The 288,358-nt window shown below is 37.9% G+C and overlaps 3 long non-coding RNA genes across 3 annotated transcripts in view; 2 read left to right on the top strand and 1 right to left on the bottom strand.

Moving 5' to 3' along the window:
• The window catches only part of LOC148127872 (uncharacterized), a 12,765-nt gene extending 7,675 nt beyond the window's left edge, over positions 1-5,090 (top strand). Inside the window, exons 2-3 of the long non-coding RNA XR_015740658.1 lie at positions 4,469-4,535; positions 5,020-5,090. This is a non-coding gene — a long non-coding RNA (uncharacterized LOC148127872). The remainder of the gene's footprint in view (positions 1-4,468; positions 4,536-5,019) is intronic.
• A 61,299-nt stretch (positions 5,091-66,389) lies between these two features.
• Positions 66,390-184,091, top strand: LOC148127870 (uncharacterized). The gene is made up of 3 exons (XR_015740657.1): positions 66,390-66,454; positions 76,603-76,673; positions 183,215-184,091. It is a non-coding gene; the product is annotated as an uncharacterized LOC148127870 (long non-coding RNA).
• LOC148127871 (uncharacterized) lies at positions 68,268-83,032 on the bottom strand. Its single transcript, XR_015740656.1, has 3 exons — positions 82,149-83,032; positions 73,154-73,257; positions 68,268-71,766 (listed from the first exon to the last, which is right to left on the bottom strand). It is a non-coding gene; the product is annotated as an uncharacterized LOC148127871 (long non-coding RNA).
• Positions 184,092-288,358: the final 104,267 nt, after the last annotated feature.

Raw genomic sequence — 288,358 nt, 5'->3', positions numbered from 1 at the left:
TAAGTCCTTAAATGGTATTGTAAAAACACACGGGGACAATGTAAAAAATGTTTTCAAGTAGCCTTCTCTATCCCTGCCCACTTCAGTTGGACTGAGCCACAATGACCGTTGTCCTCAGCCAGCCCCTCCACACCACTAAAAATAAAACAGACTTCATATTCCTACTCCCCAGACCCATTTTAAGTTGTTATTGATAGAATGATGAAGATGCATTTTCCCCAATGAAGTTATTAGCCACTTCAGAGAGGATGGTATAGATTAGGAAAATGTCAGGGAAGAAGCACCCTTTTCCCAATTATTTCTGTCCTTAACGTGTTCAGCAGTTCTGAACTGCAAGATGTCTTTGAGTAAAAATAACATTCAAGCTAGATTCTTGATATTTTCTTGGGCAATACATGCTAAATTAGTGTCAAGAATACAATGACCCATAGTAAACTATTCTGTTGACATCCTGCATCTATTATAAACCTTAACCATATTTTAAGCATTTTTCATGCAATGAAGCTAGATTTGAATGTGAGGAAGGAAGGAAAGAAAGCTCTCAGATTTATGTTCTGTATAAATTCTCCACACAGATTTTGTGCTTAGTGAATCTTCTCAAAAGTCTGAATACTTGGAACAAAAGAATCTTACCTTTCACCATAGAAATATAAATAAAGGTAAAGGTTCCCCTCGCACATACATGCTAGTTGTTTCTGGCTCTAGCGGGTGGTGCTCATCTCTGTTACAAAGCCAAAGAGCCAGCACTGTCTGAAGACATTTCCGTGGTCACGTGGCATGACTAAATGCCGAAGGTGCACGAGATGCTGTTACTTTCCCTCCAAAAGTGCCCCCTATTTTTCTACTTGCATTTTTACATGCTTTTGAACTGCTAGGTTGGCAGAAGCTGGGACAAGTAATGGGAGCTCACTCAATTACACGGTGCTAGGGATACAAACTGCCGAACTGCTGACCTTTCTGATTGACAAGCTCAGCATCTTAGCCACTGAACTTTTTGCTTTTCAAAATAATATAAGGTTGGGATTGATATTATAAACATGTAAAATGTAAAAAAAAATGGGCTTGAATGAATTGGGCTTGAATTGCTTCTAGTTATAGCACCAATTTGACACCTCTTGCTTCTAATATTTCTTTTTAATTTCAAAGGCTATTACATCAGTCTTTAAAAAGCCACCATGAATCACAAGAAGTAGGGTGTATAGTAATACTGGAGCCAGTCAATCAATCAATCAATCAATCAATGCCTAATTCCTTCTATTCATTACTATTAAGAAGGAAAAAAATAAAAAGAGCAAATCAATCTCTGAAGTCAAGAACAATGAACTTTTTATGTGTTGTACATCACTGCTTCAACTTGTTTTCCCTTCTTAGATGATTAGAGTTTCAGTGACAACAAATGACAGACTTGATTAACATAGTTATAAAACTTCATCACACACTGCTAACTTTCCCACCCAAGGTTTTGACAGCTTATGTGGTGGGGCTAAAGTAATGTCAAGGTTTTGCTCTGTAACCATATCTGTAATTGGTAACAGACAAGGAAGGTCAAAGAGATAACCATTGGAAATATTAGTTATTTATTCACTTTCAAAAGTTAATGAATTAATCAAGTTACAGTGATCAGTGTTTGTATGGGGTTTTTTTCAGGGTAAGTTTCAGCTTAGGATTCTCTGACAACTTAGATGGAAGAGGAGGAGGAAGGTGTGTTGGATATGTTTGCTGCCTTGAGTTATTTGTAAAAATAATATAGGGTGGGATATAAATAAATGTGTGCATTTCTGATTATAGGTAGAGCATGTATTGTAGGGGTCTTCAGACTTGGCAGCTTTAAGTCTTGTGGACTTCAACTCCCAGAATTCCTCCTCCAGTCATGTCAGTTCAGGAATTCTGGGAGTTGAAGTTCACAAGTCTTGCCAAGTTTGAAGACCCTTGATTATAGTATAAAATCACAGAACATCATCTCTTTTCATTTCTGATTAGATGTTGCATACCAGTGTCTGAATGTGCATAATGGTTATCTTTTGAGAGAACAAAATTTCATTTAAATGTACCCTGATTAAGTGACAATAAAGATTCTATTCTATTCTACTCTACTCTACTCTACTCTACTCTACTCTACTCCATTCCATTCTATTCCTTTCCAATTCTTAGACATTATATATATTATGAATGTTGAAATTCTATAAAAACTCTAGGAAGACACAAACATGAGATCTGATAGAGATCATCCTTGTCTTCCCATAAATAATTTGGGGAGAAAGAATCACTATTGAATTAGATTGAAATGGGTAGCATGTCTCCAGTGTTTTAGATCTGTCCTGTTGCAAGGTGGAGAAGAAAGAATTCCTAATAAATGTACAACAAGGCAAGAAACAAATTAGACAATTCTTTTTAACACCAACCTGGTAAGAGCTAGTTTGGTGCAGGGATTAAAAGAATTAGGTTAGAAACTGCAAGACCATGAGTTAAATTCTCATTTAGCCATGAAGCCAGTAAGTTTGAGCCAGTGATTTTCAACCCTTGAAAGAACCATTTCTGAAAAATGTAGCCAGTAGCCAAGATGGATTCATAGGACAAAGCAAACACAATATCAGTGAGGGTGCATCAGTTCAATGGCTATAAGTGGCTATATTTATTATTTTTTCTTCAAAGCTAATGTTTATGGTTTCCTCACTGCCTAGATTATTTTGTGCAACAGGCCTCTGGGGTAATTTATGGTGAATTGCAGCTATGGCCTTGTTCATGTAAATGAGAGCAATATACCAACGGAGAGGATTTCTAACAATTCAGCAACTTGAAATGTCAGCCGTAGCACCCAAGAGACATATGGAGGTCTTGAAACGGTTCATAAGCACATCGCATATCCTTCTCAATTTAGAGGTATGTAGGTACAGTGCTATAGAAAAATCCTTGGGTGGGGTCACCTTGTATTTAGGAATTTACAGTGTTGCAAATGACTTGGCAGATGCTGACAAAAAATAGGTAAGTCTGTAGAACAAATTCTTCTCTCCAAGTAGAAGACCAAGAGGTCTCTTGTATCACGAATGAGCTGAATTTGATACAGAAGAATCAGTATGGAAAGCCAGTTTGAAAAAAATCTGTAGTTCCTACACCCCCCCCTTTTTTTTTACTCTGACTCCTACCTGGCGGAGCAGCCTATTAACTCTTTGCTGTTTAACACCTGATTGTGAGTTTATACAGGAAAAAAATGGATTTTTTGGTTAGATCACAGTGCAATATCTGTAGCTTAGCCTGGTTAGCTTCCTCTCTTCCTTCCAGAAATGGCCAAAGAAGAATATTTCAAAGAAAACACAAGTCATTCCTTACTGATGATCCTACAAACAGCAAAGTATCTTTCAGTTCTCATTAGCTAGTAGTTAGCTTTTGCCCCAAAGCACAAAGGTATACCTTTCCCATTTAAATATATATTTTCCTGAGTTGCATTCTCATAAATTACTATAATTCTACCTTTTCTTTTTCTAAAAAAATTAAAAATGAACTCAACCCTCTGATTTAGCAAAATTAAATGATATTACAATTGTGTAAAGAAGCAAACCACTTCCTATAAATAAAGTTTCCAAGCATTTATTAACTGAACTGACGAATTTGAACAACCAATAAATAATGAACAAACGTTCACAGAGGCATCATAATTTTCAGTGACTGTCTATGTGGGATTATTAATGGCAAAACATTAACAATTTCATCCTCATGTCACCCCAATAAGGTACTTTTAAGCAATCAGATAATTCCTGTCCTCTAAATCATTGAGTCCCCAGCCTCCAGTCTGTGGATCAGCACCGGGCTGGGGCATGCCAGAAACTGGGCCTCATAAACAAGCAAAGCCCAATCCACAGGATGCTCCTTCCTGTCTGCAGTAAAGCCTCTCTCCATAGAACAGGGTCCAGCTGCCCGAAAGGTTGGGGGCCAGTGGTCTAAATCAAGGAAGGTGAAGGGCATAGATACAGAGAAAGCAGGTTTCCAGAAAAGTAAATACTGTATGTATTAGCAGATGTCCAGCTCCTATTAGGAAAGTTTCTGAAGCTTTAAACCAGCATGCTGACTGATCTTATTAGGATATGATCATATTAGGAGAGAAACCCACTGGTGTTTCCCATCTGGATCTTGTCACAGAGACATGTACGTAAGAATTTCCTAGATAACATTTGGTACCTTCGCTCCATTATATATTATGTCTGCATAACTTTGCTGTTGCTCTCATCTCATAAAAATCTCCAGACATCTCTTTCTGTCTTCAAATATTTTATAAGGGGCTTGTTAGAAAAAGAGAAGAGATTAGTAAATGAAGGTGATCTTCTTTGCCAAGCAAAAAATAGGTTGCCGCACAGCATTAAATCTTACAGGATCTATTCTCCTACTTTGTAGTCTAGGTAGAGTCATGCTCCTATGTGTCTCTGTGAGAAGATCCCTACATGTTTATTTATTTTATTTTTATTTTATTTATTAGATTTGTATTGCCGCCTATTCACCATGGCCATGTTACCAGGAAAAGGATCCCAAATTCAAATGAAACTGTATTTTAGCTTACAATAAGTTATGGCTATAATTGGTTGGACTATCACATTCTTCAAAAAAGCAATGAACTTTAAAATGGTTGCCTGCTCACATCTTAAACAATAATTTATTTATTTTTCAACAATGTTGCTGTCATAATTAGAATCAGTATCAACAACTAAAACAGAAATAATTGTAAGTGAGGAGGAACATCAGATAATCTAATATGCAGTTGATACTATTATCCTTTTCCTAATCAAATATCAAGAGTGCATAATTACATTAGCTCTAGCTTAAGCAAATACTTGATTTTAAAGTGAATTATTATAAAACAAGTGTCGACTATTTTTGTATCTTAGTCTATTTAAATTAAATTACAAGATACTTTTTCTGAATTCAGCTTATAAGTATTTTTTTTTTCATGAAGAATGGGGAGATAATTTGATATGCCTGCTTCCAGATGATTTTGAGGTGAAATTTCTTTCATCCTCTTTTTTTTTTTAGTGCCAGTTTCAAGATGTATTCTTTACCTCAAGTTCATTAAATGTAGCTAGGCTAATCACTCCTAAGGTAAGTTGATATATTGTGTGCTGTAGAAAAGGACATAATTAATTTGAATATCCTGCACAAGAATCATAATAACTAAAGAGGTTGACACAGGATTTGGGACAATTTAGATTTTTATTCACTCTGAGTTGTGTAGTAACTGGTAATTATATAATAAAGTTTTCTATCACTACAGTAACAGGCCAATAAACTGTCACTCTGCTCCGAACACGTTCACTATATTATCGATCCCCATCTTGCCACAAATGCCATGTAGTAGAGATGCTCCTGCCATAAAGGCTGGGAGCTGTCCAACAGGTTGAAGAGCAAGGTTTCCCCAAGAGCAAAGGAGCTGTCCAACAGGTTATAAGGAACTGATACAAACGAATCTGTATTAACCATGAAACTTTACACATGTTTCTGCTGCCTCATTCTTTTCTAGAGCCCATTCAGAGCAAGTGATTGGTCTGGTTTTCTCTTCCCAGGTATAAAAAGAGGCCACTAAAATTGCCATATTGCCACTGAACCTTCCTATCTTGAGTCACTAGAATGAGAAGAAATACACAAAGATTGAAACACCCAGAATGATAGACTCGGCCTAACTACATATTTTAAATTTGGTAGACAAATTAAAGGTATGCCCAATGGGATCAACACTTTCAGGACTCATAGCAAAGGTTGTCATGCTGTAACATCTGGAATTGATAGCAATCCCACGTATACAACCCAAAATATGGATCAGATATGTAGATGACACTTTTACCATAATAAAAGACCAATTAGAGAACATCCACAGAACATCCACAGAACCATCAACAACATCTTCAAAAGAATCCAATTCACAAGAAGAATACAACAGCATGCTCCCTTCCTTGATATCCTGATCAGCAGAGACTACAATGACAAACTAGAAACACAAGTGTACTGAAAAACCATCCACACTACCAAAATAATAACCCAATCTCCCATAAGAGAAGCTGTGTAAGAACATTATTTAGATGAGCATAAACACACTGCAGCAATACTGAATACTGGAAACAGATAGTTGAATTTCCAATAAAATGGAAATTTGTGCAACCTCATCAAAAAGTGCCTCACCACTCAACCACAATGTAGTACAACCAACCAACTAACTAAAAGACCCAACAGTCCCAGTGCTAAAAACAGGAGTCATCTACAAGATTTACAACAATGTAAAAACTGTAATAATCATTACTTAGGACAAAAAGACAGAAGGTTAGCAGACACATTCATGAATACCAATTAGCAGTCAGAAGACATGACTCTTTAATTTCACAATATAAAGACTTAACTATATTTTCAACTGGGAAACCATGACCATCCTAGACCAAGCCAAGTCCAAAAACATCAAATTGACCATCAATAAACACATAAACATAAACACCAACTACCTACTGTGCAAAGAGACAATCAGCAAGCAAAAAGGAAGCAAAAAGACCAGAACCCCTCCTCACCAGAAATCAACATCCAGATAAGCAGAGGTTAATACCAAGATTAATATCAGTTCAACAGTCAAGAAGTAAACAATACTCCAATCAAAGAATTGTCAAACAAAGCAACATAAACAGCCCAACCAACCCACCCACCCCAAAGACCACTGCCATCAACACTGACAGGGCAAGCCATTAAAATATAACTTTAAAACAAATTGCACTCCTTACTAGCACTGATGATACTACCTAGTTTGGGTAATGAAATGTCTTCAAAAAAACAGCCAAGCTCAGAAATCGCTAAGGACCCCTCATAATGAGAAGTTATTTTGGAGGATATGAATGAAGATCGGTGACCACAGGTGATTTTCTCAGTCCTGTTGACTGTCCTTGACTCTCAGGCTAAATGTGATAGTATGTAGTAAAGCAGTGGATTCCTGGAGTGCAATCTAGAGTAGTAAAAGGCAACTCAGTGCAAGTATCATCTGTGCAAGAAAGAGAAAGGGTGGCTCCTAATAGTTTATAGAATACACTGTAGATGCAAATAGTAGAGTTATCAGTCTGGCAATATTTTATGTATAGGTGTCATTCTTGGGTTTTGGCCTGACAATAGACTACAATAATTGCATAGAAGTGCAATATGTAAAAGCAGACTGCAATTCAATCCTAACAAGAATTGGTTTGGATTTTGGGGGCTGCTGGATCTGGGGATTTTTCTTCTTTAACTCTTAATGAGGTAGAACTTCTTCAGTTATATTTGTTAAGGACTTCTCATGAATTTACCATTCTTGCTTGAAGAGTAGGTGGCAGCCCTGCCTGTGGGAGAAGGAGGCTTTTGCACAAATTTGTTTTGTTCACCATTTGCACACATTGCTGGACTGGGAAAGTCGCTCATACCTTAGTTATCTTTTGATTTATCTATTGCAACACACTCTATATGGGGTTACCCTTAAAAAGCCCTTGGAAGCTCAAAACAGTTCAGAATATTTTTGGGTACCCTGGGATTTTCCCCAATTACACTTAGTTGCATTAGATGTACTGGCTCCCAGTTCAAGGTTCTGGTTAACACCTTTGCAACCTTGAGATAAACAGCAGCACCTATCTCTAAAAGCTTCTGTCCATTCCAGGAGACCCAACAGGATGGATGAGCTACAGGAACTCTCTAGTAAACAATGCCATCTCAAACCCCCTTTCTCTCAGTCCAATACCTCACAGATGTGTCATGGTTGGGAAAATTGGTGGTGGGAACATTAGATATGCGTGCCACTTTGTGTTTAGCAAAACAGAAGGTGAAAAAAAAAGTAAACAAATCTTGTTGGGCCAAGATGTTGTCCTTCTCTGTCCAATGCCTGCCTTTTGGAACAACCACCATTCATGAGATCCAGAGGGGCTCTAATCCTGTTGGGGTCTTCTGGAAGGTTATGAAGATCTGGCTATGAAGACCTCAAGCACAAGGTTAGAATGCTAGATGATCTCACTATATTTATGGGGGGAGGGTGTTTGTGAGAGTGAGTTTTATAGTGCCCGGATTGTTGTATTATGGGGGTGGTTTTTTGGGTCTTTTGTTTGACTACTAGAGGTTTTTATGTTCATAAAAGAGATGGTTGGGCATATATACTTTCTAAATAAATAAATACCAATCAGACTTTTAAAATGGTCATTGACTAGCATGAGAAGAGGTGAAGAGGTGAAATACAAACAATTAATAATTTTAAAAGCTAAAGAATATAAAATGAAGAAAGCTAACAAACATGTAAAAAGCTTGAAATATCTAAAAACAAAAATAAAAAAACTATAAAAAGAGACAAAATGTTAAGTAAATACAATCAATAGTTTCCATAGATTAATTGGTCTATTTTTAGTCATTTATGGTACCTTCTCAATACATCTTCAGTCTATCTTATAGGTGACATGGATAAACATGAAACTAAGCACTTTGCCAAGGTTCTCCAAGCTTCCCAGAAGATCTGCCACTCTTTGTTCTGTCCCAGAGATTGGAACAGAACAAAAGCTGACACAACTATTTCCTGGGCAAGTAAGGCATCCATTCTAGCTTCCACAGCTGCCTCTGCATCTATGTGGAGACTGCAGCTCTCAGCTGGTTGCCAGGTTGAAAAAGCTTGCTGAAAAAGTGTCCTTTGTTTCCTGTTGGAAAGGGATTTTGGAGTCTTCGGGATGACAGATCACATGTAATTCCTTCCCCTTCTCTCAGTGATCTTTGGCTTTATGAGCCATAGATTGTCAGCAATATCTGGCATAAGACTGATTAAAGGAAAATATAAATTTTTTCCAATTAACACAGCTGACTGGGCCAACAGTTTTTTTGTTAATTAATCTACACATACATGCACACATCCCCTCTTTCCTTTTCTATCAAACTATAGGGGATTTATGTGTGCAGTTCCCATTAATGTTAGTAAGAAAAAAAAATCACATACATCCTCTTCACCTCATTAGAAGGATAAACCATTAAATCATTAAGATTTTTCTTAGTGAATCCAAATTCCTCTTAAATCTTCAATTTTGCATGGCTGGCAGATCAGGAATTTTATTTTCCCTGATCTTGTTGCAACCCAATTATTGTCCTCTGCAATAATCCAGTCCTTGGATTGATTGATAAATAGAGCCGTATTTGAACATGTGTGTCTGAATCTGTCTGTCTGTCTGTCTGTCTGTCTGTCCGTCCATCCATCCATCTATCTATCTATCTATCTATCTATCTATCTATCTATCTATCTATCTATCTATCTATCTATCTATTCTTGCAATTATGCTTATAATTTAAGAACAACAAAACATGGCTTCCAAACTACATTGACCGAGTAATGCCTGTGGAACAGATTGTGCTTATTTAATGGGCTTCTTATGGAGATGTCTCTTTTTTCTTTTTATTGTATAAATCTATGATCCTACTCCTGCAAGCTGTCCCACTGGATTTTGCATTCCAAGACAATGAGGGGGATTCTCAAAATAAGCCCACCAATGCCACATTATCAAATATAATATGATAATGCAACACTAGATAAAAGCACATTAAAAAACAACAACAACCGTTAGCCACTCTCCTGGAAAAGTCAACATATAAATACTTGATCAGAATAAAACCAACCAACCAACCAAGAGTTTTCATGCTTCCAAATCAATATCACAAAATTGAAAGGCGCCTTGAATATTTTTGTGAGGAATATTAAATGAGTAGTTGGTATGTAATCTACATTGTAGCAGACCATGCTTGAAGCTGAATTTGATGGAAGGGGAGAAGATGTGCCCAAAATAGTTTAATTTGGAAAAAGGGCATGTCAGAAGGGGAGGGGAGAGGAGAGATGAGGAGAGGAGCGGAACAGAGTGGAAGATAAGTAAGCTAAGAAATGGGAAAGGCTAACCTACTGGGAGTTCATTGTAGAGTTCTGCAGGGTTTCTCCCTCTTGTGTCTGTCATTTAACTTCTATATGAAACTGTTTTGAGAAATTATCCATCACTTTGGGTTGAAATGCCCTTAGCAGGATGATATTAACCACTTCTAGATTTCGACCCTAGGTCAGGCCAGAAATACTATGGAAGTCTTAAGGCCAAATGTCTGACTGCAGACAGATTCTGGATAGGATGAACTGGGCAGAAACAGAGTCCTAACAAGCCTGACTTTCTGGTTCACAGTCAGTTGTAATTTTAGCTGTGGATGGAGTGTCAATTCCTGTGAAGCAGCTGCTGCATGACTTCGAAGTCCTACTGGATTCATAGCTACTACTGGGTGCTGCGATTACACGGCGGGCAGGAGGTGTTTTGCCCAGCTTCAGATAGTGTACCAGCTGCATCTTATTTGCAGCAGGAGGCCTTGGAAACAATGAGTTATGCTTCTGCTCTCATATCTATTCACTTAGACTTTTGCAATATATTTTATATGAAATTGCCTTCAAAAATCATTCAGAAACTACAAATGGTACAAAATGCAGTTGCCTGCGCACTGGCAGATGAAAGCCCATCGAGCCACGCAACACTTATATGGAAGGCATTGATAGGTTCCAGTAAATTTTCAGGTACAATTCAAAAGTGTTTGTTTAAATTTATAACTCTACATGGCCTCATTCCTATGTATCTCCAGAACTATATCCCCAATGTCAAATCAGCCTGTCCTTGTGCATTGACCCATTTGGGGATGCATTATTTTCCTGTACATGGGAGTTGAGACTGGTGGCCTAAACAGAGGCCTTTTTTTCAGCCCTGTGTCAGCTCCATTCCAACCAATAACTCCGAGACAAACATCTCTGAAAAGTTCCTTTTATTTGGATAGTAACCGGCACAACCGTGGAATCCTGAATCTGAAAGTTCGGGTCTTCCTTGCAATAAGTAAAAACTACAAATCCATCCCCTATACCCATCACCACATCACATGGCCTGATCACCATCTGCCCCAAAGTAAGACTTCCTCTCACTATGTGCAACACCACCTGACCTTGAATCAGAAAAAGAATTTTACTATGTCTAACTAGATATACTCCAATGAATCGCCCTCCCACTTTCCCAGGTTCAGTTGTGGCAGCGTGGGAGCATCGGATCTCAATATGGCTTCCAAAGCTGACACCTGGATTAACCATTAACCAAAATAAATACATACTTAGGGCAACAGGGGAAGGGGGGCACCAGAGAGCTTTTCCCATTGGGCTATTTCACTGCCTGTAACTCTTTAACTGCCACATGTAACTTTACTTTTCAACACATGTCTTATGAATAAAGCAAAGAAATAGCCAAAAGGCACCATTGTTGGTCTGTTTTTAGGCATCAGTTGGCCTTAATCTAAGCCTGTCTTTTGTTTCATTCCACACCCCCATGGAATAGTCTTTCCTTGTGGGTCATCATGCCCCTATCTCAGCAGTGTACTATTAGGCTGCCAAAACAAAACTCTTTCCCAGAATATCTGAAAGTTAGGCTGGTTTTGATTAGAAGAGTTGGCATTAATAATTCTTTTTGTGGATTTTATTAAGTATTAAATTTTAGATTGTTTTTACTGGAATATTGGTGTTTTGTTTTGAATTGCGATTTTATGTTCTGGGGCTATCACATTACAAAGTGCCATGAGTCACTTAGATTTGGTAGTTTGTAAGCATAAACAAATAAACAAACATATAAATTATAGGGAGTTCTTAGTATCTGACACACTTATTCTTCCAGATACTTGCTAGCATATGAACTGAAGGAATTCCTGATGATGAACCGAGGACATGCTAAACCAGTGATGGCTAACCTATGACACACGTGTCACTTGTGACACGCCGAGGCACTTTGACTGACACGCCTGTTGGTCCGCTCGGGAGGAGGGGGAGGAGGTGGCAGCGGCTCGCGTTGTTTTCTGAGCTCTAGGCTCGCGGGCTCAGAAAACAACGCGAGCCGAGGTGGCTTCAGCTCCACTTGGCTTCATTTCTTCAGCCCCAGCTGCTTTCAGTCCGCTCGGGAGGAGGGGGAGGAGGTGGTGGTGGCGGCTCGCATTGTTTTCTGAGCCCGCGAGCCTAGAGCCAGGGCGCTTTCATTGCACGGCGGAGCTTCTTGTCTCGGGAAACGCCGGGCATCTTTGCTGCCCCCTGAGGGGAGGGCGATTCTGGGCTGCGCGATTGGGGGACTTCGTTGCTTTGGGTGGATGGGTGGGTGGGAGCGAGGACGTTGACTTTAAGCGGCAGGGTCGGATTGCGCATGCTGGAGTGGGCTTGACTGTATTCCGGGGAGAGAGAGAGAGAGATCATAAGAATGGCTCTTGCTTTTTTCTCGCAAGGGAAAGAGTGACTCCTGCCTCCCACTGTCATCATCATCATCTTCTTTTGGGTTAGTGAATCAATTAAACCTTTCATGATAGTGAGATCATTTCCCAAATTTCCCTTAAATCAGGGAAGAAATCAGAAACAAACCTTTGGACTGAGAATAAGCCTGTCTCCTATGATGCCATTTTTGTACTACTTGCTTGGCCCTGAAGTGCACAAAATACAACCCTGCAATTGAAGATTTAGCAAATGCAATTCAGCAACAGAAAAGTCACTAAGGTAAATCATTATTTGTTTTTTGCTTTTTGAACTAATAAATATAATAAATATATTAAAAATATAACTCTTTCTTTATTAGGGCTGCAAATATTACCAAATTATTGATAATTCTTGAAGTGACACACGACCCGAGGAAGGCTACACTTTTTCCCGATTTTTGACACACCAAGCTGAAAAGGTTAGCCATCACTGTGCTAAACTATAGCTTGAAAGAAGGATTTAATGTACATTCTTGAATCCTCACAGATCTTTTGCCAGAAAGGTGCTGGATGGCAGGGAGATTTTAAAAAAGCATCTTTCAACTAAATTAGAGATTTGAAGGTGAAATTTAGCATGAAATACAGATCAAATGGTTCTTAGACCCTCCCACGCTGGCTTGAAAAATAATCCTTGGGCTTAACTTTAACTATACATTTTACACTCTTATCTCAGTTGGCAGAGCCATTTCATAACAATTTTCAGTCAACCACATGCAAATACCTTAGCTCAGTAATGGCAAACATTTTTGGCACCGAGTGCCCGAACCAGAATGCACACGCATGTGCGTGCATATGTACGTACTAGAGCACCAGAAACCCAAAGACCAGCTGTCTGGTGTGTGCATGCCTATTTTTTGGCCATCTTGGGGGCTGTTTTCAGGCCGTTTTTGGCCTGAAAATGGTCTGTTTTTTTTTAACCATTTTTGGGTCATTTTTGGCTGTTGTTTTGGCCATTTTCAGAGCTGTTTTCAGGGTGTTTTGGGGGCCATTTTCAGGCTGTTTTGGGGGCCATTTTCCAAGGCATTTTCAGGCTGTTTTCATGTTATTTGGGGGGCTGTTTTCAGGCCATTTTTCAGGCTGTTTTCCGGTGCTCCAGCACCAGTGAAGAACAGCTGGTGCAAGAAACCAGAGGAGCAGCTGGTGATGGCACGTATGCCCACAGAAAGGGCTCTGCATTCCACCTCTGGCATGCGTGCCATAGGTTTGACATCACAGCCTTAGCTGATAGGAAAATGATTTCTACAGCATATTAGAAAGGCATGAAAGCATCTCATTACATGGCCTCTCTGTCAGGCAGATGACTTGGCATGGATTTCCAGCTGTGGAGGGTTTTCCCCTACCCAACATTACTGTGCCTCTCATACATATGAACAAAATTTGGCTTTGACAACTATGCAAAGTCCGTTCCTTCCAGAAACCATGCTCAACCAAGAAGCCAACATGCACAGTTCCTTACAATGGCATTCTTAGTGGATTTTGGTTGATTTTGTTTGAGGAAGATAAACTGTAATGCCTTTATAGAAGTCCAGTGGATTTCTATAATCAAGGATTATAGAAATCAAGGATTCTGGAAAAGGATTTAACGTACTATCACTCAAAATGCTGTAAGATACACTACTATGACCTGTTGTCATAATAATCCATAGCTGCAACGTCTACAATTTGGATGACCCGGGGGTTGTACAATAAGTAGAAACTTTCTTAATAAACATAATGTAGCCATGGCTTAACTTCAGATCAGGACAGAAGTCATTGGACTTGAAATAGAACTGAAGTGAATGAAAGAAATAACTCAATGCCTATTCCCTTCTAGGAAAATGGATCTGGGTCATTATCCCATGATCTATCTATGACTATCGAGCATCCAAAGGATTGGTTTACAACTCTGGTTGTAAACAAGCAATAATCCACCAATAGTCAAAAAACCAATTCTCAGTTTATATGCATTAACAAAATAATGATATTATATTGCAACAAAAACCCTAGATCGTGCCTGAAAGAGTAAAAACAGAAACCCGCTCCCCCAAAGCATAAAGTAAGAATCAATATACCCCTTCCTCCCAAACTCACACTTAGAAATGAGCAGAGCCCATGAGCTGTGATTTACATATCTTTGGTCCTCCCATGTTGAGTTTTCTGTTTTACTTTGGGTTGCTTTTTTGTTGTTATGTTGAGGTATATTGATTGATAAAAATGAACACAAAGCTCAGTTAAAATGGTAAATGGTAACAATAAAGATAACATCAGGAAAGCTTGCAGGCTTTTGGGATCCTTTCCAGCCCATACAATGGCTGTAGGAAGTCTGTGTTTACTTCTGTTCCATGTATATGTGTATGTGTGTTCTGTGTATGTGAGCAATGGGAAGTATGGCTGGGCAGCATGTGCTCTATTCCAGTGGTCACCAACCAATGGGCTGGGGAACCACTGGTGGTCTGCAAGAAAATTTTGGTTGTCTGCAGAGAAATGTCACCCCCAAAGCACCCTGCCAAAGCAATTAATTCAGGCTACACAGGAACACAAGTCTGTGCCAATGGGTACACAAGGCTTGCATCACTTGCATTGCACACAACACATAGTGAAGGGAGGGGGAAAGGGCAGAGGGAGGGAACTTGCCCCAGTCTCCCCACGCACCTGACCTGGCCACCGGGCTGCTTCTTTCAACTTCTTTCTTCTTCTGCTTTTGGCTGCACACAACGAAAGCAGCAAAAGTCTTTCTTTCTCTCCCCCAAACTCCACCAGAAATGAGACTTTGGAACCAGGCAAGGCATCCTGCTCCAAGAGGCTGTCCCAGCGCAACAAGTCTCGCAAAGACTCATTTCTGGCGGAGTTTGGGGGAGAGAAAGAAAGACTTTTGCTGCTTTCCTTGCATGAAGCCAAAAGTCTCTCTCTCTCTCCACCCCACCACAAGAATGGAACTGGAGATGGTATCCTGCAATCCCAAATGAAGAATGATCGATCGGTAGGAAAACGGGGTGGGGAATTTTCCTGCAGACTTTTGGGGGGATTTTCCCAGGGTCTCTGGTCCACGGGATTTAAAATTATGAGCTTGGTGGTCCTTGAGAGCCAAAAGGTTGGTGACCTCTGCTCTCCTCTTACAGTGTCGATATAAGAAAATATCTTCTAATTGTCTCCCATCCAAGCACTACCAGACCCAACCTTACTTTACAAGAACAATGAAACTCAGCTACCCATTCTACCTCCTATGACACTCATGAACAATGAATTTAAAATTTTGAAATATATGAGGCTCAGAACTTCTCTCAGCTGCACAATTTGTGTTGTTAGGCAAATCATCTAATACCACATTTATAATTTTAACAATGGTGAGCAAACAAATTTCTGGGAAGGTGTTTTTTTTTAAAAAAATGGCAGATCATATGCTTATTATCTCAAGCAAATAACATTTCTAGTACTTAATCATGATAAATTCTTCCAGTTCTCATGACTCATGCAGACTATTTTCTGTAGTGGAGCAACTAAGAATTATTTCTCTGGCAATTGCTGGGATCTGAAGCTTAGGAAAATATTGTTTTCATCGTATCTATGTATAAGAACTCCACTAACACCAATATATCTAATAAGATGCTACTCAGAATTTTATGGTGAATGAAAGTTTTAAATAAATAAGCAATGATTGAGTGAAACAGTTTGGAAAAGATATATTAAAAGTGATAGGAAGAGGACAGAAGGATAAGTAAGATGGCATGTGTACATGTGCATGCATGTCTAAGAATAAGAGAATATGAGCTTTCCTAAAATAATACAGGTAGTCCTTGCCTTACAACAGTTCATTTAGTGACCATTCAAAGTTACAATGGCATTGAAAAAAGTAGCTTATAACCTTTTTTCACAGTTATCATCTTTGTAGTCATCCCCATGATCATGTGATCAAAATTCACATAGCAATAGCACTTAGATTTATACATCGCTTCACAGTGCTTTACAGTCCTCTCTAAGCGGTTTACAGAGTCAGCATATTTTCCCCAACAATCTGGGTCCTCATTTTACCCACCTCAGAAGGATGGAAGGCTGAGTCAACCTTTGAGCCTGGTGAGATTCGATCTGCCAAATTGCAGGCAGCTGACAGTCAGCAGAAGTAGCCTGCAGTGCTGCATTCTAACCACTGCACCACCAGATGCTTGACAACTGGGTCATATTTATGACCATTGCTGTGTCCTAAGGTCATGTGTTCACCTTTTGCAACCTTTTGCCAAGCAAAGTCAACGGGGAAGCCAGATTCACTTAACAACCATTTTACTAACTTATATAACCCCCAAAACCTTCTTGCCAAAATCTTTATCTTTCAAATTAATACTATGATTTTTATTTGTTTATCAGTCAAAATTTGGATTCAGCTCTTTGTTGTTGCAGTGATTTACTTAACATCGGGGCAAGACTAGTCATAAAATGAAGCAAAACCCACTTAACAACAGAAATTTTGGGCTTCTATCTATCTCTTATGGGTCATAAGTTGAGGACTACCTGTATAAAAATGTTGTGAAAAAACAAGTCATTTGCTCTTTTGTGTGCTAGGTTTAAAATGTCATTGTTAAGGTTTCTTAAAATTTCCTTTTCAACTTTGAAATTTCATTCAGTATTGTTACATTTGTGCCTTCAAGTCAGTGCTGATTCATGGTGATTACCTGGACAGATCTCTACCATTTTTGGCAAGATTTTTGTCTTCTTATTTATAAATTCAATGATTACATAAACTCAATAAAGCCCTTCTTCTCAGAGCAGAGAGAGAGAGAGGGCGGGGGGAGAAGGAGAGGGAGAGGGAGAGAGACTGACTGGTATGACTTGTCAAATTTTTCAACTTTCAATTTCCAAACATCAGAGGTGCTCAAAAGTTGTGACATGCCTTAAAAGACATGCCTTAAAAGACATGGTTAAAAGTAAAGGTTCCCCTCACACATATGTGCTAGTCGTTTCTGGCTCTAGGAGGCGGAGCTCATCTCCATTTCAAAGCTGAAGAGCCAGCGTTGTCTGAAGACATCTCCATTGTCAAGTGGCCAGCATGACTAAATGCCAAAGGCACATGGAACGCTGTTACCGTGCCACCAAAGTGGTTCTTATTTTTCTACTTGCATTTTTACATGCTTGCAAACTACAAGGTTAGCAGAAGCTGGGACAAGTAACGGGAGCTCACTCAGTTACATGGTGCTAGGGATTTGGACTGCTGAACTGCCAACCTTTCTGATCGACAAGCTCACCATCTTAACCACTGAGCCACCACATCCCTTTTAAAAACATTTTGGTTACTTTAATATAATTTAGATGTGCTTGGTAAGTAATTACATAAATATAACTTTTTAACATTTTGTTTGTTTCATTTGGTCCCCCAGATGGTTTTGTGACTGAGGCAAGGCTAGAATTCACAATTCTCTTGGTTTCCCACCTGGTGTCTTTAACCATTACACCAAACTGGCTTTTGTTCAATACTGAGGGACAATGAATTAATGTATCTATCTGAAGTCTATGTTGGGAGTCAGCTTTCAGGATTTTTTTTCTTTGTCTGAAGTTCATAATGTAATGAGACCTTTTTGTAGATGATGATGATGTGAATGTTACAGTCAAAGGAGATTTTAAAGCAACTGACACAGAGGACAGGATTAATTGATCAGAAAGTACTTTAGTACTTCTGAACACTGTACAATATTTTAATTGAAAGGTACAGCAGCTAATGTATCACTTGAGTGCCACACGGTTTCATCTCAAATGTAACAATGTTTGACATTTTGATTTTCCTCTTCCCAATTTACATAATGGAGAAGATTGTATCATAAAAACATTGCTGCTGTAAGTACACTGCTTTGTGGGGGAGTTTGTTTTGGCCAGCATCTCTTTATCTGAAAACAGCATGGCCATGTTGAGAATATACACAATTCTTAACACATGAAAGAGATATTGAGAATAAATTAATGGCTTCTTTCATCTGTTCAAAAGGATAGGATGTCTTCTGGAAAACAGATCTGTGGCCCTGAATATTTGAACTTGGATGTCTGCTAACATGTTGGCAGAGTATCCCTTTCATGAAAGGGCAATGTGACTTTTGATATTAAATTGTTGCATAATTTTTCAAATGACCTAATGATTTATACAATAAATCTTACACCCATCATGCATATATAGACTAATGCTAAAGAACTGATGATGACAATGAACTTGAACTTTGAACAAAGGGTTATCTCAAAAATAACAACTTTGCAATTTATCATTGCTAAGAGATCAAGATGTAATACTGTTTCAGGTTTCCAAGAAACAGCAATTTAAAAATATTCAAAACATAGCAATGTTTCAAGAAGAGTGGGGAGAAGTTGACACTTTGTGGTAACCTGCTAAGCCATAGGTGGTTTTAGTCAATATTTATTGGCTGGATTTAAAAATGAATGTATTAAAAATGAATGTATTAAATGAATGTATTAAAAATGAATAGTATTGGCTACCACTGCCAACTGTGAAAGCTTCGCAATTGAAAATCAAGAATTACATAAAAAATCAACAATCAACAATTGAGTGCTGTTTTAAAAGCCGTGGTGATGTAATGTTAAAGTGGGATTGTAGTAAGACAAGGGAGACTCAACTTGAAGTCCATCCTAAGTCATGGAAGCTCACTTGGTGATTTTTGGTCAGTCCCTCTCGCTCCTACCCTAGAAATGTATTTTGAAAAAAAAAAAAAATAGAGAGAGTGATATGCATGTTGCTTTGAGTCTTAATGGAAAGGCAGGGCATAAATGTAACAAGCCTCTAAAACTAAGTTTGAAAGCCCTTTTGAATGCTTCCCAGAAATTACTTTTATCAAGTTAACAGAGTGCACTCAAGTGACCAAAGGATGGCAAGGGGACAGAGCACTAGAGGGAACATTTGACCACAAGTCACTATCAGAAAAAGACACAAGAGCTTATGTCATAAACAATATTTTTTTAGTATAAATCACAATGCTTGATGTACACATTCTGCTGACTCAAAGCTAAGGAAGCTGTGTTATGGCTTAGTGTAGCAAAAAATCCCCATGTATTAAGATATATTAAAAATTTTGTAGATAATTTTTCTGCCCATGGAGTTATCAGAGTCCTCAGTGAAGGTACAATGCAAAGATATAGTTTCAGCTGCTCCAGCCCAGGTTGCTAATAAATGATAGTGACTGTTCAGTTAACATCCATCTCACATCTCCATCACTATTTTGTTGAAATGGACGGGAAGATAGGGAGGCACTTCTTTCTTCTATTGGTGACAAAAAATGACTGTGCAGGATTGGATACTATGCTGAAATACGCCTTTTCAATATTCTGCCCAATTCCTTTCCCTATGAATGGTGTTTCTGTTCATCTCACTTTGTCTTACCTTTCTTTTTTCTTTTAGATTGTGGGAGGGGAATGTAAATATTGGTAGAAAGGACAGGAATTGTTGGCTTTCGTTACCCACCTTCCCATGATTTTGCAGCTTACAAGATTGTTTTCACTCCCATTACGAAAAACCCGTAATTCATCTAGGCTTATGAAAAATTGTATCCTATCCTCCTGACACCAATACAATATTTGGATAGCAAAGTCTTTCCTGAGGATTTAAACAGAAGCAAAGGAAGGTAGGCTGGAAATACACTCACGCACACCTTCCTTAGTGAGTTTATCCCCAAGATAAATGCATGAACCCTTGCATTCTCTCAAGAAGATTTTCACTGAAATGTGATTTGGAACAAACAAACAAACAAGAACTCCAAAATGTTTTCTTTTTCATTAAACTGCAGGGTGGGGAGACCAGGAGCATCAGAAGAAATGATCAGCATACTATTACCTGAAATATTTTCTCCAGCGCATAGTTGTTAGCAGGAGGGGGTTCTTTTGTATGAAGGAGAACCGGCAGCCCTTCCTTACCAATTGCATTAATTAGGGGCATTTCAAAGTTATGATACTGTTAAAAAAAGGGGGGGGGCTTTGCAACCAGTCCTCACATTTACATTGACATTTTACTCTACTTGACTTTGTGGTTTCTTCCCCAAACCCCCAAAACTTTAACCGTAGACTGTCTACCATTGACCTTACCCCTTTCCTAAGAGGCCTGTAGGGGGGCATGCATAAGCGCACCATCGTGCCTACTGTCCCTGTCCTATTGTTTCTTTTTATTTTTCTGATATGTATCGATTTCATGTATTCATAACCATGTTTATACTTATACCTGTTATCTAATAATCGCTTGACAAAATAAAATAAATAAAGATAAATGAATAAATTTGTGGCATCCCATGCTCATGTGATCCCCATTTATGAGTTTTGCAACTGGTTTGCAACAAGCAGAGTTATTACACAATGTGGAAGTAACATTGCTCATCACAGTCATGTGACATTTCACTTAATGGCTGTGGGAAGTAATAGCAATAGCATTTAAACTTATATACCGCTTCACTTTGCTTCACAGGCCCCTCTCTAAGTGGTTTACAGAGTCAGCATATTGGCCCCAACAATTTGGGTCCTCATTTTACCCACCTCAGAAGGCTGGGAGGCTGAGTCAGCCTTGAGCCTGGTGGGATCTGAACTGCCAAGTTGCAGTCAGCTGGCAGTCAGAGAAGTAGCCTGCAGTACTGTACTCTAAGCACTGCACCACTGCGGCTCATTAGTAAGATCATAAACTCATTCCATTCATGTGATTTTCTGCTTAGTGATCATGGCACATAGTGATCACAGTGCAAGTCCCAACTGTCGTCACTAAGTGAGGATTACATGTTAATAACAATGGGAAACTACTTAAGTAGTATATTCTTAGTATCTAGCTTGGGGACTGATGATTTTTTTCCACAGACAAGCAACACCACTAAAGAACTGTATATGAACAGTGCCCTTTACAATAATAATAACAACAATAATAATAATTTACAACAGATGCCACTCCAGTTGTACATTTGAAATTCATATTTCTGTTGTTATGCTATCATTTATGGATAATATTTTTTCGGATATTTGAAAACTAAAACTATTTTAAAAACCTTGCCTGTATACAATAAATGTAGAATACCACTGGCTCATTATTATTGATATCTGGAGATAAGTACCAGGTGGACAATTTGGAAGGATTCTTACTAAGTTAAAGAGCAAATGACTGCCTCCTTATTTGGGAAGAGAATTACCTGTTAGTTTGAAGTAAAAATACAACAGTAATAAGTTCTTTGCAGACCATATTTATCTAGTTTAAAAATGGTGGGTACAAGTAGGTAGTCAGAATTCCACCTCTATTAATGTTAATTGCACAGATGTAAGAAGAGATGGAGTTTCCCTTTTGAACCCTGTCATTATCATTGCAGATGTCACTGGTTCTTTGAATACAAAATGTGATTGTTAATCATTATCTATTTACAACAATGTTTTATTATCCCTTGTATCTTCTTCTTACAGCAATTCTTCCAGAGATTAAGAGTAATTACATTTTGTGCTTGATACGCAGGAAATAAAAGCAAAATCTCCAATGGTCAAGTGAAGTATTTACATTTTAACAGTGAATGAATTTAAATAAAGCTGTTAATTCAGTTCCCCTCCCTCCTCCTGGATTTTGTGAGCCATATTCTTTTTTAAAGGCCCAATCCAACAAAAACAATTATTTATGCATTACTACCCAGCCTATTTGGATGTGAAAATGCTTCTATACCTGTGTCAAAGAGAAAAGCAAAAGTAGAAATCACACTGTTTGGTTAATGAGCCAAAAAAAGGAAGCGTGAAGGTGAAAAGATAGATTCTGGGTTAGAGTGACAAGGTGAGATTGTGTCTTTATCACACTTATTGTGGTGGTGGAAACTTGAAGCATCACTGTAAAATCAGCAAAGAATAGAGCTGGGCTTTCCAGGTCAAAGAGAGCAAAGACACCAAATCTTATGGCCTCCTGATGTGGGAAGTGCAACTTGTTACAGAAGCATGAAGCTATTTTATGAGTGTCAGAAAAATTAAGTTGTTGATTCTACAAACATCTGCTTCTTATTTGCTCCCCCTCCCCCCACAAAAAACCCCTGTTGGTAGTATCTTGATATTGCAAACACTTTCCAAATCAAATTTCTTGGGATCGCCGCAAGTAAAGTTCATGGAATTAGGCTTAATAAAGCTTGAGTAAAGCAGGAAAAAAACTGAAACAAAGATTGAAACAAACATCTCCAGGGTGAAAGTGTCTACAGATTCCTTTTCTCCCCTGCCCATTGTTGTTTTTCTTTCGAATCAGTCTCTGATGACTTCATAGGCACATCTACACACATTTCTTGGCAACAATATGGAAATAGGCTTTCTTTTGGAATGTTTTTCTATTTCTTAATCTAACCTATAGCCCTGGTGTTTTCCTAGTCAAGAGCTAATCAGATTGGCCATGCTAAATTAGGGTTTACCATCTACTTGGGAACTGCTTAGGAAAATAAATGTACCAGTTGGAAAAGCCTCTGTTTTCTCCATGTATTTATGACTAGCTGGATACCTATGCTTTACAAAGAAACTTTGTGATTGGGCTATGCAGAAGAAATTTGGTTCACAATCCATTGGCTTAGTGGTGGTTGGTGATTGAGACACATAAGGGAATATCGCTCCTGCCACCTTGAGTCCAGAAGCAGTACCATAGGTGGAAAGCATAGACATTTTGGTGAGGTATCGACATTTAGTACTGTAAGGAGCCCCAAACCGCTCCTGAGTGAAGGAGTAAAATGTCTGCCAGTTTGAACTGAGGTAACAGAATGTGAGGCAACTGGCAAGTGGAACAGAGTTCTTTTCAGGTGGGGAGGGGGAGTAGAATGTCTAACTCCTTAGCATCAGAGCATGTTAATTACTATATAAGAAATATTAATGATCTGATAGTCATTTCAAAAAATCATTTCTTAGCGAGCACCTAGACTCCAAGAGGAACATATGTGCCAAATTTCAAGTTTGTAGGCTTTATGGTTCTGGAGATTTCATGATATTTGTTTTCTTAAGTTTTCACGGGTACTTACATGTATGGTATTCAGCTTTGTTTGGGTATTTTCCCACGTCATTATAGTTGTGCTTTTAAAGTTGTAGCAATGTTTCGGCAGAATCTCATCTGCCATCATCAGGCTTCTGTATTGTGTACAGGCAGACACAATACAGAAGCCTGATGATGGCAGATGAGATTCTGCCAAACATTGCTACAACTTTAAAAGCACAACTATAATGACGTGGGAAAATACCCAAACAAAGCTGAATATATATATATATATATATATATATATATATATATATATATATATATATATATATATATGGATCTTTGGTTGTTCGGGTTTTCTCCCGCGTAAGATTCGCGTATATGTGGATCTCTAGGTTTCTCCTAGACCAAATCAACAAAGATCACACTCCACCTCAGACTCAGCAACAAGATTCACCCTCTACTTTGGGACAAATCCAAACAACTCGCTGTCTGGAGAGCCGAAACACAGACCACCCTCAAGACAGACACACACACCAACAAACTCAGGAAACTACAACAATGCCAGAAACCAACTCCCCCTCCCCCACAGCCACACATGAAACAAACATTGCACAACATCTCAGACAAGATCCTCACTGAAGCTGAAACCAAGGTCCTTTCAAAAGGATTCAACTTTGCTGTCGCTCCCAAACACATCCCCACAGAAACCATCATATGCGGAGTTGAAACCAGCCTGACCAAAACCAACCCTGATGATGCTAACAAAATCAGACTCAAAATCACCAACATCCTCTGTACTAGCAAACCACCCAAAAGCAACTTATCCAAAGAAGAACAAACTGCACTACTTAACCTGAAAGAAGACACCAGCATAATAATCCTACCAGCAGACAAGGGCAACGCGACAGTGGTTATGAACACATCTGACTACCAAACCAAGCTAACCAACCTACTCCAAGACCCCACATACAAACCCCTAAAGACAGACCCCACCACCTACCTAGAAAAAACTACCAAATCCAAAATAAAAGCCTCCCCCATCAGTGAAGAAATCCAGCAAGGAATCATACCCAGAGAAAAAACATCCAGATGCCCCAAGCTTTATGGTCTCCCCAAAATACACAAAGAAGGAATCCCACTCAGACCAATAGTCAGCTCCATAGGCTCACCTCTACAAAACCTAGCCAAATTTCTCGCCAAACAACTACAACCTTATGCAGAATCCATCAACTCACACGTAAGAAACTCATTCCAGTTCATCGAGATCATAAAGAAACAAAACTTACAACCTAGCGACCTACTAGTAAGCTTCGATGTCATATCCCTCTTCACCCAAGTGCCAATAAAAGAAGCCTTGACAGCCATCCAAAACAAATACAACCCCCAAGCACATCCTAGATCTAACCAACCACTGCCTATCCAATACATACTTCACCTACAATGGACAAAAATACAAACAAATAGAAGGAGCACCCATGGGATCACCCCTCTCACCTGTCATCGCTAACCTCTACATGGAACACTTTGAAACACAAGCTCTAGAAAAATACGACCACAAACCCAAACTCTGGCTCAGATACGTAGATGACACCTTCATAATCTGGCCACATGGGAAAGAAAAACTGAACAACTTCCTCACACACCTCAACAGCCTACACCCCAAAATACAATTCACCATGGAAACAGAAGCCAACAACCAACTTCCTTCCTAGATGTCTTGGTATACAAAAGATCCAATGGCTCCCTAGGACACACCATCTACCAGAAGAAAACACATACTAACCGCTATCTACATGCACTCTCACACCACCACCCAGCACAGATCAATTCCGTAGCCAAGACACTCATCTCCAGAACAAAATGCTTAGCCGATGAACAACACCAAAAACCGAACTACACACTCTCACCAACGTACTTACAGCCAATGGATTCCAAAGAAAGAAGATTACCCACCTAATCCAAAAAGAAACCCCAACCAAAATCCAAGACAGAGAACAAGAAAACGGCAAAGCCCTCCTCCCATATATAAAAGGCACTACAGACAAAATTAGCAAGATCCTCCAAAAACACAACATCAAAACAGCATTCTGCACAAACAGAAAAATATCCACCATCCTAAGAAACCCCAAAGACAAAATCGAATTAGAAAACCAAGGAGTATACGAAATCCCCTGCACTGCCTGCCCTACCACATACATTGGACAAACTAACAGAAGAATAAATGCACGCATTGAAGAACATAAGAACTCAATCAAAAAAGAAGAAACGACCTCTTCCCTGGTCCAACACCTCAAAGCCACAGGACATGAAATTGATTTTAAAAATACCAGAACCATCGCCAAAACTGAACACTTCAACAGCAGAATAATCAGAGAAGCCATAGAGATAGAAAAACGCCCACACAGCATGAACAAACGAGATGACACCTCCCGCCTTCCAGCCATTTGGAAACCCGCCCTCATGAACAGACGAGTACCTAACATGAAGAAGGACACCAGACCCACACCCATGAGAGCCACACAAGATGCCACCACCACACTTCCATGTAGAAAACAGACTCTCACCCACTCAGAAGATGAGACACGACCATAGACCAGAAGCTGCACTACAGCTGCATCACTACCCACTTCAAACCCCTCCGAGCCATACATGAAGCAAACCGACACCCACTATGAAGATGCAGCAGGACCACGAACTAGAAGCCAAACAGCAAGATCACAACTCACCAGCTCAAATCCCCAGCAACTAAGACTAACCTGAGCACAACCAAGCCCCCACCTGAACAGAACACGCCTCCAACCAATCAGAACACGGCTAACCCCCAACCAATCAGAACACAGCCAAACCCCCTACCAATGAGAACACACCCCCACCCAATCAGAACACAGCCAAGCCCCCACCCAATCAAGTCCCACCCCCACTGGCAGTTAAAAGGAGGAAGCAGCTGCAATCTCACATTACTCTGAGAGGCACAGAGCCGGAGACAGAAGCCTGAAGATGATGAATGAGACTTCATCGAAACGTTGCCTAGATACTTTGAATCTTACGCGGAGAAAACCAACAACCAAAGATCACATATAAATACCGAGAAAGAAACAAATATATATATATATATATATATATATATATATAACACACACACACACACACACACACACACACAATATATATATATATATATATATATATATATATATATATATATATATATATATATATATATATATATATATATATATATATAAAATCTCCTATCATGATGCATAGTAAAATAAGTGGGGAGGTAACACTGTCAGCCACCTGTATAGAAGGCTACAGCATACAAAATATTCTACATGTCTAAAGTTTTCTTGTATCTCGTGGACAATATAGGTTATTGCTGTATTACCAACAGTGATGTAAGGTTCATGGTTACTTTAATAAGCTTTGGGTCATGACGGAAGGATATGATCATGGTGCCAAAAAGTCTGTATTAGTTCTTAGTTTACTTATCTGTCTAACATTCTGTTCCTCTCCTCTTCCGTCTCCCTTTCCTTCCTTTCCTCCCCTCCCCTCCCCTCCCCTCTGCTCCCCTCCCCTCTTCTCTCCTCTCCTGCAGCTTTTGTTGGATTTTTCAGCCAAAATTTTTCATCTTCTTTTTCACTCCTCTTTCTCCAAGCCTCTGTCACATCACAATAGAAATACAGATATCTTATCTACAGAGGTGTCCATGGAAAATGGTGTAAGGAATATCTTTTTTAGCACACAAATGCTACCCTTCTTTCCATAACTGTTTTTCTTCTGCCTGAAATAGTCCATCCCTATTTTTATAAGTAGAATAAAAATGGTGGCTGTACTTTTGTATATGTAGCCTCTAATTTGAATATGCATATTTTCCAATTATGTTGTAATATGTGATCTGCAAGCAGGTAGTGATAGTAAGCACATGTGTCTGGATTAAAAACAATGTTATTTTTAATTAAAACACACATTCCATAAATATTGCTTATCTGAATAATCCCATTGCGTTTTTACTACATGGTTCCATTTCTCTATTATGTGATCTATCTCCTGTCAAAATGTCTTCATGGCTGTGCAGCTGACTAGATCAACCTAGATCAACATTTTTCATAGAGTGAAAAATCATAATAATATGCTTGGGACCTGATTTACACATTCCTTCTTTAAGCCTTGACATTGATAGACTGAAGCTCTGGTCACTTCAATCATAATGCTGTGTTTTCTCAAGGTCATGTATGAGCAGTTCCTCATTCTGGATGTTCGGTGGGTTATCGGGATAAATGAGACTGAATCACACTTACCCTCCTTTGGTGTAAACCTTTTCTTCAGGCATGTCTGATTTAGACAAAACTGACAAGCTAGTTGAAGTGAAAATGTGATCTGATAATCTAGATGTGTATAAAACCAGAAGCAAATCACCTGCTTCCCTTGAGAGCCACATAAACTGTACAGTCAGAAGAATCTAAAAAAGTCTAAAATATAATCTCCAATGCAAATTCACTTCAATTTTAGTACAACATAATAGAAATTAAACTTTATTGTGACATCTGCAGTGAGTAAATAAAACCTGGTGTTCCTTATATAAGTAGAAAGTGGAAATCTAACAGTCCTGGAGGTTGTCAGATTGGAGAAATCTACAAGAAGTTGATGGTTTGCTTGGGTCCCATCTTCTTGGGTTTTGATGATTCCTAGCTCACAATAATCAACAAAACTAGCATATAAATTTAAAATGGTTGTAGCATGTATATTTTTGCCTGTTAGACTGGTTTTAGAATTCTTGAGCAAAGTTGATAATAATTGAGGAACTAGGAGCCAAAGGAATATAGGAAGAGAAATAGCAACTTGTATTCACGTCATTCTTAGAAATATGTAATATTTCTATTTAATTCTGGCAACCTAGTGAACATTCTGGTAGATTGGAAGTAAATGTCTTTAAGGAGATGGAGGAAAGAGAGAACTCAGAGATGTATTTTGTCAAAAGAAGTCTAAAGAGAAAATGAGATGAGTTTGAAAAGAAATAGCCGAAACAGCTCATTTGTAAGCCAACCAAAATTAAACAGTAGGAAGAAAATCCTCTACAGATTTGTACAGCACAGCAATAGCCTTTATGCTTGGAAATTTATGGGCCATGGATAGTTTATAAGAAATGATGTAGTTCATCAGTGAGCCAAACTGATGGAACACATGGGAGCATTCTGCACAGGAAGTTGAGTTTTGGAATAATACTTACTTTGATAGAGTTGTTTTGTTAGCTACGTAAAAACAGTAGGGAAGCCAATGACCACTTACGCTTCAAGCATAAATATATATTTATAAGTCACCCAGCTGCTTAATAGAGATCCCTAATGTTTTCACAAAGTATATCTTATCCAAAGAACAATAACATCAGAAGACAGCAGCAAGGGCCAAGGCTTGCTTTAGGCAGCAGTTCGATTAATCAGGCCCCGTACTTTGGAAATAATGAAAAACTACTTAGGCTGCAGTCCTGGACATGCTTACAAGAGAGTAAACTCTGTGGAACAGAGTGGCACTTAATTTTGATAGACATGAGTAGGCTTGTGCTTCTAAGCACCAGATTTGAACCATCGTATGGAGCACAGTAGGCCATTTAATCTTAGACGTTACAGAGAAGGAAACCACATTTGGCTAAAATGGTTATTATACACAAATTGTTATGGTATATGTAATTACAACTTGATGTTATACAGATGACAGCCTTCTCCTATCTCCTGTCTCACTTTGTTTAAGTGGGACTTGCAGTGAATACTTTATTTTTTAAAGCTAAATCTGGAATCTAAGGGTATTTTTTTAAAAATTGATATATGCTTTGAAAAATTTGGAAATTTTAGCTATGTCATACATTGTTCTGAAATCAATTCAGGTTTGGCTGATTAGTTTTTCAAGTCTGTCATTCTTTTTAAAAATGAAATTCATTTTCAGTTGAAAAAAGCAGGAGGTGCCAGCATCAAGGATCATGTTTTCTTTTATAAAATTTTAAACGTTATAGTAGATATAATTGTGGCAGAGCATTGGAATATAACAATGATATAGGTTTGGGACCAAAATAATATCAATATACAATATCAAAATACTACATTTGGGCTGATGTCTTAGGTTTACATTTTCAGATGCTGGTAAAAGGTTAATCTGTATCATGAATTATCAATGTAATCAGAAGCCACTATAGGAATGAACAGAGTGGCCTTTTTATTTTAATGTTTGAGATAAGGTTTTATGTAGGAAGTAGGCACATGAAATTTATGAATTTTATATACAGGGGAAAAAAACGTATAAAGCAATGTGGTATCTTGCTCAATAATAGTAACTGTGAGAGAGATCTTGGAGTCCTAGTGGACAATCACTTAAATATGAGCCAGCAGTGTGCTGCAGCTGCCAAAAAAAGCCAACACAGTTCTAGGCTGCATTAACAGAGGGATAGAATCAAGATCACGTGAAGTGTTAATACCACTTTATAATGCCTTGGTAAGGCCACGCTTGGAATACTGCATTCAGTTTTGGTCACCAAAATGTAAAAAAGAAAAGTTGAGACTCTAGAAAGAGTGCAGAGAAGAGCAACAAAGATGATTAAGGGACTGGAAGCTAAAACATATAAAAAACGGTTGCTGGAATTGGGTATGTCTAGTTTGATGAAAAAAAGGACTAGGGGAGACATGACAGCAGCGTTCCAATATCTCAGGGGCTGCCACAGAGAAGAGGGAGTCAAACTATTCTCTAAAGCACCTGAGGGCAGGACAAGAAGCCATGGGTGGAAACTAATTAAAGAGAGAAGCAACTTAGAACTAAGGAGAAATTGCCTGATAATTAGAACAATTAATCAGTGGAACAACTTGCCTCCATAAGTTGTAAATGTTCCAACACTAGAAGGTTTTAAGAAGAGATTTGTCTGAAGTGGTATAGGGTTTCCCGTCTAGGCAGGGGGTTGGACTAGAAGACCTCCAAGACCCCCTCCAACTCTGTTATTCTACATTCTATTCTATCTCTCCTAGCTTGCTTTCATATTGGATTGTTTTGGCTTCTCATCTCTGTTCTTTTGTTTCAGTTGTGTATGTTTTGAATTTCACTAGAAAATAACTTTAATTTAATTCTTCCTCTAAATAAAATTATATTGCAAGAGCCATTTTAACCACAGAAGCCATCTTTACCAGTAGATGACATATATGTTGGTGTTTATCCAAATCTCTGATTTGTTTACCAAGGGGGGTGGGGGGGAATAGAGTTTCCCTTGATGCTTCCAAACCTTCTCACATGGAGGTTAAACAGGAGGCGGCTCATTAAATTTGACCAGAGAACTGGAAAATGAGATTTCACACTCCTGGGATAGGAAAGCTGGCATTTTGGGGGGTTGACTAAATCTTTCAAATTTGGTAAGTTGTGTACTTAGGTCATTAAATATTGTGAAAGTTAGGTGAAAATATGATTCCTAGTATTCTAGAAAGGAAGTTAATTGGGTCTGTCCACTCAATTGAAAGATAGATAAGTGCAGTACATATGATGGCCTGGATGTGGTTGTTGAATTATCATGCTTTTTGTGCTATGTCTTTGTTTTGCTTCTGGTTATACACACACACACACACAGAGAGAGAGAGAGAGAGAGAGAGAGAGAGAGAGAGAGAGAGAATATTTCTGCAGACCTGCTGACGGAACCTTGCAAAATGTAAGTCCAAATATAATAACTGATTAATTTTTCAGTATCCATTTAAAAGTTTTGTCAGCATGGTAGATAAATCAGGGGAGTAAAATTTAGAATACTAAAATGTATTCTAAAAGTTAATTGATAACTTCTGCCCTTGGATTGATCTAGCTGGCATGTTCTGATGCCAGTATAATTGCTTTTATTGTAGTTTATCTCAGGTTACATGTGCTGAGAATTTTCTGGTTGTACACTTGTCTTGACTTGGAGAAATCCTAGGCATAGATTCACATATCACATTTTCTTTCAGATTGAAAAATAGCAGATTTTGTTCAAAATGGCCAAAACTTCTACAGATAACCAAATAGGGAATGCCTTCAAGAAGCCATCATTAAACTCTAATAACAAGGGCAACCTCTTCCCATGTTATCTTTACTATCTGAACAAACCACAATTATTGTAAACCACTTTTATTATCGTATACTTTGACAGGCCAGGTTAGTCAAAGTATATGATGGGTTAACCTACATCTGAAGGTTGTATACAAATTCTATTAAGTTATATTTTAATTTCATCTACATGAGTACAGGGAGTGCATAAGCGCACAAACGTGCCTACCGTCCCTATCCTATTGTTTCTTTTTGCTTTTCTTATATGTATCCATTTCATGTATTCATAACTATGTTTATACTTATACCTATTATCTTGTATGTGATTGAAAAATCAAATAAATCAAATAAATAAATAAAACATGTGCAAGTATCATATGGGGGATTTGAATGAAATGAGCAAATGAGAGAGAGAGAGAGAGAGGTAGATAGATAGATAGATAGATAGATAGATAGATAGATAGATAGACAGATAGACAGATACCCCCTTAATTAGAATTCATTGGAAATTGTATGGGTTTCTGATTCTTTTAAATTGTTATTAATAGAATGTAGGTGCTTTTAACATGATATTCAGCTGAAAGCAGAAGGCAAATGCATACTTCCAATGGATTCAGATTATGCTACTGAAGATGCTTTAGGGGAGATTCCCACAGTGTTTAGTTTTGACATTACAATATCTCATTATTATGAAGAACAATTACTACTCATACAGAAACACTCCCATAGGATACAGCCTGTCCTGAAGTTTGATTTAATTTAGGATAGCCTTTCCCAATCTGCTATTCTCTGGCTATCTAATGGCTGAAAAAAAAATCCATTTTACAAAGTTACCAAAGTTATAGGAATTCTTCCAATATCTTTAGCTATGTTTATGGATATTTACCACTTAGAATATCTTTTCATGTTCTATAGGAGAAAACCTAGCAAGCAAAGACTAAGTGTTGCATATACCTGGGCCTGAATTACATTGCACTTGTCAATATGTTTGTGTCATTTCTTCAGTTCATGAACTTGTACTGAAATAAAAACATTCCGAATTTCCATGTGTTGGCATAAAAAAAAACTGATTAAAGCTTCTTGGGTCAAGAAATGGTCATTTCTGTAATTGCCTTAGAAAAGAAGTAACTGAGCAAATCAGTTTGATCAGAACATTTCTACTCGTTATGTATAATAAAATCTACATTAAAGCTTTTCACCAGTACATACAACCCTGAGTTAAGGCTTTGGTTTGCCTAGGTGATGGATTACAATTGAGAATGTTGATGTTATTGAAGGGAACACTTTTAATGTATGTTGCTGTAATATAAATAAGGTCATCGACATTAAATAGAATGTCAATGACCTACAAAGATCATAAAGTAAATAAAAGTTCTTAAAATAAGCATGTAACATTAATACCTCTGGGATTGTCATGTATCAAAGGCATTTGTTTATGTGAAGGAAAGAGAGAATGACTTACAGATAATGTTGTTTGTCATAAGACTACATCTAGGCCCATCAGGCCAGTGAAGTTTCTCGAGATGAACAATGGAATGCCTATTTCTTAGAGGAGCAAAGAGAGGCAAAATCTGATTCATTAAATACAGTATAAAAACATATATTACATAATATTACAAGTCCTTGGGCTAGTTCACTTCAGAGGCAAATCCAAACAACTTCCATTCAGAATCAGTAATCTGTCCAAGAACACACTCAGTCCAAAGGAGATTCAATTGGCACACAGACATGATGCTAAATTTGTTGCCTATTCTGACAAGCACTTTGCCAACTTATATATTCTTATTCTGTTAAGCCAGATCCATAGGTAGAAAATGGTTAAAAATGTACATTTGTGTAACGAGAGCAGGGCTGGTTCACGCCAGAAATCCCACAAAGGCAAGTTCAGAATTCTAACCACAGGTGCAATTTATTTACTAAAAGCATTTATAGACCCCTTCTCTTTTAAGAAGTTCTTTAGTAATTTACAGCTTTGGATTTAGAAGACGAAAGGCTGAAAGTTTAGCTTAAAATTGAGCAATGTCATAAGCCCATTGGAGAACAAGGGTTTGCTTTAGAAAAATAAATACAACATAGCTGTAACTTTTGGTTTTAACTTTTACAGCAATTTAAGGGGGATGAGGTTATGAAATATCTCAGTGACTTCAGATTCCAAGATGCTATCAATTGAGACCTGAAATCAGTGGTGGGATTCAAAATTTTTTACCACAAGTTCTGTGGACGTGGCTTGTTGGGCATGGCAGGGGAAGGTTACTGCAACATCCCCATTCCCTCCCCACTCCTGGTGGAAGGATACTGCAAAATCCCCATTCCCTCCCCACCCCACTAACCCTGCTTCCCAGCTCCGTTCTCCTGTACAAAAGAAGACCCAGCTGATCAGCTGGGACTCGGGAGGCAAAGAAGAGATGGGGTGGGGCCAGTTAGAGGTGGTATTTGCCAGTTCTCTGAACTACTCAAAATTTCCGCTACCGATTCTCCAGAACTGGTCAGAACCTGCTGAATGCCACCTCTGCCTGAGATGCTTGTGTCCGAACAGCGCACTTTTATTTCATACTTTGAACTGAAATTTGCTACACATCAAACTGGAGGTGGCTGAAAAATAGTGCACTGTCTAGAATCTGCTTCCAGAAATATCTTCATATCATAAACCATCTGCCAAAAATTAAAGAATAGCTATTTCATACCCCCAACATTAAGACTAGATTTCTTAAATCATATTTGCAAGAATAATTTGTTTGGTTTTTTAAAAGAAAATATAAAATATAGGTCCATATCCTAATTTCACTCATATCCATTTCACTGAAATTATACAAATTATTGAATCAAATTATTCAGTAAATCTTTGAATAAACTGTAACAGATACTAAGTAAAAAGCCAAGATATAAGAGGAAAATGAGAATGAAAATGCTTCAAAGTTCAGTGGCTCTGTCTTTTACAATTCCTAATTAAATTAACCTTAACTTAATACATATGCTTTATTTTCTGGAGCTCTCTAGTCCTGTGTTTCAATTCAGTATAGAATCATGAAAATTAATTCACCCGAGTCAGATTTTCTTGTTAGTGCATTGCTTTTTTATATATTGTTGTACACACACACACAAACACGCATATGTATATGTATGTGTATGTGTGTGTGTGTGTGTGTGTGTGTATGTATATATATATATATATATGTGTGTGTGTGTGTGTGTGTGTGTGTGTGTGTGTGTGTGTGTGATGTGCATATATATATATGTATGTATATATATGTATATATATATGAGAGAGAGAGAGAGAGAGAGAGAGAGAGAGAGAAGGAGCCATGGGGAGGTCAACCATGGCAAGTGATGAAACTGACCCATGGGAAGGAGAAGTATTTAATCTACTACTGCTGATAGGTTAAGTGTATCTTAGAGCAGAACAAGGAGCCAGCCATGAAGGGAGGTTTTCGATTAAAGATAAATGAGTTCCCTTCCTTTGCAAAGCCATTCCCTGGGTTACCTGATTTCTTTCTGACATCCTGGCAGCCACTTCAGTGTGTCTCTCACTGTGAGACAGTCAGCCCCACACTCTTTGCACTGTAGGAAAAACAAACCCATCCCAACCAAGTAAAACACTTGGAAAAACATTGTCATGAATTGTGGTTTACTTGAAAGTTATGTATAAAGACCTTTTTAAAAAGAAAGGAAGGAAGGAAAGAAGGAGTCCCATGGGGAAATAGGCACTCTCTATTCAAGGGCCTTTGAGCTTCTTCTGGGATGCTGGTATGGAAAATGTACATTAAATATTGGGGAAAATGGGGCGGGGGCACAATGAGTTAAGTGCAAGCTATGTTAATTTTACTGCGGATGGTTTGACCTTGTCCAAAGATATGTGCAGGATTGAAAATGTAACTGTCTCTAATTGGGCAATCGAGCTGGTTTCCTCTTCTTCATAGAAAGAAGGATGGCCCAATAACAGAGATGCTTCTAAACAACCTGACAGATGCAAAAGCTCTTGAAGGGAATGACATTCTTGAGATTTGGCTCTTCAGCAATCTCACTCTTTAGTTCTAGTACGTGAGCAGCAGCTTAGGATAAGAAACTGAAGTGGTTTAGGCTGGTGGTAGTGGTTTTAGGAGGAGGAGGAGGATGGTGATGATGATGATGACAGTCCTTCGCAGCACAATGCATTATAGCTTCATAGACGAGGATGATGTGCTGTGTTTGTGATTCACAGCAAAAACGCCAAAGGGTCTTGGGGGAACATTAGGGTTAAGAAATGTTTTACCACATCACTTAGAATTATAGAGAGAAGTTTTCCACTGAATCAAAACCATTGGTCCATCTAATTTAGGACTGACCATTTTGGATTGCAGTAGCTCTCTAAGGATTTTTTTTTCATGCCTATCTAGGGATGCTAGGATTGAGTTCAAGACTGGCTGTACCACTGATCTATGGTTCCCTTCCCAACAATTCACTACATCTGATGAAGTGTAAAATCTACCAACATCTAGGAACATTGTGCGTATTAGATTTTAGGGTGCCACAGGACTAAATGGAATTTTTACAATATCTCAAAGGGGTATCCAATATGATGATTTGTGGGAGGGAGGCAAAATTATCATCATAAATTTGCTGTATAATCTCTCCCCTTCTGGATGTGGATGTGATGTTGTGTATAAGTATGGTTAAGAGGCAGAGTTTGTTTTGTACTATTGATATATTTGTCAAATAATGGAGTCGCTGGATTCTGTAAACATTTTTAGCATTCATGACCCAGATCATGGGGAAAAAAAAAGGTTTTAAACTTTAAAAATCTTCATATATTTAAGAATTGAAATGCATCAAGCCAATTGCTAACATTTAATCCTACAGTGCATAGAATCCTGTCACCGGATCCCAATAAGCTTGAGAAGAGAGGGCCAGATTAATGAAATAGTTAAGGCACTAGGATAGAAACCAGAAGACAGTGAGTTCTATTCTGGCCTTACCCATGAAACCATATAAGTGACCTTGGGCCAGTCACTCTGTCCCAGTCCTAGGAAGAAGGCACAATGGCTAATCACTTCTGAAAAACCTCGCCAAGAAAATTGGAAGGACTAGTTCAAGCAGTTGTGGTGGGGATTTTTATTGTATGAAAATGTGATTCCAAATACGATAGGAAGTATTCAAGCACAAGTTTCTGTTCAGTCTGTTTTGAGAAAAAAAAGAAGACTATTCTGAACCCACACTAGATTTTCTGGATTAATGAAAAAGTATGGAACAAGCAGGCTCTTCTTACTTACCAGGTAATACTTTATGCTCATGTTTGGTCTTCCTGCACGCTGCAGTGAAGTTGGGCTTATAGCAGTGGTAGGATTCAAAAAAATTTATTACTGGTTCTCTGGGCGTGGCTTGGAGGCCGTGGCAGGGGAAGGTTACTGCAAAATCCCATTCCCTCCCCACCCCACTAACCTGCTTTCCAGCTCCGTTCTCCTGAGCAGGGCAACAAAAGAAGACCCAGCCGATCAGCTGGGACTCGGGAGGCAGAGAATAGATGAGGGCGGAGCCAGTCAGAGGTGATATTTGCTGGTTCTCCAAACTACTCAAAATTTCTGCTACCGGTTCTCCAGAACTGGTCAGAACCTGTTACATACACCTCTGGCTTATAGCTGCTCTCTAAAAAAAAAAAATCCCAGTAAAATTATACAATAGCTTTTTTAAACAAGCAAAGTGAAGACATTTATATTAAATACTTTCCATATCCTTCAACTGTTAAATAGTATTTAATAGTTATGGTATACATTTTTTAAGGATCAAAGATGCCTTATTTCACACATTGATATTTATTTCCAAAGAATTATTTATAGGAAAATATGACATTAAACATATTTAAAAAGTATCTTTCCCTGCACAAATTTTGGGAGAGCTAATAGAACCCCATTAACCCTGTTTCTGCCTCCCCTTGTGCGCAACTTCCTTCTCTTCCTTGTTGACTGTATACTGTAGATATTGTGGTAGTGATGCTGTATTGTATAGTCATGCCTCATGTGTCTTGAGGTTTGGGGTACCTTGAAGAGAGAGACATTTTGTCCTGAAGGAAATGAAGGTGGAGAGAGACTATTTCATTCTCCTGATGCTAACATTTCTGCAAGGTTGAAATAATTGCTCTACAGCTATAGAACTACCATTAGATGTTTAGGTGTTCCATATGAAAGCGCAGGTTGTTTTAGCCAACATAATGACTTGAACAGAAGAACTAAAGAACCTCTTGGTGTGGGTGAAGAAGGAGAGTGCAAAATTTGGCTTGAAACTCAACATTAAGAAAACTAAGATCATGGCTTCCGGCCCTCTCAATTCCTTGCAAATAGATGGGGAAGAAATGGAGGTAGTGACAGATTTTATTTTCCTGGGCTCCTAGATCACTGCAGATGGGGGCTGTAGCCAAGAAATTAAAAGACGCTTGCTCCTGAAGCAGAAAGCTTTGGCAAATCTAGACAGCATACTAAAAAGCAGAAACATCACCCTGCCAACAAAAGTACATATATAAAAGCTATGATTTTCCCAGTTGCAATGTTGGACCATAAGAAAGGCTGAGCGCCAAAGAATTGAGTCCTTTGAACTATGGTGCTGGAGAAGACTCCTGCAAGACCCTTTGACCGCAAGGCCATCAAACTGGTCAGTCCTAGAGGAGATCAACCTTGACTGCTCTTTAGAAGGCCAGATCCTGAAGATGAAATTCAAATACTTTGGCCACCTAATGAGAAGGAAGGACTCACTGGAGAAGAGCCTAATGCTGGGAACAATTGAGGGCAAAACAAGAAGGGGACGACGGAGAATGAGGTGGCTGGATGGAGTCACTGAAGCAGTAGGCGTGAGCTTAAATGGACTCCAGAGGATGGTAGAGGACAGGAAGGCCTGGAGGAATGTTGTCCATGGGGTCACGATGAGTCAGACATGACTTCGCAACTAACAACAACAACAATGACTTGAAAGGGTTCGCTTGCTTCAGATCATCCTAATATAAGATAGCATTAGCGCATATATATCTATGGAACAAGTGAGAAGTTCTGGTGAGTTCACATGCATGGAAGTTAATAGGACCTGGCTTACTGTAATGCTTATGCTCATTTTGTACGATTTCTGCTCTGGCAGAAAGGGTGGACTACAGGCATTAGCAGAGCAACTCAGTGAAAAAAACTCTTTTATTTGTTTTTTTATTCTGAACCTTAAGCCTCCCTTCTTTCTCTTTCTCCCTGCCTCCCTCCCTCCCTTTCTCTCTTTCGTTCTTCTGCCAGGTTCTTTCTTTCTGCATTTTGCCCTTTCCCCCTGTCATGATGATGTTGACCAGATGCAACCCAGATGGCAGACAGCAGAGGAAAAACCTTCTCCATCACTTGAATTCATACACCCATTTAAAGATAAAACACAGGAACAACCCAGCTAAAAATAATCATTCCTTGTTATTTTTTTCCCCCTCAGGAAAAAGAAAAGAAAAGAAAGAAAGATAAGCTTGCAGTCCTCAACGTATTTCCTCTTTAGTTAGGAGAAACTCCCAATTAAGGTTAACATTCTGTAGATTTGCTCTGAGGTATCCTCTAATTAAATCAATGGGACTTATTTCCAAGTTAATAAGTTTAGAATTTGGCTGCAAAAGAGTGGTAACTAATACTTTTCAAGAAGAGGTGAAATAAAAACAATGGGGAGATTTAAAAAAAAATAATTCCCAGTGTTCCTGCTAGAAATCTTAGACTTTTTAAAAAATTGGGGTAATTTGGATGATTACAGCTAAAGTACTCATGTTTTATATAAAAAGAATATTTGTGTGTATGTGTGTTTGTGTGTGCACGTATGCATGTGCTTACACACCTGCATATCTGTGTGTGTATATATGTCTGCAAACCAACATGTTAAAAAGGCACACCACATATCTTGTATCGCTACATAGGAAGTGCAATTTATTCTGGGCCTGTTCTTCTCAGAGTCCACATTCAATGGCATCGGAGTCATGTACAGAATCATGTGTACATGGACATTACATGTGAAATTACACAGCTTCTATAGCTATGCTGGAAAAAAGTTATGCAAATTAAAGGTTGCCAATGGGTTCTGAAGAAAGAGACTGGAGAAGTTAGAATTCAAGTAGTTTTTAACGATGACGTGGACTAACTCTTATTAGCAAAGGCTATAATATGAGATATCTGGGATATACAGTACTACATTTTCTATTGTATTGTTTCTTATTTTCAAAATTAAGCGCATTCAGTATTCTTATTCTGATATCACAAAACTCACAGTTGAGCACTGTCAATTGTCTATCCATTCTCTGACCATTTAAATATAACTTCAGGAATATATTACATAATATTAATATTTTATTAAATATTTTATCTATTCAATAAAAATTTAAATCTGATCTGTTCAACAAATTATTTTTTAATTCTAGTGATATATACAGTTCAACAGCTGCTCACAATTAGTAGTTGCCAGAATGCAGCAGAAGTTTCTTATCTGTCCCTGCTGCTGTGGGATGAATTTGCTTGCTATTTGAATTGCAATTAAAGCTGTGTTTATCTGACCAACTACCTCAGAGCTACTTTAGAAAGTTCCTATTTTAGTCACAGACCAGCAAATAAAAGCATTCAAACAACAATAATAGTAAACAATAAAAATAAACTAGAATAATGTTTATGATTAGCGGTGAATTAACAGTGGGCAGTTAAAATTTGCCTAATTTTACATACAGCATAGCAGAATTTGGCCATGTTCAGAGAAACTACTCCATACTGTTCTGATAACACTAGTTGCACATAAAAAAGATCAGTATTTTCAGGATATTTTATTAGGTAAGGTGTTATAAATTGAATCCATGAGTCCTTATAGATGCATTATAGCAGGAAATGAATTATAGTTTCAATTGCCCCTTGTTCAGGAGGGCAACGGGCGGAGGGGGTGGTAGCTTTTTGTATCAGTCCTCCGAAACTGCCATGGAAAGTGTGTTTGCAGCACACAAAGGTTAATGCCCTTTGGATTTGGGGAGTGGTTATTTAATATAAATATCTGCATGCATTAAAAGGGGGGAGTTTGACTACTCAAATAAACATTCTTGAGAAGACCAGCCCGATCTTGCTGGATTTCCAGATCTTTGTTTAAATACACTAAGTGCACACTCATACCCCATCATTAGAAGCAAAGTTCCCATTTATCGATGATTTTTGATTATTGATCTTATCCAGCCACTGAAACCTATCATCAGTTGAGATTGAAAGGGGCCCATAATTCCGACTCTGAAGCTGTGAGGTTTTGCTTTAAAAATTTCATTTATGAAGAAATACACTTCTCTCTTTATCTAAGGGCTATATCAAACATCTATAAGACACATATTTATTTTTGGGTAGGTTCCATTTCACTTCCAAATGAATAGGAAGGCCAGTATCCAAATTCATTGTTAGATTGATTTTTAATAGGAATTTTAATAAGGGTATTCATTCATTTAGTAGATTGTTGGTATGCCTTTTGCCTAGATGTAAAAGGATGGCAAGTTGAAAGTCAGCAATTATTAAACATTACTAATTTTCTTTTCCTGGGTCAGATAGTTTTCTTCTGCTTTTTTTAAAAAAAGTAGGTTTCAACATTTATCAGTTCCCATACTGTAGCTAATAGAGTAAGACCTTAGATTTATTTCAAGAAAAGCCCAGGGGGGTAACAGGCTAGCCCAGGAAAAGAAAAGCACGGTATCCTTTTAAAATTCTTCCAAGTCTTAAGCTAGCAATATAGCTTTTCTGTCCTTTAGACAACAATTTTAGCCATTGTGTTATTTAGCTGCACTAATTAAAGAAAAGCATAAAAGATATTACTGTGCAATAGGGTGGAAAGAAATGAAATATTATTTTAAAGATGGTTCTTGTGCCTACATATAGACGCGTTTTGATTCTTTAAACTTGTATATGCAGTCTAAATGTAACTTACGTTTGCATCAGAGGTGGTATTCAGCAGGTTGTGACCAATTGTGGAGCACCAGTAGCGGAAATTTTGAGTAGTTCAGAGAACCAACAAATCCCACCTCTGACTGTCCCTGCTCCCATCTATTCTCTGCCTCCCAAGTCCCAGCTGATCGGCTGGGGCTTCTTTTGTTGCCCTGCAGAGGAGAACGGAGCTGGAAAGCAGGTTAGTGGGGTAGGCAGGGAATGAGATTTTGCAGTATCTTTCCCCTGCCAGGCTCACCAAGCCACCCCCACCAAGTCACGTCCACAGAACCGGTAGTAAAATGTTTTGAAATCCACCACTGGTTTGCATATACTGTATGTATATCCTCCCTTCCTCCCTCTCTCTCTCTCTGGCCAGTTCTGGAGAACCGGTAGCAGAAATTTTGAGTAGTTTGGAGAACCTGGCATATGCCACCTCTGACTGGAGATTTTACAGTATCCTTCCCCTGCCACGCCCACCAAGCCACACCCACAGAACCGGTAGTTAAAAAAATATTGAATCCCACCTCTCTCTCTCTCTCTCTCTCTCTCTCTCACACACACACACACGGATAGTTAGGAAGGAAAGGAGTTGGGCATATAGTTTTTCTGCAAGAGAACACAGGAAGGCACAGTAGAAAGAAAAGAATCTAACAGGAGGTATATCTAGACTGGATACCTTGCCTTCAACTGGCTTAAATCCAAGTCAACATAATCGCAAGACAGGAGATCTATGCGTGTGCCCACAATGTCTTTAAAAGGGACAGGATATGATGGGCAAAAACCTGGATATGAACTGAAGTTCATGCATGTAAATCAATTTTAATGAGATCGATGATGAGGTCGTTGAGATGAAATAATTTAAAGAAAACTTGTTTTCCCTTTTTGAATTTACATTGCTGTAAACCCAGATGCTTCAGGTCTACTTGATTAGGAATTCATCTACCTATCCCATGATACATTGTCTATGGGCTTCAAACATTAAATTTCCCTGTCATTTGTCGGTCTACTGTGGAATGCCAAATCCAAGACTGTTGCTGTTCACATCATGATCGTTTTTGACAGCAAGATTATAAATCTTAAGGGGGAGTGAAACCACCCCCCACCAAATCTGTCATCTTGATAACTAAGGGAAAAATCCCAAAGCCCACATTTTTGAGTTTCCTGTGGGGCGAAGAGTAAAGATGGCTCTTTCAATGCACTTAGTGATATATTTCAAGGTGTGATATATGTGGCCTGACATTAACTTTAATTTAGCTCATGTTACCAGTCCAGTGATTCAGTTGTTAATGACTTGTGTTTCACATAACATACTGAATATGACTTCTGACAATTGCTGCTTTAAAACAGACCCACCTTACATTTTCTTTTTGTCATTGAAAGTGATCTGCTACTTCATAAACTTTAGACAAGGCCCACCGACCTGGCTTCTCCCCAGAGCATGTTGCCAAATTCTGCTGATATATTCAGTTGTTGTAACTAGATGGATAGCAATCCATAGAAGTCCTGTCACTGGATCTCAGTAAATGCCACTATGCCAATTTGGTGTAGTGGTTTAAAGCATCAGGTTTGATACCAAGAGTCTGCTAGTTCTAGTCTTGGCTTAGACATAAAGGTAGCTGGGTAACTTTGGTCAGTCACTTTCTCTCAGCCCTAAGGAAAAAAATAATGCAATGGCAAAGCACCAAACCAGATTAAACATATTCCAAGGAAATATTGGAAGAAAATTGGTAGTCTCCAAATCATTCTCCCCTTTTCTATTTATTGCAAAGCTGCAGTCAATGCTCCAGTTTGCAGAGGATGTAAAAAAGCACACAGCAGGCACAACAAAATGTTTCCTATGTATATGTCAGCCTACAAACTTCACTCATTTTACTAGTGGTTGTATCTTCATGATGAGAATTCATGAAAGTAAAAGAAAGAGAGAAAGAGAGATAATTCTCTTTCAAATGTACTTGTCCAACTGATAGTGTGGTTTGGTTTGTTAATATTGTGTAGCAAATGCTGAACAAGCAGTAAAGAAATGGCATTTTGCTTACCTGGGAAGGCATTTGAGCACTTATCAAATTCAAAATGAACTTTAAAGAGACGTTTGTATATCCCAACCCTTTTCCAGGATCTTTTCAGTCTGGTTGCTTTATTAATATTTGAAGTGACGTCGTCTTTCTGTGGACCAAAACTAATCAAATATATTGCTAAGCCTTATCTATTTCATGTATTTATCAGCTGATATTGACATTCTAGTGGCATTATTTCCCATTCAGAAAATGTCTCATGTGCTCTTGCCCTAAATTATGTGATTAATTCTGGAGTTTCTCATTATAATGGATATATATTACTCATCCCTGATAACTTGAACTGAAATGTTAATTTAGGATGATATGCATAGTTATGCACATAATCTTCTTCGTTTCATACACTGTTTTTTAGTCTGTAATTTCTGTTATTCAGCATGCAGGGTCTTCCAACTGGCAATTGATTAAAGCAATAATATTGCTCAGAAAAAAAGTGTGACTTGTTTTCGTGCCAGAAGCCCACCTAGACCTAGCATTACATTTGCAGACTGTGGTGGTCTTCAAGAATAGGATTGGTGGTTTTAGCATACATCACAAAAATGCATTTAATACATATCGTAAACATGAATGTAGCAATAGCAATAAGCACTTAGACTTATCTACCACTTTACAGTACTTTACAGCCCTCTCTAAGTGGTTTACAGAGTCAGCCTATTTCCCCCAACAATCTGGCTCCTCATTTTACCCACCTCGGAAGGATGGAAGGCTGAGTCAAACTTGAGCCTGGTGAGATTCGATCTGCCAAATTGCAGGCAGCTGGCAGTCAGCCGAAGTAGCCTGCAGTGCTGCATTCTAACCACTGCACCACCGCAGTTCTTAATGTAATTGCTGTTCAGTGTTTAAGAGAGTTCAGTTCTTTGTGAATTGAGGGCATTCTCAATGGCAGGACAGATGATGATGGCCGAATGCAAGGCAGAGTATCAAGAAGTGATGAGGACAGAATTGCTGTGGTTTTAAGGGTGATATAAACAGGGCAGTTGGATTCAATGCTTTCCGGATTCCCAGGGCAACACCAAAACAGCACCATTTGCTCAACCCTGCTCAGTAATAATAGGAGTAATTTTGTGGGATTGTAGCTGTGGTTTAAACTCATCTTTCCTGAACAAGATTTTAATGTTAAAATAGTGGCTGGGTGCCCTATGTTTTGGAAAGGCATGACAAGCAGTCTTTGCAAGCCTCTCATGTCCAAGGGATTGCAAGCAAACTTGGCTGTAGAAGACAACTTCAATGCTTAGCATTGCTCTTTCTTCCCAAATGAAAGTAGCTATTTCTAAACCAGACACCAGTATAAGCATGATTTCACATGGATTTCTGTCTTTGGGAGAGATGCATTTCCTCCTGGATTGGAGATGCATGAATGACTATTCTGTAAAGGAAAGAGTCTTAGATTTTTTTAAAAAAAAAGAATTTCTGAATTGCTGCCAGCTAGAATAGAAATTAGTCTAGATGAGCTCATACTAGAGCTTGTTTATGGGTGGGTGGGGGAAGATAATCATCATGTCCATATATATATATATACACACACATATATGGCTGCTTGACCACTTTTATCCAATTTCTTTTACCAGCACATAAAAGGAAATCAGACATAAATTTCTCTTTCAAAACAATTGGCTTAGTGATTGCTGACCTTCTGTTCTGTCGTTCAAAGGATTGATTGGATATTGTTGGATTGTTTCATTCTACAGTAATTAAACATAAAATTAATTATGCTGGTAACCCATTAGTTCTTTGAACCAAGGACTAAAACATTTATTTTTGCTTGGTAACTGGCTCTGAGAATCTGACATCAGGCAAAATGAAAAGGAGGAGAGAGAAAAAAAAGACCCCTTAGCTGCAGACCAACAATATAATACGGAGGAACAATTTATGAATCAAAATACACCGTAAAGGCTTCTAATTTCTGTATCCCTGGAATATTGTATTAGTGTAATATAATTTGCTCTATCAATCTTTAAAACCATATATTTGGTAATTTAAGTATTTCCTGGATGACTAATCATGTAGGAAAAAAAGCATCAATAGAAAATATACTTCAGAAAGGATGGTGAGGCGGGGGGACCCAGGAGAAAAGGATATGGCATAACAATTGTGTAATGCTCAGTGATCCCAGCCCATTTGTGGATAGGGGGCTCTAATAAGCCTGTCTGAGTTCAACTTTCAGGCACCGCTAATATGTTCAGGCAGAGAAAGGTTTATTACTTTCATATGCATTGGCAGACGTAGGAGACGGAAGGACCATTATAAAGACATTTGCTATCAGCAGATATGCAGGCAGGTACAGGTCTTTGTGGCAGGTTGGATTCTAATTCCCACCTGTGCAAATTGTTGGCAACCCAGGGCACAAAGCCACACAGCAATGAGAAGAAGAGCTACTAAGATTGCTGTAACATAGGCAAGCAGCTGCACTGAGCCTTTCAGAGAATGTGGATGACTCAAAGCAGTATGAATAAGTCAGGATCCAATTAAAAGCTTTTTGGGGAAAAAAAATCTCTTGCCCTCTGTCTTTTTAGTGTAATCAAAATGATTAAGTTTTAGTAAGGGTGCACACTGAACCAGTGGTCGGACTCATTTTTTTTTATTACCGGTTCTGTGGGCGTGGCTTGATGGGTGTGACAGGGGAAGGATACCGTAAAATCTCCATTCCCTCCCCACTCCTCTTGGGTTGCTTGGATGTAAGTGCGCATTCTCTCTTCAGTTCTTTAATTGGCTTACACACCAATCATGTAGGATCCTTAACACTTTTCTTTTGGCACTATATGTAAGATCTCCGATTTAGATAATCAGATGCACTATTATTTGGCAACAGAGTGGTTTAGTATGCATCAGTATTCTGAGAGTAAAGTCTAGTGTCCTTGCTGGTATAGATAGATCTCTTCTCCATCATGGATTTATTTTACTTTTTGAAGCCTACTGCTCTGGGATTTAGAAAGCAATGTCTGCACTGATCATATTTCACACTAATTTTGAACCCTTGATACACCACACCCACTTTAAAGTGGAGTAATTTGTTGAGGTGAGAAAAGAAGCGTCATGTAACACCACATGGCTGGGAATCTTACTAACAGAAAGAGCAACCCAAAAAGTTTTGAATTTTCTCCATTCTTCACAAATTACATTATTTCGTGGTTGTTTTATATATGTACGGCTAATCAAAACAGAACTGGAGATAAGCAAAATAAGAATCTGTTTCAATTTGCTATCCCTTTGTAATTTTATAGATTTTGTAGAACTGAATATACGTTCTGAAATAAGTTGCTCTCGGTTATTATCAAACTAGCATCAAACTCACATAACTATTTTATTAAGTTTGGCAAATCTCATCAGTTCAGAAAAGGCACACAGTGAATGAACACTTTTACTTAGTTTGCACACAAAAAAATATAGCTCTTAAGGTTTCTCGTGATAGCTAATGGATATGTAAGTCACCAAATCTCAACATTGGATTTGGCTTGGAGTCAAATTAGAGAATCTCTGAAATGATCCACGTAAAACTTGATTATTATCTGAATTGTTGAGCTGAAACAAGAACTGAAATGCAGATTTAGTGTCTCTAATGTTTAGCCATTGTATGCCAGATCTTTATTTCGTCTTTATTCATGGACCATAAAAGAATATTGCTAACCAAGAAATTAGGCTGCTATTTATTTATTTACAGTGAGACTTCAAGATGACAATAATTAAAGAATGGAAAAGATCTTTCTGCTTGTATTTCCAAAAAATACAGTTTCTTTCCCCAAAATACAGTTGGGTTTAGATAGTTACTGCTTCGTTTTCTTTCTCCTTGCCAATACATGTGCATTGATTGACTGACTGATCAGACAGGCTCTTGTCCTAAGATTTTTGTCTGGACTGAAAAAGTTGTATTCTTAATTAGACATAACTATACTAGCTAAAAGAGGCATGTCAGAAGTAAAAAAATAAGTTTAAGCAGATGATGTTTTGCAGCTACTGCCACTGATCACAAAACATAGCTAATTCTTAACTCAGTCCTATACATGATGTCTTTTTTGGTCAACCTCCAGTGAACTCATTAGCAAATCTCTCTTAGTTCTCTTTAACAGTCTCCTTGGGATTTTTTTTCTTATTATACAGTATATAATTAAATCTATGATCCCAAATAGACTTGCTAGAGATAGACTCAGAGGGATTTACTTTCCATCTAGGCATTCTATTTTTTTTTTAAAAAAAAATCTTTGGATTTTAAAGATCTTTGGAAATAATTTCCAGGACATGATATCATATATTTACTTTTTATTTATATAATTTTTATATTGGCTTATTTTAATAATCTCAATCTGGAGAAACAGTTCAATTACATTTTAATAATGCTTTATTAGAAATAGCTATTTTAGAAAAGAAAACAATCCAATTAACATCTGTAAATATGTGCATTTAAAATCAGACTCCCCTTGAAACTATGAACAAGGACAAGTATATCATTGAGACAGAAGTGCTTGGCAGTACAAATTAATGAAAGCCACTTGTGAACAGGTCCATTCTAAGCTTGCATTAGAACCTCACAGAGCTTAGCATCAACATAGTTGATATGAACAAAGAAAGGCTTACATCAGGGGTGTCAAACTCACATCGTCACAGTGGCATCATGTGACGTATTAGGACTTTCCCCCCTTCGCTAAACCGGATGTGGGCGTGGCCAGCATGTGACACATCCAGCCTACGGGGTGGGAGTTTGACAGCCCTGACTTACATTAATGTGTTCGGACCCAAGCCTCATTCAAATCAAATAAACACAAAGTATATATAAAAGCAAACCTTTTTAATGCGTCTCCGTGAATTCTGTTCATTCACAGCAAAGAATTATTAAAACTAATTGTCCCAGATAAACGCAAGCCCTTTCAAGGTTGTGAAAGGCTGCCAAGAACACAAGATTAATTGCAGGAAAATATCCAAAACCAAAGGTCTCTGAAAACAAACCAGAATAGACAGGACTTCCACAAGAACTTGGAGTTGAAAGAACTTCTTTGCTTCCTGCAAAGAACCCAACCCCTGAAGGCTGGCTTTTATCCCTTATGGAATAAGGAATCACCTTGCAGCCTTAATCCTGAGTTGCCCATGTTGCTGCACTGGGCACAGGCTCCTCAGGCTCCTCTGCATCACTGCTGCTAGACTCCTCGAAGGCAGCATCGCACTCTTCTATAGTCTTGGCCCCATCCCTGCATCACACGCAGGCCCCTCATCTGAGTCCTCGCTCTCAAGAGACCTCAGCCATCCATACCTGCTGCCGGCAAACCACAACATAATGGAGCTATCAAGAATTCCCTTCTGAGATTACCATATTTGCCTTTCCATTTGCTAATCATTATCAATCCACCTTAAAATTGATTTTATAACATTGAATTGGAAGTTTACAGCATGATAAGATGCTTATGGTGGTGGCTCTCTCCTTCAAAGACAGCACCTTCAGCCAAGCATTGTTCAATTCATCTTAGCCAATTGTATGTGCACACAATGTGAGCTATTCAGATTTCATACTGGTTCAAATTGTTAAATCACACAGAGTGCTGCCCTCATAACTTCCAGTGCTCCATGAATGAACAAGCAGAACCTTCTTCATACAAAAATAAATAAATAAAAATCTCCCACCCAGAAGGTCTAGGCATTTGTGCATGTATATTTGTGCATACTTGTCTGCTGAACTGCAAAACATTCCTCCTGGTAGGTTGCTCTGACAGCAGCGTTAAAGGAAAATCAATTTTTGGAACAATTAACAAATGCATTGAGAAGCTTCAAAAATCTTCTCTTCCTTAAACTGTAAGATCAGCATTGTAGAGTGATGAAAATGGCATTATGGGCAGCTTTGTGAAATAATTTTATTCCAGCAAATTCTGAGCACGTGACATGGTGCAAACCCTGAGTGAGTATCATGCCCAATCATTGCATTTATAGGCTTTATTCCGCTTACTTGAATGAAATGTTAGCTGGGATATCAGTGGTAGAAGCATTGGAAATTTCTTCTGTATACTGAAACTACATCCTGATGAAAAGGACAGCATTGCCTCTATGGTGTGACATTTCTCACTGACACAAAGCACAGCTACCTTGGTGAAGCCTATGGTATGCCTTGGGTTTGGCCTAGAAGCAACAGGTGTGAAATCTTCACATAAGGACGCCCCTATAGCAACCTAGGTGTGATGTTCTGCAGCAGCTGCATATTTGAGGGGCAAAGTTGAAACCCATTGCGTGCACATTATTGTTAGGAATAACAACATTAACATGATTTTATTTGTTACAGTTCTTCTAATCACACACACTGGGCAAGTTTCTCTGTGTTATTTGCTCTGGTACACCAATGATTACTTTAGCTTCAGGATACATATCCAATCTTGTCTAATAATAATTTTGTCCCTAGCTAATATATCAAACTAAATTACATGAGAGAGACTTTCCTTTGTTGAGAAATTTTCTAGATCCAGCTCAAATGAAGATAGCCGTAATTTTCAGTAGTCCTTCAAATAAAGGGATCAAAATTGTGAGAATTATTTTAGAATGAGAGGGAAAGATATTCAGCATACATTATTTCTCAGTTATTCTTATAACAGGCCTGAGGATATTCTTAGCATGAATTGTAAGTATGGTAAATTGATGTAGAAGAGAAAATAGATAAAAAATTGTTTTCCTAAATTTTCAAATATATTTGTAATTGTTCTGTGTAGACTGTTCCTCCTATAATGACTGGCATGTTTAATAATGATTTTTTTGCATATCATAGCATAGCTTTAGACAATAGCCTATAGCTACTGGACTAGCAATATAACTTAATGTCCATTTCCATTTTGAGCATTTATGGACAACTGTAAAATCACTCAGTCTTCAGTTGTAAAAGCATGAAAATGAGAGGAAACCTCAAACATGAGATTAAAATCCCAAGCAAGAAGAGCCATTTTCCGGGGATAACGGTACCAGATTCCTCAAGGACAGCTAAGATACTTCTACTTTACTCTTTATCCCTTGAAGAAAATGTAGGAGAAAGAATTGTTCCAGCTGCCTTTGGAGGATAAGTCAATCTTCATCTTCTTTCTTTCAACAGGAAAAAAGAAAAGGAAAAAAAACCCAAAACAAAGAGGAGAATCATTGAGTTTTATGCTTTAATCTAGAGTAGAAGATAAGAAAGAAAAATGATTGGGCAACCCTAATCTAAGAATGTATTGCCCTGGTAGACAATACATTGCTGAAAAATGAGTTGACCAAGAAAAGAAAAAGAAAAAAAAAGACACAAAGAAAAAGCACCATTATGGGAAGGAGAAAAAAAGAAAAAAAAAAAAGAAACCAGTTTCCATCTGTTGCTGCTGCTGGTGGTAATGTTTTCAGATTAAGATGGAGGATTAAGGAATTTTACTCAGCAATTTGAGATGCTTTGTGAAGAATAGAGGAGATTTGAACTGCTTTGTTCTGAAACCACATGTTAGTGAAAAAGCAAACAAGCACTTAATCCTGAAAGACAGCCAAATTTGACATCGATTTGTCCTTTGGGAGGTGACCAAGAGTTCTTTGGGACAGGCTAAAACTGCTGGGACCTAAAAGGGCTTTGTACACGTAATGCCAGTCCTTGTAACCAGCTCAGCCAGCCCTGAGATGCCATAACTCACAATCGCTGAGGACTGGTCAACAGTTTTATAGACCCAAACAAGGCTGAGTGTTTAAAAAACACATACAAGGTGCCAGAGTGTTTACCAAAGAGAGTTAAAATATGATCTGACTTAAGGTCATGCCTTCCGTCTTAAAACAGACCAAGGCAACGGGGAAGAAAAAGGGGATAATTATCCTGTTTGTGATGTTGGATGGTTTCCTGTAACAATAAAAATATAGCAGCTGACAACTAGACAGCTGAATATATACACAAGGCTGCATTGTGGCCTCTGATACAGGCACTAATGTCTTATGCAGATCTAGAAGGGGGTTGTTTTGTTTTCTTTCTAAACAGAACACGGAAGGGTATTTTCAGCCAAGCTCACCTTTACCAGAACATTTAGGGAAGAGGCAAGACAAGACAAGAAGGAACTGCTTTACTTTTCTTTTTTTTCCTGTGTAATTTCAATGGATTAGAAAGTCAGACTAAAGATGGACGCAACAGCTGACTCATACTGCTGTGTTTTAACTGGAAACACAGTATTTGGTTTTAAAAGGGGGGGGGAGCGAGAACCATTAAGAGAGACTCATCATTCTAACTTACTTAGAATTGCTAGTTTGCGCAACACCCTTCTAAACCAATCTTCTTCTATGTAAAAAAGCGTGGGGGGTGGGGGGAGAGACGCATTTAAAGTTGATGTGCAGCCACACAATAAATTGTATTTTACAATACCAAGTAAACACCTTCAACCCGTCTAATTCTAAAATAGAATTATCCCTAGAGGAAACTTGAATCAAGGAGAACTAGAGACCCCATTACTTAAGTAAACAACACCAACCCAATCAAGTAAGAGTCTATTGGGTCATTTTTCTTGCCTCTGCAGTTTATTAGCCCTGAATTTCCTTTTTTTTTTTTTAGAGAGCAGCTATCTAGCTCTTAGGGAGACATTCTTAAGGTAATTTGATATACTTTTTAATTTGCTTATATTCTGTTTACAACATCTATAGCTTCTCATGATCGTGACCTGGTACCCTTTTAATAGCATAGTCATTTACTGAGTGGAAAGCAAAAACTGACATGCTTTAAATGTGCCCTTCCTTTTCTCCATTTCACCTTTTTGCGTTCCTGTCTGGGAAAACCCTTTCAACCTAAGGCAGTTCTGTAAGCAAATTACCAATATATGATCAGGACACAGGAGTGGATATTTTAACATAAAGCAAAGGACAAAAAGAAAGTCTCTACTTTCTGGTTTTTAATGATCACGTTAGGGAACATATAGGGGAAAAAAACCCTATTAAAGAATACCTTGATCCTCTGTCCTTTTGAAAATGATCAGATGCTTGTTAAAATCCCATCACATGTTGCATGATTTTCATTACTGCTTTGAACATAACATAGTAAATGTTGACAGAGTTAGCTGCTGCATCCTTTATAGGAAAATGCCAATTTGCTAAAATCCACTTTCGGAGAAGAGCCGACAATTCAACTGCTTCCTATGGATTTCTGCCTGCATGTGTGTGTGTCTGCATGTACGCAACAAGAGTGAGAGGGTAGAAGGATCAAAGAAGGGGTGAATTGAAATAAAAAACCCAGTATTCATTTGTGGAGCTCGGCTATAGCAGAGCAAATCTAGGGTGACTCAAGGGACACAGTGTCTTGTAAAACATATGTACTTAATATAAGGGTCATAAAACTTATTAAATTAAAAGCTGGGTTAAAAATAGGAAGAAAATTTATGTGACTGTCTGAAATAGCAATAATTTCCCTTTGGCTTTGGTTGAAAATGCATGTCCCTCCATTCCTTCCTTCCTTCCTTCTTTTCTTCCTTCATAATTTGCAAGTCAGTTGAAATTTCTCCTTCTGTGGAGAACAATTGATTACATGCACATTAAGGTAAATGTAATTAGGTGTTAACAAGGAAACATGGCCCTTCAGTTGTTCCTTCCATTAAGACAGAAAGAGAGATGGCTATAATCCAGACATAGACTATGCAAAGGCTTCCTATTTTCTTACATAAAAAGAGCTTAACGTTTTCCATTGCATATACCAAATAATCTAGGCTTGTAAAAAGAATCTGGCATGCCCCAGCATCAGTGGTGGGATTCAATTTTTTTTACAACCGTTCCATGGGCGTGGCTTGGTAGGCATGGTGTGGCTTAGTGGGCATGGCTTGGTGGGTGTGGCAAAATCCCCATTCCCTCCCCACCCCACTAACCTGCTTTCCAGCTTCATTCTCCTGTGCAGGGCAACCAAAGAAGACCCAGCCGATCAGCTGGGACTCAATGGGAGGCAGAGAATAGATGGGGGTGGGGCCAGTCAGAGGTGGGTATTTGCTGGTTCTCTGAACTTCTCAAAATTCCCACTTCCAGTTCTCCATAACTGATCAGAACCTGCTGGATACCACGTCTGCCCAGCATGCATTGAGTCCCTGTCAATAGTTTATATTCAATATTGTTTATTTTGTTTCAGTACAGAGCTGTCCAAATGATGACACTGGTTTTTCCTTATTTTCAACTGTGAAGCATCAAGTGTACAGTAGAAAATGGAGTTCAGATAGGACATTCGATGCCTGTGTAACGTGTCTAGGTGTGCTTATAGATTTTGAAATTGGAGACAAATTGTGAAATATATATATAACATCCAATAGACACGTTGTTTATAGTATAGAATGTTTAGAAATTACTGAATGTAATGATATATACATGTGTACCAGTAATGTCCCAACATTATTTTGCCCTCTGGGAGTGATGTAGTGATTTTTTTTTTCTGTGAGCTTTGAAAAAATTGCTGACTGGGATGAACTGCATGAGGGCAGGAGAGGGAAAGACCCAGTATGGTAGACAATCCAGTATTGTAATTCTGCTACTACTGACACAATCCTCAAAGTTTCTGAATGAACAAAGAGTAAACATTTAGTAGTAAATTACATATAAAAGTTAAATTATTTCTTGTGAATAATTCTAAAGTTGACCTCAATATCTGAATAGCTTTATTACTTTAATATCATACTGGTTGTGTTTATTTTTCTATATGCCAAATGTTTGAGTTCTGAAAAGTACTATGTTGTTGCATATTTGCATGTAGTTGCTTGTAAATCTCTTAAGAGTCAGATGGCTGGAGTAGGATAAAAACACTCATAATAAATAAACGGTAATAGTTGCACCACATACATTTAATAATGTTATCTTTCTGCTACATTAAGCATTACAGAACAGCAGTAACTTAGTTCTTAGAGTTTCCAGGGATTGCATACAACATTGTAGCTACAACCAACTCAGTCCTAGCAAGGGTCTTGGGATATTCTATTTTTGACCTTGGTTAGGATTGTGTTTCCCCATAACTGATACACAAAGTTGGATTCACAGCTCCTGTGGGTTGACCATGTAGCAGTTTGGCCAGTGGGCCTTCACACAGCTTCATTTTATGTATCAATTATATCTCTGGAACAGGAGGTCTGGTCTCCATCATGTCAAGGTTGAACTACTGCAATGGGATCTACTGTACGTAAGGTTGCCCTTAAAAGAGCATTAGATTGATTGAGTTGGCTGCAAAACATCTCAGGCAGTTTGGGTACACTTTAATACACACATTTACAAACTGCACTGGTTTCCATAGACTTCTAGGTAGAATTTCAGCTTCTGGTGGATACCTGTTAAGACCTACATGGCACAGAGCCAGGTTATTTGCAGACATAATGTAAAGTTATTTGCAGGGCTACTTATCCCCTATTCCATCTTCCCAGACCACCAGATCCAACAGCAGCTACTAGCAACTGAACAGGGACTACTGCCACCATGCATGTTGTAGTTTGAAGTGCCTTGTCTTGTAAGCATCTATAACAGAACAAATATTAGGGACATTGAAATTGATTTCCCTCCCCTTACAGTTTCATTATTGACATAATATTAATTCAGCTTACTTCATTACCATAACTATTACCCAGCTTTCTATCAATCTTTTCCCCCCAGCAAAGTAGGTCCGACTCTGACTTTCAACCTTTGCCTTAAATGATCTATTGATCCTTTCAGAACTGTCCCAATCTGTTGGATTCACTTGTATCCATAGCTTGCTTGTACTGGGAGCAAAAATTGTAATGTCATATTCCTCAGCCACACAAGCCACACACAAAGCCTCTGTTTCAGACCCATTTATAAGTGTTTTTTCCTTTTCTTTCTCTTTGTGCCCTCCAGTCAAAATTTTCCTTTATCTCTTCTGGTTTAAAATTGGAATTTGTAATTAACAAATATTTTTTTAAAATATAATGTGCATAGCTTTACTTTATTAATATGTTAGCTAGTTATGATTTGAAATTGCATTCAACTTGATACAATTATATCAATAAGTACATTCCTTCTTTGTGTGTGTGTGTGAATCAGGTGAATTGTGTTTATCCAAAAACCATGATGTGGTCCTTTTAGATCGGGGTGTCAAACTCATGTCATCACGACAGCATCACATGACGTGCCAGGATTTTCCCCCCTTTGCTAAACCGGATATGGGTGTGGCCAAAGTGTGACGCATCTGGCCTGTGGGCTAGGAGTTTGACAGCCCTGTTTTAGATAATTATACAACTGATTTGTAATGGTAAAAAATAGGATGCACTGTACAGATATGTCAGATATACAATAAAGACCAAAAAATGCAACAAATATATCTATTTATTCTAGTCTCACCATTGAAGGCAGCAACCATCTCCCATGCTCTCTACGTTCTGTAGATTTGTGCAATGAAGCCATTTGCTCCAGGATCAAACTATATTCTTTTTGAAATACTTTGTCTGCTTGCTCAAATGGGAATTTCTTGCTCAAATGGGAATTTCTATAGTAGAAAACATTATCAAGTTGCATTATGATTTTCAACCAACTGCTTTACATATCCAACAAGGTGTGATGGAGCATTCCTAGTCTGTGTCAGCTGAAACTGAAAAATCCAGCTGATTTCAACCGCCAAACCTACAGCGATGGGATTTGTTCATTGTGTTAATCCATGGCATGCCTAACCAAGGTTCACTTAATTATCAACAGTTGGTTGTTGATTCATTGAATTATCTAAAATTGAATGTGTTGTAAAACAACCAAGCCATGACTATACAAATTACATCATGTCTTAATATAATGTTCAGTGTAAAACCAGCCTTTTCCAGAGCACAGGAACAAAGAAGAAACAGTGTGTAAATTTGGATGTTTGCAAAGGGAGGGGGAGAGTGTGAGAGAGAGAGATTTCAATTACAATTTTATAAATGGTCAGAAGCCCATTGATTTCAATGGAGCTTACCTTTAAAGTAGAATAGGTCTATAACCTTTAGATGTAGCATTACCTTCATATTCCTGGGCCCACGCCCTATAGAATAGTATATTACATTTGGTGTGAATGACTTTAGGATTGCACTTTTTTGGGTGACTCCATATAGCTAGGGCATATGCCTACAACAAGAGGTTAATCCTAAATTATTTTAGAAAGTCATTGCCAATTTGATATCTACATTTCTTATATTTAAATTATATACTTGCATTTCAAAAGTCAAGAATTATTATTTTTTCTAAATGTGTGTGTATATGTAGAAGGGAGGACAACTCCTCTAAAAATTGGCAGCTTTATGAAATTTAAGCACACTGCTAATCATGTAATTGTAGATGAAATATTAAAGAAGTGGACTAATTACATGCAATACTCTTGAGCCCAATTAAAGTAGCATCTGTAATGTAACGTAAAGATAACCTCTTCCACTAATAAGAGATACTTTCTTAACAACAGAGAATAAAACAGCTAAATTGGATAGGCAGTTGAGATTATAAATATCCTATTAGCATATAAAATGAGGATTAACCTTATTTAATCATTGCATGGTTGATCATCAAAAGTCATGCTTCACCTTTATAATATAGTTGTATTTAGCTTGAATGATTATTAGTAACGCTAGTTAACTACACGATTTCTATCCATTGAAAAAGATCTGATGAAACATCTGATTGCCTCTCTCCCCCCAATCCCATTTTTCTGCAGATAAGAAAAAGCCTTCATCTTTTAGTTGCTTAGTTGGATGACCTCTAGTGAAAACCAGGACTGTGGTGGTCTTCTTGCATGATGTACTGGTAGGTAAAAGGTATGCCCATTGTCTCCAAGCAGAAGTTTTTTAGATCCTCCAATAAATCCACTGCCAAAGAATAACGGCTTTAAAATCTTTGAAAACTGGACTCCATCTTCCCTAAAAGAAATCATAAAAGTTCTGTTCATACGTAGTGAATAGTAAGAATAGATTTGAGAGGGGGAGGGAGGGGAAACAATCTCCATTGCATGCTAACCCTACCTTCTACCTTCTCATTCTTCTTCTCTTGAGAAGAGAAAGATCTGTAGCCAATTTCAATGTCAGAGATAGGTGACCTGGTACATCCAGACATTGGGAGTCATTTCCCACTGGCCTCATGGGCATGACCAAATGCAAGGGATTGTGGGAACTGCAAGCCAAAACAAGTGAGAAGCAGCTGGTTGCCTAATCTTGGCCAATCTGCATTAGCTTTTAAGTGACTAGAAGCTTCCATCCATTCCTCAGTGTTCTGGATCATGCAAAGAGATCTAGTAATTCTCAAAAGAATGTCAGCAGAAGTTTTTCAAGTCTAAATCTTCTAAAAGCTGCTCAATTTAAACAAGAGTTTGGGAGAGGAGTTGGTAAGCATGTCTATTTCCCCCCCATCAGAATGCCAGCATACAGTAAATTGCTACGCTCTTTTGACAGGAGCTTTCTTAACTGAACTCAAAATACAGCTGGAAGGGATGGTCTTTGATTTCTTTTGTTTCTCTGAAAGGCAATAGGTGCACAAAATCATGTCTTGAAGTTCACAGCAAACTCTTTCTTGAGCCACAAACCCTGAGAAATAAAGTTGGTGGTTGCACAGACAATGAAAAAGTGCTTTTTATTATTTTTAAATCAAAGTTTCAATCAATCATTCTATGGAGATGGACAGCATTTCCACATTAATTTCCAAATCTCAGTTCAAATGGAAAACATATCTGTGTTGTATATATCCTAGACACCAGTGAATTAATAGCACAACTAGGAATTTGCTTTATATTATTGTCTGCCACTCCAATAAACAGTTTCAGGATTGTCAAGTGCATACTTCTAATAATAATAAAAAAAAAAGATTCGCAAGGCAGCAGGTGACGTAAAAAAAAACCAGTTCTGTATAATCCAGTTTGGGCTGTGAACATTTGTTATCCTATGAATTTAGCACAAAGCAACAATTCAGCTTTATCAGTTGCAGAAACATTGGGGAGAAAGGTTTATATTAAATCTGCATAAGTGCAATGAAAGCACATATTCAATAACCATGATCAGAGGTTAGGAGTGGGATTGACAGGCTTGATTATATGCATATTTTCACAGATATAATTTTTACTGAGGCCAATGGAATTTATTTCCAAATATATGTGTCTTAGTTTTCAGCAGACAACTCTGGAGTCTGTTCACAGGCTGCTGCAATACATTGGCTATACTGTGTTAAAAACTACTGAAAAAGTACTGGATGTCCTTCTTCTAATTTCCTGTGGTGGCTGAACTAATAAAGGTTCATGAATAGTTATTGTGAAGCCATTGATGCTTTTCCTCGCAAGGATATCCATGTCTCATGCTTACAGGATAAAAGAATGCAATTATGATTTATTTATTTTTTTGGTCAGGGAGTGCCTATATTAGGGTCAGCACTGGGTGTCCCTAATCTTGTCTTTATGCTTATGAATTTTATGAAGCTTTAATGGTGTGATCTATGAACTGCAACCACAGTTTTTCTCAGTTCAGCTCAGTCCTTTGTATCCAAAGTAAGGCAGATCATCTTAAATTTGTCCCTCTCCTTGAAAAACTGGGAATATGAAGCAATACTTGCTTTAAGCAATAGTTGCTTTAAGGATCACAGGATAGCTGTAAGTGCGGTTGTGTGTTGGTGTGATTTTAACTCAGGGGCCAACTCATCCCCCCCCCCAAAAAAAACCCATGCTTTGAAATTATGATGAATTGAATAATTATGTTTAGTCACACAGTCAGACAGATGTTTAGCCTGGATGTAGTGTTTTTATTTATCTACTGAGTCCTTCCCAAGGACCTGGGAGAAGGAGATGTTGCTGCTTGATAGTATTGGAGATATTGTCACGGGATGTAAGCTGTGCCAAGTAAAAGTGCCTTTTGCAATTGACTGATGGGGATTTTTGTCAATGCTGATGGTGTTCAAATTAACCAATCTTCAATTTCATCTCTTTGCAGTATGTTGTTAAACTGTTTGGCACTGAGTGTGTGTAGATGAGTCAGATGTTTCAGCCAAAAACCTCGCAGTTGATCTTCATCTACTGTTGACCAATTCTTGATCTTCTACACCAATGTCTCTACCATTTCTGCTGTTATTTAACTTATTTAATGTCTGTTTCTTTTTCTTATCCACCTCCTTTATCTCAAGTTGCATTCTTGTTGTATTTCTTTAGGCTGAATCATAGCTGCACCCAGACCTGCTCTGTTTTTTCTTTGTCAATTGTTGATTGATTTGTTGCAGCCTCTCCATTGATCGATTGGTAGAAACATTTCTGATTGGACTGAAATTGGAGATTTCAAGATAAGAAATTAACTATACTGTGCAATTTGAGCTTTGTATCTGCTGATCTTTTTGACTCTAGCTGTTATTTGTTCCTTTATTATTTCCTGTCCTTTCTTGATCTTCCTTATTTCTAGGTGATATGTTTTGATCAAGTATTCTTTGGTCTTCTTTAAAAAAAATTCCCATCTGTTCTAGCTTGCTTACATCTGATCTTAGTATGCAGATCTTATTTTATAACTCAACCTTCCATTTTAGTGGTGCACTGTTTAGCTTTTTATAGATTCTGCATCCCAGGTATTCACTTATAACTGCAACATTAATTGGTTTGTTTCTTGCAATGAGTTGGTGCTTATATTTGATACTACAGTATTTGCATCTTTTATTGCTGGTGCCAGCTGTTTCTTTGGAACAAATTTCATTGCAGGCAATCTTACTCTGTTGTTTTTGTGCTATTCTAGATGCTCTAGCTGCAATTATTCTTTATTTCAATTCTCTTGTTTTGTTTTTTTAGTTAGAGGGCTTTGTTCTTTCTGAGAAGATGGCAGAGAAGATGGTGCCAGGTTTGGGAATGAAAATGATGCAGTAGCTATGCTGCCTTCCTCTTCTATCAACTCCCCCTAGTTTGCTTCTCTAGTCCACGCTACTTCTGGCAAGGCCTGTGATTTCTTTGCCTTGGGTAGACTTCTGCAGGTCTTCCAATTCTGTTTCTGTAAATACTTTATTTTGTATTATAAATTGACATTGATCTGCTAGCCTTTGTTCTGCTATTTTTGGTTTCTGAATGTTGTTCTTTCCAAAACTGGCAAATTCTGTACATATTTTCTCTTCATGTTGGACTTGTTTTATAATAACAGATCATTGTTTCTTTGTTTTCAATCGTGGTATATTTGCAGTGGGTAAACAACTTTTCTATCATTAGTCCTGAAGCTGCTGACTCAGGTTGCCTCAACCAACAATTCTGAATCTTGTAGTCCATTTATCACCAGGTGTCCAGAATTCCAATGCCTAGCATGGTCCTTGTTGACCCAGGTAACAACAGATTTGGTATGGGTTTCTGTAAATTATGTCTTGCCATGTTGTTTATAGGAGAGACACTCTTCCCCTGGCTTCTCTGATGAGACCTGTCCAGTATTGTTGGACCTCCAGCATAGCTCTCATCTCTTCCAGAGCTTACAAGTTCCACAACCACATCAGGTATTATTAAAATATATTATGGGCTACATTCCAAAAGGTGGGTTTCCATATGGCACTCAGACAAAAAACTATGTGTAAATCCAGTATGTCTATGTAAAATATAAGAGAAATAAGCAGGAAGCTGCTTTGTGGAAAGATCTTATTCTATTGTATTCTGAGCTTTTTCATACTGCTCAATTATTTGAGTTTTGCAGCTACACTTTCAATACTGTAATTTACTTTGGAAAACAGTACACATCTTTGCCATGAGGATCTGAATAAATAATGCAATTACTTAGGGAGATTAAAATAAGAAATAATCATCCATCAGCAGAAGTGGCTTTACACTCCTGACCCCCAACCCCTAGCAGTCAAAGGGTCTCATCCAGAGTGGTGCATGTTCTTTTTTTAGGCTGGGGGTCATACTTGCGTTTTAAGTAGTTGGCCTGCAAAAAGTAGAAATGAAACCAAAGGACTGGGGTAGCCCGGAAACAATGCTAATTTAACTTAATTTGCAATTAATATGATGATTACATTAGATTTAATAATGTAATAAATTCTCCCTTATTTCACATTAAAAATGTCCATTGCATGAAACTTTTAATGGGACTGTGGGGATTACTGAACAAAACTTTGGGGTTGACCTACAGATATAGGAGGTCTCAATCTGTATTCATTTTCTGCCTGTAATTCCAAGGGTTGTGATACCCTTGTAAGGCATGAGTGATAGATGAAAAGAGGACGAGCTATTTGCTATAGCTGGGTCCCAATTTGTTCCCAATTAAAAGCTAGAATAACAATGTAATAAGTATGATAGTTATTTTTTTTCTTTTAGTGCTAAAAGTGGTGCTGCATTCTTTGTGATTTGTGTCCGGCTCAAAGAACTAAGAAGAACAAGTGGAATTACCCCTGAGTAGTTCTTTATTGTTGTTCACCTATAGGCAGAATCTTACCAGACTAAAGCAACTATCTGCATAACTACTAGATATACTCTGCAAATTTCTTAATGAGGATTCACCTTCACCTTCTTCCTGCCTACCAGTCACTCCAAGTTCTGCTTTCTCTTTGCCCTCCGAGACAGAGTTCCTTCCTCCTGGGATTCCGGATCACAATCCATCATATTAGTGACCCTTGAAGAAGTTGGAATACACTACCTTAGAGGCTGATGTTGAAATGGTTCCAGCCCAGAAGCATCAGATTGGGTCTATGCTTATGACCATACCTGCCTCGAATTTTGATGTGGCAAATAATTATCGATAGCCTAAAAGAGTCAGATGATACCTTTCAGTGAGTTTGAATCTGGCTGCACGTACTTGTCAAAAAATCATATTTCTTAAAGGTCATTCTTACTACTTATATCATCTTTTGCACTTGTGGCCTGCTTCCTGCTATTTCCCCTCACTTATTTTTTGTCAAAGAGATCACATCTCCTGAAACATTCAGATAGAGATTAAGAGTGACTGGAAACCAAATAAACATTCTGATGGATCTGAAGTATTCTACTGTCAGGGAATTGTAGATGTCATGATAAAATGCAGAAACCTTAAGAACAGCAAGGTTTGTTGCTGAGCCTGAGATCTAATAAATGATAGACAGACAGTTGCTGGATAGTTCAAGAACAAAAAAGTAAATATGAGAGAGAATGTAAATAGCTTTCTAGTTTTCATGGAAAAAAGAAGCTTCTGCTTTCTCCTTTTATTTACAAAAAGAGGTATACTTGGTTTAACCATCACTAAGAGTAAACATATAAATCTTAATCTGAAGATGACAATAAGTCACTCACATGGATCAGCTTAATTTACATTACTCATCTTGGTGCCACAAGTTACTAATAATGAATTATGATAGTTGATAGAAAGAGGACTTCCTTCCCCCTCACATCCTGGACATAAACTGTTTCAACTCAAACTGTAGGTTTGAGAGAAAACTGCTGCCACCCATCTCCATAATCCCAACCTCAGACACACCAACAATAGCTAAGCCTCCTATAACCTACCCCATCCCACTGGGCCCACCACCTCTGGTGACTACAGAGAATGAGGTGCAAGGTCTATTTCACAGACAGAAGCCAGGAAAAGTACCAGGCTCAGACAAGACACCTCCTTCTGGCTTAAAAACTGGTCCCCATCTTCACCTGCATCTTTAATAAATCACTAGAGATGTGCTATATTCTTTCTTGTTTTGAATGCTCTACTATCATCCCGGTGCTGAAGAAACCCTCCACCCAGGAACTGAATGACTTCAGACTGGTTGCTCTAACATCTGTACTTATGAAGACCTTTGAAAGGCTAGTGCTGGCCCACCTGAAAACCATCACAGATAACGTGTTAGACCCCTTTCAATTTGCCTACGAAGCAAATAGATCGACAGATGATGCTGTTAATATGACTGCACTACACCCTATAAAATCTTGAATCTCCAAAGAGCTATCTATGCAAGGGTCCTCTTTGTAGACTTTAGCTCAGCATTCAATACCATTATTCTAGATATTATTCTAAGTAAACTAAATCAGCTAGCTGTACTTGACCACAGCTGTAAATGGATCATAAGCTTCTTAAAAGACAGGAAGCAATAGGTGGAGCTGGGCAAAGTCACATCAGATACCTGTACAATTAGCACATGAGCCTCCTAGGGCTGTGTGCTCTCTCCACTTCTCTTCTCTCTATACACCAATGACTGCATCTCAAAAGATCCCTCTGTTAAAGTACTGAAGTTTGCAGATGGTACAACAGACAGGAGGTTCAACAACTAGCCTTGTGGTGCAACCAGAACAATCTTGAATTAAATACACTCAAAACCGTAGAAATGGTGGTAAATTTTAGGAGAAACTCTCCTATATTGCCACCTCTTACAATACTAGACAACACAGTATCAACAATAGAGACCTTCAAGTTTCTAGGTTCTATCATAGCTCAAGACTTAAAATGGACACCTAACATCAAAAACGTCATCAAAAAAGCACAACAAAGAATGTTCTTTCTGTGCCAACTCAGAAAGCTCAAACTGCCCAAAGAGCTGCTGATTCGGTTCTACAGAGGAATTATTGAGTCTATCATCTGCATCTCTATAACGGTCTGGTTTGGCTCTGCAACCAAACAAGACAGACACAGACTTCAGAGGATAATTAAAACTGCAGAAAAAATAATTGCTACCAACCTGCCTTCTGTTGAGGACCTGTATATAGCACCAGTCAAACAGGGCTGTGAAAATATCTACAGACTCCTCACATCCTGGACATACATTGTTTCAACTTCAACTCTCAAAATGATGCTATAGGGCACTCCACACCAGAACAACTAGACATAAGGACAGTTTCCCAAATGTCATCACTCTGCTAAGCAACTAATTCCCACAACACTGTCAAATTATTTACTAAGACTGTATTACTATTCTTCTTCTTATCCTTCCTAATACCTATCTCTTCCCACTTATGACAGTAACTGTTGCTTGTATCTTTACAATTTATATTCTTTTGTTTCCTAGTATGATTTAATTACTTATTAGTAACCTATGACTATCACTAAGTGTTGTATCTTATAATTCTTGATGAATGTATTTTATTTTATTTTATTTTTATGTACACTGACAGCATATGCACCAATTGTGTGTCCAATCACACTTGGCCAATAAAGAATTCTATTCTATTCTAATTCCTCCTTAGGACACAAACAATTAGGCACAAGGAGTTTTTCCCCTCTTGCCATCACTCTGCTGAACATCTAATTCTCACAATACTGTCTTATGTCTAAGTATATTTACTCATGTAGGATGATTGTATTATTATGTCTTATGATTATATTACTGTTGTTGTTAGCCGGCAGCAGGTGCAGATGGCTGAGGAGAGCAATGACTCTGATGAGGGGGTCAGGATCATCAGGGAGTAGACTGCTGCCTTCAGGGATTTTGGGGGCTGGCAGCAGTGACAAGGAGGTTCCCGAGAAGCCTGTGCCAAGTGTGCATGAGCACAGGATGATTCATAGAAGAGAACAGCTGGAGCAGCACAGGTGACTTGGGAGTAAGGATGCAACGTAATGGCCCCTCCATTCAGGGAATATAAGCCTAGTTTCAAAAGGTTTTTGCTTTTTCAGAAAGCAAAAACGTTCTACGGACTCAGCATTGCGTGTGGAGACTCCAGCTTACCTGAAGAATTCTGTCAAAGCTTTTCTGGTTGGACTAATTGGCTGCAAGCCATCTTTTATCTACAAAGAAGTTATTTGTAGAGTAAAGCTGTGAAGGTTTGAGTTGTTGCGTTTGTTTGAGATTTTCTTGCTGGTAACAGGGTTGGGTCAGAACAATTACCTAGTTGTTTGTATGTACACTTGTTGCTTGTATGTATATGTTGTTTGTATGCACACTGATTACCTTATTGTTTGTGTGTACACTGAGAACTTATGCACTGGAGATAAATTCCTTTTGTGTCCAATCACACTTAGCCAATAAAGTGTTCTGCTCTGCACTGCTCTGCTCTACTGGTAGTCCTCAACTTACAACATTTTGTTAGTGATCGTTCGAAGTTACGTCATCACTGAAAAAAGTGACTTATGGCAGTTTTTATAACCGTTGCAGCATCTCCATGGTCAGGTGACCAAAATTTGAATTTTGGCAACTGGCATGTATTTATGATGATTGCAGTGTCCCGGGGTAATGTGATCTTTTTTTCTGACCTTCTGACAAGCAAAGTCAATGGGAAGGCCAGATTCATTGAACAATCATGCTATGGCAAGAAGGTCACAAAATGGGGCAAATCTCACTTAACAAATATCTCACTTAGCAATGGAAATTTTGGGCTCAATTGTGGTCGTAGATTGAGGACTACTTGCACCCTACCATAGGTTGAACTGCTAGCAACTGTTACAAACCCTGTGTGCTGTTATTTAGCAGGAATAGTTGTAGTTGTTGTTTTAATAGATGACATATTTAGAGCAACACTGTCTATTGCTCCCAAATAATATAATCTGATTTGTTCTATGGATGCAATATATTGCTGGATGAGTCTGCCATATGGATCAATAAACCAAAATATTAGCATAGCATATACAAAGAATTTCAGTAGGGTCCAATGAATTATACTGAAAGTGATCAATAGTCATACGTCCAATATGAGAAATGGATTTCTATACATCTCTTGTTTATTCATCATTCATTAGCTGACCTTACTGAAAAATCCTATGAAGGATCTAGCATAGGGAACCCCAATATTTACATTGGGGAATAATTTGCTTTCTATAGAGCTTGATAAATAACAGATCAAGTAAAATTCAAAGAGACCATCCTGATTTTGACTATTTGGCCCAGCAACCTCAACTGATTTACAGAAACTGCCAGGTAAATATATTTTATTTTTAAAAAGGGGGTGGGGATGGCACCCTAAAGTTTACATATTATTGTCAAATGGCAAATATATGTACTTAATTGTTCTTATTCCACCTATTTTCCCTGAAACAACTACCCTGTTGATGTATGTTGTCTGGCCAAAGTCACCCAGCTGACATGCCTTAAGGTGGCATTAGAACTCAACAGTCTTTCAGTTTCTACCTTGGTGCGTTCACCACTTGATTAATAGCCTAATAACCTTTTTATATTAAAAAATTATCACAAAAACATAAAGACCCAAATTCTATTTTTTGAAGTATCTCACCATGCGGGCCCTTAAGTAGGACTTCTTGGGTATCACCCTATCTGTGCAGTGAAAAATTCTTATCTCTGTACTATAATAGCATAGCAAGCCTTGTGGAGGGTCTGACATTCCTGATGTCAGACGTGTTTCAAATGTTCATGGCACCTGGCATTCTTTTCCCAACTTGTATTTGATTATCTTTTCAGATACTACAGATCCTTGGTTACAAGCAAGGTTGAGTTCCTTTGCAAATGTTTTTCCAGCAACAGGTAATGAATGAGCCCTTTTGCAAATCTGACTGCTAATTTTTCAACATTAATTTGCAGAGTGGTATTACCTTGGATTCATTACATTACAGATAAGAGACCTCATTTTGCCTGAAAGTAAAGTTATAATTTCTTCAGGACAGGCTTGAGTGAGGAAATGATGATTATTGGCAAGATCAAAGGAACCTGAGCAGGAGGGGTGAGGCTTATTGTAACAAGAAGAGAGATGATCTTTCAGTCTCCTTATTGTAATTCATTGCTTGTTTTCAGGATCCATAATAAAAGATTGGCATAATAGGCAGAGGGCTTGGTTAAATTGTAAATGCAAATTAGTTCAAGGGCCCCATCAAAATACACTGGTTTCCTCTTATGCCATATGTTATTCTTGCTTAGGTGCAGTCCTTCACATTTCTAGGAACTATGACAGAGGAATTCAAGCCCCCTTAGTAACATCACTTTTAAAATTGTGGTGCTTGCTTTTTAATCAAGCTTTGTATCAGCTACAAATTTGCTGTATGACCTAATTTGAAAAACGTCTCAAAGTGCTGACTCAAAATGTTAGTGAATAGAGGCCAGTGATTACCACTGTGACACTAATGTGATGCAAAATAAAATTGAGTTGCATCAACTGAACATTAGTTTACAAAAATGTTAGTGATTGAAGCCATTTTCTCTTCATATTTTATTTATACTTCTGAGATTTATATTTTTGTTCTCCCCCCTACCTCCCCACTCTCATTATCAAAAACTTCCTGAGTGTGAGGACAAAGAAACATCTTGATCCCTGTATGTGTGTGTGTGTGTGTGTGTGTGTGTGTTTGTGTGAAAGAGAAAGGGGAGGGGTGGAGGAGAATGTGTGCATAGATAACCAGGAACATGTCATCTGGAACATTCTCCCATCAAATTCTAAATTGGTTCTCCATTAAAAATAAATATTATTTTGCAATTTTTTACTACACTTTTTACTAAAATTCATAAAGAAATATAGTCCTGATTGTTACAGGCCACTTGCTTTCTGAGGCAATATTTCACAACGTATCTTTCCCCTCTGTGCTGTTATAATACAGTTAGGACCTATAAAAACTACAGAGAAATCTGAAATATTCAAGGGAAATTTAATATATTGTAGATTGCTTTCTCCTTCCCTTTACATGGGAGTAAAGTCATGAATACTTGAATATTTTTCCAAGGAAAAAAGAGTTACAAAATTTCCCTTTACTTTTGTTAGCTTTGAAGCATAGTTATTACCGCCAAAGAAATGCCTTACCTGTCCTATTCCCTTTCATTCAGATTTTCAGAACTTTCAGTTACAAAAGGTCCCCTCCATCTGGTGAATAAGCAGGCCTTCTTCTTTTCGTAGTGGCTTGTATGTCATTTGTATATAGGTTTGTATAGTGGTCTTTATGGGTCCCTAGGTCAAGGAGATTTATGTTTCTCTTTGAGAAAACAGGGAAAAAAAAATCTTTTGGAGATAATTTTGATTCCAGGCTTGTTTCAATAGCTCTCTTCTCTTTTTAATTGGAACATGATGTATATATGAATGTCAAAAATCTTGTGCAAGTTTGGATAAATGTGTTACTATGCATTGTTTTATTACTTTAATTACATTAATGTAAACTTGCACGAACCTTTGTTAAAACAACAACACTACAGAAGTACTCAAGGCTTGTGATGGGGTAATCTGATTTGTAGGACTGACTTTATCTATCAAATTCATATAGCCATCCATCTCATAAGAAGTGACTCTGGGTGGCATACAACAATTGGGTAAAACAATAAATACATAAAAACAATCATTACAAATATAAAAGCAATCATTATTAAAATTAAAGTATACAAACTGCAAAGTATAGGAGAGAGACTTGTATGAAAGGAAAGACACTAACACTTCTTGTAACAGGCTGTAAGGTGTCCTTGTATAGCCTGCTAATGGTATCCTACAGCTGGCTCCTATTATTCAGGCAACAAGTTTTCCTTTGAAAACTTAAAAAGTAGATCTGTTGGAAGGAGTTCACAAGCAGATACTAAAAGCAACTTTCTGTAGCAAAGTAAAGTCCTTTGACAACAGTGGCACCCTACTTCTTAGCAGAGTGTAGGAATAATGGATCAATATTTTATTTCTTATGAATAAATGCTATGACACTAACATCCAGAAGCTGTTGCTTTGTAAAAGCAATGAATGACACGAGGCATTTGGAAATTGCAAAACCAGACTAACTTCTGTTGTGTTTTTCAAAATGCAGATTGGATTCTTAATTATCTTTGAAATACAATGTCAGCTTTGGAAGCTATATTCCATGCTGCCACATAGCCTAAGAAAGTGTGTGTGTGTGTGGGGGGGTGATTTCAATTGAGCAGCTCTAAGTAGACAAAATAAAATTCTTTTGTTAGTTCAAGGTCACTGAGTATGGGGCAGGATAAAATAAGGATTTACCTTTTAGACGGTTCGTGATTGGGCCATGTGATGTGATGACGGCCAAGGGGGGATGGATTTGTAGTTTGGAAAATTGTGGGAATCCCGAAAACTTTTAGATTCAGGATTCCACAGATGTGCCAGTTGCTATTCTAATAAAGGTACTTTTGAGATATGGTTGTCTCTGAGTTACTGATTGGAATGGAGGTTTGCTGGAACGCTGAGGAAATCTTACAAGCTCTTTTGGCAGGTTATAGCTACTTACAGACATTCCAAATAAGTGTGTGAAAGAGACAGTAGGGCTGTGCATAAAACTCCCCTCACAACCTTTCCATCATTGTAGAAGAATATCAGAACCTTGTAAATTTTACACAAAGGGTTGAAAGAGATTTGAAGAGGTAGAACAAAGTCCAGCTAAATACTCATGGAAAAAACCTATGATCCTAAACTCCTTATTCCTTGCTGACTACATGATATAAGTAGGGACACATCAATACACATCAAGTTCTACACACATTATAAAAATAACAATTAAAAGACATTAAAGTTGAAAAGGAAAGGAGCAATAACAGTTTGAAGGGGTGCTGAATCCAGGCAAAATTACCCTTGAGATCATCACATAGATCTCAAGTTCTATCCATAATGATGCACATTCTGAATTCAGTGATAGCATGTTTTATCCTGCTATAGACTTTATTCGGGATATGTGTTTCGTCAACACCTTCAGAGTAGATTTTTATTCACTGCTCCTCTTCTCTGCCAAAACTCATAAAGTTGCAGCCGAGGATGTATTCCCTTACACCAAGAAATTTTTTGTTAAGTGTCACTGCCATGAGGAGAGGGGTAAGTTTAGAGTGATGTTATTTCTCTACAAAGAAAATATATGTTTCTCCTATTGTACACATGGTAACCTTTAAAAAAAATCTTGAAAAAGCTTATCTGAAACTGACAAGACTTTCCTCCATCATTATCAATTACACAGAAGAAGGGCTAGAGAAAGAAACAGCAGTAGCAAAAGCTAAACGTTGGATACATCATCGCTATCCACCAAATTGTTTCCTTAATGGTAGAGGACAGAGGAGGGATCACTAGGTGTTCTACTTTCTATCTTTATTCTGTTAAGTATATAAAAGGGTTAAAGATGGAGGTTGTAATTTTCCATAAGTACCTACTGTATTATTTCCATTGGGTCTGGAAAGTGTTGTGCCATTTAATACAGACAATGTAGAGAGTTTAATATTAAGTTTTTGTCCCATTACCTCTTGACTATTGTTCATGCATCTATGCCCCCCCCTGCCTTTATTTGGTCCTATTTTGATGTTTGCTGATGTTTAATAATTAAACATCAAGCTATGTTTCTTGATAGTAGGATTCAATGGCAAGTGTGCTTGCTCTGATCTGGATGTAAGGGTTGACTGGGATTGTGCTGAGTGCAAAATAAATCAGAAATTGCCTACAATAATTCTCCAACAGTACAGACTACTTGCAGGATTTTGTCTAATAAATTACAAATAAGGATAGGCTCTCTTTTCATGATCACCTGGGAAAACAAAGTTAACAACCAATATTCAGGTTAAGCATGTAGGAAAATTTGACTATGCACTGTAGTTCAAAGTAATGAATCAATATTTAAATTGGTAGTAACATACCTCAAATGAAATGTGTATGTGTGCGTGTTTCAATTATTGAGTAATAGAGCACCTTAAAATAGTGATCATACAAGAAAGGGAGAGAGAGAGAGAAAAGGCTGGACTTTGTCTTCTCCACAATTTGTAGGGCATGAATGCAATATTAGCTATGACTATATATGGCCATGTTAGGCATACCTAAGAATCAAGATCAATTTAAGTCCTGTAAAATGTTGCTTTAGCTCCTAATCTTCCCAAGGTGTCTTGAACAATGGCTGATTACCTCCAAGCTTGTTGAAAAATTCTGAGACAAATAGTAAATATAATCAATGTATTAAAAAAATAAAAAATAAAAGGGAAAAATGCAATGAAAATTTATGATCTTAACATTCCTTCAGGGTCAGACCATTTATCACATTCTCTCACTCTGGTTTCAATTACACAGCTTTTGTGGAAGGAACTTATTTTAGCAGGTTCATTTGCCTCAGTAGGGAATATAGGACTTTGGCCTAATGCTTCACCTTTAGTGCAGGCCATTTGAGCTTTAGAACAAATACCAATCATCACTCTTTGGGAGAGAAAAAAATCTGCATCAGAGTGGCCTACTGGAATGGGATTTCTGTCAAGGTAAACGGTTGTTGGCAATGACTGTGGTAGAGTGGGTGATAAATCCCATTTTATTGCTGAAAAATTCCAGCCTCTCTCCATGCCTGACAGCTCCCCACCTTCTCATACACATTTGGGCAATTTCTGCACCATGTCCATCTGGTTCTTATTACCTCTCAACCTGCTTGTGTATGATCCAGGGGAAAAAAAGTGTAGGTCACCAACAGGGAAAAGAAACCAAGGTGAGGGGTAAGAAAGAGAAAAATGAGCAGAGAAGTTCCTACCTGCATTAGGCTATCATAATTAGGGGATGAAATAAAGCAAACAAAAAGTACATGGTCTAAATGCACAATATTAAGACTTACTATTTATCTTACTCCTCCTAAAAAATGTGTTTTCTTTTTATTAGAACAATGTAAGGGAAACCAATTCATGAATGCAAGCTTTTATTCTCTGCCTTGGCATTCTCCACAATGTAAAATTGGGAGGATATGGGAGTGTGAGCTGAACCACTTAAGGAATCATGTCGGTGAACTCTTGTGACCATGGAAACTTCAAAGTGGTCAATATTTGCAGCTTTTACACCAACCTTTTCTTTCATGGAGTAACTGCAAAGGCATTCTTAAATGTTTAAAAAGTCCATCTCCTTGCTTCATACTTTTGGGAAACTGTGTATGCATAAGATTGTATTGGTGCAATAGGGAGTGCAACTTTTCTATCCACTATGGACAGGTAGTCCTTGACTTATGACCACAACTAAGTCCAAAATATCTGATGCTAAGCAAGACAACAAATATGTTTTGCCCCATTTTACCACCTTTCTTGCCACAATTGTCAAATGAATCACTGCAGTTATTAAGTAACTTTGCTTTTAAGAAAGTTACAAAAAGTGATCACATGACCCTGGGACACTATAACCATCATAAATGTCTTTCTTTCGCTCTGTCTCTTTTTTTCTCTCCTTCCTTCCTTTTCTTTCTTTCTCTCTCCTTTTTCTCTCCTTCCTTCCTTCCTTCCTTCCTTCCTTCCTTCCTTCCTTCCTTTTTTCTTAGATCAAGAAGCTACCATCATTTAAATATGACACAAACTAACAGAAATCTCTTCTTCATTGCTTCATTCTTCCATTTACTTAAATTTTCGTAGTTATCTTTTCTATGTGTCACATCACTCACCCAAGATAGATGGAATCAGTGTATTATAAAATAGCAAGATTAGGGATCTATACATCTAGAGTGGATATAGCAATAGCCCTTAGACTTATATATCACTTCACAGCTTTTTACAACCCTTTCTAAGTGATTTTACAGAGTCAGCATATTGCCCCCAACAATCTGGCTCCTCATTTTACCCACCTCAGAAGGAGGGAAGGCTGGGTCAAACTTGAGCTAGTGAGAATCGAACTGCCGAATTGCTGGCACTGGCAGTCAGCAGAAGTAGCCTGCAGTGCTGCATTCTAATCACTGCGCCACCATGGCTCTTTAGCATACAAAGAATGTCTGAGTACTGTTTATTAGAGTTTTGATATTCAGCAAAATCTATATAGCTATGTCTATAAAGTTTATTACTTAAACACAGTACTATTTTACTTATTCAAGTTTTGCCTATATAAGGCAGAAATCAAGATATGAAGCGTTCAGAGAATCCAGCTAAATGACTTCTGAGTATGGGCAGCATCCCATGTTTATGACAAAACCCGATTAGCCATAAGTAGGCATGTCTTTGTAAGTAGTTTTGGGTAGTTTCATAACAATACAACTCTAAATAACCAGATTATAGTTCATGCAGATGGTAAGACATGGTTCAACTTACATTATTGTGGAATGAGTGGAACTGGAAAACATTCATATTACCAGTGGCTTCAGACAATAGACACTGAGTGGAACTGCATTACTAATCTGCAATGTGGCCACTATGCAATATGGATCCAAAACAATGCCAATGAATTGTGCTCACCATATCGGTCCTTTCAGCAACACTGTCCTAGTTCTAGCTACTATGAGCAGTACAAAATGTACCCTACACTCTTCAATTCAGTTCAGTCCAACACCTTCTTACCTGCTATGTATTATTTATTTTCCAAGTGCAGGATGGTTTTCTGTAAAATACAACATTGTTGGAGCCCCCCAAATGTTACTGAGAAATTAAAGGCAATGCTATATCTAAAAAGAAAAATGACAACACCATTGTAGTGCTGAAGGTATAAGTTTAAATTATGAAATGGCTTAATATACATGCAAGGAAGCCATTTATTAGCTGAATAAGCTGAATGTAAAAATATGTAAATAGCTTATCAGTAATAAAAACATTTCAGCATCAGAAAAAGCTCAGCATTAGAAAAACTTTGTGTAACTCTAAAGTATGCTCTACAATGGTTTAACTAAACAGATTAGCCTAATCTTCTCAGATAGCCTTTAGGCCTGCTTAGTTAACAGCATCAGCACCAACAAACCCCCCCACCCCACCCCACCCCCAGTATATCAGGAACACAGGCTGACAAAAAGAAAGAAACCCTAATCAAACACTTCAAAAACCCTCAAACCAAAGAGACACCAACCTTCCCCGCATAAGGTATTTGTGTAATGCCAGCCATTTTGAAATCCTGCCTACCTGGGCCTTGCTTATCTCATTCCTGTAAGTATCTTTTTTCCCCAGCAGATTACATTCCAAATCCAACTGTTCTTTATAATCATCTGTATGCAGCCTTACGGAAAGGCCCATTTATTTATGATTTTCTGTTCTTACTAAATCTGTGCCAATAGCACAGGGTGCTTCCTGGATTTTCTTCTTTGGAAAATATTGCAATAATGTTTCCAAATTTAATAAAAATGTTTTATTGTGAAGATAAAATTGTATATATGCCTAGAGTACAACTGTCCAGACAAACCATGAAATATATCAAAATTAACATAATACATTATTTTGGGGATTTTTAAACTACAAAGCCAGTCTATTTTTATATTTTCTTTAATTTACTATTAAATTTACTATTTTTAAAATAAGTTTCCTTTGAAAAGGAACTAGTAAACAAAATATCATTTTTAAACAAGTTTCTTCCTTTGTAGAATGACAAAAAGGAAATCCTTTTGCAAGGCAGAACTTAAATCAATGTCATAAGCAAAATATAAATCAAGGATTTCATTAACTGCTGGTAGCCAGTTTAAACTGTAGTTTTGCTCAAAATGTAAATCTATGCATGTCTAAGATATTAAAAACCTTTAAATGATTTTGTAATATCAACTATTATTATAATTAATGAAAGCATTTTATAAATTAATATTCTAGATAAATTCATAGCCAATTAATGTTATAATCTAAACAAAAAATGATATAACAAAGATAATTGGGAATAGGCAGGAAATCTCTAAAGTTTAAGAGGAAATTTGCTCATTTTTAATCATTTTTTGGAGGGCAGATGAGGAAGAAATGTTCATAGAAATCCACTTGCCATTAATTTAAAAGCATACATGATGATATCTGCCTGCCTGCCTATAGGTTAATGTTATTATAATTTTGCAAACTGGTGCTTTGGAAACCTGTAAAAGATACAGTTAAACTTAAATTTGTAGGATTTTGTTGATTTTTTTATTCCAGATAGTGGAAGTTGGAAGTTCATTATATGCATGCTCCCAAACTCACTAAGTATGAAAGTATATATTCAAAAGCTTAAATGCATTCATTGCAAAGGCTACAGAAATCCTCAGGAATGTTTTCAAGCAAGAGAAATATGTTCCTTATCTGCTATTCTAAGTACAGTTAATCCAGTTTATTCAAAAAATAACATGGGAGTAACTTGGGGTGGGGGAACACCATCATCACCTACTCCCTTTTCTTCCAAGCTGCACAATTGTATTAAATTACATAAAGTTTTTTATGAGTTACTTTATAGTCTAACAAAAATCTCTCTTGAAGAGATACAAGATAAAAAAACAAAATGAAAACATACAGTACCGTGCGCTATCATGCAGACCAATCTACAACATTTAATAATAATTATTGCTTGTTTATATATTAAACATTAGTCAAGGCATAGCTAACCAAGTTATACCAAAAAATTAAGCATGGCCATTGCGGTTGACACAACACAGAAATGTTATTTTAATCCACTCAGATTTATTTCTGACATTTTTCTTTAACATTGCATTGCCTTATTTAGAACAGTAAAAGTGACTTCTCCAGTCTCCTTTGACAAGAATGAATGATTTTAAAATCTTACATGGAAGGGGAAAAAATAGATTTCCTGTCATTCATTTAGAGATACACATTGTGTGCGTGTTTCTGTATGTGTGTAAAACTTTACATTTAAATTGTCCTGTTCATTCAGAAATGTTTTACCACTTGATGGAATTGACATTTGAAGACTGTCTGGGACAGAAGAGGAAGGAGAATAAAGTTTAGCTCTGAATGCATTTGAAAGCTGATTTTAATCGTAACAGTCATTTTAGCTACACTTCAGAGAAAGAAGGAATCCCAAACTATTTATATAACCACACAAAAGCTAATGTAACAGAAGATATAAAATGGTACAATTAGGTGAAACACTGAAACATGTCGCATTTATGGGTGTGTGTGCGTGCACACACACACAAATACAAATTCTTGTTGTCCCTTTTATTTTACCCCTTGGGATCACAGAAATTTTTCCAAACCATCATAATCATTCTTCTGTTTGTAAAAATTTACTTGATCTCCTCAGTGTTTCAGCTTTTCCATTTACTAAAAATGTAACCTGTTCATTGTACAGGTATCAGTGAAATAAAAATCTCCAATACTTTGGACAATGCCAGTTTTTTTTAAAGTTATTTAATCAAGTATATATATGTCTATAAAAAACAAAACTTGGGGATTATAATCATTGTTTTGTCCCATACATTTCTGTAGTACATTTCATTTCTTTTAAAAACATAAATTTATTTATTGATCGTTTCAACAATTAAAAACAAATTTCCACATTTTGCAATGATATTGTAACAGTGTTTACATTGGTTAATAACATCCATAAGTATGTTATCCATAGTTTTATTAAATTCTAAATATATATAAAAATGTTTAGAACAAGGAAGAGTAGATTTCATTTTCACTGTATCAGAGTTACTAGCGTTTGGTTACTTTGACAAAAAATACTTTCTTGCTCACTATATATTGTATCTTTCAGGTAGTCTGATTGCCAACCTGTTAATTTTGGAATTTAGGAATATTTAGTTCTAATAATTTCAGCAGATCCTCTCACCAAAGTTCTATAGTTAAATGGGCTTGCATAATTAACAGGGTTGAAAAATCCAGATTTCAATTTCATTTGAGCCAAATGGAAAGGCATGATACCACACCTGCCATGATGTAAACCTAATTTCTGAACAGAAGGAAGCATAATTCGTGTAAACAAATATATGATTGAGATCCATGCCCATAGTCTGCTCTCATTTGCAGATATTTACATCCACAAAACCTCATTGTTCAGTTTGATAAAATTATACAACAGTGACTTGTTATGAGTTTTTCCTCCTCAGGCAATGACAAGTTGAAGGACTGCAGAATGCTTGAGGCACAGCCAAAGGTGCTGAGGGAGACCAGGATTCAGGTAATTATTGCAAAATAATGGGTTAAAACAAGTAATCAGATATTTCACTCCAATTTATTTTGTTGGCACAAAAGGGATTTTATAAGGATATCCTGTTTGGAACATCATAACTGTACGATAAGCTTTGACAGCTGTAAGCTGGAAACTGTGTTGGCAAAAATTGGATAGCCTTTCACAGTAACAACACAATTACATTGGCTAAGAATCTCTGACAGCAGGTAGGGTCATTCTCTCCAGCCCATGCCATTTAAACCTTACCGGTCAGGTTACAAGCTTGAAGGAGGTGTGTTAAGAATGTCCAAAGTCTTAGCTGTGCAACAAAGCTCTTTTGCTTCCTTTTCAAGCACCAATTCCATGAGACTGAAAACAGCCCCTGATTATTAAGAGGCAGAAGTCTTTTCTCTAGAGGACATACTAATTTCTGCGCAGCCATCACATGGTCTTGTGAGAATCCTGGTTTCTTAAAGCAGACATGACTTAAAGAGGCTGAGCACTATGGAAATTCCAAGGCTAAAAGCTGTTAGCTGTTTTTTGAGGCTTGAGCAAAGGGGGGAAAAGGCTAACAAAACCAAAAGGGTGTGTGGAGGGAGGTAGTGGAAATAACACATAGAGATGGCTGCATACAAGAATAACAAATTAGCTGGTTCCACAATGCCACCCATTTAGCTTATAATGATTGAGTTTGGTGTAACTAACCACGGGGAGAGGAGGGAATCCATCTTCCGAGAATATTTCTCACTTAGCTTAGTTGCTGAAATCTCCTACTGTGGCTTCCTAGGGAATCAGGGAGTGTGATAAGAAATGTGTAGCAATTTTACAATTCTCACACAATGCCACCGATTCCTGGCCTGGTGTGTTTATGTATGTGGGGGGGGGGGGCAGGCAAGGGAGATATGGAGGATAGAATCCAAACAAAGGATGTGTAAGCAATTTCATTTATTTTGATAAACCTCCTTCCTGCTCTAGAGCATTTTGCTGCCTTTGTCAAAGTGAATGACAACAATTTGGCCAACTCTCCCTAAGCCACACTCTACAGTGACAGGCAAATTATCAGAGGCCCTGCACTCCTTATTATCAGAGGAGAAGTCATCAGGAGGATGCGTGGAAGATCCTTCTCTCCTGTCACTATTTGTCAGTAGGACAAGGGCCACTGCTATGGGGAGCTGACAGGTAATTTCAACAATAACAATTACTCCTATTACTGGTGTCATAAATAATTCGCCCAAGGCATGACAATAGCAAAGCTTTATAATTCAATGCCATATAAATAAATGCCAGCAGGTAACAAGTAATTTAGCTCCAATCAAGCCATGGCCCTGCCAGTAATATTGTTATTGCAAGAAAATGGAAAATTGAAAAAAAAATTCAATATGGTAATGAATTAAGAAAGGGTTCAAGGGCTGGAGAAAAGCATGAGTTTAAAGCTTGGTTTATTTTAATTGGGGTGGTCTTCATGATAACTTATTTTACCATTGGATACAATACATAAAATCATGGCTTAACAGACTTTTGTTTGGAATATAGATAAACATGAATATAATTTTCATTTCATATAATTATATCATTCTAAAGAATATTAGAAAAAGCAGCAAGGATCTGTGCGCTTTCTAGTGTGTCTCTTTGCTAGCAATGATGGTGTTTTATTTTAATTACTAATACTATCTAAATGTAAGTCACTGCTGGCTTCAGTGCCAATAATTCACCCTTACTGAGCTGTGGATGAGTGTAAAACATGTACTTTACATTCAGGATATGATATTTTTCCCCCTGAGTTCTGATTTGATGAGAGTAACTGAAATTTATGTTTACTGAGAAGATGCATAATAAAATGATGCTCTTTCTCTCAAGATCCCATACTTTTCGTGAGCAGGCCAATCCCCTCAGAGTGCCAGTATTAAAACAGAGCAATATGACTTAGCCATGTTTACTCAGAACATCTACCCGGTTTCTCCTTCATAAGAGAAACTAAGCTTGCGCTGAAGAGAAGACCAGCTTCATTACCGCATGTTGATCCAAACAATTTGCAATTTTACTCTTTGACCACTAAGACAATGTGGCATCAGTTTGACAGGAGTAAAAGAATTTGAAAATCTCTAATTAGAAGAGCTGTGGAGCAATTAACGCATGTCAAATTTCACTTCATCAAGTGCCACTCTAATTTTCTCACTAAAAATTAATGGACTTTTTTTGTATTGCATGTCCCCTCAAGGCAATGTTGATTCAAATCTGCTCAAGATGCAGTGTTGCACAGCTAAGCATCTTCTTGATTACAATCCGACACACTTCTAACTGCTTTCATTCTCACTGCCAGAGATACTTTGTCAACAGTCAAATTACGCCATGCTGATAACAATGCATAATGGTGTTCCTCAAAGGAGGCACTTGTCATGAAACTGTGTTTCATAAATTACATCATTTTCTTTTATAAGAAATAGCACTGCTTCAAAACAAACTTATGCTTCCTAGAAGCAATTGTTCCATATGTTTCTTGTTTGAATCATTGACTTAATATTTAATGATACAAAAAAGGTATCTGTTCAAAGAACAGAATAAAAAAAATCAAGGATTTTATAATTTTATTGCCTCTCCAAGATTAGAAATAATACCCTGTAATTATACAATGTTTATTGAGGAAAAGATACAATTAGTGTCTAGAACAAGCTTCCCGGTTTTCTTGTGATGTCAGTGGCAAAGCTTCTCTAAACAAATGGTGCAAATTTTGGTTAAAAACTATAAACATAGTAGAAATACTTCTTCTAATGGACACTATGTAGATTCCAAAACAAATTTGTTAAACAGGAACATTTACCAGCTTTCACAAAAAGAAAATAAAATCCCAGATGTAACTGACAGACTGTTAGCATCAGTGTGTATGTGTTCATATTAGTATGGCAAGTGGAAAAAAATAAATGGCTCAACTTTGTTTTTTTAAAAAAACAAGATATTTATTTATAACTGGAATATAACTGAAGAAAAGATTTAGGAGGGGTAATTCTATTCTTTGACCAAAGCTGATTTGCAAACTATTTAGAACATTTTCAGTTATTTAATCAAATTAAAACATGTCTGTATTAAACCAATAATTAGCAACTAATGCTGTGATATACATCTATGTTGCAAATGTCATTCTTTTTTCCTTCTTGTAATTTTAACTATTTTATATTTTTATTATAAATGTATCTGAGTCTAAGTTTTATAGTGCTGGAACTTAATCTGAATGAAAGTAGACCACTAGATTTCACATTTTCCTCCCCTCCTCTTACAAAATTAACAACATAGTGTGATTTTATTACATTGCTTTGGAATTCAATTCTGCTTGGGAAAATGTTCAGAAATTTTCAGACTTCTGTGTAGTCACCTTGATTTTTCTTTTGTCCCATTTTTGGCATAGTATGTTCACAGAAAGCAGACCTCAACACAAACTGCTGAAGCATTTAAAACTTCCCGAGGGAAGGAGGGATAGAATAGTATCATAAAAAGTTAAGCAATCAAGCTCCTAAGAAACATTTCCTTTTGATTTGATTGGTTTACCATATGCTTTAAAAATTCTAAACTCCAGGATTACAGAAGAAATGCAATCAAAACTACACATCAAAAGACGATATCAATAGAATACCACATGCATTTAAATAATAAGCATGTTTGCCAACTGCAAATAAAAGTGGAGGAGAACCCAAGGAAAAAAAAGGGGAAGATCACTGTGACGCAAACCAATTTTATCTTCAATATTCTGCTTTTGTTTTCAAAATGCTCAATAAACAGTCCATAATGCATCCCTCATCAACCCCAAACCATGAGGGCTCCGCACTCAAAGAACAGGAAACATATTCAATTTTCCTAACAGAAGACAGTTCATTAAGCTGTGCCACATCAAATAAAACTTTAATTTCTCCAGCATCTGAGCTGCAATGAAAGCAATTGATGAAGATGAGCCATATGGTACTTCTATCAGCAAACACATATTGCTCATTCCCCAAAAGTTTTCTAATTCTGCTCCCCAGGCCTGTGTAATATAGATAATGTGCTCTGAGAGCAGTAAGCATGAGCTATCTGGTGTACACTTCTAATACTGTATTTAATGGGAAATAATGAATCATAAAAGCCTGCGGAAGATGGCTTTTGCTAACCTAAATCTCAGCTGTAATTTCATTGTTCTGTGCCTAAGATGCTGCTTGCCCTTTCCAAACAACAGCAACTGAATGTAATAATGCAGCGGCTTCAACCTGCAAGAGATCCTTCCTTGAACCAGGTTTCATTTAACTCTTGCAGCTCCCATGATAATGGAAGAGTGTGATTAATGGAAGAGGATTGCATACGATGAAAATATTACACACATATATTTATACAGTCACATACTTTTTCATCTGTAGCTATGATTAATATTTTTAAACATTCTCACTCCTCGAAAAGTAGATAATTGGAAGGAAAAAAAACCCACAGCAACTGATATTGCAAAAGCTAACATTTTTCTAACATTAACATACTTTTGAAAAATGCCTGGTTTTTTTAAAGAAAAAATCCAGAAGATGAATTCAAACCCCTGAACAAATTAATTAAGTTAAAATGAAATGATAGACTGTTTATTCAATGATCAGCAAAATTAACTTCAAATTTTAACTTAAAACCTAAACCCAAGACTTAAATACCAGAACTTGTCTCTGAAATGGTCTGAAATTAAAATATGATACAGGTAAAGATTGAGAAGATAAGGACTCCTAAGCAAAATTCCACTTAAAATAATAAACTTGGCATGGCTCAATAACGCCTGGAGTTATGCTGAGGCTCCCTGAGAATTGCAGAGATTTCCTGCAACATCCTTCTGCCAGCATTTCAGTCCTCTTAACTGAACCCAGGACCAGAGGCAAGGGCCGTTCGCTTGGAAAGACACCTTCATGGTTGAGCTTGGCGTTATCTGAGCCTCAAACGGTTCATTTAGAAGGAGAGACTTTTAAAAGTTAGGGAATTGCCTCTTAAAAGCTTATTAAAATCAGCATGTTACATGTCTGTTTTTGAATTAGCTTTACTGCCGTGATTGCCTTCATTAACACAGGCTGTTTTGGGCGCTGCTCTGTGAATGCTCAAGTGTCTGCTTCAACCCCCAGCTCTCTCCCTCCCCCCTCCTTCTCAGGAGTTGTCAACTTAGAGAGCCCGCAAAGCCCAGCATCCTTAATCCTTCCATAATAACACGGACCCCCAAATGAAATCCGCACACCAAAGCAGCAGTCGATTGCAATGGCTTCAGAAAAAAAAACACAAAACGGGTAGAAATAAAGTTGGCAATCTTAAAAAAATAAAATAAAAATCTCAGCCAGCTCCATGTATGTCTGTGTCTCCCTCTCTCTAGCACATGGATGCCTTTTGTGAATCTTACAAACAAGGGTTGAAGCAGTGCTGGACGGGTTACAATGACAATGGTGTATAGCAGTGTAAAACAAGTTGGTGGATAAAAAGGTGCCCCCCCCCGCTTTTTGTTACCCTTTTATCAAAGCTGTTCATCTTCTAGCTGCAGGCAGCATTTCGCTGGAATTGCAGATATTTCTCTTCTTGTCCAGGCGCCTTTGTTTGTGCATCTCATTTGCATCTATTTATCTCCAGCTGAGGGTGCTTTCTGCTCATTAAGGCCTCCCCTCGCATTATTTCCTAAGCCAGCTGCTGAGGAGGGATTTCACCTGTGGTGCTTGAGAAAGAGGGGTGTGGAAGGGGAAAAAAAGAAAGAAAGAAATCCACGCACAAAACAACAACAAACTGCAAATTTTCCAGGAAGGAAAGAGAGAGAGAGAGAGAGATGGAGGGAGGGCCGAAAACAAACAAACAAGGAAATCTTCGGATTCTCTTCCCCTCCGGAATGGGCACCATTTGTTTTAAACAGCCTCTTGCCGTGATAAATGTCTCCTTGGGTCGGGGGTGAAAGTTGATCCGAAGGTCAGGCAGTAAAACAACAGGCAAAGCAGACGCCAACGCCGGTTCCTTAGCTGTCGGTGGCGGTGCGAGTAGGTCTCGAACCCTTCTCCACCTCTAATAAAACAGGGTAAAAATCTGAAGTGGAGCAAGCAGGCCCCTCGAGGAAAGCTGCCCCGAAAAGCACCCGTCGTATCGACATTGTGCCGGCAAACAGGAAACAATCGGGGCAGCTCTCAGCCCAAACAAGGCGAGCTTCTATTGTTTCAAAGAACCGGAGAATTAATCCCACTTATTTATTTAAGGCGTGTCAACTCGCTGCCTAAACCTGTTCCACTGTCAAAATGCATAAAACGTTTATGGCTCATAAAATAGAGTAATTCATTTCCATGTTCTTTGTGGTATTTTTTTTTCCTCTTCTTTTCTTATTCCCCCCTGTCCCTCCCTTCCCCGGGCAGAATGAGATAGATAGACCTTGGCTTGAAATGGGTTGCAGCCAAATGGATGGTTGTAAGAAGCTACACCATATGAGACGGGGGAGGGTGGCAAAATTATTGAATTGGCAAACTGAGCTCAGCACAAACAATAATAATAATAAAAAAGAATAGGGTGAACGCTGAATCATCTTGTTTAGAGTCATGGAGACAGCCTTATGCCACTGGGTTTTTAGCTTGGTTTCCAGTCAGGAGCTACAAAAGTTCCAGTAAGAAGCTGCAAGGGCTATCAGAAAATGTAAAAAATAATAATACATCTAGGTAGAATTTTTCTCCTACCTGCTCTTCAACTGGACATTTCTCATCTTTTGCATAACTGAAAGTTATATTTCTAGCTATGCCAAAAAAGTTTAATCTTGGATTCTCATTTTCAATGGAATCAGTTTGATTTTCAATGGTATGCCGATTTGAAATGAATAAGTAACTATTTAAGATTGCTTGCTTTCACCTTAAAGTATATACAAGTATGTTTAGAAGCATTGACATAAAAGAAGTACATTCAGTTCAGCCTACTCTTTAGTTTGCTTAAAATAAACAATTTGGCATAAACAAACACCATTTTGTTTAGCACTTCATCCAAATTATTCATCATGATAGTGTAAGGCTTTCATTACATTATTTAGTTTTTGTATTGCATGTGATGAAAGTTTGCAGGCAAAAAAAGTTTATTTACCTTTTTCCCTGATAAAATTTATACTGTAGCTAATAATTGTTTTGAGTATAATTTAAGACACTGAGTTTGAGTCCTGTCTTAGGCATGAAAGACGGCTGGGTGACTTTATTTTAGACCAACTCACCTCATAGGTTTGTTATGGGGAACAGGAGGAGGAAGGAGTACTAAGGTGTAAAATAATAAAGGTGGGAAACAAATAATAAACACAAAAAAGTTACAGTGATATATGATAAGCAGATTACAGCTTTGTTGTCTCTAACAGTAAAACCCAGAACTGATTATCTTAAACAGAGGACAAAAGTGTAAACAACTGATTTTCAATGGTATTGTGCCAATTTGAAATGAATAAGTAATTCATTTAAAGTTGATTGCTTTACCTTGAAGAATATACAAATATGTTTGGTGTCACTGACATTAAATCAGTACATCTGCTAATATAGTATATCTATATTCAGCATATTCATTAATTTGTTTAAAATTAAAAAATAGAATAAACAAACCATTTTGTTTAGCACTTCATCCAAATTATTCCTCAAGATAGTGTAAGGGTTTCATTACATTATTTGTAGTTCTCCAAATTAACACTGCATTTCTGAATTCAAATTTTAGTCACTTTGCAGCTTTTGCCATTTATAAGATTATTTTATTTCAGCCCATATTATCTGAGCTGAATCTTGATTCACCAAACATCTCAAACACTAAATACAAAATGTGCTGTAGTGAGCAAACCGCATATAGAGTTTACATTTGTACACTGCATTTCTACCTTTTCGCTTATCAAAGGATCTGTTTGGTTTCTAAGAGAAAGCTATACATCTGAAATGCATTTGAAATTTATACTGTGAGAAAACTGCTTCTCTTTTTTTGAAGATGGCCTGAAAAACTTTACTACACTATTTTGGGTTTCGTTTTCTGCTAACACAGTGCATCCAAGATCCTGAGCAGATTTCTTCTCCCAGTCTCTTTGTATTTCTCATTTTTTCTTTGCCTCTAATCTAATCACTAATTCCTTTACTTGGTCAAGAAGTTAAAAATGTTAAGTGCTAGCAGTGCCTCCTTCCTCCCCCTCATATCTGTCTCTGTTTATGGAACAGGCCCGGGTTTCCTCCTTTCCTTGTTCAGCTCCAGGTCTTCAGGTCAGGAGACTGTAAATACACATAGCACTGCCCCAACCCATAAATCTGAGCAAAGGGCAGGCATATATATTCAGATAAGCAATGTGGAGGGGAAAGAAAGAGAAGACAGAACAAACAGTGTCTGTGGAATAGCAAGCACTATTCTAGAAACAAAATGCCAACAATCCCCTTTGTACAACAGAGGAAAACAACTCTTGTTACTGAACATTGGCTTCTAAAAGATGCTCTTGGAATGATCACCTTTTCCCCTCCCATGATTTATATACAAATCAGTAAAAAAAAAAAAAGCATTTTATTACCCTGGAGACAGTGAAAATAAACAAAGGCATTTCACTTACATTCTAGCATGCTGTTATGTTCTAGCGTTTTCCTCTGCAACTGGAAGGTTCTGGCTTTCAGTTCCTCACTAATGCAAAAGGAAATAAAAGAGGCACATTTCCCCCCCTGCAAGGTATCTTTTGCAAAGAATCAGGTTAAACAATTATGAAATTGGCTTATCGATTTCCCCCTCCTATTAATTATAATGGCATCAAATATATTTCATATGAATGTTAGCAACATCCTACCATCACTAGTACTACCTCTCAAAATGCATGGAATCTAATGATCCCGCTGCTATGAAAATCTGTGGGATGCCTTTGGCAGCTTCTTCTACAGATACTGCATCCTGTAGGCTATCCCTATCCTTCACATCCATAGAAATATGCTTTCTTGTTAGGATTGAACTCAAATTATGGACAGTGCATTAGTTTTGAATAAAAGCTGCAAAAATTTTACAAATAAGAAATCTAACTATTAAGTAAAACATCTGTTACCATATGCTGTTGACTAGTCTTCCATGAGCAAAGAAAGAATGCATAGTTTGTTCCCCCACACACATACAGAACTTCACAAAAACCTTCCCTTAAAAAAAAAAAGTTTATGCTGACATTTTCTCATTCTGCGCTGAGGATCACTTCTCCAGTTCTCTGATGTGTGGTGTAAATGGGACCTGATGTTGGGTCTTTCTTTTTTCACTTTTATTCAGGTGAGGTGTAACATACTGCAGATGTACCGGTAACAGAAGCCCTTACACAGAGGGCCATTCTCTTCTTGAGTTGAAAACTTCAAGTACTTGACAAGCCTCTGCAAAAACTGTAGCAGAAAGAATAATTATTTTAAAATTATTCTAAGGCCAATTCCCTCTCTTTCTCTAGTGCTGTTGCATGAAATAAATGTAAATCAACTGTCTTTAATGATGGCTGGCACTGGCAGATAGTTGAATTAAGGTTTTTTTCAGATTGATTCACTGATTAGATTTAGAAAAGCTTTTTCATCCCATCTCTCTCACTCCATAATACTTCGTGCAAAGTCAAATTCAACTGCTGGTTTTCTTAAAAGTATTTCACTCTATTTAATAGGGTTTGGTCCCAGGAAATTAAGAGTTTTAGCTTAAAACAAGCTTTTGTAAAGGGAATTAGTATGAATTTAGATTAATACTTTAAATGAAATCCTGTTTTCTTTCTGTCATCAATTTAGATGGGGAATTTTTATTTCAGTAACTCAATAATCTGAGATAATTACTGGTAGCTAATTTTAAAACTTCTGAAACTCTTGAACTCTTTAAAACGTTTGAAACTCCTGAACTCTTTAAAACGTTTGAAACTCCTAGGCTTACATTTGTCCCAACCGTAACATTAATTCCTCTGATTAAAAGCTTAAAAGTTTGCTTAAATGGTATGATAGCAAAATATTGAGAAGTGCAAACAAAGTTGTAATAGCTTAGATAAGCATGTAAAGATATATTTATAAGAAAGATCACACCAGGATCAACAAAGACACGGGACAATAAAGGGTCTTGTGGCATCCTTCAATCAAATAAAAAGTATTACAGGTAATCCTTGATTTACAAGAGTTCATTTAGTGACTGAAGTTACAACTTCACTCAAAAAATGAGTTATGACCATTTTTCACACTTACAACCATTACAGCATTCCCATGGTCATGTGATCAAAATTCAGATGCTTGGCAACTGACTCATGTTTATGATTGTCATAGTGTGCAGGGGTCATGTGATCACCTTTTGCAGCCAAGCAAAGTCAGTGGAGAAGCCAGATTCACTTAACAACTATGTTACTAATTTAACAAGTGTAGTATTTCACTTAACAGTTGTGGCAAGGAAGGTCATAAAATGGAGCAATACTCAGCAAATGTCATACCTAGCAACAGATATTTTGGACTCAATTGTGGTCATAAGTCAAGGACTACCTATACAGCATCGGATATACTTTTATAGATTATAGCCCAGATGTCACAGAATTCACTGCTCCTTTTACTTCTCCCCAAACTGCAAGACATTAACATTATTCCTCTAACAACTTTCCAGATAAATAAAGGGGATCAGATTGAAAATGCCAAAGACTGTGATGAAAAGATAACAGCAAGGGATAACAGGCAGTAGAACTGCCTTCTTGGAACCACTTCCTGCTTCTTCATTCACTCCCGCAGTAATAAATTCCTTTAATATAAATTCCTTTAAGGCCAATGAGTTGAGAAACTGTTACGGGGAAACTTTGTCTTACAACGGCTTGTTTAGTGATAATTCAAGGTTAAAATGGCACTGAAAAAAGTGTCTTATGACTGGTCCTTGCACTTACAACCATTATAGCGTCCTCAATAGTCATGTGATCAAAAATACAAGGCCTTAGCAACTGGTGCATATTTACAGTGATTGCATTATCCTGGGGTCATTTGATCACTACCGACCTTCCCTGCTATTTCTGATAAAGGCAATGGGGGGAAGATGGGTTTGCTTAAAGTTTTATGATTCACTTAACAACTGCAGTGATTTGCTTAACAGCAATGGCAAAAAAAAGTTTGTAAAATTGGTCCCGACTCAATTTATGACCACTTTGAAAATTCTGATGCCAATTGTGGTAATAAATTGAGGACCGCTTGTATTCAACAACATCTAAAAGGTTACCATTTGCTCTTCGTGATATAAGATTTTGCTCCAGCAAGTAAATTATAATCAGGCATATGCAAGTCTTCATGAGAAGATCTCTTAGGCCAGTGGTGGCTAAACTTTTTGGGCTCCTGTGCCAAAAATTGTGTGCACACTGGCGCTCACACTCTCACGTGCCAGCACCCAAAAGGCAATGAGAGTTCCCCCTATGCAGCCTGCACACGTGTGTGCAATCCCGTTTCTGGGAGGCTGAAAAAAGCCTCAAACCAGGCCTCACAGCCGATTTTCAGCCGGTTTGAGGCCTTTTTCGGCCTCCCAGAGGCTTGAAAAAAGCCTCTGCAAGCTAAATAATAGGCCCGCTTTGTCACTTCCAGTATTACAGCCTCTGGGAGGCTGAAAAAGGCCTCAAACCAGCCAAAAATCAACTGTGAGGCATGCACAGTGAGGTAAGTTTGCCTGTGGCAAATGCGTGCCATAGGTTAGCCATCATAGCCTTAGGCCCTTTTGGATATTGGATGTTGTGATAAAGATACAGTGTTTGAGGAGGAAGAAATCATCCAGAGCAGCACATCATGCAGGTGAACCATTATTATAAGAACTAAAATTGATCCAGCCCTTATACATCGTATACATATAGCTTTCTAGACCTATAGCAACTGTTACAAATAATCAGAGATACTACATTGGGAAAAATATCAGTTTGTAAACATCTAACTTAGTAAGTGACAGAAGTTGAGATTTTCTTTTAAAAAAAGGTAGTCCTCAAATTATGACCATTTAATAATGGTTCAAAATTATAATGGACACAGAAAAATGGATTTATCACAGGTCCTGCCACTTATGACTGTTGCAGCATCACTGTGCTGGCATGATCCAAATTTGAGCACTTGGCAGCCAGTATGTTTTTATGACGGTTGCCATGTCTTGAGGGTCATTGGATCACCTCTTGCAATCTTTCCTAGGGGACTTCCAACAAGCAATGTCAATGAGGAAAGCCAGATTCCCTTAATTATATGATTCACTTATTGACCGTGGAAAAAAAAATAAGTCATAAAATTGGGCGCAATTCACTTCATGTCTGCACAGCGTAGCAATGAAAGCTCCGAACTCCATTGTGGTGTGTGGACATGGTTCTTGCATTGGCAGATAATTTGTTACCATTTTTAAAGGGAGTAGCACTAATTGGTCTGTAGCTATCAGATTCCTCTGATACTGCCATAAGGGATTTCAGTGAAATGTTGAAGTTACAAAAGTTGACTGGATAGCCATAAAAATGTTCAGGGCTTATCAAACGCTCACTAAAACCTATCAGTACAATTTAAAAAGCCCGCACCTGGAGGGAGATCTGACTTGTGGGATATCTTTCCTTGTAAGATTAGCACTGCTTCTTGACTGAAACCAGGCTTGAGAAAATACATTGAGGAATCACTTTATTTTGTGACATTTCAGCTTTCGAGGCTGCTCAGACCTGCGAAGCAGAGAGGTTTTAAGCTGAATCTTAAAATCTCTAAGAAAACATTTTCTCTAAGAAAGTAAGTTTCACAAAGGCCTGGTTTCCCAAATCTCCTGGAAAATCCTGTTTACGCCCACAGATGTCTGTTACAAAGAATGCTTTCCACAGTTAATTCCAACTTTGTCCTCTGAACCCCAATGGCTGTTGTTCCTCTGGAAAAGAGTGCTGTTCTCATTTTAGCCAGACCAGGGGACATAAAATCCCAAGTCATAAATCCACATGTTATCCCAAACTGCTGGATTTTCCATCTGCAGTTTTGGAAAACAGAGTAAAAAAGATTCTTATAGCCATAATCTCTCCCCCCCCCCCCCCCCCATACCCTTTGATTCCATAGCTGAAAGGGCTTTGTCACGTCATGGATTTGGAAACAGATATTTTGAAAGCATTCTGTCAGCTAATCCTAAACTTCACACTTTCTTGTGACATGAAGCCTTTTTGGAAGATTGATTGTACTATCAGGGCATTTCTAGCAGACCATGTGCATCTGATCTCATGCAGTACTATTTTGCTGCTAGTATGACATAATGGTTCAGAATCTGAGATGCTAAGGTTCAGATTCACTCAAACCATGGAATTTTACATGTTATCTCTTAATCCAGTCTAGTCCATGGAACTGTTCTGAATGGAACAATTAGTGGAAAGAGCATTGCACGACCCACCTTGAGTTCCTGGAAAAAATCTCACCAATAAATAAGTAGTAAAACTAACGCAAACTATACTTATGTATAGCACAATCTGTGCAGCCATATTGCACACTTTCTTTAATGCCTAACTGTATCTTCTCGGATATGTGAATGTGCACTGTCTGAAAAGAGCATGTAAACTGATGGATAATAAAGCAATGCAAATCCTCCAAAACAGATGTTTTGCAATGTGCGGAAATATGAATAAACTGTTTGTCTTCAATTCATTAAAACAGCCATGTCTTATTCCAGGGTTAGGCAACTGCTTAGGAAACTGCTTCCAGGCTGTTCCTGTATGCATGTAATATACATGGCCTCTTCCTTTGCTTCTTCTTTGAGTCCTGAATGAAAATGTTCTAGTAGCTATACTCCAAGAAATTTCAAAAGCAAGTTTGCAATGTAATGGTGACAAACTGCAATTAATTAGCAAAAGCTGAAGTTATTTTTGCCAGCTATGTCCATCCTCAGTGGGCTGCACTGATTCTTCTCTAAGATATCTGTGACAATTCACAACATCTCTATGGGATATATAAAGATATCCTTATAATAATTAGATGTCGTCTTTTGTTTTTACTAGCTTATATTAATGCAGAAAGGTCCATATCCACCTTGGTTTTGCCTCCTCTTTGTATTAAAAGCAGGTATTCACTAAAGTGTTTACAAATTGCATTTGATAAGATGAATTCTGATCTACAAAATATTGTGCTACAATAAATATTCAGTCTTTTAAGTGTCATAAGATTAGATTACTGCTGTATCCTTGTTGAATTCAGACTCTGTAAGTCGCTTAAAGTTTGTTATGCTCCATACATGAGCCAAATGGCAGGACATTGAACAAAATAATCCTGCCACGATAAGAGCAGAAGTCTCTACACAGAACTTTGACATTGTCTCCCAGGGTGGACAACTTCTGGGTTAACTGGAATAGGCAACATGGAGGAAAATGCCAAGGAAATAAATAAGCCACTGGTGGAAGGAGAAGGAATATTTTACTTTGCTTTGTTCTGAGAAAGGTACAACTATTGCTATGGGTCAGGCATGGGTATACTCAAATGGAAGTGCCCCATCATACATAGCCCAGTTCTCATTAAAAAAAGGTTTTCATTGGCTACAATAGATATTGTAGAAGTGAAGAATTCTGCTTTCCAAGATGGTCAAGACTTTCATTTTTATTAAATCATAACAGGCAGATTGCCACTATTACAATCATCATCCATTATCCTACTTTTAGGAAAGAGCTGAATATCTTCCTAAGTTGGATAGATTCCAGACAGGCCAAGTATGTCAGACTTACCATAAATGTAATAGTAGAAGAGGAAGGAATGATTCAATATGTGTATATATATATGTGAGTATGTGGAACAGATGGGCATATTTCCAGACATTCCATGGAGAAGAAAGGGAGGGTTTGAGGATCCAAACTGGGACCTTCGGCTCTTTGGATAAATAGTTATTCTACCCACGGGTTCAGAATCAGCCATTAGTTTTTATGACCAATATAGGGTTCGCACTCCTCCTCCCCGCCATCCAACCTAGGATTTTAAATCTCTGAGTAGTTGAGATACACTTTGTTTATCTACAGATAAGTATTTTCTCTAAGAAGAATTAGTTTGCACAGTTGTAATTTTTGTTTCTCTTGGTGCATTGGCCCCAGGGATGGGATTCAAATTTTTTAACAACCAGTTCTGTGGGCGTGGCTTAGCTGGTGGGTGTGGCTTGGTGGTCATGTTATTGGCTGGGCGTGGCCAACTCAATATCACTCACATCGAGGCACGCATCTCCTCGCCTGGCCTCTCATGACCATGGGGTTGCTGCAACAGTCGTAAGTGTGAAAAATGGTCACAAGTCACTTTTTTCAATGCCATTGTAACTTTAAATGGTCACTCCACACAAGCAAAGTAACAGCAAAGGAGGGAAAAAAAACTCCCGAGACGTTCCAGAGACAGGAAGTCTAGTCCTGCCAAGAATGTAATAAGGGTTAATGGAGAGGCAGTTTCTGTAAGCAACACCAGAATGTTTCCTTCCTGCCTTCCTTACAGGATTAGGCTAGTAATTTCTTCTAACAACCAATTCTCCAAACTGCCTAGAATGTTAACAACCAGTTCTAGCGAATAGGTGCGAACAGTTAGAATCCCACCCCTGATTGGCCCCACTCATTCATATGTACCAACTGGTGAGTTAGTCTTTTCTCTGAAAAGGTCTTTTTTTTTTTTTAACCAATAGCACAGCATGGGGGTGAGCATGAGAGAGTTGTTCTCAGGTTGGGATTGGACCTCTATTCCTGATGTTCTCCCAAATGAAATTCATAAGCTCCCTTTGTATGTGCTTTCTCTGTATCTCACCAAACATTGTAGATGGTATCATTTCAGTGGCTTTAAATATGAAATAATTAATTTTTACTACTGAATGCTGTTCATAAGTAACATTGCTTATTGTTTTCAGCTAATAAGTTTGTGTTTTTGCTTTCTTTATTGACTGTTTCTTGTTAAGTTGTTCGTTTTTCTTTCATTATTATTTTAATATACTTTTCAAACCTCTGGTTTATTTTATTTCTTAAACAACCCAATGGAGGTACATAGTTAATTAAAAACACTGAAAAACGCAATTTAAAATAATCTAATTATATTAGATCATTCATTCATTGTACAATTAATGTTGATATTTTCTAATATTTAGAAGGGTAAAGATTCTGGAAAGTTGATTGTAACAATGTTTTAAATTCAACATAATATGACACCAAACAGCTATTGATAATGCTATTTAACTAAAAGCTTAAGTTAAGAGAGGTAATTTGAGCTAGCACTGAAAGCTGAAAAGAAATTGTACAATCCATCATCATTATTATCAGAGTTAGAAGAGACCTTGCAGGTCTTCTAGTCCAACCCCCTGTTCAAGCTGGAGACCCTATACTATTTCAGACAAATGGATGTCTGGTTTCTTCTTCAAAGCCTCCAGTGATGGAGAACTGACAACTGCTGGAGGCAAAGTCATTCCATTGATTGATTGTTCTTACTGTGAGGAAATTTCTCCTTAGTTCTAGGTTGCTTCCTGCTTGGTTAGTTTCCATCCATTGCTTTTTGACTTGCCTTCTGACTTGGAAAATAAGTTGACCGCCTCTTCTTTGTGGTAGCTCTTTGAATATTGAAACATCTCGAGTCCTTCTTTTTAGTAGACTACACATATCCAATTCTTCATATGTTTTTCCCTAGAGGCCTTTAATCATCTTTGTTGGTTTTCTCTCCACTCTTTCCAGAGTCTCAACATCATTACTGAACCATTACTGAATAGGGAAGAAATTCTACAGCAGGGATGCCGTTCACTTTTTGATTATTATATTAGATATCTTGTTTGTTCAAGAAATTCACAGCATTTTGGATACTTTTAATAAAGTAAAATGATATTAAAAATAGATGCTGACAGTAATAGTGATGCCTTTTGGTTTCAATGAAAGAATGGCTCTTGTTAAAAAGTAAGGGACTGCTAGAATTAAAAAAAACACAACTAAGCTCAGGTGGCATATTTTTTGTGGTATGATAAACGTAGACCTCAAAAATCATTCTGTTAGGAATGTTATATTATAAATATGAAATGGATATAAACCCACGCTATGTCCCAAAATATTTTAGTTAACCTTGGTTCAAAAAGCATTTTATAGAATAGAAACAGTGGGTAAGAAAAATGGTCAATGTATAAAAACTTGTTAATACAGGAGAATCGAGAACTTGAATTAAGAGTACAATTGACTGTAAAAGGATTTATTTTTCACAGTTTTTATATGTACAATTCAAGCACAGGTTTAATACGGATAGAAAGTAACTAGGTATAGAACAACATAATAGAATTTGAAAGGGAATTATATTCAAATGATGATTGTGTAATTGCTAAAATGTGTAAATTACTGTAGAGATTTGAAATTATAATAATGACAGCAGAATAACAGAGTTAGAAGAGACCTTGGAGGTCATCTAGTCCAACCACCTGCCCAAGCAGGAGGCCTTATGGCTGTCCAATCTCTTCTTGAAAACCTCCAGTGACGGAGCATCCACAACTTGAAGAGGAGCAAGTTAAAGAGTGCATGATAAAATGCACTAAGAATTTTGGTTATAAGGTAAAGTTGGATCAATGGGAAAGAACACGGTTAAAAGGACTAAAATTGACACAATCATATAATTCAAAAGAGGTACTTTAGAAAATGATATACAAAATGGAAAACAGAAATACAGTGGAAGAGTAAATTGTGAAGATAGAAAAACTTGCTGAAATGGCCAGACTGACGGGTTTGATTAAGGGAAGCAACAATAAGTACTTTTATAAAAGATGGAAAACTTTTATGGACTTCGTGCTGAAAAAAGGCTTGTTTAAGGGAGAAAGAATCATGATAATATATTTGTGAAGGTGGAAATGCTAATAATTGTGTTACTGATATAACTACCAGATATTGCTTCTTTAGATACTTTTCCTTTTCTCTCTCTTTTCTTTTGACTTTTACTGCTTTTGACTTTTTTATCTTTTCATTTTTTACCCTAATATTTTTAATTCTGTAAAAGAAAGTCTCAATAAAAGTTATACACATAAACGTAACAGAACAATGCTGATGTTTTGATCTACAGTGTTTAAAAAAATTCCTTACTTAGACTCTAACCAGCAGTAGCTTAACATTGTTAACTTTGATTAATAAGATTCCCAAGCTTCCTGATAGATTTTTTTTCCTTTGGTCTTATCTTTGCTACTCGAGAATTTTTACGTGAACATTATTCTTATCAAAAACTTCCATGCACAAGTTTTCTGCAAGAAAGAATTTTGCATTTCATGATATGGGTCCATCTCCAAGAGTAGCAACACACTCTTTTTTTTTTTTTGCTCTCTCTCTCTTTCTCTCAAAAACAACCCCACACAGATATCTGTCTGTTTGTCTAGGACAGGGGTCTCCAGCCTTGGCCACTTTAAGACTTGTGGACTGAGCTGAGGAACTCTGAGCAAAGCTGGCTGAGGAACTCTGGGAGAAGTCCACAAGTCTTAAAGTGGCCAATGTTGGAGGCCCCTTGTCTAGGAACACTGAAAGTTTATGGAAGAATTGCACTAAAGTGAATAAGTTACGATGCCAAGATTGTATGTAATCTCAGAACATAATATTGTGATCTCCCTAAATCCCTCCATTACATCAACGTTCAGTATAATGGATTGAAGAAAATTAGAGATATGATTTTCCTTTATTTTGAAGTACCCCCGCTTCAATATTCTTAATATACTAGGGTTAAAAATGAGACTTCTACCCATCTACCCACACAGCTTTCTTCTCAGGCTTAATGGGAAAAGGGATCAATTACTGCTATAATTGTAATTGTAGTTGTTATGATACAACCTACTCCTACTCATTCATTCTCTCTAATAATCTTACCTACCATCCCATTTAATCCCCAAAGATTCCCCATTTAGACAGCAGACATAATATAACCTTATTAGACTTTTCCAAAGAAGAAGGACAAAAGCTGTGGGCAGTATAATTGTGATTTTGATTGCTGACCTATGTTGGGGAGCAGTTGAGGGGAAGTTGGCATGTGTTTGAGATTACTGAGACTTTCTGTCTTCCTTTAGATGCTGCTGCCTTCTTTTATAATAAGGAGGGAAGAGAAAAGAAGTGAGAGCAAGGAGAGATCAAACAGGAGTCAAGACAATATGCAACAGTGGGAACAAGACGACTTCAGAGTAGTAGTATCTCTGTTGGTCATGTTGTGAAAATAGACAGCATAGCTAAGTTGACTGTAGGTCTTGAGTATGGTGGAACCCATTTTGAAGGTCTCATCAGGGTCTCAGATTTGCATTTCATGGAATGAATAATTAAAAGTGGCAATTAGGCACCTAGTACTTTACCAATAATCTCAGCTTGGTGTTTTAAGTACGGACAAAGTAGACTGTGTCCATACATGATTTTTAAACTTTCAAATGAAAACCTGATGTGAAATTTTAAACTCTTGAAGTAAGAAAAATCATTGTGAAAAATTTGTACACTTGAGAAAGTCTACAGATGCTGCTCGTAGAGATAATGCATTGAAAACATCTTTAAATATAAAATGGGATCAGGATTTCTTCCCAAAACTAGTTCAGCCAAGGGTTAGTTTGAAAAAATTACTCTTTCTCTTATTAATAGCATCCACTATAAAGTTGTTTTGATCCTTTTATTACCCAGTACTAATTAAAAATGCCCGGCAAAAGCTAGTATTGAGCTCATGAAAGACTAATAAAATGAATTTCCAAATAGCATAGTTCTGTAATCAATTATCAATTTTTCCTTCCTTTTTCTTAAAAGGCATATTCATTCAAAAGAATAAGATGGAGTCATCTGGCCATAAGCCAACTGAATCTCTAAATGTTAATCAGACCCAGATTTATCACTTCTATAGTAAAGGGTTTAATGAGGTGCAAATCTAAATACAAAGCATCACTCTGGGCAGGTCTGTAGATTGAACGATTTGTTATTCTAAAACCAGCATCTGTAATATATAAAATTCCTGTGACTTCCCATATGCCAGTTTTAGCAGGATATTCCAGAAGATGGAAATGAAACTTGGTTGCATAGTATAAATCTGGTGAAGATTTGTTTGTACTTATGTATGGTTTTCTATGGACAGATTAATTTAACTAGTCCTGATATTAAATTATAATTATTTTTGTTGAATATATTCTTAAAGCAGTTGCTGATCAAAAGTTCAGTTCAATTCAAATAAGATTTATTGTATGTATGTATGTACAGTATTTATGGATGTACCATGTTTCCCTTGAAAATAAGAACCAAATGGCATGATTTTACAAGATGCTTGTAATATAAGCTCTACTCCCAAAATAAGCCCCAGTTAAGGTTGTCAGTCAGATGGATGGATTTAGTATCATATTTCCTCCCAAAATAAGACCTAACTGGAAAATAAGCCCTATTGCATCTTTTGAAGCAAAAATTAATATAAGACCTGGTCTTATTTTGGAGAAAACATGGGTATGTATGTATGTATTTAATTTCTATAGCTGTTCAACTCAACCAATGATTCTGGGTGACTTACAATTCCAAAAGTTTATAAACAATTGAAAAGCATTTTAAAAACAATAAAAATATCCAAAATAAATATGCACAGCAGCCAAGATATTAGTTAGCCGGTTAACAGTAAAGCCAAAGGAAAAAAAAAAGAGGCCCTTGACACATTTAGCATCCCAAGTTCTGGAACACACCCAGGTTTTTAAAGCCTTATGAAAAGCCAACAGGGTTGAGGCCGTTCTAATCTTTGAGGGGAAGATATTCCACTGCAGAAGAAGTCCACCTTCTAGTCCCTGCCACTAACATTCCTTGGTTGACAGGTTTTGAGCTCAATCTGCTGGATCAAATGCTTTTATGATTTTAAGCTGATATTTATATGCTCCTGATCTATTTACGAAAAATAAGGTTGTGTTAGCTTTTACCAATGTTATGTATAGATTGATCCATGAATGTACCAAGATGTTGGTGTAGTAGTTAAAGGTGCTGGATCAGAAGCTGGGAGTCAGTGAATTCTAGTCCTATTGTAGGCATGAAATTCAGCTGGATGACTTTGAACCAGTCATTTTTCTCTCAGATTTATATAGATGATACTACAAGGCACTTCCAGAAATGTTCTTGAAAAAACCTACATGAAAGTTAGGAGTGATTCAATGGGCTATAACAGCAACTACAGGGAACCTTTTAATACTTTCCTTTCTTAAATATATTAATATTTTTATACAATTTCCCTATGAAGAATGCTATCTTAAAACAGTACTGTATATTTTAATACACAGATTAAAATGAATAGTAATAAAATAACTATGAAATTAACAGTATTTAACATTTTCCCCCATACTTAGATTCAAACAATAAGGTTTAGATGAAGCAATAAATCAAACTGGTATCCCAATTAGCATCTCCAAATCACAGGGACAAGGAGAGTCCAAGGGTAAAAAAAAATCTCATTTCAGGTAATTCCCAGATGATAATTTATCACTAGTGTAAACTCCGCAAAACCTACTCTGAAATGCAGAGTTCTTAGTGTTCTCTGAGCTTGGTTGTTTGCTTGCTGATGTTTCATTACCCAACTAGGTAATATCCAGTGGTGGGATTCAACAATTTTTACTACCAGTTCTATGGGCGTGGCTTGGTGGGTGTGGCTTGGTGGGCATGGCAGGGGAAGGTTACTGCAAAATCTCCATTCTCTCCCCACCTCACTAACCTGCTTTCCAGCTCCATTCTCCTGTGCAGGGCAACAAAAGAAGACCCAGCCAATCAGCTGGGACTCGGGAGGCAGAGAATAGATAGGGGCGGGGCCAGTCAGAGGTGATATTTGCCAGTTCTCCAAACTACTCAAAATTTCCCCTACCGGTTCTCCAGAACTGGTCAGAACCTGCTGAATACCACCTCTGGTAATATCAGTGTCCTCTTTCATAGCTGGGCAATGAAATGTCTGCAAGCAAACAACCAAGCTCAGGGAGCACGAAGGACTCCACAGTTCAGCTGTGAGACACAGGTATTCTGTATTCTTGGAACTATTCTGAACATATTAGTTGATTATTAGATCGATAATTCAGAAATGGTTGGTTTACTCAGGAAATATGAAAACGATTACAGGGGACGGCTTCATGGATTGTATTCTAATTGCAATGTGTTTCAGTCTCCATTTAGAAATCTACTTATTAAATTCATTGTGAGTTTTAGTAACAGTGCTATATTTTTCAGGAATGTTGACTTTAATGAGCAGAAGAAAACTGCTTTGCTCGCAGTATGTCTTAAACATTTCCATTTTATTTTTTGAAGCATTCATGGTTCAAAGTATGTTTCTGCACACACAGATAACAATGAATTACAATACATAAGTAAGATAACCAAGCAGAATGTGTTCCTGGATCCAGAGACTCTGAGGACTTGTATTACTTTTGTTGAAGTTCCAGACACAGAAACTCAGAAATGACTCTAATAATTTAAATTCTTCCCCCACCCTCGCTTTTTTTTAAAAAAAAAATCAAGCTAACAAGTAAGCATTGACATGTCATGTCATATGCGCAGTGAGGTAAGTTTGCCTGCAGCTCACGTGCCAGCACAAATGGCTCTGCATGCCACTTGTGGCACATGTGCCATAGGTTCGCCATCACAGGACTATGGCTTCCAAAATATAAAATTGGAAAAGGAAGATCAGAAAAATATCTAAAAGCAAGAGAATGTTTACAAATTAATGCTCAGCCTTTATCCGATCTAATTTCCTCACAACAATGTTTGATGTTTGACAATCTGAGGTCAGACACAGCATTTTGGTAATCTGGAGCCACAACCAGTACATGTAGGTAGCTCTTGATTTACAACACTTCACTTAGTGTCTGTTCAAAGTTACAATGGCACTGAAAAATGTGGCTTATGACCATTTTGATAATTACAACCTTTGCAGCCTCCCCATGATCATGTGATCAAAGTTCAGATGCTTGGCAGCTAATTCACATTTATGAACGTTGCTGTGTCCCAGGGTCATGTGGTTTCCTTTTGCAGCCTTCCGACAAGAAAAGTCAATGGGGAGCCAGATTCACTTAACAACCAGATTGCTAACTTATCAACTGCTGTAATTCATTTAACAACTGGGGCAAGAAAAGTCATAAAATGGGGCAAAACTCACTTAACAAATGTCTCACTTAACAACAGAAATTTTGGGCTCAATTGTGGACATAAGTGGAGGACTACCTGTATATTATATTTCCGGCAGGGGTGGGATTCAATTTTTTTAACAACAGGTTCTGTGGGTGTGGCTAGATGGGCATGGTTAGATGGGCGTGGCCATGTGACTGAGTGACTGTGGCTTCTTTTTTGCAGCACCTCCCCCCCACAGTTTTTTTTTTCCTCCTGGGTGTCAGGGAAGCCTCCCGGGGGGGGGGGCATTTTTGCTCCCAGGAAGTTTCCCTGGGGCCCAGGAAGGCAAAAACTGGAGTGCCTCCTGGATGAAGCAGTAAAACAGCGAGGTGGATCCTGGCACAGCTGATCATTGGAACAGCTGATCATCGGAGGGGAAAAAAAGAAATACCTTAAGAAGTGACTGGGCAGGGGCGAATGTAATCAGTGATAGTGGGCATGCATGTGATGTCACACATGCGCGATAAGGACTGACTGGGCAGGGAGGGGAGGGGCAGATGGAGAGGGGTGGGGCCAGCCAGGGGCACGATTTGCCAGTTGTCCGAATTGCGCAGAATCATAACAACCGGTTTATAGAACCGGTCCGAACTGGTAGAATCCCACTCCTGATTTCTGGTGACAGTGGTTGTATTAGTTGTTTTCACTTTAAAGAAGGTCCAGGTGCTTCTTTAAAAAACTTGTAAGTCTTTTTTTTATTATCTACCGTCTGAACTGAATTCATTATATTATTTTGTAAAAGTGAAATCAGAGAGTAAATATTTTTTCCTGTTCTCACTGTGCAATTTTTGCCAGTTTTTTAAAAAAGTATTGTGGATATAGTATGGAATACACTGATATACAGCAGTTGCTACTATCAGAAACATAACTGTCCAGAATGTAGGTTCATGAATGAGAAGCAGCGGGATTGGTGTATTGCCAAAAGTAATAAAAAGGACATTAGGTCCTGTGTGATACCTTCACTTGAAATTCAGATAGTTGTCTTGAATATAAAAAATGGGGAGGGGGGCTGGTTAATTTTAGTAATGATAATTTAGGGAAGCCAAAGATTGATTTGGTTACATCTGGAGCCCCTTTTAGTAATAGTTTTACAATTTTACACATTATTTGGGCTTCATTATTGAAATTTCAACTGAAGAAAAAACATGGTAAGATTATATAGTATTTCTCTCTCAAAATTTAATGGATAATTGCAGAATTTTGGCAGCATGATTTTGATGTGTTTTAGGGAGAATTATTACATATGGAAAGCTCTGGTTTGCATCCCTACTTTAAAACCTCTCTTATTCCCAACATCATGAATAGCCTCCTACAGTTCTTCAGAAAATTGGCAGGTTGTTCTTTGGTCGCGGAGTCCGCACCCATTGCCTGCTCCAGTCTGAGGCCACATGATCAACATATATGTTTATTATTTATGTTGGTGAGCATGACACAAGGCTTTTTTTCTACAGTGCAATAAACTAAACTTGTGGTGAAATTTATATTTATTCTGTTGTACTGATACAGTATTTGGACTGGGTCCAGTTTAAGCTGAATTTTCTCAGCATTGAATTAGTATCTTCAGTTTAAAAAGACTGATTTTTCTCACTAAAATATATAATCTTTCACTAGCATACTTTTTGCATTTGGTTTCAAAATTATATTTGTAAAGTATAGTTTAGTTTGAAACCCATATGTGTATGCATTTGGAATATTCAGAAATAACAAATTATTGTTGCTCTGGTTATTCCTCTCTAAAAAGCTCACAGCATTTTGCTATACAATAACATATAGCATAGGATGAATAGTTTAACAATCAAAAATATTAAACCCACAAAATAGAACAAATGCATGTTTAACACATATACATTAAAAAGAAATCTTTTCTCATTTCTAAACCAAAGGAGGAAAGAAAATTAGGAATGATTACTTCCATCTCATTCTATTACAGAACTAGGAATACTGTATTCTAAATGAACATATTGAATCACATGTTTCTGGTCTTGGACTTTCTGTAGATCACTGTTGCTTGAGACAGTTACTTTAACCAGTAACAGCTACTCTAAAAAAGAAAAAGAAGAAATAACTTTTCAATGCCAGGTTAAATTATTGTGAATTAGCTCTTAGTTACTAAGTGTTTATCTTCCATATAGAGTTTAAGCTTACTGTATTTTTGTAGCACAGATTCAGCAGCATGCTCCTTTAGTATTTTTTTTTTTTGCTGGAAAATCAAGCCACACAAATGTTAAGATTTGCCACTCCTAATATGAATTTCTCCAGTTGATTTGGGTCCATAAATTTCAGAATTCCATGGCCACATTCTTGGAATGGAATGGAATGGAATAGAATAGAATAGAATAGAATAGAATAGAATAGAATAGGATTGGATAGGATAGGATAGAATAGAGTCGCGTCGCGTCGCATCACATTGCATCGCATCGTATCGCATTCTTTGAACAGACCTGGAAGGTAGCAAATTCCAAAAGGAATATAGAATTAGAGTATTTCTTCTGTGGAATTTAGCTAACAGTGTGACTCCACTGGCTCTATTTTTGTAGATCTTCCCTTGCTTCCACAACTAACTACCACTAAATGTTGTGCCATGAGAGAAAATGACTCATTGGAAATGATTGATAGTAGATGTAGGGATAATGAGTTCTAAGTGTGATGATTATCTTCTTAATATTTGTCTTGTTACATTATCAAATAGATTCAAACCCGTATTTCTGGAAGATATAGAATTGAAACAGGAAAGAATCTCCCTGGTAATACTTGTGTATTATCATTTTTTTGTACAGTATGTCAAAATATTTATTTTTCATTCTTTCCCCTTTCCGAATAGCATATGGCTTCATTTACTATCCTCAATTACTGAAGATAGGATATGGAAGACATTAGTTTTAACCATTGTTCTTGTTGCAGAATAACCTAGAGATATGTACCACATGCTCTGCAATATGAAACTGCTTTCAAAGGCCCACAAGGACAGTGGGGAACGAAAGAGATGATAACTGGGGCCTTTTCTCTATTGTGGCCATTGGAATGGTTGCTTTTATAGTAGCTTCAACACATGGAAGTACTATGCTACCCTTATGAACGTTTTACAAAGTTGGATTTTGTTTTTGTTTAAATGTCTCTCTCTCTCTCTAACTAGCTAGTTGTTTCATTGAATTTGTAAGAATTGTTGCTTCTTTGGAGAAGACCAAGCTTACAAAAGTAGAGGCAGATAAAATGTAGGGTAAAAGGCAAAAAGACCTTTCCCCAGCTCTGGAATGATGAACATTTTCCTCTAACTCTCTCCTATTGTTTGATAGGCCTCCTTTATGGAAAAAAGAGCAACTGTTGAAGGATAAGAAATCTGCTATGTTACACATGGATAAACTAGGAACTTCTGTACTCCTTCAGCAGTATCGATTTTTTGCTGGGAGAAAGTAGAGAATTTATCATGATTTGATTCCTCACTGATATTTGGATGGAGAGTCTACCCTAGTCAAGAAATTGATGAATTAGCTGCAAAATGGAAAAGAAGAGAATTAGGAAAATAATCAGGAAGTTGGAACTCTTAATAAGAACAATTTATAATTTACATAACAGTGAAAACTGCTCCAAATTGGCTATGATCTTTAACACCTAAGGCTTTGCAGCATAGAACCACTGGTAACAGAACATGAATTAACCCAAGTAATGAGGAACCCTATATGCACAGATTTAGTTCTTAGCTATTGTAGTCTTTCATAGATAGGCCTATAGGCCATATCGAGTAGGGTAAAATACAATAATTATAAGCTAAAATACAATGATTTAATACATAAATATGTAAATTAGAATAAGATAACCTAAAATTATATTTCTGTATCACCCCTGCAATCTAGCCCAATCAGGCCCCCATCTCAGTTGGACCATTTAGTCAGAAATTGTGCTGTATTAAATGTTCTGTCCACACACAAGGTGTGTTGTTTTAATATGGACCTCAACCTGCTACTTTCTTGCTCACTGTGTAATAGTACACGATAAAGCATTGATTTATGCCATTGTTTTGTTGAACTTGAAGTTCAACTAGATCAGAAGAACTTATAATTTCTGTGTGCATATGTAATGTGAATATACAGACATAAGCTATAAAATATTTAGTTAGGAATATATTTATCTTGTTGATTATATTTTCTTTCTATAAACCTACCCTGTTCATGTCCAAAGTTTCCCATTGTACTTCAGGATGAAGTAGGTTTTGCAATTAGCATTGCATAATTACAGTATTTCACAAAGTCAGATGAAATCATATCATGAAACAATGCTCATAGCTGCATTAACAAGTCAAAACTTTGACCCCGGGAATCCATGAAACTTCTGATATAAATAACTTTGAAGTAAACTTTGAACATCTGAAAGCTCAAACACAATCAGTACAATTACTGAAAGCAAAATTGCATTTCCTATTCTCAGTGAAGATCAAAGCTATCCCATAAAACTAAAAAAAAAAGGAGACTATTCAGGCCTTCTTGCCAGGATTGCGTATCTCTATATTCTATGCATGAGGCAAACAGTTTGAACTGTCAACAATATAGTAGTATCACTACAGCCACTCCCACTTCAGAAATCAACATGCATCTAAATGGAATGAAGGTAGAAGAAGAATCTGAATCAATCCCAGCCTTTCTTTCAAACACCAAGGAAACCTTCCTTTTTGAAAAAGATTCCAATGAAAGACTTGGAGAATCACTGTTATGTAGACCTGGTGTTCTAAGAATTGGAATCAAGTTTTAAGAGGAAACGTATCATAGAATCATAGAGTTGGAATGGACCTTGGAGGTCTTTTAGTCTCACCTCCTACTCTTATCCCATCCTGGACAAATGGCTATCCAACCTTTTCTTGAAAACTTCCACTGGTAGGGCACCTACTGTTTCTGGAGGCAGACTGTTGCATTGCTTAAGGGTTCTCTCAGTTAGAAAATTTCTCCTTATTTCACATATGGATCTCCCACTGGAGGTTTGGGTAAGCTGCACTTGAATTTTGATTTTGTTTAAAAATATATCAAAAATAGTAATTGGTTCTGTGTATATTTCGTTTAATATGTTTTCCCTAATATGTGCTTTGCTTATAGGGCAATTTCTCAAAATGAAAGTTTGCCCATGTGCACACTTTGTGAGCTTACGTATTTGTTGTACTCAATTTAGGCTCACATTTTAATTGTTTTCCTATCTATAGTGCAGTAAAGATTTCAGAATGTAAAGTGCTGAGGTCCAGTTATATATGAATTTTAGTCATTTGAGATTTGTGAATTAAGTAGATTTCATGTAAAATACAAGGAAAACTATTTTTTTTGACATTCCTTCCCAGCAAAGCTTTCAATGAAGTACAAAATTGTCATATGCTTTTTCATGTATAATTATTCACTTCATTTAAAAAAAATCTCTTTGGTTCCTTGTGGACTGCTTACCCTCTTAAATGTTTCTTCTTAAAGTGGAGTTTTTCCACAATAATAGCAAGGTTAAATTAATCAGCTAATGATGTCCCAACAGATCATTTGCTCCTTGTTCACATCTACACCTGCCTTTCTTATCTGTATTATTGCTTTATTCATTAAATTGCTTTCTCAAGCTGTTCCTCCCTTGTTTCCCACATTACTCGCATAACACTACATTAAGTGCTAAATTTAAAGGAAAATCAGATGAGCTTCAGATGGTTTTGAAAACAATTATAATATGGCCCATTTCTACTATGGACACTATAGAGTTTTCTGTGTCTCTGTTACTTTTGAGATCTCTAATTTTACACTGCATTATGGCCTCTCAGATGCATACACAATCCCTGCCAAATCTCCTACCAGAAATCACAGAACAAGATGAACATTGCACTGTCAAGGATCTTGGAGTACTCATCTCTAATGATCTAAGTGCTAGAGCCCACTGTAACTACATAGCCAAAAAGGCATTAAGAGTTGTTAACCTAATCCTGCGTAGCTTTTTCTCCAGTAATATCATACTACTAACTAGAGCATACAAAACATTTGCTAGACCAATACTTGAATACAGCTCATCAGTCTGGAACCCGCATTATGTATCTGATATTAATACAGTTGAGAAAGTCCAGAAATATTTCACAAGAAGAGTTCTCCACTCCTCTACTCGTGGCAGAATACCTTATGCCACCAGACTCAAAATTCTAGACCTAGAAAACATAGAACTACGCCGCCTTTGGTCTGATCTAAGAATAGTATATAAAATCATACATTGCAATGTCCTACCTGTCAATGAATATTTCAGCTTCAACCATAACAACACAAGAGCAAACAATAGATACAAACTCAAGGTTAATCACACCAAACTTGATTGCAGGAAATACAACTTCAGCAACAGAGTGGTCAATGTCTGGAATACTCTACCTGACTCTGTGGTTTCTTCCCCAAACCCCCAAAACTTTAACCTTAGACTGTCTATTATTGACCTCACCCCTTTCCTAAGAGGTCTGTAGGGGGTGTACATAAGTGCACCAACGTGCCTACTGTCCCTGTCCTATTGTGTTTTTTTCCTTATATATATCCATTTCATGTATTCATAACTATGTTTACACTTATACTTGTTATCTTAGCTTGACAAAATACATAAACAAAATAAATAAATAAATAGTTAAGTAGTTGAATTCCATTTTGCATTCTTCACAATTAACTCACTTTTTAGCTACCTTCAATTCCCCATCTTTCACTGTAATGGGACTGGTTCACTAGCAAAAATTCAGAATATAATTAGATGAAAAAGTCAAACTTTTTAAACATTTGTTAAAGGACAATAACAAAGACATTTTTACAAGTAAATGGAAACTAAAAATCACAATACATCTGGGTAACATGTTTAAGAAGTTGATTTATGTCTCCTGCTGAGTCTTACACCTGCAGTTCAAGCAAAACCTAAGTTTGGTGTCCCACAGTGTCTACTTTATTAGTTATGAAAGAGTCACAAGAAGTGGTGTAATTAAAATTGTAATTAACTGGAAAGAGAAAGTGCCACCTGAGTTTTGAGAGGCTGTCAGTTTTATTTGCCTTACAGCTCTTCTTCTGGCTCTCTGATATAAGTGAGATACTTTTGTTTTTAATTCTAATCCTCTTTGCCCCTATTTCTTTCTCCCTTATTGCAAAATCTCTCATTAAAATTTTTGCTATCTAAATTGGATATTCAAAACTCAGACATCATCAGGCCTTTCATACTATGATTTAAAAAAAACCCCACCTTTTAACATACTTACCTGTGCTTATCAGGGTGTATTTTATATATGGTGATTTTTTTAAAAAAATGTGTGTTTGCACTGTAACTTCCAGAATTCATGGTTTTTGTGGCCATAGTGGGAATTCTGGGAGCTGCAAGTTGATTATGTTAAGAAGGCACTGGATTGACTGTACTTCAGTGTATGAGACCATTCTACATGCCAAGGAAATGGATATAATCATATAATAAACATCTTTCATATTCAAAATGCTGTCTATCAAGATTTGGATATCTATTTCTAAAATGTTGGGGTTTTTTATTATGATTTCTCCCAGTTTGGATATTTTTGGATATGTCAGATAAACTGTTGAATTGATTTCCAGGCAATGCCTTTTGAGACAATAAAATTATAGTCATGTTTTGCTAGCCAATTTTTTCAGGACAGATATGAAACTGATCATAGACAATAGATTTTCTTCCTTTATATAATGTATTCAAAGAAGCAGGTAATGAAGTCCATGATGAATTACTAAATGCCATGTAGACAACAGTTTATTATCTTCCTCATTTTTATTTTGTAAATGTATATATTTCTATTCTAATTCTGGGAAAATATCTGTTATGCCAGGATATTGGTAGTATTCATTATTTTACAAAGCATAACCTGGAAATCATTCTGCTGATAAATAACTCTAAAAAGATACAATCTATAATGGTTTTCTATTATTTAAAGTTGGAATAGCCAAAATTCAAAGAAAACCAAAATATGAAAAGACTGTACTGATTCAGTTTTTGGCAATCCATCCATCAACAGCTTCTAAGGAGAATGGAAGAAAAAACTATTTCTAACACAAAGGCATATGATCGATAGTAATTGGGAGGGATCTATAGTTCAGACTTAGTAGCTTAGTTCCTTCTATTGCTTCCCAGGATGAATGAGCATCATCAGCTCATTGGTATAACTGCTGTGCTTTAAGTTCATTGACAAATTGCATGCAGAAGACGCATTCCTTTAGCCAGAGAATTTGTCGGTCAGAAGTAGGAAAGCAGACAATGGAGTCGTTGGTGTAAATCAACATAGCTCTGAGAAAATGGAATCTGACACACCCCAGCTGGTGATCTGTAGCAAGACTGTCAGGAACATCATCGCCGGGTAAGGCAAAAGGCATTCCTGCTGCTTATAACTACGGCTGCCCATTTCTCCAGAAACAGTTTTTTTGTTTTTTGCTGAAAAGTGGAGAAGGAATGCCTGTACCATCCTAAGATGACACAAACAGTCTCAAAGAAGCTCACTGGTGGTGTTTCTTAAAAAGCAAAGAACCCAATTTTTTGAAGAAATATCATATGTGAATATAAATGTGTTCTTAATGTGATTTATCTATATATTTCAGTTTTTCTGTCTTCATATCTCTCCCACTATGAATTCACAGATAACTTTAGAATATCTCAAAGCTTTTTTAAAAAATTGTTTATCCTGCCTTTAATAATTTCTATAAATCATTTTAGGTGGCAAACAAATCTAATACTTCTTCCTCCTCCTATTGCCCCCCCCCCATTTTTTGTATGAAGTGAATTGGGCTGAGTGATCATGACTGGCCCATTCATCTAGCCAGCATTCATTCCTAAGACAGGACTAAAACTCAGTTTCTTGGTGTGTTGACTGGTGCTCTAACCACTAGGCTAGGTGTATCCAACCTGCAGCCTATGGGCTGCATGCAGCCCTGGACATCTAGTATTGATTGCAAACTTTTAACATTATTGTGTGATTTATATACATTAACTATATCATATATTTTATATGCAGCCCAAGTCAATTTCTCTTCAGTGTGGCCCAAGCAAGCCAAAAGGTTGGAAGGCCGTGCACTAGACCAAATTTAAAACCAAAAAGTTTGGTGGAAATTTGTCATGGCTGCTAAGTTACTTCTAAATTCCTTGTAACCTGGTGGCCATCATTTTGCCAGGATTGTATGACAACAGCTTCTTTGAATTCTTGTAAACTCCTGCTGCTATCATTAGTGATACTTTAAAGCTGCTGTCTTACGTTTGGTAAAACATTTAAACCTCAGGTCATTATTAATGAGCATTTTGATTTTATTTCATCTAGCATCAAATTAGATATTCTCGAAATGTTACTTCAGCACCTCAGTTCCAAGATATTTATTTCTCTTGGATAATAACTTACTGATGAAATAAGATGGGGATACTATAACCCAAAACAACTCTTTTAGTTGTTTCATGTGCATCTTGTGAGATGGTACACAGCATGGTCCTTTCTGTATTTTATCACTAAAACAACTCTTTGAGCTAAGTTAGGCTAAGTTGAAAATCCAGTTTAGTTAAAGGCTCCAGCCATTTACTTTGTGACTTTCCTAAAACTAGCAAGGAGAAGCAAGGCAAGGATATTTCAGTATTCAATACTCAATATTCAAACATTCAATATTCAAGTATTCAATATTCTTCCTAATATAGTAAATCAACATTATGAAATTTCTGTGTCTTGGTAATTCTGTTCAACTTGTTAGGACAAATAAAAATGCTAAACTGATCCAATCCTAGCCATCAGTGAAAAATTAGCTTTTAGATGAGTAAACAATCAGAATAGAAGAAAATTTTGATTGGGATCATACATTTAGGCAGCTGTTTCATAATCCTCCATAATGTTATGGTAGAAAAGTAAATATATACTTGCCTCTTCACCATAACACATGACAGTATGTGAAATAAGCTGGCCCTCTGGATAGACACAGAATGCCTGAAGGTTTATCTGGTATGATTCCCTACAAAGAGACACGGAGCTTGGTTGGGTTTATTTTGAGTAGCCATATAGAAGTAACCATGTTTACGTTCTCATGCTTTACTCTGTCCCTGAAATTAATTTGGCCTAGAAATGTTTGCCATCAGTTGAACCTCAGAAACAAAAGCACTAAGTTCAGTGGAAAGCAAATGCTAGCTTTGGAAGAATAATAGAGTTCTCCTTTGCTTCTGACTGATTTACCAGATGATAGAACCCCAGAGAAAGGAAAGAAAGGAAGCTATAATTCCTTAAATTCATTTTTCTTTCATGAAGTTCATTTGTATCTGCCTTGATTTGCACTTGCCCTCTTTTTCCAAGTAAGCCCTTTAAACTGCAAAACTGCTGGAATCTTTAACATTAGAAGATATCTCTGTATCAGCATATACTGTTGCGAAATCAACCGGCAGCATCCCTAGCACATCACACATGGGGCTTCATTTCTTATGGAGGTACAAGTCAGCAGAAGCAATCCCGGACCATCTGTGCTCTATAAATTACAGGAACACTGACACATGCTGCTACTAAATCACCAATGAACAGGCTTTACCTTATGACACACGACATGAACTCTGCTGGATATTCCAATAAATTCCCATAAAGCATCTGATATAAACTCAGGATTATGTTACCTTCAGGGATTGGGAAACTTAGATTTTTCTATCCTTCTGGGAACTTCTGGTAGTTATGTCAAAATGTGCACATTATCCCTTTTCAAATATGAGGGTCACATGCTACTGTCAGACAGTTATCCACAAAGATGGTGATAGTGATGTTGGGGCAATTCTGTTTCAGCCTACTGGCATGGGATCTCTTTCTAATGGAAGTTGGATGGAATTTGCTGCCAAAGTACAAATGTGTTTCCAGAGGGGAGGCTTTCCTCATGAAAAGTCTTGAAATAATTAAATAGCCCAAATGCAGGTAATTTGTGTATTTTTACTGATTGGACTGATTATTAAATGATCCAGGGAACATTATATACCCAATTTTTCTGATCTCAGTTTAAACAACCACCAGGTTAATCTTGTTAGCACGGAATGATTTTTTTGCATCTGCATAAATTCATTTCAACTTGAAAAAGACACGTGTGATTCAAGAGAAATGGTAAAACTATTGAACTGTTGTAACGATTGAAATGGGATGTCCATCTTCCTGCCCCAAATATTGTTATGCTCCCCAATTTATTTTTTATAATAATACATATGATATATTTATATTGTTTTAATGGTAAATGCAGAGATCATGTCATATCCAGAGATCCCTCACACCCTGGACATAAATTGGTTAAACTTCTACCCTCAAAATGACATTATAGAGCATTGTACACCAGAACAACTAGACACAAGGACAATTTCCCCCCGAATGCCATCACTCTGCTAAACAACTAATTTCCACAACTATTTACTAAGACTGTATTACTATTATACTGCTCATCTTTCCTATTACCTGTCCCCTCCCACTTTTGACTATAACCTTGTTGCTGGTATCTTTATGATTTTTATTGTTTTATTTAGTTTCCCAGTATGATTTGATTGCTTATTTAGTATCCTATGACTATCACTAAGTGTTGTATCTTATGATTCTTGATGAATGTATTTTTTAATGTGCACTGAGAGCATATGCACCAAAGACAAAGCCCTTGTGTGTCCAATCACACTTGGCCAATAAAGAATTCTATTCTATGTATATATATTCTGAGTATTATAATGGTTCTGGAAGATAAGGCAATATTAATTTTATTTTGTGGGTGCAGAGTAAGAATGTAGTGATATTGAGGATGGTTTAACAACTAAGGAAACATTCCTAGATTAGACCAAAGGTCTTCATCTAAACTATGATTGTGTTTCTCATGTAAGCTAAATAGCATTTGCATTTAACTCTTATCTCTGGTTCCTAAGGTAATATATAGCCATCACGATTAGCAACCGTTGATTACCTTATCTTACATAGATTTGCTACTCACCTTTAAAATAATCTCATACTCTACTTATTGTACATTGAAGTGCAAAACAGTGATAAGATATTTAAAAGTGAAGATTCTAAAATATTTGGGAAAATACTACTAGTGCACCTTGACCATCTCCGGTCACAAGGTTTGTTCAGAAAGACACCAGAATCAAAAATATAAAAAACAATTGGTCAAAAAATAAATGAAGGGAATTGTAATTCATTCATATCTTGTCTGACAGATAGGTTTCTGCACTGAGCCATGCAACTACTTCTGTGGGGAACCTATACTTTGAGAAGGCTAAATAGACAGTGATAAACAAGAACTATTTGTCACATCAATAAAGTATTAAAAATTGTAAATTGTCTAACAGGTGAAAAGATAAAATAAATACTTCATGTCTCAACATATTATAATAGTACCTTGATTTATGGTGACAACAGCAGCTTGTGCTTCTTGGATATTATAAATATTATTAGAGGCCTATGTTGACTTGGTGTTATTTTTTTTCTTGAGAGGGAGCAACTATTTGCTTCTTGCGTGAGAAATAAGGATAAATTTTCTATAACGTAAGATGCAGCATATTATATTACTTACCACGTGATGTAGGAGATTTGTAAAGATTATTTCCTATACCGAGAGTTATATAAACCTTCTCCAACCAAGCTAAAGCTGAACTTGGTTCCAAGGTATTTTTTTTAGTATTTACAAGACAACCCATGATTCTACTGAGTCATCCTTTCAGAAATATTTCCTTACCAGATTCCTCAATGCTTTCAACCCAGACAGAACTTTTAATGTATTACCTTCACTGGAAAGTTAGGTTACATTCTGGGATGTACTGTATTTGCCTTGAACATAACCTATGTTGAACTATATAGCACAGTCAAACATCAGCATGGGAAATGTGTTATGACATTTTGTATTATGTCATAAACTGTTTTATGATCGTGTGATATCATAAAATCGCTTATAAAATTTGCCACATTTCAATTCCATGGGAGTTATGGTTCCCAGATTTACTGTAAATTAGCCCATTGTACCTTGGTTCAAAAATTGTTGGCCTATGGTGCAGTGTTTCCCCCAATTAAAGTTTATGGGAATGAAATTTTTATATAGGTGGTGTTAATAGTTCTGATATTGTTTTATGTTGTTTTATAATTGATATTGTATTAAAATTTCCGATTGAGAAAAAAACTCAGATTTTGTTATACGATGAGCAACTATATAAATGTTTGAAATAAAATAAAGTGCTGTGTTTCCAGGTTTCTGGAATTTCTAAACAAGCACCAGGAGGTAAGAACCTGAGTGCTATATAGATTCCAGAATTCTCAGTTACGCCCTTGCGACTGGGAAAGTCTAGAGTTGAAATGTATCCATGGCGATGATTCTTAAGTTTGTTTATTTATCTATGTATCTATTTATCTATTTATCTATATCTATTTATCTATTTATTTGATTTGTCAATCGCTTACAAGATAATAGATCTAAGTATAATGAGTAAGGAAGGAAATACAGGAAATATAGGAAATAGGTACAAATAAATGGGGACAATAGGACAGGGACGGTAGGCACAATGGTGCACTTATGCACGCCCCTTACAGACCTTTTAGGAATGGGGTGAGGTCAATAGTGGTTAGTTTGAGGTTAAAGGAGTGGGGGTTAGAGGAAGTAACAACAGAGTCAGGTAGTGCATTCCAGGCATTGACCACTCTGTTGCTGAAGTCGTACTTTCTGCAATCAAGTTTGAAGCAGTTTACATTGAGTTTGTATCTGTTTTGTGCTCTTGTATTGTTGTGGTTGAAGCTGAAGCAGTCATTGACTGGTAGGAGATAATTTTGTGTGCTACGCTTAAGTCTAACCATAGGCAGCATAGTTGATAAAACCTACTTTAGCTCAAATTCTCACTGCTCAGGATAAACCTATATAAAAAAAAGGCAGAGTACTAGGTTTCTCCGCACCATTTGGCAGTATGCACACAGCAAGCCCTAAAACTTTAACCTTAGACTGTCTACTATTGACCTCACTCCCTTCCTAAGAGGCCTGTAGGGGGCTTCCATAAGCACACCAATCGTGCCTAGCATCCTTGTCCTATTGTTTATTATTTTTCTTATAAGTATCTATCTCATGTATTCAAAACTAAATTTAGACTTATACCTGTATCTTGTAAGCGATTGACAAATCAAATAAATACTAAAAATACTAAAATACTAAAAAAAATTATATCAAGAGGTGAGCTGACCAGCTGGAAAGGGCTTGGATATGCTGTATTGCAACACGCACACTTGCAAATACTATCAAGAATCATTTTGTATCCAAATGTGAAGCAGTGTACAGCACTACAGAAGGGACATTTTTTTTTCTTCCCCAGGTAAAATGGTCTCTTCTTCTCTGTGAGCGATCATAAAAATCAATAGGCACAAATTTTTGCAATTCCAATTGCTGGTCCTAATATCCTTTGTGAACACTAGCTGCTCATAAGCATAGGTTTGAAGGGAGGGAGAGTGCACCATAAAACAACCTAGAGAGAGAAATCTCTTTCTCTCCCTCCTCAATAGATAATCCACTGCCACCATTATTGGTTGGCCATGATTTAACCGATCCACTTTTCTAAGCTGGGGGACTTAGTGACTGAGAACCCAGGTTTCATTGGTGCTGTTTGAGCTAGACTGTTCGTTTGCAATCCATGGATGCATTCAGCTAGCCTCTGCTTGCCGAGTTCATTCTAGTCCATGACTAGCAGAAGTGTAATAGAATGCATTAATGGCCTTGAGGAAAGAAATGCTGCCAAGGCAACAACCAAGGAAGAGCAACAGAAGCCGGAAATTGTTTAATAGTCAAGAAAGAAAGCACCCACACTAATGGATCAGGAACTTACAAAGTGGGAATTTTGTACTTTGAGACTTTTACATTTCTAATAATGTAACCTTACAACAAAGTACAATAAGTTCATCCAGCCCTGTTTTCTATCAGTTTACCTGGGAGGGCTGACAAGAAGGATGAAAAGCATGGACTAGAAGACCTCCAAAGTCCCTTCCAACTCTGTTATTTTGTATTCTATAAGAATGCATCCATGAATACCAACTAGCATTCATGAATGCCACTTATCATAGCCTTCATGAAAACTTCTTAATCTCACAACTCATGGATAGGTTGAAGCACAGTTTCAACTGGGAAACGTTGAACATGCTAGACTACTTAAATCAAGGGAATTTCAGCAAGTATGGCATTCATATAAATAGACATTGATGTGGCAATCATCAATAGACAGATAGAGAGCGAGCACATTTATATGATATTCAAAAGCGATAATAAAAACATAAAAAGTAAATAAACAGACCAATATCCATCCTCTCCAGCACCAACACCCAAATAAACTGGGATTAACCCCAGACAAACAAGCAGAAAACAGTACCCTAATCAAGGAATTTCCAAGGAGAAAATAACATCCCCATCAATATTGGCAGGGAAAACTATTGTATATAAATAGGGAGCAAACTTCATACTCCATACCACTGTTGATGTTACCTAGTTGGGTAATGAAATGTCTGCAAGCAAACAACCAAGCTCAGAGAGCACTAAGAACTTCATATTTCAACTCTGAACTATATATATTCTTTTTAAGGAGGAGCCTTCGTGCTCAGAGACTTTCTGAATTTTCTCTGCTATGGAAAAAAAAAATCTTTATCAGCTTCATAATTGCAAAATGGTCATCATCATCATTACCATCATTACCATCTACCTTAAAGAGTTGGTATAAAGATTAGAACAGTATCTGTGAAGTTGTCTGAGCTTTCTAAATTGGCTGCATAAGCAGTAGGTCTTCTGAAATGTGACAGCACTGTTTTTGCTGAAGTCCCATATTTATTTATCTATTTAAATTTATTGGCTCAACTCCAGTGGCATTTCATGTATATTTGGCCAAAAGTTATTACAATCCTTCACAGAAAACTTCTTTTGCTACCAAATTTTTCTTTTGTGGCAGAAAATCACTGGCATTTTCAAAATTGGATTAAAACATCATTCATAAAGCTTTCTGAAAGATTGGAGGAATAAGGCTCAGGTAAGTTCCTCCTTTTCTATAAGTGATTTAACCCAATAATCATAGTCATCACATCATTTTAGCCATTTGTCTATCCATACATACACATATACAGTCACTTACAGATAGATTATATAAAAAATATTAGACCCAATATCCTGTAAAGCAAAATTAGAAAGACAAATGTGACTAATCAAACATTTGAAAAGCTACTGCTACTAGTTTGGATGTCTGCTTGTTAAAATACCAAATATTTCATTTTGAACTTACATTTCAGCATAATCGATTGCAAATATAATTTTCAGCAATTTGAAAATACCTAATATAGTTCTCTAATTAATACAGCCTATTCTGAAAGTTTAAAGATTTATTAGTGCTGGCAGAAACATTTGAAAATGATTTCAGGAAGTTCATGTCATACCATGTATCTCAAAGGGAATTCATTTTCCTACATATTTTTCCTTTGCCATCACCAATAAATTCATTCAGAGAATTTAATATACTAAGCTAGACAGTAGTTAAAAGGTTGTTAAACAATTTCAATAGAAGGAATTATGGAAACATAAATATGAGCAAAGAGACCTACTATAATTCTTATTTGCTTTATTTATACCTAAATACATCTAAGAATGTAAAGAACATTTAAGGTCTACTACAGAGAACAAAAACTGGAGATACTAAATTCTAAACGATATCTAAAAAGTATATTTTACTTTATTTATTTAGAAACATGCAAAAGGGATTAATGTTAAGATTCTGTAATGCTATGTGGGAATGAACTTGGGTGACAGGAAGAAGAGCCACAGCTTAGACAACATCCGATAAACGAAATGTGAGCCTGAAAGAGGAAGGTTGGCAAAAGCATCTCAGAAGGGCCCTCTCTAACTTTGGGGAGAGTAAAAGTGTGGGACAGAAGCGGAACTTTCAGACTTGCAAGATTCTGTTAATATAACTCAGTGGTGGGATTCAATTTTTTTTTACTGCTGGCACTGTGAGTATGGCTTGGTGGGCATGGCAGGGGAAGGTTACTGCAAAATCTCCATTCCCTCCTTACTCCACTAGCCTGCTTTCCAGTTCCAAAGGAAGACCCAGCCAATCAGCTGGGACTCAGGAGGCAGAGAATAGATGGGGGTGGGGCCAGTCAGAGGTGGGATTTGCCGGTTCTCCGAACTACTCAAAATTTCCGCTACTGGTTCTCCAGAACTGGTCAGAACCTGCTGGATACCACCTCTGATGTAACTTTACAATAAAGATAAAGCTCGTACACCTGGTTGTGCTTCTGGTTGGACTGCCTCGGAAGGCTAACAGACAGGTTTGCTACTGTGACAAACCTATTCCATATATTGCATAAAACAATGTTCTACAGGTAAACCTCGACTTACAACAGTCCATTTAGAGACCATTCAACATTACAATGTCACTGAGAAATGAGACTTATGACCATTTTTCACACATACGCCCATTGCAGCATCCCCATGGTTAAGTGACCAAAATTTGGATGCTTGGCAATTGGTTCATATTTATGATGGTTACAGTGTCCCTGAATCACATGAACACCTTTTGCGACTTTCTGACAAGCAAAGTTAATCAGGAACCAGATTCACTTCACAACTGGGTTATTAACAACTGCAGTGATTCACTTAGCAACTGTGGTAAGAAAAGTCATAAAATGGGGGGAGGGGAATCACTTAACAAATGTCTCACTTAGCAACATCAATTTTGGGGTCCATTATGGTCATAAGTCGTGTGCTACCTTTATTAATACTGTTATGTTACCAAGATGCCATTGCATGTATTTAGATTAAGTGAAAAGAGTAAACTGGGAAATGGCTCGTTATTTGAATTTTTAAAAATTAACAGACAACAGATAATCAGAATTAGAAGGGACTTTATAGGTCATCTAGTCCAACCCCCCGCCCAAGCGGGAGATTCTACACCATTTCTGACAAATGGCAGTCCAATCTCTTCTTGAAAGTCTCAAGTGATGCTGCTCCCACAACTTCCGAGGGCAATTTCTGTTCCATGGGTTGATTGTTCTCACTGTCAGAAAGTTTCTCCTTATTTCCAGGTTGAATCTCTCCTTGTTCAGTTTCCATTGATTATTCCTTGTCTGGAATTAAAAGTATTTCTGTGCCATTTCTCATTATCCTATGCATGCCTCCTCAAAAGTAAGTTCACCTGCATTCAGTGAAGTTCATTTTCAAGTAATTCTATTATAAGATGATAGCTGAGTAAGACAATCAGACCAAATCAAAGGAGAGATTGTTAAATGTACAGAACCTGTGATTAAGGTAATAGTATTGTCATCATTTCATTCTCTGAATCACCACAAGCTGATGTAAAGATAAGCTGCACGCTTAAACCTGACTACTTGCTTTGTGGAACATTTGCTTTTTTCAAATTAATCACTTAAGCTCCAGTTGCACTAGGAAAGCAACTGATTCACCAACCTGATATTTTATGATGCATGCTAAGACTCCACAATATGATGATAGTGTTTTATGGACTCATGTGAGAAGAAGTGTAAAAAGTAACAGTTCTTTTCATTTTTTCATTTTATGCCTTGGTAACCTAGTACAGTGGAAAAAGATGCAGAAGATAGCTTCACTTTTATGAAGAAACAATATCTCCAAAAGAAACACATTTTATAGAAAAATAATGTCACAGATATTAAGTGCTGTCTGTTGAATTCTGATTCTTGTCCATGTCTGCTATTTGCATGAATAAGTGCAATAAGCACCAAAATAACAAATTCCCTAAAACTGAAGCATGAAGTACTTTCTAACAGAACTGAGAAGAATAGGGCAGAACAGAACAGAACAGAACAGAATAGAACAGAATCCATCACCCATCACATATTCCAATCTATCATCTAGTTAAGGAATTACATGCTTTATCCCCCAATTTCGTAATACAAAAATGCAGTATTTCTTTACAGGATGCTTTTAGCCCATATTCCTTCACAAACACTTTGCAAAAAAAATAAATGTCTCCCCTTCTCACATTTTTCTAAAAAACACAGTAAAACTACCACATTATTTTCTGTGGCCTTCTAAGATCTTCTCTAGAATGTCCAGTAGTCAGAAATACTTCTGTTTGTCTCCATTATACCAATCATCTCATGAAGGTGAAATTCATTTCCTTCCCAGAGCTCCTATTTATGTGAAGTCTGAATAAATTAATGAACTTAGTTTTTTATATACTTGCAAGTTACCAGAATATGGGCTATTCAGTAAAGATTCAGTAAAGTTTTACATTTTTAATCACTTTTTTTGCCATTTTATTGTTGTAAGCTGTCCAGAGTACCCCCGTGGTGAGATGGGCAGGAAATAATTAACTAATTAACTAAATGGCAGAAAAAGAAGAACTCTCGGTGATAAACAGAAGACTTTATGGACTATCCTTGTGATGAGATTGACAATTTTTTTAGTAGTGTTATCAACAAGAAGCTAGTAGACCAATTTCTCTTACATACTTTAATCAACTTCAGCTTGTTTTCTTTCATGATATGAGGATGGATGGTGGATGAATTTAGATCCCAAGTCTTTCAGAGCCTATTCCCTCTTGGCAGGAAGGGAGTTGATAATTGTTAATATTTCCCTTTGCAAGTGTAGGGGTCCTCCTTTCTTATGCAATTGTTGATTCTTCCTATTTTTTGCCAAAGTAGTTGATATGGCAGTGGTGAAAAACCTCCAAGTTCTCTTAGATGAAACAGAATATCTAGAAATCATTGGCTGCCTTAATTGATGGTCTGTTAAGAGCTGCAAAACAGAAAATCTGTCCCTCCTCTCCCCCTGGATAGCTTAGTAGCTTTTCATAGTATCAGTTATGGAATACTTCTATCTACTTTTGAGAATTTGGTTTAGGGATATTGTTTTGCTGTGGTTCCACTCCTACCTGGAAGTTTCAGGTAGTATTCTGAGGGATGTCTTCATTCAGTTTTTAGATTATGAGGTGCCTTAGGGCTTGATTATGTTCCTATGCTATTGGGCATCTTTATGAGGCCACCAGGAGCAATCATCAGTGGTGGCATTGCTGTTTGCCCTCCTTGTGACACCCTTCTCTTTTCCATCATCAAGCTGTTCCAGGTTCCCAGAATGAATCATAGAAGTGAAATTGAAAAGGACAACAAGGATAATCTTGTGTTAATGGCTGGACTGATCAGTTTTTGCTGGAATCTCATATTGTGTGAATCCGACAAAAGTTGAATCTTTGCTTTAGAAATTGTGGAAGTGGTTGGCATAGGCAAATATTCCAGTTTTTATTTTGAGTTCATAGTTGGATGGTCTTGTCAGTCTGTGAGTTCAGATATAATAGAAAACCACATTTAATAAAAATTATTAGGGATGGTGCTTATATATAGGTGCTTAATACAAATGATGACTTGCAAACTGGTTTTAATAGCCTGGTTCGATACTCTACACAAACAGTAGCTAGAAATCTGGTAAAAACTCAAGCCTAATGCCAATTCATGTTTAGGTGCAATATCTGAATGCAACATTTGTCATTTGGTGACTTTTAAGAAAATAAGCCCAAAGAAAAAGAAGACCCACACAATAAAAACATAACCAAAGAGGAGCAGGGAATTGGCTGTTGGAACAACATAATGAAAAGAGCACCTGTCCTCCATAAAACCTTCAAATGCAGAGGTTTTAAAATTATATTTCTATTTCAGCTTTATGTTCAAGGAGATGTACTACTTTCAGAGTACCTTGGTTATTGATGCTTCCCGGTGAAACAAAATTGGCCCTGAATGAACCTAAATGCTATCAGAAATGAAGAAGAATAGTGAAAATGAAACAACTGAGTGAAGCAGCCTTACTCTGAACTTTTTTACTGATAGAAAACATCAAATCCAAGCAGCAAATTTTATCTGGAAAAAAAATCAGCCTAGCTGTGTAACCATCCAGATTCAGCAACCAAAGGAATAGCACTGTGTGTTTCCAAAAACTGGGTTCAATTTTTGGAGGACAAGCTCAAAAAATAAATATTGGCTCACTTGCCAATTTTTTCATCTCTGTCTTCTGGAACCCACAAATCTGCTGGAGTATTGATTGTTTAGTTAATATACAGTTGTATATGTTTTATAACTTTTGTGCTACAGAAGCCTCGAAAAGAGCTGAATTATTCATTGTTAATAAGGAAGCATGTGCTGCACAGCTCCTTATAATACTTTGCATGTTCTCCATATAGCTTTTATTCCATTAGAATGACCTCTGCACTAGTATCCTGTGTTGAAAAAAAAACCTGACATCTCAGCGTCAAGTTCCTAACCTGCAACCAAATGCGTTATGTGTTAAATGTCCTAGAGAGCCATAGTGGTACAGTGGTTAGAATGCAGTATTGCAGGCTAATTTTGCTGACTGCCAGAAGGTCAAATCTCACCAGGCTCAAGTTTGCCAGCAGTTCAAATCTCAAATAGAAGGCTCAGCCTTCTATTCTTCCAAGTTAAGCACTGTGAAGCAGTATTTAAGTCTAAGTGCTATTGCTATATGAAGCCTTATTCGGTATTCTGTATATCACTCCATCCCCTTTCTCTTTGTTCTTGCCTAAGGGTGATATAATGTCACATATCGTGTGCCTTTTCTTATTTTTGCTTTTGAGGATGTAGACTGACTAGATCACTAGGATAACCATTTTCCAAACTTAAAATGCTTACAAAATGCTTTATTGACTATTGCTGATCTCTGCTGATTTTCACAGCTCTATGATAATGGACATGTCTATATTTTTATGAGTCACAAATTTATAGAGAGTATGAGCCAGGAATTGTGTCCTTCCTTCCTTCCTTCCTTCCTTCCTTCCTTCCTTCCTTCCTTCCTTCCTTCCTTCCTTCCTCCCTCCCTCCCTCCCTCCCTCCCTCCCTATTAACCTTTCCACAAAACCATCCATAATTAAAGTCCCTGGGAGAACTGATGGGATTTTTGTTAGCTACCAATCTTGCACATCTGTGGTGGGTTCAAAAAAACCTTGGTTATTGACTAAATTAAGATACTATTGGAACTTTTTGATTGGTTGACATTATAGGGGTGTATTAACAAAACATTATGAAAAAAAAAACAGCACCTGCATTTTGATATCACAATATGCTTTTTGACATCTCATCATTGTGGTATGTAATAGATGCCTGTGACCTTGTAGTAACCCAGCATAAAGAAGCCAGTATGAGTGGCTGCAAACAGTTTAGCAGCACTGTGATGTTCAATTCTAGGCAACATCTAGATGGCAGCAAAGGGCTCTATAAATCTATTTCTTTGTTGCCATCTTGAGGTGTTTCTTTGTTTTCTCAGCCCAGAACTTCTAGCCTTAGTCACATTATATTAAACTTGCATTAATTTACAAAATAGCTTTTGAATAGACAGGAAGGTGCAAACAAAACATACATTAATACATGGAAATTGGAAGCCTCAAGAATTAAACAAAACTATGGAGAAAGAATGTTATTTGCAGATTGTATAACAAATTATATTTAAAAAAATCTAAGCTTAGTAGAGTTTGTAGGTTTAGTAGAACTACCCATTCTGGGCTGCAAATAACCTGATGACCACTAGACAGCAACAACGAGATACAGTAAGCTTTTAACTTTTAAGTGCCTTCTAGTAGTGGTCTGGATTTTTCCAGCTCTCATTTGGTACCTGACATGACCAGAGATTCTTCCCACAGGAAGGCAAATACTTCTCTGGGTTACAGAAGTATGGCAGAGGTTTTCATTGAATAATTAGGATGGTAATGCATATTTCAAAGACAAAAAAGGATTTCCATAGCTTGGGAAAATGCCAAGGGAGGCATAAAGATATATCAGGTTACATATGGGAAAGGTTTTATCATTGAAACCTCCAGTAGGTGGGATATACATAAGACATCTGCAAGTCCTCTTTGTCTGCATCTCTTTTACAGTTCTTACATTGTCTCTCATGCAGGAAACTAAGCAGGTGGTGATTTTCATAACAAGGAGTTGAGGAAAAGGACCACTTACTGAATTTGAACACATCAGGTTGAAAGCCCAGGAAGAAGCCCTATGAAATGTGGTCAATCTACCTGTACAGAGAGAGGCAGACATACTGTACTACTAACCATATCAAATCATAATCATGGAGTTAGAAATGATTGGAATTATGTTGATCTACGTTTTTCTATTTGGGGTACAAATATATTCTTCAGAACCACAAATATATTTTTTCACTTTGTATTTTACCTGAAAAGCTTAAGGCTAGAATATCCAGAAAGAATATTTATGAAGTAGTTAAATTGTAATCCTTAGATTTAACTCTACTCATATAATTCCACTGACTTCAGCAGAACATAATTGTTTTAAACCCAAATTTTACAATTAGAGCAAAGAACAGGATAAGATTGAACATGTTTGTGTACACACACACACACACACACACACACACACACACAAACAGAGAGATCGAGAGAGATCTGCCTCTTTTTTCTGTTATAACACATGCACCCTGATGATATAGTCTTTATTCTCACTTAAGATCCTTTGACAACAAGGGTGGGTAACATTCTGAATGTATATTACTGATCAATCTACAAAATTTTACAGCCATCGGGTTTCTGCTGACTCCACATCACTCACTGTTTATATTTGTCTTTTTAAGAAAAATGGAATGAAGCCAGTAAAAGAGCATACAGCCAATGTGTACTGGGATAATAGTAAATGGCATTGATTTCAGCCTTAATATATCAAGATAAAATAAATAGAGATTAGTACAAAAGTTGAAGTTTTTATTATGTGAGACTGACAATGGGTTTTTGAGATAAGGAGAGTACCAAACAAACAAAAAAGTTACTTGTTTTGTCAAGCTGTTTTAATCCTTGTCCCTTGTTTACTTTTAAGCTGGTGCTGTGATGAGCGTTAATAAATTTGATCACCTATGGCCCTCTGGAGTGATGAAGGACATTTGCATGCTTTTTGCAAAGGACACAAACCCTGCTTTACTAGCAGTGGAATTCAAAGCATTGATTTATTTGTGAAACCTTGGAGCACAGTGGCGCCCTTCGACATGGGCTACCCACATTCCAGACCCCTTATTTGACACAGAACACAGCTGGCACAGAATGTTTCTGTGGAGGCAAGCAGTTGGCAACCTATGCCACAATATATCAGTTTAAATTGCAGAGTTGTAGAAAGGAAACTGGAGATTATCTAGCTCAACCACCTAGTCAGTTCACAGTGTAGGCTGCTATTTACCATCCCTAACTCAAGGTTTTCTTGTCTCATCTTAACTATACCTGATGAAGGAGAGCCAGTCATCTTTTGAGAAAACTGTTCCTTTCTCAGAAAAACTCTAACTACTAGATACTTGATCCTAATATTTAGCTGGGCATTCAATTTCCATCTCTCAGTCCCAGCTCTGCTCTTTGGCACAATAAAGAACAAGAAGTCTTCTCTGTCTTTTGTTTGTAGCTTGTCAACTATTCGTTTCAGTGCATTTGTTATAGATTTGAGAATGGCGGACTGGAAGTTCTGCAGGCACTTTGATTTAAGAGTAGGCAATTCATGGAGATTTTCCAGAACTACAACTCCCAGCACCTCCAAAAAGAATTAGATGGCAAGGGCTGCTGGGAAGTTATAGCTTAGTAACTTCTCCATTGCTACAGGTTTTATATCTTTGCTAATGGAATAGAATAGAATACAGGGGTGGGATTCAAATTTTTAAACAACCGGTTCTGTGGAAGTGGCTTAAGTGGTGGGCATGGCTTGGTGGTCATGTTATTGGCTGGGTGTGGCCAACTCAATATCACTCACATCGAGGCACGCATCTCCTCACCTGGCCTCTCATGACTGTGGGGATGCTACAACTGTCGTAAGTGTGAAAAATGGTCATAAGTCACTTTTTTCAGTGCCATTGTAACTTTAAATGGTCATTCCACACAAGCAAAGTACCAGCAAAGGAGGGGAAAAAAAACTCCCGAGACGTTCTAGAGACAGGAAGTCTAGTCCTGCCAAGAATGTAATAAGGGTTAACGGAGAGGCAATTTCTGCAAGGAACACCAGAATGTTTCCTTCCTGCCTTCCTTACAGGATTAGTCCAGTAATTTCTTCAAGCAACGGGTTCTCCAAACTGCTTAGAATGTTAACAACCGGTTCTAGCGAATAGGTACAAACTGGTAGAATCCCACCCCTGATAGAATACCTTTATTGTCATTGCATTCAAAATACAATGAAATTTGAAAGCTATTCCAGCACAGTGCCCCAAACACCACATCACAATCACACTACACAGTATTTAAAAATTAAAATAATTAAAATAATAATAATAATAATAATAATAATAATAATAATAATAATAATAATAATAATAATAAAAAACCTAGTCTAAAACCTATTTAAAACATATATTAAGTTAGATAGTTTAAAAATGCCACTTTATACATAGAACTAAATCACAAATGTACTGTTTGATTCAAGACAATTATTGCCTTGGAAAAGAAACTGTTTCTCAGTCTATTATTCCTAATTTTAGTTGCTTAGTAATTTAAGGCAGAACTGAGCAATCTCTCTCCCTCACTCCCTCCATGTCCCACCCTCTCCCCCTCTTTTTAGCCTGGGAGAACAACTTTCGTTTCTGGCTTGTCTGGGGCCATGATCAATTTAAAAAAAAAAAAACATAGGAGTTGATGAAGCTACTGAAATTTCAGATTTGCTTTTTCTTGTTTGGGGCTTTGGGAGGTTTTAAGAGACAAACTGGGTGGCTCGGTTCCTATAGGTTCTTATAATATTCAGATTACCTCTTAAAGCTCTTCCAAAACAGGTTAAAAAGAACAGATTTGGAGGAAGATGAATCCACCTTGAAGATATTATCCCCTACCCTCTATCCTTCCCCATGAATAAATCTAACAATTTCAGTTCTATCTATTGGGGAATGTTCTGTACAGAACAGCTGTAGTTATAAAGTAGTTAAGGGTGAAGGTTGCCCACTCTGGCTTAAGGGGCTCCAACAGTCCAAAATCCAGAGCCTTTTTACATTGAAGAAAAGAAAAAAAAGTATCAGATTTTTTTTTTTGGGGGGTGGGGATTTCTCCATTCTGAGTACTATCCACCCATTTTTGGCAGAAAACTATACTTTCTCTCTTCTCTGTCACTGTAGATTCTTAGAGCCTAACAGGTTCTTCCATCTCACAACTTTCATCTAGCTAAGGACAACTTAAGCCTGTTTTACTCATGGACTGGGCATGAGATAAAGACTATATAATGAGGTCAAGATTGAAGAAAGAGTTGTTTGTCCCATAGTTAGTGTCTCACGGTAGTGAGACTACTTGTGACCCAGGAAACAAGAGTATCATAGAATCATTGTGATCTTCTCTTACAGGAGAGCGTGAAAGTTCTGAGTGTTTTATAAATGCATGATAAGTAATAATGGCTTTATATTAACTCTGCTAACAGAGGCCTTTATTTCTTTAATGCTTTTTCAGGGGGAACCAAGCAGGAAGGAAGGAATGAAATTTCATTCCACTGATTGGCTTCTAGTTGACTTTGGAATGGCCACCATAATAATGGGATGCTGGACCAAGTGATACAGGGCTGATTTGATCCAGAAGATTTTAACTCTGGTCTTAATGAAATCAGTGAGAATCCTTTCAGAATACAAGAAAAAAAATACTTCTGTTCAGATCAGGCTTATTTTATTTACAATCTCCTCTGTTGTTACAGGTGGCTTAGGCAGCTTTACAAGGTTTCTTACTTATTTATTTACTTGGGAAATATTATTACTGGCTTTTCCTTAAAGATAACCCATGAGTAGGAAAAAAAACCCAACCACATATAATGGATAAATGTGAAATCCATAGTGAAGGTCAGTAGCAACAATCACTGCCACAATTAGGAAAGTGTCTAGCAAAACCATCATGAACTAATAACCCTTCAGTTTATGCATGAAAATTCCACAGTCTTTCTGATGCAAAATGTCTTTGGTGCTATGCTCTGGAAGGGACTTTATATGGCAGGCCTCTTTAAAGCCATCATTTAAAACTGTCAGGATGATCAGTGTTTTTTCACTAAAGGTAGTAAGTAAAACAAATCAGTTGAAATATAATCCCACATGTTTTTTGTTTTGATATTTGGGGTTTTCCATTCATTCCTCTTTCCTGAGCTGGTAATTTCAATAGAGAAATTAGCGAAACAACATGGGAAAAGAGTTCATTTTATTTCCAAATCTCTAAGAGTCTTAAGAAGATTCCATACGAAGCCACCTTGCATGACACAAGTATCGTATCAACTCAGTCAATATATTTGTTTCAGGGAACTGGAAATTTACAGTACACTACACTACTATCAAGTAAAGTTTCAAAGAGATACAAACTTAGAGACAAGTTCGACTGATTTCTGTGTATATGTTTTTTAGTTTGCCGTTTAGATTGTCCTCAGCCTCCCCTTTTAAAAGGAATAGACCAGTGGTGGTATTCAATTTTTTTTTTACTACTGGTTCTGTGGGCGTGGCTTGGTGGGCATAGTGTGGCTTGGTGGGTGTGGCATGGCTTGGTGGGTGTGGCAGGGGAAGGTTACTGTAAAATCTCCATTTCCATCCCACTCCAGGGGAAGGATACTGTAAAATCCCCATTCACTTCCCACCCTATTAACCTGCTTTCCAGCCCCATTCTCCTGTGCGGGGCAACAAAAGAAAACCCAGCAAATCAGCTGAGCTTCGGGAGGCAGAGAATAGATTGTGGGGAGGGCCAGTCAGAGGTGGTGTTTGCCAGTTCTCTGAGCTACTCAAAATTTCCGCTACTGGTTCTCCAGAAACTGTCAGAACGGGCTGAATACCACCTCTGGAATAGACCCTTAATCAAATGACTGTTGCTACTTTGAAATCAATTTCTTCATCTTCCCTTCTTCCTAATCATACTAGGATAAAAATGCTGACATTTAATTTCAAATGTTTTCTTTCCAGAAAAGAAATAATATACCCTCCACTCCTGCTAAAAATAAATGATACATTGCTAGTGATTGGAAGGCCGGCAAGATTGGATCATGTGGTTTATATTATAGAGCTCTCCTCCCCCGGTGCCTATGGCTAATCCTTATCTGCAGAAGTAAAATATTTCTGCTGTTAAACATATTCCCACAGCAGCGGCAGCCTTCTCTTTTCCAGTGGCCAGCTGGATGCCAGTTTGGATTTTGCATTGCACCAAGATCACTTTAATCTAATTCTATTTCCATTCCAAGAACACCATTTGTACATTGTCCAGCTTGGAAATGTTAACTTGACACTACTGGCCATGATGTGTCATTTCTCTTCAAGTGGCAAATTTCCAATAACCTGCCAGTGGAGCATTTACGCTGGAATGTTTCTGCACACACCAAAAATATACTATTTGTTCTTTTGTAAAAGGTCATGCCAAAATGTGAACATTTGCTGGGTAATGGCTGGGCTGAAACTGGCTGGTTTCAGCCACTTTATACAGGGCTAGCCCAGGTTTTGTTTTTGTTTTTTTCCATTTCACAAAGAGCCACATTACTTCAGAAACTGAAACTCTGCCGTCTCTGTATTACATTCCCTTTTTCTCTTCTTGACATTCTGGTATGTGACTCCTGTCCTGAACATCATGCAGCAGGAATGGGACAGCTTAGAAGTCTGAAGGAATCTCTTTTGAGTTAAATCATGGGCTGTGTAATAATATTAAGCTAAAGGCTGCAATGTATGCATCCATATTTTATACAGCTATCACAGGTTCAGATATGGAGAGAGCCTAAATAATATAGTTTAGGCATATGTTCCAAGTTCAAAATGTTCCAAGCTATCAGAACAAACCCCATATTTCAGATGAAAATGTTGCTGTTTCCAGTGGTGCTGTGTCAAATACTTTAGCTATCCTGAGCGTTGCGGCTGAATTTTTTATTTTATGACTTGTGATTAGTTTGGGGGATTTCCCCCCATAGCTTAGTATGTTGAATCACAGAAACTGTCCCTGTTGTTATAAGCCTAGCCTGGATGTGAGAAATGGAAAGCTGAGGGAAAGCAGCAGTTTATAACCACATGCCTCATGTCAAGAGTAACTCTGCTGTTTCCTATTTCTTCAGTAAGGACTCACGACTCCTGGCAGCTGCTTGGAAGTAAGTTGCAGTACTGCTTATTCTTAAAACGACTTGTTTCGTGGAAGTTAGAATTCATGTGGATGGATTGCGTAAGGGATGTATTTTGTTTCTGGTATATGGAAGTAACAGGCAAATGAAAGAAAGTCGATGAGCGTGTCCAAGGCCTGTTCTGTTTCCAGACACAATTCTTGCTAATATTGTTGAGGTTGTACGTTGTTGTTGTTTTTTTTTGCTGCGCGTTAATACTTTGCATTAGTTGTTGAGTTCTGGTTCAATCTTGTGCAAATTTTTATATCATATTTCAGAAGACATTTATAACTCCAATGACCTTTGCTTTTACTTGGGTTGATTTCTTGAGCCTTTGAATATTTTTCCAAAGTGAGTATATGCTGTGGGGGTCTGTTATTGTTGTAGTAGTAGTTGTTTCTCCACCTCCTCCTCCTCCGCTCCTTCTGCTCTTGGAACATTCAACTTTTATTTAACTGGAGCATAGCCAATTTGAGCATTCTAACGGAACATTTTGAACAGGGTTATTTTGTTCCTGACACAAAACGTCTTCTCCATTTCGTTCACATCCCTAGTATAATTCCTTGATTCATTTATTTATACGTGTTTGTAAATTTCCAGGCGTGTACATTTTCCAGGGTGGTATACAGTAGCCATAGAATCTTAAAGACAAAGGCCAAAGAAAAGCAGAGAAAGCGTAGCTGGTGAGTCAATTAAATCTTTTATGGTTATAATATCAACTTGAATTCAGTGTGGAAAAGATGTTGTCAGGTGAGTTTTCCTAAAGAGAGTATTCCATAGAGGAAAACAACCTGCCTAATCTTGAAAGGTGGAAGACCAAAATTTAGCTCTTTGAAGAAGATTAGAGTGCACAAGCAGACTCTGTAGAAGGAAATATATTTATTCATTCATTCATTTATTTATTTATTTTTGTCAAAAGCTTACAGAACAATAGAAATAAGAATAAACATAAGTTTAAATATAAGAAATAGGAAGTAATAATTGGGGACAATAGGACAGGGACGGTAGGCACGATTGTATGCTTATGCACGCCCCTTACAGACCTCTTAAGAATGGGGTGAGGTCAATAGAGGTTAGTTTGAGGGTAAAAGAGTGCAGGTTTGAGCAGGTGACAACAGAATCAGGTAGTGAGTTCCAGACATTGACTACTCTGTCGCTGAAATCGTACTTCCTGCAATCAAGTTTGGAGTGGTTTACATTTAGTTTATATCTGTTGTGTGCTCTTGTGTTGTTGTGGTTAAAGCTGAAATATTTGCTAACTGGTAAGATGTTGTAACATATGATTTTATGTACTATGCTTAAGTCCAATCTTAGCCGCGTAGTTCAAGGTTGTCTAAGCATAGAATCTCAAGTCTGGTGGTGTAGAGTATTTATTCTTTTGCAAACAGAGGAATGTAGTACTCTTCTGATAAAATACTTCTGGACTCACTCAATTGTATTTATGTCTGAAATATAGTGTGGATTCCAGACAGCAGAGTTGAATTCAAGTACCTTTGGCCTAGCAAAGGTTTTGAATGTCCTAGTTTGCAAATCACTATTACCAATCTTTATTACATAAAGATGGGCCTTTATCTGTGGTGGGATTCAATTTTTTTTTACTACCAGTTCTGTGAGCATGGCTTGGTGGGTGTGGCTTGGTGGGCGTGGCTTGGTAGGCATGGCCCTCCCCATCCCACTAACCGGCTTTCCACCTCCGTTCTCCTGTGCAGGGCAACAAAAGAAGACCAGTCAATCAGCTGGAACTCAGGAGGCAGGGAATAGATGGGGATGGAGCCAGTCAGAGCTGGTATTTGCAGGGAATCTCTGAACTACTCAAAATTTCTGCTACTGGTTCGCCAGAACTGGTCAGAACCTGCTGAATACCATCTCTGGGCTTTATAGAAGGTGATGTTTTATGTGCCTTGATTCTAGTCTATTGATATTCAGTGTTACAAAGACTTAGAAAATTTTATCTAAATGAATATTTGTCTTTCCTGTATATTATATGTGTACCTTATTTCCTTCTAGCCCTTGTGTTATTAGATTAATATAATTTAATTTAGGGACCAAACCACTTCAAACTTCATTTAGACAGTGTTAAGGTGTCTAAGTGAACAAAATTGATAATACGTTATAATAAAGTTTTTTTAAAAAAAGAAAGGAATAAGAAAAAGAATAAAGAATAAGAACAGATGGTGAATCCAGCTAATTACACTCACATCCCCAAACATATCCTATAGGAACCACAACCACCATAGACCAAGGCTGAGGGAGACACCTCAATTCAGAGGGCAGATACCATGGCCGAGAAGACACGCTTCTGGATCCTGATAGATGACATTGTTTAATTGATGAACTTGAAGTGTGCCAACCCGATTGCTTCATACTGGCTGAATAGACACTGTGACAAATAGGCATTCCTTCAGATAACAAAGTGCTATGCCATCTAGGACTTTATTTATTTATTCCTTGAATCATACCTGGAAGCATACTGTACATACAGTACAACTCAAGAAGCAAGAATGTCACATGGACATATTAAGGCACCCCTGTTACTCCTGTGTTGTTGCATTCTAGACCAGTTGAAGTTTCTGAGTGGTCTTCAAGAACAGCCCCATGCAGTACTTAAGCATGAGTGATTGTCTGAAGGGATTTCCTGATCCAGGAAACAGACATACCAGATGGAGTTGTGCAAATACCTTCTTGGCTGCTCGTATCATCTCTCATTGACCAGGTGCTATGAGTCCAGGAAGGCCCTTGAATGCACACCATTCCCAAATGATGAAGTGCCTGTTAATACAAGATTAACAATTCCCAGATCTAGGTACCCTTAATAGCCACAGATACTCTGGTAGGAGTGAGTTGGAAACCCGTTCAACTTCTGAGCAATGGAACATAACCTTGACAACACACTTGGGTGCCCTGGAATCAAAAGATACAATTGGGTATCATCTGATTTGGCTTGATTTGTCATGATTGTTTTAGTCCAGTCTGCCTGTGGAGTTTTAATTACGTATATTATTTGTATTTGTATTTTTAAGCTGTCTAGAGTCTATAGGAGTTAGCAGCTATAAAACATTCAAAGAAATAATAAATAACTATAGTGCTGATGACACCAAACTCCACATTCTTGGATGACCTCAGCCAGAAATTTCATGTAAAGGTGAAAGAGCGTTGAACACTCCTACAAAGGAGGGACCTAAGGAATGACCACTGTCCCAGCCAATACTGATTGTAACTGGTCCTTTCCTTGATTGCAACAGTGGAAAACAGTGCCACCAATTCCCAACCTCTAGAAGGATACTATGGTCAAGAGTATTGAAAGCTGTATTAAAAGAGAGATGAAGGAGTCTACATCCAATATCTACAACCTCTCTCTAGTTGGTCTCAGCTTATAATGTTTTGCATTCTTTCAAAGCACATTCTAAGCACATATTTTTCCTACTCACAACAGAGCAGTGTATTTGCACAAAGAAATTAAATTAAGTACAAATTCATTCTTACTCTCAGTAGATACACCTACTAGCTCTGATAGTTTCTCTATTTTGCCACCATCATGATCAAGTTCGAAAAAATTAATGACATGCATATGAGTACATCTCAAAAAGAGAAAAGTAAGGTAAAATAATAAACTACATCTTGAAGTCAAGATAAATAAGAAGTACACTCAGCTTGCCAAGTGTTATCTCAAGACTGTATGCTGAACTGTAATTTTAGAAGGACTATTTGGAAGAGAAATATGAATTTGGGTCATGAAGAAAATGTAGGGAAGCTTTGTAGCCTAAACAAGTGTACAATATCATTTGCCTTGGGATGCTAGAATCAACTGCTTTGACTGATAAATGCGAGACAGCGTTCCATTTTATGAACCTTCAGACTTTGTTACATATTAGTATATTTACAACTATTATTCTGATACACCTAGCTTGGTATTGAAGAGACTTTCTGCCACAACAGTTGATGCAGTGATGAAAGTGCTGGCCTAGAAACTAGGAGACTGTGAGTTCTAGTCCTACCTTAGGCATGAAAGCCAGCTGGATGATCTTGGGCTACTCATTCTCTCTCAACCCAACCCACCTCACAGGGTGGTTGTTATGGGGGAAAAAAAGGAGGAGGAAGAAGAAGTACTATGTATTCTTGCTGCTTTGAGTTACTTATAAAATAATAAAGGTGGGATAAAAATCAAATAAATAAGTAAATAAATAAACAAAAGTATGGGATTCATACTACCCAGCTACGGAGACTGCATGTTCATCTGGAAATCCTTAGACTTCATCATCTGTATGGGTCTAATTCTAAGTGGATATGTATTAGGGGATAGGATATGAGATGTTTGATTCAGTTCCAAAGAAAAGAGTGAAGAAACATTCCACAAAACATATGGAAACATTATTTTCAGGAATCAAAGTTTACTTGGTTGTTAAGGTCTAGTCTTCTCCTGCTGTTCATTGTCACATTGAATTTAACTTCCCAAACCCAAATTGGACAATTCCCACGTTTTCCTACTTACAAGAATTACAGAAATATGAACGAGCTGGTTAAATATTATTTGTTTAGACATATTATCCAATGGTCTAAACAGAAATGGGGAACTGAATTTTCAAAGCTTCAGCCAACATATCCAAAGATCAGGGATGATAGGAGTGGTTTGTATGGACAAATATTGGGAAAGTTACAGGTATCACATCTTAGTCTAGAATACACATAAAAATTTTAAAAAGCGGGTGGTGGGGGGAGAGGAAACCTCTGTGGAATATGTTCTTTGAAAAAATGTTAAAAACATGCTATTTTTTTTTGTAAAGTTGTTTCTTTTGTTTTGTTAAAATTAATATATGGGAAACCTGACATTGTATTTACAGAAGTGACATATGCTTACAGTTATATACACATGTAAGAAGAGAGTCCCAAATTCTAACAACCACTCACTTCCTCCAAAGTCAGAACTGCTGCCTATAACACGAACAGTCAAACTGCTTTTTAAAGTTTTGTCCAACTCTGCATTCTCAATAGCTGGTGTTAGAATGTTGCAATGGAATAAAGCACATATATTACAGTCTTATGAATGCAAATCCTTGACCCAAGAGGCAAAGAAGTGACCTCAGGGATTTAAGAAGGAGATAGTTATTACTTCCAGCGATACAATTTATTGTTCTGAAATAATGTTATATTTTGGGCTGTCTTCCATAATTAAAATAAGAAGTTGTGTTTTGCTTTCTGATTTGGCATCAGGGATGCTTTGAAACAGGAAAGGATGTGTTTCTTGTGCTTCATTCAGGTAATTTCAAATTTTCAGATTTTTACTTGAGCTTCCTTTTAGCAGCAAAAGAAAAATTAAGTTGAGGAAAAGAGCTTATGACATCCCATAAATATATAAAGAAGCTCTGCTTGTTCCATATCCATTTTTGAATGAGACAGAATTTGAAAAAAATTAGAGAAAATTCTGGAAAAAAATGAACAAGCATGTTTATCCTCCTCATCTCATTGGATCTGATCTCCCTAAACCAACAAAAGTGTTCATAAATCTGAAAATTCTCAGGTTCCCATTTGAATTGCAGTGGATTTCATAGGGTTTACTTGTGCAAATTTTCAAAGATTTGGGTTTCATGTTCCTGCTGCTTGATATGGAATGCCAATATCATAGTTCATCCTTACGAAGTTGGTCACTTTGGATTTATCTTTTGACATTTGTGCTTTTATTTTAGATTTGGATTCAAGAGTATATTTATGTGCGAGTGTGTTTTAAAACTTTTTTTACTACTTTATGAACAGAAGATAAACACTTCATCTAAGACTAGAAAGACTGAAGAGGCAATATAACTCTGAAACAATTTTCTCCAGTCTGAGTCTCTGCCTTTTTTTATAATTACAATATTATATTTTTCTATTCTGTTTGATTTTATTGTATTCCACCCAGAATCAGTTTGGAATTAGATGGTGCCTAAGTTGAATAAATTACTTAAAATCAAATTGTAACTGGCAGGGAATTCTGGGAATAATATGATTGTTTTTTGGAGGGCTTCAGATTGGGGAGACAGCTTACTATACCAAAGACTTCTCTGAGATTCATCTGGATAACTATTTGTCCAAAAAGGTCTCCTGCTTGAGCAGGAAGTTGGGTTAAAAAACTGCCCAGACTCTATTATAGTGTTACTGTTACTGATTCTGTTTCAACAACAACAAAGCAGTGGTGGGATTCTACCGGTTCAGCCTGGTTCGGGCGAACCAGTAGTAAAAAATGCTACCATTCGGCCGAACCGGTAGTAAAAAAACAACTATCGGTTTGACGGAGCCGGTATTTCTTTTTTTTCCCCTCCCAAGGATCAGCTGTTCTGATGATCAGCTGTGCCAGGAGCCCCCTCACTGTCTTACTGCTTCGCCCAGGAGGCTTCCCTGAGGCCCAGGAGGCAAAAATAATAATAGAGTGTCCGGGGGGGGGAGAAAAAGAAGAGGAAGAGGAAGAGGAAGAGGAAGAGGAAGAAGAAGAAGAAGAAGAAGAAGAAGAAGAAGAAGAAGAAGAAGAAGAAGAAGAAGAAGAAGAAGAAGAAGAAGAAGAAGAAGAAGAAGAAGAAGAAGAAGAAGAAGAAGAAATGCCCATCCAGTCACATGGCCACGGCCACCTAGCCACGGCCACCTAGCTACTCCCACATGATAGGTAATAAAAATATTTGCATCCCATCCCTGCAACAAAGCCTGATTTGGCAAATTATTATAACTAAAATATCTCTATTATTTCTACTGTGTTAATGAGAGCCTGCAGAAGGAACATTCCCAACTGAAATACAGTTCTGTAGCTAAGCCTGATGGTCTACCAGATGCCTGATGGACCTCTAACTTTGGGCTGTAAACTCATGACCACAAAAAAAGGGCTGTTTCAATCTGTCAGCAGACAAGGGAAGAAGAACACAGGGTTCCCTGGATCATGTGCTTTGCAATAGAGATACTGTCCCTGAGAGAACAGCAGCATACGCCAGACTTCTTTCAAAAGCTCAAGTGTTTGTTATTACAATTCACAGGAAAAATCTAGGGCAGTAAACTTGACATGGTGCATGTGGAAAGACAACAAAGGAGAATTCTTTCTTCTTTCAGGTCCAGCTATGCCCAGAATTGGTCCTTGAGGAAATGATATGGTGCAACCTGTCACACAGACTTTGCTACAAAAGTAAAACAGCTTCTTTAGTTCATTCTCATCTAATTTATTTATTTTTGATGCTTATTATGCTTGGCAAGGGTAAGGGAAGGAGAAGGTAGATGGATGAGTTCAAAGAGTCTAGTGGAATGTCCCTGGAAGAGCAATGAATTATCACTGAAGGAGGTCAAGATGGCAAGCATTTGTCTATGTAGTCACTTGGAAGCCAACTAGATTTAACAGTAACTAATTATATCACACCTAATTCCATGAAAGGGAACTTAGAGCAAGAAAGCCTACTGTGATTAAAAATCTTTGAAATCTGAACAAGAAATAAAACTCTTTTAAACAATCCTAAAACTCCAAGAATAATAGCATTTATCAAGATAATAAGAAAACATAAAAGCCAAGGTGCATTCAGAGGCTATGAATTTTTAAACAAGGGCCTTCTCCGAAAAGAGAGTTTTTATGGACAGCCTTAAGCAATACAAGGTCGCAGTCTAATAAATCTGCATCAACATAGCCTTCCTCAAGGGAATAGCCCCCAAGAAGAATTTAGATCTTATGTATGCCTGCCTAGCTTCAGAAGGCTGGAGCTGAGGATGAAGACCACAGGACAGAACTGAGGGCGCACAAGTTGAGAGACATTGAACACTAGCATTTTGCATTCAGCCTAGAAAATAACAGACAACCAATCTACTATATTTAAAGGGTCATATGAATTACCTAAATAGAAAATTCAACAAATATTGAGCTGGTTCTGCAGCATCTATCTACATGTAGCTTGTACATCAGCAGGTGTCTTAAGAGAAACAATTGTGCTTTCGGCAAGAGGGACATTTAGATTCCAAGGATTTAAGAAAATAAAATCATTTGGGGGTAAAATCTAGTCCTTGGAGGAAATCATGAGGGATGGTGAGGAAGATAAAGGACATTAAAAAGGTGATTGAAAAATAAAATCAGATTTTTTGCTGAGGGCCAAAAGAAAAGTTTTTTGGTTGAACATCATTAAATTGCAGGTCTTATGTTCATTTTTTGCTTGTTTCTCCAGCATTATTTTATTTAGTTGCTATCCAGTCGAATGTTTGAACAGTTGTAAGGAATAATGCTAATATTCCCCAAGTGCATGCATATGAATAGCTCCAATTTAGCAGATATATATGTAAACTTTTCTGAAGTCACTCTGTCAAAATCCTGATTTATATTTGACTTTTGGTGCTAAGCAGAGGGTCTTTGCATTTGTAGCATCATGAATGTGAATACTCTTCTTGTATTCTTTCCTTTGCTAAAGTGAAAACTCTTTTAAAAAATGCTTCCAGGCTTTTCAAAAGTTTGTAATGGCTTTTGAGGTTCTCTTTTGTTTGTTGAAATTTTAAGAGCTGCTTCTCTGTGTTTGTAATTGTTTATCTCTGTGGTGATACTATAATTGCATACTTACTGTTTTGTATTATATTCAAAATATTTTTACATATGTGGTTCAAAGAACTTGGCTGAAGAGTTAGCACAGAGATATGGCTAGGTAAACAATCAAATAATTAATAGGCAGAGTTGTCCATGCCCAAGACTCCCCCCAATAGATGAATATTTGCATTCAATTCCTATTAATCAACAAAACTTTATAGTCACACAATATAGGGGAAGCCAGGCTGATGGATAGCTTTTCAACCCACAGCTCCCTAAAGCCGTAAACATTATCGAAGCTCTTTCGGGATGCAGCATTCCAATCCAATCAAGCCAGACCCTGTTCTAAATTATCTTCACACAGAGGCATATACATTAATCAGATTGGAGTAATAAATAGATAGGATGAAAGCTTGAATTTGGAAGGATGGTTTTAATTAATAAAGTGACCAGGACCATCATAGACTTCAATACAAGCCTTTGCCTCCACAAAAGGGAATTTTTTCTTGCAATCTCACTTCTGGGATTTAGAGCACTTTCATAGGCTAGAGACAAGATAATTATTTCTTTAAAAAGTAAACAGCTTTCAGGAACCATCATGCTGAGTTAATTTAGGGAGTCAATTTCAGAAGGAAGGAAGAAAAGAAGGAAGGAAAGAAGGAAGGAAGAAAAAAGAAAGAAAGAAGGAAGAAAGAAAGAAGGAAGGAAGGAAGGCAGAAAGAAAGAAAGAAAGAAAGAAAGAAAGAAAGAAAGAAAGAAAGAAAGAAAGGTAGGTAGGTAGGTAGGTCATGGTTCAAAGAAGAATTTGTGCATCTGGAGATTTCATGGCCAAACCAAGCTTTGTTTTCCTGGTTTAACATTCAAGGTGCATTTGAATTAACAAAATCTCTGTGGGAGCTAAAATGACATCAGCCATCCTCTCCAAAGGCATGTCCACAGAGTCATATTTTCAGTGTATATTCAATGCCCTTTGAATACCAGTAGGGTGGAACATTTGAAGGGGGGGAGGGGCTTAATTCCAGAGAGCAGGCTGTGCTACATATAAAGTGTGCTTTCAGAGTCCTGATAGGTGATATTGCTTAATTGATAGAATCCAGAGTGTGCCAGCCCTGCCAAATCGAACCAACTGTGCAAATGGGAGACAACTGGTCCCTCAAGTACCCAGACCCTATGCCATGTAGGGCTTTGAAATTTTGAACAGTCAGAATGTTGGCAGTAGTTATGTGGTTCTACTTGGTGAGGAGAAAGGAATATTGGAAGAGAGCAAAGTGCATTACCTATGTCTCTTCAGGGAACGGTGGGACTGTGTTACATATCATTTATCATGCATCTACCTGGTTTTCTTCCCCAGGTACCAGTGATAATAATTAATATTGATACTAATTGTAAGAGACTAATATAAGCATAGTTAGTCAGGATCAAATAAAGGCACATAGGATCCCACAATGACCAATGAAATGCTTTTGAGAAGACCACAAGTCAAGCAGTGGTACAGTAGGAGGCCTCCCATTCACATGGTGATTATATTTTCTTAGAAAAAAATAAAGGACAAACCAGAAAATGGGACAAATTTGAAAGAAGTCCATAAGTATAAAAATCCTTATTTTTTTATGTTTATAACTTTGTTTTCACAGGAAAATTTAAGTCAAAACATAGAAAACTTTTCAGAGCACTTATTCTAATAAAAATATCTCAAATCAAATTGTGTATGTAAATTTACTTGAAAAGGACAATTCAGTTTCCATATTTTTTCACTCGAATGTGAAAGACTTTGCATTAAGTGGGTACAATTGGCAGGGTAAAAGTTAAATGATCAAAATAAAGGAAAAATGAAATACATCTAAAGGACAGCTTTCTGAAATAAAGAGCTATCCTTTAAAGGATGCATAGCCACTGTACCCATTTGTATTCTCTAGCCACTGGTATTGAAAGTCCTAATGCCTTTGACATTATGGTTAATGTAACCAGTATACTTAGCAAGTATGTACAGTTTTATCAATAGCATTCTTCTTTTCAGCCACTCAAACATCTTACACTAGTTATTCCACACATTGATTGTGGATGGTGTAAAAATTTTTTTTTAGTATTTCTGAAACTCTCTTGCTCAAGCTTGGTTTTGGCTCTTTGCTGTTTCTCAGTGCTTTATTATGGATTTTTACATTATTCTTTAACTTTTTAAATATTATTCTTGATCTTGTTGTTACCCACCCACAGTTCATGAGAACTGCGGTGGGATGTGGATATTGCAAATGAATGAATCAATAATATTTATTTTTTGTCTATGTTGAATTCCTTTGCTTGGTCAAGTCTGTCATCTAATATTGTAATATTGTATTGTAGGGTTTCTCCATTTGTTGTATAATTTTATATATTTCTATATTATCCCTATTTCTTTGTGTTTTCTCCAAAGCCCAATCATCCCAACATATGCTTTTCCAAGCATGTAGTGATTATTCCCCAGTATTTCCATCTATGCTTTGTTTTAGATGCAGAGAAGCAGCACTTGTGGGTTACTGGAATGGAGAGAGGAACAGAAAGCCTTTTTTGAATTCCTCAGTTATTATGAGGAACATTTCTCAGCACAATATCAAAACACAAACTACTTCCAGGCACATCTGCATCTGTTCCACAGCTCCTTACTTGCTCAAACCCCAAAAAAGAGCAACTTGTGGTTCTACCGTTAGTGCCTCAAAGGATTTAGTTTAAAGAGCCTGTTTGAGAATGCAATACATGTTGTATCAAACAAAATTCTTGTATGTTTTCCCTGTAAAAGGTAAAATAAAAATGTTTCTACAGTTGTTCTAGCAATGGAAACAAGAGTTTTACCAGAGTAAAATTGAAAGCATGCACATACCACACAGAGACTGTGAAGCTTCATCCTCTGACTTGAAAGCAAGGAAATTCAAGGAAACAGTTTCAGGGAAATTCATTCTAGGTAAGAACAATCATATGTGTCAGTGAAGAGTTTCTATCCCTATTTCTATTCATATGATCAAAGTCTAACTTTATGATTATTTGCGAACATTGCCCAATTTGTGTGTGTGTGTGTGTGTGTGTGTATAGGTGTGTGTGTATAGGTATCTATATATCTATATCTATATCTGTCTATCTATCTATCTATCTATCTATCTATCTATCTATCTATCTATCTATCTATCTATCTATCTATCCATCCATCCATCTATCTATCTATTTATGGTATTCAGCTTTGTTTGGGTATTTTCCCACGTCATTATAGTTGTGCTTTTAAAGTTGCAGCGACATTTCGGCAGAATCTCATCTGCCATCATCAGGCTTGTGTATTGGGTTTGTCTGTGTGTCAGGCTTTCGCAGCCATTTCTGTTTTAAATTTGGTGCTAGCCTCGTGCTGTGTTAGAATGGTTTTTTCTTCATCCTGATTGGTTGGGGGTCTTGGTCTGTGTTTATTGGTCTTGAAGTTTGCTGTGTTCTGCTTGATTGGTGTTTCTGATATCTTCTGTCAGTTTTGTAGCATTTTTTTGTTTTGATTGGCTGGCAACATTGTGTTTCCTATATTGGAGGCTTTTAGTGCAGCTTGGCTCTGAATAAACGGACGGCTATCATTTATTAGGAAGCTGGGTTTCATCTGGGTGGCTGGTTGGGGTGTGTTTGGGCTGGAGGTATTGGGGGGGGGCGGGTCTGTTTGTGCCCAGGTGTTTGCTTGGGTTGTGGTGTGGAGATATTTTTGTTTGTGAGTGCAGGCTTCCAGATAATTGAGAGTCTGGTGGAGTCATCTCTTCTATTCATATTCTTTGTTGTTGTTGATAGTCACGAAGTTGTGTTAGGCTAATATATAAGCAATTTTTTTCCTACTGGAAAACTCTTTTCAATAGGGCAATTTATGATTTTTGCATATTGTCATGGTGGGCTCAGATTTGGAATCAGAGAAAGGGATGGACAAGGAGCAGCCAGTGCCAGAGCCAGCTTCAAAAGTGCTGACAGACAATGAGCAGTCCACTCCAGCACCACCAGACGGACTGCTGTCTGAGCAGATGGAAGAGTTGAGGCAAACCAGCACCCAGCAAACACAGCTGCTGTCGTTCTCTGAAGATGAGGGCATGGATTTCTTACTGCCCCTTCCAATGCAAGAGCTCAGCCGGCTGCAAAGAGAATACAGCAAAGAAATTCTGCAAGACTACTTTCATGGAAAGAGCTTGTCCTGGTAAATGTACTACACTGGGGTTGCTTCTGTTAAAGTGGAGCAGCAAACACAACCTATCCATTGACGACAATTGTCCATTAACTCCCACTCTATGTGCCTTGCCTTGTGAACCTCACAACGTTGACTTTGAACCTGGACCAGCTGATGAATCTGCTACAAACCCTGGCCCTCAGACTCTGCATGACTACTCTCTTGCATGTGGTTTTGACTTGGAACTCTTGTAAGCCAAATTTCCTGAACTATGGGGGAAAATTTTCTCTATAGTGCAAGTGCATGTGTGTTTGCAAGCCTTGTTTCGTAGAGAAAAATAAGCCATTCTTGTGCATTTGTGTGTGCTTGACTTGAGACAGGACAGATAAGAAATTAATATTTATAGAACAGAAGTCTATTTGAATGAATGAATGGAATGAATGTGTGAGCCTAGTTCTGTTCTCTTTGCTTTTAATTAAGAATTGAAACATAAAATAATATAACACCAACACTGTTAGCTAACAAGATTTCTGGGGAAGAAGTGAAAGATCGAGAGCAAATGAACCTGCTTTTCAGGATTCCTCTCCGGACAAGGAGAGGACTTGAGATTACCCACAAGTCCTCCATACAGTTGCTCCTCACAGGAAAGTGTAGTACAGTGTTCTGCAGTAGTTTAGAACTTTAAGAGGTGAAGGAATGCCCTCTTAGCCATCTTATGATTGGCATTTACTATTGCTTTCTATTTTTGATGATAGGATGGGTCTTTGAAGGATGGACCCTAAATGAAACCAGAAGGAAATAAAGGTTACAATTATAAGAGAAGAACATTTGGCTTACTAATATAAAAATCATTTTATCATTAAAATATCAATGTATTATGATATATTGAAGGGTATTTATGAACAACAAACTAAACGTTTATTTGAAGAGTGCCTACCATTATAGACAGACTGTCCTTAAAAGATGTTATGGAAGAGGAACATGTTTTATTGGATAATAGTGAGACTGCTCTGAAAGTGAATTTAAACATTGCAGGCTACAAGAATAACATGGAAAAGAGAGGCTACACTGAATATACAAATGAAACCAACTGATATTTTACGGATTAAAAGGATATTCTTACCAAAAGAGTGATCTGTACAACTTTCCAATATTAAATTTACAAAATAGACTTGCTAATATTTAGAAGAATCTTGTGAGAAAAGGAAAAAGAAAAAAAAAGAAACCAAGTTTTATAACATTATTTAGTGCTTAAGAGCAGGACTGTTAAAAGTAAAAGGATTTAAAATTGGTTTACTTGATCAAGGTTAAAACACGTTATTACCTCTGGTAACCCTTAATTAGCTGATCAGGACTGAATGATGAGGCTTTAAGGATTTGCTTCCAGATAAAGAGATGGAATATGGGGAAAAAGTTCATTTCTGGTATTGTAAGAAAAGATGATAATTTACTAAAATACTTTATACTTGTTGAGATAAGGGGAAAGTCAGGCCTTTAGTCTCGTTCTTTACTATATCCTTTTTTCTTTTTTTACTTTCTGCATTTCTTTTTTTTATTATTTTATTTTTCTTCGCTCAGAATAGTTTTATTTTTTTTAATCTATAATGCTTAATGATATTAAACTGTTAGCAATGACTACCAAAGGAAGTAGTATTTTTCTAGTACTCCTTTCTGTTCAATTGTATGCAATTCAAGTCCTTACAGTTTTCTTGGCAAGTTTTTCTTTTTTCTTTTTTAATATAAATTTTATTTGGGTTTTCACAAAAACATAATACAAATAAAACATCTTTTTTTGAGAATAGCATGATCCCGGGTTATCACTTCTTCAGACACAAACTCAATTTCATATTCATCTTTGTGTTCTATTCCATGTCTTATTATTGTTTTTACATTTTCTCCATAATTTTTCCCCTCCCTTGGTTTTCTCAACTTTATTTTTAATTATCTCATATCGAAATTCAATTATATATCTTTTTCTAAATTTCATTGTCTTTCCAATCATTATATTTATACTTTTGTCTGTCCTGTTTCAATTTCATATTATCTTTTCTCATTAAACAAAATTTCTCCTATAGTTACTAATTGGAGTACGACACCATTATATCTTTTAATTTTATCCATTCAACTCTTATTTAAACTTCAATTTATGCCTTTAAAATTATAACATTCAATATAGTACATAACTTTCAATTGAATTTTGCTTGGTACATTCTTAAAATACACTCTATGTTCTTAAAATTATATATATATGACAATAGTAAATAAAACACTCATTCCATTCCAATTCAATTCTATCATTAATATTACTTAGAATCTTAACATCTTTAACATTTCTTTTCAATTGAATATCATACTTCCTTGTAAACACTTATAAACTTTCCATAATTAATTCTTTTTTCCCCATATTTCTCTTCACTTATATTTGTATAAATCATTAATAATAATTAAAATGTTCCCATCCTTTCCTAATTTCATTCTCTCATTCACTTTATTTCATTTATTTATTAACAAACATTCCATTGCATTACAATAAGTATTTTATCCATCATTTTAATCATACATTGTTTCATATTTTCTAAAATTATTTCTATTTCTAATATAACAATACTATCATATGTACCTTTGCAGAATCACTTTTTCAATTACATTTTCACCCATTGTCTCTAAATAGGCTTATACTTTCAGTCATTTTCCCTGTTTCTTTATATCTTGTTTCTGTCTTTTATAACTTCTTTTCCTTTCCTTCTTCCTCCTTTTCTTCTCCTCCCTTTTGCCCCCTTGTCTCTCTACTTCTAATTCTCTCTTCTGTGATCCTCTCTTCTGTTGCTTCCTAATATTGTCATTATTTTTCATACTATTCTTTTTTTTTGGTTGTTTCTTCAAATCTTAAACTTTTCACTCTCTTTCCCCGCTTTCCTTTTTTCCCCCCACATAAAATTACTTGACCATTAAAGATGGCTTCTTCTTTGTCCCAACCTTCTTGTTCTACAAGCGTTTCTTATTGTTTTTCATAGTTCCAGATCTCCATTTCTAAGAATTGAAACACGAAGCCAAAAGAACCTCTTCTTTCTTGTGTATCTTCTTTCTGTTTTTTTAAGTTCCATTTTCACTTCTAAAAGTGATGCCAATTTAAACACTTTTAAACAACCACCCAATTGATTTTAGTCATTTAAATCCAATAGCCCAAAATCCAAAAATCACCAAGTAATCCAAACAATCCAAAGCTGTTTCTTCTTGCTTCTTTTTTCCACTTTCTCTTCCTGGGGTTCTTTTATTTTGTTACAAATTTTCAGTTAGAATGTATCTTTTAGGAATCTTGTTAAATTTTCACTGTAAGTTCCTTTTAGTTCCAGGCAGTCTCCTCCACTTTTCCAGATCCCGCCCTTTTATTCTTTTTCTCTCCTTTCCTGCTTTTAAAAGTCTTTATTATCCCTTTGACATTTTATTTTCAGCTTAAATGCCTATTGATGTCAAAGTGGATTTTTGTCAATTTCTTACTTAAATCTCTTAGCTGTCAGTATAAGGAAGGGAAGAAAACAAAAGCCAAATCCTTTCCCTTCCTTCTCTCCTTCGCTGCTTCAAAGTCTTCTTTGGGAACAATGTTATTTTTTATAGTTCAAATACCAGGCTACCTTACGTTGTTGCTTTTTCAGTTTAATCCGGTCAACCAAAACTTTCTCTTCTTATCTTCCTCCTGCACATTCTTTTCTGGTCAAGTTCTTCTTTGAGGAGGCCATTTCTGACCACTGCTGCAACCACCTTTGGGAAAGGGAGTAATGGCCAGATGAGGAGGAGAGATGCGGCTCTCCTCGACCCTGCTGGTGGTCTTCACCACCTCTGCTGGATGGCTTAGTCCTGAATCCAGCTGGCTCGGAGCTCTGTGGTGGTGTGCACAGATCGAAACTGCACACGATCACGGATTTTGGGTCCGTCGCCAAAGAAACTCAGACCGGAAGTCTTCTTGGCAAGTTTTTCATGAGTGATTTTCCATTGCCTCTTTTTTCAGTCTGAAAGAAAGTGATTGGCCCAAAGTCACCCATCTGGCTTCATGCTCAAGGCAAAAGACAAAATTAAAATTCATAGTCTCCTGTTTTTGTTTTTGTTTTGTTTTTCCTAATGTCTTAACAGGTAAATGTTGTTGAGGTATGTTTTATCTTAGCAAAAGTCATTCACTTTAAGACTCTTTAAAAAGGTCTCTCTACTTGAAGTTGAATCAGTGGCCCTAATAAGATCAAACTCCAGAACTCCATCATATAGAAAAATCTATAAATGACCCTTCTCTCCCATTAGAGTGACGGTGGTGGCCAGTATTCAAGAAGGGATGCTGTATTAGTCACCTCATTAAGGCTGCTGAGGAACTAAGGAACTTACTAGTTTAGAAACAAGCCAATCAAAATAAACACTGCATTTGAGGGCATGCAATCAATGGAAGTATTAGAGGATCCCTTTGCCATTAGGTCATCGACCTTCTCTTTTGAAAAATATAGTCCTGAAGGATTATTATTCACTAATATTCCATCCCAGGTCTGTCTTTCATAGAATACACACCACAACCTAATTAAAAAAAATATTTAGATTTCCCCATCTGTGATGCAGATCAGTTCTACAGCCCCCACCCCCCTCCCCGCCATCATGTTTGAAAGCTCAGAACATGAACTGCCCATTTGGGAGGAATACCCTGAGATAAATGCAGGGCTCTAAGGCTGTGTTGCATGACTTATAGCAAGGCTAATTTTTAACATTTTCTTCTCCCTTCTCTTTATAGTAAACCACAAATGCCTATGAGCCCAACGAATAAACACCCCGTACTGCATGCAGACAGGATTTCTAGAGTGGCTTGCGAAGGTCTGACACAGCCCAGTCAAGGCCAAAGAAGCATTTTCATTATAACATTGGCTAATCTGGACTTGAATTTCCAACAGGGCTTCGTGCAGCCTTGATATATAATCTGCTGGCCATCAGATAAGTTACAAACAGGGTTTTTGAAAGGTTATACTTGAACAGACAACAAGAAAGAGTGCCCTGTTCTGCCTACATGCCCTACTAATCAGGTCCAGTTACAAAAGGAGTTTTCATCAAAGAGCCTGGGACAGGAGCCTAACTCTGTTGGCCATATCTGCCTGTCACTCACAACCTTAATGTAGACAGCCTGATGACCCTGAAGACATGACTAAGGGGAACAGGAACATTGGCCAAGAACTTCCAAAACTTCATAGTAAGAGACTTTTCATTTATCAGGCAAAGTCGCACAAATAAGAAGTCCCCCGTTATTATCCTTCTCCTCATATTTCCTGATAGACTTTCATTGTAGATGGTGAAGCCTCAACAAATACCTCCTGTAGTACCTTCTTCACCTTCAGCTTCTTCAGAACCAGAGTTTTTTTTTTAGTTCTCAGACTCTAGCATTTCATGGGCAGCAACTAATTTAATCTATTTAAGAAGGATATTAAAACAATTTGAATTTCCGCTCTTTTTCAAAATAACTAGGTTCATGTAAATATAATGTCGCATTTCCTTCTTTATTATCAGATCTTTGCCATCCTTAGGCTTGAACTGTCATATGTAGACAGTACTTGAAAGAGAAATATGTAATCTAAGGGAATACATGAATCTCAATAAAATTAAAATTTAACTTTTTTTCCCACTGGTGAGAAAAACATTGCATTATAAAAGCACTGACAAAACTTAAACTCCTCTCTTTCTCTCTCTCTCTCTCTCTCCTCACCCCTCTCAAAAACCATTCCAAATAAACATTGCGTTGAAAAGAATTAAACTAAAAGAAAAATCATCAAAAGTATGAGCAGCCATTACTTGAAATTACATTTCTTCTGAGGTCATTATTCAGGCTTTTTATAATATTAAAAGCACAATTTCTTGCCTTGAATCTGCATTTGATATGTGACAGTTATTGATTCTTGAATTAAAATAAAATGAAATAAAATGCCGGTATCCACTATACAAAGTTTTATATCGTTTCAGTTTTAGAAGGTGTGGCTATATCAGTAATATACATTGAAAACCTAATTTTAACTTCTTTTTCTTCTAGCTGTGTTGAGCAATCCCGTTGTTATAGGAGTCAGCAAAACAATGCAAGACCTGGAGCACTCAATGAAATATTAATATGAATAATTAAAAATAGTTCCAATCAACATTTCCATTCTATTAATATCGCCAGCATAAGCATTTTGTTTAAGTTAATGGTGAAAGGGTGTCCACTAGTCTTCCAAGGGATTTCTTTGAGGCTGATTTATTACCTTGCTGGAGCACATTAGCCCTTTATTTTTAAACAACACAGTATGGTTGAAGGGATTCAGAACATTCCAGACGAGTGTCTGCAAAAACATCTCTGGATCAGTGGCTGTGATCACGGGCTGGGTAATTGCTTTGATTAGAGCATCCGTCTAAGACAAAGAAAGTGGACTGGAGCAAGGCAGGCTCTGGTCTCATTTACAGGTCTGGAGATGCATGTAGAAGCTATTACCAGCGGCCTCTGACCCTGGCCACCCTCAGGTGAAACTGCTTTGCCCAGTCACCTCCTGTTAGCTTCAGTCAAATGACATACTTTGGGGAGCTGTAGCCGCAATGGCGACTCGGTGGCTGTTAATCAACCAGACAATATCAGAACCACAGGCCCAGCCTGGAGCTACGCAGATGCAAAAGCAGACGAATTGGAACAATAATGGATTTTCAAACTTATTACAATGATAGTGTTACTTACAACAAATCTGTCTGCAGATCTATGGCTATGGAGATAAAAGCCTTTGGGATGGAAATGTCAGAGCCTCGAGTTTATTTATGTATAAGGTAACCATAAATAACAGTGGCACATCACTAATTATAGGGCATATTTATTCTGCATAAGTGGCTTCCCACATAGTAGAGTTGTTAAAATGCAGAGGTTTGCTCCTGAAACCTTCTGCTTTTATTTGCTACAACCAGAATGAGTACACGGGACTGGTTCTATGAATTGGAAGAAAAAAGGAAAAGAAAAATAGAAACAGACACATTTTGTTTTGTTTCCATATTATCTATAATTATATTGATTTGAAGGATGGACATAACTACAGCTCTGGAAAAATTCTGAGTTCAGATGCAAAAAGCATACTCTTACTTTTCAGCAATTTAAATGTATATATCACAATTCCTTTACAATGTTTAGTTTTTCTTCTTGGCATTGTAGAATAAATGTATATACTATTTTGTGTATATTTGTGTAATTGGACATGTGTAAGAGAAAGCAATTTTGATAAACTGATGTAAAATTAAAACAAAACATTAGAATTTGGCAAGAAACACAACTGTCAGAATTTCCAGCGAGATACTCTGCTGTGGCATGATAGCCAGGTGCCTTCTGATACATTAAAAGCAGAGAGATTTATTATGGACTGAATCATATTTCATCTGACATTCGAATGATTATTCTCAGTATATAAATGTGAAAGGAAGATTATAAGATTATAAAATACTACAATATTTTCTCTTTAAATGAGGAAAGCATTCTCAGAAAGTATTGTGAAAACAGATTTATTTTGAAGAATGAGTACGTGAGATTTAAATTTTACAGACAAAAACATTATCAGATTAAATTGATTTTTAATCCATAAAAATTGAATTGTATAGAAGCAGCAAATATTCTAATGCTGGCCATAAGAAAACATGCAGTAAAATAAATGAGAATAAAAAATTGTTGATAAATAAAATTTTTGCATTGAGGGATAGTTATTATAAGACAAAGTCGAAGTGATTGGCGTAATCCCAACAAAAGTTTTTGTCTGCTACTAAAGTGTTTGGCCTCATATATTTGATAGAAGAAAAAGGGAATCCAGTTCCAGTTCAAAAGTTCTGCTAAAGATCTGCTAAAAAAAGAATAAACTATAATCAAATTGATGATTAAGGAAAATGGGCAGTCTAACAGCAAACCAAGCCATCCTGATTTGGATTGCACAGGAGAAGCAGAGGCTGGAATAATTTTGAAGGAGACCTTCAACCCACAGGATAGTGCTAGCTATTTGTTTGTTTGTTTATATCCCACCTTTATTATTTTTGTAAACCAATCCAGGTGATGGACTCACCCAAAACTCCTCCCTCCTCCTATTTTCCCCACAACAACCCTGTAAGGTGGGTTTGGCTGAGAGACAATGACTAGGCCAAAGTCAACTGTCTAAGATGGGATTAGAACTCACAGTCTTCCATTTTCTAGCTTGGGGCCTTAACCACTAGACCAAATTGGCTCTCATATGGCTCTATGGCTGTGATATTCTTAACTGGGTAGGGGGAAGTGTCAGAGAATGGACTTTCTCCTGATTACTCTTTAGTTTATGGCAGAAAGAATTGCACCATTAATGTAAATCAGTTATTCAGCTCTTGTGCCTTCTCCAAATTGGATTTCCCTATTATTCCAACCCTCAGACAGCTCCTGAATTGTTATTTCATTCAGGTTCTATAAATGCATTTTTAAAAGTTTTCAGGAATTCAGGAATTAGAATAACTTTTGTCATTAAATAAAACAAACAACCAGCCAAACAGCAACAAAATAAGCATCAAAACAAAGATTCTTGCAGGTTATATATTTTTTTTTTGATAAATACACATTCTACTTAAAAGACCTCAGAACTGGCTTTTGATTTCTTTGCTGTTTTATGTATCACATTTGCTTCTTATTTAATCAAAGTTGTTTGTTTGTACATAATAAAGAACATCCTCAAGAGCTCAAGAAATGGTCTAATTATATGACACACCAAAAGAGAGTGCATCCAATTCCAGGTTTCCATAGCTTAATCTGGAGTTTGATGAACTTGTTAAACAGAGGTGGTACAACATTTCACTTCAAGTTCATAGGAAAACATATGTGATGATAATGAAACATTCCAGTTAATAGTAATCCTTCCTTGTCTCATTGATTCTTAACCCTCAAATCATATCAGTTCCTACAAGTCTGGATGAAACAGCCATTGTTTTGTTAGCATTCACACTGCCATTTTTAAACCTTTTATTCTGAAATATATCTCAATTACAGAACAAAATAAAATTATAATAAAGTATGTTTTTCACTCCATTGCTGGAGACTGAACATTCAATTTTAATGTATATTCACACAGAGAGACACAACAAATAAAGCAATTGATTGCCTTCAGTTTCCAACAAAAACATGCAAAGGAAAGAAAGTCTCTATAATTTCAGTTGTAGATTTATGTAAAGTATAAATTTATACTAAAACTAAAATAGTTCAATTCAGATGTAAAACACATTGATCAAAAACAAGCTATCCTAAATCTGAGTTTATCCAAAACTGGAAAATTTATAGTACGGATCAGTGAATCTGTCAAGTTTAATTTAGGACAGATTCATATGCTCCCCAACCCTCCGTTTTAAATTTTGTAAGTTCATGAATACCAGTTTTCTTTAAAAAAAGAAAATATACCATTATTTGGAGAATATGTGTGAACATTTTTTCTAACACACATGCTCTTTTCCTGAGATGCAGTTTGCAAGCAGTTTCCTCTAATGTTATGCGCTACATTTTTGATGATCATTTTCACCTCCTAATCATAGCAGATAATCAAAATCCCAGAATTGGAAAACTCATGGAAGGATGAATATTAAAGGATACTGAGTTGTAAGTTTTGCCTTTGTTTCTAGTTTATAATAACATAATCTAAAGGTAGTGACATATTATTTTGAGGAATTATTTAAAGTTGCACCGAACATGGTGATTTACTCATTATACAGGGGTGTAGACCTCAGAATCTCATCCAACCCCACATTTTCTGTGACCTGAGAGCATGAGCATGTTGGCTTAATTTGCAATTGTCACCTGATGCATAATTCTTTGCAGATGCTTGATTTGTCTATGGAGGTAATAGCATACTTGTTAGTCTTTCCTCAGTAATAGTAAGGGAACAGTGTTTTTTTTTAAAAAAAGCCAAACAACACAACTAACACTACAGTTGGTTCATGCATCAGAACGCCCTCTTATCAAATGTAGTGTGATGATGAATCACACTTCTAGGTGCTGAGAATGCATTCTATTAACAGGTTTGCTTTTCCATCACATTAAGCAGCCTATGATTAAAATAGCTCCTTTCCTGCTAGTATCGTGGAGGTAGAATTGCTACTACAGGATTGGCAATGCTCCAAATTGCTATCTCGTTAAAACAACAACAACAACAACAACAACAAAGCTTGAAAGGCTTTGGGGTTTTCTGCTTATTGCAACTCTTAAAATATGTTAATTTATGTTGCGGCATATAAAATCAAATCATTTTAAAGCTTATGTTTAGTTATCCTACTTGTTGCAATGTTGTTTTTTGCTAGTAGAGCAGATCTTTGCTGCAGTAATGCTGTAGTTTCCTGATTTATGCTTGATTCTGGTGCCTATTACCAATTTACTGATTTTGCTTCTTGTGTAAAAATTAGTTCCGTTTTAAGCGACAAGATTCATGGTACAGCAAACCTCACTTTCAAAATGTGCACATTTTTTAATGTTTCTGATTCATTTGTGTCACATTTACAGTGTTTCAATGATATGAAAAAAAATCTGATTAGATTTGAAATCTGTTTGATTAGAACTATTATCAGGAAAAAAAAATCAGAAGAAAAGCTGATTAATTATAAGTAGATTAAATTTGGATCACCACATTGTTCCTTAGCTACAATTCTGGATATATGAGCCACAACATTTATCATATCTCTCCCATATTCCACCTCCACCCAAATAAGTTTATTTAAAGAATCCAAGCCTGACAAAATTCCTGATTTCATATCAAGAAAGCAAAACAAAAAAACAAAAACAAACCCATTTGAAATGTAACTGGGTATACTTTACAAACAATTCCCAAAATATGTATTGATTATTAATATAGCTATTATTTCCATGTACATGATGTTCCAAAACTGAACGTTATAAGGATGGATCAGGCTCATGATGGGACCAGAGCAGTAGTGGGATTCAAAAATGTTTATTACTGGTTCTGTGGGTGTGGCTTGGTGGGTGTGGCTTGGTGGGCATGGCAGGGGAAGGATACTGCAAAATCTCCATTTCTACCTCACTCCAGGGGAAATTAACTGCAAAATCCCCATTCCCTCCCAACCCCACTAACCTGCTTTCCAGCTCCATTCTCCTGTGCAGGGCAACAAAAGAAACCCCTGCTGATCAGCTGGGGTTCAAGAGGCAGAGAATAGATGGGAGCAGGGACAGTCAGAAGTGGTATTTGCCGGTTTTCTTAACTACTCAAAATTTCCGCTACCGGTTCTCCAGAACTGGTCAGAACCTGCTGAATACCACCTCTGGTCCAGAGGTTGTAAAGTCCCCATCAATCTATCCCCAGCTGTTAAGTTATGTATACATACATTATTAAAAACATGTTTGTGTATAAATAATATGGAAAAAAATTCTCCATGTGTTTGAAGAACAAAAACTTAAATAAGTCATTCATACTAGAAAACTTAAATAGAAGCACCAAAATCTCATTGTTCTCCTTTTTTTAAGCATGTTTGGACAGAATTGCTCTGTAAGTGAGATGGGTGGTCTCTAAAATTGATATATACAAGTAGTCCTTGATTTATGATGACAACTGAGCCCACATTTCTGTTGCTAAGCGAGACGTTTGTTAAGTGGTTTTTGCTCCATTTTATGATCATTCTTGCCATAGTTGTTAAGTGAATCACTGCACTTGTTAAATTAATAACACAGTTGTTAAGTCAATCTGGCTTCCCCACTGACTTTGCTTGTCAAGAGGTTGCAAAAGGTGATCACATGGCCCTGGGACACTGCAACAGTCATAAATATAAATCAGTTGCCAAGCACCCAAATTTTGATCATGTGACCATAGAGGATGCTGCAAGTCAAGGACTACCTGTATAAATAAAATAAAGATACAGATACAGATAACAGATAATCAGAGTTGGAAGGGATCTTGTAGGTCATCTAGTCCAACCCCTCCTGCCCAAGCGGGAGACCCTACACCATTTCTAACAAATGGAAGTCCAATCTCTTCTTGGAAGTCTCAAGTGATGGTGCTCCCACAACTTCCGAGGGCAAGCTGTTCCATTGGTTGATTGTTCTCACTGTCAGAAAGTTTCTCCTTTCCAGGTTAAATCTCTCCTTGTTCATTTTCCATCCATTATTCCTTGCCTGGCCTTTGGGTGCTTTAGAAAATAGCTTCACCCCTTCCTCTCTGTGGCAGCCCCTCAAATATTGGCACACTGCTATCATGTCTCCCCTGGTCCTTCTCTTCACTAGACTAGCCATGCCCAGTTCCTGTAACCGTTCTTCATATGTTTTAGTCTCCAGTCCCCTCATCATCCTGGTTGCTCTTCTCTGCACTTTTAACATCCACACATGCAGACATGCTCAATGAAGGAAGAAACTGACTTATTGCTACAGATACCAGAACCAAAAAACAAAGGGGTGAGGGAGAAGGAGAAGCATCAGGGTTACCCCAAGATGCTGCTGCTTTAAGGCAAATAGCTGATAGTGTTTATTTCTCCCTGGGCTGATCACTAACGTCTATCATAAGCTATCTCAAAAAGATAAGAAGACTTGAAAGCATGGGTGTCCAACTTTTTGGCTTGCCTGGGATACATTGAATGAAGAGGAATTGCCTTGGACTGCATATAAAATATATAATATAATTAAATGTACGGTATGTAAATTACATAATATAGCGTTAAAAGTTTACAATCACGTGGAACCTCATTAGTAGGAATCCTGGGCTACATGCCTCCATGGGGCGTGGATTGTACATGATTGCTTTAGAGTATGCCTTCTGGAATTCTTCCCAACTTTTGTCCAGCAACTGCCATGTATGGAGTGTCCATATTTTCTTTTGCATAACAAAGTAACGGGATGCATCTGCGCATTTGGAGAGGAGCGTAGTTGTGTTTGTGCCTCTGTGCACAATGGGAAGGCCAGGGTGGGGTGCATATAATTCCCTGCTATGGGCCAAGTGATGAGAAGGGAGGAGGGTGCAGTTAGAATGGAGGAGTCAGCAACATTCTGAATCTTCATCCATGCCAGATCTGCTCCATCTCTGAAATTTATCTATTGTTTGTCAGCTTCTCCTATAATAGCAAACGTCGTTCAGTTTGGGGAGAATTATGTTGCCAATGGATAGATGGAGACCAAATCTCTGTATGTAATCTCATTCCAAAATTCCTTCGGGTTGAAAAGAAAGAAAGAAAAAGAAAGAAAGAGAGAGGAGGCATTTAGAAGTGGAATGCAGAGCTTTAAAGTTTTTTTTTTAAAATGGCAATTTACTTATATGATAATAATAGGTTCTGATTATACCCCTTTAATAAATATGTATAGTAAAATAAAAATAATAAAACGTAATTATTACATGCATACATTTATATATTTATACTTCTGTAGTACAGTCAAATTTAATGTAGTTGTATGTAGCTTGTATGTACGTAAAATTTTGTCTGTATCTATGTCACAAATTATCAGATACAATTCTATACTATTTTGCACATGTATGTGATAAGAAAACAGCCTTCCTTCCTTCCTTCCTTCCAAAAAACGATACCGTTGTATGCTTGATTCAAGCAGGTTACATTTAAAAAAAAAAAAAACTAACGAAGAAGCAGTTTTGAAAGCTTTGCATCTTGCCACTTACTAATTATATCAAGTATAGAATGATCCAGCCAAACCTTTTCACTCGCACACTATTTTCCCTAGGTCTTTAAATTTTTTCTTAATTATTACAGACAGCAAATATAATTACACAACACATAAGAACAGATTATATTAATCCCCACTTTCTTAAAAAGAAAAAAAAAAGAACAGAAAAAAAAGGGGGGGAAATTCTGCTATATACCTTAGAGGCATATTAGCATTTCTTATGGATTTAAGGGGTGAGGGATTAATTAGAGAGTTTCAAAATGTGCCTAATTACATATTTACCGGAGAAATAAATAATTCACATTTCACAAGTTTCTTATGAAATGATGGTTTCCTTTTGAAGATCTGGAAGTCTGGGTTTAAGTAATGTAAAAGTTCAAACAATAAAAAGACTCCCAGTCCTTTACTGATCACCATTTTGCTCCATCCAGAAGCACAAGAGAATGGCCTCTTTCCCCCTCATGATTGGGAAGCTCAGTGCAACTTCACAGCCTGGCAATTTATCAAGCAAAATGAGCAAACATTAAAAAGGTACTTTGTTAATTTATGTTGACATTTGAAGCGAGAAATCCAAAGACACTGGAAACCTACATTTTATTAAGAATCCCTTGGTGTTAAGCATTCCAATTTCATTCTTGTCTTTGAAATCATATTCCCTTGACAACAATCACTCTCTTGTAAAAATATGAAGAGTTTATGAGAGTCTACCTCAGGAAGCAGTTGCTCCAAATGCTGTAAGGAGGCAAATAGTTTTGTGTTAGAAAGATTAAAATGTTAAAATGTGGAAAACTGAGTGTTCGCCGGGTAGATGAAGGGTAGGCAACATATGGCTTTTCCAATATTGTTAAATTATACCTTTCATTATTTCTGTAATCCTTTGTAATTTTGTCTTAGTTCAGAAAAAGTTGAGGTTCCATTATACCCAAAGGGCCATAAGTTGCAAATTTACAGAGGCCAAACAGTCAAAAGGCAGTCCTGGGTTTAGATGTTTATTTCCATCATCAGTAAAATCTACTGTTTCATTCAAGCTATTAACCTTCTCATGAGTAAATGCAGACCCGGTTTCTGGGCTGCATTGCCTTGTAGTCTGAATTTCAAAGGGGGGTGGGGAGTACCATGTCCAAGTCAAAAGATGAAACATATCAAGACAACAACTTATGCATTAAGTTAAATCCAGTTTCACTGAAAGTTTTCACTGTCTGCAACTTCTAGGAACAATTCTCATTGATAATAGGCAATGTCAACCAATATCACCTCAGATAAAGAATTTTTCAATGAAACCAGGTTACCTATTAAGCTACTACACATCTAATCTAAACACTTGAGGGGGAAAAAATACATATAGTACCAATGAAGACTAATTACATCTAGAATTTAGGTATTCCTGCTTCCATTAAGTGAGGAATGGAATGGCCCTTTGGATCCATGCATATTGGTAGGGAGATTTATAAATAAACTGAAGGTAATTTATAATTCTTCTTGTTCCCTCACACCCACACAATTACAATTGTATTCATGGCATTGTTCCCATTTATTTTCCTTTAATCTCATTAAAGGAAAGGAGAGTTCTAGGCAAACAGTCTAGTACAGTGTAAAGGAGCAGCACTGTGACTTAAAACATCTCAGAGTTATACTTCTGAGAGATTCAAACACTGAGTCACGTTCATAAATTTTAAGCTGAATACTCTTCATCCCATAGCTCCAGTGCAGGGAGCCTCACCATTAATTTACAATACAGACAAGCAGTTGCTTAAAATGTGGTAGTGAACTTGAAGTCTGACATTTTGCATTGTGTACTGATAAATATTAAGAGGAACATTCTTTGTTTTCTGTTTGGTGCTGGAACAGAAAAGGATAAATAGGAAATATGCAACCTTTTTACAAAGAAGAAAGAAAATTGCAATGATCAGCAGGTCCTTGTAAGCTTTCCATGGCCAGAAATGTAAGCAAGCCAGCCAGCCACCAGGAAGGAAGGAAGGAAGGAAGGAAGGAAGGAAGGAAGGAAGGAAGGAAGGAAGGAAGGAAGGAAGGAAGGAAGGAAATTTAACCTCTGAAGACTAATGCTATTGTATGTGGAATGACCTTGGGAGATAAAGGAAAGAGATATTGATTGGAAATAATTGGATTAAACAAAGGTTGGGAGAGGAGCCCACAGCTGGCAGAGTAAGAAACTTAGGGTCTACAGTAAAAGAGATGGTAGAAGATTTGTACTTTCAGACTTGCAAGATTCTACTAATATAGCCTTATAATAAAATATAGTTAGTTCATATTGGGTTTCCTGTATGGTCTAATTGAAAGGATGACATCAATCTTGCATGTATGAAAGTACTAATCTCTTGCCATCTCCTTTTACTCTTAATAAATTAGGGTGGATCCTTTCTAAGTTTCTCTGTCCATTATTTAGCTATGGACTCATCTCCTCCCCCAGGGACATTCCAACATACTCCCACTGTTGAAGAGGTGGTAGCAATGCTAGTGCTACATTGTCAAATGGGTAGGTCCATTCTCTTGTGATTTTTAAGGATCTAGATTTCTTTTTATGGTGCAATTCAGTAAGCCTATCAAAGGTGTAGCAGAGTGATTCTCAATCTGTGGTCTGTGTGTTTGTGGGGGTGTCCATGAACATTGAAGAAGTATAATGATTTAAATCTTGAGTTAAGTCTTGGTGGGCTGGCCATGATTCATAGTCACAAAAACTGTTCAAAATGGGTCCATGGTGAAGAAAAGGTTGAAAAACACTGGGTTAATATATTTACCTGGGCTTACATACAGTATTTGGCTGAGGGGAGGACATTCTTAAATTACATTGACAAAATGCTAAACTTTGCCACTAAATTTTGGGTTTGACCTGAATCTGGGATTCTTATATGGCCTACTCAAGAGCTGTTTCTGGCCCACCATTAGAAAAATGTTAATGAACTTGCACATTTAGTAATTAATTAAATTGTATGAAAAATGTTTCATATCTTTCTGGTCCTGTGATTGAACCATACATTGAAACTTTGTTAATGTCCTTGGCTAGTAGACTTGCCTATAATTATTCAGTTCCTGGAGTTTACATTTGGAATATACAACTCTTTCAAAAGAGGTATTTTGGGAGAGTGCACACAACATCTTTCTTTGATTCATTAAAGCTACCCAATCTCTTCTAAGCTCATTCAATTGCTTTGTAAGCTATTCCCAGTTTCATACTGTATGGTGAAATAAAGTGGTTGTTATGAAGACACAGCAACTATATAAGCCTATAAAAAGATGTCTTTGCTTTAATTTTTTTTGGAAATAACTTTGCTTGAAAACTTTTCACATGCAGTGAGGGAGAGGTATTAAAATATCCCTGAAAATCTACAATGGTTAGAAATACTTTGAGCCTTGCTCTCAATTGCTGAAATGATTAAAGAATAAATATAAGTCCAATGCAAAAAAGAGATATTAAGTAAGCTTAGCTTGCAAATGCCGAGCTACAGCATTCAAATGCACTGCAGGTCCAATATAGCTAATCATTTTCAGATGAAAAAATATATCTTTAGAACCATAAGTATCTGCACCATTGGAACCTTTCCCACATAAAATGTCAACTTGTACCTGGCTAATTAACCTTTAAAGTGTATAGTACAGCCAGTTTCATTGCTGACTAGGGAACCTGGGGAATCAATTCATAGATATTCATTTTCCTTAAGATTTTAGCTAAAACTTCAGTTGCAGGAGAGGGAAAAAAAAAAAGAGGACAAATAACCAGTCTAGAAGAAGGGGAGGAAAAGCTATTAAATCAATCTTGCCTCTTCAGCATTTTATATGTTTAATAAAGATTGAATTTAGAGAGTGTGAAAACCCCAACTTAGTAATAATTCCCTTCCTGAGCTCTCCTTTAATTAAAAAAATAAAAGAGTGAAGATTGTGATGACTCTTACTGAAAAGAAAAGATGGGCCTTTAATTACAACAAGGGCATTTTAAACCTCAGGTTAAGGGTCTCTAATTCTTTATCAGCATTTGAACTAGTGCCAGTCTGTTTCAAGAATTTACAATTCAAGCATAAATACTTTTTGCAGGACAAAGTTGGATTTCCAAAGGGTCAGGCAAAAGCAATAAATGTTGCTGAAATTTAGCATGTATATGTATATGTATATGTATATGTATATGTATATGTATATGTATATGTATATGTATATAGACATACATATATACACATATATGTATATATATATACACATACATATACATGTATGGCATTCAGCTTAGTTCGGGTATTTTCCCACGTCATTGTAGTTGTGCTTTTAAAGTTGTAGCAACGTTTTGGCAGAATCTTATCTGCCATTATCAGGCTTCTGTATTGTGTTTGTGAGTCAGACTTTCACAGCTGTTTCAGTTTTAAATTTGGTGCTAGCCTACTGCTGTGCCAGAATGTTTTTTTCTTCATCCTGATTGGTTGGGAGTCTTGGTCTGTGTTTATTGGTCTTGGAGTTTGCTGTGTTCTGCTTGATTGGTGTTTCTAATATCTTCTGTCTGTTTTTTGGCTCTTTTTGTATCTTGATTGGCTGGCAACATTGTGTTACTTTATTGGAGGCCTTTAGTGCAGCTTGGCTCCCGGTAAATGGACGGCTATCATTAGTTAGGAAGCTAGGTTTCATCTGGGTGCCTGGTTGGGGTGTGTTTGAGCTGGAGGTATCAGGGGGGATCTGTCTATGCCCAGGTGTTTGCCTGGCTTGTGGTGTGGGGGTTTTTTTGTTTGTGAGTGCAGGCTTCCATATGATTGACAGTCTGGTGGAATCATCTCTTCTATTCATGCTTTCTGGTCTTTTTTCAATCTCTATGGCTTCTCTGATAATTCTACTCATCAAGGGAAGGGCTATATGAGGGGATCCCCTTTCTACTTGCCTACTGGGGTAATGACTTTGAGGAACATTTAAACAGTATGTGTGAGTCAAGGTGTAGAGTACCTGTTTATTTCCTCAAGTGATTCCTCACAATGGTTAAAGTTGTTCTTCCTCAAATAGTAAGACTGTGTCTGGGCTTTAGCCCTTTGGGTGGACAATAAGGATTCACTTGATCAAATAGGTCTCCATAATAAATAATTTCTTGATTCAGGAAACTGTGCTAGATACTGAGAAGATCTCATGTCCATCATTCTGCCTGAGAAATTCCTGTGCTTAATGGAGGCAACATGTGTGTGATTCTTCATTTTGCAATCTGAAGTGATACTGTTCGGACAAGGACTTATTGCCCCATGGAGAACTGAATTTTAGATTCACCCAAGATTGTCATGTATGTTACACCCTTATTTATATACCACCTTTATCATTTGTGAACATAACTGAAGGTGGCAAACATATTCTTCCTCCTATTGTTCCCCACAATAACAACCCTGTGAGGTGAGTTGGGCTGAAAGAAAGTGACTGGCTCAAGATCATTCACTAGCTTTCATGCCTAAGGGGGTACTGGAACTCACACTCCCCCGGTTTCTTGCCTGGTACCTGAATCATTAGACCAAATTGTCTCTCCAGTTTGTCTATTACAAAAAAGACAATGTTAAGATAGCAAGAAGATACAATGGAATGATAACTCACGCTAGGACATATTTAGGTTCTGTGAGTCAGCAGCAAAATAGGTAAGTTCTCCATAATGGGAAGCAAGTATATTACCTTGTCGAAAACTGAAAAGACTTATTTCAATAGGAAATATTTTGAGGCAGCTTTAATACTACAAAGAAACCTTTTTTTAAAAAAAAATCCTTTTATTTGAGTGGAATCATTGCTGGGTCATGTTGTCATTGTTTGTAATATATTCTAATTTGTTCAATATCTAAAATTCTAACACATTATTTTCTAGATTCATTTTTTATCTGATTTGTTTTCTTCTTCGATGAACTGGTCCTATTGTTGTAGAAAAATAAAATTGCTATTTGAAAATATAGGCAGATATTTATACACAATAAATATCTTTAGCATCAATTTTTAGCACAGATAATGTTGAAAGGAGACGTATGTATAAAGGACTTTGCCTATGCTTTCAATCTGCTTAGCTTGCAGACATTTTGGGACTATCTGACCAGAAATCTTACTGAAATTAGGGGGTTAAATTACCTCTTTACGTACAGCAAAATCCTATATCATGTTCAATAACAAGTTCTCTGTAGAAGAGAGATCTTAGCTATTAGATTCAGGACTTGCTTTACATGAGAATAACCCTGAAATTTAAGCTGTGAAAGAACAAGATAAGGAAGTACGAAAAGTAAAAGCTATGAAACAAAAGACAAAATGTAATGCCCTGATTAAAAAAAAAAGAAGGCAAGATAAAAGCTCAATAGCCATTGCAATCAATCTGAAGGCTATCCCAGAGAGTCAAAAATACCCAAATGGTAAGACTTGACCCTAAAAATGGGAACAGGATTTGACATTGATGGTTTTTAATTCCCCCTCCCCACCACACCTTAGAAAAAGCTCTTTCCTTTCTTTCCACAGAATAAACCAACTATGGAAGCGTAAGCAGAGTTGCTTCTGTAGCTTACTGCAAACAATGGGCAAGTAAAAATGCCCCCTAAGACATCTTCTCTTGGATTTTGTTTTTTCGTTATCAGAAATGCACTTTTTCTTGTATGTGATCCCTGTAAGCTTTTTCTTTTCTTTTCTCTAGGAAAAATTATATAGAAGAACTGCAATTTTTTTTAAAAAATAACATATCTGCAGATAAACACGCACCCGAAGATTTTTCCAAAGAAATATTTATGTGTTAAGTTTGCCATGATAAAATAAGCAAAAAACTGTTGTTCTGAGTTTTCTTGGAGAGTTATTTACGAAGGACTAAGCATCTCATTTTTCTTCTGTGCAAAAAAGTAATTATGCAGTCAAAAGAATTATAGCCCACATACTTCAAAACATATGAAAAATGTAAAACTTTATTGCGCACATTAATTTCTAACAAAGGACAACCACAGCATCAACTTAACTGGTGTAAGCTAGATAACTGATGTATGGTAGATATACTGATGTTCCTCCCGAATGGGCTTTATAAAAGCAAACAAACAAATAAACAATTTCTTCCATTATATCTCTCTTCTTATAAATTTTCTATGCCTCCTGCAGAATGAGTAGGGTTTTTTTTCTTTATTAGTGCTGATTTTTTTTAAAGAATAGAGAGATCCTGAGAATGAAGCAACCAGGCCTGAGTTGAAATGTCCATATGAAGAAAGACCCCTATAAAATGCATATATTAATAATCTGCTTTGCAGCATCCTTATGAATATAAATAGGGATTGCAAAGCATTTTGTATAAGTTTAATATTGGTGTAAATCAACAAATATAGTTGCCTTTTAATTCCCCCCCACCCTCCTTCAAGGACACTTGTTGAATACTAATCCCAGCTCATTGTAGATCAGGCTTCCCTACTCTAAAAGCCCTCCAAATGTATGGATTAGCTCCCAACATTTTCAGCAGGGGCTAAAAATTCTAGGACTTAAAAGCAGGGGTGGGATTCTACAGGTTCGCACCTATTCGCTAGAACTGGTTGTTAACATTCTAAGCAGTTTGGAGAACCGGTTGTTAGAAGAAATTACTGGCTTAATCCTGTAAGGAAGGCAGGAAGGAAACATTCTGGTGTTGCTTACAGAAACTGCCTCTCCGTTAACCCTTATTACATTCTTGGCAGGACTAGACTTCCTCTCTCAGGAACTTCTCTGGAGTTTTTTCCCCTCCTTTGCTGGTACTTTGCTTGTGTGGAGTGACCATTCAAAGTTACAATGGCACTGTAAAAAATGACTTATGATCATTTTTCACACTTATGACTGTTGCAGCATCCCCACAGTCATGAGAGGCCAGGCAAGGAGATGCATGCCTCAATGTGAGTGATATTGAGTTGGCCACGACCAGCCAATAACATGCTCACCAAGCCACGCCCACCAACTAAGCCACGCCCACAGAACTGGTTGTTAAAAAATTTGAATCCCACCCCTGCTTAAAAGTCCAGATATTTCTAAGGCCCCCAGGAAAACGATGAACCTTTTTCCTTTCCTGAAGTACAAACAGAATTATAGGACAAGATGACAACAAACTAGTCAAAAACCAGTTGTCTGAAATGGTATAGGGCAGGGGTCTTCAAACTTGACAGCTTTAAGACTTGTGGACTTCGACTCCCAGAATTCCTCCTCCAGTCTTGTTAGCTCACGAGTTCTGGAAGTTGAAGTCCACAAGTCTTAAACTCGCCAAATTTGAAGACCCTTAGTGTAGGGTTTCCTGCCTAATAGTTTTGTGACTTTATTGTGATAAAGATCAGAATTTACTTCTGATCTGTCACCGCTTATGCTCTAATAAAAATGTTAATTTTTGTCATAATATTTTTTCCTTTATTATGGATGTGAGTCACAGCCTGACCTAGCCAACCTACCATTTGAAAGTGTATACATTTGGGGAAACTAGGCTAATGCACAAAACGGTATAGCTGGAAGAAATCGAAAGGTTATTTTAACTTAAAGAGTACAAAATGTAATTCTTTTTAAATGACCCTTATACCAATGAAGGAGGGCATGGTACATTATGCCAAGAAAACTTTCTGGGCAAACAGTGGCCTCAGTCTTTCATCTGCACATATACATCCTAGTAACATTAAACATTTTTAAAATGAGATTTTCTGGTTTCTTCAAAGCACCTGGATAAATCAGAATGTTTTTCAAAACTGAAATCTGCAACCAGAGCCTGAATGTGCACAATGAATTGCATGAGACTGGGCTGTTTTGTGAGAATATTCTACATTAGCAACAAACCAGGCATCAGAGTGAAAGGCTTCGGTTTATTTAATCCAAAGGGCAAGCATAGATAGATTCCAGAGTTGCCAATGTTTACACAATGAATACATTATAAAACACAGATGTTTATTTATTTCCTCTCTTTAAATTTTCAGAAGTATATACAAATGTTGAATGTATGCAGCTAAAGGAGGAATAGCATTCCACATGACATAGCAAACCATGCAGGGTAAGAATAGTTCAAACATTTCCTTGGGTTTCAATTATAATTTTGCCTGGGAGTGTGAAGGGGCATTCAGAGGAGCAAGGCTATAATTAGTAGACCTATGCAAATTACCCCTCAACCAGTCCAAAATGGAAATTTGAGGCTGGAACTGACATGATTCAATATGATTTTGTACTTCAGGATTTGGAGGCAATCTGACCTGATCCAATTTTGGGTGGCTTCAAGATTTGAGATTTGATTTAAAAAAAGAAAAGGAAACGACATTATAAAACAAAAAAAATCCTGACCATATGCTATAATGAGGAAACATCAAGATGCTGCAGCTGCTTTGATTTGTGGCAGATTAGAATGGAAATAGCAGGCACAGGAAACCTTTTAGGACAGGAGCCTGCCAAGTTTTCCCCAGATAGCTTCTTTACTGCGGTAATTTTTTTGAAATATCCTCCTCTACCTCTCTTTTAAGGCAGAGATTGCATGGATAAGAAACGGAAGGTGCTGTAGTCTCACAAGGCAATTGTCATATCCCAGCTTTAAAATAATAATAATAAAAAAACCTTCCAGAGTGTTTCAAAAGTATTTTTTTTTATTTTCCCACCCGCTTTCTTGGATTAGCATATTTGGCATAACACACTGGCAAACTTGGTCACTCCTGGGAGCAGCACTGAAGAATGTCAATTAATTTGCCTTGCCAGGTCCTTGAGTTTTGCAGGGTATCATGAGGGTCATATAACTGGTTGATAAAGTTATCTCCTCAAAGGAAAGATCTGTTGCTTAGTTTCTGGGAGCCCTTAAAGTCATTGTTTCTATTCCAATGTTTGTCTTATTTTGTAAATCACTTAGAGCCTTGTTTGGTTGTGTGGCATAATAAAGCATAATATAGAAAATACGAATATCTGACGGTTATAGTTTTTAGGCATTTACACAAGCCTGACTCACTGTAAGGACTTTGCTCCTCTCCTTAGTAATCACACTGCAACTTAGATGCTAAAGTTGCTAAGAACCAGCTGACAGCCTTGTGTTGCTGCAAACATTCTCAGAGTTGAGAGACTGCAGGAAGTGGACCCAGCAAAACACAGAAGCCGGGGGAAAGAGGCAGGTAGCTAGGTTGGCATGTTGAGCAGAAACACCATTGCTTTTTGAGATACACAGATCAGGCTACAGATCCAGCAGAGATGGGCAGTCAAGCAAAGGAGAACAATACGTAATACCCAGTTCCATTCATTGCACTTCAGAGGTCATGAGGATAGCTGATCCAATTCAGCATGCCAGATTCATAGAAAAGAGCTGGCAGTTGAAGCATAAAAAATGAAATACTGGCACAATTCTGTTTAATTAGGTAAAGTTAATAAAGTTGAGTTTTGAGTGAAAGCTTGAAGTCTCTCCCCATCCAATGTTTGTCATCCTCCCCACTCTTGATTGCAGCCTTGCTTCTTAAAAGCAATACACATTTGGGCAGACATTCTCCTGGTTCCTAATCATAAGTTATCAAAGCAATTCTCATTTGGAGAGGAGGTTTCTTTTCAGCTTGCTCTCTCTTCATTCTTGAAACAAAACAATGATCTAAACCTTGGGAGATAACAGCTCTTGATAGCCTTATGCTTATGAATTCACAGTATTGAGATTTAAATCTATCCTAGAAAAACAGAAGGCAAAAAGAATGCATTCCAAACCAACAATGCACACTGGCAGGAGGTGGCCAAAAGGTATTTTATATCATTTTTTTCTTTTCTTTTTTAAAATTAAAACTACTTTGGAAAAATCAGCCTGGTTACCAAGGTGCCATCATAGAAATTTCCTAACATAAAGGGAAAGCAATGTCTTGATGGAATCAGCTTTCCCCTCACACCCACAGCTCCAAGTTTTTATAAAATGTTTGTATACTTTAGAACAGTGGTGTCAAACTCAAGGCCCAGGGGCCGGAGCCAGCCTGTGGGTACCTGGATCTGGCCTGTGGGGCCACCCTGGAAGCAGCAAAGGACCAGCACCACAATACCTCTACCAGCAGAAACAGAGCTTGGGAGGGCTGTGTGCGGTCCTTCTGAGCTTGCAGGAGGCAGTTGCAGCTGAAAACGGAGCTCGGGAGCCCATTTTCACTGTCAGAGCACTTGGGCCACCATAGACGCTCCCGACACAAGTGACATCAAGCTGGCCACACCCATTCTGGCCACACCCACCCTGGCCTTCGAGGTTAAACACCACCCTGCTGTGGCCTTCAATGAAATCGAGTACGACACCCCTGCTTTAGGGAAACGAGGTAACAATTTATTTTTTCTTGTCTGTGTGGCATGAATTTGTTAATGCAGGAGCTGTTCATAAGTCAAGCTTTGGAATGCTGACCAAATGACTGTGAGAGAAATGTAAGTGTCCTAGTGGATCACCACTTAAATATGAGCCAGCGGTATGCCGTAACTACCAAAAAAGCCAATGCAGTTCTAGGATATATCAACAGAGGGATGCTGTCAACATCACATGAAGTGACAGCACCACTTTACACTGCACTGGTGAGACCACACTTGGAATACTGTGCCCAGCTGTGGTTATCACAATATATAAAAACTGTTGACACTATAGAAAGGATGCAGAGAAGATTAACATTGATGATTAGGGGATTAGAGACTAATCTGTGCAATGAATGGTTATAGGAATTAACTATGTCTACGCTAAGAAAGAGGAGGACTAAAAATGACATAATAGCAGTCTTTCAATATTTGAGGAGCTGTCACAGAGAAGAGAGGGCCAACCTATTTTTTACAGCACCTGAGGACAGGACATGAAATAATGGGTGGAAGATTATTAAAGAGAAATCCAACATAGAACTAAAGAAAAAAAATCCTTACAGTAAAAACAATTAATCAATGGAATGGCTTCCTCTAGAAATTGTGAGTGCCCCATCATTGCAGATTTTCAAGAAGAGATTGGATAACAATTTATTTAAAAAAATGGTATAAGGTCTCCTGCTCAAGCAGGTGGAGGGATTTGGCAATAATATGGAGCAGTGTGGATGAGCCCTAACGAAGTAAGTAAGTAAGTAAGTAAGTAAGTAAGTAAGTAAGTAAGTAAAATCTGTGGGGAAAAACAATCCCTGTTGGATTTTCTAAATTTTTGCATATCTTTGCAACTTAAAGCTTCATGAGAGTCTTACATAAAGGGAACCTGACTGAACAAATAACATCAACATTTGGTGCTTGTTTCATTTATTCCATAAACTAAGTCATCTACCACACTTTGTGCCAATGTGGAAGAGTAATAACTCTCATTAGATTAAACAATTGATTTAACACTTTCAGTTGCAATCACTGCAAACAGATGTTGCCTGCAATAAGTAATCAATGTCTCTTGTCCTTTCCTAACCATTTTGCCCCATTCCTCCAGGACAAACTGCTTCAACTTCCTAACAGTTGAAAGGTTTCTAGCAAGAAATGTTCATTTCTGATCCAACCACAATATGTTTAAGGGATTTAGTTCTGGAATTTAGCCTGGCAATTCCAAAACATAGATTTATTCCTCTTCGCCCATTCTCTTCTGCTTGTGCATTTGCGGTCAAGGTCTTGCTTCATGGTCCCCTTGTGCTACAGGTGTTAGATGATTTGATATTCTCCTGATACAAAGCACAACTCATGCTATCATCAGTGATGGCAAGTTGTTGAGGCCCTCAGACAGCAGTTGGTATGATCTGAAATGGAGTGTTTGGTTTACATTCTTCATACTTTGGATTGTGAGATGGATGGCATAAAAATTTAATAAATATGTAAATAAAATAAGATGCTTATTTTATTGCTGAGTGTTGTCAAGAAGAAATGTACAAAGGCAGTTCCTCCAAACTTAAGATTGTGATGCTTGCTAAACACATTATGTTATTATCAGAATAAATCAAACTATTCAAGTACTTATATATTGTTTTTCACACTACTACTAATTGTAAATTCCATGCTGAGTTGTTGTTGTTGTTATGAATCACCGCATAATCAGCCAGATGTTCAGACTGGGTTTGGCATATTTGTCTACCTATTGGGTCTTACCAAGGACCTGGGATAGGTGAATCTGGATGCCTGACAGCATTCCAGATATCGTCGCAGGATGGAAGCTGTTCCAAGTAAAGCAGCCTTCTGCAATTGACTGATGGCAAATTTGTAAATGCCTATGGTTCAAGTGGTGCTTCAGTTGTTTTCGGATTGCATCCAAGGTGCCTGTTACTTTTAGTACTACCCTTGTTTGCCTTTGCCATAGTCATTCTATTTCTATTTGTAGGTCTTTTTGTTCAGACCTTCTTCAGTTCTTTCTCTTCTGTTCTGCTATCTCCAGGCACTGCCACATCCATTATCCAAGCTTTGTTGTTGTTACTAACCAAATCCATTGTTCCAATTAGACTATTTAACTCTTTAGACTTTTAAGTTATAATCACTCATTTATATACTTTTCTACTCTATACTACATGATTATAATCCCTATGAGCACAATAGTAATATTAAAAGTTGTTTATGCATAGATTTGGGTGACATGATTTAAAATTTTAGCTTGGCTTATTTATTATTCTGATTCATCACTCCATGGGTTTACAGATTTTAAATCTTAGACTTAATATTTCAATAGTATTGCTTTGATTTTATATTTTGTGCCAATTATTAATTTTTTTTACTATTCTTTCAACAGGATGAATGTAACTATTTGTCAAGGCTTCATTTTATTGGTGGGTGTCTTAAGTAGAGAGAGTTGACTTGATTTGTTTCCGCCAGATGTAACAATACCCTTGTAGACTTACTTCCACTTTTGATTCCTTTATCATTAGAATATTCCTCCAGAGATCTAGAGGGCCATCTAATATTTTTTGGTAGAGTTGAGTTGAATGCCATGTTCTCTTAAGTGACCTTGTTACTTTTCCAAGAATTCCATTTTTACCCGGTTCTTTTCTGAAGGTGGCATTGTGAACATTGACCTTGCCTGAGTGAAAGAGGCCTGCACATTCATGGGCATGGCTTGGTGGGCGTGGCTTGGTGGGCGTGGCAGTGGAAGGATACCATTAATCTGCTTTCCAGCTCTGATCTCCTGTGCAGGGCAACAAAAGAAGACCCAGCCGATCAGCTGGGACTTGGGAGGCAGAGAATAGATGGGGACAGGGCCAGTCAGAGGTTCTCCGAACTACTCAAAATTTCCCCTACTGGTTCTTCAGAACTGGTCAGAACCTGCTGGATACCACCTCTGGCCTAAAGGCTCAGGAATGAACCAGGTAGTAAGACTGGAAAGACAATTGTGCATTATTAGATTGGCTATATATGAAAAACGAGGCACAGGCTTGTGTCTGCAAGTTGGCACAGGTAGTCCTTGACTTATAACAGTTCATTCAGTGACTGTTCAAAGTTACAACGGCACTAGAAAAAAGTGATTTATGACACTTTTTCAGAGTTATGACCTTTGCAGCATCCCTGTAATCATATGATCAAAATTCAGATGCTTGGCAACTGGTTCTTATTTGTGGCCATTGCAGTGTCCTAGGGTCATGTGATCACTTTTTGCGACCTTCTGACAAGCAAAATCAATGGGGAAGCCAGATTTGTTTAACAAGCGGGTTAGTAACTTATCACCTGCAGGGATTCACTTAACAACTGTGGCAGGAATGATCATAAAATGGGGCAAAACCCACTTAACAAATGTCTCACTTAACAACAGAAATTTTGTGCTCAGTTGTGCTTGAAAGTCAAGAACTACCTGTACTTCTCAGACATTTCTTTTGAAATTAGATTGTTTTTATTTATTATTTATCTATGAAACAAATATATGTAACCATGCAACTCACACACAGTAACACCAGATTACGATTATGTCACAGATAGACAAAATCTAAAGTGCCTCCCAGCTCAAAAGGCCTTTAACCCTTGGTTTGCTTCTCCATATTTTCCTTTTTCAATGGAGAGCTGCCTGTGCTAATCCATCTTGCTTCATTTTATACTTTCCATCTGTAATACTGGAGAACATCAGTATGGCTTCTTTGGTTCAGGGTGAGAAATTAATCATTTAAAGTCTTGCAAAAAAAAAAAATTGATTCCAGCATTTATTGAACAAAGAGTAATGTGGTTTATATAATTTTTCCTGTTGTGTTGCTTAGAATTGATATTGAGGATAATTCTAATCAACACAATGTCAGAAGAGATTTGACATGACCCAAATTGAGAATCCAGCAAGACCTCTTTCAGCTGAAGTCCTCCCCAGCTCTTAAAGAAAAGAGGGAAAATTAACATAGAATTGAGGCCTTTCCATATGATTAACCACAGATGGTACATTTGATTTCCAGCTTGTACTTTCACTTCCCCAATTCAATCTTAGTAATATAGAGCTTTTGACCACACCACAGAGATTTCTCCCATGTAGGTTGTTATGTTCCATAAACAAATTGCTTATTCACTTTTTTAATAAGATAAAAAGAATTGTCTGAGGGCAGGGGTGTCAAACTGGCCGTCAGGGCTCCAACAAATCCACCCCAATTCAAATCATAAGTCTCTAGCCGCATCTCTCAGAGTAAAAAAAAATGTTTTATTAGGAGTGGCCATGTGAGCGTTATCTGGGTGCAGCCGATACTAAAATACATCATTCATTTCCCCCTTGACCTTGGTTTTCCCCGCACCCCCTGGATGTATATTCTCCAATGGGACACATCCATAGCCAAGAGTCATCAGTCATGCTCTCCAGTAATGTTCTTGCACGCCGACAGCTTTGGGCTGCCTAGAAATTATCTGAAGTATTTCAGAAATGCACTACTTTCCCCCACTCCCTTTCTGCTGGCAACTAAAAAGAACAAAGAAGTATTTCTTTTTTTAGTTGACACTGGCGGCCATGGGCTGGATGTGTTATGTGCAGACCATGCCCACCCCAGCTCTCTGAATGGGAGAAACATTTCCCCCATGTCCTAGGGGAAAGTTTTCCTGTTTTACTAGTTGCCAACAAAATCATGCAGCAGTGTTTCTTACACAGATACCCATAATTAGGGCTAATGATGATAAATACTGGAAATATTCATGCAGAATATTGACTCACCTGGAAACATCCTGATTTGAGGTCCATTTCCAGTGACGTTGTACTCCTGGTCTGGAATTAAATGGCTCCTTTTATTATCACCCGAATAAATATTAAAATTATGACATATTTCTTATATTAATGTACATACATGTGCTTTGTGATTCCTTCAAATGTTTTCCATCTGTTGGTGTGTATGTATGTGTTTGTATGCGAGGTAGGACATGCTTCTTTGAATTCTCATGATAAGAGAAACTTGCTTTCTCTAATATGTGTCAAAGTTGCATACCCTTTTTGGCTGCTGCTGGTGGTTAAGTACTTAACTTTATTTATTTAAATTTAAACAAATATATTGGCCTTTGATCTTATTTTACAGTCAGAATATTTTTTAAATATAGATGCAAAGAAATGGCTGTATGGGCATCCTTGAAGAAGGAGGGCAAATGGCAAAATGCATATGGTGATACAAACTCTGCCCCTTTTGTATTGGAGTTGTGACATCACAAATACATAATGAGCACCACTTGCATGCAGTGTTATGATGCATGTTTCTTCATTTGGTGGAAACCTCTGCTTGCTTTGGGCATTCATGTGCACCAGGCTTATGAGGAAAACGGGCAACAGTCAGGGTGTCTATGGGGCTTCTTAGCATCCAGGTCATAGTTCTCCTAAAGGTGCTTTTTCAAGAGGCAACTGGACTTCCTTTGGTTTTTTTTTCTTGAAAAATGTTAGAACTGAAGAACCTTCCTGGATGAAAAGGGAAACGTTTCCAAGGAAAAAAAAAACTAAGAAAGTTCAGTTGCCTCTTGAAAAAGCACCTTTGTGGCCACATTTAATAAAGACAATAAAATCAGTCTCCTGGACTCAGCAGCCCAGCTTTAATTAGAACAGTTCAGATATCAGGTAGGATCCACAGTTTTAGTTTTTCTTACTATCTCATGGCATGACAGGAAACAAAAATGCCAATCCCCATTTTCTTTATTCAGATGACTTTCTGCCAAAGCCTTTTCTATAAGAAGTGAAGGGTCTTCCATAAACCACTTCGCTTGGGACCACAGTAATGTATTATCTCCCACCACCACCCCACTTCAAAACACTATCATCTGTCTGTCTGTCTGTCTGTCTGTCTGTCTGTCTGTCTGTCTATTATCTCTTCCTTCCTATCCTATCCATCGATCATCTATCAAACATCTATCTATCTATCTATCTATCTATCTATCTATCTATCTATCTATCTATCTATATCCATGCATCCATCCATCTATCTATCTATCTATCTATCCATCTATCATCTATCATCTATCTATCTAATAATCTATCTATCTATCTATCTATCTATCTATCTATCTATCTATCTATCTATCTATCTATCCATCCATGCATCCATGCATCCATGCGTCCATCCATCTATCTATCTATCTATCTATCTATCTATCTATCTATCTATCTATCATCCATGCATCCATGCATCCATGCATCCATGCATCCATGCATCCATCCATCCATCCATCCATCCATCCATCCATCCATCCATCCATCCATCCATCCCATCCATCCATCTATCATTCTATCTATCTATCTATCTATCTATCTATCTATCTATCTATCTATCTATCTATCATCTATCTATCTTATATTTACATCCATCCATCACTATGTTAATCTTTAGAAATGAACATGGATATATGCATTTCTAAGGATCGGGATTAAAATAAAGGCATTGAAATTAACTTTCTTTCTCTTAAGGAGCATTCCAAGGGAAAGAGCCAAAATGTGTTATGACAACTCTAGTAGCACTGGGATTCATTTCCCCCAGAGTTGACATGCTTAGCTATGAAACCAGCTCCAAGCAGATCGGAAGTGACTGGGGGATTTTTCCAATGTTTGGTGTCTTTGAGTAATTAAAAAGAGGGTTGTAAGATGTTTATCTCCTTTACAGCCTATAGGCAATGAACCTTTCTCAGAAATCAAGGAGTACCGCTGCTGCAAACATCAATAAAGAGTGTAATGCATGTGACAAAAGGGAAATGTTCACTGATAAGAATCCCTCCCTTGAGCAACGCAATAACATAAGCCTACTTTGAAATCTGATTTCATGAAATTAAGGCCTCCAGATTTGGGCTGCAAAATTCCAGATGATCACTTGATGACAGCAAACGGAGACAGAAAAGTATCTCTTTGCTGCCATCTAGTGATGGTCCTGGACTTTGTTGATCCAGATCTGTTATTCAAAAAAAAAAAAAAAAATGGCTGTCAATTGGCATATCTTGTGTGCACTGAGAAGTCATGTAATATATTCAAAATAAAATTAAAAAAGAAACTTAATTCTATGTGTAATTTACTCAGCAATAAGTTCCAAATACTGAACCATACTTTGTTCATCTTTGTAAACATGGGTAGGCTTTAGACTGGAATTTTCATTTTAAACTTAAAGTTATATCATAGTGTTTATGATTAATACCCACAATTAAGTATATTAATTGGAATATACTTATACTCACCATGTCCCTATTGCCTTCACAAGTGGAAAAGAATAGGAATGTGGTGAGTATACGTGTATTACGTCTTTTTAAAGCGGATGCTAGATTGCGTCACATGGAATTAATATTGTTACATTGTATCACCACCACCAAAGAAAGGTATCAGTTCATTTGCGCATGAATTTCAAAGCTCAAAAGAGTAGAAAATGAGATAGTGCTGTTGTAAGAACTTTGGAAATGTGTTAGTGTACACAGAGAAGGGGCCCACTTGCCTGAATGAATTACTGGGGCTAATACGTCTTCAGACACATAATTTGACTAATTATGTAACACATTAGAGTGTTACACTCTACACGAACAAGAACAGTGTATTCTTGTAGCACAACTAAACTTAATGGTTGCTGGGCTCATTAAACGTGGCTTAGGAAGAAGCAAACGGAACCCAGAATGCGTGAATCTGTCCACCAGCAGTGTAGCATACACTGGTAAAACAGGTTTCCTCTGACCTGAATGTGCAAATTAAGTAGGTTGTAAAAAGTGAGTAGACACTTCTGAGAGATGTCCTTGGAGAAGAAAAGAAGCTTGTCACCCCTCTGTGGTGGCTTACATATGACACAACACGCTGAAAACATGGTCTATATTGTTCGGGAGAACTTATGTTCAGATGTAGACAATATAAAAGCACTTGTGTTTGCAAAAAAGAAATCTAAGGGGGAATATGATAGCAGTCTACATGTATCTTGAAGACTAGCATGGATAAAGGATGTGGAACTGAGCTCTGTTGAAACTGAGATCCTGACAAGCATCAGGTTGTAACAAAAAGAGAGTCAGGATGAATATTAGAAGGAAATCCTTGATGATAAGAGTGATGAACCTATTGGTCTGGTGGACTCACTCTCAATAGAGATTTTTAAATGAGGTCTATTTGGATGTATGGGAGTAGTTTAATAGATCTCTGTATTGAGCAGGAGGCTTTGCTTGATGAACTATAAGCATCCTTCCATTTCATATCTTTTATCATCTAGAAGGACAAATAAATAAGATGGGTCTTTATTTCCTATAAAATTAAGAAAGCAGGGGCCAGTTGAAACTGTAAAAAGAGCCTTCCACCACTAGAGAAAGATAGAAAGAAGTTCTTTCCCGCATGTCCGATAATGGACAATGCTATTCTCAAAAATGTCTCTCTTGCAGATCATTGGACATATTTGTAGCAAAACAGAACAGTTGATGCTTTGGCCATTCAAAGCTTTGAGGACTATAACATACACTATTCCTTTAAACTTGCAGCCTCATAAGGAATACATGCTATAATGTAAAGAGATATCAAGCCAAGCTTGGATCAGCTTTTACCAAATCAGTCTGACTGAGAAAATATGGTGGTTGACAACCAAAGGAGCACACTCACAATCACAATCACTGATAGTGCAGGAACACTATTCTGCCAGAGAGCACCCACAACCAATGAATATAATCTTTTGCATAGCCCCTTTCAGATTCTTCATCTTCTGGTATAGAATTGGTGCCTTTTGTCTTTCCATCCAGGCCGTGAACTCAATTCAGTTACTATGAAGCTTATCAAGAGCCAAAGGACTACAGAAAGTGGGGTATTTCAGCAAACACGCAGTCCTGATATATGTTTTAGGCCTGATGTTTGGTGTTATGTCCCTGGAACTTGCCAAAGTCCCCACCCAGGTCCGTTCATGCTGCGGGGGCGTTTGCTGCCCCTCATTGGCTGGCCTCCCTCGTCGGCCGGCTATAAAAGCCAGCTGCAGGGTCCGGCCAGCCGCTGATCGCTGTGAGCCTGCTCCAGGCAGGGCTAACACGTTCAGTCCTTTATTGTTACAATAAAGTCTTGTTGCATCCATGCCCTGGTCTAGCCTCTCATTGCTCAACTACAACACTGGCGACAAGGATGGGATGGCTACCAGAGGCAATCCGCAACAGCTGAAATCACTAAAACCGCTGAGCTGCAGCCGCGCCGCCGGAGAGCTCGGTCAGCAAAAGCGAAAGTAATAAGCGTCTGTAGCCGCTTGGTTAGCCAGCTACAGGGGGAAAGTGAAGCGCTGCGAGCCGCAGCCGCTCAACACAAAGAAGCGCGAAATTCAAAGCGGCTGTCGTTTGGATTTCTTGCCGGAATACTGGCGGTGCTGTTATTCGAGTCACTGACGCGTTACGCAGGCGCGAAATTCGAAGGCGCTATCAGAGGCGGCAAGCCATTACGCCTACGCTCTCCAGGAGCGCGAATTTCAAAACGCTGCCAATAGCCGTTGCAGCTTAGCCACAATTGTAGCCCAGAGAGAGAGCAGAGAGGTTCTGTGGAGCCTCTCCAAAGCTGTAGTCACTAGCCTGACAAGAGCACATAGTGCCATTTTGTTGTCCCAGAGAGATTTCACAACAGCATAACTTGCAGAAGTCCTCATCATGAACTCCAACCCAGCCTTCCCACCGTTCAAGCCGGAAGAAGAAAAGTGGGAGTCATACAAGAATCGTTTTAACCACTACATCGACGCTATTGGTCTGGCTGATGCTGGGGAGCACAGAAAAAAGTCATTCTTCCTCAGTTATTGCGGAGCCGTCATTTTTGATACCGCCACAGCACTCGTTGCTCCACATGAGTTAAAGAATATCCCCTGGGCAGAATTGCTAGAGATTCTCACCAATCATTACTCCCCCAGACCATCACAAATCGCGAGGCATTTCACCTTCCGGATGAGGAAGCAAGCGGAAAAGGAAACCGTCAACCAATATATGGCCGCCTTGAGGACTGCAGCCCTCCACTGCGGGTTCGGGAACTATCTAGATGACATGCTCCTCGACCAGCTCGTCTGCGGGGTCAAAGACCTTCACCTCCAAAGGCGACTGCTCGCCAGGAAGGACCTCAACCTCTCCCAGGCCGTCGAGGAAGCCTTGGCAGCAGAGCTGGCAACCCAGTCAGCCACCGAAATTCAAGGTCCCATTCCCAAGCAAAGCTGTGCCACCATTCATTCAGAAGAGGTAGTCAATGAAGACGATCCCAACGATCAAACAGACATCCACCGCCTCACCCATGCCAAACAACCACAGGCAGGAGCCAGGCAAGAAACCAACAGTGCACCCAAACACATCATCCTGTGCCTATCCTGTGGCGGACCTCACTCGAGAGCTACGTGCAAATTCAAGGGTGCCATCTGTAACCATTGCCACAAAAAGGCCACATCGCTAGAGTCTGCCAGGCCGCGCACAACTCAGCACAAAAGGTTCCTTCCTTTTCCCATTCTGGGCCCCAAAGGCAAGTACTAAATTGTCACACTTGCTACCATGCTAACCACACCTGTCACTCTATTAGTAAAATAACACTCTCCATTTTATTAGAAGGTAAACCTTGTCGTATGGAGGTTGACACACGGGTCAGCGCTCTCAATCATCTCTTGGAGCACCCTCAAGAAAATCCAGCCCAGACTATCCAGAAACCAGCTCCAGAAGTGCCAGATCTCCTTGAGGGACTATCAGGGAAAAGACATTCCAGTACTCGGCAAAGGCAAGTTCCTTGTTAATTTTAAAGCTTTCAAAGGCCACCTGCCTCTAGTGGTAGTTAACGGCAACCTCCCCAGTCTTCTGGGGCTTGATTGGTTCCCCTACCTCGGCCTAGGGTTAACAGGAGTCCATGCTGTCTCAGCTTCTGACACTGACTCCTTATTCACTGACTACTCAGACGTATTCAGCGATGAGTTAGGGGTGTTATAATGGTACCCCCATCTCATTTGCAGTTGACCCCAAGCAGTTCCAGTCCGGCTGAAACCGCGTGAGTCCCATTCGCCATTCGGCCTAAACTGGACGCAGAACTCGATAAATTATTAAAGCAAGGGGTCATTGAGCCGACAGACTTCGCCAAATGGGAGACGCCAATTGTCACACCCCTTAAAAAGGATGGCAGCCTGAGAATTTGTTCAGATTACAGAACAACAATCAACCGCTTTCTACAAGTTAGCGCGTACCCAGTCCCGGTCATTCAACATTTATTGCATACCTTTGAGCCTGGCAACATTTTTGCCAAATTGGACATGTCACAAGCATATCAACAGTTCCTGTTGACAACCAAACAGCCGAACTGCAGACCATTGTGACCCACAGGGGTGCCTTCCGGTGCAAGCGTCTCCAGTTTGGCGTAAGTGTTGCCCCGGGCATCTTCCAATCCCTCATGGAGCGTATACTACAGGGCCTCCCTGGCGTAGTACCCTACTTCGACGACATATTGGTCTCGGCCAGGGACAGACCCCAACTCTTCCAGAGAGTCAGAGCAGTGTTAGACAGGTTCAGACAGCATGGCCTCAAATTAAAAAAGGAGAAATGTGCCATTGCCACTAGACAGGTGGACTTTCTGGGCTATAGAATTGACGCCTCAGGCATTCACCCCCTAGAATCCAAGGTCAAGGCAATTCATGAGGCACCCACGCCAACCACTAAAGCCGAGCTACAAGCCTTTTTGGGATTATTGAACTTTTATGCATCATTTCTACCTCACAAACCATCAGTAGCAGAGCCTTTACACAGGCTCTTAGATAAAAAAGCACCTTGGTACTGGGGACACAAGGAAGACACCGCTTTTCGCACAGTCAAATCACTGCTCACATCAGACGCGGTCCTTATTCAATTTGACCCACACCTTCCATTGGTACTAGCCGTGGATGCATCCCCTTTTGGGATTGGCGCCGTATTAAGCCATAGACTACCCAACGGCTCCGAGGCACCAATCGCCTTCTTTTCCAGAACGCTCTCAGCAACAGAGCGTAACTACAGTCAAATCGACAAGGAGGCTTTAGCCGCAGTGGCCGCGGTTAAGAAATTTCATGAATTCCTGTTTGGCCACAACTTCGAGCTAATCACGGACCACAAGCCTCTCCTGGGTCTTCTTTCTGGAGACAAACAGACTCCCCAAGTGTTGTCTCCCAGAATGACGAGGTGGACCTTGTTCCTGGCAGCGTATTCGTACAAGCTCATCCACCGCCCAGGAAAAACATTAAGCCACGCAGACGCAATCAGCCGCTGCCCCCTGCCAGCTCCAGCGGAAGACCTGGCACCGGTCCATGCCATCTTCGATGTCACTGAGATCGACCTTCCTGTCACCGCCCTCGACATCGCCACCAAATCCAAGACGGACAAAACCATCGCCCAGGTACTGGACTGGGTAAGGAGGGGGTGGCCGGGCTCTAACCTCGCAGCTGAATTCACACCTTTTAAGACCCGTCAACAGGAACTGTCTAGCATACAGGGCTGCCTGTTGTGGGGCACCGGGTTGTCATTCCGGCCTCACTGCGCACACCAGTCTTAGAGGCACTACCACGAGGGCCACCCGGGCATCGTCCGGATGAAGGCGTTGGCGCGGAGCTACGTCTGGTGGCCTGGCTTGGACGACGACATCGTCAAGTGGGTAAGCTCATGCCAACCCTGTCAGGAATCCAGACCATCCCCTCCAGTCACCACCCCCACAAAGTGGGAGAGCGCCAACGCGCCTTGGTCAAGGCTGCACATTGACTTAGCGGGTCCAATACACGGCAAGACCTTCTTGGTGGTCGTGGATTCTTACTCTAAATGGATCGATGTGGCCCAACTATCCACGACCACCACACAAGCAGTTACCAAGGCTCTAACCCGCCTATTCGTAACACACGGGCTACCAGATACCATAGTTTCGGATAATGGCCCCCAGTTTGCCTCAACAGAATTTAGCCGTTTCGCCACAAATCTTGGCATCCGACACATCTTCACGGCCCCCTTCCATCCTGCCAGCAACGGACTGGCGGAGAGAGCCGTTAGATCCACAAAAGAAGCGTTAGCCAGATTCAGCAAAGAAGATTGGCATCACAGACTCTCCCGCTTCTTGCTAAGCCAACACTCAACCCCTTGCATGGTCACCAACAAATCCCCTGCTGAACTTCTGATGGGTAGACGCCTAAGAACTGTGTTGGATAGGCTCCACCCTCACTATTGCCCAGACACCCCTCTCGCTTCAACGACGGGGGTCAGAGATTTTGTCTTGCAGGAACATGTCTTTGCAAGGAACTATGCCGGAGACCCACTGTGGATTCCAGGAGTGATAGTAGCCATCACTGGTCCCAGGTCGTACCGAGTCCAGCTGGATGATGGCCGCATCTGGAGAAGACACCTGGACCAGCTAAGGAAACGACAGGGTACCTTCGCCAGTGCCGGATCGTGGGCTCAGGTCGACCCCAGGTGCCGCACCAAACTCTCATCGAAGACCATACCAGAACCTCTTCGCCACCACCACCCGGACCAGGGGAGCAGGCAGTAGACCGGGACTGCCCGATGGGTCCGCCACCTGAACCAGCAGACGAGGCTGCACCCCATCACCAACCCCACCGGGTTCCTTGAACTCTGAGACACTTGGTAACTCACTGGAGTTACGACGCTCGGGGCGCCAGCACAGACCGCCCGCTTATTTAAATGACTATGCGTGTTCGCATCTGGGGGGAAGGGGTGTTATGTCCCTGGAACTTGCCAAAGTCCCCACCCAGGTCCGTTCATGCTGCGGGGGCATTTGCTGCCCCTCATTGGCTGGCCTCCCTCGTCGGCCGGCTATAAAAGCTAGCTACAGGGTCCGGCCAGCCGCTGATCGCTGTGAGCCTGCTCCAGGCAGGGCTAACACGTTCAGTCCTTTATTGTTACAATAAAGTCTTGTTGCATCCATGCCCTGGTCTAGCCTCTCATTGCTCAACTACAACATTTGGCAAAGTGCTTTTCATTACATTTTTTTAAAGGAGTCTGTGCTACAAGTTTTTTTATGATTCTTTCTTCAAAATGGCAGTCAATCACATCACCAAATTTAGCCACTGTAAGTAGAGGGGCTCTGGAAATGAGAAAAAAGAGGATTGGGGTTTGTTTTCAGATGGCATTCTTATAACCTGCTAAACACCATTGAGTTGGAGTCAATGAACAAGCTATCCAAACATAAATGCTGGACATTAATATTGCAAGTGAGAGGAAACAAAGGCAAGGGATGCAGTCTGTCCATCTTCCTCTCTAAAACTGAACATTTGCAGTTAAGAAAATAGGTCCAGGGACTTACTTTCTTGTAAGAATGATAGAACTAGTCAAGGAAAAACTCATTTCTTTTGACAGTCCTATTTGGATACTGCAACCTAGCATGGCAAGAGACAAACACCAGATTCTTCTGCGCTGAGACTTGTGCAAAAAAAAACCCCAAACCTTTATTTTGAGGGCTGGGGAGTCATTCACCCTGAAACAACAGGGGAAAATTATCATGCCTCTAGACCCAGCGTAAAGCCACAAAGAACAAATTCCTAGGGAGGGATGCAGAGCTTTTGCTGGGTGGTCATGGGGAAACATCTTCTTTGAGAAGGTAGCATGTGAAGTTTCAGACCACTCTTGGTACAGGTGGGCTCCTATTGCTCAAAGGAAGGAAGGATGTTACTCTTTCTCCCCCCTTCACTTAATTAAGTCCGTTTATATGAAAAGATGATGTTTTTAGCTACATGGATAATATCAGAAATGCCTGGCATCTGAATGAGGTGTTCAAGAAATGACAGATGGGGAGGAGAGATCATTAGGCAAATGTCAGTAGCTGGGATTTTGTTTGGGAATGGAAAGTCTGGCCTGACCAAGTTCTTACTCATTGTCCTTTCAGAGAACATAAGACTGTCACCATGTAGCTAAAAAATAAACCCACCTATTCCTGCAGAACCCCAGATTTTGTAGCAACGGCAAGCAACACATTACGTAGTTCCAGAACCTGCTTTTTCTTCAGTAGCATTATACATAGCAATAGCAACAGCACTTAGATACAGCTCCACAATACTTTTATAGCCCTCTCTAAGCAGTTTACAGAGTCAGCATATTGTTTCCAACAATCTTGGTTCTCATTTTGCCAACCTCAGAAAGATGAAAGGCTGAGTCAAACCCTAAAGCTAGTCATCATATTCTCCATTCCCCGTTGAGTCTCTGTTGGATGGTGTCTTCAATCTGATCGCCTTTTTTTTATTTTAAAAGATGGTGGAAATGAACCTGTCAAGCTCAGAGTAACTATAATCAAACCCCCAAACCCTTTTATTATTTGCATTGGTGAAGATTCCTCTTTTTCAGAATGTGACATACCTGCTTGAAACATGAGGATGTATTTCTGTATTTTAAGTATACCATCGATCTTCTAAGGAGTTCCAAGTAGCTCAGAGCATGCTCTGGTTCCTGACACGTTACTTGAGATCTGAACAGAATTGGCACGGATAAGCTGTTCCTCTTCCTCAAAGCAGGATAAAAAGCAGAATAAAGGACCCCTTTTTTTTGTATTAAAAAAAAAGTAGAAGCATGGAGAGGAGCAACCTAGAACTAAGGAAAAATTTCCTGACAGTGAGAACAATTAATCAATGGAATAACTTGTCTACAGAAGTTGTGGGTGCTCCAACACAGGGGTTTTTAAAGAAGAGATTAGACAATTATTCGTCTGAAATGGTACAGGGTCTCCTGCTTAAGCAAGGGGTTGGATTAGAAGACCTCTAAGGTCCCTTCTAACTCTGTTATTCTGTTAAAGGTAAATGTTGCCCTTTTCCTACTGCTCTAGAGCCTTCCTCCTCTTTCTTTTAGGAAATGATGGCACCAAATCTTGATGCCCATTCATGAAATTAGCCAAGCATTGAAGACCGCCATAGTTCAAGAGATGATAGAGCATTTCCTTCTAGGCTGATGGATGGCCCACTCCCCCCTGAAAGGGACTAAACCAGTTCTTAATCCGTCATGATATTTTAGACTGGGAAAGATATTTCCTTCACATGATTATGCACACTGGATTTTCTTTCTTAGCAAAAAGGCAGGAATATATTAGATTTACTTCTAAATGTTTGGAAACGTTGTTAATGGTAGATTTGGGCAACCATTCTGTTCCAGGCAAGGGAAAGACTCAACATCCAGTCTGATTTTAGAAAAAAAAATATACCTTGTACCAAAGGCTGGCAAAGAACCTTCTCTAAGAATAGACAGCATCAGGCAGACGCGTCATGCCCAATTTCACTAACTATCCAGTGACTGCAGCTGCCATTAGTTAATCTTCATATAATTTGTTAGAGTAGGGCTCTGTGAAATACTGGGAATAATTGTCTTTTTTTTCCCTGCTAAATTCTGTAGCTGTGGGCAGTTATTGGTATAATAACCGCCTGCATCTTGCAATCAGGAAAGATGATGGTTTATGACTCTGCACTAGCCAATGGTGTATAATGTATCTCTCAAGAGCGAGATTGACTGGAAACATATTTTTCAGCCTGCTTAAAACTGCTTAGGCAGTGTCACAAAGGTCCCCCCAAATAAAGCATTCAGTGTGTTTAGTGAAATTCTAGACTCTAAGTACATGCAAGGGCACTGTAAGAGTTTAATTGGGTTGTAACATAAAACACTGTAAAAAACCAAGGTCTGACCAGCTTCATAATGTTATGTTAGGGGAATGCTTATAACATTGCATGGGAAGCCTTGAAGTGATCTGTTTCTAAGGAGGCTAAAAGCTGGAAAGAAGGCAACAATTTGATATCGCCCCACATTTAAATAATATTGGATGTTAGACAGAAATAAGGGGTATATATTTTTTGGTTTCAGTGAAGTAGAAAACTACATTGAACTTCAGGACTATGAGCAAAAATATAATAATATACAATTACAGAAATGAAAGTCTGTGTTTCAGCCAATGTCTGCCTTTCTAAGTGACATTGATTTCGATGGTGATTGAAGGCATGGTTCACACTTCACCCACATTGTTGGTTTTTTCTAACTCATCTCTAGTGGGAAAGCAGAACTGCTTGCTGAGTAGGATTGTGGAAGTCATCAAAAAGAGTCGCTTAAGGTTGTGCAAGGTGCGGATGAAGCATCTCTTTCTTCCATGGTACTTCAGAAACTACCTCCAGCTGTTTCCACACGTGGACGTTTTAATGATTTAAAGAGGTACTTCATATATGCTTCTATTTGTCCCAAAGGATCTCTTTCAAACCATTTGTCTGTTCCTATCTCTGAGTTTATCCCACTATATTTAACAGAGATTTTAGTCTCAAGTATGTATTCATATGATTCCAGGCCCAAACAGAAGTGGATTATTCTACAAGGACCAAGAAAGATATTTGGAACATCACAGAGCAAATGACTCTCACGAGAGCCACATCCACTGACTTTTGCAGTTTTGTGTGGGATGCTGTGCCCATGGTGTGGTATTGTTATTTTTAATTACAGATAAATCCTGGGTGGCATAATTTAGTGTCTTGGTATCTGTTTTCATATGTCTTCAAATTAAAACGAAGATTAAGAATTGAAAGAAGACAAAATAGGTTTCTAACTGAACTAATTTGCCCTGATCAGTCTGAATTTGACTGTAAAAGAGAATATAAAATATGTCTTGAATGCCTCTGCTAATTATAAAAAATAAGAAAGCATCTATGGTTTTTCTTAATGAAGATAAAGTTTTTAATGATTTGGAATAATCTTTTATAGTTGTGACATTGAGGAAGATGAAGATGAATTGCAGCTTAGATTTTCTCACATGGATAGTGTTTAGAAGTGTTTACAAGTTGATTGTAAATTGATTTTTATCTCCCAAATGTATTATAAAATGACAAATTTGTCCTGTCTCTTCTTTATTTTTACTGATATTAGAATGATTGGAATGATACATAGAGCAAGGAAATAAAATTTTAGGAATGAATTGTTGAGTTGTACTTACAGTTACCCATTCAATTTTTTTTAGAATTAGTAATGGGCCATCTATAGCAATATAGTTCATGATCAAAACATTGGATTAACAAAAGCAACATGTAAATTATTACATGAAATTGATCTGAAGAAGAAAAACAACTTTTGCACCAATTAGAGGATTTAATTCTGCAAAGTCACTGTGTATGGTTATGAACATTCAACTGAAAAATATGGGAATAATGACAACACAGTAGAAGTACCAGAGAATTCCTGGAAGCCCTGCACTAAAATAAAGTAGTCATCAGAATAAATGAACCAGATATGATCTTTTACCACCCCGTGTGGTTGGAATCCAGTAAAATATGGGTTCTAACCATATACAAGACTGATAAGGCAGACCAATAGAACTAACACCATTCCTAATCACTAGTTGATACCCAAGAAACATCCAGTTCCTAGCCAATCCCACAAAATTAAAATTCCACACAGACTGCAAATACTACAAGGCAATTCCTTCTTTTAAACTGCACGGTGAGGAATGCTCCCTGGAACTAAAGTTAAAACTTGACCTCCTCTATGGTAGTGATCTCTCTAATCATTGAGAATATGTAGTTATCAAATATGTATTATCAAGATAGTTATCTTACTTTCATTGCAGATTGGATCATATTGCAATAGGACTAGAAGTTTGCCTCATTTGAAAGACTCCCCAAAGGCTTACATAAATATCTTTATTTGATACAGATCTCTTCCAGCTTTAAGAAATTAATTATAAGCACTATACTAATAATATCTAATAAATATAGAAGAAGCAGCTTCGGTATTAAATATTTATTTTCATAAGGTAAACATGCAAAATATTTGAACATTGGAGAGAGAATAATTTGCATAGGTTACATGAATTAATTTTTAATAAAACAAAGATGAATCTTTTGATATTTCTTTCCTTGGAACACATCACTGGTTTCAATATCTTTCGATAACAAGTATTCAAAAGAAATTACAATAACAAGCTGGAAACTCAGAGACTTGACTGAATTTTCATATGTATTGTCCCGGTTCCCTGACCTCTTACATGTTAATCCAGGTGATGTCCAAGCCAGCATGATTTTCTTACTTTGTGTCAATTTCATTGTCTGGGTTAGGCAGTTCCATCATTAGGGTCTTTGCCCAAAGACCCCTACTATTAAGGGAGGTACCAGTCAGGATTTGAACCCTGGTCTTCTGTGTCAAAGGCTGTGCTCTAATCATTACGCATTCCAGATGTGGAAAATAAAAGCCGCAGGGATCCCAGTAGTGGTAGGAGCACTCAAGGATGTGACTGCTAAGCTGAGAGAGGGGTTTCAACAGATCCCAAGAACGACTTTGTCAACATCAAAGTAAAGAAGCCAAAAATTGTATGATTGAATGGATGCAAAATTTAAAAGGACAACTGATATGCAACAGTGGGAATATCAATGGAAGATAAATATAAAATTTCCTATGAATATTATACTCTGAGAAAACAAAAACATTTTGTTAGTTTATATTACCCCATTTTGATTATCCAAAATAGATCATTCATATCTTTTTTTAAAAAGTCCTAAAAGTACAATTAAATCATAAGCCTTGAGCCAAACTTCAAATAGTTCATTAGGAGGCATATTGGCATGACCTGTATGAAGCCAGTTATGGCATGTGTAATTACAGTCATCTGTGACCCTGCTTCCTCCCTCCCCTCTGGATGTGCCATAAATCAGTTTCTCCAATTAGGCATGTACATCACCAAAGTCAGGGGTGAGATTCTACCAGCTCGCACCTATTCGCTATAACTGGTTATTAACATTCTAAGCAGTTTGGAGAACTGGTTGTTAGAAGAAATTACTGGCCTAATCCTGTAAGGAAGGCAGGAAGGAAACATTCTGGTGTCGCTTACAGAAAATGCCTCTCCATTAACCCTTATTACATTCTTGCCAGGACTGGACTTCCTGTCTCTGGAACTTCTCTGGAGTTTGTTTCCCACCTTTGCTGGTACTTTGTTTTTTTAATTTATTTATTTATTTTTGGTTTGTCAATTGCTTACAAGATAATAGGTATAAGGAAAAACAAAGTTATGAATACATGGATACATATAAGAAAAATAAAAGAAACAATAGGACAGGGACTGTAGGCACATCGATGCACTTATGCACGCCCCCTGCAGACCTCTTAGGAAAGGGGTGAGGTCAATAGTAGACAGTCTAAGGTTAAAGTTTTTGGGGTTTGGGGAAGAAACCACAGAGTCAGGTAGAGTATTCCAGACATTGACCACTCTGTTGCTGAAGTCGTATTTCCTGCAATCAAGTTTGGTGCCATTAACCTTGAGTTTGTATCTATTGTTTGCTCTTGTATTGTTATGGTTGAAGCTGAAGTTTTCATTGACAGGTAGGACATTGAAATGTATAATTTTATATACTATACTGAGATCGGACCGAAGGCAGCATAGTTCTAGGTTTTCTAGGTCTAGAATTTCAAGTCTGGTGGCATAAGGTATTCTACAACGAGTAGAGGAGTGGAGAACTCTTCTTGTGAAATATTTCTGGACTTTCTCAACTGTGTTAATATCAGATATGAAATGTGGGTGCCAGACTGATGAGTGTATACACGTTTTATAGTTGACAACAGAAAGAAGGGGGGGAGTTTCAAAGAGCTGGCAACAGGGTAAATCGAAAGTACATTCAGTTCATATTTTCTTCTAAGACCGATTAGATGGCAGAAGCTTCTGCTGTGAAAAAACCTAATTGGAGAGCATGATTGATGACTCTTGGCTATGGATGTTTTTTCGTTGGATGATACACCCAGAGGGGTGGGGGGAAAGCAGGATAAAGGGTGACAGTGAATTATGTATCTCAATGTTGGCTACACCCAGATTAGTGCCTGACGTAGAATGTTACGTTGAAATAAATCCTCTAGTTTTGGGAGTGTGGCTTAAGGCTCATGATTTAATTGGTGTAACTGCCGTTACCCTGACAGCATAATTCTCATGGGAAAATATATGTAATTTCTGCTTCAGAAGAATGGGAGACTAAGCGGTAGGACATTAATGTAAAAAATAAGTATGCATTTAAAAAAAATCTGAAAGGAGAATTTAACACGAAAACTATAACTATAATTCTTTACATAGAATCTTACCACATCTTCTTAAAATTTCTCTCAAGATACAAATTTAAAATATTAGATTTTCTTAAATGAGGTAGAAACTCCTGCTAAATTTTTATTCTGATTAATAACTTCTGTTATATTGGTTCCCTATGCTTATTACTTACTTCAACAATAATTAAAATTATTATAAACTTTTTCTTTCCTGTCATGTAAACTTAGGTTATTTTGAAACTTTTTGTTTAATTTTGTATAAGACTAAAAAGAGACTTTTCTTTTTTCTTAATTTGGTTCTTTTATTTCCCTTTTTCTCTCTCCCAGATTTACATATGTTATGAAACACATAATGTATAATTTTCCAATTGAAGTTAGTTTTTTCCTTAATAGGAATTAGTAAATTTTGAAACACAGTAATCCTTGTCATGTATTGAACATACTGGCCAGTAACACAAAACATATGAAAAGTACTGAGAAATTATAAAAAGATTACAAATGTCAGAATTAGTCTGATCAAACTAGATCAAAATAATCTTTTCTTCCCTCTGTAATGTTTAAAGTGGAAAACATCCATTTTTATATAATACACAGTTTTACGTGCTTTGCAAATTAAATGCATTTGGAGCATGAAGGAATGAGGGGAAAAGTGTGGATGTGTGTGTGTGTGTGTGCACACGCGCAAAAAACTTTTTTTAAAACCATAGTCTATACATATATTTTTAAAGCCTTGACATTGTTAAGATGTGATTGAAAGGAATGAAGTGTTAATTTAAGAAACATGTTGCTGGTTGCAGAGAAACTAAACATAATTAACATGTATCCTTTGGCAAATGTATATAAGGCTGCAGACCTCTCAAACAGAGGTATAAAATATGCCTGCTTTTAGTATGAGTTTATGCTCTGTGGGGTTTTTATTGTTTAGATTTAACATGAAGTGCCGCTTTTCTTCCTTTAAAAAAAAAAATCATTTGCCATACTTTTCAGGCTGATCATTTTCATACTTTTTTCAGGCTGATCATTTTCTGAAAGGTTTTGTGATTAACCACATAATATTTTATTGAGTTGCTTCACATACATTTGGGCACATGCATTGACTGAGCCCATAGGGCATTCTAGGTTTAAAGATTTTACTAATAAACGTGCTCCCCTTTGTATGGAGGCTGCTAATTAGTGTTTTTAAACAACTCGATGTTTAATTCTTTGAAGGCACTCTATCAAGGGCTAATATAAAAACTGTTTATGTAGGAAGATATACAAAATAAGGTGTTAAACACAAACATAAATTGAGGGGATAGAACTTCCCTACAGTGCTAATTTTATATTTGCTTTCATCTCACTTAAAGTTAAAATGTCGCCATTACAACAAGAAATGTGTTCCATGTATGCCTTATAGATTATGCAGAAGACATCACAAATAGATTGTAAGCATTGACTCTATGGCATCTGAATATATTCTTTAAATTATCACTTTAATAAGAAAAGATGTATTGCTAATTATGGGAGAAACAATTTTTGTGTAATAATTTTACTTGATAACATTTATTTTCAGAAAGCTTGGTCTGCTGCAGTTGACAAAAATATAAGTACAATCAAAGATTTCTTTTGGGGGATTTCATCTAGTAAAAGTATTGCTATTGCAATTTTGATGACTGTTGTATAGACTATTACCTCTTTTATATCATTATCCTCATTTATAGCAGTAACAATAAAACCCTGGAGAAGACAGACCTTCAAAGAAAGTATATTCTCCAACTCTTCTCTGAAATCCTCCTGTGGTGATAGGAAACCAAGACATGTAATAATATAATACAGGTCTTACAGGAATATTATACATAATTTTGGTTCCAAGGTTAAATCTATCTGATATACAGTATAAAATGGTATAAGCATGCATTTACACTTGAACAAGTTCTCCTGTTTCCAGTCCCTCTATGTATCTTGACGTTTGCTTACTTTCTGAATCAGATCAAGGGACCATAAGTATTTTGTTGGTCTCCTATTGGTAACTAAGGGGCTGTAGTTTCTTCATCGTTTCATTTTCTTTGATGAGGCAACATTTGTTATCTGTTGTTGCCTACTCAATTTACTTCACTTGCATTTGCTTTTAAGGTTGGTGTGTTATGAACCAAGACTTTATCAGTTTGCATTTTGAAATCCTACCATATTTTAACCTGCTCAGTTTCAACTATATGTTCCCAATGTTTTTTTTTTTTAAATTGGTACATAATATTTTTTACAAAAGTTCAAATGAATCATTTTGGTAACTGTATTATATCGTTATTTATAATCAGTTTATGCAATTTTCTTTCATGAGCTGTGTTTATGAACTGCTCTTTCTTCTGCCTCTGCACAATCTGTATTTTGAATCTTTTAATGATTTTTCAATTCTGGGCTTGATTGCATTAATCTGAATAGCTTGCTCTTGAGTATCCAAAATCAAGCCTTCAGTTTCTTTTCTTTTCTTTCTTAATGTTCCAATTGTAAACCATTTCCAGGTTTTATTTTTATCTATTTTCCCCTCAATCTTTTGCAGAAATTGATGATGAGATGCTTCCTTGTCAGCAATCTGTTCATGTTTTTATTACATAGTTTCAATATTCACTGTTTGTTTCCTTTACATTTAGTAAGTTCCAATTTTTAACTTGCTTATTCTTGATCGTCTTTTATATAATCAACCAATGCACACTTTTCTTCAACAGTTTGACCTGAAGTAAATTTCTGCCTCCACATCAGCAGTGGATTAATATTAGTCTCCTGGTTTAAATATTTAAATGCCAAATAAATTATTATTATTTTCTTCAAATTAGATCAAAACAATTGTGTATTATCTTTTACTAGTTTTACTTCTTCCTCAATAATAGAATATACAAGATCTTATACTATGTGTGATACTATCCATGTTTCCATTTGTTTTTGTTTATTTAGATATAACTATTACTCCCAAGGAAAACTTTCTATTTCTGTATTATTCCTATTTCCCTTTCAGGAATAGAATGTTTTGATAGGTTAAAAATAATTGCTGATGTTGATTTTTATTTATTTCATCCTTAATTCTCTGTGTTCATGTTTATACAGGTCATGTTCTGCTTTACAAAACGTAGCTTTTAAAACAGAAGTTGCTGTCTTTTACTCTTTCTCTGATACACTTCATACAAGCATCACTTTCAGGACATGGACAGGTTAAAATATCCATGATGCAATGGACTTAGATTTAAAATTATAGATTTTCTTAATTTCATGTCTAACTCTATTATCATAGCAACAAAACTGGACATGGCTGAATCTTATTAGGTTAGTGCTCATCTAGTTCTTTTAGCCTTTGGGATAATTCAATGAGCTGTTCCTGGTTTTGTGTATGTCAATTAAGGAAAAAGTAAATAATTCTATATGGTTTCCAAGCATGGAAGAGTAACATTAATCTTTTAAAATTCACTTTAGGATTTATGTTAAGTGCTGAACCACCAATGAAGCTTGAGTCGTACATATTTTAAAGCTAATTGTGTCTGTTAGAGGGGGGTTCTTGAGCCAAGGCTGCAGCATAAAAATAGATGCTGTGCTGAATTTTGACTTGCAATTTCTCTAAAGTTTATCTCTCTCCAGCTTCTGCTTTTGTCTTTTATTCTCAAGATGCTTCAGAATTTCTTCTGAATTTCTCTTTATGATCCTTTTAAGCCTATAATCTTGTTATAAATAGTGGAATTTTTGTGACATAAGTTTCAGTGAGCCTGAGGCCCCCCAACTGTCCCTACCTGCCAAATTAAAAAGTGTAGTAGAATTTCCTTATATTGTCTTCATCAGGGATTTAAATGAAATGAGGGATTCTGAGGGAAGCCAATGAGATCACTGGCTGTCAGACATAGGATTATACACTGAAAAGTTATTTTGACATTGTCCTGCATCTTCACCTCAGCAATACCTCATAAATATTTTTGAACAAGAAATGACCCTGGAGTCCTTGGTGCTCTCTGAATTTAGTTGTTTGCTTGCAGATGTTTCATTACCCAACTAGGTAATATTACCAATGCTAGTGAGTGTGGGGTTTGCTCACTGTTTATATACAGTTATCAAGGTTCTGTCCACCTTGGCATACAATCTTGCTGGTCACATGACCATGAAAATGTCCTCAGACAATGCTGGCTCCCTCAGGTAAGAAATGGAGATAAGCAACTCTACCTAGAGTCAGACACTACCGGATAGTGGAGACCTTTAAATTTGCATTTATATGCAATATAAGGTACAATATGGAGTTTGCTTCCCATAAAAATATACTTGCCTTCTTATTAAGTATAAAAATATACTTGCCTTCTTCCAAGAAGGCAGAACCTCCTTGCTGATGGACCGTAGATTGCAACTCTCTGTGGCTATTGTCTGTGCTCTTTCGTTGGAGAGCCGCAATCATTACAATTAGGGGCTGAAGCTGCCTTGGAGGGGCGGCGGAGTAAGGTGAAGCCGCAAGCCAGGTTGAGGGGAGCTGCATCTCCCCCCCGGGCTTGGTCTTTTTTCCCCTGAAGACGAGTGCAGCAGTGATTTAAAATGGCTACCCGTAGAGGAGGACTCAGCTGGAGTAAGATTTGTGCAGGAGGGAAGAAAGAGGTGGATAACATCTGAACTGGGACAACTGGGCAATACAACTAAACAAAAGTACCCTGGGATTAAGGTAACATGGAATTTTTAAGAAAAGAAAAGTGAGTGGTGAAATTACAAAGGGACAGGGGAAAAAAAAGAAAATATTTTTGACAGCTAAGCGGGGCTTTGAACAGGGAAAGGAAGAAGCTGGAACTAAAGATTTAACTAAATTGGACTAAAATATTTTGGGAATAAACAGGCATAAAATAAAGCTGGATTTAAGATTGTCAAAAAACAATAATAATAAAGTTTACAAATTGGAGACTGGACTGTGCTGGAATATTGAGGTTCGAAAAACCCTAAATAAAAAAATAGGGGGAAAGGTGAAGACATTGTATAATGGAGAGTGCCACCTTTTGACAAAAACTTGAGCTCAAACAAAAGGGAAAGCATTCTGTTTCTGAATGAAGTTGTGTGGATATAACATTAAAGAAATATTGAAACAAAGTAAGAATCTTAGAAAGTGAAAGCAGAACCAGAATAAAGAAAAAAGCAAGGAAAGACTGACTGTGGGATTGATTGATGTTTTGGGTATAAACCCTCAGCTGGAATAACTGAGAACTTTAGAAAATTGAAAGATGAAAGAAGGAAAGTAAAAGTGTTTTTTTTTTTTTGTGGACTTTAACGATCATAAAATATAAGAGTGTGTAATGATGATATCTCTTTGGGAATTAAAAATGGAAATTAAAAATATGAGAGAATTACTACAGGAAAGAGGTGAATCACTTTGCTCTGTGTTAGAAAAAATGGAAATGGTGATTGAAGAAGAAAGAGCTTCAGAGGAGGAGGAGTTGATTCAAGGAGAAGACATTTTAAATAGACAGTTAACACAAAGAACACTACAAAGAAGTGGGGAAAGAAGGAAGGTTAAAAAGTTGAGATTTAAGAAGGCAATCAAAAGGGGGAATACCTGTGAAGTCGGGAAAGGCAGAAAGACCCAGCAGAAAAGGGGAAAGGAAGATATTAAGAAAGAGAGGGATATAAACTGGAGTGAGAAAAGATATGGGGAAAAGAGGGAGAGGAGATGCAGTAAGAAACAGGTGCATGAAATAAAGAAATACGGAAATAGTAAAATGTTGAAAAGAAATTGTTTTTTCAGAGATAATGGTTGATGAATTAAAAAGGGGATTCTGCAGGGTGACAAGGGGTAATAAGAATATTTCTGCAACTAAAAATATTTAGAAAATAGGGTAATATAGATACTGATAACTCTTATTAAAAATCAAGGGGGGGAAATATGCTGCGGAATCCAAATGAAAAGATGTAATGATTATTATTGTAACTTCTTAAAAATAATGGTTTATTGGGGATCAAGATGAGGGAATAAAGGTATATTTTAATCATTGAGGTGTCACACTCAAAACAGTAAAAGGGTGGAAACCTATCCTTTTTTTTTTAGTGTTAAAATTTGTATTAATCTAGAATTTATAAAAAGAATGTGTAATGGAAAGGGGATATGACAGACTAAAGAACCAACTAAATTAATAAGTTAATATAGACTATTAAAAGCAAGGAGAGACATTGGCAACTTTTATTATCATCATCATCATCATTATTATTAGGCAAACACATATTGTTTATCTTTATTTTTAAAATAAATATTAAAGGATTGTATTTGAAATAATTGAAATGAAACAAAAAGATGTTTCAACTGAGATTAATGAAAGAATTAATGTGTTTGTTTATCTCCTTACTGAAAATTTGGAATGGAAAGGTAATAATAGAATTAAGTATGCATATATGAATGTACAATTGCTGTCATATTTGTATATAAAGGTGATGACCCAGAAATATGTTGTCCACTAAAAAGAGATTTTTGTTTTAATGTGAAAAACTGAATAAAATTACAGCAGCATTAAGTTCAACTTCTCCCCCTCCTTAATTTCTAAGTGTATTTAAACAAATTATTAAAGACAGAAAGTAGCCCAGTTTCAAAACAGTGTTTCTTTTTTGGTGGGGTGGGGTAGGGTGGGGGGGATGGCATGGATTTTATTCCAGCACCTTTATGCAAGGATTTAAACTCTGTTCTCATCAAAGAGTTAAACAGCTGAGGGCTTTTAAGCATCTCATTTTACTTATACATACACAACCCATTATAACCTGCATAAACAAGGATGACAAGTTGAGATTAATGAGAGTCCCAAAGTGACAGAACAATTTAATTGTCAGAAATCATAGGAGGTGTACTTTGCCAGCATATTTATATAAAACTGCCATGGTCTTAAAAACTTCCCTAATTGATTATGACCAATAAGTAATAACTATGTGAGCCCATTATATATTTTCTGATATATCAGAAGTAAGTAACCCATATAAGTTAACTCAGGAATAAAGGTGCCAATGGGAAAAGAATTGAAAAGATTTTCACCCATAATACCGTGAAAGTTATTGTGTAGCTGACACTTTCTTACTGATTAATATTTACTAAGAATCTACAAATTCATGTTTTTGGAAATAGAACACAAATGTGATCTCTAGTGGTCTTTGCTTAGACTTGCCTTCCCCAACTGGTTCTTTCCAGATGTATCAGCACCATCAGATTTCCTGGCTAGCCGAGCAAAGGCACGGCACCCCTGGCAAATCTGGAGAGTCCCAGAAAGGGGAAGTCTGGCTTAGAAGATTTAGTCATCAGTCTGAGTGATGGATCTGCATTAGAAGGGTGGGACAGAAATGTTTGTATACAGTCAAAGGAAACTTAAAGTAACCCATTTTGTTCTACTTAAAAGAAAAGAACCCTGTATAAATAAATTCAGGATCAGATTACAAGTAATGACTATTTCAGATAGATACAAAACACATTTGTACATTAAAATAGTAAAAGAAAAAAGAAAAGTATACGCGATAATCCACAACTGAATCTTTGACCAAGAGCAATCTGTCAAAGCCTCTAATGCACACTCAGTAAACTTCATTTTGTAATGCGATTGGAAATTTCTACACATTGGACTTAACAGGATATAGGCAATGTGTGCTTTCTACCTCTATTCTTCCTACAAAGTTTGATATAAAAATAAAAGGAGCTATATAAAATGGCTGGACTCTCTGTAGATGGAAATGGCCCAGTGTACATTTCCTAGTATTTTGACTGAAATGGGTAAAATCAAAGGACTTTTTCAGCTCAGTAAGATTGAAGATAAAGCATCAAACCAACACCATAAGTAAATGTACTTCTTTGATTTATACTTGTGAGGATCAATAAATGATTGGCACACTGGTTCTTTTCTCTCATGAGAAGAGCTATGATCCTATCAAATCTTTATGTGCATTATCTTTCAGTATATTAGGTTTCTGAATAAATAATGTGACACTTGATGGACACCAGCAATTGGCCATCTGCAGCTCTAAAAGTGGTAGAGCCACAACAAAAGAATTGCCAGTAAAGGTTGATACAATGCAATTTAATTTACACTGAATTAAATTAATTAGGAAATATTATTTTTGGTTATTTTTTGTGGCATCTTATATTTTAGAGATACAGAGAGGACGCCTTAAATGGAAAAATAAAAGTACAAGAAAGGTTTGTTTGGAGATATCAAGATAACTAGTGTCTACTGAGGAAATATTTCATTGATAGATCTGCTCCAGTGCCTCTTTTATGCACTTTCTCACCCTCTCATATGCGTACAGGGGTGGGATTCAATTTTTTAACAACCGTTTCTGTGGGCGTGGTTTAGTTGGTGTGCGTGGCTTGGTGGTCATGTTATCGGCTGGGTGTGGCCAACTCAATATCACTCACATCGAGGCACACATCTCCTCGCCTTGGCCTCTCATGACTGTGGGGATGCTGCAACAGTCGTAAGTGTGAAAAATGTTCATAAGTCACTTTTTTCAGTGCCATTGTAACTTTGAATGGTCACTCCACACAAGCAAAGTACCAGCAAAGTAGGGAAAAAAACCTCCAGAGAAGTTCCTGAGAGAGGAAGTCTAGTCCTGCCAAGAATGCAATAAGGGTTAACGGAGAGGCAATTTCTGTAAGCAACACCAGAATGTTTCCTTCCTGCCTTCCTTACAGGTTTAGGCCAGTAATTTCTTCTAACAACCGGTTCTCCAAACTGCTTAGATTGTTAATAACCTCTTCTACTGAATAGGTGCAAACTGGTAGAATCCCACCCCTCTATGTGTAGCTTTATATATCTTACATTATGGTATACATAGTTTGAATATTTTACAATTCCTCTTTATAAATGTTGAAAAATAGGAAATTCAACATGAATGGAAAGTTCAGATTTTCCTATATGTTTAGGAGCCTTAATACCAACTTAGAAATTTTATATTCTTTCATATTAAAAAAGAACCAAATTATGCAGTTTTATATATTAATGACAGGATGTACTGTCTTTAGGTAAGAGGGAATTATTTTTCTGCAATTTCAGCATTTATCTCCTGGATATTATTTAATTCAATTTTTGAAATACATCCCTCTATACATACACAATATGCAAAAAGACTGTTTATACTTTAATAATATCAGATAAAATGACTCTATAATCATGTTACAGTATTTTGCATAAACGACTAAATATGGCAAAAGTAATATCCTTAGGAGATAATAGCCGTTAAGAAATTGAGAAAGGGGAAATCTTTCTTAATTTGGGATACAGTGAAAAACATTTTTAACGCTAAAATAGTTCTATAAAATAATGAAATATTTGTAAAAGTTATTAAAACAGAAAATAAAAAAGGAAAAAAAAAGAAGCTGGCATAATCAAGCAATAAATTTTTTCAAAGGAGGGAAAACTAAAGATGAAATACAAAAAAGGAGAGTACTCCCCGTAATAATGATCTCAAAGAGTGAATGTCAACAAGGGCTGGAGCTGAAATGAAGTTACTGAAGAATGAAGAGAGAGAATGTCAGCATGCTTGCTTAACTTCTAGGTATGCAGAAGTGCAACTTTTTTTTTAAAGAAACAGAGACACAGAACAAAACCTAAAATAGTCAATGAGAGCTAACCTTGTTGAGTGGCCTCCAGGAATGCTGCGCCAGTTGGGCAAGACTGACAGAAAATCAGCAAAAGGGTGTGGGAAGGAAAAAAAATGGATTTTGATGGACTCCCTTCATCTCTATAATTATGGTGGGCAAGATAAGACTCCCCAGATGTCACTGAGCATAATTTCCAGCAGCATCGGCCAAAATGGCTGACAAAATGGCCAATACAAAGGGCACATTCTGCATTTTTTTTTACAAGTTTACAAGGCTTGTATTGCCTAGCTAACCAGTGATTTATTACTCTCTGGCTTGGTTAACCTGCTTTTCGATTATGTGAATCCTCTCAAGTATCCTTAAGTAGTGCAGAATGCGAATATGTGATTTGGGCATGTCACCAGCTACTTTCATAAACTTGGATTATATGATGGTAGTCCATGTCTCAACAGGAACTTCCAAGTGTGGCCACAATTTTTACTTTACAAACGGAGATCATCTATCTCATGGAAACATAAGAGCCATCCTCTAGCTCCCATGTCAGCTTCAATTTCATGATAATTTTCCACAGCCTAATTTTCAAAATTCTGTGCAGGCAGTCTGTTCAGATTGTAGGTGAAATGATTCATGGCTTCATGGCTCTCAAGAACCTGCTTAAAATGGAAGGTTGGTGGGGGGTGAGGGACGAGAGAGAGGGAGAGGGAGAGAAAGAGAAAGAGAGGAAGAGAGGAAGAGAAGGAGAGGGTGGGAGGGAGGGAGAGAAAAAGGGGAGAGGGGAAGAGAGAGATAGAGGGGAAGAGGAAGAGGAAAGGAAGGAAGGAGGGAGAGGGAAAGGTAGGGGAGAGAGAGAAAGAGGGAGGGAAGGAGGAAGGGAGAGAGAGAAAGAAGAGAGACAGAAAGAGAGAGAGAGAGAGAGCACTCCTCCATTAGGAATGCTGCCCCTGCAGAAAAATGTTGTCCATTCCTACAACATTAGAGAGCCAGTGTATTATATTGGTTAAGTCACCAGGCTAGGAACCAGGCATCCACATGTTCTATTTCTGCCTGGGGTGCAACACCAACTTGGTGACCTAAGGACAGTCGTCTCAGCCCTCAAAGCAGGCAATAGCAAGCCACTTCTGAAAAACCTTGACAAGAAAAACTTGTCTAAGCAGTCATCAGGAGTCAATACTGACTCAAAGGCACATGAGTGCACTCACACACACACACACAAGCAAACAAGCTCCATTGAAAAGCCTGTATATAGTCTAAATCCCAGGCAAATGTAACAAACCATCAGAATAGGAGAAAAAAATAGGATTTGGAAGTTACCCATTGTCCCAACTATCTGGCCACACACTGAGCAGGCAAAAAGATTATCAAGTCCCTATCTCTTCTCATGACACTGAGACAAATTATATTATGCTTAAATTACAAAATTAAATTACAAAAATTGCTATGTCCAGTTCTAGTGCCCAGTTGAAAAACAGGTTCCCCCATCCCATGGAGGCCAAAACAAACAAACAAACACCAAAACTGCTGATAACCTTTTCATTTTCTTTTGCCAGAAGGGAGTGGCATTTTCAGAAAAGTTAGATCAGGGGCTGAACCATGCCAAAGTTCATAGAAATCAGGTGTTCTAAAAGCAGAGTGTTGATCACGACAATGCCTGCTAAGATTATTTCCTCAGCATCCTGAAAGCTTCTACTAATCCTTGGCAAGTGCAATTTGACTTACACCCAGCCCTGCCTTACCTCTCCTTAATCTCTCTGATGACACTATTTACAAAGTATACCAAAAGAAGACGTACACACCTATAAGTGGCACCAAAATGGGTTAGGGAAGAAGACACCGTTGACAAGGTCAAAGGAGAGAAAAAAACCACACAAGCAAAAAACTATTATTTGCAATTATGTTACACCATATGCACACACACACACACACACACACACAGAGTAGTTAATGAATGGGTGAGTGAAAGACAGAGGAGGATATTCAGGTGTGGCTGCTGTGATGATGCCTTGATCTCTGCAGTCCCATATTGTTCCAGTTTTCATAGGAGAGGTGAAATCTTGTGCAGGATTTGAAGTAGTCCTTTAACATACAATCACACTGGGACCAGAATTTCCATTGCTAAGCGAAGGGGTTGTTAAATGAGGTGTGCCTGATTTTATGACCCTTTTCTTTTTGCTACACATTTTAAGTGAACCACTGCAGTTGTTAAACAAAACACACTGTCATTAAACAAAACCACCGAAGATGCTACTGTCCTTCAAAGTGACCTTGATTGTGTGTCTGAATGGTCAAACAATTGGCAACTCCGAATCTGGACCAACAAATGCTCTGTCATACACATTGGTAAAAAAAAAAATCAGTACACCAAATAGAAACTAGGTGGATATGACCTCGTTGATGATCCTCACTCTGTCAAGGATTTTGGAGTTCTCATATCAAATAACCTAAGCACCAGAGTTCACTGTAACAGCATTGCCAAAAAGGCATTAAGAGTTGTAAATCTAATCTTATGAAGCTTCTCCTCCAGTAATATCGAATTGCTAACTAGAGCATACAAAACTTTTGCCAGACCAATACTCGAATACAGCTCATCAGTGTGGAATCTGCACTATATATCAGACATTAATACAATTGAGTGAATCCAGAAGTATTTCACTAGAAGAATACTACACTCCTCTGCTCGCAACAAAATACCGTATATCACCAGGCTTGAGATTTTGGGCTTGGACAACCTTGAACTACGCTGCCTATGGTTAGACTTAAGTGTAGCACACAAAATTATCTGCTACAATGTCCTACCAGTCAATGACTACTTCAGCTTCAACCACAACAATACAAGGGCATACAACAGATACATATTCAATGTAAACCACTTCAAACTTGATTGCAGAAAGTACGACTTCAGCAACAGAGTGCTCAATGCCTGGAATGCACTACCTGACTCTGTTGTTAAATCCTCGAACCCCCACTCCTTTAACCTCAAACTATCCACTATTGACCTCACCCCATTCCTAAGAGGTCTGTAAGGGGCGTGCATAAGTGCACCATTGTGCCTACCATCCCTGTCCTATTGTCCCCATTTATTCGTACCTATTTCCTGTATTCTTACTCATGTTTATACTTATACCTATTATGTTGTAAGCAATTGACAAATAAAAATAAATAAATAAATAAATAGATCCAGCTTCCCCCATTGACTTTGCTTATCAGAAGCGTGCTGGAAAAATCTCAAATGGTAATCACAGGATCTCAGGATGCTGCAAACTTTGTATATATTGTACATGATAGTTGCTAAGTGCCTGAATTTTGATTATGTGACTGTGGGGAATACTGGTGTTGAGGTAATTCCCTGTTAGGAGAATGAGCACGTACAGGGAGACGTATTTGAGAGAAGTGTTTGAATAATACACACACAGTACACAGATACACTGTACCGTAAATGTAGGTTTTTACTTCAAGAAAGGTTTAAGCAAAATCCAAAATAAGCAATCCAAAGTCATTCACAAGTAAATCAGTCAGTTTTCAATCCAGGGATAATCCAATAACAAATTTCAGTGTCAAAAACAGTTCAGTAACAAACTTACATTAAATCCATGAATATCAGTCAACTAGAAGAAATGGAGGAACGGCAATACTTTCCAACAGAAGGAAACAGAGATACACTCACACTCTCTTCTGAGACTCAGACTAAACAACCCAGGTTTCTGGCTCCATCTTATGGCTGTTTGAGAAACCACATGTAATTACAGTTTTGCATTTTCTTAAAGATACAGTTTTAAAATGTTTATCCTGGTTTATATATTTCTAACCCAAATACCTGTTAGGTGACTTATATTCCTAACAACTGGGATGGTCATAAGGGTGAAGATCGGTTGTAGGTTATTTTTTTCCACAGGCATTGTTAACTTTGAATTGTCGCTAAACAAATGTGTGTGAGTTGAGGACTAACTACAGATAAAAATTAGAGGTGTCCATCCTGCTCTTAGTCTTTTGAGCCAATGCAGACAAGCAGTTGCTTAAAATGTGGTAGTGAACTTTCAGTCAGACATTTTGCATTGTGCACTGATACATACTAAGAGGAACGTTCTTTGTTTTCTGTTCGTTGCTGTGAGGCCATTTTGAAATCATTCGACTACTATTTGAAAAAACATACAATATCGTTTCCCTGCTGAGAATATAGTCCGACAAAGAGGACAAAGAGGAAATATGCAACTTTTTTTTTACAAAGAAGAAAGAAAATTACAATGATCAGTTTAAAGTAGGTCCTTGAAAGCTTTCCATGACAAGAAACTGGAAAGAAAGAAAGAAAGAAAGAAAGAAAGAAAGAAAGAAAGAAAGAAAGAAAGAAAGAAAGAAAGAAAGAAAGAGCAATGAGGAAGGAAGGAAGGAGGGAAGGAGGAAGGGAGGGAAGGAAGGACTTGGCTTACTCCCTTCTATGCTGGGTTCAGCCCAAATTGGACCCCTACTTCTTTATTTATATATATTTGCAATTCTGTAAAAAAAAAATCAATCAACTATGGAATTTTTTTGTCTTCTTTTTTGGACTGTGTTATCTTTTCTGGCAATGTGTAAAGGAACCTCTTTAAGGCAATTCATTTCATTAAGAAACATTCTGGATTTCACAGCTGTGATTCTAAAAGATAGCAAAACATTCAGCTGGGTTTTTTCAGATTTTTCCAAATAAAACACATTTATCCAGTGATTATTGAAATATGGTTGACTGTATACCGTATGTTTGACATTGTTGAACCCCATTACTTTAAAGAGAAATCTCACCCCCTTGTTCTCATTAAATAACACCTTCTAATATTCTTTTAACAAATGCCTTCTTTTACCTTAAACCTATATAATAATTCTTTCTAAATTAGAAAATTACCTAGTGCTAAAATTATTGGGCATTCTTTAAAAATATTATATTAAAAAAACCATGTGTGAATAGAGGTGGGTAATCAGAAAACATCGACCTTCAACTTAGGTGAGGATCAGTAGTAGATGATTCAACAAGTGGTATTTACTATTTAACTAAACAAGTTTCGAGGTCTCATGGCAAAAGACTGTGATGAAAATTATTTGTGTTATGCATTTAAAAAAGAAAATTTTCAGCCTCCAAGAGCTTCAAGGATCATATTTTAACATTATCGTGAAATATGTGAGGCTTTGGGTTGGGAGGCTTTGGTATTTTCAGAATAATAAAATTTTTGCCGAAAAAAAAATAAAAATATATTTTCATGCTTTGCTACTGGAATTCTCCATTAGCACTCCAAGAGGGGAGCTTCAGATGTCTCAAGAAGTGAGTAAGGGAGCACCAGATGGCAAGATTATGTTATCTGTCCTAACATAAGCGTTATGGATAATTTTGCAAAAACTCCCAATGTATCATTTGGAGAACTAACGCAGATCTAGCTTTCCCCCTGTGCTTTGCTGAGCTGTCTCTTGTTTTCACTGCCTGAGCTGAGCGTCCTTGCTCTTGGGTCAAGGATCCATATGCCCTCAGATCTTTCTATCAGTGGGGAGTGTTTCCTGCCGTGATCCAAAACGTCAGTCAACAAGAATCCATACTGTTGGCCTTAACAATAACCCTTGGGAAGAACGAGTTGTTCAGCTTTGTTAATCTAAATGTTAATCAGAAATAATGTCCATAGTAATGAAATTTCACAACAACCCGGTGAAATTACAGGGCATTCTAATTCAGCCCGCTGTTGGTTTAAAAACAGGCCAATAAACAACTGTAATTTTGGGAAGCCTTGTTACAGTTAGGACACTTTGGTTCTCACACTTTTACTTAGTAAGTCCACAGTGGTTAAATTTGACAGGTCCTTTGTAGGCAGGCTTGAAAAATAACCTATTTAAAAATCTCCAAGCCTGGTACATGATCTCACTGGGAAACTATGCAGAAGATACTTTAGAAGCAAATATGCATCAGAAATTACAAACTCTCTCTCTCTCTCTCTCTCTCTCTCTCTCTCTCTGACCCACTCTCTACCTTGGAATGTCTAGAACTGTGAGAATTATAAGGTCAGGCAAAATGTACAGGCCTACAGCTAGGAAAAGCGACTATGCCTTATTTGGAGTCTACACAGACATGGAAACTGGAGCTGTATAAATGAAAGGGAAGATTTTCCCCTTTTGCTTACATGCCTAGTCCTTGACCTATCCCATTTATAGCTTCCTTTAAGATTCTAGGTCTTGCCAGTTCATTTCTTTCTTAAAAGTCTTCCAACAAGGCTTTCACACCAGGCAGGGATGCATTATACTAGGAAGGAAGGATGGGAGAGGGGAGTTTTAAATCACCTATCCTAGAAAAAGCACAGAGATTACCAGTTGCATTGCTACACTATCGAATCACTGAGAAAAAAAAATTGGTACAAAAGCTCACCCTTCAGGAGTATCTCTCTATGTAGGTGCAGTGAAATCTGTCTGTGGATATAGTTCACACAGCTGAAATAGTAAAAACAAACCAACCAATCAGAGATGGTATTCAACAGGTTCTGACCAGTTCTGGAGAACTGGTAGTGGAAATTTTGAGTAGTTCCGAGAACCAGCAAATATCTACCTCTGACTGCCCCCACCCCCATCTATTCCCTGCCTCCCGAGTCCCAGCTGATTGGCTGGGTCTTCTTTTGTTGCCCTGCATAGGAGAATGGAGCTGGAAAGCAGGTTAGTGGGGTGGGGAGGAAATGGGAATTTTGCAGTAACCTTCCCCCAGGAGTTGGGAGGTAATGGGCATTTTGTGGTAACCTTCCCCTGCCATGCCCACCAAACCACTCCATGTCCACAGAACCGGTAGTAAAAAAATGTGAACCCCAACACTGAAACAAACCCCAAAACAACAATAAACTAATGGGAATCTTGTAATGGCTTAGTATTCCCTGGTATAAATCAAACCAACATGCACATGACTTTCATCTACAGGTAGTCCTCAACTTATGACCACAATTGAGCACAAAATTAATGTTGCTAAGTGAAACATTTGTTAAGTGAATTTAGTCCCATTTTACAACTTTCCTGCCACAGTTCTTAAGTCAATCATGGCAGTTATTAAGTAAGTAATGGGGTTATTAAGTAAATCTGGTTTAGCCATTGATTTTGCTTGTGAGACAGTCATAAAAGGGGATCACATGAACCCCAGACATTGCAACCATCATAGATGGGAGTCAGTTGCCAACTGTCTGAATTTTGATCATGTAACCATGGGCATATTGCAATGGTCGTAAGTGTGGAAATGGTCATAAGTCACTTTTTTCAGTGATGTTGTAACTTCGGTTACTAAATGAACAGTTGTAGGCTGAGGACTATTTCTATAATCAAATTCCCCTTTGCTTTAAAGAGGAAGGATTTTCTCTCAGTGTTCTGACTCAACCGGGTTCCCAAAGAGCAAACACAGACAAAGGCAGCAGCCCCCACCTTTTAAAAGGTTTAATAATGAATTCTGTTCCTTTACAGATAAAAGGCTGCTTTCCACTAATTAGCTCCGACAAGAAAGAGCCTTGCCAAGTTGTTCCTCATTGCTGCCAAAAACCCAGAGATAAGAACTAATTTACAAGATTCTCCAAAACAAACTAAGATGTCCACAAGTTGAACTTCAGAGCTTCTTTGCTTTCTGCAAAGAACGCTTTTTCAAACCTGGCTTTTATCCTCTTGAGGGAGGGGCCATTACCTTGCAGCCTTGCTCCCGAGTCGCCTGTGCTGCTGTAATTGTTCTTTCCTCCAAGTAATCCTTTGTGCACGTGCACTTGGCACAGGCTCCTCGGGAACCTCCTCATCATTGCTGCCAGCCCCCACAATCTCTGAAGGCAGCAGTCTACTCCCTGATGGTCCTGGCCCCTCATCAGAGTCATCCTCAGCCATCTGCACCTGCTGCTGGCTAACCACAACACTCAGGCACCCAAATTCCCATGAAAGCAGCCCCCCTTTTATCAAAGAAAGAAGCATTGCACATTCACCAGGTATGTGGAACTTCTGTCTGCTGAAGTGATTGATTTTATTAATCTTAGATTTTTTTCTCAGTCTTGTCCAACTTGGTATTTTCTGGATACTTTGAACCATTTACAGACTGCACTGCCTGAGAAATTTGGAAGCCTTTCTTAATTTGAAGAGGCTGCTGTTGAAAGTTTTCTTGGCCAGCCACGGCAACACCATCTCTGATCTGAAATATCCAAAACAAACAAACAAACAAATAAATAAATAAATATGTACATCATTTTTTAAATACTTTGAAATTTTCTCAGGTGTTTATTGAACTCCCATAAATGAGACTTTGTTAAGATTTTGGCACAATTTCTCTCTATTTTTTTTTTCAACCCAGACTTCAGCCCAACTCACTAAGACATGGAAATACTTATTGTGGACAAAACTATAGGAAAACAATGCCAGCAATTATCCCCTTTCCTAATATAAGGGACACTGCTGCTCCTATTGGATGTTCTTTGCTTCTATTTTTATTAAAATAAATGCCCATTTAAAGTGTTTAATTTCTCTTGCCCAATACAGAGAGCACACATGTTTTTGAATCTTAAAAAAAAAGACAAATCGGTTTCAGCTCTGAATTTAATCAAATTGACAGCTGCCTATAGGAAGGCGTAAACTTTTCTTTACCCAGTCTCTATACAATTAGAACTGACTTTGAAAGTCACATGGATAAGCCTTTTCCAATTTATGAAAGCATGCAGCTTTTGTAATTCCAGTGGAATTTGCTTTCTTTGCCAGTTCACATCTCCACTTATCATACATTTATATGGAGCTAAGGGTAATTTTACAACATTACATTATCTTATTTTTATTAAACGTTTTGAGATATCAATAGGGTTGCATGAGGACATTGTTGGTAATGCACAGCTAAGATTATTTTTCTATTCATGTTGTTGATCAGATATAATTTATTGAAATTCAGCTAACACTGAAGGCTGGGTCATGATTGTTGTTATGTTAGAAGTGCCCTGCACTAAACTATTTCTGTTTAAGGAATAGCCTACTTAATTGACACCTGGGAGTGTGCTTAAAGCTTTTATAATAGTCCAAGTTGTAGTTAAGATCATATCCTAGAGTAGTTTAGATAACATGCCAGGGCAGTTAAGATACCAGTGTTGACCATTATGACTTCATTGCCAAATCTCATCAACTGAGAAAGTTAGGAATTATGCAATTACAGCATGTACTAACATGAAGATTGCATCTCCACCCAAGTATCCGGCCTTCAATAGCCAAAAACTAGAGAGACACAGAAAGCAAAGCTGGCAACTAAATCAGAAAAAAATTCACTTCCATCACATTTGGAAATCAGCTGGATAGGAGAACGGAGATGACCTTGGAGAAAATACACGACACCCATTAGTAAAATATGAGCTCAATCCAGGAATATAAGAAAATTTGAAAAAAATACAACAACTCAAGATAGTCGTTTTTGGTTCTCTTTGGTATAAGAGGGGGAGAAAGAGAAATGCAGCCAAGCTTTCAAGGTTCTGTTGTCATAGCCATATCAATAAAGTGGGATTTTATTTATTTATGTATTCATTTATTACATTTATATGCTTCCCATCTCTTAGAACATAGAATAATAGAATTGGAAGGGACCTCGGAGGTCATCTAGTCCAACCCCCTGCTCAAGCAGGAGAGTCTATTCCAAATAACCTCACCAGATTTAGAGGCCATGACTGTTCAGTGTAGACCATTTTATCTGCCACGGGAGCTAACAGTAGTTACCATCACTGCTGTATATTTACCTCCAGATGCTAATGTTAGCATGGCACTCAGTCACCTTCAAGACATAATTACCATGCAACAGAGAGCTCATCCTGAGGGCGTTCACATCATTGCTGAGGATTTCAACACAAAACTGTGCTCCCCAAACTTTACCAACATGTTAAGTGCTCAACCAGGGGAAAAAAAACACTTGATCATGTGTATTCAAATATTAAGCATGCTTATAAAGCAAAACCTCTTCCCACTTAGGACAATCAGACCATCTCACCCTGCTTTTACTACCAGCCTACACTCCCCTTAGGAAGAGTACAAAACCTAGCAGTCAAACTATTAGATGCTTGCCTGAAAATGCCCTCTCCCAGCTTCAGGATTGTTTTGCCCGCACAGATTGGAGCATCTTCAAACAGCAGGACTTTGAGTTATACACAGAGACTGTGCTTTTCTACACGAAGACCTGTGTAAAAAATGTCATTGTGGACAAATGCATACGGATCAATCAGGAAACTCTGGATGACCAGACTCTGATCAGGGCCCGTGACCTGGCTTTCAGAGCAGATGACACCTCACAGTACAGCACTGCCAGAGCTGAGCTGAGAAGGGGCATCAAACATGCTTAAGGAGATGTATAGGAGGAAGGTCGAGGGCCACTTTACTGACAGTGATCCACAGCAGATGTGGCCAGGGCCCAACAAACAGTGAGAGCAGTAGCACTCTGGCAGAGGAGCTAAATAGCTTTTTTGCATGCTTTGAGACCACCAAGAATCTGGACATACTGCCTCACGAGGACCACGACGCTGCACCTCTTTCTCTTCAGGTGAGGTGAGAAAAACACTGAGAGCAGTAAATCCCAGGAAAGCTGTTGGGCCTGATGGCATTCCTGGTGCAGTAGTTAAAGTGTGTGCTGACCAGTTGGCCGAAATACTTACAGAGCTGTTCAATCTATCTTTAACACATTCATCCCCATCCCCCTCCCCAAATATAAACACTCTCAATGACTACAGGCCCATAGCATTAACAAGCTCCATTATGAAGGGTTTTGAGCGACTAGTTTCACAGCACATCAGAGACTGCCTCCCGCCCTCCTTTGATCAACAATGTGGCCATCATACTTCATAGAGCGCTGAGTCATCTGAAGACAAACAGAGCTATGTGAGGATGTTCTTTGTGGACTATAGCTCTGTGTTTAACAGTATCATCCCAGATATACTAATAACCAAACTGTATAATCGGCAGGTCCCCACCCCCACGTGCTCCTGTCTGTTAGACTTGGCCCCCACCTTTCTTCCACTATTACACTCAGTACTGGTTCCCCCCAGGGTTGCGTCTTGAGCCCCCTGCTATATGTACACCTTTGACTGCTCACCAAGCCATGCAACAAACACCGTCATAAAGTTTGCAGACAACACGATCGTGATTGGTCTCATCTCCAGAGAGGATGAGACGGCATACAGGGGAGGGTACTCTATCTTTCTTATCTTCATTTTTAAGTGCTTTGGTTTTATGGTATTGTGAACAGCTGCTGGGGTGCATCCACAGTTTCGTTGTACTTGTACAATGACAATGAAGTTCTTCTAATTGTAATTCTAATTCTAAGATAGGAACCAATGCACAAAGGGGCGGAGATGGGATATTTATAGTACTTCTTGTGGTGCCTGTTTCTTGACTCGCCTCCTTCAAAGGCCTGACATTGGCATTGCCCAGTCTCAGCTTCTCCAGATGTGCTGGACTACAATTCCTCATTCTTCACAGCAAGTATAGTATGAAGCTACATGTACTGAATGCCGGCAATAAATGATACAGTCTCATACCTCTGGCAGGCAAACAAATCTGGAATACTAATCCAAATTCTATCCAAGGTAGTAATCCAAATTCTTCAATTTCCACACTGTTGTTTTGCAATAATATTGCTTGCAGCCTTCTGTGAAGGCTTTTATTGTGTTTCTATTGAAACCACAATATCAAGAGAGATGCCATGTATTGCAATGTGTACACACTTGCCAAAGTTATGCTAAGCCTTCAATTATCATAACTAGTTGTTTTAGCAGGCTCTGCAAGATAAGAAGAAAGCTGAATAGTGAATGACTTCCCCAGACTTTTATGTTGGCATCTTCTTTAAGAGGGATTTCAGAATAAAAGACTTCTCCCAGTCTTCCCCAGAAAGCATCTATTTTCTCCACCTATTGTTTTTGGCCCAACTCGTTGGGGCAGGGAGGTATCACGCCAACCGTTAGAGGATAATGGTCCTTTCCCCTCAAACATCTATTGTTAAATTGAGATCTGATTCGGATAAATTTGTGACACAGCCCCGTTTGTAGCAAACAGCCTCCCCCCCTCATTTTACTTGTGTGTGTGGGGCAGACCGGTGGCATGAATAAATCAGATTGTTCAAACCAAATGAATCTATTTAAAATACTTATAAAATATTAAAGACACATTTGGGAAAAGCCTCTGAGGTTGCTGTGACACCTCGGCACCTCAGAGCGACTAATTTATTAAAGGGTTTGCAAACCTGAGAAGAAAGGAAAAAGAAAAATGGTTTCATAAACCTAGAGCGGGAGCCAATTTTTCAGCTGAGATGATGAAAGGAAGCATGCATTTCTAATCAAAAAGACAGATAAGGCCTTTCTCTCCCACCGTTCCCTCACTAGCAAAGTGCCTTTTCATCATCAGCAACACTCCATTCCTAATGTTTTCCAAGGCCTCTCTGCACCTTCTCCATCCACTGGTAATGCACATACTGGAGTCCCTGTGCAACAACAGCCCATTAGCTGTGACAGACTACCTTTCTCCATGAAGTTCTTCTGCTGATAGTCATCAGCCGCGTGTTAAATCATTTCAACCAGGCATGCTCAGAAGTACCTTGCCAGGATGAACGGATATGTAGAGCTGTCAAACAAACAGTTGTTTTTCATCTTGAGCTGAGGAGCAGGATGAATCTTCTCTTCAGGTTTAGGAGGAAAGGAAGGATAAAAGGAAATCTAGCCACTGTCTTGGCTCCTTAAATCTGGGAAAAGGAGAAAAAGAATGTTCCAGTAATGGTTCAAGGGCAGAATTTGGAATGGGAGACCCAAGTTCTAATCTTCCCTGAGGCATGGAAACCAGCTGGATGACCTTAGGCTAGTTGCTTTCAGTTCTAGTCTAGGAAGTTGAAAAATATCTATCCACAGATCCACACCAGACCATCATGGTAGATTACAATCAACCTTCAATTAACAGACTTTCTCCATCTTTTGATAGATTGACTTTAGCTGAATATGTACAATATATTATATATGTATATGTTTGTATGGGTATGTCTTCATATACTCATCCCCAATTCACCACCTATAATTATCAGCTTTCAAACAGGATCCAGTTTGTTTTAGAGATCACCAATAGATCAATTATTTTAAATTGCACCAGCAATAACACCCTTGTTTGAGGGTGCCCTTTTAAATGAATTTGTGATATCATTTCATAATTGTAGTAAAGAGCCACACACAACCCCTGCAAACTGTCGTACAAGTTCTTCAGTGCCTCTCTCAAATTATAATTGGTAAAATGTTGTTGCAGATTTGGTCCACTGCCCAATAAGACAGACAGATTTGGCTGCAGCAAATTCTCTTACTTACCCCTCAAGGGAGAGTGTGGTGTTACCAAGGTTCAGTGGCAAAGTGCAAAACTCTCATCTTAGCAGCATCCGTTTATACAGTCACTGGATACATTATTCATTAACAGGTTAAACATACAATTGAGCATGCATAGCTCAGCAACGTTATGCTCAGGGCATGTGCTCATTCATTGTCACATATGCTCTTGAAAAGTCCCATGCACATGCATACAACGTAAACATGCCCCCTGAAAACCAGTTTAAGTCCAGTTCAGGTCAACCCTTGATTAAGGTTACTGCAAAACATTTGAGATTGTATAGGCAAGCTTAGTCAAATTGAGTCATTATTGCACAATTTGCAAGGGCAGAATGGGCCAAATATTAAGTCTATGCTTGGAGACTAATCACAAAGTATATTTAGTGTTAATTAATTTATTTTACTATTTGTTTGTTCATTAGATTTATATGCCATTCATCTCTCTATATGATACTATATCTCATATAATTAAATGTGAATGAAATGAAATCAGATGTAGTTTTGAAGAAACATGGCAAACCAAAGGTCTTCTTCACTAGAAGGTTTGTTATGCATAAATTCTGAAATCTCATTTGTAATCAATAATACTCTGCAGAATTCTGCAGATGGGCTTTTCTTTATTGAAGAGCTCTGAGAATCACTCCTTAGAAATAAACACCAGTTCTACATAGCAAAAATGGAGTAGCTGCACCACTTCACTCAATAATACTGACTTGAGCACAAGACTTGCATAGAAGCTGCCATTAGCGATATAGATTGGCTGAGACAGACCTGTATACCCATAATAATTAAATACTACTTGATTTAAAGTAAGTGCTGCATATTGTTAAATGGGATCACTTCTTGTTTAGCTAGCTTCCCTTTCAGAAATGGCTGATTTAATGTAGCAATTTCTTCCTGCATTTTCTAATCAGAAATAGGTGAAATTTAATGATACTATTTCAGATTAAGCAATCTGAAATTGCATCTGCTTGGGCCTATATGGTTTAAAAACCTTGTCTATCATCTATCTACTTCTTCAAGCAGCAAAAGAATAATCAGCATCTTTTGAAAAGACTGATGGAACTGATTTTAAAACAGTCAGTCTAATGTCTGATGCAATACTTAAAGTTGAACTTGATGATGCAATTCTAAGCATGTTTATTCAATTTAACAATGTTTGATAGTATTTTACCTTTTAAGTCTTGCATTTTCCAGATGCAGCTAGTTACTCAACCACTAGATTGTTGAGTAACCACCCAAGTTTAAGATAAAATTGGCTTAGTTTTTCCCCTTCTATTTTAGAGGATTATATTTAAAATAAATAAATACATGCACCTGTAAATTTCCCAAATCCAGAGCAAAGAACAATATTTCAGTGGTTAATTCAACAATGCAATGAACCCTCATGTGGTTTGTTTGATTTTGACATTTTTATTTATAAAAAAAATATTTTTATTTATAAATCATAGTTTATGGAATAATAGGTCGTAGAGATCTACCAATTGTGCTTTGTTCAACAATTGTTAGTTTAGCAAACCACATCTTAATCCAATAATTCTAATCCTAATTCTCCTAATCAGTGAATAATTATTAAAAGGCTTGTTCCAAGGCTCAAACTGCCTTCCAACTTTTCTAGGCTTATAGGAACTTGCTGTTCTTAATTGCTATGCAGTCATGCAGGATCAAGTTGTTTGAATTCCATGCATGGATTCCCTGCATCTATAGGAAATGTGGGGTTTACCATTTACCCCTCTCTTTTTCTTTGGATCCTTGTTAATAGAGGTTGGAGATCAATCTCAGATGTTGCTTCAGCAAAATTGCAGGTCTAAGTAGTTGATGTTCAAGTATATCATAGCACCCATCTTGTTTAATCCATTTGATTCTGTTTCCCACTCTGAATTAAAGCAGTCATGAAGCTATTCTCAGTAAGAAGAATGAACGGTAAAAGCATTGTCAGTAGTAGCGTTTTCCATTCGAATGATTTTCAAATATATCAGCATGACTATAACTTCTAGAATTTTGAGCTAAATCGCAGTGGGAACTCTAGCAGGTATAGTCCTTCTAACACTACAAATATTCGTATTTTAACATTTGGAAATTCTCTGGCATTCTGTTGGGAAAGGCAAATAATGCAGTTGGGAAAATCCATATAAAAATTAAAATATATTGCTGTTAAGAAAAAAATATAGAAAATCTTTTAGCTTTGCTTTCTTTTCATGTTTAGGTCAAATTCTGGTCACTTCATGAGCATTTTGATTAGTTTGCCACTGCTGTTTCCTGATACGATTTTTTCCCACTGTAATATCCAGATCTAGCCTACCATCCAGATATTCCTTGATGATCTCTCATCCATGTATGAACCAACCCTCAACCCTGTTTAATTTCCATCGACTGGTGCTGCATCTGCTTATTTCTACAAATGCAACTAGGAGATTGCTAGTTTCAAGTACCGTGCTGGATAATTTAGAGCACAGGTGTCAAATATGTGGTGTCATATTGCCATCATGTGATGTTTTGTGATTTTCCCCCCTTTGCGGAGCTAGGGTGGGCATAGTCTGTGCATGATGCATCCTGCCCAGTTTGACACCCCTGATTTAGATCCCTAAATGCTATGTAAGAGTAGTAAAGAGTATGCTTCTAAAATCCCAAGTCCATAGACTATATATTCTTTTTTAAAAAAAGAAAAGAAACTTTAAAAAGGCAAATTGTTTCCTGGGGAACCACTAAAGAAAATGTTGAGCAGAAAAAGTTGACTTCTTCACCCTTTCTTCTTGGTAATGGCCTGTACACCTCTTGGTGAAATGCAAGGGAGCAGGACAGACACATATATACATCTTGGCTACCAATTATACCAATAAATCAAGGAAACATTGGCTGCAAACCCACACTTAAAAGATAAGAGGCACTGAGGGCTGTCGAATGGTTTGGTTGGTTGCTGTAAAACACACATACCTGTGTGCAGTCAGCACGAATGTGCATAGACGACAAAGGGTTAAAAAGCCATCCAACTCGAGCACAGGAATAAAAATGTTTAAAGCCTAGGGAGGTTATGATTTCCTTTTCGGCAGGCTGGTTTTAATCACTTTCTTGTACCTCTCCCTGCCTTCATTTATCAACCCTTCACATAAAAGTTGCAAAGTGAGGTTATTCAGCGGGTACCTCCATTCATCTCTTCCTACTGACCGGGGAGGTTTCCAGTGCAAGCCGACTTGTGGGATGGGATTTTTTGCATGCTTATTGTACAGCCTGCTTTTGTTTCAAACCAGAAAGGCATGTTTTCCCTCCCTTGGCCAATTTCAGGTTCTACTGCAAAGGCCAATTGTCTTCTCTCATATAATATATGCTTCACACTGGGTTGATTTTAAATAGTAAGGAATTCAGGCATAGTGAATATAGGGAGCATGTCCTAACCAAAGGCTAACTCCTTGATTCTGTAGTACCTTTGTTCTTTTTTTAAAAACACAACTTCCTCCTTCTCTGTCTTAATGCAGTAACTTTGGTTCCTATTACACTCCTGGTATAACAACCCATAACTAGTGAGACTGCATTTATCTCTCTTCTCCCTGTTTGGCAATCCCTGGGGATGACTAAGATCATGCTGCTGAAATTTGGTGCCAAATGGTAAGGTCTGGCAGCATGAATCACCTTTCATTTCCAACTAACTATAAACACATCATATGTCTTGGGTTCAGATTGGCCAAAACTTATGGAATGTGTTAGAAGTTGCATGGGAGGTGGGTGGGAGGAAAGTGTATATGTGTAGAGAAATAGGCATTTTCAGAAACTGCTCCCAACATTATTATTGATTTATTGCACCCCATACATGTTTGTAATTGTAAAACCTGGAAACTTAATCTTGATAATCTATTTTTATCTTTAATTTGGTGGCAGGTCTTAAGTAGGGGTTAAGGCTGCACAAGAAACCTGAACGGTCCTGACTGGGCACATGTGAAGCCAATGACCCAAACTTATGGTTATCTGGCTTGAGGTTATATTTCTCTGAAGATTACTTTTTATACGACTCTATAACGCACTGCACACCAGAACAACTAGACACAAGGACAGTTTTTCCCCAAACACCATCACTCTGCTAAACAAATAATTCCCCCACACTGTTCAACTATTTACAAAGTCTGCACTACTATTATAATTAATCTCATCACTCCTTATAGCCCATCCTCTCCCACTTGTGACTGTATAACTGTAACTTTGTCACTTGTATCCTTATGATTTATATTGACTGTTTCCTAGTATGATTTGAGTACTTATTGTACCCTATGATTATCATTAAGTGTTGTACCTTATGATTCTTGACTCTCAACAAATGTATCTTCTTTTATGTACACTGAGAGCATTTGCTCCAAGACAAATTCCTTGTGTGTCCAATCACACTTGGCCAATAAAGAATTCTATTCTATTCTATTCTATTCTATTCTATTCTATTCTATTCTATTCTATTCTATTCTATACCAAGAAAGCTCCTTCTTCTGCAGAATTAACAATCAAATGGCACAGCAAAAGAAAAACAAGCAGTCCAAAACTTACTTTCACATTTGAAATGTTCATGATTTCAGTATATAGAGTATTTTATTTATTTGTTCCAGCATTTAGCTTTTTTTCAAAGGAGGAGGAGGAAGAGATTCACACAGTGGTTTATAAGAACAAAGTCTTGTCCTTGACCTCCAGATTAAAGGCATTCAGTAATTCACAGAGAAAGACTTCAGACGGAGAAGGAGAAAAGGCATGACAGCAGCAGCTTTTTCAATAGTCAACATGAATGGGAAGGTTCTAGGTCAAGGTTTTCATTATTTCGACTGTTTACTTTGCTTTTGTTGTTATCTCTTTTTGCTTTCTGTTCTTAGGTCATGTTTAATTTGCTTCTACATGAATCCTGATGAAACAGGACTTCTTCTCAGTTGAAGAGAAATCGAGACTACTAGCAACTAGGTAAGGGTGGAAATTTGTGCTTGTCTCTTCTTCCCTACTTTGTAAGCAAGCAAGATTTCCATCAAACATAATGAGATATCTACAAGGATTATGCAAATAAAAGCATTTTCTCAGCTAATCTATGAGCCTTGTTTAGGCATTATCAAACTGACAAGCTCTCTACCTAAATCTCTATTCTTCCTTCTCCTTAGTGTAGTTACGAAATAACGTTGGGTTTTTGGAAGCAATTGCAAGTTCAATATGCAGAAGGAAGCCTACATGTATGCAGTCCAGTCAGCTTCTGTTTGGCAGGCATCTACCCCTGAACACATAAATGCCTGCAGGGAAGCCAGTGTTATAAAACTTGTTCTGATGGGATTTGTTAGAATGCTCAACTGCTGAATGGCCTAAATTCATAATTCTTGAATGAGATTCCACCCATTCAGGTAAATGTCTTTGTTTTTCACTATTAGACTGGTGTCTTGGTATCTGTGCAATATTCACACCTCATGTTCCTCAGTCAACATAATGGTTAATCATTCTTTCTACCCCTCAGCAAATGGCTTGATTTCAGAAGTGATTCTAGAGCCAGACAGCCTTTTGTTTCTTTGTTTGAGGACACACTCTTAATCTTTTTATCCCCAAGGCTGATGTTCTCTTTTTTCCTTCCTTCCACTGGATTTGAATTTTGACAATGATATTTTGGGGCACATTTTGGGTACTTACATGGGGATTGGAGAACTGCATGCTGTCCATGGATCTCTGCTCTACAGACTACAGGAATATCTCTTCTTGAAGGTCTCAAGTGATGGCACTCCCACAACTTCCGAGGGCAAGCTGCTCCATTGGTTGATTGTTCTCACTGTCAGAAAGTTTCTCCTTATTTCCAGGTTGAATCTCTCCTCATTCAGTTTTCCATCCATTATTCCTTGTCTGGCCTTCGGGTGCTTTAGAAAATAGCTTGACCCCTTCCTCTCTGTGGCAGCCCCTCAAATATTGGAAGACCGCTATCATGTCTCTCCTTCTCTTCACTAGACTAGCCAGGCCCAGTTCCTATAACTGTCCTTCATATGTTTTAGTCTCCAGTCCCCTAATCATCCTGGTTGCTCTTTTCTGTACTTTTTCTAGAGTCTCAACATCTTTTGTGTGGTGAAAGCTGAATGCAATACTCAAGGTGTGGTCTTACTAAGGCTTTATAGAGTGCTATTAGTACCTCATTTGATCTTGATTGTATCCCTCTGTTAATGCAACTTAGGATTGCATTAGCTATTTGCTGCTGCACACTGCTGCCTCAGCAGCCGCCAAAAAAGCTAATGCAATATATGTAAATGATAACAGGAAAATATTGCCTGGAGTTTATTATAGGCGAGAGATTTTCACAAGTGGAATATAGTGAATGTAAATTTACAACTAGTATTAACAACTGTGCATGAGAAGTAAAAGGCAATCTGTCTGTCACTCAAGAAAGAAATAGGAAAAGAGGACATTGAATTTAAATTAGGAAAATAATAAAAACTGAATCATATTTCCACAACTCAGTGGCTATTAATTGTTTGTAATGTCTATTTTCTAGAAGTACCAAAAGCCCTATCACTTTGTTACAGTTCATTGAGAAGCTTCAACCATGTTCATGCTTATTTTGAGGAAGCTTAAAGTCATTTTTGATCATATCCAAGGTGTATTTCTCATGTTACTTGGGCAGTTGCAGACAACCGTATACTCATATTGTATGAATTAAAGACTAGTAGGGCCAATAATCATAATATCCAGGTAGGGTCAATCAGAGGTGGCAAGGGATAGGGACAGAAAGCCATTCAGCCTAAGACCAAACTGGGGAAAAAAATCTTATTCTATTTTTACAGTGTTCAAATGATTTTATGACAGGTGATTGTGCTTCTATTTTATTTTATTTTTCACTGCATTATGACTGGGGGGCGTTATACAAGCAGGAATCTCAGAAGTGGCTGTGTCCAGGTGAAACAGAGCCTATTCCCTTGAGAGTGAAGCTTTGCCACATTGTGTGCCAAAAGTGTGTCTGCATGCACACGCCCATGTTCATACACCCATGATGCAATGAACGTGCGACTCCCCCTGCCCCTGCGCATGCTCATGCAACCCCCTGTGCATGCACCACATGCCTCTGTCACATATGACCTCCCCCCACAATGCATGCCTCTGCGCATGTGCACACAACCCCCCTGCATGCCTGCATGCCTCTGCGAGGTGCATGCATCTCCCATGTGTATGTCTCCACCCGTACATGCGCAGTAGATACCCGACAATCAACTGGCTGGTGAGGGGTGCATGTGCAGTTGGGCTCTTCTGGGTGACCTCTCACATGCTGGCAGAAGTGGCTCTGAGTGCCACTTCCGGCATGCGTGCCATAGGTTTGCCATCACGGGCCTATTTCTTCTGTCCATGAAAACTTAGCAGTTTTTCGGAGTGAGCAATAACAGCTTCTAACTTTCTTTCTGAACCTGTTGCTGCTGATGAGTTCCCCTTCTCATGTTTAGCAAGTCCCCAAACTTGGCAACTTTAAGACTTGTGGACTTCAACTCCCAGAATTCTCCAGCCAGCTGGAGTAAACTGAAGTCTGCTGACTCCAGTCTGCTGTAAACTGAAGTCCAATATGTTGGAAGATCTGGGTTTGCTCCATGTAATAATGCTTGTCTTCCAATGTTAAGATTCTGGAAGCCAGCTAAGATTCCGCAATGAATGGAGCAGACTGTTCAGCAAGAGAGGCATCTCAGATTCAGAACTGAGTTTATCAAAGACATTCAAAGCTGCCTATACTTTGAAAACAGAGAGTGTGACAGGTTTGTTGAGACATAGGAAAGATAACTTGGAGAGTTGTTCCCTGAGGTTTTTGACCACTTGCAACAGTCAGAATAACATGGTGCACTGACTTAGTATAAGAAAAATTCACATTAGGGAAGATTAGAAGTCTAAAAGGCATCATCTGGCACTGTTCCTCAAATGCCTTCAGGAACAAGATAACCCAATCTGACCAGAACCTCAGATTGCTATTACAGATCTACTGACCAGAACCTCAGATTGCCATAATGGTAAAGCCATCTTAAAGGAATGCTTAAATTTTTTGAAAAAGGTAAGCAAATAAAGAGAAGCTAAGATCTCCCTTGAGTTGAAATCCAGTCAGATTCTAGTAATTATATGGGCACCATCATGCTTTCTTGACAACTATATATAAATTGCTTTTATCCTTTATTGCTTTGTTTATTGCTTCATCCCAAAGTAACCCAAAGTCCTCGGATTTCCAGGTGATCCTGAACATGCTTAGGTGTTTTTTATTTTATTGTAATCAGTTCAGACTAGTGTAATATCTGTTGCTACTTACTTGCTAAAACTGTAGATCACCACCAATGTTTTTTTTTAATGAACTAACTGCTTACTTCCCTTTTCTTTTCTTTTTCTTATTTTTTTAAAGCACTCTTTTTCAAGAAACCGTTTTAAAATCATGACATTTAGTTTGAAACAATAACACTTCCTTTATTTAATCAAGCGATTGTATTCTGCAAACCTGGAACCAAAATGAAGATTTTCCCATGTTGTAATTCCAGTTTTGGCTAAGGATTTACAAACTCCTGCCAGGAGCAATGGTAACATACAGTTGACAAATACAATATTGTACACTCCAGAAACCCAGTACAATGGACAATCAGATATTTCTTTAGTGTTGGCTTTGGGCATGAATGACAAAGGAAGTTGCTCCTCAAGTTGTCGTTTTTTTTTAGCCTAACCTAATTTAGCATGGTGGTATAGGGTGGGTGAGAAAGGTCTAATCTGAACTACAGTAAATAAGCAATGTTGAACTTAAGTGACATTTCAGTGAAACAAATAGAACTGGGAGATGATATTTTCAGAAGGGTACTTTAACCCATATATTCTGCAGATAAGGAATCATCCATACTAAACATGTCAATATAAATTCATTTGCAGATGTAGTTTTGTCCCTATGCTTGGAAACTGTTTCTTCAAAACAATTTTCCTTTTTTCAAGGAAAAAAAAAAAAAGTCCATTTGCCAGTTGAAAAGCACCTTTGGGACAACCACAACCTGAAGATTAAGAGTCTTCATAGACTTTTCCTCAAAAGTTATACTTTGCATTATGTGGTTGGCACTTTAGAACGGGATCTCCACGTTCTGCTTGTTTGCCAACACACACGGTTGTCCTGTGATCTTCTCATGTCCAGTTTCCCTTTTTCTTTCCCATGCCTTCCTGCAATCCCTATCACTATCAAAAAGGGACTCTGAGTTCTTGGACAGCAACTGAACTGAGATGTCTTTTCCCCATGCGCAGTGATCTAGAAGGAGGGAGGCAACTGGCAACTGCAAAATGCAAGCAAACCACACCCCAAATACCTGTTTGCCGGATAGCTATGAATTTTGACACCTAGACCTATCTGTAGAGCCTAAACCTAACTTTCATTATTTGCATCTTGTAGGCGTATCCATTATAGAGCACGTTTCATACTCCAAGAATAATTATAATAGAAAGAAATAATTCTTTGGCGATGGCATGAAGGGACAAACCCCATGTACAGTAATAAGGAGAATGTTGGGCTGAACAACAAATGCCCCCAGTATACACTTCTTTTGTGTGCATTCCATTTAGCCTCTTTCCTTGTTTGCCTTCCTGTACCATGACACCTGTATTCTGTGTTTTGTAATTTGGAGCTAGTAAGAACATGTCTTGACCTTCCTTTATGACTGACATCCTTTCATGTATTTGAACAGTGCTATTTTTATCCTTCCCAGTTGTCTCTTCTCAAGGCTAAACACAACTAGCTTAGTTTCTAATCTCCTGCTCATCATTGTTGCCCTTCGCTGAAATGTTGTAATTTTTTTTTCTAAATCCTATTTAAGATTTGGTGTACATGGTAGGATCTGCCTAAAGCAAAACAGAGTAGAAAGATTACTTCCCATGACTGGAAAATTATACTTCTGTCCATGCACACTAAAACTTCACTTAACCATTTTTTGTAGCTATATCATGCTTCTGGCTAATATTCCCCTTGCAATCAACAATTATTCCTTTCCCCTCTCCTTTTTCTTTTGAAAATACTTTTACCAAGACTTGTATTTCCCATTTTATATCTGTGCATTTGGGGTTTATTTCTTAAGTAAAGTATTTTGCTTTTGTCACTGATTATTTTCATTATTTTCTTTTAAGGTATTAGCTGATCAACCTCCCAACGTTGTGTCACCTGTATGATTAATAATAAGCATCCCTTCCATTTCTCCATTCAGTAAAAACATCAAAGAACTGAATACTCAGAATCAATCCTTGTGATATCCCATATCTCTCCCTAATTTGTTTAGGAAACTTTGCAATGCACCAAGTATAATTTCCTAACCAGTTCTGTATTGTTCCATTTTTCCTGACATGTAACCCACAATTAAGTAGCCTGCTATTAGCATATCGTGGAGTACTTTCTCAAATGTTTTGTTGAAATCAAGTTACACTATGCCTTCTATTAAGAAAATACATTAATGAAGTTCCCATATCAGATGATCAGATAAGATTTGCTCTTGAAAATCTAAGCTGATTTATGCTTGTACTTGTGTTTATAGATTGATTTTTATGATTTGATCTAGAACTTGCTCAGACATGAGTGCTGAAGATAATTCCTTCAGCTACCTGAGGTGCAGTCAGTTCATCTGGTCCTGGAAATGTAAACTCATTCATTGCTAAGAGTTGTGAAGAGGACATGTTTCTAGCAGTCTCAAACTTCCTGCACTGAGCATGTAGGCTTGCTTTGTCCCTGAACTAGCCATTTCTATATGGAAATGAGTTTGAACAAGGACTAGCACAAATCTACTTATAGTCTGTCATCTTGAACCTGATTAATACCAGAACCCAGATACTTTATTGTGTTCAAAATCCAAGAGTCAAGATGAACATAATTTAAAATATAAAGCAAAAAGACATACATGCCATACCTTCTTTAAAGAAAAACCAAGCACATTATTTCTTACTCTAACTTCACCTTAATCTGCCAAGGTGAAAGCGTGTAACACACAGTCCCGGACTTAGCATGTATTTTTTATCTCAGCCAGTTTAGGCTCCTGTAGATGACACTGCAATCTTACCTGTAATTATGGGTGGGAAAGAGAACTGTTTGCCTATGAATGACTAAATGTGCATAAGGCTGAGTAGCAAACTCTTGGTGTGCTAAAATGAGTGTCTCCCTCACATGATACTTTTTATGGCTGAATTAATAGGAGTAGGTGTACTGTCAGATGAGTCATCCTTTCCAGGAAAGCCAATGAGAAAGAGACCTTCAAGGAGAAAAAGAGTTTTTTGAACTGGGAGACAGGCTTGCTGTTACTTTTTCTTGGCCATACCTTATTGAAAATTTTGTTTTGCTTGTTATTTAGTCTTTTAAAATCTTCCATTGGCAGAAGCTGTTAGAAAATCCTTTTGATTGAAGCCAGTAAGACTTTGCAAGTGTAGAAGCAACATCGGCTTCAATTGAAAGGATTCTTTCTCCTGGTTCCATATTTCATTTGGAGAGGACAATCAGAATATTTTATTCTTTCTGTGATCTACCTATCATTAATAGCTGGTATTTCCATAGCATTAGTAGTCTGCTCCAATGTTCCATCCTCCAGTTATTATGGAAAAGCTGTGGTGATGCAGTACTGCATGCTAACTGCGCTCTCGATGCCAGGAATTCGATTCCTTCAATCCTGACCGGCTCAAGGTGGACTCAACTTTTCATCTTTCCAGAAGCACTGAGGACAGATCATCTGATATAGTACATGAAATAAAGCCTGGAAATATAAGAATTTGATTCCCATTGTTACTTAGGAATGTGTTTTTTTAGACAAGAAGACTTACCTCCTGAGGAGCTGTGAGGATAGCAATATATAAGTGTACTGGCAAAATATCTAGAAAATGTTAATATGCAGCTAGCTATGGTGGCAAAAAAACTTGCACTGTTGTGAATAAGAAACAAAAAGCAGAAAGCCTGCTATAAATGTGGAAACAACAATTGTACAGTCCTCTACAAAATACAACGGATTTGTGCAATTCTGGTATTTTAAAATGTGAGAAGTAAAAGAAAGTAAATTTCAAGACAAAGTTATTAAGACAAACAAATATTTAAAGGATTTCTTCCTTAGCACAGTGAATTCTTTAGCTCTGGAAAAAGGAATGTTTTCCCCCATATAGGTTCACAAAAATGTGCTTTGTGGTAGATACACTGTTATAGTTTTAAAATGTATTCTTATTTATTAGAAGATGAACAATTTCAGATTTTAATACTTTAAAAAGAATCCTCAGGAATCATCTGGAGCTGTGTGTAACTTGATAATAAACTTTCAAACTTCATCTTATTACATTTTATTTAATTCATTATTTAGACAATTTCCATGAAAATTCCATTGGCTTGGTTATCTGTCCAGCATCTTGTGCAGCAAAGATAGAAATAAGATTTTCTTCAGTTTCCTTTCAACCTTTCCCTATTCTTACTTCACTTTTCTTCCTTTCTCATTTTCTCTTAGACCATCTATAGGCTTTTGCCTGGCTAGTTTACTGCTTCCAGGTATTTCAAAGGAGTTATGCTTTTGATCTTAACATGCACAGCAAAATAATATTTCTTTTGTTGGTTGCCTTTTCAGTTTGCAAAACACTATGATGTTATACCTAATAATTTTTTTAAAAAACCTCTTCCATGAAGGAATGTCACATTCCTTAATTGCAGATAAGGTTGGCAAGGTTATTTTCATTTTTTTCTAACACACACACACACACACACACACACACACACACACACTGTGTACATGTACTCACACACATACACTTTCCCCTTTATGTTCAATTTTTGTCCATCAGAATTAGATAACTTTACAGTATTCAGTGCATGCCTTCTTTTTGAAGAAGAGCAGGTTCTGCCTGACTGCAGTGGACAAGAAACACTTCAAAAACAAAATGGGGGGTGGTGGATGGTAATTCTACAAACTTGATTAAATAAAGTCCCTCAAGAGCTAAGCAATCAGTTTTGTTTTCTATCATGTCATCGTTATTGGCATCTAAAATACTTGTGGGTGGTGGTGGTATTTTGTCAGAAATGGTGTAGGGTCTCCCGCTTGGGTGGGGGGGTTGGACTAGATGACCTACAAGGTCCCTTCCAACTCTGATTATCTGTATCTGTATCAAATGGGAACAACATTCTTTATCTTTAAAAAAAAGAAACAATTCAATGTGCCTCAGCTTGAGATTGGGCAACTGCAGGTTAAAAATAGGAGTAAAATACAAGGGATGTCTAGAGTTGAACTTCTAAGAATTTTAAGTAGGTTGGTAGATCTTTAAACTCTGTCAATTTCAGTCTTGTCAGGAATGATCCAAACATCTTCCTCCTCAAAAAAGCATTTCCGTATTAAAAATACCTTTTGGTTTTCCACTGAGTTAGTGTAGAGAATTTCAAAAGCAGTGCAAACTAGATATGAGTAAATGCCAGAAAAGCCAGCATTTGCCCATTGCACAGTTAAATGAAGGTGTAAAATCAGACTTGCCTCCATGTAATGATTTTGTAGCGTACTGTAAGAGGAAGGAGGCTTTCAAGAGCCTCTCCAACTGCTAACTTTAACACTCATCCCTAATAAATTCTGACTGGAAGTGTGCAACCTTGTTAAAATGCACTGCTAAAATGCACTATTTCCTATAATCTGTGTCTGAATGCATGATAACCAAGTCGAAAATCAAATTATCTGTGTTATAAAGATTATTACAGTGTGAATGCTACCTGCTGTGCTGTGAATGGATCTTATAAACAAAATTAAGCCTCTCCTTTTGTGTGTGCATGAACACATACACAGACATATATATTGACATATATATTATCTTCTCCCATCTGATTATTACAGTTGCTTTTCTTCATTTGGGATGTTATCTCTAGTGACAACTCCCTGAACCTTCCATCAGAAGACTTACCTGTTAAAGGTGTAGCATGAATAATACAATGTGAGGGGAAGGACCTCATCATTTAAATGTTCTGATTAATTAAAACTATTAGACAAGAACTTCCTCGTCTAATAAGTTCCAATTTCTTCAATAGAGTAGAGTAGAGTAGAGTAGAGTAGAGTAGAGTAGAGTAGAATAGAATAGAATAGAATAGAATAGAATAGAATAGAATAGAATTCTTTATTGGCCAAGTGTGATTGGACAAACAAGGAATTTCTCTTTGGTGCATATTAAACAGGATACGTAATCCTGTTTTTAAAAGTGTAGTAAAACCTTGTCGGGACTAATATTCCAAATTCCTGAAAGTATTTTCCTCTGTCTCATTCTAAGTGTGTACAAAAAGCATATATTTGATTATTAACCATCTATTTTCCTTTAGCTTTCCTTTAACTCAGGGGCCCCCTACCTTTTTTCTGCCGCGGCCCGGTATCGTCATCACAAAATCATCCGCGGCCCGGTACCGGCATCAGCACGCATGGCAAGGCGAGCCGAAAGACCGGCCAGCCAGCCGTCCCCCGCTTCTCCCCGCCACCTTCAATTCCTCCTTTGTACCTGTGTCGATGGGCTTCGCGACGGCTTTGTTCGAAGCCACCACCCTCCCCGATGAAACTAAGGCGCAAGGATTCTTTCAGCACCCAAACGCCGCTTTCTACCCAGAAAAGCTCACCGGAAGCACTTTTTCATCAAAACAAGATGGCGGCACCCAGCAAACCGGCGGCCCGGTAGAAATTGTTCCACAGACCGGTACCGGTCCAGGGACCGGTGGTTGGGGACCCCTGCTTTAACTGGTCCAGTCCACCCTATGAATGAACATCATAAGCACAAACAAGCACCAATGTCCATTTAGACATCACTTTTCTTCTTATTTGAATCTGTTTCATTTATCATTGCCAGTCACATGAACACCAACTTTTAATGTAAAGCACAAGTACACTATGAAAATTCAATAGCTGAACAATAAGCATTAAATTAGTATGGGATTAGTCTGTCACAATGGAAAAATAACAGAACAATGTCTTATATTTCCCTGCTGTCTTTATCCAGAAAACAACAGTGAATCACTAGTATTTACAAAAAGCCAACCCACACCACAATTACCACTCAAATCACTCAGAAGCAGGCATTGGTTTGGTTGAGGGAAGTAAGAGGCATAAAGCTGAAACAGAATGGAAGATAACAATATGAAAAACATAAAACAAGATTTTGAGATAAATAAGTATCCCTTAAAGACAATATCCCTTAAAGATAACTTGATGGAATGAAAACAGAAAAATCATAGACTTTGAAGCCAACAAAGAGAAAAGAATGACATGAGGAAAAATCAATATGGAAATAGCTGGTCCAGAAAATTTTATAGCAATGAACATTTTCTATTTTCTACTAGCCAGATGATAACTGGCTTACTGACATAAATGTTGCTATACTTCGGTTATATATTATTATCATAATTATGACAAAATATGGCTGATGAAGCAGAGTCAAATAAGATAAATTTTCAATTTACTACATTATAAAATTATAGATTATTGTCTAATAATCTATGCTTATGCTACAGATTATAGATGTACAATTAATTTTTAATCAAATAAGACTAAAACAACTATTTTGTTTCTTATTCCATTACTTCCTTTCACCTTAACTAGGCCTCCCTCCCAACTTGACTTTTAAGTTTAAGAGTTTCTTTTCATTAAAAATTTAAAAATGCGAAAGCTAGCACGCTATAAAACAAGCAACACTTCCCACCCCTTTCCCATTTTAATAGCATCTTTATTTACAGGAATAGCCTTGGGCCCTTCATCAGCTCACACAAGTAATTTTCAAAACGAAGAATGATGTGTGGCTATAGACAGATTTGTCTACAAATGAACAGTGTAGGCTCAAGAGACTAAGATCAAAGTGTTTGGAGAAAAGTAGGCTAGGACTGAAGACAACTTCTTGGCAATTTGTGCCCGTAACTTGTCTTAAAATTTCACATTTACCCACAATCCCCAACAGAATGAGAAATCAGTTGTAATCAAAAAGCAGATCAAACATGTGACAGGTTAGTCAGATGAGTTTCTGAATAATTTTTGAGAAATGAAATCTACTCCCAAATTAAAAAGGTAGGAATGGGTGTTTGTGACTGGTCGTCAGAAATATCATAGCAATTTTGAGTCAGTACACAGGTTTCTCTAAAAGACCAAACACCATGGTCCCTCAAAACTCTGAATGTGTCCACTAACTTCTTTGGTTCTTGTTCGAACATCACACAGTTTTAAAGAAAGGCTTTGCCCTCACTTGTTCTCAGTTGCCATTTTCCTTCTAGCCTTGTGGTTTCTCTTAGGATCGAGAAGAATGTAATTCCAAACTGGCCATTGAGAAAATAAAACTCTTAAGGCAATGAAAAACTCTAGCCGTAATTATCCAAATCTTAAATCCATTCATCTTCTTGAAAGCAAGGGAGTTTGTTTCAGGCTTGCTTTGAATATAATAGCGGGCTTAATCCAGGGGTGGGAGGAGTGGTCGGAATGGTTTTGACCCAATAATTAGATGGTATGAATGAATAACATCGAGGTGGATTCAACTGTCTTGATGCCATAAAAGGTAAGGTCACTGGACAATCTCAGTGAAGGAAATGATAAGCATGACACTGGTGGATCACCAATCTCTCTTGGCAGCCTCAGCCCATGCAGCTGCCAAATGACAGATGTCTCAGTCACGATTTTTGGAAGCGAAAAAACAAACTGAGTGAATTATAAAGGTTACAGTGACCAGGGTTTGTTACTCTGTTACCAAAGTGGGGGAAGAGGGTTTTTTTAAAAAAATTATGAAGAGAAACAGACTAAGTTCTAATGTGGGATTCCTGATAATGATGGAAACAATCATGGCAGCTCCTTTCTCTTTCAAGTGTCTGTTTCACAAAGAAGAATACAAGGCAATCCTTACTGGATGAATTTTATTTATCTGAAATTTGAAGATATAAGAAACATTCCACTGCATCAAACCCAAGGTCCATCTGATCAATTTTTTTTTTTTTGCCAGCTGGTGATTTACTGGAGTAATCCGCAAGGTAGATATGGGAGCTATTCCAATTTCTACTTTTAAAAGTTAAGGTTATTATTCTACTCCCCCCACCCCACTCCAATACTGCCCTTGTCCAAATACAGTATAAAATGAATGACAGCTCACTTAATTTAGGAATCCATCTATAGGCAGAACTGAGTTAATCAGTCCTTGGAATCCTCATTTATGAGCCTTGAAAAATTCTACTTCCTATATAAGAACAGAAACAATATTCATGGAAGGTAGATGGGTAGAGTTGTAGTCAGTGGCAGCATTCAAATAATTTAACAACCAGTTCCCTGGCCTTATGATTTCTTCCAACAACCAGTGCACCAAACTGCTCAGAAAGTTAACAACCGGTTCTCCCAAAGTGGTATGAACTGGCTAAATTCCACCACTGGTTGTAGTTCAGATGTACTGAGCTACAATTTTTAACAGCTGTGATAAGCACCACACCAATGATGAGGGTTACAAGAGTTCATCAGTGTATGGATAACTCGCTTTGCACAAGCTTTGTACATTTATTCAGCTATTTAACTGGTTTTGGTTTTATTGCACAAAACGTTTCTTTCTTACTCTAAAATTTGTTCTTCGAGAGTTCTTTGAAAGACCATAGCAGCAAAATGTCAAGCAGGTAAGGGGTTAAAAAAAGTCAAGATGACAGCCGCAACCATGTGATTGTAGTCCATCCATTTTCTTATTTGCTACAAAAAAAGGGATGAGGCTTCATTCATTGATTTGTGATTACCATCTTCACTTTTTTGAGCTAGCTATCTGTAAGATGCTTTTTTTATACATATTTGGAGTTATACAGATGTGGCTATCATATTTTTCTGTCAACCAATTTATGAAATTGTATGGTACTAAGAAATTTAGAAATCCAATAAAATAACATAAAAATGTTGGTGTTTCTATTTTCTTTGCAACTTCCTTTTCAAGTGTAGCAAGAACTTTAAGGAATCTTTGAGATACCAAAGAGTTGAAATCTAATTCTAATTATATCGATAATATTTCCATAATTCTGTTCTGTTCTTATGATCTGAGAAGAGAAATTGTATTCAACATTGGTGAATCTGAGCAACTGGATCAGCAAACTGCTATGCACATTTTAGGGTGCAGTAGAGAAGTGCAGACTGTTTGAGGGAGAGGGTAGAGTTTTGAGAGGGGATTGATTAAATGTGGGTCATCAGGTAGTGATGTTGGTTGTTTCTCACTACACAATGGGGTAGCATTCATTGTTTGGACTCCCAGTCAAGACCAGTGCTATCAGAGCCACTCAGTCTGGGCCCAAGTTTGGTGAGAGATTTTAAAGACAAAAGGTCTCTTTCCATCTCCCTGTTGGTCTCTCCACCTTGACCTAACCCATATTTCTGCAATACCTTCCTCCAATTGAGTTGGGTTGAACCTCTTAAGTCAGAGGTGTCAAACTCAAGGCCCATGGGCCAGATTTGGTCCATGGGGTGCTTAGATCTGGCCTGTGGACCCACCCTGGAAATAGTGAAGGACTGGCTCGTGTGCCTCTGTCAGTGAAAATGGAGCTCAGGAGGGCCACACACCGCAATGGTGGGATTCAACTGCTTAGCATCTATTCACAAGAACTGGTTGTTAACTTTCTAAGCAGTCCAGAGAACAGGTTGTTGGAAGAAATCTCCTTTTGTTTTTTCCCACTTTACAGGGCTTAACCTGTAAGGAAGGCAGGAAGGAAACATTCTGGTGTTGTTTCTAGCCTAATCTTTATTGCCTTGCTTACAGAAACTGATTTCAGTTAACCCTAAAGGTTCTTGGCAGTAAGCCCAGATTTACTGCCCACTGAGTTCCTGAGGTTTTTTTTCCCTTTGCTGGTACTTTGCTGGGGCTTGACTTTCTTAAAGGGGAAGGGTTGTTTTAAGCTTTTTACACTGCTGTTGGGAGGAAATACTCCTTTGTTGGAGTACTTCCAGCTGGGATGCAACAATCAGCACTTTGAAGAAATAATTGAATAATGAAGCAGAGCTGCTGGAAAGAAGCTTTTAATGACAAAGAACCAATATAAGTAACATTTAGCAAGTCTTCTTGGCTAGCTAGAAAGATTAACATTCAAATGTGAGTTTACATACCCTTTCTGTCTTTTGGTCTAAAACTGGTTTTTGGTGAAGTTTAATTCTGTGCTTGGTGACCTTTAATTCTGTGTTTATTGATGGGATAATTTTCCCTATTCAGCTTTGTTTCTGTTCCTGAAAAGAAGCAGGGTTCAGAAATCTGGCTAGTTCCTGTGCCTATTTGTTCTGGTAATTGGTTTAACAAGCAACAACAACAGTTGCTCTTTTACTAACTTCTAGCATTAATTGCATTTTTGTAGTTAGGCTTATCTCACGTGTTTACACTTGAGCTTGCCTGGGGTGTGAACCCTGGTAATAAGCCAGACAAGGCTTATATTTTAGTTTTAAAAAGATTTAAACTGTTGTGATTTAATTATTTGTATTGTGTTTGAATTTTTTCCTGCCTCATGGTTTCTTTTTCTATCTGGGGTCTTCCTTTACCACTTTAGTGGTTCCTGGCACTGTCCTTTGTGGTGTACTTCCAAGAGGCAGGATGCAAGCTTGGCACTAATTTTTTTTACTGCCTTTCTGGGGGGCATATGACCTTTCCTTAAATCTGGATGATTTCCTTAGGATATCTTGTGAGGTGAGTGAGACAAACTGGTATCTTTAAGTGGTGCAAGTGGATCTAAGGATTGCTTCTCCTGGGTGCACTCTTTCTGGAGACCTTAAACCTCTCTGCTAAAGGCTTTCACTTTATGAGCAAGAGTTGGCTGCTGAAAGTTATCATTGCATTTTAACTATTTTAATTCTTCAAGGTGCTCTGGCACCCTGCCTAATTTGTAATTCTGGCTTGCAGGTATTTCTTATCTAATGATTGGCATTTAGGGCAGCTTTTTGCAAGCAAAGAAGCTTTTTATATTTTTGTAGAGGTAATCCTTGACTTACAACAGTTCATTTAATGACCATTCAAAGCTACAATGGCACTGACTTATGACTGTTTTTCACACTTATGACTGTTGCAGCATCCCCACTGTCATGAGAGGCCGGGAGAGGTGAAGAGCCCCTTAACCTGAGTGATGTTGGGTTGGCCATGCCCACCCAGTCACATACCCACCCACCCATGCCTACCCAGCTGGTCATTAGGGCAAAGAACTGGTTGTTAAATTATTTGAATTCCACCACTGCATACACGGCCCTCCCATACTCCACTTTCATTAGCAGATTGCTGCAGGAGGATCCCACATGGCCCTACCCAGGCCACCCCAGGTGTCCCCAGTATGAGTGATGTCAAGCTGGCCATGCCCACTCCAGCCATGTCCACTCTGGCATGCTCACCAAGCCCCCAGAGTTCAAACACAACCCTGATGCACCCCTCAATGAAATTGAGTTTGACACCCGTTTTAAGTAAAACCCTTATTACCAGACCAGTTCTTTATCTATGCCATCTGTACAAGTTACATGCTAGTTGCTTTACCCTTATCTCACTTTGTCCTCCATTGGGGGTATCAGGAATAAACCTGAAATCCCAGCTGCTGTATGAAAGGTCTTTGACCTGCCAAAGCAGGATCTTTGCCAATGACTCAATTCTTCTTCCACAAATGCTCCAATATTCCCAGGGAAAGTCTCTACAGTGGATCATTTTTTTTTCCAAGGTAGCAGGCCTCTACAGATTCTTCTCATCACAGTTCTTCTGGTTCTATTGTCGTGCAGCCCATTCTTCTACCATATTGGTGGCCAACATATTAATAAATATGGCTGCCATCTACATTGCATCTATCCAAGAAACCTTGAGTTTGCTGCTTTTCTCAGTTCTCACCAACATCTCTGTAGTAATTATTATCTCTGGGATATTAATGCTCCCCCATTAGCATAGCTACTCCAAGGTAGCAGCACCAGTTAAAGAAGGACTTTCTCACATATTAGCATAATTTCATATATTCTCCCACTGGCAAATAAATTGTAAAGTCCATCTGTATTTCCTATTCCACACCATCTCCTCATTCCTTTCTCTAATGCAGCTATTCACTGAACCACAAACTCGATTCAGTGAAATCAGCAGTATTCCATCCTCAATGAAAATCTGCAGTTAAATTCTACTCTTCATTCTTGATGCATTCAAATTTCATTCTACAATAGCCAAAGACATTTATGAATGGAATTCTTAAACAATTTAATTCTGATGACCCCCACCCCCCATTTTTTTAAAAAAAAAATCCTTTAAAAAAAAGTTTTAAAGATGAAATTGGTAAGATAGCAATAACAAAATAACGTGAAGCAAAACTATTGGTGGCATTTGGTCAATATAAGTGAATGAATCCTCCCAATCAAGTTTTCAATGTATAAGGGGTGAAGTGATTTTGCCAGTGAACGTTAGCCTCAATGACAATGAGATACACCAGTCCCACAATCTGTGCTTTCCAAAGCCATATATTTTAGTGGTGGGAAAAGTTTGAAGAGGAAGGGTTAGCTACTCTGACCCTGAAACCTACTCACATATGTTTTTAATGTGTGAATGGCTTGTTTAAACCCTATGGCAGAGGAGAATCCCATTAGATTCTGTACTCTTTATCCAAAGGTTTCCAATCAGTGAAGAATTTCTTGGTGAGAAGCCAAATGATTGGATTGAATAAACAATCATGTAGTAAGAGCTTTATACAAGAACAAGAAAAAGAATGGGGAGTGGGGTCACTTCATAAGATGGTGGGATATTTACCTATCAGAAGTGGATCTCAGTCCCACAGACATAAATCAGTGCTCTGCCACGACCTTACTCTAATAGAGGCTTTAAAAAAATGACAAATGAGCTGAGAACTTGGACTAGCATCTTGCCGTTGAGAGAAATGTTTGGCTAATGGACTTCTCTCTAGTTTCATTCATTCCTTGCTAACTTCAGAAGAAACAAGGCAAGCAGCTGGGGCTACTGACAGAGTATATTTAGCAGCTGCAAAAACAAGGCATTTCTTTCTAGAAGGGCCTGGGGGCATGTGGTCATCTTCCTAACCTACATCTTCGGGACACGGTGTCCATGTATCTTCCTCAGTTATTGCCATTGGAATTCTGTGAAAGGTTTCCATATTGATATGGGGCCTGCCTTGGCTGGCTCGCTTTTCTTGTTGTTTACCTGGCCTATGGGATTCACATGCAGGTGCTTAATGGAGACTGTGACAAGGTTTAAAATGAAGAAACATCATCCATATACCACAAAATAGCCAGTGGGGCAAATTTAAGTGCTTCCACATAAAGAAAAGTGCGATGCAGTAGTGACAGTGTTTTAGTAAGTGCTTCTGCTGTACATTTTTTGAGGGTAAAAAGCCAGTCTTAATATCCGCAATGCTGCCTGAAGAGATCCACGACTATCCAAACATTAGATAGCATAGAAAGAGAAACTAGGCAAAAATACCCACAGAGTGAATTATTTTCACAGCAAATATATCAAGGCAGCAGAAGAATCCTTAGAACTGAATAGAACACATTTTATTAATTTATTGATGAACATTTATACGGCCACCCAATTCACTCTTGGTGATTCAGAATGCTTTCCAAGGACAAAAATAATACAAAAAGCAATAACCCCACTCCCACTCCCTGGTGACAACAATCAAGCCACTTAATGGGTTCCACATCGTTTTGGAGCCCCCAAGCCCGTTGGAATTCAAGGCCTTGTAAAAGAATGTCAGGACCAATCTTATCTCTGCAGGGATTATGTGGATCCACCATGAAGAAGACACTTCTTCTTGGTCCCATGGTAATTCTCCATGGATCAAAGGGTCCCAAACTCAGAACCAGAGGTGTTATTCAGCAGATTCTGACCAGTTCTGGAGAACCAGTAGTGGAAATTTTGAGTAGTTTGGAGAACCAGCAAATACCACCTCTGACTGGGAATTTTACAGTATCCTTCCCCTGCCACGCCCACCAAGCCACGCCCACAGAACCGGTAGTAAAAAAAAAATTGAATCCCACCACTGCTCAGAATCCTTTTCCACTTGCCAGGGTTCAGTTTCAGCCCATTGTTCCCCATCCAGCCCTTAAACAGCCTCGATGCACAGCAAGAGGGAGATCACAGTGTGGCTGAACTTGCCATGGGCTGAGACATGCAGCCCAGAGAATATATGGAGAATGAATCAGAACCATTAAGTTTGGACAAGAAAGAAGGCAATTCCCAACTTTCTTTCTAAATCTGGGCACTGTGTGAGCAAATGAGGCATCTCTTTCAGCAACTTGGGAAGCAGGCCTTTGCTCCAAGTGGATGGGTATCTTCCCAACTAGTCCAACATTATGTTCAGCGGCATTATGCTTCAGGCTGCCTCCGAAGACTGCATCCCAAACCCAGACAGCAAAGCAGCTGATCCTTCAGGAGACACTGGGAGAGGTCCCCTACGGATCTTCTTCCCTTGACCTGGACAGGGAAATGACCTTGCAGCACATCTCATGTACCAAAGTGCTGTTAACCATAGCAAAGCACGTCCATTATGCACACGCTTGATAGATAGGTGTGTCAAATGACCACACACCGAGAGAAACCTGACCCATCCCATCCGAAAGCAGCCATCACTCCTTCACAGAAGGTCTTTCTACAGAAGGGCATTTGTTAAGATTGGACATAGTCCACAGAGGGGGTGCTAATCACCCACAGCCTCTAAAACGCAGGAAATATTTAAGCAGATAAATGTCTTCTTCAGAAAAGAAACGGAAAGGAAAGGGAAAGAAAAGAAAAGAAAAAAGAAAGAGAAGAGAGAAAAGAGAAAAGAGCAGAGAGAAGAGGAAAGGAAAGGAGACAGTGCTATGCATCAGGTTGAAACCTGATGGAAAAACTAGGGATGCTCCTATAGGGGCAGCAAAGTGTTTGCATCTCTGTTTCTACATGATGGTCATTTTGATTTGGGGAATCCAGACATGGTAGCCATACTAAAACTGGCCCATTTCAAAAAGTGTTCCTCCCTCTACCCCCCCCCCCCAATTTTTTTTTGAAGCATTTTAATTCCCTTTCTGTAGAATGTACTGGGCAGGTCACTTGGAATTATTAAAGGGCCCGTTTTTCCTCTCTTTGCAAGAATACAGGTCTCTTGTTTTCCAAAATCACCTGGGTGGAATAAATCACAGTAGCAATATTTTAAGGACTGTGAGAGAGACTTTCTGTCCCTTATTAGCTACTGTGTAAACTATTAAGGTTGTGGAGGATGTGAACATTGCACAATAGGAGAAAAGAGGAGGGGAGAAGCCTATTGTAAACAGGCCTCCAAACTGTTGGAAAGCAATTTTCCCCATGAGAGGTAAAAAGGCCCTTGCCAACTTCTCTGAGGTATGTGCAGGGTCATGCGCCAATCATGTAAAACAAGTCAATTCCCTGCTGCTAAGTAAATAAACTTAATTGTAAATTTGTGGCGTACTGAGATGTTTTAAAGCAAGCACGCCATCCAGAACTCTGCAACCCCCACTTATAGTTCACAGAAAAGGAAAAGTGCTGCTTGGGAGTGGGGGTGTGTGTGTGAGGGGGGGATAAATCAGTCTGCTGCCCAGAACACTGCCTCCAGGCAAAGTGTTTAAAATACTAGCTTTATAAACAAACCTGACCTAGCAAACTTAATGCAAAACTCTATGCGTGGATATGATGTGTGTCGTTGCAACTTGTTTAAATTGGACTGAGGAGAGAGGAAGGAGGAAAAAAAGCAGCACTAAAAGGAAAAAAAAAAATTGGCAAATTAACTTTTTCTTGAACAATGTTCCTAGCTGATAGTGTGTTCTTCAGCTGGAGATGTGGGTTACAATGGCTCTGTTAGCATTGCTTTGGTTGCGGGTAGGAGTCTCAACGTTGTTTTATAACAGAAGTGGGATTCAGCAGGTTCTGACCAGTTCTGGAGAACAAGTAGCAGAAATTTTGAGTAGTTCAGAGAACCAGCAAATCCCACCTCTGACTGGCCCCGCCCCCATCTATTCTCTGCCTCCTGAGTCCCAGCTGAATGGAGCTGGAAAGCAGGTTAGTGGGGTGGGGAGGGATTTGAGATTTTACAGTATCCTTCCCCTGCTACACCCGCCACATCATGCCCACCAAGCCACGCCCACAGAACCACTAGTTAAAAAAATTGAATCCCACCACTGGGGAAGGGCCATATGACATGGTGTAAATACGCAGGGCCTGGGAATGGCTACTGCAGGGTAGGGGAGACTTACCTGAGCCACCTGCAAACTTCCCTGCTGGCTTGACTTTACTTGTGGGAAGTCAGCAGGGCAGGTCACAAATAGCGATCCCATGACTCCGGGAAGCTGCAGCCACATTGTTAAGGGTGACCCAGCTGCTCACACTCAAATCACAATCATGTGACTTCAGGGATTCTGGGATGTTCAGCAGTTTGAGGACTGGTCATCAGTTCCATTTGTTCGGTACTGTTGTAATTTCAAATTGTCACTGAACGAGTGTTCCTTAACCAAAGTATATATACAGCACATTCTTTAAAAACAAACGAATGGAATCTTAGTATACTTTTGCATAAAAACAAATTTACATGTAGGAATCAAGCAGTGTTCCAATGTCTCAGGGGCTGCCCCAAAGAAGAGAGTTTCAAGCTATCCTCCAAAGCAGCTGAGGGCAGGACAAGAAGCAATGGGTGGAAATTAATCAAAGAGAGAAGCAACTTAAAACTAAGGAGAAATGTCCTGACAGTTAGAACAATTAATCAGTGGAACAACTTGCCTCCAGAAGTTGGGAATGCTCCAACACTGGAAGTTTTTAAGAACAGATTGGCCAACCATTTGTCTGAAATGGTATAGGGTTTCCTGCCTAAGCAGAGGGTTGGACTAGAAGGTCTCCAAGGTCCCTTCCAACTCTGTTATTTTATCCTATTCTAAGTTGGCCAGAGTAGTTATTTGGATTAGTATTTTAACTGACATAGTAAACATATAAACATGTGTGTGCTTTATACTGATACACTTTAACTACCTGTCAAGAAAGGTGACTTCTTTTGCTAAGAGGAAATGTTTCCAAGACTTGGTGATGGAATTGAGAAGGATCCCAATCTAATCCAGAGTGTGTGAGTGATTGTAGCTCAGACTGGCTTTTGGAAATGATAATTTTCAGAAAGAGCTTTGCTTTATGTGCTAGTCTTTTGCTGTTATCAAAGGTCATTTTATGCCATGGATAACAGGAGACTGATGAGCCGTGATCATGTATAATGGTGCCGGGATCTAGATAATAAATAGCCTTACTTCTTCTTCCACATTCAATGAGTTCAGATCATTTATAATCAAGCCAAGCAAGATTTCCAAGACTGGTACAGGAGCTAGTCCTGTGGATACAATAAGTAGAGTTGCAATAGCTCTGCATTAAAATGGGCACGTTCATCTTTATATTCCCGAATAAGCTCACAGAACTGTCTCCAGTTGGTTAAACTAAAAAAATACTATGATTGGACTGGAAGATTCCATGAAGCATCTGTCTTGAAATAGATCATCTCTCAGAGGAGACAGCAGTTCTTTTTTCACAATAAAAATATTTCAACAATGATGGGATGGAATTTGGAAGAGATCTGTATAGTCATCTTGATGACAGAAGAGCTCTCTAGACTTTCACAAACTTCTGTGTTTTAAATCGTCATAACACAGATACAAATTGATTGTATTCATAGAAGACAATCACATGGATTCCTTTTCTGGTTATTACTGTAAGGCTTGAGACAATTACAAATAGTTTGCATTGAACCTCCATTGTATGTTGAGTTGATTGCATTGTCAGAGTCCATTTCTCAGCCTTGAAAAACAAAGTACTACATTCTTTGGATTCCCACTTTACCCCACTCCTCACTCTCTCTAGGCATTTTACAAGGGGAAAAAAGGGGGCCACTTAACAGTTACTGATTGTACAGTAACTATGGGTACATCAACACTCCGTTATCAACTGCACCTATTTTGCACAAGTTTATAGCTAAGCTGGTTTAAGAAAAATCTGCCCGAACTGAGTCAATTTAGCAACTTTGTAAAGAATTCAGTCTGGACCTCAGGCTACTATGGAAACAATGGCCATTTGGTTTTCTTTATGTGGGTGGATCTTACTGTATCCTGTGCACAAGCGCACACAGACACACACATATACACAGGACAAATTGATTAATTATGTGCAATCAAGTTGATGCTGATTCTTAGTAATCACATGGATGGTTTCTCCAGGACCATCTGGTTCTTAGATCTTCCAATGAAGCCTCAGTTTCCGCTGTAACTGAGTTCATCCAGATTGCTGCTGATTGTCCTCCCCCCCCGCCCCGGTCTTTCTATCTTTCCCAGCATTATAGACTTCTCCAGGGAGCTAGGTTTTCACATAATATATGCAAAATATAATAATTTGTGCCTGGAGTGAAAACTCTGAATTGATTTATTCTATGTTTATTTTTTGGGGTTATCTCTGGCATTCTCCAGATTCTCTCCAATTTTCTCATTGTTCAAAAGTGTCAATACTTTTTTATGTTACTTGAACTTTCACTTCTACAAAGTGTTATAAGGAAAACCATTGCCTGCACGATTTTGATCTTTATACACACACAACTACTACCACTTGTTGTGGTTAGCTGGCAGCAAATGCAGACAGCTGAGGAGAGCAAGGACTCAGATGAGAGGCCAGGACCACTAGTGGACTGCTGCCTTCAGAGATTGTGGGGGCTGCCAGCAATGATAAGGAGGTTCTCGAGGAGCCTGCTCGCAGGAAAGAGCAGCTGCAGCAGCACCAGCGACTCGGGAGTAAAGCTGCAAGGTAATGGCCCCTCCTTCAAGAAGATAAAAGCCAACTGTGAAGCGAATGTTCTTTGTAGGAAACAAAAACATTTTGAAACTAGAGCCTCGTGGATATTGCAGTATCTTAAGCTGGTATTTGAAGACTCTTGTGTTGTAAAATATCTCTAGGTGACCTTATCTGTTATTCTTGGCAGCCACGCATAGTTTTGAAGAGGTTTGTGCTTATCAAAATTAATTAGTTTGCAGCAGCCTTTTAAAAATTTTTTAAAATATATTTTTATTAAATTTCTTGTTACATCATAAAACATCATGATATCAACAACATTCTTGGCATCTATACAGGTTTTTGGTTTAAATATCATAATACACTATATTATATTTGTCTACTACTAAACAATAACTTTAACTATGATTACTAGGGGATGGCTCCTCATATATCACTTCTTTGGTTTCCAATTTTTTTTAAAGAACTGTAACCATCAGAGGAGAAGGCTGTAATTCCTCTAGGTCAAGTTTTTGGTGACCAATTGTTCATGATAAATTTTCCCATGTTCTTCTTTTGTTGTACTTGTGTTTTGGTCTGTGACTACAAATAAAGTATTAAAATTAAATTAAAAACTATGATTACTATTCTTATATCTTTATATAATTTACAAAATTTTGTTTTACTTTCTTAAGGGTTGTTTCAGTTAAATTTTTTGTCTCACTTCTTAGTTCTGTTTGTTAGCCATTTATACCAATTGTTCCAAATTGAAAAGAATTCAGAGTCATCTTTTTCTTTCAATTACATTGTTAACGTATTCATCTCAGCACTTTCTGTTACTTTGTATATTATTAGTTCTTCATTAGGGGTATTTGATGTTTTCCATACCTGCGCAAAGGCTATTCTGGCAGCTGTTGTAATATGTAACAATAAGTATTTTACTTGCAGAAGCCTTTTAACCAGGGATTCGTAAGAATCATTAAAAGGTTTCTGTTCTCTTTGGTTCATGTTTGTTTTATTGGAAAAGGGCTTGGGTCAGAACACCACCACTACTACTACTATGGTATTTTTGAATAGTAATAAAAATTTCTTGAAGAAAATTAACTGCTGAGGCTGTCCTGGGTGGAAGTAAAGCACTTTGGATCAAAACAAGGAAGGACAAACAGTATTTGAAAAGCACAGGAGGAAAACGTGACCAGAGGTTGCATTTGCAATGGGACAAAGGTAAATAAACAACATTGTCCCTATAATTTTTTTTGCTGTCTTATTGTGGTAATTGATGAACTAGGAAATGCGAATAAGCCCTATAACTAAAGTCTGTCTACCCAAGACTTATTAGATTCAAGGGAACAAACTGTCAAGTACAGATAGTCCTTGACTTACAATTCTTTGTCTAGTGACCATTCAAATTTACAACAGCACCAAATAAAAATGTCTTACAATCCCTCCTCCTTGTAAGCATTGCAGCATCCCCATGGACACATGATCAAAATGTGGGTGCTTGGCAACTAACACATATTTACCATGGTTGCAGTATCCTAGGGTCACATGATCACCACCTGCAATATTCCCAGCTGGCTTCCAAGAAGCAAAGGCAATGGGGGAAGCTAGGTTTTTTTTTTTTAAGGACTGTGTGGTTCACTAAAGAGCTGCAACTATTCCCTAAACAACTATAGCCAAAATGCCATCAAATTGAAATTGCATCTCACTTAACAACTTCCTTGCTTAGCCATGGAAATTCTGGTCCCAATAGTCAAGGACTACCTGTAAGTATAAATCCAATCAATCAGAATAGAGCTGGAAGAGACCCTATAGCATTTCAAACATTTCAAGTGACTGTCCAGTCTCTTCTTTAAAATGAAGCACCTACAACTTCTGAAGGCAAGCTGATCCACTGGTTAATTGTTCTCACTGTTAGGGAGTTTCTCCTTAATTCTAGGTTACGTATCTCCTTGATTAGTATCCATCCACTCTTTCTTGTTCTGCCCCTCTGGTGGTTTGAGAAATAAGTTGATCCTGTCCTCTTTGTAGCTGGAATACTGCTATCAGGGCACCCCAGTCCTTCTTTTCTCTAGACTAGCCAAACCCAAATGTTTTATTATATATGTTTTATTATATGAAACATATAATAAAACTAAGGAAAGAAGCCCCAAGCATTACGTTTTCCTTGCAGATATTGAGTGTACAATGTGGGGTATTGTATTAAAAGCCTTAATTTCTGATTTCAGCTAGTTTTAGGGGGAGTATTAATATGTGACTCGAAAAAAAAGTTTTCTTGATATAAATTAACCTATAAAAAAAAACCCTCTTGCAGATGGATGTTAAAAGACATACATGGGGTACATTGTACACTCTGGTCTTTCAAATTCCTTTGGACGCCAAAGAAAATGTTGTTCTAAATAATAGAAAAGAATCACATAGTTCCCATAAGACAATAGCTTGCTTTGCCAATAAAATGTAGATTGTATCATGTCTGCAGAGGGAACAAAATGTTCACCTCTCTGTCTATCTTTGTAACTACATGTACTTTTATCATCCCAATCAAAATAATTAGGATCAATGTGTTACGAACAAGAGGCATTCCATTATCCTTGTAACATCTATTTAAAAAAAGCAGCTATCAGACCTCACACAGTCAATCATAACTGGGATTCCATGGATGATTTAAGCTAATGACTTCAAGTAAATTATTGATTTCAAAGAATGACTCTGAATTCGACCCAGTTGAATAGTAAGAGATATTTTGAAATTTTGGGCTTGGACAATCTTGAACTATGCTGCCTACAGTTGGACTTCAGCAGAGTACACCAAATTATCCGCTACAATGTCCTACCAGTCAATGACTACTTCAGCTTCAACTGCAACAATACAAGAGCACACAACAGATACAAGCTCAATGTTAACCACTCCAAACTTGATTGCAGAAAGTACGACTTCAGCAAGAGAGTGGTCAATGCTGGAATGTACTACCTGACTCTGTAGTTACATCCTCAAACCCCCACCCTTTTAACCTCAAACTATCCACTATTGATCTCACCCCATTCCTAAGAGGTCTGTAAGGAGCATGCTTAAGTACACCATCGTGCCTACCATCCCTGTCCTGTTGTCCCCATTTTATTCATACCTAATTTCTGTATTCTTACTCATGGTTATACTTATACCTATTGTTTTGTAAGCAACTGACAAATCAAATAAATAAATAAATTTAGATGATTTATTCAAATTGTCACTAGGTGTACTAAGATGTTTAGGGAGCTGTTCTTTAATCTCTGGGAGATCATTCCAGGAAATAGGATTCTTCAGATTTCCTCACCAGAGATTGAAACAAGGCTATATAACTTTAAAGAAGGAAAATACAACTTTCAAACTTTACTTGCTGTCAAAATTTGATGGCTGCCATTCATCAAGTGACAAATCTCCATTGATTCCTATTCTGCCAGACTGAGCTGGCACAGCAATTGGATATAAGAATATAATCCAGAACACTATCACCAAGCCAAAGGATTGTTGTGCTATCTCTTAGATTGAGATTGAGATCAAGTTTTGCATGGATATTGCCTATTTCCACAAGCTCTGGATGGCTAACAGTGTAAATGTATAAAATACTCTAAGAAATTTCATATAAACAGGCATTGGCAGATTCATGCTTTGAGTCATGACCTCACACTCCTTCCCCAATGTGACCCATAACTCTAGAGTCTACTTCAACACTTAATTCCTGGTGCTTGGGTGAACACTAGTGCTCCTTAACTAGGGAGCAAACCAGTTCAGCAGCTTCCTCCAGCAACATACTAAACCTCCAAATTGGGGTGGGAGTTAACCAAACTCAGTGAATATTAATCCATTTTATGTAGTTTAAAGATGGAAACATGATGGTACTTTTATGTAAGACTACCATAATACTACATTTTTAAAAAGCACGCTTCTATCATTCTTCTCCAAAACTTGCTTCTGTTACCCTGCTTATTTTGGAGATGTCCATTTGCATTCATGTGAAGGTCTTTCTGAATACATTTAAGATTAAGCTATGTAAATGCACATGAGATAAAGGAGTGAGAAACAAAAAAGTCAAGTTAACAATCAAAGCCCAAACTAATTGTTTTTAATTCATGATTGTGTAAATCCATTGATCAAGGTATTTCACAGCCTGGGTAAATGTTTTGTTCTTAATTGATGGAAACAATTTCAGAATCTGTTCTATTGTTCTAGAAGCATATTATATACCATTTGCATATAATTTGAATTAATAGTATGTTAATTGCATGCAACCAAGTAATAACATACTAATTAACTATGCCGTGCAACTTACTGTGCTTTTTATATATAAGACAGAAGGCTTGTAATGGTTTTATCGTCATAACTTTTAAAGGGGCCTGGAATTCTTTTCCCCTTCCAATATGGCATAGTATATTGCCTGGCAATATTGGTTAATAACAATAACAATAATAACAATCATTTTTCTTCAGATTGCCTAATTCTTCTAGGGTAGGATGAGCTAATTGTCACAATTCTCACAGATTCCTTGCAGCTACTAAAGAGAAGGGGAGTGTATATTTGCCTAGCTTAGCTTAGCCTAGCCATGTTTGGGCTTATCCCAAGATAACAATGGACTATTAAATTGTTGTAATAATGGATTAGAGAGCATATTGCAACTCTGAATGTCTACGGAGATTCATCCCAATCTTGGTGCTTTTTCAAAAGGCAGCTAGACTTCCTTCATTTTTTTTCTTGAAGATATTTCACTTCTCATCCAAGAAGCACCCCCAATTCTGAGAATGAGACGCAAAATGTCTTCAAGAAAAAAAAAAAGTCCAATTGCCTTTTGAAAAAGGGCCTTTGGGACTGCAGTTCTAACTTTTAAACAGGTCAAAAATGGGTGGTTTCTACAGAAGAAAGAATATGCACCTATATATTTGGATACATTTCCCCCCTCCTCTCCACAGATTTATAGCATGCTAATTTTATGTGGTAAGTTCTAAGTGAAAATATAAAAGAAGCCACATTCCATATTTTTTCATTAGTCATCTATCCAGATACACAGGCCCTCTCTAACAGTTCTTCCACTTTACTTCCTCTTTTACCACTGGGTGTTGAAGGAAATGCAAAGTTCTGGTTGTTGAGCTTCTGGCAGCCACCACCATTGTTATTTGATGCTGTTATACTGTGTCTTTGATGTTGTGTCTCCATCTTCTTCTGGATAAGTGTTCTTTGAACTTCTCTTCTTTTTGTATATGCCTTGTATGGTATAGAATCCCAGGAAAGTGGTTCCAAGACACTGGTCTCTTAACCCTGGTCCTGAAAAATGTTTATGTCATTAGAGATGCCCCAGAAATGTTTCCATGTGTCTTTACCATCTGTATTTCAGGCATCAGATGTTTTATCATTTCAGCTAATTCATATATATATTTTTGTAGCATAAGGTAGGAGATAGCTTCTCAAGTTAAGAAGCACCCATTCTAAAAGACAGGCCAAAATATTTTAAGATCTTTGAAATAATTTTTTTCTTGCCCATTGATTTCATCAGTTGACCTTTATAATTTTAAAAAACCTTCCTTGCTAGTTTATTTTTGCTTTTTCAAACTGTTTTATTTTAACTTTGCATTAATATGTACAAGACAACTATCTCAGTAATTAATATCCCAAGACTTCATCGTCATTATGATGCATTAACATGACAGATCATCAGAGGCTTGTTAGATAGAAGATTCATTAAATCCATATTTTTAAGATAGTGGAGAAAATATCTGGAATGGAGTTGCTTGACTAATTATTTTGTTAAATTAAGGCCTTTTAAAGGAACTTTTAAAATACCCTTTAGCTTCAGGAATAACAGTAAAATATTATTCCCCTCAAATCCATGATAACTTTACAACATTATAAAAAATCAAAAATATCAGAAATGCATGGAAAGATATTATGGGCTTTCCAACTGAGTGTAAACAAGATCTTTGAAGAATCACTCATTCAAAGTTTCAAATAAACACACACACAAACACACACATATTTGTATATGTATAATTTTACTAAATTTCTCTCTGAATTTGTCTAAAAACATTCACTATGCTAACATAGCATTGCCTAAAACGTTTGCAATGTTGAACTGCTGCACAATCATGAAAAAGAGGTGGATTAATATCATTGATAATTGTAGACTTTTTTCATGGTTTGCACTAAAACTGCTACAACTACTGACCATTGACCATACTGACTAAAGTTTATGGAATCTGAAGGCCACAGCATTCGAAGATAGCAAATTGCCCTCTGATTTTATTCATATATAACATAAGAAGGGTCTCCCTGTAGTCTGAATCCAAAAATCTTGGCCTTCATCCAAATGAAATTATGGAAATTATCTTGCTTAGTAAGGAACTTATGAGAATAGAATAGAGAGAAAAATCCAATGATAATAACATATAGGTGATTTGTGAAGAATGTACTGCAACTGTCTTAAGCCAATTCAAACATTTTGTCTTCTAAATACATTCAGAATTAGTCCAACTCAAGAACATATAATCTTTTTTGAACTACAATTGACTCTTGAAAAAATGTTCAGGGAGTAATAAAAATGTCTAGGAAGGGGCTGGAAACAGAACAAAAAACTGGATATGACTAGAATATAATTAAGTTGGTTAAATTCCTTTTGGATTCAACACTGTATTAGCTAATTAGGTACCATCAAGTCAGGTTCAATTCCTGATAACTTACCTGCCTAAACTGTCTCCAGTAACAACTTGTAGATATTCCAAATTTTATTTTTCTCTATGTATGCAATAATTTCCCATTCAGTGACATGAAAAAAAAAGATAATCTGGTGACAAACTTTATAGGGACTTTTGGAACCTTGCTTAGGTTTTTACCAGAAAATAAGTAGCCTTGGAGTGTTATGAATATCTAAGTATCACAAGATTTTCATGGATTCTTTTTAATCTTTTCCTCTTCCTCCTTGCTAAAGATTCAGATCTGACTAGATCTTGCCTGGATCTTTTTGAAACTATCTCAACAAATGACAATATCCTATTCTACCTTGGTGAGGACCTTTACCTTACAAACAAATAGTGCACTTCCTCAATGAAGGGAAGAGCCTTCAGAAGGGTATTACTGCACCTCAGAGAACACTCATAGAAACTCCTGTTAGTAGATGAATTGAAACAGTGGTGTAGTGTATTCAAATACAGACTTCTAAGACTACATCCCTATTGGTTAGTTAATGCGGTGTAACGATTGGTTTATAACGACAGTTTCAGATTGGGCGCCTAAGCGGTGGGAAGTTTAAATGAATGTCATTGGTTACAAGCCTCAAGCAGCCACTATAAAAAGGGCTGCCACGGCTCGACTTAAGTTGAAGTTTCTGGTTACTAATAAAGAGCTGAATTCAACTCCGGTCTTCGAGTCTGCTTTGTCCTGGTGATAGAACAAGTGGAACCACTATATTCCTTAGAAGTGGAGCACCACTTGATTTCAAAGAAGAGTCTGAATGGTCGTTGAAACAAAGTGCCTCTTTGAAGATCCACTCAGACCTAATCCAATTGCCCCCCAAATCAAAAGAAAGGGTTATTAGTTCTGGAACTCAATATGAAATACACTCATAAAGATTGAATTGTTTTCTGTGAGAATCCTATGGAATGGCATTAGTAGCTGATTTAGAAATCTGAATTTCTATGTGATGCATGACATCTATGTAATATATCAGAATATGCCAAGTGTTTTCACTAATCCTCTTCAAAGAAAATCAATTTACCAGAGTGCATAGTGCAAAAATAGCCTGCGTACATGGAAGTTTCAGATCTCAACATATATTTAGCACTTGAATTAAGAAAAGGGAAGAGAAGGGAAGGTCTCTTCATGTGTTATAGTTATAAGGTAGTTCCTATGTAAGAATATAAAATGATTCTGAATTAGATGAAAGGGATATGTAGTCAGAAAGTTTTCAAGCATGCCATGAGAACAAGAGCTCTTTTCACTCTTGGACTTTAAGGTATTTTGTCTACATTTCAAGAAATGGACAACAGCCAATGAAATTAGTACCTATTGATGGCTGGTTTCCTCAAAAATTTCTCCAAAACCCTTTGCAGAAATATAGAAATGATTTTAATACATACAGAAGCTTTTTAAAATAATCAGTCAAGGGGGTTGAGCATAGCCATTTATTGTAGGCACTCTCCATTTAAAACCACATATTTTAATGATCATTTTCATATCTAATGCCTGCAAATTCCATAGTTTACCTACCTTTTGTTTAAATAAGTTGTTCCTGAAGTTTTCTGGTTCAGTTTCAACTGATGAGAGAAAGGAAACATTTGTGCAAGAAGAAAATATTCTGATGTCTGGGTTTTGATTGTTTGCCTGTTTGCCTTCTGGATCTATCCTAAAAATACCAGACTAAATGTATTATGTGAACTCTATGCTCTATTTGTCTCTAATATTTGAAATCAGTGAGCACTATTAGATAATAGGTTCCAAACTGTTAATGGAGAAGATGGAGTTTCTTAGTGTTCAGTTGATGACATTACTATGTCCTTTCTGTTACAATTGGTTCTTTGTTTCTACTGCTGAAATAACTTCTGTTTGCAGCAATAATTAGAGGTGCTTGTATATTTCAGTGATTGTTTACACAGTGTAATCTATGCAGCCAATGAAGGGGACAGTTGACTGGGCCTGACTTCCTGCTTCTGTCTCCTGAAGTGACCAAACAGGATCAAGGGGAAAGTGTAAACATTTTCATCCCAGGAGACATGATACTGTAAATAGACAATGAGACTTTTAATTTACCTAAAAAAAAAAAAAGAACACCCCTGCTTTTCGGGGTGGGAAACATTTGCTGCAAGTTGAGGAATGGACAAAAGAATATATTTTTTGCCCCGAGCTGAGCTATTATCTTTGCTTATCTGTTACTCAGAAAGAGCACGTTCTATCTGTCTCCTAATTCTCAGATGCTGGCATCTTCCATCTTAATAATGTTCTGGAAGTGTTTAAAAAGTTGGCTATTCTCCCAGGCCTTGGGGTAGGTTGTTTGCGGAGCCCCTGTTGGTTGTATTTATAGAGTGCGGTTTGTCCAGATGCATATGGTTTTTTTTTTCTTACTGTTTTTAAATGTAAGGCATCCAGATTTATTTTGGAAGCAGCCGGCATTATCATCATCATCATCAGGTAAGAACAGGTCACATAAACTTTCTTTCCTTTCGATTATTAAATCAAAAGACTTGGGTGATAGGATGGTTAGGGATCAGGAATATTGGTGCTATATACATTCCTGAAAAAAGAAAAGTCTAATCCCATTATAAAGCAAGTGAATACACTCTCTCAAATTTCCATTGAAATATATAAAATTATGAAGGGCAAAGGAAGATTCTGAGAACCATTTGATCTAAGACTGTGATACTTTTAACAAGACCGAAATGAAAGAGATGCAAAGAGATTCCTTCTTGTGAAGGAATTATGGATCTTAACAATGCTAAGTGGGAGTAGAGAAGTGGAGCTTAAGAGATAACCCTGTATCAGAGGATAACATTTTCCTTGCCCAAAATACTTATTAATATTACTTTACTTATGTTTTCTATTTCTATTCTGCAGTGATTCATTCCATATATTTGGAATGTATTTCTTGGTATGTCTCACTGAAAGCTATGCCAAGAACCCACAACATCTAAAGATTGGCAAGAAGTAATGGAAAGGTGGTGTCTCATTTTGCTTTCAGTCCAAATAGTCAAGAATGCCTCTGGAAGGAGGTTCTGTTGTATTGGAACAAGAGTTTTTGCTTTTGACATTGCTTTTTCTCTTTTTTTCTAGAGGAAAACAAATATGAAGAATTCTCTCAGGGACTGAAATTCATTTACTTTTGTGAAAAAAATAAAAATAAATAAAACAGCATGTGATGTGGGGCAAATGGTAACATAAATTAAAATGGTGAAACATGAAACTGTAATTCAATGTTAACTTGAAATATAGCCAACATGTAGTTAAAATATAGCTTCAGGCAAGAGCCAGCTGAACATGTTGCCTCTAAGTTAGAAATACATGTCCGACGAGGCAGGATTTAATCGGAAAATGCAAAGTGGAATCTGCTGAAATTAAACAATTTTGGATCTGGATGGAAGACCACATGGAATCACTATATAGCAGGCATTTTTGATTTCTTGAGTGGAAATGCTGATAATTGGTTGTTGTTACTCAGTATATTTTAAAAACGGACAGCCTTTCAAGATAATCCAGATAGAAAAGATCAAATTATAAGGACTATCACTATCTTTATTGTAAGTTACAGTAACAGAATCTTTCAAGTATAAAAGTACTTCTCTCCCTTATTTTTATTTTCCAGAAAATTAGGAAGTGTCCCTTCTGAAATGCTTCCCATGCCCCTTTTCCTTCTTACGGCTGAGATTCGTTTTGCATGATGGTTGTCTAAAATGTAGTTCTTCCTCTCTCTAAGGTCATTCCCCCATTTTTAAAGGAAAAGTATAGAGAGCTGGATTTATAATATACTTAGAAATATTGTAATTGCATTTTAAATTGTGCAGACTATCAATGCCCATTTAATGCACAGGTCTACTTTTAGAATGACAATATCCAGCTCTGAACTAATTTCATTTGATAATCCTTTATAGGCCAGGCTTTTGCCAAGAGTGAGTTCTTATGTACAGTAGAACTTCTGGTCATGAACTTTTCTGACCATGACCAAATCAGGTTCCGACCCAAAAAATTAACATTTTTTTTTCATGGCCAATTTCCCCTTCTATGCCATTTTTTGGGGGGTAAGCGCCAAATTTCCAAAATTAGGTTCAGGGCACAATCAAATTGGGTTGCAACCAAAATTATGGAATGAATTACGGTCGTGACCAGAGATTCTACTGTAGTGGTTTGGGATGGAACACTTTTGAGGAACCAAAATTAAAATTATTTCTTCTTTGAAGACCGTAGTATAAACATACCTGGTAATATCACACCTAGTACAGAGAATGAAACAAAAACTTGTTTTTTTTTTTTATAAAAAAACTATGATAATACAGGCAGTCCTCAATTTATGACCACAATGGAGCCCAATTTTTTTGTGCTAAGTGAGACAGTTGTTAAGCAATGTTGTGCCATCTTGTGACATTTTTGTCACTGTTGTTAACACATTGCTGTCATTGCAGTTGTTAATTGAGTGACACAGTTAAGTGAATCTGGCCTCCCCATTGATTTTTCTCCTCAGAAAGTCCCAAAAGTGGGTCACATGGGACCCACTGCAGTTGTCATAAATATGAGTCAGTTTGCCAACTGTCTGAATTTTGATCATGTGACCCTGGCGATGCTGCAATGATTGTAAGTGTGAAAAATAATCATGTCCCTTTTCTCAGTACCATTGTAACTTTGAATGGTCACTAAATGAATGGTTACAAGTCATTACCTAGGGGAAAGGGGCAGAAACATATTTTATTTCAGAACAAAAGAATATTTGGAAATGGATCATGCAGATACCTACCTAATTCACTGAAATATAAGAAAGGAGGGTGTCAGCTTTGGAAGCTATATTTTACTTAGAAGCTTCCACGCTGCCACATCTTAGTGCCTGGGAATTTGGGAGGGGGGATTTCATGAGAGTGGGAAGTTTAGACATAACAACATTCTTCTCATAACGTCAAGGACAAGTCACCCTGCACCTGGAAAGGAGTGGTTGGAAGAATGTCTCCAGTTGAACAATATGTGATGCAGCCCAGTGGCATCCCTTTAGTGTCCCTCAGAATCTCAAGAATGAGCAACTTTTGGGGTAGAGGGAAGGTTAAGGGGCAAACAGATCTTTATGACATCTCTGTCCCCCCGTAATATTCTTGAACCTCCTTTCAGAGTGTTGCTTGTCCCTATACATTTTTGAAATGAAAGTCTTCTAGCTCGGCTGAACATGGCTCTTGAATTGACAGATTGCTTCTGTGCTCAATTTTTCATCACTGAATCAGGATTGTTCACACTGCTTAAAAGTGCCACTTCATACACTGTAGTGTATTTCACTTAATAAAGGCTTTGCCTACTGCATAAATTATTTGAAGCCCAAAGACAACATTGTTCTCCAAGGCCTATTTCATTGTTCCAGCTTACTTGTTCTGTGCGGCCGATATCTCACGCACATTACAGATTTCCATGTGTATTTCAAAACAAAAGTAATAACACAATTGTCTCACATAACACGTGTTCCCAATGGAAATTAAAATGCATACTTTTCTCATCATCCTTTATTTAACAACTGGGAGGATTTTAATATTTGAAACTCAGCATGAAAATTGTCAGGAAACATCATGATGCCTTCTGAGATTTTAAATTCAACTTTCATTGTTTTCCTTTCATTTCAGGTGAGTGTTTGTTTTCCAGCCAAGTGGCTGTATCCTGTGATGGAATGATAGCTAATGGGATTTTCTGTGATGATTCCTCAGTCAATTATAACAGCAGAAGACTTGGGCAGATGGATGCGAAGCCATCCCCCGTGAAATCATAGGGATTTATAATTGCAGTGAACAAAGTAAACCACCTAGGCTCCTATAAAAGTGAAAAGATGCTAAAACATGCACACACACACACACACACACACACACACACACAAACCTGAGTGAGGAACTAAATGAGTAATGGGAGGGACATACAGGGAATGTTTCAGTGATCTAGCTTATTATTTCACACCCCACTCCAATTCCCTACCAGGTCTGGCCTAAACTGCTGTCTAATGGTCAACTAGACATCTGCAGCCCCGATCCAGTAGCCCTGCCTTTCATACATTAAAAAGCTTGATTCTGAACAGAGAGAAAGAACAGCCATTTGGTAGTTTCTAAATCCAGCAGTCATATTAGGTTTATCCCCCAAACGTAACCTTACATAATTTTTATGGAATAACTTGAGGTCAGGCATGAAAGATCAAGTCTACATGTGAAAATTCAGTTAAACAGATTGAATTGAATTGCCTATTCATGTCTATGGACACAGGAATATTCTCAAATAGCCACTGTAACCTGCTCAATGGAATTCAAGGGAAGCTGGACTTAACTCGCTTGTGGGTATAGCAAAAGCACTTAGACTTATATACCACTTCACAGTGTTTTACAGCCATCTCTAAGTGGGGGTCAGCATATTGCCCCCAACAATCTGGCTCCTCATTTCACCGATCTCAGGCTGAGTCAATCTTGAGCTGGTAGGTTTTGAACTGCCAAATTGCAGGCAGCTGGCAGTCAGCAGAAGTAGCCTGCAGGACTGTACTACCACTGCACTTCAGTATAGAGGTATTCTAAGCAGATATCTCTTTTAACTCCACCCTTAGGTTCTTCTATCCCTTCCCCTACATCTGATGCTAATTCTATATAGTTCTGACCATAGCTTACTCAACTCCTAGTGTTTGACATAGTATCGATGTACTGTGTGAATCCAACGTTGTTGTAAAACCTGCCATTTGATTTAATGTAGTATGACTTAATAAAGGCCACTGTGATTTTGTCAATGTTTATATCTTTTATTAACTGATAGTACTTAGGCATTCTGCTAATGAGAATTTAAAAATAAATTTTAGAATGAAATAGAAAATTTCTTATTCTTGTATAACCTTTATAATAAGAGAAAAAAATAACGAAACACAAAGTTTTAAAGTTTCTTGACTGCTTAGGGCATTAAATAGGGCTCTCCATCACTCTCTTTGTTGATGTGATTAGGTTAAGAAAATCCATTACTTATAATCTACCTACTGTGTAGATGAAGTTTAGGAAGATGTATTCTCTGAATAAAATGGTTATTTATTACAATTCTGTTTCTGGTTTGCAAGAAGGAAGGAAGGGAGGGAGGGAGGGAGGGAGGGAGGAAGGAAGGAAGGAAGGAAGGAAGGAAGGAAGGAAGGAAGGAAGGAAGGAAGGAAGGAAGGAAGGAAGGAAGGAGCTTTTATCACTTAAGGACATACGTCTGGAAACTTTTTTATAATCTCCTAAATTTTAAGGTTTAAACTTCATTTTTTTAAATCTTGGGAAGATTTTTTTTTAAACAAAGTTTGTGGGTATTTTGATGTACACAGTCAGTTCATTGTACACACCTCTGCAATGTTCTCCTTAAAGTTATACTATGAGAAATGGACTTTTGTATGCATTCATATCAGCTATCATGCACCCAATATTTCCATTTGTCATCAGGTTAATCAAATCACTATTTATAATACCTTTTGCAATTAATTACAATTAGAACAAATTGCATAATTGTATTACTTGAAACACATCAGCTTTCATTTTATTGGATGATCAATTGATGGTCTGCAGTTGGACTTGCTTTTTGTTGATTGTGTTTTTTTATGTTAAAGATTTTCCAATATGCATTATATAGAGAGCTGTTTATCACTGTTAAACAAAGAATCATTTCATGTATCAAGAACTACACTAACACAATCTTGGATTCTATGATGTGAAACAGTGCCAGAAAGAAAGGCTATGAAACACTTTGTTCCTCAGTCCTTTATCTAAAAAAATAAAATCAAGTCATAGAGAGAGACATTAGCTCAAGGTATAAAGTGTAAGATCAGAGCCATGTATGCCTTGACCACAACTCACAAAGCATAATTGTTAGTGCATAAGCACATCAACGTGCCTACCGTCCCTGTCCTATTGTTTCTTTTTATTTTTCTTATATGTATCCATTTCATGTATTCATAACTATGTTTATACTTATACCTATTATCTTATAATCACTTGACAAAATAAAATAAATAAAAAAATAAATAATATTGCCATCACATTCAAATGTCTAAAGAAACGATGATTCAACACAGAAGAGATGCTCATGTTAATTGCATTTACAATTTCAAAAATAAATATAATCTAGTGATAAATCTCTTAACTCAGAATGCTAAATCCAAATGGTTATTAAGACATCTCCTTACAATGACAGATTGCAGGAACATTATTTTGGATGGAATAATAGTGGATCTAGCTAAGGTCTCCTTTGCAGTAATTAGCGACAATTACTATAAACCTGGGGAAGAACACATACAGTATCTTTAGATCAATAGAGAGCCTAACATAGAACAAAGTTTCTTTAGTTCTTGCTTCAAACACTTTTTCCATCTGAGATAGTGTGATGACTTTTTTTTAATCTATACTCATCAGAAGGATTTCATGATCAATAACTTTTCTCCTTTCATTCACCAGGATCTTTGTTCACTTTTGATTCCAATTCCAGTTTCAAATAATTGTTTTAAACTAACTGTGTTAGACTTCAGTTCAACCCCCACAAATACCATTGGTTTCTTCTGAACCACAGTAGGTAAGACTGAATATAAAGACTATTTTAAATTCTATTTAAAACATCTGAAAAAATGGATTTGTAATTGGGAAACATTCACTAAAGCTTGGAATGGAATGGACTTCTTTAGAGCTTGTCATTTTGGATCTTTTTCCTTTATTGTAAATGCAAAACTTGTAAAATTATTGTGAGTACTGCATGCTGGAGATGCCCAAAGGATTAAATATTCTTGCAATATGATTTTAGAATAGGTAATAATTAATCCAGATACTGCATGTCTATAATATATAGTTACCAATGGTTCAAGTTAGCTATCAATAGACTGATTATACTTCAGTAGTTGCTGGATGTAGAACATATAGGACAGCTATGATGGAACGTTCATGTTATGTCCCTGGAACTCAAAGGAGTTCCCACTCAGGTCCGTTCACGATGGCGCGGGGCAGCTGCCCTCGCTCATTGGTTGAGTTCTCCCAGCAGCCAGCTATAAAAGCAGGCTGCGGGTCCAACCAGTTGCTGATCGCTGCAGCCAGTTCCAGGCTTGGCTAGCACGTTCAGTCCTTTATTACTTTAATAAAGTATTTGTTGCACCAATGCCCTGGTTCAGCCTCTCATTTCCCAAACTTAACACTGGCGACGAAGGTGGGATGGCTACCAGAGGCACATTGCAACCGCTGAGTCACTAGCCGCTGATCCGCAGCCAGAGAGAGCGATCAGCAGGCAAAGAGAGCAAAACGCTGATCTGCAGCTAGAGAGAACGATCAGCAAACAACGAAAGCAAACGCTGATCCGCAGCCAGAGAGAGCGGTCAGCAAGCAGCGAGAGTGAGAAGCGTCTGTAGCCGCTTGTTAGCTAAGCTACAGGGAAAGTGAAGCGCCAGCAGCCAGCCATTTCTTTAGGCGCGAAATTCAAACGGCTGTCATTTGAATTTCTGCCTCAAAATACAGCGCGGTGCTGTATTCAAGTCACTGACGCCACGCAGGGCGCGAATTTCAAAACGCTGCCAACGGCCGTGCAGCCTAACCTCGTGTTAGCCCAGAGAGAGAGAGAGAGTTGTGAAAAGCCTCTCCAGAGCTGAAGTCACTTGCCAGCCACAGGCACAAGAAACCTTCCTGCTGCTGCCCCAGAGATATTTTTTTCCAACAGATTACACAACCTGTTTTCCCTCACTATGAATTCCAACCCAGTCTTCCCAGCGTTCAAGCTGGATGAGGAGAAGTGGGAGTCATACAAGAACCACTTTAACCATTACATCGACGCAATTGGGCTGGCTGATGCAGGGGAGCACCGGAAAAATCATATTTCCTGATCTACTGTGGAGCCATCGCTCTTTGACACTGCCACAGCACTCGTGGCTCCACGTGAGTTAAAAACGTTCCCTGGTCAGAACTGTTAGAAATCCTTACTAACCACTATTCTCCCAGACCCTCACAGATTGCCAGGCGATTCACCTTCCGTATGAGGAAACAATCAGACAAAGAGACCATCAACCAGTACATGGCCGCCCTCAGGACTGCAGCACTCCATTGTGGGTTTGGAACATACCTGAGGACATGCTCCTCGATCAGCTAGTCTGCGGAGTCAAGGATCTCCACCTCCAAAGGCGCCTACTCGCTAAGAAGGACCTCAACCTCGCACAAGCTGTCGAGGAAGCCCTGGCAGCAGAGCTGGCAGCACACTCAGCCACCGAAATCCAAGGTCCTACTTCCAAGCTAATAGCAGTACCAGTCCACTCCGAAGAGGTGATCATAGAAGAAGACCCCAGTGATGCAACCGACATCCACCGCCTCGCCAACACCAGACAACCACAGGTAGGAACCAAGCAAGAAAGCATCAGTCCACCCAAGCACATCACCCTGTGCCTATCCTGTGGTGGATCTCACCCGAGGGCCACCTGCAAATTCAAGGGAGCCACCTGCAACATCTGCCACAAAAGGGGCACATCGCTAGAGTCTGTCAAGCCTCTCACAACGCGGCACAAAGGCACCCTTCCTTCTCACACTCGGGACCTCAGAGGCAAGTATTGAACTGTCGCACTCACCACCATGCCAAGCACACTTGCCATACCGTTAGTAAAATCTCTCTCTCCGTTCTGTTAGAAGGTAAACCTTGTCGCATGGAGGTTGACACGGGGTCAGCGCTCTCAATTATCTCGTGAGCACCCTCAAGAGGCTACAGCCCAGTCTATCAAGAAGCCGGCTCCAGAAGTGCCAGTTTAGCCTGAAGGACTACCAGGGGAAGGACATTCTGTAATCGGCAAAGGCAAGTTCCTTGTCAATTTTAAAACTTTCAAAGGTCACCTACCTCTAGTGGTAGTTAACGGCAACCTCCCCACACTCTTGGGGCTTGATTGGTTCCCCATCTCGGCCTAGGGCTAACAGGAGTCCATGCTGTCTCAACCTCTGACACTGACTCCTTATTCGCTGACTACCCAGATGTATTCAGCGATGAGCTGGGGTGTTATAACGGTACCCCATCTCATTCTCAGTCGACCCCAAGCAGTCCCAATCAGGCTAAAACCTCGTAGAGTCCCATTCGCCATTCGACCTAAATTAGATGCGGAACTGGATAAATTATTAAAACAAGGGGTCATTGAGCCAACAGATTTCGCCAAGTGGGAGACGCCCATTGTCACACTCCTCAAAAAAGACGGTAGCCTGAGAATTTGCTCGGACTACAAGACCACAATCAATAAGTTTTTACAAGTCAGCGCTTACCCAGTGCCCGCTCATTCAGCATTTATTGCACACTTTTGAACCTGGCAGTATTTTTGCCAAATTGGACATGTCTCAAGCATATCAACAGTTCCCTGTTGACAACCAAACAGCGGAACTCCAGACCATTGTCACCCACAGGGGTGCTTTCATGCAAGCGTCTCCAATTTGGCGTAAGTGTTGCCCCAGGCATTTTCAATCCTCATGGAGCGGATTTTGCAGGGCCTCCTGGTGTAGTACCCTACTTCGACGACATCTTAGTTTCGGCCAGGGACAGACCCCAACTCTTCCAGAGAGTTCGAGCAGTGTTAGAGAGGTTCAGACAGCATGGCCTCAAATTAAAAAGAAAAATGTGCCATTGCCACTAGACAGGTGGACTTTCTGGGTTATAAAATTGACGCCTCAGGCATTCACCCCTGGAGTCCAAGGTTAAGGCATTCACGAGGCACCCACTCCAACCTCCAAAGCGGAACTACAGGTCTTCTTGGGGCTATTGAATTTTTACGCATCCTTCCTGCCCCATAAAGCATCAGTGGCAGAACCCTGCACAGACTTCTGGATAAAAATCGCCTTGGCACTGGGGACACAAAGAAGACTCCGCATTTCGCGCAGTCAAATCATTACGTCAGAGGCAGTCCTTATTCAGTTCGACCCCAACCTCCCACTAGTGCTAGCAGCAGACGCATCCCCTTTTGGGATTGGAGCAGTGTTAAGCCACAGGCTCCCCAATGGCTCCGAAGCTCCCATCGCTTTTTTTTTCCAGGACGCTCTCTGCAACAGAGCGCAATTATAGCCAGATCGATAAGGAAGCTCTAGCAGCTGTTGCAGCAGTGAAGAAATTTCACGAATTTCTCTTTGGCCACTTTTTCGAGCTGGTCACGGATCATAAGCCTCCTGGGTCTACTAGCTGGGGACAAACAGACCCCTCAAGTCCTTTCTCCTAGAATGACGAGATGGACCCTTTTCCTAGCAGCATACTCGTATAGACTCATACACCGTCCAGGTAAAACATTGTCCCATGCAGACGCCCTCAGCCGCTTCCCCCTGCCTGCTCCTGCGGAAGACCCTGCACCGGTCCATGCTATCTTTGAGGTCACCCAATTGGACCTCCCCATCACTGCCCTTGACATTGCGGCCAAATCCAAGACTGACAAAACGATCGCCCAGGTACTGGACTGGGTGAGGAGGGGGTGGCCGGGCGGTGATGTTGAAACCAAATTTACACCTTTCAAGACCCGCCTACAGGAATTATCCAGTTTGCAGGGCTGTTTGCTGTGGGGCACACGAGTGGTCATTCCGACCTCACTGCGCACCCGAGTTCTGGAGGCGTTGCACGAAGGACACCCTGGCATCGTCAGAATGAAGGCATTAGCACGCAGCTACGTATGGTGGCCGGGCCTCGACGAGGACATCATCCAATGGGTAAGCTCCTGCCATCCCTGCCAGGAATCCCGCCCAGCCCCCAATTGCCACCCCCACTAAGTGGGAAAGTGCCAGCGCTCCGTGGTCCAGGATCCACATCGACCTAGCAAGCCCGTTGCATGGGAAAATGTTCCTAGTGGTTGTGGACTCTTACTCTAAGTGGATTGACGTGGCACAACTAACCACAACCACCACACTAGCGATTACCAAGGTATTGACTCGCCTGTTTGTAACACACGGCCTTCCAGACTCTATTGTTTCCGACAATGGTCCCCAGTTCGCATCCGCCGAGTTCAGCCGTTTCGCTGCCAATCTGGGCATCCGCCACATCTTCACGGCCCCTTTCATCCTGCCAGTAACGGATTGGCTGAAAGAGCCATTAGGACCACTAAAGAAGCTCTGGCTAGGTTCAGCAAGGAAGACTGGCACCACAAACTCTTCCGTTTCTTGATGAGCCAGCACTCAACCCCGTACACAGTCACTAATAAGTCCCCAGCTGAGCTCCTGATGGGCAGATGCCTGGACTGTATTGGACAGGCTTCACCCACATTACTGCCTTGACTCTCCCTCGCTTCCACATCGGGGTTAGGCATTTTGTCTTACAGGAAACCGTGTTCGCGAGGAACTTCGCTGGAGACCCTCTGTGGATCCCGGGCGAGATCGTGGCCATCACTGGACCCAGGTCATATCGGGTCAGACTGGAGGACGGCCGAGTCTGGAGAAGGCACCTGGACCAGCTGCGGAGGCGCCACAGCACTCTCGTCAGCAGTGACCCAGAATTACAGACCGGGGCGAGGCCACAGCATCAACCCCACATCAGCACCAATTCCGGTGACCAGCTTACACCAGCAGCCGAGCCAGGGAATCCAAACATGGACAGCGACTTCCAGATGACTGACCAGTTCGAACCAGTCAACGGGAGCACGTCCCCAGTGACCAGCCCTACGAGTCCCGAACCAACCCGGACTGAGGGACGCGCTCGTGACTCCCTACCAATCCAGCCTTCCCCTACAGACTCTGAACTGACAGACAACCCACCAGAGTTGCGCCGTTCTGGGCGCCAGCATAAACCTCCTGCCTACCTCAAAGACTATGCGTGTTCGCATCTGGGGGAAAGGGGTGTTATGTCCCTGGAACTCAAAGGAGTTCCCACTCAGGTCCGTTCACGATGCGGGGGCGGCTGCCCCCTCGCTCATTGGTTGGTTCTCCCCAGCAGCCAGCTATAAAAGCAGGCTGCTTGGTCCAACCAGTTGCTGATCGCTGCGAGCCAGTTCCAGGCTTGGCTAGCACGTTCAGTCCTTTATTACTTTAATAAAGTATTTGTTGCACCAATGCCCTGGTTCAGCCTCTCATTTCCCAAACTTAACAGTTCATAACAGGAACAAATTTCTAGGGCAAATGAATGATCACTATCAAATTATGTATCATGGAATATGGCTTCTGCTAACAGATCCTGCCCTCCACAGGTATTGGGGATAAAAGAGGAGAGACGATAAGGACTTGATTATTCTCACATTCTCCTCAGTAGTCAATCCATGAAAGTTTCATGGAGCTTCTAATTGTAGAAATGAAACACTTACTAATGGATGAAAACAGAAAGATGTTCAAATCCAGGAAGTTATACATACGAAGAGATCCACTTTGCTTAGAAAACATGACTGCATTGATGCTGTATTTAGGAAAATGATCATTCCTGATTTTTCTAGTTGATGGTAGGACCCCTTATCAGTAGCCCTTAAAATGCATAGAAAACCTCATTTTGAATAAAATGAGGATAGGTACAAGATCACTTTCTAAATTTGGACAAAAAATTCCCTTCCCTGCTTGTTGATTACTTATATTCCATAACTTCTTTTCCTCCCCTCTGATTCTTTTAAAAAAAATACAAATCCTGCTAATCTAAATCTCTTTAAAACTTCCACTGTTTTTTTTAAAAAAAGTCTTATTAGATATGATGGCACAAAAAGCATGTCTTTTTAATCATTTTCAAACAGAAGGTGTGCATACTTTCTCTCCCTGTATTACCAGCATGTTGATCACCACCTGCAATATCTTTTATATAAATTCTAGTATAAATCAGAGCCTTAACTATCTTCATAGATCTTGGAAAGGCTAGATGTTGAAGACAACAGGCTGTGCATACTTCTCCTGCTTCAGAGAAAAGAGGCTCTCATTCTGGATTGTGGATTCGTATGATTGTCGTCATACACATCTATCCATATTCACAAAATGTCTTAGAAGTTTCATATTTATATTCGTTTTAGTTTGACTTGACTTGAATCATAAAAGGAGAAGTGAAGACTCAAGGAGCCTGTTGCTGAAATGAACTTGATTTTTTTTTCTCTCCCTGAAACTTGGGTTCATGACAGCTTTTTGTTGAGTAGGACATTAGCCTTTTGTAATTTATTGCTTTTAGATTAAATCTGGGGAAACTCAATATTGCAGCTGAATGATTAGAGCAATACCCCTTAGAGTAATAAATTTTCTTTGGTGCTGTGCATCTCCCGATCTTGTTTCCCTTCTAATTACATTTACATAAATGATATTCTGTAAAATTAAATTAACATTCCAAGTGTTACACAGGCAACAAGAGACAAAAAATAACTTGCAAACCAGAAACTCTTAAGAAAATATTGTGTTTTTTTCTTCAATGAATCCTAGTTATCCCTGAAGTGACAACAATACAGCTGCCCAGTATTTTTAGTCAATAACCAATTTAGGAGCTTTATTTCTCGTTTTGGAGAGCCCAGATTTCCTGAAACCTTTATTAAATTAAACATGGGTGACAGGGAGCATTAGGTCATTCAACCTTTGCCTATCTATCTTTTATGTACATCTCATGTTGGCTTTTCCAATTTGACCCAGTCTTGATAGAGGTTTTCCTGAACCTAAGGTTGCTTTCTCAAGAATAAAGCAAAATTTAACATCTTGAGGTCCCATAGCCATAGGCAGCCATGCGAGACTTCCAAACGTTGTTGCCAAGTTGTCATTTTTGACAAGAAAGTAGGGTGGGAAAGTTAAATAGATGAATAGAATCATTGCCATTGACTATATTCATTTTAATGAAAATGAAATTAAATGATATAAAAGTTAGTTTTGTTTCCATTACATTGTATGCTCTCCCTAGCATAAATGGTAGCCTTTGGCATGGGAAACATTAGCCAGCCTACAGGTAAAGTATAACATAGGTTTCTATCTTAGAAAGAATGTATATCCTCAGTAAGAAGATTACATTAACTTTTTTTAACAAGACCCTTTAGGAGAACTTATGGTAGAAAATATGGTCCAAAATTCATTATTTAGGACTTCTCCTGCCAGAGGTCATCCCGTTTCATTTTAAGAAGTCATAATAAATGTAGTTGCAGTACTTCCACAAATTGGGGGCCTTACCATTCTCCCCACATCCTTTCCTATGCTCTGCCTATCACAATGGCCCCTAGTCATTGCCCCTGTTCTTCTCTTGAGTTCAAGTCACTTTCCATGTTCTTGGCTGAGTCAGAAGTTACACACACTCCTTCTTCCCTCCCAACATCATTTGAATACATGAGGCCAGGGAGGCAATGCGGGAGGACTAGGGCAGGATGGTACCATGACTAAAAAGCACACTGCTCTGTATCATTCCCAGATTGACTGTCTTTCTGTCCAGAGCACTCTATAGCCCAGAGGTTTGGGGCTGCCATCAGCCTAGTCATTTTTTGACCAATGGCAGGTTATGCCGCTACTGTCCAATTGCCCGGGCTGTAATCCACTCTTCTTGTCCTAGTATACATGCATCCACACCTACATTCCATCACTATATATTTCACTCTTTCCCTCCTTATGATAAAAACATTCAAGGGGACTTTCAATCAATAGCATCATTCAAAATGTACAAAAATCCTCCAGCTATTGTGTGCCACAAAGCACAGCTGTCAAAGTTTCACATGTAAAACCTACTCAATGGAATAAAACGATTTTCGCTATGCCAGAATGTGGTTAAAGAAGGACTTAGTAAACCTCTTTTGGAGAGCTGTTTAATCACTGGGGGTGGAGGGAGGTAACCACTCCTGTACGGAGTGTGCCTCCAAGGAAGGAAGCAGTGGGAAATCAAATGGCGCTCTTGTAGAGGTACGTATTCCAGTTGAAAGAAAATGCTTTGCTTTAGTGTTCACTTTACTATTGATCACCTGCCCTCTTTGTTATTTCACTTCTGTTTCAAAAAGTGATGCTTTATAACTGCTGTTGTATCTGGTCTACAGTGTGGAGCTGCAGGAAGGGATGAGTGCAGCTTAGTATGCCATTTTTAATTTTTATTTATTTATTTTGATTTGTCAATCGCTTACAAGATAATTTATATAAGTAAAAACATAGTTGTGAATACATGAATACATATAAGAAATAAAAACCAATAGGACAGGGATGGTAGGCACGTTGGTGCGCTTATGCACATCCCCTTACAGGCCTCTTAGGAAGTGGGTGAGGTCAATAGTAGACAGTCTAAGGTTAAAGTTTTTGGAGTTTGGGAAAGAAACCACAGAGTCAGGTAGAGTATTCCAGACATTGATCACTTTGTTGCTAAAGTCGTATTTCCTGCAATTGAGTTTGGTGTGGTTAACCTTGAGTTTGTATCTATGGTGTGCTCTTGTGTTGTTATGTTGTAATGCTCTGATGGACCCTAAGAATTTAGAGGACAGAACAGGACCATTATAGATAGTTGCAGGATTGTTACAAAAAAACAAAAAGATTCCTTAAACCAGGGCTAAGAGAAAAAATGTTAGGAAGAGAGTCAGAAGGAGTCCACCTTAACTGTACTAGATATAATGGATCTGGATAATTGTTTTGTCAAGGCTTTCAAGATTTTACTATATTAGCAATAAAGATGGTTCTAGAAATTGGAGTGGTTCTTGTTGCTTGTATTTGCCACCTTCAAAGTACTTTACATCAGCTGCGTCAGCTGCACTACTTACCAGGAAGTTTCTGGGTACAATTCAATGTCCTAACTTATAAAGCCCTTTATGGCATAGGACTTTGGCTGTCTAAAAGATAGATTCATTGTCTCAGCCATCTGGTAAGAGCTAAGAGAGTGGGCATTTAAATATCATCTGCAAAGAAGGGTCATCAGGAAGTTTGCTTTTCCTCTCCTAGCACCTGTCCTTTGGAACAACATCCCCTGGAAGTTTTGATTTGCTCTGAACCTCCTGACCTTTAAAGGAGCCTTGAAACCATCAATTTTTTCCCCCAAGCCCTAGTTTAGATACAGTATGTGCCCTGCGGGGATGCATTGGCTTAGTGGCTAAGACGCCGAGCTTGTTGATCAGAAAGGTCGGCAGTTTGGCGGTTCGAATCCCTAGCACCACGTAATGGAGTGAGCACCCGTTACTTGTCCCAGCTGTTGCCAACCTAGCAGTTCGAAAGCAGGTAAAAATGGAAGTAGAAAAATAGGGACCACTTTGGTGGGAAGGTAACAGTGTTCCATGCACCTTTGGCATTTAGTCATGCTGGCCACATGACCACAGAGACCTCTTCGGACAGTGCTGGCTCTTCGGCTTTGTAATGAAGATGAGCACTGCCCCCTTGAGCTGGAAACAGCTAGCACGTATGTGCGAGGGGAACCTTTACCTTCACCTATGTGCCCTGGAATGAAATGATATTAATATACTAGATAGGTCTGGCCTCCCAGTTATTTCCATCTTTTACCTGCTTTATTGTATTAAGTTTGTTTTTAATTTGTATGCCACTCAGTCATTTTGAATTGGGTGGGTTTATAAATGTATCAGATCAAGCAATCAATATTCCCATGGGATGACTAAATGACATATTTCATTAGACAAATTTGATTAGACAGTCAAAGCTAACTTCTTACAAGAAATGTGTTGTGCTAAATAAAGTGACTTTTAGCTATTAATGGGTTTAGTTCACCACAAAAAAGAGGACTATATTTGCAAATAAAATACATAAATACAGATGGTCGTGTAGCAATATAAGTGCATTAAGTTTCTGAAGCTTCTTCAAGTTGTTCTCAAACATCTCAGAGCAAGAGGGAAGGCAAGGTTCTGCAATTTATTTTTATTTTATATTTTATTTATTCATGTCTATTGTTGATTGAGTTTATTTTCAGTTGTTGTTGATATTTATTATTTTTGTTCAGAGTATATTTAAATGGACAGAATGGATAGGTAGATCGTCACTGTAGTTGGTGATGGAAATAATCCTGCAATTTTCTCTGGGATTTTGATTCTAAATTTTCTCTTATTAAAATATGCATTTAGTCCTTCAAGTAAGCAGCTTTATATAACAATATGATACATGTGCTTTCTGGCCTTATTGATCAAGCTGTGCTATGATAAGCAATTAGATAAGCTTACCAAACATTCTTGGATGGATGACAGTTCCAGTGAAACTGTTCTTAACTGCTTGTAGTTATTTTAAGCATTAAATATAATTTTCAAAACAGATGTTGGCAATCTCATGTAAGACCAAAGGCTTTTTAAAACATTGTTTAATTGTACAAGAAGCCAAAGTTGTTGGCTTGAGATAATTGAAAGCAAAACCTGCTTTTTCTGGTGATTCTGAATCCACTATCTATAAATACATTTTGAAAATCTGCAAGAGGACAATTTCATGTTAGGGAAATTGACCTCTCTCTCCTCCATTACAGCTGCAAGTGGATGGAAAGTGGACAGGATCTGATTTCTACTGCAGTCATAGAAATTTGTTGCCAGAACACTATTAACTGCAAGGAGTTTCTACACAGGGAATTAAGATACCATTTGAGACACAGATGTATGGTGAAAACATCTGTGAAGAGATGACAGCGAGCCCCCTCAGAGGAATCACTGCAAGACAGCTCTTCAATATGGCACCGTGTTGTTATGGCAGCTGCTAACAGGCATCACAGCCAGGAAATCAGTGTTGGAGTGGAGGAGATAGATAGACAAGATTGAAGGATGCCTGCAAAGAAATCCATCTCTTTGTAAGATTGAAGGAAAGCCTGAAGTCCCCTAGATCTTTTTGAATAGCAGCAATGTCAAAAGAAGTCAGATACTTTCAAACCACCCAGAAGCAGTTGATATAGCAGATAGAGATGGTTTATGGTATTTTACATGCCTGCTAAAACTGTTTGAGGATATTTACTCATATAGTATGTATTATATACCCATGTACTATGGTTGTATTATTATCCTTCTCATCTTTTCTACTACCTTCTCCTATTGGAATTTTATGATTATATTACTTTGTTGTTTTATGTACACTGAGAGCTTATGCACCAAAGATGAATTTCTTGTGGGTACAGCCACACTTGGACAATATTCTATTCTATTCTATTCTATTCTATTCTATTCTATTCTATTCTATTCTATTCTATTCTATTCTATTCTATTCTATTCTATTCCATTCACAAAGCTGTGTATAGATAAGCAGATGAAGTACAGCAAACCAATAGATATACATGGACAGTATTCTATCCATTGTGGTGATATCTAAAAGAAGATTAAAATCCATTGTCTTTGAAAGATATTTTTTTTTGCTTCAGGAAGAGAAAGTTGGAGAGAATTTGGCTGACTTGTGAACTGTGAAAAAAAAATTATTATTTTGTATTTAATGAAGTCCAAAATAAGTCATACTTATTTAAATAAAGACTTATATTTATTCATATTTAGATTTTTAACTTTTTTTCTTCTATTTAATTGCACCCAATTCCAGGAGACTGCCTGGACAAAACCCTACAATTTTCATGGCAAGGATTTTCAGAAGTGGTTTGCACAGATATAGCCTGGTAAAATTAGCACCAACATGCGACTGGTATACCACAAACATGAAAATAGGAATGCACTCGCAGGAATGAACTTCTGTTCACCTAATGGAGATTGACTCTATTCCTTGAAGAGAAGTCTATCTCTGCAAGTGCATTCCTCATGCTTGTACTGCTAATTTTACCTTTTTTTGCTACTCTCTAGATCACTATTTCTTCATCTTGGCAACTTTAAGCTGCCAAATTTGAGAAACACTGCTTCAGAACAAGTTGGCAGGAGATTTATTTTGTCAAATATTTAAGTTCAATGTTTTCTTTTTCCCCAAGAATTATCCATTGTTGGAATACTTTAAAAAACCCAGGCAGACAGCTCCGATAAAGCAGGGGTCCCAACCGGGCCGTTGTCTGTTCACAACTGGATTGCGGGAGCAGTGGGCTGGGGCACATGCACAGTTCAACTTGTGCAAATGACAGGCCAGCGCACATGCACAGACCTGCGCAGATCAAGTTGCACAAGTCAAGCTGCCCATGTATATGGGCATGCCAGTCCACCCCTCGTGCAAGTTGAATTGCACTCCTGCATGCATGCACATCAGCCTCTCACATGATCAGTTTCTCCTCTCCCCCACTCTGCCAAGCTGCAAAGGTTGGGGACCTGTGATAATGCATCTCTCCGTACTTTCATATGTCTAGAGAGCCTGAGTCAATCCTTTTGCAGAGCCAAACGCATCATATAATGCATTTGTACATCAGTTGATACATAATTAAGATTAAAAAGTATGATGCCTCCATCTCCACTATAAAGATATGCAATTCCAGTAATACATACTATGTACTTTTTCCAAATATGCTCAGAACATTTAGAATGCTATTTTGAAAACATGAACAATTCTAGAATGGTTTTCTGCCTCCTTATTTAGAAGAAAGAGTATAACACATGCTTATATAGCAAGTTCTTACTCCTTTTTTTATAGAGAGAGAATGCAGTACTACTATCAATTTGTCTCTTGGCTTGGACAATGGTATTTACTGTGATTTGCTGTAATAATCATGATTAGTGCTGCCTTTTCTTAAAACTGTTTTGCTTTCCATTATGCAAACTCAGCTTTTCTTCAGGAGAGCTGCAGTGCTGGCTTTAATTAAATTTGGGAAAGGAGAGCCTGACTAATTTCAAGATTATTAGTACAAAATCCCATCTAGACTTGGAACATAAATGTGAAAATCTGAGAAATAACATTACAGGCATTCACCAAACCAATATATTTGTGGAAATGTAAAGTTCTAATTGAGTGAATATAATCTGCCCTCGTAACAGACCATCCTTTTCAATATGTGTAATGCAAATCTAATTCAGATGATGAGATCATCTTTACCTCAGTGTAATTAACTGTATCACAGCATTATTTTTTGGTACTTGTCAGAAAGAGCTCTTGCTTCAGATCTCTCACTTTGTTGATAGATTTAATTCATTCAGTAATACTATAAAGAAGAATAGAGAAAAGAGCTGACATTGGTTTCTGAAATTAATCTGTATTCTTACTTTGAGACAAATCCCACCCCTTCACACACAAAGAAACAGTAAACATTGTAATCTTCTTTAAAATGCAATTAAGTAGAACTTTCTTTACATCAAAAATTGACATCTTTCTTGGCATCTCTTTCTTAGCAACAACAAATGCCATAGCCAATCATCCTTCTCAGTCTTCCCCTAGAGAACTAACATTTCCAAATTGTTTTCAGATTTTATTGGTTCAATCCAGCCTTTCTAAAACATAAAAGTAGACTCAATCCAAGGAGTCGGTCAGCAACATTGTTAGACCTGCGCAGTGAAACACTGGATGAATAAATTTGCAGTGAGCAAGGAAGAGCCTAAGGAAGCAAATAAAGTACAGATTTTGATGCCTGATTGGGATGTTCAGGGAGATAGATGAGAAGAATTGACATGAATGGTAATTCTGCCATGCAGTCCAATGTTGCTATGTCCATCATTATAAATGAACAAAATTAATACAGATAGTCCTTGATTTACAACCAGGCGTCCTGCAAAAGTACTTACAAATTGGTTCTGAAGTTCCAACAGCTTTCCAAACTTTGCAGTTTATATGACCGCATTTCAAATGCTCAGCAACTCACCTACATTTACAGCCATTTACAGCAGTGGCCCCCAACCTTTTTTGTGTCACGGCCTGGTACCGGCATCACAAAATGATCCATGGCCAGGTACTGGCATCAGCATGCATGACAAGGCAAGGTGAGCCAAGCGACCGGCCAGCCAGCCATCCCCCGCTTCTCCCCACCACCTTCAACTCCTCCTTTGTACCTTTGTCGATGGGCTTCGCTTTGGGATGGCTTCGGGACAGTCGCTTGGCTCGCCTTGCCTTGGGTGCTGAAAGAATCCTCACGCCTTAGTTTTGTTCGAAGCCCCCACCCCTTCGATGAAACTAAGGTGCGAGGATTCCTTCAGGACCCAAACGCCGCTTTCCAACTGGAAAAGCTCACCCGGAAGCACTTTCTCGTCAAACAAGATGGTGGCGCCCAGCAAACCGGCGGCCCGGTAGGAAATGTTCCACAGACCGGCATCCTAAATTCATGCGATTGCAATTTCCAGTTTTTTTCTTCAGAAAACCAACATTTACTACTGTTTGTTTGTTTGTTTTTTGGCAAAAACACCCCATAGTGAACAATGGGTTAGCTAAGCTTACTGACCACAATGTTCATTTAATGATCAGAGCACTCACTTAAAAGCTATGTTTGGTTTACAACTGTCACATTCACTTCATGACCAAAACAAGTAATGAAATTGGGTCAGTCTTGTGGATGACCTGCTTTCTGACTGTCACAGCATGCTTCATTATGATTGTAAGTTGAGAACTACCTGCAAGACTTGGCAACACAACTGTCCCTGTGTTGATTAAAAATGTCTGAGGTCTCTATTCATGAGAATTGGCTTGAATTTTGAGCAGCCAAAAGATTTGATTGAGAATAAAATAATTTCTTTTGAAATTATTGGTTGTTCTACTGATATCTGCAGATAAGGAAATGTTTATTTATGGTTAAAACTGCAAACTTAATACATTTTCTAGGATATTCATGGCAAAACAGTAAGTGTTTCTATTTCTTTACTTACACTTTTATCCTTATTTTAATATTACCATTCCACACTAGGTAATAGCTATACAAATTAATTAAAGCAAATAATATTTATTTTTAAAATTTAGAGAGTGACATAGTACAATAATAAAAGTTCTGGGTTACCAAATCTAAATACAACATTTAAAGAGATTGATGAAATAGAAAGACCATTGCTTGTTGCTTAAGGCAACAGGATTCAAAACAAGTCAACTTTTGTCTAAGCACAAATGGCTAAAATAAGGAAAAAATAAGTATTTGTAAACTGCCCAGAGGCTCTTAGCTGAGGTTGTCAGTCCATTAATTGGACTGAGATAGGCAGACAGACAGATAGATAGATGATAGATAACCTGGTTTAATCTCATTTAGGAAGTATCTGAGTGAGGGATATTTAGCTTATGGGCAGGTTTAAGTCACTGAAATGGGAAAGGGAGAGAGGAATAGAAGAAAAGAAAGAAAAAGAAAGAGAATGAAAGAGAGAGAGTGGAAGAGAGGGAAAGAAAGAAAAGAGAAAGAAAGAACCATTACATATCTGAAAAGTATCTAGGAAAGTTGAAAATATATTCAGATATTTATTATAAAAAAAACAAAGTGAAAAAAACAAACACTTTAGAATTATTCAGTCTTTTTCTTCAATACAAATGTTATACGCCAGTCAAAACTACTATTATTAATCTTGTAAAATATTCTGTATGACACATTGTAGTTAGGAATCCATGCCATAAATATGATTAAAATCATGTAGGGAGGAACGATTTTATTAGCATTAGTATTATATTCAGTTAGTGTCTACTGAAAGATTTGACATTTTCTGAAAACCTCTAGTTATACCTTACAAGCTATTATTAGAACCATATTTTCCTGGAATAATCATTTAATAATTGCCCAACATCTACTTTTATAATGCAGGTATAGAAAAATATAGCCCTCCAAATGTTGCTATATTACAACTCCCCATCGCCTTCAACTCTGGCCATATGGAATACAGGTGGTAGGAATTCAAACTAGACAATATCTGAAAATCATGATTGGTCAGAACTGCAACCTGGATTAATGTGCTAAACATATGGGGTGTTCAGCTGAATATCATCTATTGGATAGTATGAGAAGATAATGTGCAATATTTTTAAAGCAGATAGGTAGATAGGTGACAGCTGCTGTCACTTTACTGAGGTTTAATAACTATCAGGTGGAGTTAGGAGAAAAAGGAGAAATAATTCCAAGGTTAACTAGCAATCAATCTATGGGTTTTTACTCTTAGAAATTAATGCATTTGCAGACTTTTATTATTATTTGCAGGCTCTTATTATAAATATTTTGAGGATGAACTTTTAGAAACTTTATAAAACATGATAATTTTACCCTACAGGGAGGAAAATGACAAAGAGTTGGAAAGAGGCCAATACCTAAAGATTTTAAGAAACTATAGGCTGATATCATTATTAAATAATTACCACAAGTTGTTCATAATGATTCTATCTGATAGATTGAAAATAATTTTGCAATAACTTATTCATGAAGATCAATATGGGTTTTTACCTGAAAGGCAGTTAGACATTTGGGTAGTTGGCAGTGAAATGTGTTGGACATTTTGAAACATTTGGAGTCACAAAAACAAGCCAGTGACTACAAGGAATATAAATCCTTTCATTCCCCACCATTCAATCAGAACTGAAGAAGCTTCTTGTGACTTCCAATTTGAGCTTCTTCGATGACAGACTGAAATCTCGTCTCTGTGAGGCTTTGATCCGTGCTCACCACTGGAGCGCCCCGAGCTGGCTGGTTTCAGGGCTAAGCCACCCTGTAGAGGTGGTGAAGAAGGGGGAGACTGCCTGCAGGGTTGAGGAGAGCCACACCTCTCCTCCCCAGCTGGCCATTACTCCCTTTTCCGAAGGCAGTTGTAGCGGTGGTCAGAAATGGCCACCACAAAGAAGAACTCGGCCAGAAAAGAATGTGCAGGAGGAAGATAAGAAGAGAAAGTTTTGGTTGACCAGGTCAAACAGCAAAAGCAACAAATAAGATACCCTGGAATTTAAATTTAATAACATTGTTCCCAAAGAAGATTTTGAAGCTATGAAGGAGAGAGAGAAGGGAAAGGATTAGTTTTTTTTTCTTCCCTTCCTTATACTGATAGCTAAGAGTCTTAAGCAAGAAATTGAAAAAAATCCACTTTGACATTAATAGGAATCTAAGCTGAAAATAAAAGTCAAAGGGAGAATAAAGATTTCTGGATATTTAAAAGTTTTTAAAAAGCAGGAAAGGAGAAAAAAAAGAATAAAAGGGCAGGATCTGGAAAAATGGAGGAGACTGCCTGGAACTAAGGAATGGAAGTGTAACTAAAAGGAACTTACAGTGAAATTTTAACAAGATTCCTCAAAGATACATTTTAATTGAAACTTGGTAACAAAATAATAGAACCCCAGGAAGAGAAAGTGGAAAAAAGAAGCAAGAAGAAACAGCCTTGGATTATTTGGATTACTTGGTGATTTTTGGTTTTTGCATCTGGATGACTAAAATTAACCGGGTGGTTGTTTAAAAGCTTTTAAAATGGTATCACTCTTAGAAGAACTGAAAATGGAACTTAAAAAATGGAAAGAAGATGCACAAGAAGGGAGGTGTTCTTTTGGCTTCGAATTTCAATTCTTAGACATGGAGATCTGGAACTATGAGAAACAACAAGAAACGCTTGCAGAACAAGAAGATTGGGACAAAGAAGAAGCCATCTTTAATGATCAAATAATTTTAAGTGCGGGGGGGGAGGAAGAAAAGGGGGGAAAGAGAATGAAAGGTTTAAGACTAGAAAAAACAACCAAAAAGAATAATAATAATTTGAAGTATAATATTAGAAAGCAACAGAAGAGGGGATTACAGATGAGAGAGTTAGAAGTAGAGAGACGAGGGGGTAAAAAGGGGAGGGAGAAGAAGAGGGGGAAGAAGGCAAGGAAAAGAAGCTGTAAAAGACAGAAACAGGAAATGGAGAAACAGGGAAAAGATATAAGGATTGTAACCATAAGCTTGTTTAGGGATAATGGGTGAAAATTTAATTGCAAAAGGGATTCTGCAAAGGTACATAAGATGGCATTGTTATATTATGGTACAAACATAAATAATTTTAGAAAATATGATTAAAATGATGGATAAAATATTTACTGTAAGGTAGTTGAATGTTTGGTAATAAATAAATGAATTAAAATGATTGAGAGAATTAAATGGGAACATTTTTAATTACTAGTAATGATTTATAAAAATATAAGTGAGAAATATGGAAAAAAAAGAATTAACTATGGAAAGTTTATAAATGTTCCCAAGGAAGTATGATATTTAATTGAAAAGAAATGTTAAAGATGTTAAGATTTTAATGAATATTAATGATAGAATTGAATTGGAATGGAATGTGTGCTTTATTTACATATATATATATATCAGAAGCCTGATGATGGCAGATGAGATTCTGCTGAAACGTCGCTACAACTTTAAAAGCACAACTACTATGACGTGGGAAAATACCCGAGCAAAGCTGAATTTTATATATATATTTTCTTTTTAAGAATATAGTGTCTATTTTAAGAATGCACCAAGCAGAATTCGACTGGAAGTTATGTATTATATTGAATGTTATAATCTTAAAGGTAGGTATTGAAGCTTAAATAAGAGTTTGAATGGATAAAATTAAAAGATGTAAAGTGTCATACTCCAATGGGAACTACAGGAAAAAATTTGTTTAATAAGAAAAAATAATATGAAATTGAAATAGGACAGACAAAAGTATAAATATAATGATTTGAATTGAGATGAGATAATTAAAATAAAGTTGAGAAAATTAAGAGGGGAAAAACTATGTAGAAAATATAAAACAGTAATAAGATATGGAATAGAATATAAAAATGAGCATGAACTTGAGTTTTGTGTCTGTATGAAGAAGTGATAACCTGGGACCATGCTATTTTCAAAAAAGATATTTTATTTGTATTTTGTTTTTGTGAAAACTGAAATAAACTTTTCAAAAAAAAAAAAAGAGCTGAAGAAGCTTCTTGGATGAGAAGTGAAATGTCTTCAAGGAAAAACAAAGTCCAGTTTTTTTCCAGTTTTGAAAAAAGCATCTTTGGAACATTTTAAGTTAAAGTTTTTGCAGATGACTTGGTGTTAGTTTTGGAGGATTCTTTAAAGGCAATTAAATGCTTATGAATAAATTAAAAGAGTGTGGTTGATTAGCTTTCAATTTTAATAAACAGGAGATGAAGATGTTAACAAAATATGAAAATAGATCAGACAGAATTGATGAATAAAATGGATTTATGATTAAGAAGGTAAAATATCTGGGTATTTTACTACTACTATGTCACTATACTATGACAAATATGAATTGTATGTTGTTTCTAAATAAATATATTAAAATATAGAATGAACTTTAAAAAAAAGACATGTTAAGGTGGAAACAATTCAAATGTCATTGTTTAGAATTTCTGTGATAAAACTGAATGTTTTATCTAGAGTGATATTTTGTTTCAATTTTGTCAACGCACACACCATTTAAACACTGGTAAAGGATGTGTCTAAATTTGTGTGGAAGGAAAAAGCAACAACCCTGAGTTAAATATAAGGTGTTTTAAGATGCAAAGGAAATAGGAGGAATGGATTTACCTGATTTAAAATTGCATTTTGCAGTTTCCTGTTTGATTTTGAAGAAATAGTGGATGTTGCTGAGAAATAAAAGGTTTTGGAGTTAGAAGAACAGAACCTGAGATTTAGGTGGCATGAATATTTGTAGTACAATAAAGTCAAGATTAATGTGAATTTAAAAATCATTTAAGTTAGATATGTCATACTGAGAATAGGGAACAGATACAAACCCAGGTTGTGTTCCAAACCTTTCTCTCTCTCAAGTATTTTATAGATAAGAAATAATAAGGAAACACAAATTTCCAATTTATTGTGAGATTTTGGTGGCAGAAAGGTACAGTTGTCAGTTTCTATTTATAGTTATTAGAATGATTTAAAGTAAAAATATACGATTTTGAAGACTGTAAAACTGAATTTGAAATAAAATTATGTACAAATGATCAACATATAATTGCAAAGTGCATAAAGTTTTTCTGAGATCGAAACAAAAGAACAATTGAAAAAATGTATGATCAGTGAACTAAAAATTAGCATTAATATAAAACTACAACAATGGCAAAATAGGTAACTGAAAGGATTATAATCATACTATGCCATATATAGTTAAGGAGAGTTTTTATAAAACCATGTACTGTTAGTATATGTACTAGAAAAAATATCTAGAATGTATAAAGGCACTTCAACTTTATGCTGGAAATGTGAAGAAGGAGGGACATTTTATGATTTTGTGGATGTTTAAAAAAACTAGAAATTTCTGTTTAGAAAAGAGACTATATACTTCAGTTTACATGTACTAACTGCAGCTAGAATTGTATATGCTCAACAATGGAAGTGTGATGAATACTTAGCTCATAGGCAGGTTAAAGTCAGCGAGATGAGATCCCAACAAATGAGAAGGTAATTAAGAAAATATTAGAATATTCAGTAATGGATAGACTAACGCTTAGGACAAAGAAGAAACTAAATACTTTTTGACATGGAACTTATTTTATCAATGGCTAGACAAAAAAAAAACCAGAAGTTAGAAAGAAAGGGACATAAAAAGAATAAGTGTTAAAAAGGACATTTGTTAAAATGGACAAACAAAATATTATTGTTACTACAGTATTAATGTTATTGTGATGCATGTTATTGTAAACACCTTGATTATGATTGCCTAAAAGTAATTGTACCCGGACAGCACACTGTTTGATTGAAATGGAATTTTTATATATTATATCAATAAAACAAATAAAACTTTTTTTTAAAAAAAACTAAAAAATTCTGGATTCAGATACAATAGATACACTGATTTAGACAATTTTAAAGATTAACATACAACTGAGGTTAGAGGTTTTTCTTTTGGGATTGATCAACAAACAATTGAAAAAAGGCATGGAACATTGTTTTTGTACATAATATCAGGGGTGGGATTCTACCAGTTTACACCTATTCGCTAGAACCGGTTGTTAACATTCTAAGCAGTTCGGAGAACCGGTTGTTAGAAGAAATTACTGGCCTAATCCTGTAAGGAAGGCAGGAAGGAAACATTCTGGTGTTGCTTACAGAAACTGCCTCTCCGTTAACCCTTATTACATTCTTGGCAGGACTAGACTTCCTATCTCAGGAATGTCTCTGGAGGTTTTTTCCCCCTCCTTTGCTGGTACTTTGCCTGTGTGGAGTGACCATTCAAAGTTAAAATGGCAGTGAAAAAAGTGATCTATGACCATTTTTCACACTTACGACTGTTGCAGCATCCCCACAATCATGAGAGGCCAGGCGAGGAGATGCGTGCCTCGATATGAGTGATATTGAGTTGGCCACACCCAGCCAATAACATGACCACCAAGCCACGCCCACCACCTAAGCCGTACTCATAGAACTGGTTGTTAAAAATTTGAATCCCACCCCTGCATAAGATTATCAGCAAGATTATTGTATGCATAAAGAGGGAAAGATTTGGCACTGCCCACAAGAAGGAGTGGTTGGTGAAGAAGATGGAATTTGCTGAGATGGCTAAATTAACTTCTTTGATCAGAGAAGAGATGGTATCCACATTTGCCTATGACTAGAAAACCTTTATGGATTTTTTTGCATGAAACAGAAAAAATGAATGTATGGTTTATGGTTTCAATGATTAGGATAGATTATGCTAAGAGTTATGCTGCAATCATAGAAAAAAAATATAATTATATTTGTGGTAAAGAATATCAAAAACTACTTCTTGGTATCATTTTTCTTTCTGTTCTGTTTTTCTTTTCCTGTTTTTTTATCTAAAAAACCCTTTTTTGCACCTTTAGACATCTCTGTTTTCTTTCTTATTTTGTATTTCTTTGGATTCATTTTTATTTTCCCTTTTTAAAAATAGTCTTTAATAAAAAATATGAAATATATGTTAATGCTCTCAGTTCCTTAAGACTGTTATCCATTGACTTAGTTGACCAATGGCACAAAATAATGAAAACAAGTTCTGAAAAGTCCAAGGATGCTGTAGGCAGAAATAGTTGGGATAACGGGTGCTTGAATTTAACTAGCAGGTGAGAAAATTATCCAAGAAAACCTAGCCCATGGAGTTGTTTAGCCTAAAATGTATATGTATGCATGGGAGCAAACTGTGTATACAGCTGCAGTGGTCCCTCAACTTTTTTATATAGCTGAACAGACCACACTTTTAAAACTGCACAGAAGGCAGCCTGTTTCACAGTGGGAAGAACTACAGTGAAAGAACAAGCAGAGTTTTGGCTTTCTGCCTTGTTTTCTCTCCTAGACACACATCTCCCTCTATGGATCTTGGCCTAGGGATAGGGGATATGTAACGCTCCCAGTATTGTTGGAAGAGTTTTACAAATGCATTACTTGTGCTGCTAAAACTAAAGAAAAGTATCTCTCTGTACGTTAAACCTTAACCTCCATTAAGATGCTTGCCAGAAGACGCACTATTGAACTCCATCATTCTTATGGCAGGCCTTGACATGTACATTATGTGGTAGATTCCATATTCCTCAAACGGAGACAAGCACAGCTCAGAATGGGAAATTGAAAAAACATAAGCTTGTGTTCAAGCCACAAAATAAAGCCATGGCTGGCAACCTTCCACTGTCATTGTAAATATACGGTTGAGCTTACAGGGACAAATACATCATAACACCAAACACAGTAAGTGTGCTCTGGTCCTTTCAGTAAAGGTCCTGTTTCCTGAGTGTCATCATTTTAAGGACTTTGTAGTATGAGGTTTCATATATATATATATACATAAATGGAAAATAGAAAAGATAACCTGAAAAACATTTATTTCTGATTTATTTTTGATTTAAGAATTGCAACTTAAACTCAACCGGAATTAACTATTTATTTGATTTATTTGATTTGTCAATCGCTTACAAGATAATAGGTATAAGTATAAACATGAGTAAGAACACAGGAAATAGGTATGAATAAATGGGGACAACAGGACAGGGATGGTAGGCCTGATGGTGCACTTATGCACGCCCCTTACAGACCTTTTAGGAATGAGGTGAGGTCAACAGTGGATAGTTTGAGGTTAAAGGAATGGGGGTTAGAGGATGTAACAACAGAGTCACGTAGTGCATTCCAGGCATTGACCACTCTGTTGCTGAAGTCATACTTTCTGCAATCAAGTTTGGGTGGTTAACATTGAATTTGTATCCGTTGTGTGCTCTTGTATTGCTGCGGTTGAAGCTGAAGTAGTCATTGAGTGGTATGACTTTGTAGCAGATAATTTTGTGTACTACACTTAAGTCCAACCATAAGATTTGTATGCCTTTGTATGTATATATACTGCCTTTTAATCCATCCTGATTTCTTGACAAGTCCCTGCAGTTTTCTTGGCAAGGTATTTCAGTAATGGTTTGCCTTTGCCTCTTTCTGAGGCCTGAGAAGAGTTCAGTGTCACCAACTGGCTTTGTTCCTAAGGTAAGACCTCCTGGCCTCCTGGTTTCTAACTTGGTGCCTTAACCACTACATCAAACTGGTATTGCTACTACTGAGTAGTGCTGGAAAAAGACTTCGGTTGAGAATATTGGATAGGCTGACGCAGGGTGGGTGCACTTTAATGAAGGAAAAATAAAAGCAATCTAACGCTCCTGTAATATAATACTACAGGTGAGGGGACACACACATATACACATACAACTATTAGGGAAACACTGAACTACAGCATTCTTGATGTGTGAATATACATATATAATATATACAGATACATATACTGTACATATACACACACATACAGTATCAGAATTTCCCTCCTAGGGTATATTCTAGAATGAGCGGCCTAGCCTAGAGGTGAAGATGCTTGCCTCACGCTCAGGACTGAGAGTTCAATCCTAGGCAGTGGCAGATGTTTTTCTATTAGGGCTCAGGGAGAAAATATCTGCGGCGAACTACATGTAGGTGTCAGGAAGGGCACCAGCCCATAAATGCTCAGCTCTATTAAGTCACCCTGATTCCACTCCTATTCAAGGGATTACAAGGGTCATAAAAAGAAAAAAAAGAGTATATTCTCGAACACTATGCAAACTTTAACATGGGTCTAAAGAAAGACAATATCCCAGAAATCAGCTGACCGTTGGGGGGAAAACATCCCTCAAATTGTGTGGGGAGAATAGGATCATCACCGAGGATACCTTTTTACTCTTCTACCAGGTAGTTTATCTTGTCATGAAAAGCAAAGGAGACCACATTTCTGAGGCAGCCGACTATAAGCCTCAAAAGGGAACCCTGTTTTCTTCTATGTAGCTGATACATTTATTTATTTGATTTGATTTGTCAATCACTTACAAGATAATAGGTATAAGTATAAAGATGAGTAAGAATACAGGAAATAGGTACGAATAAATGGGGACAATAGGACAGGAACAGTAGGCATGATGATGCACTTATGCATGCACCTTACAGACCTCTTAGGAATGGGGTGAGGTCAATAGTGGTTAGTTTGAGGTTAAAGGAGTGGGGGTTAGAGGATGTAACAACAGAGTCAGGTAGTGCATTCCAGGCATTGACCGCTCTGTTGCTGAAGTCGTACTTTCTGCAATCGAGTTTGAAGCAGTTTACACTGAGTTTGTATCTGTTGTGTGCTCTTGTATTGTTGTGATTGAAGCTGAAGCAGTCATTGACTGGTAGGACATTGTAGCAGATAATTTTGTGTGCTATGTTTAAGTCTAACCGTAGGCGTCGTCGTTCAAGGTTGTCCAAGCCCCAAATCTCAAGCCTGGTGGTATAGGGTATTCATCTTTGACAGCTGTGTTTCTATCTAAATGTAGACATCTTTAAGCATTTTCTCTGCAAGTCTGACTAATCTCATATGTGGAGAAATGCAGAGAGGTACCGGGAGGAAAGAACCCTGACAATGAATTATTACTAGGCATATCCCTACAATGTGCAACAGGTGCATTCCCCACATCCACAACAGCATTTCGAGGTGTATTTCATCTTTTAATATTACTGAATTTTTCTAAGAGGACAGCTTTGATGTTCCTTAACTTTTTCTCCTTCCCAACTTTGGGGGGAAAAAATGCATTCATTTCATGTTTGGCTTTGGCAACCAACATACAGATGAAAACGAACAACAAGCTAGCTGTGCTTGAAGCAGCCTAATTTTAAGTTCTATAGAAAAGCTTTTGCATTATTTAGCATTAACAGTTTTACAAGATGAGAGTCAAGCTGTGAAGGAGAATGGGGGAAAGAGCATTCATTGCAACATTTTCAGAAGCCCTTAAAATGCTGATTTTCACACAGTAAATCCACAATTGTTGAATTGTCTGCTCGCTTTTTCAAAGGAATGTTCTTTGCCTGGTTGCAGCCTGCTGTGGTCAAGTATGATGGAAATAAAAAGTGTTGTTAAAGGGTGACTGAAATGTATTCCCACTATTGCTGGCCAATGTTGGTTTTACATGAGCCAGTTTTGTTGGAATACAAAAGCATTAGGAGACAGTAAACTCTCTTTCAAGCTTGCTAAACTTTAAGTCACCTCTGCTGTCTTGGGTGTTACTGCTGATTATCTTCCATTCTTCTCAGTGCTAACTTTGGATGTATATTAACTCTATCCATGCCAAGTGTGAAATGCTAATTTGCTAATATAAATGCAAAAGACACTTGCAAATTCAAAATAATACAATACTGCCTCCTATGGAAAAAAAAGTTAATAAAACAAGTTTTTTTTTTTTCTAGATGAGAGGCAGTGGGCAAACTTTTGGCAGCCAAGAATTGAATAACAGAATAACAGAGTTGGAAGGGACCTTGGAGGTCTTCTAGTCCAACCCCAGCTCAGGAAGGAAACCCTATATCATTTCAGACAAATGGTTGTCCAATCTCTTGTTTAAAACTTCCAGTTTTGGAGTATTCAAGTCGTTCCACTGATTAATTGTTTTAACTGTCAGGAAATTTCTCCATAATTCTAGGTTGCTTCTCTCCTTGATTAGTTTCCACCCATTGCTTCTTGTCCTGCCCTCAGCTGCTTTGGAGAATAGCCTGTCTCCCTCTTCTTTGTGGCAACCCCTGAAATATTGGAACGCTGCTATCATGCCAACTATTCTATTCAAAGATGATGAGGATTCCTTCTGTGTCATACTTCTGAACTGGGCTGGAGCTTAAAGGACAATTTGAGGATCTTGTCTTTCTCAACTGTTTGAGGTCTTATGCTTCAGTTTTCATCTGTTTTCTTCTTCAGAATACCAGGGATGAGACTATGATGATACTGTTAAAGGACCAGAAAAACAGGACTTGGAAGCTACCATTACACCTGGTGCCATGGTGTCTATCCAGGTCTCAAATGTTGGAGTTGGATTCTTGGGATTTTCAGTCTTTCAGGACTTGATCCAAACTTACCCTTCCTGCTCTGAGAATAAAAGCCAATGAGGTACAGTACATTGAACTCTAAAATAGATGGTTCCTAAACACTCTTTTTGTAAGCCACTGCAGTTATTCAATGAATTAGCCCAAAAGAGCCCTTTTGGAATAATTTACTGGGTTTAGAGAATCTAAAGTTCTCACAGGTTACATACTACATATGCCCCTCACCCATAGTTGGGCAGAGACCTGCATCCATTGTTGCAGACTCCTTGTCTCTGTCTAGGTATCCTGATGAATGAGTGAAATACAGACAGAACTTCAGAAGGGTTCCAGTTCAGTTTCAGTACATTTTGGAGGAACCCTAATACAATTCAGACAATCTATCTAAATCAGATTGTTTTTTTCAGGATTAGTCCAATGTGATGTTTACCTTTAAGAAGCACACTTATACAAATGTAAACTTTGTTGAATTCATTGAATGAATGAACAAAACAAATGCTGCTGTCAACTCCATCGGAACCCTGACAGCTGCAGTGTTTAATTTATACAATTACAAAAGGGTATATTGTTGCCATACCTGTTTAGTTATTTAAAAAAAAAAAATCATTTTTTTAAATTTAACTTTTTACTTTTTTTTTTTGCTTTTGCCAGAGATTGGTACTCATAAAATGGCATTATCCTCCATCATAAACAAAGCTAGCAAGGAAGCAACCAACTAGCCAACGTAGAAGCGAAGGATTAGAAGAGTGGTTGGTTATCTATTCATCACTGCACCCCATCTCACCACATACCATTTCAAATGTTCTTCAAGGGTCTTGCATTATGCAGCACTGTGGTCCAATCATTCATGCATATCCACAGAGACATTTGTAGCCTCATTTCTCAGTGTCAACATAGGATGGTCCTTCGGTTTCATTCTCCTCTGTCTTGAACCCTGACTAAAATAGCTATTCTACAACGATCCTGTGCAAAGGGACAGATCTTTTCAACTCTTTTAAGAGGTTTCCTAAAATGAATGTGGCTGGCTGAGGAGACCGATTCTTTTTGGAGGGAATGCACTTTTTACCCAGTCGAGCGTGACAGAAACAAAGTGCTGCTTACGATAGTTAAGAGGGGCTTCCCTGCTGCTTGGGGTGATGTTCTTTATTCGAGGGGCCAAATCTGTGGGACAGGAAGCAGCAGGAAACAGACAGAGTTCCCCAAGATGTATTCAACTTTATGTCACCTCTGATACTCAAGCCATTCTATTAGTCTTGTTTGGAGTAAACTGATATTATAATAACTAATCTCAGCAGGGGCCTAACATGCAACTTGAAACATTTTTGGCATAATCACCGAAGAGCTGTGGACATGCAAAGGCTGAGCCTTGATTCCCACCTCTAAAATAAACTAGATTGGGTTACTGCTGAAGTCAGACTGCCATAAACAGGTACCTGAGCAGTAAATGGCAACGAGGGGAAAATATTATTGTCAAATGTGGCTGTTAGCTATTAAAGGTTTGAATGTCACCTCCAAAGAACTTCTTTTCTGACCTTTAAATCAGGGGTCACCAAATTTTTGAACCTCAGGGACCACCAAACTCATAATTTAAAATCCCGTGGACCACTAATATGAATTTTGGCTGACAGTGACTTGCTGACGTTTTCCCAGGGTCTCTGCAGAAAGCAGCAGAGACCCTGAGAAAATGCCAAAAAAAGTCTGCAGGAAAATTCCCTAGCATGTTTTCCTACTGATGGATCATTTATTTATTTATTTGAAATTTCAGGATATCATCCCCAGCTCCATTCTCAGGGGAGAGAGAGAGAGAGAGAGAGAGAGAGAGAGAGAGAGAGAGAGAGAGAGAGACTGAGACTTGGCTTCATGCAAGAAAAGCAGCAGAAGCAGCAGAAGTCTTTCTTTCTCTTCCCCAAACTCCACCAGAAATGAGTCTTTGTGAGACTTGTCATGCTGGCACAGCCTCTTGGAGCAGGATGCCTTGCAGGGTCCCAAAGACTCATTTCTGGTGGAGTTTGGGGGAGAGAAAGAAAGACTTTTGCTGCTTTCCTTGTGTGTAGCCAAAAACAGAAGCAGAAAGAAGCAGAAAGAAGCAGCCTGAGGGCCAGGCGAGGCACATGGGGCAAGTGGGGCAAGTTTCCCCCCCCAGTCCTTTCCCCCCTCCTCTCACTATCTCATGTTGTTCGTAATGCAAGCGACACAAGCCTTGTGTTCCCGCGGGCCATGTGGATGGCAGAGCCTTGGGTTCCTGCGCAGCCTGGATTAATTGCTTTGGGGGGTGACATTTCTCTGCGAACCACCAAAATGTTCTCTAGATCACTTGTGGTCACTGGTTGGCAACCATTGCTTTAAACGATGGCATCTCAAGCTAGTCTTGCCATCCTGGGGAACCAACTTGAATGGTTGAGAGTGCTTTCATTGAGTTCATTCTTCCCTTCGTACTGCACATCTGCCTCTGCTGTAAAAATATTGTTCCTTCTGACAGAAATATTTTCACCTGCTGAATTAATTTTTACAGTAAATTCCCACTTTGCTCAAAGCTGCACAGCATGTCCCATAAATGTAAACATATCGCTTCAATCATGCTCCATTCACTGTTCCTAGTGAAAAATGAGGTGGGCATACACATCATGCTGAGCTGAAACCCAGCTAAGATGTTCAAGAATGATCTCTTCATTAAAAGTAAGGAACAGAAAGTCCAAAAGTATTCCGGAACTTGGAGTTACTCCCAAGGGATGAGTTGCAATTTAGCAGGAAGAGTACATTTGGGACAGATTGAAGAAGCTTAAATTAACTAGGATTTAGGTAATTAACTTTAGTTCTGTTCAGTTCAATGGATGTGTTCCAAGGGTGATAAATCTTAGAGTAAAGATACACATTCAGGTTTTAGTTAATCAGCATATTTCCAGTCCTAGTTAGTTGCCAAATGACAGTCTTTGACAGGAACATAGTTGATAATTTTTTTGGTACTGATGGCAAAATATGGTTGGTTTATCCTTGCCCCAAGCGTCACCTGCTTCTAGCGTCATTCCTAAGTCAGGATAAATACAGTCACAATCCTTAATGTGTAACTCAATGGGAGGGGACAAATCAAAATGCAGGACTTCCCGTGAAAATCCAAGCATAATTGCTTCCTAGCAATGTGTGTTCCAGGTGCAATTCTTCATTCAGCAGCTCTTATGACCTCTTGTTTTTATCAGAACTCAGGGCTTGCCTTCATGTTTAAAGCCTTCTAAGCAGATAATTTGTGGAATTTGGGGTTATGAAGCATAAATTCAGGAAGAATGACAATGCTCATGTCCACACAGACAACTATAATCCAGCTGCCAGCAAAAAATGTGAGCGAATAAGACAAGTGAGAAGATTGCGAATGGCAGAGGCTCATTTGAAATGTCTCCAGATAAGTTGAAAAGCAATCTGTATCAAAAGAGAGGTTTGTATGTCTCACAAAGAGGAGCCAAAACACCTTTCATGATTTGGAAGGAGTGAATTGTTTTCATTTATGTGAAAACATGCTGGTTTACCTCATTCTTGTACTCTATATGTACATAGTTACTTTATATTTCATATACCAGAAATTCTGCAAAATTTAATATCAGTGCTATCTTATCCCGCATTCTTCTGCTACTCATCTTACATAGGTACCTTAGAAGTTTTCCACGTGTGTCCCAGAATAATCATGCTAAAGCTCAAGTTTTAACACTCTTTCTTTAAAACATATTTGCAGCTTAATTTATAAGTTCAAGTTCAAGTGATCAATATCAGATCCTGGGAAACTGACTCCATTTTGTCCATGGAAGTGGCCCCTTTCTGGTTCTGGTCTGGATACAACACAATCTGTAGGAACCAATATGCCCCACTGAGTGATCCTGTGAGGTGGGATAGTGGTGAGAGGGGACCCACGAAATTATACTTCTTCAAATATTAAATATTAGAGTGCTTTAATTTGTTAGAAGAGATTGGACTTCCATTTGTCAGAAATGGTGTAGGATCTCCCGCTTGGGCAGGGGGTTGGACTAGATGACCTACAAGGTCCCTTCCAACTCTGATTATCTGTTAAATCTGTTAGAATCTGTTGGAAGAAATATCCTTCTGGGTTCAGTTCCAAGTGGGGAAAAAGACACCAAAATCATGGAAGTTGCTTGGAAAGAAGGTTTATTGATGAACAGGATCACAAGCCTTGGAGCTCTTGGGCGAACAAAAAGGGGAGAGATGCTGAGAGTCCCAGGGTTTTATGACTTCTGTTGGGATTTGCATTTGAGCTTGTATTCTGATTGGTTGTCAGACTCCCATGGGGCCATGCAGGGGCAACTCTGTAGGCTGTCCTGAGTCCCAGGTTTGGTTGAACCTTGCTGGATGATGATGTAACGAAACGACTTTGGGATTCCTATTATGGGTCTGCCTGAAGGAGGTAGATCTTTATTACATAAAATAGACTGGCTCAGGACTTAATGGCCCATTGATAAAGATTGCGGGGCTGAGTTTCAGCCTCTGAGTTTCTACTTCTCTTTTAGGGGAAATATTCCAACTTTTTAGTATATCCTAAAATATTTCATTTTCCTAGGAGAGAAGTGGGTTATAACTTCCAACAAATCCACCCACTGGGGGAAAATAAACCTTATCCCCTTGCTTCTACTTTTCCAGTTACCATTACAGTTTTCTATCCCGCCAGCAAATCAAACAGAAAAAGCAGGGGGAAAAACACCTCTCAAGCATGATTTGAACAGAGCAGATTTGGTGTTTAATAGATCAAAGAAAGAGGCAATTAAATTTACTTGGGAGAAAAAATCTAGAGTTTTTTTTAACACCTGTAGTAGATATTGTCACAAAACTTGGAAAATTCTTGGAAACATTTTTTTTTTACTATAGAAAGTACAGAGGAAGTATCCTGCAAACATTTTGGCATCTCTGGAGGCCAGGTTGGGAACTGCAGCATTACTTAGTACAAGTATCTGCTAATGAACTCTTCCTCCTCCAGCTGTCCCAAATTTTTATTTTATCTCACTTAGAGGAAAACAAATACCAAGTATAATTAGTGACCTGGCTACCTAGGATTATTTTTCCACACATTCTTGGTTTCCTCCTTAAATGTGGGCCAATTTTGGCACTGCTGTACATGGTTTTAAAAGGAGACTGGAGAAATTCCAAGAGGATTGAGCCATTAAGGGCTACTAATTGTGATGACTGTTTATCACTTCTGGAATAAAGCCAACATATCTTAAGTATCAGTTGCTAGGGCCTTGGAAATAGCAGATCGTGCTCCTGTATATAAGCTTCCTAATGCTTTAGAAAGTTGGCCATTGTATAACAAAATGCTGAATGGAATGGTTTTGTTTTTTTTTGGTGTTCTTCTCATGTCCTTTTGATATGACCTTGTTCTTAAGAAAAAAATTAATTGTATTTATGAATTTAAATTTAACTCCATTTTTACGTAGCTTTTTATCCAAGAAGATGGAATGAGAGGGAACCCTCATCTACTATCTTGTTATTGACAATTTACCATACCCTCTACAAAGGAAAGGGGAAGGAAAGATAATGAGAGAGAAAGAGAAGGGAAGGAAAGGGAAAGGACAAATTAATATACTACATCTTGAATTCTGACATTCTTTCCTAATAAGGTTTTACTGCAGAGCTCCAAAGGAATTCAAGGTTATACTATGCTGATTACAGCCTCCTTGGTTCCTTGTACTTCAGGATGAGTAAGGGAAGTTGGGTGGGAGCAGCACATGCCACTATCTTGCAACAGCACTTGAAAATCCTCCCAGAGAAATTCTGAAGCAGCCCAAGGATGAAGTAGAGCCATTTTGTAGTTGGACCAGAGGTGGTATTCAGCAGGTTCTGACCAGTTCTGGAGAACCGGAAACTTTGAGTAGTTTGGAGAACCGACACATACCACCTCTGACTGGAGATTTTACGGTATCCTTTCCCTGCCATGCCCACCAAGCCATGCCCACAGAACCAGTAGTAAAAAAATTTGAATCCCACACTGAGTTGGACAAACTATTTGAAGCACATGTCTGAGCAGCGAAAACATGTAAAACAACCCTCTTTCAAAAGCCAAGGAATAAAACACTTAATTCTATTGTTTTATAAAGGTAGTTCTTGTGTGTGTGTGTGTGTGTGAGAGAGAGAGAGAGAGAGAGAATGGCTACTGAATTGTAGAGACATGTATCAGGATGGAAAACAATGGTCTAAAATTAATTTGAGAGCCAAAGGGCCAAAGTGTTCTGAAAGTGTTTTATTATTTGAAAGTGTTTATTGAGACTTCAGATTTCCGTCTTGTTGACCAATCAGATGATAGGATTTAACCTGGTGCCAGCCACAGCATTGCCTCCATCACCTCATCTTTAACAAACAACTGCCAGGATTTCTTCTGCACCTGGAAATGATAGATAATGGCCTGTTTTCCATTCCCAGAATCTCTCTCTCTCTCTTTCTCACACACACACACACAGAGAGAGAGAGAGGGAGAGAGAGAGAGGAACTGTGAGCATGAATGAATGCAATCTGCCCAGAGCTCTCTATCAAGGCTTGATCCTGCAAGAAAGAGGCTTTCTACAGGTATGGAGCAGACAAGCAGGCTGCCAGATGGTTCAGGAGGGCACTTTCCCTCTCTCAAGTGCAAGTACATTTGCCTGGCACAACTTTGCTGTCATGGCCCATTAAGACTGGTTTACAATCTCATGCCAAATTTGATGAATATGCATGTGACCTCCTTTGCAGCCATCACTCATTGGACAAGAACCCTCATGGCAGCAGCAGCAGCAACAGCAGTGGAGGCAGCGGCAGCAGTGCCTCTCATTAAGCACCACTTGAGTTATAGGCATGTTATGGTAATGTTTCTTCAGAACTTTAGGGGGTTTTCTTGTTCTAATAAATCTTCAAAATCATGCAGTTTCAAAGTATAATTAATGAAATGTCCCCCTAACTGTTTTCAGTTCGTGCATTTTCTTTTGAGGGTTGTTTTTCTTCTTCTTCTTCCCCCACTCTGTCAGCAAAGATGTTGAATGAGGTTAGGGCTGATGCACTTTATGGATGGGACATTTTATCTGCAAAATTATCTAACGATTTTAATTTTCTTTCCTTATGCTTGTAACTTGACGGATATCTTGGTTTCTAATGGAAAGTATATATTGTGTTGATGAGCTTTCTGTAAATGCCCCTTATCTGCAGTATGTACTCTAGATTCATATTCATTTTATATATACTTTGTGTTTACTTGATTTGAATGAGGCTTGGGTCAAACTTGTGGCCCACGGGCCGGATGTGTCATACACTGGCCACACCCATGCCCAGATTAACAAAGGGGAAAATGTTGTGATATGTCACATGATGCCACTGTGATGCTGTGAGTTTGACACCCCTGCATTTAGTGTTTCCATCATCTGTTCTGTGGAAGAGAATTTGGTCACAAAAGCAGACTTTAAAATGCTGAGGTTTTGAAGTGTGCCTATAATCATAAAGAATGCAAACAAATGAATGGAAAAAGGGACGAGGAGATGAATAAGTTCCTGGTCTTGTTAGCTTAAAAAATAAAGTCTTTTTAAATTGAATTTGGCTTCTGATGACTTGGCATTGGGTTAAAAGTGGTGTACAACTTTTTTTCCCCTCGACTTCCTTATCCCAATTTGCCACTCTACCCAACTGCTCTGTGATTCCCTAAAGTTGTTCCATATAAATACTATATGGGCTAGATCCTGCTTAACTTCGGAATACAGACAAGGCCAGCCAGAGGCCTTTAGTAGACCCTCAAATATATATAGTCTCTCTCTATTTATTAACAAAAGCAGTGGTGGTGCTGTGGTTAGAATGTAGTATTGCAAGCTAACTCTGCCCACAGGCAGGAATTCAATTCTGATGGGCTCAAGGTTAATTCAGCCTTCCATTCTTTCAAAGTTAGTAAAATGGGGATCCAGATTATTGGGGGCAATATGCTGACTCTGTAAACTGCTTAGAGAGGACTGTAAAGCACTATGAAGCAGTACAGTATATAAGTTTAAGTGCTACTGCTATTAACAGCTAATAGAGATGGCTCCCCTTTTCCTTGTTTCCCAGGCATGTACTGTAGAATTATAGTTTGGAAGAAATAGATTGTAATATCTGCTCTTTACTGCAGTCTAAAACTGAATCTCTTTGTCTTCCTTTTCCTTTTCTGCTGGATGCAAACATTCCAACTGATTGATTGATATGTGTGTGTGTGTGTGTGTGTGTGTGTGTGTGTGTGCGCGCGCGCATATGTATATGTATATTTATATGTATGAAAGTCAGGGGGAGGGGAAGGAGGCAGGAGTTAAAGCTCATTCATGGTCCTAAGGGAGATAACAAGACGGAATGGATAGCTTTTAGTGGCTTCTGAATAGAATTGGGGCCATAGGGTCTTTGAACTTAAAATCTGATATTTGGCCAGACTTGATTGTTAGCCATTATATTTAAAAGGTACTTTCAAGGTTGGATGCTGTCTGGTTGGTGAGACTTTAAACTATGTGAAATTAACCAGATGTGCTAAAGTAAACAGGACTACTAGAATAAGGCTCTCAAAAAGATATGGTTCCCTAGTATTTTAACTTCCTTCTATTAGTGTTTATGCTTTTATCAGAGTTGGAGGGAACTTTCACTGTCACCACCAACATCAGTTATATAATTCACTTACCTAAGCCCTTTTAGGCCATACTCCCACCACCAATAGAGGCCACACATAATTTTTGGAATGAAAACAAGTTACCATCATATTCCACCTCCTCCCAATCCATTGCAAATACACCTTCTTCCAGGGTTTTGAAGGTCTGCTTCAACAATAATGTTTTCTCTCCTAAGCAGAGGTGATATTCAGCAGGTTCTGACCAGTTCTGGAGAACCAGTAGCGGAAATTTTGAGTAGTTTGGAGAACCGGCAAATACCACCTCTGACTGGAGATTTTGCAGTGTCCTTCCCCTGCTACGCCCACCAAGCCACACCCACAGAACCAGTAGTAAAAAAAAATTG

This window comes from Pseudonaja textilis, chromosome 1 (genome assembly GCF_049901715.1).
Source record: "Pseudonaja textilis isolate UNSWEBS1 chromosome 1, rPseTex1.2, whole genome shotgun sequence".
Classification (NCBI taxonomy): Eukaryota; Metazoa; Chordata; class Lepidosauria; order Squamata; family Elapidae; genus Pseudonaja; species Pseudonaja textilis.
This window is presented reverse-complemented; position numbering and strand designations above follow the sequence as displayed.